At 43.6% G+C, this 243,793-nt stretch overlaps 4 protein-coding genes across 9 annotated transcripts; 2 read left to right on the forward strand and 2 right to left on the reverse strand.

The window, feature by feature from the left end:
• The first annotated feature begins 35,088 nt into the window (after positions 1-35,088).
• On the forward strand, positions 35,089-36,681 carry RAG2 (recombination activating 2). The gene has a single exon (XM_084851064.1). The coding sequence runs from the start codon at positions 35,089-35,091 to the stop codon at positions 36,679-36,681; it is 1,593 nt and encodes a 530-aa protein (XP_084707190.1).
• A 17,180-nt stretch (positions 36,682-53,861) lies between these two features.
• Positions 53,862-57,038, reverse strand: RAG1 (recombination activating 1). Its single transcript, XM_084851078.1, has one exon. It carries the CDS (start codon positions 57,015-57,017, stop codon positions 53,862-53,864), a length of 3,156 nt encoding a protein of 1,051 aa, XP_084707204.1. The 5' UTR covers positions 57,018-57,038.
• A 32,418-nt stretch (positions 57,039-89,456) lies between these two features.
• TRAF6 (TNF receptor associated factor 6) lies at positions 89,457-128,701 on the forward strand. Its single transcript, XM_084851091.1, has 8 exons — positions 89,457-89,538; positions 108,569-108,901; positions 112,919-113,069; positions 114,505-114,663; positions 117,198-117,269; positions 118,939-119,016; positions 123,077-127,423; positions 127,541-128,701. Exons 2-7 carry the CDS (start codon positions 108,597-108,599, stop codon positions 123,956-123,958), a joined length of 1,647 nt encoding a protein of 548 aa, XP_084707217.1. The 5' UTR covers positions 89,457-89,538; positions 108,569-108,596; the 3' UTR covers positions 123,959-127,423; positions 127,541-128,701.
• A 14,631-nt stretch (positions 128,702-143,332) lies between these two features.
• Positions 143,333-228,677, reverse strand: PRR5L (proline rich 5 like). Of its 6 annotated transcripts, none has more exons than XM_084851128.1 (10): positions 228,428-228,609; positions 223,395-223,529; positions 199,085-199,345; positions 196,331-196,411; positions 189,609-189,657; positions 181,276-181,333; positions 176,565-176,656; positions 166,101-166,241; positions 161,913-162,039; positions 143,333-146,680 (listed from the first exon to the last, which is right to left on the reverse strand). In XM_084851128.1, the coding sequence occupies exons 3-10, from the start codon at positions 199,288-199,290 to the stop codon at positions 146,298-146,300; spliced, it is 1,137 nt and encodes a 378-aa protein (XP_084707254.1). In that variant the 5' UTR covers positions 199,291-199,345; positions 223,395-223,529; positions 228,428-228,609; the 3' UTR covers positions 143,333-146,297. The 6 variants fall into 6 exon arrangements, with proteins under 6 accessions (XP_084707254.1, XP_084707272.1, XP_084707232.1 ...); XM_084851146.1 differs by having other exon boundaries at positions 228,470-228,586; XM_084851106.1 differs by lacking the exon at positions 228,428-228,609 and adding an exon at positions 228,206-228,355.
• Positions 228,678-243,793: the final 15,116 nt, after the last annotated feature.

Below are 243,793 nucleotides of genomic sequence, written 5' to 3' on the forward strand. Positions count from 1 at the left end.
CTTTACCTTTATATCTATATCTATCTATATAAAGAGAGGTTGGTGTGAAGTGGCACAACAGCAAAGCAACAAGGAGGCTCTGAATCCACTGTGGATACAGTCAGTCTTAAGGTAAAATGTATAAGAAAGAAAGACTAACAACAGAATATTAAGAATATTTTAAGCTAAACGTTTTAGCTTCCATGCTCACCAGTAGCTGTGCTGTTAAAATTTTGGCGGATGATGGCAGAAGCCAAAACATTTAGCTTAAAATATATTTTTAATACTCTATTGTTAGTCTTTATATCTTTCTTATATCTTTCTTATATCTATCTATATCTATATCTATATCTATATCTATATCTATCTAATCAGTACTGCAGACAGTATGACTCTCAGTTCCCACTAACAGTTGCTGGGGAACATGATGGCAAAGGTATTATCACATTCATGTCCTGCTTGTGGGCTTCCCATGGGCATCTTGTTGGCCACTGTGTGAACAGAATTCTGGTCTAGATAGGCCCTTGGTCTGATCCAGCAGGGCTCTTCCTGTGTTCTTTTGAATCCCAAGCATACTCCCCAGCCATGGCACAGTGTTTTGTATCCAATGACAAATTTCCACAGAAATGTAAGGTGAACCTCATCTCCTAAGGGCTGGAAAGCCATGTTGGTGATTTAGGACATAGAAGTTTTAAAAGAGGGCTACCCTTCACCATATCCCCACAGAGGCCCCTCTGAGACTAATGCACATTTGCTAGGAAATGTGGCTAGCAAGTACATCAGTGAGGCTCACATCACAATCCTGTTGTCTCCCCCATGTGTTTGCTGTATGAGTGGAGGAGGTCTGAATCAGGGATAGGGAACTGAAATGGGTCGTGGGCTGCATGACCACCCACGCAATCAATCCCAATCCTCCATGGACCAGATAATCATCTGGTCCTCAGCTGGTGCTTCAGTTGGGGACCTGCCTTTGCCCGCCCCGTTAGGAGGTACAAGGCACCATGTGGACTAGCACTCCTCAACCCAGTGCTTCAGTCAGAGACCCAGCTTCACCCACCCTGCACCTTCCCACATTAGGGAGGATGTTGGGCAGGTGAAGCACTTCGCACACCACTCACCTTCCCAGTTGGGAGGGTGAGTGATGCACTAAGTAAGGGGAACCTCCACTGTTATTCCCAATCTTTGATCAGAGATAACAGCAGGGATCGAGGAACAGTGGGGGTTCCTCTGCCTACTAGCATTGAAGGCATGGGGCTTAGGGGAGGGGCCTTGTTTGAGGCCTCATGGGCTGGCCTGCTGGGCCAACTTGGCCTGCAGGCTGGATGTTCCCTGGTCTGAATGAACAGACCACTTGTCAATCACAAGTTGATTGTCTTGGCTGGCCCAATACATTTTGCTGCCTCGGGCAAAGAATAGGATGGTGCCACCACCCATTTCATGTCAGAAGCTCAATGAGTGGCCAATGAATCTGTCTTCAACACTGATAAAGACAATTGACAGAATTGATGAAGACATTGACAGCAGGCCAACGTAGGGAGTGCAGAGCAATCCCACATGGAACACAGATCTGTTTTCCAGCACCTAGCTGCCACCTCTGAGCATATGCCACCTGAGTCGACTGCTTCACTCAGCCTAATGGTAGGGCTGGCCCTGACCAGGACTGCTAAAGCCACTCCAGTTACAAAGCCTGGCTTGAAACTAGAATGATATGGATCTAGAAAAATGTTTTAGTTCAATCACATGCTTAGCCTTCTTGCCCAAAAAGGCACATCTGCCCTCTGAACCATACACCAAAATGCACACCAAGATTATGCAAAACTCTGGGCCACCCTTCCGCCCAACAGGGCATAAGGTAGGCAGAGCAAAGGCAGGAGGATGTCACCATGCCAGGAATGTTTATCATTGTTACAACACATAAAGCTGTTATGTGGGCAGGAATTAGAAAGCATGCCACTGGATATGTCTGTGAGTAGGCCTGTAGATGACTCGGCTGTGTTGTTGATCATTAGCTCAAATGCATCTGTCTAACATAGTGAAAATGATGGGCAGGACAAAGCCCAGTTGCTTTATGTTGGATGCCACAGTGATGCCATTCTGTGCACCATAGCAACAATGCATTCTGTTTCAAACTGAGGTGTTTGACCTTTACATTTGCACACACATACGAACACACACACACACTTTTTCTTTACTCTTCTGTCTCCCCACACACTGTCTAAACAATCGTCTGTTCCTTCTTCTCTGTGCATACCTACTGTGGCTTCTTGATCCTCCCTCTGTAATCTAATGTGTGTCTTGTTCCTTGTTTTGCATCCAGAGACTGTGATGGGAAACACACTGACAATTCTCTTTGTATCTCACAGGTGAAGCATTCTGTTTATTTCTGTCTGATAACTCAAGCATAGAAAATGTTGTTGTTTCCCAAAAGAATCCATTTTGGGGACTTGGCTTTTCATCACCTTGTCCACAATGAGAAAAAGGAATTCACATCATATGAGAAAAATACAATATATGCTCCAAGAAAATAGGTGTGTAGTAAAAGCACAGTGTAACTCAATGAAACACACTTATTATTAATGTAATATTTCTTTTGTCTGCTTGATGCTTTCTCAGGATGTGGGAGCATGTGTCATTTTCTTTTCAGGATTTAAGCTTGCCAGAATATGTATGCTTTTACTGTAAAATAAAAAAATATGCCTCTAAAAATATTCTACAAACTGAGTGACTTTGACTCTTTCTCTTCAATGACTCCCATTATGCTTTGAATGTACAAAAAGTGGCTCAAAGCTGATGTGGTGAAAGAGAAAAAGAAAGAGGAACCATCTAAATGAAGGGCCTCATCCATTGGCTAGAGAACCGAGGGCCACTGGGGCGCTGCACCTTCTGCCTCCCAGGATGAACATCATCGCAGGGGGAGACCAACCTGGTCCTATACATCAGTCATTGGTGTATTTGCTTTCCTTCCCCTCCTTCCTCCCAATCCATTTTCCTTTTGTGTCATGTCTTTTAGATGGTAAGCTCGAGGGCAGGGACTGTCTTAATATTCATCTTTGTAAGCCACTCTGGGAGCCTTTTCCAGCTGAAGAGTGGGGTAAAAGCACACACCCCTAAAAAAGATCTTCAGGTTTTTTTCCAAGCATCAAGCTGTCAGATACGTATTAGTCAGCATTCTTATGGTTTATAAGACTGCGCACTCACATCTATGTTGGCATCAAGCTCTGTTTCTCTGTGGCATCTGAGTCCGATGAGGCTGTGGAGGTGCTGAGCCATTCTCTAGACTTAGTCATGGGATGGAGGAGGGGCAATAAACTAAATCCCACCAAGACAGGGGCACTGTGGGTAGGTGTTTCGTGAGTCCAGAAAGTGGGTGTTCACTTAGTTCTGGATAGGGTTGCACTCTCCCAGCAGAAGCAGGTTGACAACTTGGGCGTGCTCCTTAATCCAACTTTGGCACTAGAAACTCAAGTGGTCTTGATGGCTCAGACCACCTTTTCCTGGCTTTGGCTGGTTTGCCAGCTGTGGCCTTTCCTAGCTCGATCACAGGGATCCTAACATGTAACACACTGTCATGTGTTATATGTGCAGTTGCCCTTGGAAAAGGTTCAGATGCTCCAGCTGGCATGGAATGTAGTTACTAGAATTCTGGCTGGTTTATCGAGATCAGAGGTGTTTAACCTCAGGTCCATTGGCCACATTTGGCCTGCCTGGGGTGCCAATCTGGCCCTCCAGGGTTCCCCAAATAGCCTCTCCCTTTCCCCTAACCCACCCTCTTTCCCCCAACCACCAATCGTTTGGTGGTTTCCCAGTTTCTGCATGCTTTTCTCATTCTAAAACAGGGATCTCCAGCCTTTTTGGTCCTATGGGCACATTTGGGAATTCGAGAAATACCACCACAACATACCTAATCAGTGGATCGTTGCTTTGGCATCTATCTTTTGCTCCTATGGATATTAGGCTGCGTCTTATTCAACAAGAACTTTTGCTTCATGTCTATTGGACACTGCAATGTCTCTTTTAATAAGGGATTGTCTAATTCATCTAATTGCTGGCAGTGCAATACAGCTGATGCTTCTTTTAAATGTATGTTTTGGCAATATCCAGTAGTTCCTCCTTTTTACAGGGAGGTTATTACACAGAAAAATTTTGTACTGGAACAGTCTTTCATATTCACTGATGTACACACTCTTTCAAATTATTTTCCTGCTTCATGGAAATTAAAAAATGGTCAGTGCAAATAGATTATCTGCACTCTTTTGACAACTAAAAGACTGATATTACAACATTGGAAGGATAAACACTCACCTCCTATAATGCACTGGATTGAGGACCTTACAACATTTTCAATATTTGAAAGGGTGGAATATAGACACCACCTTCAGATGGATACTTATTTGGATTTTCAGTCCACTTTTGTTGAAGCCCATGTATAATTGCTAGAAAGCTCTATGCATTTCATACAAATACATGTATGCATTTTTATTTTTATTTAAAGTTAAAAATATATTTCAAAATATATATTTTCCATTTGGAAACCCCTCGAAAAGGCTGAAATGCCTCTTCTAATGAAATGCCTCTTCCATGTATAATTGCTAGAAAACTATATGCATTTCATACAAATACATGTATGCATTTTTAAGGGGAAAATATATTTTAAAATACATTATTTTCTGGTGCCCTTGGGCACCACATTTGAGACCCCTGTTCTAAAAGGTTGATGCCTCTTCTAAGGCTTAGTTATTGGCAGGAAGAGCTTTAAGCTCAAATATTTGGGGTATTTGGGGTATTTTGGCTGGTCCAGCAGCCTCCACTGCTTCAGGCCCTTTGCTCAAATCATTTAAAGTTGACAGACATCTCTCTCTTTCTCTCTCTTTTCATTGGCGGGTACTTTGCAGAGCTATTGGGCCTTATAACCTTCAGCCTTTAATTTGATGAAAATGTAATGAAAGTTCACCATAAATAGTCAGGGGTTACATCGAACAGCACACTACTAGCTTAGTATATGATTCTTTTGGACAAGTGAGAGTCACTTTCACTGAAAAGCAGCTACTCTAGTCCACATAGTTCTACTGAACACAACTAATGACTGGTCTCATTTAAAATGGCTGCCACATTCAAGATAATAAGGACCTACTATAAATAAACAAAGTGATGGGAGTACCAGACCACCTTACCTGTCTCCTGAGAAACCTGTACGAGGGTCAAGAAGCAACAGTAAGAACCAGACATGGAACAACCGAGTGGTTCAAAATTGGGAAAGGAGTACGACAAGGCTGCATATTGTCGCCCTGCTTATTTAACTTATATGCAAAGTACATCATGAGAAATGCCGGGTAGTATGAATCAGAGGTCGGAATTAAGACTGCCAGGAGAATTATCAACAACCTCCGATATGCAGACGATACCACCCTAATGGCAGAAAGCGAAGAGAATCTAAAGAACCTCTTGTTGAGGGTGAAAGAGGAGAGTGCAAAAGCTGTTTTGAAACTCAACATTAAAAAAACGAAGATCATGGCATCTGGCCCCATCACTTCCTGGCATATAGAAGGGGAAGAAATGGAAGCAGTGACAGATTTTACTTTCTTGGGCTCCAAGATCACCGCAGACGGTGACTGTAGCCATGAAATTAAAAGATGCTTGCTCCTTGGGAGGAAAGCTATGGCCAACCTAGACAGCATAGTAAGAAGCAGAGACATCACCTTGCCGACAAAGGTCCGTCTAATCAAAGCTATGGTTTTCCCAGTAGTAATGTATGGCTGTGAGAGCTGGACTATAAGGAAGGCTGAGCGGCGAAGAATTGATGCTTTCGAACTGTGGTGCTGGAGAAGACTCTTACGAGTCCCCTGGACTGCAAGGAGGTCAAATCAGTCCATCCTAAAGGAAATCAACCCTGAGTGCTCATTGGAAGGACAGATACTGAAGCTGAAGCTCAGATATTTTGGCCACCTAATGCGAAGAGAAAACTCTCTGGAAAAGACCCTGATGCTGGGAAAGACTGAAGGCAAAAGGAGAAGGGGACAGCAGAGGATGAAATGGCTAGATAGCATCACCGATGCAATGAATATGAACTTGAGCACACTCCGGGAGAGAGCGCAGGACAGGAAGGCCTGGCGTGCTATGGTCCATGGGGTCATGAAGAGTCGGACACGACTGAACGACTGAACAACAAATAAATAAACAAACAAACAAATACTGCAGGTCACAATAGCAGGTCACGATGAAAGGGTTATACCTAAATAATTTACAAGCATACCATTATAAATTGAAATAAGTATTTTTTAAAATAGTTTTGGAGAACCAGATTGTTGGCTGAAGTACTCAATCAGCACTTTGAATGCTGCCAAGTTGTGTATTTTTGTCCTTACTTTAGAAGGAGATGGGAAGGTGAAAAAATCACCTTAGTGCAGCCAGCAAAGGGAATTGTTCTACCTTCCCCCTGGCTAGGTGATAATTGACTCATTATTTGGAGCTGTAACACTCAACTTGCCAAGATCCAAATGCATAATACCAGCCTTTAGAACATGGGACAAAGCAGGCCTCAAACAGAGGACACAAGATCAAGAAGGAAAAACAGAGCAGAGGAAGAAGACTCAAGTGATGTGAGGTCTTTCAACTGGAAAACATGCTCTCTCTTTTTCCTAAGCTCTGTTTTACAGCTCAGAATTTCTGCTGCCAGTATCTCCAACAGCTAACGAAGTGATAACAGCAAAGAAGGGATTCTGCAAAGTAGATTTGTGTCTCTGAGGAATGTATGTACTATGCCTCATAATCAAGTGTCACTCAGAACTGTGTTTCAGCCTGCAAAACACTTTTCTTTCAAAAACATATCCAATCTGACGGGCCCATTCTGTCCCTTTACCTGTTTGTCATATTGCTGGAACTCCTTTTTGTCCCCCATCTTCACCTGAAGGCCAATGTTCTATCACTGATTTCAAAAGCTAATAGGGGTTCACTCATCAGCAACCCAACAGAAAGCAGTGTCAGAATTGCTAGCCTTGATTTAAGCCTTAACCTTGAAATCTTTATATATATGCTGAGTAGTGTTGCAGAAAAGAATGATAAGATTGTTGTTCAGTCGTTAAGCCATTTCCAACTAATGATAAGATATCCCTATTATAAAAAGATAATCTTAAGAAATCTCCTTTGTCCAAAGCTATGATCTTTCTCTTAGGCATAAACCAATGAAATAAACCTTAAAGTACTCCAGTTCCAAAATGCTCTGTTGAAGGAAGAAATTCCAGAAGGAATTCTAGTACAATTACTTTGGGTGTACAGTTTTCAACTGTCAATAGGTGCCATCTCCTGAGTTTGTTTACAATGCATAGGCCATAGATACAGGGCCGGCCCTACCATTAGGCCAGAGGCAGGGAACCTCAAGCCCGAAGGCCAAATCAGGCCCTCTTGGGGACCCAATCCAGTTCCCCAAATGGCTATCCCCCTTCCCCTGGCCCCACCCCCTTTCCCTCAACTACCAATTGTTTGATGATTTCCCAGCTTTTGTGAAGTTGTTGTTGTTGTTGTTGTTCAGTCGTTCAGTCGTGTCCGACTCTTCGTGACCCCATGGACCATAGCACGCCAGGCCTTCCTGTCCTGCGCTCTCTCCCGGAGCGTGCTCAAGTTCATATTCATTGCATCCGTGATGCTATCTAGCCATCTCATCCTCTGCCGTCCCTTCTCCTTTTGCCTTCAGTCTTTCCCAGCATCAGGGTCTTTTCCAGGGAGTTTTCTCTTCGCATTAGGTGGCCAAAATATTGGAGCTTCAGCTTCATTATCTGTCCTTCCAATGAGCACTCAGGGTTGATTTCCTTTAGGATGGACTGATTTGACCTCCTTGCAGTCCAGGGCACTCGTAAGAGTCTACTCCAGCACCACAGTTCGAAAGCATCCATTCTTCGGCGCTCAGCCTTCCTTATAGTCCAGCTCTCACAGCCATACATTACTACTGGGAAAACCATAGCTTTGATTAGATGGACCTTTATCGGCAAGGTGATGTCTCTGCTTCTTACTATGCTGTCTAGGTTGGCCATAGCTTTCCTCCCAAGGAGCAAGCGTCTTTTAATTTCATGGCTACAGTCACCGTCTGCGGTGATCTTGGAGCCCAAGAAAGTAAAATCTGTCACTGCTTCTTTTGTGAAGTACATTTTCCCAATGCTAAAAGGCTGAAATGCCTCTCCTAAGGCTTAGTTACTAGCAGGAAGAATATGCTGGTAGTTTTGACCCCACCCCCTTTTGCTTTCAGTCTTGCCCACCACTGGAATGCAGCCCCCGAAAGCTTCTCCAAATGTGAAATCGGCCCTCAGGCTGGAATAGGTTCCCCATCCTGGCATTAGGCAGAGTGAAGCAGCTGCCTCACTAGGTGGATCCTGGAGGGGGTTCGGAAGCAAGGTGTTGGAGAGCAGAGGTGTGTCTGTGACCCATGATCTGCCCTGTTCCCCCTAAGCTCACCTGCTGCCCTCCAGTGTGGTGGAGGTGCTGCCCCTTCACCAGTTTTGAAGCCTATTTGACTGCCAGGCCAATCAGCTTCTGTATGTGAAACAGGAGGGGGCACCATCTTGGTTTTTGCCTCAGGCAGTAAAATGTCTTGGGCCAGCCCTGGCCAGAGTATCACACTGTCACACTGGCTTATTCTCTACTGTTCTAAATACTCTTTCCTGGATACCCTTGAGCATAAGATGGCGTGTTAAATATCATAATTTGTCCCTGATGGTTATCACAGCATAAATCCAAAACATTAAAAGCCATTCCTTGCATTCGCGTTTTGTCTCTAGATAGATTTTGTCACAGTAATGTTTCCTGTTTATGCCACTCCTTGCTCATCTGACCATATGAGAGAAAAATATGATTCTTCCATGGTTCAGCAGTAGCAGTTGCTAACAACTTTCTATATTTGAATACATGCACCCACTCAGTTGAATCACAAGGCTTCTGCTCATCTGACCATTGCCATTTCCTGCAGGGGGTGGGTCAAAATCCTACATTTTCCAGCTTTAAAAAATACACATACACACAAACACACACACACACACAGGTTTGTTGTGACAAAATTGATCGAGTTCTACGTTCTGGGTTCTGCTTCACATCATCACTTATTCCTGTTCTTCCCAAAAGTTGTTCAAGAATGTAATGGAAGACGTTATTAGTTAAACTATACTATGAATTGTGAGAGCATAACGTGGAATATTTTCCTCATGCTTCGGCCCTGTTCATGTGGCAGTATCCTTCTCTCCATGGTATCTTTTCATGCAGTCAGGGATCCTGTATTTTACAGGACATCTGATCACCCATACAGAGCCTACTGTATGTGCATACCGTACTGACACAATCTCTGTTCTGGCCTTCTGATTAACATGTGGAGGTCAGGGTGGGACTTGTGGGCACAGTCCCACCGACCTCCTCTAATCATTCATATCCAATCATTCATAAGATGAAGTTGGACAGCCACCTGTCAGGGATGCTCTGACTTGGATTCCTGCATTGAGCAGGGGGTTGGACTTGATGGCCTTGTAGGTATCAGGGTAGAAACTGAGCCAATAGAACCCCAGAGCAGTTCTGATTCTGAGGAGGATCAGCAATCCATGGGAGAGGAGCAAGCTCATCCCTCACAGGCACAGCAGCTGGCAGAGATTCCTCCTGCTGGCATTCCTGAGATAGATAGTGATCCTAGCAGTGAGAAAGTGCGGGAACGGGGCTTGCTAGATGCTCGACACAGACGCAGGGAGCGACGAGCGATGGAGGGCGTGGAAAGGAGGCGTAGTGCCCATTTGGCGCACAAGCAACGGCCGCCTCCCGTAGACCCAAGGGAAAGAGGGAGGATCTCTCCCTAGCCCATAAGTTCAGGGTCTTCAAGTGACTCTCCTTCAAACGGGGATCAACTGCCTACTCGGAGCATAGGCTACTCTGCTGTTCCTTGCTTAGTCACTGGTGATTAGCATCTGAAAGAGTCATTAAGTTGTAAAAGGATTAAAGCCTTGAAAAGAATCCTTTTGTCTGTATCTTGAGTTGGCTATTGGAGTCTACTGAAAGAGGCCGCTAGGGCGCTCCTGACAGTAGGCCCCTTCCAACCCTTCTATTCTATGATTCTATGATTCTATCCATAGGTATGGTGACATGAATAGGATTCTTCCATCTGCTTTGTGGCACACTATAAGTTGCACAATATGGGTCAATGAAGTGGAAGCCTTCGTATGTATTATGGCTTTTAGATGTTATACAAGGGCCCTGCCTTGGTGTAAGCAGGGAAAGTAGGTTAATATCAGTTCTCTTTACTAAGGCTGCAGTCTTATATGCACTTGCTTGGGAACAAAACGAATTCAACTCAGTGGGACTTACTTCCACATAAATGTATGTACTGGCTGGATCCAAATTTGGGTTGGATCCAAATTTGGTCATACTTAGAGGAGACCCATTGAAATCAATGTAACTTAAGTAAATCAGGGCCAACTCATGTACCATTGGTTTCAGTGGGTCTGGTATGGGTCTTCTATGACTAAATCTGAAGCCAACCCAAGTTCTGGTTGAACATTTCCAAAGAAATTATGTGTGTATACAAATTATATTGGAGTCACAGTCACATTTTTTCCTCCCATTTGATGAGCCTAATGCTTTCCTAGGTTCAACATGTAAAAGTTAGACTTGTATTCCCAGAGATTCCAACATTTAGTCATCCATCATTGTGCTTCTACCATTCCTTGGTCAGGGGCCAGCTGACGTCTGCGGAAGCTGAGCAAAACCTTCAAAAACAGGCATCATATAGTCTTTAATTTCAACTTAACTAGCACAATATTTTTCAAAACAGAATTTGGTATGTAGCTTGCCTGGCTTCCATGAGTCTTCTGGTAGGAGACTTGTTGTTACAATCTGTGGTTGCTTGCCCTTCTCCTCCCACTCCCTTGCTGACTAAGGATGCCCATTGAGGGTGCCGTGTCCATAGGCTCCTCAAACCCTGAAGTTGGTTTGGTACAGTAACAGTTTTTCACTTCACATCTCAAAGCAATCCTTGATTTTTGTATGATGTGGAAAGGTGATTATATCAAGGTGGTCACTAAATTTATGCTCAATACAAAATGCAAGCCTTCTTTTTCTCCTCTCAGATGATCTGTTCCAACAATCTGATCAAACACATCGATATTTTATTTTATTTTTCAAAAACACCTCTGAACTGAAGCTGTTTCCTTATTTCATGCCCTGCTTAAGTTCCCTGGGGATGACAGATTAATTTAATTAGTTTTATTGAACTGCCTAGTTGCTTTTATTGGCAAAGCCACTCATATGAGGCCTCCTACAAATTTCTCTGGAGGATAACGCTATCCTATTGGCCCATTTTTCAAATTAAAGTAAATTTATTGCCGTGCCTTGTGTTATTTTCAGCTGTAGTCTGTGCCATTAAACTCACATTTGTACAGTGCTTTCATGGCCACTTATACGGAGAAGTTTGAAGTTGGATTCGCCGCTCTCTGCCACCCCCAACCCACCCCCAGTTCCTAGCATGATTAACGGATAATAGGAAGCAAATAGATACTGCCAAATGGACTGTGAACTAAAAAACACTGTGCAACATTCACTGGGGAATTCAGTGACGCTGACCACAAAACAGCACAGCAGATGCCAATACAATGCCACCTGGACACAGACGACTAATCAGTCAGTTCCCAGCTTCCTGTTTTCTTTTGTTTTTCTAAGCAGCCTGTGCAAATCAACAGCATTAAAGGGTTTCTTTGGCATACAAGAACTTAGGTTTCTTAGATACAGTGATTCCAGGTGACGCTTCTAACACTTCAGATCAAAGAATACAGGCTTCCCTGCTGAAACAAAAGACAAGACAGGGACAAGTTTGTTTATGATACCATCGGTGATAGCTCTAATCTACTCCATCGACACCACACAATAGGAATATTACATATTTGGTGTCTGAGGTACATGTAATGATTGCGATGTGAGCACCTATGACATGAGTGGGCCTTTTCTGCAGTGGTCCCCACCACGGGCCTTTCGTGAGTGGGCCTTTTCTGTGGTGGCCCCCAAATTGAGGAATGCCCTCCCACCTGGCACCTACTGAGTTGACTTTTTGTACCAGGCAAAGACTTTTTTATTCTCCCAGGCCTTGTAAGAAGATTTTTAATTGTTTGTTGATTAATTTTTAATGATGTGTTTAATGCTCCATTTTAAAATCATATTTTCCTCTGTTTTAGCTGCTTGGATATTTACTAGTGCTGTGCCGGAAATTTCTCCTGCATTATTTTCAACCATTCTTATTCAATTTGATAGAAAATAAATTGATTTCAAAAAGAAATTGAAAAGGGGAGAAATTTCAGAGAAATTCTCATGGGTTGGGTTCAGGGTTCTTGTGCTTACCTTGCATATGAAATGGCCAAGGCGTGTGCATGGGTATCCTGCCTTTCACTGTACAAGCATCTCTCCACACCTTAGAGATAAGATGTATCTGGAATTCATCCTCAGAAATTTAACGTTTGGAAGATCCTGGGGAAGGCGCTGAAGCTGAACCCTAAATATAATGTCAACTAGAGCTCAGCCAAAATTAGAAGACATTTTTCTCATAAAAGTCCTGAGATTTTTCTTTTCTCACCCCCCTAGAAATAAAATGCCACTTCGCAAAATTTCCCCAAATTTCTTCCCCTACGCTCAGTATGGGATATTGTACACAATGCAAAATAGGGGTCAGGCTGTCAATACAGTTGCTGCTGTTGCCACTTGCTTTGGCAGCGCAAAAAAAAAAATCCTTAGGGGGAAAAAAGAAGAAGAAGCTGTGCTACAACCCCTGCCAATGGTGAGGCCTACCTCTGAAAAATTGTCAAAGAATTTCTCCTCCCACTGGAGAAATTCGATGAAATTGTTCCCCCAATTTCTCTGCCCACAAATAGGGTGGAGAATTTGAAGAGGTCATTTCTGCACAGCTCTAATATTTACCTCTTAATTTAAAATTGTTTAAAATTATTGTTGCTGCTTTTAAAACTTTTTTAAAATGTTAATTTAATGTGTTTTGTCTTTGGTTTGAGTCTATGTGTTTTTCTTATGTATGTCACCCTGCAAGCTTTGGCTATAGGGTGACACATGAATGAATGAATGAATAAAATGTGAAATTGTTGCATGTAAGTGGCTGCTATTGCATCCTAAGGCAATGATCATGTGGCATGATTTTCGCTGGTGAGGTCATAAGAAGTGAAGCTGTAGTGCAGCCTTGCCCAACCTAGTGCCCTCCAGATAACTTGGACTACAACTCCCAGCATCCCCAGATGCTGGGAGTTGTAGTCCAACACATCTGGAAGGCACAAAGTTGGGCAAGGCTGCCATTGTTTAACAGTTGACAGCATATGTTCAGGGATGGGGAGCCTCTGATTCAGTGTTTAGCTCAGCCATGAATATCCTAGCTGGCTTTAAGAATGCAACATTTCGCTTTGTGTGCATGGAAACTAGAAAGGGAATTTTAGCTGCCAGACCCCGAGCTTTTTTACATGAGACTGTTAATCAGCTATTAATCCACTGTATCTACTTCCAGTTTCATCACAGAACTGAGATCCGAGCAGTAGGCAAAGAGCATTTCTTTTCCTGCTTTTCTACTACATAACCTCTAGGTGGCACTATGTTATAGTGGAATAGCGCAAATATTGAAAACAGAGCTTTCTTTCACTTTCTCAATTAAATGCTACATTTTCCCTGCTCTAAAAAAACTCACCGAAAATGCTCATTAGACACAGAAGCAAAACTGGAGGGTCACAACTTTGTCTAACAAACATGTAAACAACTGTGAATAGGGAATGACGAGTGCACGATAAATGCCTCATGTAGAAAAGACCCTACTTCATAAAAGAAGGGAGCAGTGACTCATGATGCATTCAGGGTATATTACTGGGGCTGCATGCCTTGAACGGCCTCTTAGTAGGGTGACCACTTACACATTGAGGAGAATGCATCACCCCAAAAAGAGGGGAATGCATCAGCACAAATGAGGACAAAAAGAGGGCACAGATTTGTAGTAGATGTGCATATGCTAATGTATGCGTATAGCTGCACATTTAGAAATAATTACTATAATTTAAATAGAAATTCGGTACATTTCACCATAGCGGGGAAGCTTGACCGGGTGACCTGTCTGCTGTCTGGGTGTTAACTGTTGATGGGCAACTTCAAGGTCCCTGCTGCTCTCCCTCCTTAGGATTCTTTATCTTTAAACCAGATTTGAGCTGGACAAATAGACTCTTCAAACAGAGGATGCCTTCAAGTCGAGGACTGTCTTCTGTTAACTAGGGCATATGGCCACCCTGCTTGGGGAGGATCAATAAGAATGGCTCACAGGAAGAAGAAAATAGCAGGGGCAGGGTGTCAGCTAATGAGAAATGATCCACATACACCGGGGGTTCAGAGCTTCAGTGCCTGGAGGAGGAAGGGGCCTTGAGTTATCTTTGAGCTCTGGGAGGCAGGTGAGAGGTAACACATACATTTACCTTCACGCTGCCTCTTTGGTGTATGCCAATGCAGATTTAGAGATATCTAATAATAACCGTGGACACATTGTTACTCAAATGAGCACTCGCATTCCAGCACAGAATACGTGATGCAGTTGTGCAAAAAAATAAAAAAGAACATCCAAACTTCCTTGTTTTAACTTTGCCCCACATGTGGAAATGAAAAGCTTTTTTCCTATTTACCAATAAACCCACAGCTAGTGCCGTTCCTCTTTTTCTCTCCCTCTCTCCCTCTCTCTCAACTTGATTTCATTAAATCCAAATGGCTAGTTTGTGGCAGCAAAATGAAGAAAATGGAAATGCGGTACAATTGAAAGCCAGCTTTTGCTGTGTTGTCGCTCTGAAAATCTTTGCACTTTAAGTGGAGTTTTTGCAGGCCATTAGCTCATAATGTGAACTGAAGCCTTTGGGTGTTTTAAAAGCAGAAACCACACAAATGCAAAAATGAGTGATTTGTTTAGAAGCACAGTTTCTCCCAGAAGCACAGGAGGCTCTTACACTGAGTCAGCCCCTTGGTCCATCTAGCTCAGTACTGTCAATACCGACTGGCAGCAGTTTTGCAGGGTTTCAGGCAGAGGCCTTTCTAAGCCCTACCTGGACATGTCAGGAATTCAAGCTATGACCTTCTGCCTATAAAGCCTGTGTTCTGCCATGAGCTATGGCCCTTCCCAGGTTCTTGCAGCCATTTATTTTTGGTGGATATCAAATATATGTATATGTGAGTGCACACACACACTGTACACACCTGGATATACATATTTCCATACACACACACTGTGGTAAAAGCAAAGATGCGCCACCGTGTTGTGCTCCTGCAACCCCGCCCACCCCTTCCCCCATCCCTCATCCTGCTTACCTTTAGCTTTGCCACCACTGCTGCCACGTCATCTCTATGGAGAGCTGCATGGCTGGAAGAAGCAGCCATGAGCCTCCCATGAGACTTCATGGGGCTCCCACAGGAATTTGTGGAGCTCTCACTGGAGTTCACATGGTTGTCTCAAGAGCTGCACACCCACTTTCTTTCGACCACCCGTGACAAGGGCAGAAGAGGGTAGGTGGGTGGGTGGTCTTATGCCATGGTGGAAGAGCAGCTGGCAGGGCTCTCCAGAGCACCCACTGGAGGCTGTGGTGGCAGGCACTCCTGGCAGGGGTGGGGGAGAGCAGAGTAGTGCATTTTGCCACTCCTCCTGCTCCTCCACCTGATGTAGGTGCCTCACCCTTCCTGATGGTTGGGCCAGCCCTGTCTCTAGAGTTTGACATCACCAGCATCTGGAGATGGATATCAGTGGAGACAGTGCTGGCTTCAGGTCTGCACTTTGCAGGGAGGGCCTTGGGCAAGATACTCTTAGTAAGCCCCCTCCCTGAGTGTGTTCACCTCATCAGTCCTGTCCCTATTGTTCTTGCCCTCTCCTGCTGGACCCCATTTGCAACCCCACCCAGAGGGAGAGCGCAAAGCAAGTAAAGGAAGCTACTCTATCTCAGCCTTCCTCAGCTTGGCGCCCTCCAGTTGTTTTGGACTACAGCTCTCAGAATTCCTGGCCATTTGCCATGCTGGCTGGGGCTGATGGGAGCTGAAGTCCAAGCCATCCAAAGGGCACCAGGTTGGGGAAGGCTGCTCTATCTCCTCATTCTCATCACTGCTTGCATGGTCCGAGAGGGGAGGGGAGACAGCAGTGACAGCTAGGAGGGCCAGCAGCAGGGTCAGGAGGACCTTGGCATTGGCAGTGGGCCCCCTGCGGGAGCGTGGGCCACAGCAGGTGCCCAATGATGCTGACTCCTGAGTGTAGAAAAGCAGAGTAGCTGGGCTACATGCTGTGATTTTTAAAATCATCTTATATACTCTTGAAGAGTGAACTGGTCAGTGGCAGGCTGTTAGACAGCTTCCATTCATTTCCTCTTCATTCCTCTAAGCTGTTACCTTGGCCAGCTTCTGGGAGTAGCTGGGGAAGCAAAGCGGGGAGTGCTTGTTCTCCCTTCACCCACTCCCTTCCCACCGGCTTTCTCTGCTTCAGCCCCTGTGACTGACTGATGCTCAGTTCTGCCTGAAGGACAAAGGCAAGTGAGGTGCTGAGTGCCAATCAGGGGAGCATGCCACATCATGTCACTGGGAAACACATTGCTTCCGGAATAAGACGAGGACATTACACTTAATGGAATGCAGTTGGGCAATGCGAACTTGACATCGTCATTTTCAAAGGCTGATTTAAAGAGCCCATCTGTTTAGCGATTATCAATGAGATAAGTCTGAGCTACCGAGCTTCATCCAGAGCAGAACTTTTCTAAGACAAAGGGGGTATTCAGATTTATGATGCTGTTTTAGACCAAAGACCCATTTGGCGGCCTGTTTGGCACTACGAGCCTCTTTCACACATTCACACAACCTAACACAGAGTTAACAGCATCCTTAAGAACAGGGGTTGGCAAGTTGTGACCCTCCAGATGTTTTGGCCTACAACTCCCATCAGCCCCAGCCAGTATAGCCAATGGTGAGGGAGGATTGGAGTTGTAAGCCACCAGTGGAGGGCCACCCATGCCCACCATTGCTTAAGAAATAGGCCTGTTTAAAGATTATACCTAAATATGTAATGCTTTTATGTGACATCCCAATGTTAGAAAAAATGTGTGTCCCATAGGCAGACTTATCAGAGAGACAATATTGCTGCAGTTCCCTGAGCAGCAAAACCCTTCTGTTTCTGCACTGTTTGTATCTTGTCTCTTCCTTTATCATCCCAACTGCTTCTGTTGAAATTTAGATTGTAAGCGTTTGGGAGCAGCAGAGACATCTCTTTTTGTGTATGTTAAGCACCACATATCAACTGGACATCATCATCAATAGGCTCAGTGCTAGAAGAATTAAAGTTGTAATGAAAATGGAGTGCTTTTCAACATGTGTCTTTTCTTCACTCTTGATATTTGGGTGACCCATCTATACGTCTACACCTTGTGTCATATCATTACGATCCCATTATGGTGATGCTATATCCCTCTTGAACATTTATACCTCATAGGGCACACAGTGACATTTGTTCAGTATATTGGATAAAGTGGAACAAGAAGCAGGAAATAACCCTACAAAAGCGGTATATCGAATGTGCAACACGCCCCAGCAGTTATCAGTGCACTTCAATACCGTTATAAAGCAGTACGGTAGATCCAGCCTTAGAAAAACTACACATCTACATACATATATATGTATTCAGTAAAGGCCAGGATTTATACTTCTGGGATAAAGAAGTAGTGCACTAGGCCAAAAATGTTGGCTTACAGGCAAGCTGGAGCCCCATACCATTCTTTTTATACTGGTGATAAATATACAAAGACATGTCAAATGTGCCTTTATATTTTGGATGCTCCTTAGTACCATGAAGACACACAGAAATAAATGTGTAAAGTTTCAGGGCAGTCCTCAAAACCATTCAGAGTAGCCTTAAAACGCATCCTTCTTTGCAATTCCACACAATTCCATGAGTGACTACTCCAGTGCAGGCACTCTGATTATTTTGCCTTAATTAACTTGGTAATTACAGCCCTGCTGTGATATTTCTGTATAGCTTACATTCACTGTAGCCACATGATGGCTAATATCGCCCATTAAGTGCAAGGAAGTCCAGCATTCTTCTTGCCTTCTCAACAGGCCACCATTAACTGTATGATGGGAATTCATGCTGGTGAAATGTTGATCTGTGACCCTACTGTGCGCTATAAGACACTGTCTATCCCTCCACACTGAGCTGCATCATATGCAATCCTATTCCTGTAAATTGATCATGGTTTGTTACATGATAGGAGGCATCTTTAACTAGATGGCTAAGAGCTAGATGGCCTTGTAGGCCCCTTCCAACCCTACTATTCTATGATTCTATGAGCCAAACTACACATTGCACTAATCACATAGCATGTAGCTGATGCTTGTCTTTTTTCTTTTTTCTTTTTTTAATCCAGTGCAAGAGAGTGTGGCCCTAATTTGGATTGGGACCACTGCACACTGGGCAGGGAGGATTAAGCCTTTCCCCTCACACACCATTTTCCCCCTGGAAATCCCACACACACACCCAATGTAGGGCTGAGGGTTAAAAAAAGAAAAAGGAAAACATCTCCATTGGTGTCAATAGAGGGGTTTTCACTTTTTTTTTAAAACCATTGCCCCACAGAAGGAGGGGAAGAATTTCAGGAAAAGATGGTGAGGAGATTTAATCCTCCCATCCCAGTGCATGGTGGTTCTGATCCAAATTGGAGCCACATGTCTAACACTAGAGTAAACAAAATTCTAACCTTCAGCTACATGCTACACGATTTGCGTAACATGTCGTTTTGCTGTAAGATACAGAACCAAATTTGACCCACTCGTTCAGGAGTCTCACAGCACATGGGAGCACATCATGAATATTATTGTCATATGAGGGATATCGCCATGGCCGTTAAAAACATAGCCTGTCATAATGATTAAGAACAGTGATCCATCCAGCCAGAAAGTTGAAATTCTTATCAATTTCCATTCTATTCATTCCTGACCTTTAGCAGTCCAGATGGGCAGGGGAACCAGGGTTAGGAATCCTGTGGCCCTGCGGATGTTGTTAGACTCCAGCTTCCATCCCTGAAAATTGGCCATGATATCTGGGATTGATGGAAGTTGGAGTCCAACAAGATGCAGGAAGCTACCCTTGCCCAAACTTGTCAAACTAATGAAGTATCAGTACATTAAGCACTCTGAAAACAATCAAGCTGTTGAAAGATTCAGTCATATTGATCGGATTTATATCCTACCCTTTTTCCAAGGCTTATTGAATTTTATTCTCACAACAGCCTTGTAAAGTAGGTCAGGCTGAGAGACTGGCCATGCAGCAAGCCTCATAGCTGAGTGGGAAGTTGAAGCCGGGCTCCCCTAATATAAAATCAGTTGTCTATCTGCTACACCACAGTAGTTCAATATGCTTTTAAAATAGACTGAAGCAGAAGAGCTTCACTTGCAGCCCCAAAATAAAACATGATATTTAATGCCACCTTAACTCTGTGGTGATGTTGATAGGAAAAGAAAAGCATTATTTTGAATGTGTGGTTTTTAAAATCCCAAAATACGTTAAAAAAAACTTTAAACAAAAAACAAAGCTAATATTAATCTCTCTAGGGACTGACTGTGCAGATAATCATTTACCAGACCATCGGAGTGGTTTATGCAAATTCTAGTGGTTTTACAAGAGGAAGAAATGTTGTTTTATTTTTCATTACTGTTCCGTTATTACAGTCATTACTCTAAGCACCATTCATTGTGTAGCAGGCCGGTTTACCCTATAAGACCTTTATGAAAGAGTCTAATTTAAAAAAAAAAAATGAGTACCCAGGCAATAATAAATAATCAAAGTAATCATTGTTAATGTCTTGCCCTTCTACATCACCTCCCATTAAAGAAAGTGAAAGAACACCATGGTCCTGAAAAATGGTATTTTGCACTGCTTCTTAGGGGCCAGCCTTCACAATCCACACTAGCGAAACACCCATTGTGATGACGGATTGCTTGTGTTCAGAGGCAGGGCCTGAGGGATTTAGACACTGCAGGTTCCTTGTCAATGGCCACTTTCTCTTTCAGGTGGAAGGTAGGTTTGATCTTACCCAATAGAAGCCGGTGGCTCCGATGTCAGTGGGGCAGTGAATCCAATCTGGGTTTCAGTCAGAACTCTAAAGCACCTTTAGAGTTCTGACTGGTTCTGACTGAAACCCAGAGCAGAGTCACCGCCCCACTGACATCGGAGCCACCAGCCTCCACTGATCTTACCCCAACATAGTCCCCAAATAAAATAATTTACTTTTCTCTAGAAGTGTGAATGGCAACCATTCAGTCATATGAGAGGAAACAAAGGTATATGATTGGGTTAAGTCTGTCCCTGGCAACCCTCTACTGCCCCAGCCATCGAGAACCAAGCCTGCTCGTATCTATATACTCCATCCTCATTTCTTCTTCTTGGTCACTCTAGAGCAGGGGTGGAAAGAAGGTAGATCTGAATCTATTAGATCTCTGGGTAGTTTGCATTAGATCAGCAAGAATTTCTGACTGCAAGTTATTTAACACTAGCTTTAAAATGCTTCTCCTTACTGCCCTAAATTATAGTGCTGAAATGTAGAACTTTGGGGTTACCAGGAGTAGATTTTTGTGTGGAAAGATTATGAGCTTAGTTCAATTGTATTCCTCAAATTCCTGAGCTCAGGGCCCAGAACAGATATTACTTTAAATCCCTGTCTAGCAGCTATGCTGTTTTCTTTTTTACTCTAGAGTGGGCACAGGGGGTGCTGATGTGGATTGGGACTCCAGCATAGGGGAGGGGAGCTTTTAAGAGCCAGATGTTTAATTCAAGCAGCTCAGGCTGGTGGACCTCAGGGCCCTAGTAAAAAAAAAAACAAGTCCGATGTGTGCCCACCTGTGGTTGAGAGGGAGGTTGGGAACTTTGGGGGCAGGGCCAGCAAGTGCAAGCAAGTTGTGTGGGGGCTACCACATGCCTCCCTGTCTCTCTTACCCATGTTCATGTATCCTTTTCAAGCATAACACCTGAATAGGGATAGATAGCACATGTGTGTCGGGGGGATCTATCACGGGTGAGTCTCCCAAGCCAGCATGTTACATTTCAGAGGAACAACCTCGTCCCAAAAATATTTGCTCCAACTCACCCAGTGTATCCATCTGCCTTAAATAAATGTGACATCAGTGTAGTCATTTGGATCCACAGACAACTACAGAGGACACTCCCAGACGTTTGCCAATTCTTTATAAAAGAAAAGGAAATCCAGAACCAGAATGCTCAGACAGTCATGAACAAATATGTGGTGTTATATTCTGTGTTGACTGGCAGGGGCTACAGAATGATGGATATGGGAGCTGCTTTCTCCAAGGATAGTATGGATTTATTCTTTAAACTCTAGCCTTTATTTTTTTTCTCTCTCTCCTGAAATGAAAGATAAATCATTCAGTATGAGTGTGTGTGTGTGTGTGTGAGAGAGAGAGAGAGAGAGAGAGAAAGGGGGAAGGACATTATGGCATACTTAGACTATGTTCCTAAGCATCCTTCCTGTTGAAATCAGTGGAACATGCTTTTAATTTAATGCTTTTAAGATAAGAGTATTTACTAATAACTGAAGTCAACATTTCTGGCTACATGCCTGCTATGGTCTGAACTATCATGAGATCAATATTAGGCAGTGCAGTGAGTAATTAAAAATCACACCACAAGCCAGTTGAGCCAAAGTAATTGAGATCAAACTCCAGGAGATGTGTAATGCAAATCTATATATGTTCACTCAAATGTAGGTCCCTCTGTGTTCGAAGGAACTTACTCCCAGGTAAATGTGTATAGGACTGCAGCCGTTAGCATAAATACCACAAAACCTAACTATGTTATACATTGCATTTTTATTTTTATACATCTGTTTTCATACATCAGCCACCTCATCTTTTTAAAAAGGGATTTCAGTGGGTTGTATCCATCCCTGACCATCCACTAGCAGAATGGAAACTGCTGGCAGAAGTGTTTTTCACTTCCCCCTGCAGCCACCCCCATTCCCATGCAGCCCTCAAATCTTCTCTGGAGGGTGGGGGGATCCTTGGCAGCAGATATGGGATGTGTGCAGGGGAGTGCAGGGGAGAAGAGAGCAAGGGGAAGTCCCATCATGCAACACACATCCACTCACGGTGTTGGATTTAAGCCTATGCCTCCTTTTGGCCCTAAACACATCCCCCAAAGTAGTTCACAACGACAGAATCTCCAGACAGTTAAAAGGAAACTATTCAAAGCCGAAGCAAATTAAACAGGCTTACGAATCAGATGGAACACCAATGCGTTTTCCTTTCTGGAAAATCTAGTTCAAATCCATCCAAAGACCATGGTAATAATTAGCGATGCCACCAAATTTCATAATTAGTCTGTTTGCTGGTCAAACCATTTGTAATGCTCACCTTTTTAATGAGAGTGGACTGATGGTTTATGAATTCACTATTAATTAAAGATCAGAATTAATTGCAAGTTTCTGCACGTGCACAGCCTGTATTGAAATAATGTCATTTCTGTCCATGTCCTGTGCTGTTTGGATTAAGCCTTTCCTTGCCTAATCCAGTGCAGCTTCCCTCCTCACCATCACTGCCACTTTGGCTCTGTGATGAGGAGGAGGGCTCAGCAGCACCCCACCGCCACTACCACGTTAGCCATCCTACCATCTCCCTAGCAGCTTCCCTTGTTATCACCGCTGTCAATGCAGCTCTGGCTCCAAGGAGGCATGACGTGATTTCAAACTATAGGTTCTAAGATGCACTTTGAAATTGCACATATGCAAAAGCTTGTTTACATGGAAGGAGAGTTTGCTTTGAGGGAGAACTCTTATCTGAGCCTACGTGAGTGTGTGAGTGAGTGAGTGAGTGAGTGAGCGAGTTATTTTCCAAGTAAATAACAAAGTCACTCAAGGTAAGTTTGCTCATCGCTAGTAATAATGTCCTACAACAGTGACAAGCATTTGGGGGTCTGCATAAAAATGATGGGTTGGTTTTGCTCAGCAGTTCAATAGGATTCCTCAGTGTACAGAATACATTGTAATTATGAGCTCATTTGTCCTCCTAACAGGCCTGTGAGGTAAGCTAGACTGCGCAACAGTGATCAGACCATTGGGTTTCACAGAAGAACCAGGTTTTGAACCTGAGCTGTATAGCCACATGGCAGCTGTGTTGCACAAACAGGAGTGTGACATGTGTCCCTAGCATCTTTTCTGCTGAGATGACAACAAGAAGCCATCTTTGCAGGCTCTGCAGAAACACAGGAAACTGCCTTATTATACTACTGAGACTGTCCTTTTATCCCAATATGTCTACACTGACTGATGGTGGTGGCTCTCCAACATCTCAGGCATCTTTGCTATCACCTGCTATCTGATCTTTTGAACTGGACTCAGAGGTGCCAGAAACTGGACCTGGCAGTGGCCTTCTGAATGAACTAAGCGCCATTCAGTGAAGATGTACAGCTTTAAAAGAAATAGCTGTGGAGAGAACAGCCTTGTGTCTTGCACTTCTAGCAACTGGGCACAAAGTAAAACCAAGACAGACTGCCTTTTTTCTGGGTAGTTGGCAACTCTTGTGAGTAGCTCCAAGTAGTTGGCAACAGCAGGGATAAGGTGCACTACAGGAATGAATCACTGGTGGTTTTTATGTCTACTAGGTGCAGTGGCTCTTGCCCTAAACACACTGCCTACACTGCCACTGGAAGTGGGGGAATATGTCAGTGGGGTGTGTTATAGTGCATGCCTATGCACGTTTACTTGGAAGTCAACCCCACCTCACTGTGTTCAATTAGACTTACTCCCTGTTAAGTGTGTAGGACTGCAGCTTTAGAGATCAAACTTATATCAAGCCCTATATTCTTGTGTGCAATCCTATGTACTCAGAAGTGTGTCCCATTGAGTGCAATGGAGCTTTCGCCCAGGTAAGTGGATACAGCAGAGGTGTTAAATAGTGCTGTGCTGGAAATGTCTCCCACATTTTTTTGACCATTCTCATTCAATTTGACAGAATAGAAATTGCTTTCGAAAAGAAATTCAAAGGAGGAGACATTTTGGAGAAATTCTCATGGGTTGGGCTTAGGGTTCTTGTGCTTACCTTACTTAGGGGGTGGCCATGGAGTGTGTGTGATTGTCCTGCCTGTCATTGTGCAGTAATCTCTGTGTCAGCCTGTAGCCTCCTCGGCTTCCCGCACTTCAGTTAAAGCCACCATGATGAAGACGTCACGAGACAATTCCTCCCATGGGGCTTTTTCAGTTCAGACAGCATAGGTGGCCTCAGAGGCTGCAGAGCAACAGAAAGGTGTGCGATAGAGAGAGAAAACACACACAGCACCCTCGGCCACCTTACGGTGATTAGGTAAGCTCAAAAGGACCACCAAAAGAAATTCAAAATTCTGCCTCAGAAGAGTGGAAGCCTCAACACAGCTGATGCCGTTGCCACCTACAGTAGCAGTGCAATAAGCCAAAAACCCTGAGGGGAAAAGGAAGAAGCTGTGCTACAACCCCTGCCAATAGTGAGCCCCATCTGTGAGAAACTGCTGGAGGATTTCTCCTCCCCTAGGAGAAATTCAGTGAGATTGTCCCCAAAATTTCTCTGCCCACAAATAGGCTGGAGAATTTTGAGAGGCCTTTGTGCACAGCTCTAGTTTAAAGCTCTTAATATAGGCATGTCAATCTTTTAGAATGAGGGAAAAACTGCACAAAAGTTCAGAAACCACCAAATGATTGGTGGTCAGGGAAAAGAGACATGGCCAGGAGAAGGGATGTGCCAGCTAGGAACCCTGGAGGAGCAGATTGGGACCCCAGACCTGAGGTTCTCTACCCTGGTATATAGGGTTCCTACCACTGGAGACTGGTGGCTCTGATTTCGGTGGGGCTGTGCATCCACTCTGGGTTTCAGTCAGAACCAGCCAGAACTCTAAAGGAGCTATCCAAAGTGCTAAACCCTATCCCCCAAATGGTTTGACACCTTGGAATGCTCCCTTAGAGTTCTGGCTGGTTCTGACTAAAACCCAGAAAGGATTCAGAGCCCCACTGACATTGGAGCCACCAGCCGCCACTGATTCCAACCTAAATGTAATTTATCTCAATAGGACATAGACTTTTTCTGGTTTGCACCACTGGTTTCCTCAGCATGGGGTCACATTTACCAAATTAAAATATGTCTTCCAACTAACATTAATAATAACAGCAATGCTTATTCAGAAGGTTCTCTTAGGCAGGGAGAATGACAAGAGTCTGATGTTCTTTTTCCATATTGGAAGATCTGAAGAGAGCTGCTGAAAATGATCCATTGAAGCAGAAACTACTTTCTTTTTCTTTGAAAAATATGCATTTTTTCCTCCTGCTCATCCATCCAAGTTCCTTGTAATGAGGTTACTTGAGGCTATCATTCATTAAGCTTTGCTGATCATCAGCAGATTGTGCAGAATCAATTTATGCTTCCCCAAATGGGAGTCTTCCTCCCCACTGTTTAAGCCAAATGAGGAATGCCACCACTGAATCATGGAGGCAGGTCAGTTGAGGATTAGCATGCTTTCAATTACACAGTTATTAATTCCATTAAACAATGAAAAATGTAGCATGGCCCTGGCAACAGGCTTCCCATTATGAGTGATGTACTTGAACATTACGCTGCGATCCTTACAGCCCACTGCATTTTTAGCAACTTGCAGAAAACAAAACAAGAGGAATACTTGAATCGCCAAGGTAAAAGCAGCACCACACAGTTATGCAGAGAAAACACACACACACAATTGGGTCTACAAGGGGCCAATTCACACACTCCCATGACAGAATCATTGTTCTGTTCATACATGCCTCCCTACTGCATGTATAAGACCCAAAGCACATGTTACTTTAAAGATGTAGCAGGTTTTTCTTTGTTTGTTTTTAACTGTACAGTAAGTGCAGGGGTCTCAATCTGGATTTAGAGCCAGCACGGGGCCTAGGGGTGCCTAACCCTTTCCTGCCTGCTGTGGTCCTGATCTCATTCAGGTCCCTCGATCCTGCAATGTATATCACAAAACAGGAACATAGGAATCTGCCTTATACCAGGTCAGACCCTTGGTCCATCTGCCCAGTATTGCCAACGCTGACTGGCAGCAGCTCTCTGAGGTTTCGGGCAGGATTCTTTCCTAGCCACCCCCCCCCCAAAAAAAAAAACCCAGGAAATTTATCCCAACCCTGAACTAAATAATGATAAAACAATTGGGACAGGAAAACTGGTGAAGATAAAAAATATACAGAAATATCTGATATTGTTTTATCTGTGTAGGCTAAAAAGCATCCATTTAAAAGACAACAGAGGAAAATACAACACTGTTGTGCTGTAATATCCAATGATACCAAAAATTATTTATTTGTTTATTAAAAACTACTTCCTAAATATACTAAAACATACAAATATATTATGTGTTAAAAATCTAAAAAATTAAGAAATAAAATTGTTTTTATATTCACAGGTGGAGGCACTGCAGTGTCCTATATTGTTTATAGTTGTGAGGAACTTGTATTGTAACTTGTGTGTGTGTTCAAGCCTTTTTATTTTCTAATATTCCTTTTTACATACTACTAGACCATTTTTATGTACTAGACCACTGACAAAGGCTTTAGGTTGAAATGCATCTGATTTGACTTGGTGCCGGTTACTCCTGGTATTGTGGGATATTCCAGCACAATGGTGTTGTATTTTTCTCTATTGTCGTTTAGTGTATGTTATTAGCCTACATAGATAAAATAATATTATCAGATATTTTGGTACATTTTTTACCTTCACTAGTTTGCTTATCCGAATTGTTTTATCAGGATTCTTTCCTAGCTGCACTGGAGAAGCAAGGGATTGAACATGGGACCTTCTTCATGCGACGCAGATGCTCTCCCACTGAGCTACAGCCCATCCCCTAGTGATCCCTTAAAGCAAATGAATCCCTATTTGGCAATAGATATTGCAGACATGGGAGTGGGGTGTGATCCAGATCAGGACCACAGTGGGGGGAAAGAATTTTTTTTTTTTTTTAAACCCTTAAGTTCCACTCCTGTAGTTACTCTAGAGCAAAAAGGGGGAAAGGCATACCTGCTACCTGTGTCTTTAAGTAATATGTGCTTTGGTCCCTAAGTGCTGAAGTCATTGTATGTGCAACGTACTTCTGCATAGGCCTATATGCATGGCAGCCCAAGTAAATGCCTGCCTGTGTCTACTATGCTTTATATAGGAGGGCAGGATAAATAATAATGGGCTATACCTTGAGTAGACCAATTGAAATCAGTGGGACTTAAGTCTTCTCTGAGAAAGAAGCCCACTCTTAGTGAAGTTCTGTTATCACCACAGCCAATCCAAACCAAATATTTGCCTCCCTTCTTGTTTCAGAATAGCCAACGTGTCAATTTATATTTCTCGAAATATCTTTATGGTGCAACTTTAACAAATACCAACAAACCTCCATTTCACCACAGGCCTCTGTTGGAGTCCACAATCCAGTAAGGAGAGAAAGAGTGAGAGGACACCCCGCCCCCTGAAGGGGAAGACTCTCAGTGCAATTGTCAGAAGCAAAAACAGTCCCATTGGTTTCACTGGGTCTGCTCTAAGTATAACTAAGTCTGGCTTGTAACATCATCCTATAGTAACAATAATAATACAGTACAAACATGCCTGTTCCTCCACTATCAAAGAACGATTCTCAGTCGGGTGATCATTCACAGACTTAACATTACTTAAGATTCCCTAACATTTCTCAAAAACAAACCTGCTCAGTATCAAATTGCTACTTCGTAATGAGGTACAGTAGGCTAGGATTGATTTCAAACACACTCTGCTCATTGTGTAACATTTTACCAGGTGTTGATTTTCTGTTAAATTAATACATATTTCACCTGTGATATGATCACAAAGCACGGCCTGGGAATACAATGACCAGATGCATCGAAGGATGGGGTTCCTGTATCTTTAATAACTGGGTAGATTAAACATTTCCCAAAGGTGCAGCTTGCCATTCAGCAGTGAGAAAAGTTGCATGTGCTGAATCACCCTCTTCTTCATCACTATTGGGAGCCCTGTCCTCCTTTGCATCTGGTCATCCTAGTCTGGCAACTTGTGAAATCCATGACTTCAGAAATTCAGTCAAATGCATGGCAAAAAAGTTCTGATAAATCCCCAAAACTCAGATATCAGATGCTGTACATGGGAAGAGTCAAGACACTGTGGCAATCACCAGAAAAGGGAACATAAACTAACCTGCCCATGATGGCTCAAGAATCTTTGTATTCCCAAAAGTGCAACAATAAGTCCCAAATCTGCAAATATGTGGTACATGAAATTTGGGGAAACACCTTTATGTTCAGACTTAATTAGCAAGTGCAACAAGCAAGGAATCTCAATTTTAAAAGAAGTTATGGCACAATGCTTTCCATATATCTCCTATGTGGAAGCACTTCAAGCTTCTGATCACATTCCAATAAAAAACAGATGCATATTTTTTCTGTCTGTGATTCAGCTACATTATTTACACATCCAAACTCTCTCAATAGTTAGTGAATTTCTCCTTAGGCTGTTCTACTCTAATGGTCCCACTAGTTTCCCCTATAGTATAATGCTATACTAAGGACTTCAATCCATGTGTTTCATTTTTCCCTTGATTAATGATCTTGTTGTATTGTTCTTCTTTTTTTGTTGCCTGTATCTTTAGCTTTATTTCAAAATAAAATGCCATGTTTTTTTTAAAAAAAAATGTGTGCATGTGGTCAGGTGCAGCAGCATGTACGTTTCTGTGGGTATTGTGCCAATGCACGTTTGTGGTGCTACAATCTGACTTGCGATCAGCCGCATGGATCACTCTTGATTACAGCTACAGTGCTCGGTTTCACTCAGCTGTTCTGAAGTCCAAGTGCCTTCTTAAGTTGCTTATCAACTTCATGAATGACTGAGAGAAAAGGGATAATTGGAACTAGACCTTGGAGAACGTCCCCTGGTGCCAAGGTGGCATCTTTGAAAACAACAAAAAGAAGGATGTTACACTGCAGTCTTCTTATTTCTGATAGCAGAAACGTGTGTTGCATCTCTCCTGATTTGAAGAATTCTGATTTGCTTCAAATTGCCCTGCTTTCTGTGTGTAGGCAGTTCCCCTTGGATATTGGTAACGGACAGCCGACACAGGACCTATTCACTCATATTTTTAGCTGCAAAAGCTAAGGTGTTTTACATGTACACTTACGGTGGAAAAGTACAAATTCCCCTGACACGTGTTTATACATGGTTAATCTTACAGGTACACATATCAGTGCTGTGATTGGCTGCAGATCACTATTGAAGCAATTAGATTTGCCTGTGTCTAAATAGCCCTCAGGTAAGATGATCAACAGCACCGTGCTGCTGTCTAACATATACAGAAGTAAGTCTCAGCCCATTTTTTTACTTGTTGGTTTGTTTATTTATTTAATCTATCTAGCTATTTGATTTATACCCCACCTTTCTACTAAAAATGGCACTCAAGGCAGCACTCAGCCAATGGACTGTAGTCAAATGGAATACAAGCATACTTTGGATAGTTGCACCCAGTTCTACTCTGAACACTATCATGTAGCTAGTCCCTTATGCCCTTTCTGGATGCTAGACAAAATATGTAAACTTTTCTACTACATTCTGCTCCAAGATCTGGGTGGATTTTGGTAGCTGGTCAAAACTTAGAAAAGAATTAATGAAGCAGAGAGAATTTCTATCCCTACTTTTTACTTTCTTGAGACAGAGGCAAGACAATGTTATAGTACCTTGTTTTTTAAAAAATATATATATTGTATTATTAGATGGTGCAAAACAGACATTATATCTTTTCATTGGAATGATTCTCTAAAAGCCCTACAATATTTCAAATAATTTGACCTGCCACATAAACATCAAATAAAGGAAAGCAAAATTTCTACACACACACACACAAATATGGCCTAAAATTAGTCCAGTTCCTGTTATTATTCAGGGCTGGTAAAGCCTGAAAGGGTTAATCCTACAAACCAATGGTGGGTTTCTTTCTGCACCATCTGAAGTGGGGAACGTAGTCACAGTCAGTTAGTCACATCAATGAGTACATCTGTGGGCTAAACAAACAGCTTCCCCGCCTGCCTCCTTTCTGTGACACAAAGCAGTCAAAGAAACATCCACCACTGTTGATACTTGAATCTCTATTTTCGTGCAAATATATCAGTAGGAAGCAAAACCCTCCATCACCCAGGTAGGTCCCAATGCTATCGAATATATCCAAATGCAAGTTCTGGTTGTTTTTAATTTTCCCTTTTTGAGAAATAATATGTGCATGCTTCAGTAGCAGGATAGGTATGGCAGACTAGCCTATGGAGTTTAATGGGACTTACTCCCAGGTAAGTGTGTATAGGATTGTAGCCTTAATACATTCTTAATGTATTTGTCCCCCCCCCTTTTCATTCCTTTTTATATTATATTCTTTTCTCTTTTTTTGCCCTATCAGTACCACTGTTATTCAAAAACTCTTTTAAGAAAAATTAGAGTTGAAAAATAAAATCAGAATCTTTGATACAGGTTTCAAATTAAGTATTTTTAAAGGTCATTGTCTGCCGAACAGTGAAAGGGGTACTCGCTGTAAATCACTTATCTCTCCTCTTTCCCCTCATGTTCTGTCTGTTCTTGATAGCAGATTTCTAGGCAAGGAGCATATCAGTTCTATACTATAACAGTATCATATTTTTCATTACTCATACCTTTCTTTCACATGCACATTGCAAGGTCTCACAGTTTATTAGACAATAAGTAGCCAGTCCTCATTGGCAGAAAACAACTGCGCAGCAGAGGTTTGCACCAAAGAACTCTGAGTGTCAAATGAAGTCACTATCAGACCAATGGGGACTCAAAACAGAATTGGGTCTGCTTTTCATGGGATTTCCGTGTCATCTCCTCACCCCGCCCCCAAAGCCCCCCATGTACCCTACAAATCTGGGGTAACCCTCCTGAATAGATGTGGAGGGTGCACGGGGGGGGGGGTAGAGGAGAAGACAGGAGAGGAGAGGAGGCAGAAGCCCTGTTGCACAAACTGTCTCCTTCCACTGGTGGAATGAAGCAGCTGGATCCAACTGCATATATTTAACTTATCAAACACCCTATATATGTGTATATGGAACACACATACACATACATGCACACACACACACATTTGTGGATAAGGCTTGTAAGATCATGAAAACTAAAACTTGGAACTGATGCTGACAAATGACCAATTGGCTACATGCTGAAGACAGAGAAACTGACAAATGACCAATTGGCTACATGCTGAAGACAGAGAAACTGACAAATGACCAATTGGCTACATGCTGAAGACAGAGAAACTGACAAATGACCAATTGGCTACATGCTGAAGACAGAGAAACTGACAAATGACCAATTGGCTACATGCTGAAGACAGAGAAACTGCCACGCGTATGTGAAAAAGCAATGCCATCACTGCAGAACTTCTGGCCCACGGCCTTAATCCAGCCTTAATCCAGTGAAGCACCCCAGTCTAGCCCATGGGTTCTTGGGGTTCCTCCAGGAGGTGAGGCTTAGGCTCCAAGCCCCACCCCCTGGAAGAAACCCATCAGAACCACTGAAGACAATGCAGCATCCCTGCTCTTGTCTTGGATCTGTTTGGACACAGCAGCAGGGGTCTGGGGCAGCTGGGCAGGTGACCTGTGCTTCCTTCCAGCACAAAAAAGAGGGAAAAAAGAGAAGAGAAGAGAAGAGAAGAGAAGAGAAGAGAAGAGAAGAGAAAGGGGTTGACATCAGAGCGCAGGGCCACACTCCCTGACATCATCTGGCATGTGGGGTGGGGGGCAATTTGGCCCCCACCACAAAACAGTTCTGCACCCCTGCAGTAGAATTATGGTGTGCTTCTGGAGATTTAATCTCTTGTCCTTTCCGTGGCTTATTTTTACCCTTTTTTCAGGCATTAAATGTCCTGTGTGTTTTTCTCCACTGTCTTGCTCCTGGCAATACGTCAGGTGTACACTCACACATGCATATAGATGCAGACAAATACGGAGCTCTCCCTGGAGGGATAGTGCTGAACACGTGGCAGCTGCAATGCAATAAAATGACATTGCAGCGCCTTGCCACCACAAATACTTGTTTCTGCTTGTTTGTGGTCAGCTGCTACACAGAACTTGCTGACCACTCGATAAGTGCTGCCATGTAGTGCTGTTTAAAGTGACCTCCCTGGAGCACATGGAGTATGTGAACTGGTTCTTAATACCTGATGAATAACCATAACTAAAGTGTGGGGATGGGTAACCAGAAGGAGAAATCCAAACTGCATTTCTAGCACACTGCACTAATGAAGATGTAATCATATTCAAGGCTTTAAAGCATAAGTGATGCCAGACAATAAATAAATCACAATGCCATTTTAAAAATAAAATAAAAATAACGTTAAAAGCAAATGCAGACAAAGGGTTGGATCCAGGATCTGCCTTCTATTGATAGAAGGGTTCTGCTCACAGAAGGTGCCTCTGCCTGATTTTCAGGAATCCCCCCTTTCCCTGCACTTAATTCAGCAGGATCCTCTGTCCCTCTTTGTAGCATTTTCAGTGGGCTGGAGAGACTGCCATGGGGAGGAGTGGGTATGGAAGTCTGCTTCTGCCCGCTGAGTAGCATGTGCCTAAATCAGGACCCAACCCTATGTGAATAAATGAATGTTCAGAGAGGGTTAAGACTGTAATGTTTTGTAAAAGGCCTGTAAATTAACAGTGCAGCCAGTCAAGAGCAGACCTTTCCATAGGAGTAGCAATTAACAGTAAATGAGTGTAAAAGCACAGGGATAAGTGGTTCAGACCTGCCCATCTGAAAGGAGACCAGGGACAGTGGGAAGGAGCTTTACATAAGCCCCCCTCCCACTGCTTACTCAAAGTCTCATGATGGCTGGGAAGAACCAGCCATCATCAAAACTTACCTTCAAGTCTCACTGTGACTGGAAATGGCCCCAGCCATTCTGACACCTGCCGGGATCATGCCAAGCTATTCCAGCCTCCAAAGGAAGTGGTTTTCCAGGCCCACCTTATAACTTGCAGTAAAGCCTTCACAGATATGGCATAAACATATCCTGGGGAAGCAGGGGTTTTGAATTCAAAACTCAAAGATAGATATAACCGATTTTGATTAAAATTTGGCAGGGCCCCTGGGGATCAGATAAAATTGCTTTGTAGCCTAAATCAGGCCCACCAGTCACTAGCTGCCCATTTCTCCTCTGCTTTAAAAGGGAGGGTTGTACTTCTTCTGTAAAGACATGCCACATACATATTAGGTTCCATATTACATCCCCAACTTTTCCTATTTAAGGGATCTTGAGAAGGGAGACTATGAAGGACTTCTGGCTGAGTTCCTACAATGCTGATATTGACATTTCTGGCACAGGTGCACTGTTGGTATTGCTCAGCCAGTGAACTTTACAGTGTCATGCTATTTTAAACTGAAAAGCCAATAAAGTCCAAGTCATCGGTATAGAGTCTACAGGGGTGGGCAACTTGTGGCCCTCCAGATGTTTTGGCCTACAGCTCCTATCAGCCTTAGCCCGTGTGGCCAATGGTGAAGTATCATGGGAGTAGTAGGCCAAAATGTCTGGAGGGCCACACATTTCCCATTAACTTCTGATCCTGAATCACTACATGGAAGTAAGGCTCATTGAAAACAGGAGGACTCATGCCCTGGTAATATGTTTGAATTACGGTATTAAGCAGTCTTGTTTACTTTATTAGGCCTGCTCTAGAGGAAAGGTCCAGTGGATGGGAAAGGCAAACAACACACAATCAATATGTGGCCACAAGTTAACAGCATGAATATGAAGCAGAGTGGTTATATACATCTCATTTTCAGAGGGCCCATGAGCTAAGGGGGAAATGGACCCACTCTATACACATTCTTCCAGCATATTTTGTAACTGTTCATGTACATGTCAAGTCCGATTTTATAAACTACAAAGCAAATGCAAACGCAAAATATCTTTCAAAGACATGGAAGGAAAATGTCCAAGGCCCTTGTTTTAGAAACAAGGATGAAGTATTAAGCCAATGTGAACTCGAAATGGGGTGCTGCAGACAAACAGTAAAAAGACTGAAAAGAGTCTGGATACAAAGTCATTATCAACTATCACAGTTTCTGTTCATCTTGGCTACCTAAGAAACAAATGATAGTACTGTATCAAGGAACACAATACCACTTATAGTAAACTAAGCTATAGCATATTTATTTTGGTCACACAACTCTCGTGTCAAAATCACCCTTCACTGAAAATGCTATTGAAAAATGCTATCATAATAGCAATATGTTGTCACTCACTGTTGTATGGAACTGACCCAAATATTCAGCCCATTAAACATATTCTGACATCAAAGTGTCATTTCCTCACATAGCTCCAGTTAGAAAATCACACTGATTGGCTGCTGAGGGAAGAGGGGAGGCCTAGATTTTCTGACCAGGCCTATGCATGCAGCTAGATTGGATCCAATGTTCTCTTGGGCTCAGAACACTGGCATTCCATACGTAGTTCTCTTGCACATATCCCATTCATTTCAACAGAGGTTGTGCAAGAAAACATCCCAATGCAAAGTGCTCTAACTAAGCCAAAACCATTAACCTAAGTGTGTGTACCCTAAGTCCCTCATTTCTCAAGAGCCCCACCCTAAAGGACTGACCCAACTTGATCAGTCAATCCTAATATTTGTCCCTGTTCTCAAACTCTTTCTCCTTGTTGCTCTGCTGTTAACATTGATCAAGAATGTGATGACATACTTACAGGTTTATATTGCTCTGCTTCTCTCAGAAGCTCACTTAAACCCATATCACTGAAAGTGTACACCTCGGCCTGAATACTGAGCCATATAGCCTATCCAGCAATAGATTTGTAATTTAGCCCTTTGATTGCCTTTTCTATCATTCTTTTTTACATTCTGGTTCTCACAGCATTTTTGTCAAGGAATTACTTCCATTGTCAGGCAGTGACCCTGGGGGGGAAGAGGTGTGACCTGATATGCTCAAGCAAGGTCACAGAGCCAAGCAGGAACTGATTTGATCACCCCATAGTTCATCTTCTCATTCTCTTTTTCAGATATTGACAATATCATGGCTTGTTTGCCCGAGAAGATGTCTCTACAGATGATATCAACCATTAACAATTCTTCCCTGATACAGCCAGGATTTTCTTTGCTGAACTTTGATGGCCAAGTTTTCTTATTTGGACAGAAAGGCTGGCCAAAGAGATCCTGTCCTACTGGGGTTTTCCTCCTTGCTTTCAAAAAGGAAGAACTCAAACTGAAGCCAGCATTCTTCTCCCAGGATTCCTGCTACCTTCCTCCTCTACGGTACCCTGCGATCTGTATTCTCAAAGGTGGTACAGTGCAGTCTGAGAAATGCCAGTACATGATCCATGGAGGGAAAACACCAAACAATGAACTTTCTGATAAGCTATACATCATGAGCATGATCAACAAGAATAACAAGAAAGCCACGTTTAATTGTATTGAGAAAGAATTAGTTGGAGAGGTCCCTGAAGCCAGATATGGCCATACCATTAATGTGGTTCACAGTCAAGATAAAAATATGATAGTTATAATTGGAGGAAGATCATACATGGCTATCGGACAGAGGACAACTGAAAACTGGAACAGTGTGGTCGACTGTATGCCATACATATTTCTGGTTGACCCTGAGTTTGGATGTTCCACTTCCTATGCCCTTCCAGAACTTCAGGGTGGATTCTCTTTTCATCTCTCGCTTGCCAGAAATGACACCATCTATATCATAGGAGGTCATTCCATTGAAAATAACACCAGACCCCCAAATCTCTATAAGATAAAAATTGACCTTCCCTTAGGCAGCCCAGCTGTGAACTGCTGTGTCTTGCCTGGGGGGATTTCTGTGTCCAGTGCCATCATGACCCAGACCAAAGACCAGGAATTTGTCATTGTGGGAGGCTACCATTCTGACAACCAGAAGAGGATGGTTTGTAATACGATCAATCTAGAAGATAACAAGATCAAGATAGTAGAAAGGGAGGCACCAGAATGGACTCCAGAAATCAAACACTGCAAGATCTGGTTTGGGAGTGATATGGGAAATGGAAATATACTATTCGGTATCCCCGGAGACAACCGGCAGCTAATTTCAGATGCAAACTACTTTTACATGTTGAGATGTCAAGGAGAAAGTGATCAGGACTCAGAACAGCTGACACAAGTGTGCAGTCAGAGTTCTACAGAAGATGCAGGAGAGTCTACTCCTTTTGAAGATTCAGAGGAGTTCACTTTCAGCTTTGACATGAATGATATTGACACCTATAATGAAGATGATGAGGAAGATGAGTCAGAAGCAGGCTACTGGATCACTTGCTGTGCAGGCTGCGATATTGATATCAACACCTGGGTGCCCTTGTACTCAACAGAACTCAACAAGCCAGCTATGATCTACTGCTCCAATGGAGATGGCCACTGGGTCCACGCTCAATGTATGGACCTATCTGAGAACATGCTTATCCACCTTTCACAGGTAAATATCAAGTACTTCTGCACCGAACATGTCAGTTTGGCCAGGGGGCTGCAAACTCCCAAGGAGACTCCATCTCTGGAAAAGAAACCCATGAAAGCATTGCGCCGGAAAAAAACAATGAAAATAATCACTCCTGCAAAGAAGTCCTTTATTCGGAAGCTGTTTGAATAAGTTCACAAAACTGAATCATATTTTGGTATGCAAAGCTGAGATCCCAAATCACAGAGCAGTTACACCTCAAATAGTTTTTAGACTTGTTAGTAGTGTTTTGGTTCCATTTCTTGTTTTTAATAATTTCATTGTTCAAAATAATTTGGTTTAGTCTTTATATTAGAAATGCATGTATTGTTCCCAGGCAAGATGGCACCATTTTGGACCAACTGTGGCACCATTTTGGACATTATTAGAAATGCTTACTACTGAATTGGTATGGCTTTGCTTAAACGCAGCAATGGGCTCAATGTTTGTTGTTATGCTCAATAATGCTACCACTTCTGGGACCCTGATGGAAGTCAAAACCCTGTAAAGCAGAGGTGAGGTACCTCAAGCCCACAAAGCAAATCCAGCCCTCCTGGGATTCCAGTCTGGCCATGCCCCATTTTCCTGGCCATGCCCCTTTCCCCTGATCACCAATCATGTGGAGGTTTTCCAACTTTTACACATTTTCCCCTCATTCTAAAAGGTGGGAATAGCACACAGGAAGCTGCCTTATAATGAGTGAGACCATTGGCCTATCTAGCCCAGTACTGTCAACACTGGCTGGCAGCAGCAACTCTTGAGGGTTTCAGGCATGGGTTTTTCCAGCCTTACCTGGAGATGCCAGGGATTGAACCTGGGACCTTCTTCATGCAAAGCAGGTGCTCAACCACTGAGCTTTAAGCAAAACTATGCTGGTATTTTTTATATTTTGGCCCCCAAGAACTTCTTTGTTGTTCAGTCATTAAGTCGTGTCCAACTCTTCGTGCTAGGGATGTACGAAAGTCACTTACCTGGTCCCGCAGCTTGCTTCGCAGTGGGGGGGAGGCGCTTCGGTTCTCCTCCCGAATTTCAGGCTGGGTGGGGAGGCGCCCACCTCACCCGGCCGAAATTCAGGCGGGGGGGGAGGCGCCCCGCCTCGCCTGGCCGAAATTCAGGCCGGGGAGAAGCGCCCCGTCTCCCCGGCTGCGAAATAAAAAAGAAAATGTAAAAAAAAACCACACACACCCGTGATAGGCTACGTAACGATTTACGTAGCCTGTCACGGCTAGATTTCCAAAGTCAGCCATGATAGGCTATGTAAATCGTTACGTAGCCTATCACGGGTGAAATTGGGAAAAAAAAAAGCGCGTACGCAAATGGGGGCGCCCATGGGTGCCGCCATTTGCGTACGCGCTTTTTTTTTTTTCCAATTTCACCCATGATAGGCTACGTAACAATTTACGTAGCCTATCACGGCTGACTTTGGAAATCTAGCCATAATAGGCTACGTAAATCGTTACATAGCCTATCACGTGTTTTGTTTTGTTTTTTACTTTATTTTGTAATGCGGCGGCGGCAGCCGGTCGCAAGACCGGCCGCCCCCCCCGCCCCCGCCGAAACGCCGCCGAAACGCCACCGGGACCCACCGCCAAGACGGACATTCAAGCGAGGTAAGTCCCATCCCAGGGGGGGTCGGGGGGCGGAGAATTTCACCGCCAATTTCGGGGGGCCGAATGCGTTGGCATTCGGCCTCCCCAAGATTCGTGGAGAAATTCTCCGCCATCCCTATTTGTGACCCCATGGACCATAGCACGCCAGGCCTTCCTGTCCTCCGCTCTCTCCTGGAGTGTGCTCAAGTTCATATTCATTGCATCGGTGATGCTATCTAGCCATCTCGTCCTCTGCCGTCCCCTTCTCCTTTGCCTTCAATCCTTCCCAGCACCAGGGTCTTTTCCAGTGACTTTTCTCTTCGCATTTGGTGGCCAAAATATTGGAGCTTCAGCTTCATTATCTGTCCTTCCAATGAGCACTCAGGGTTGATTTCCTTTAGGATTGACTGATGACCTCCTTGCAGTCCAGGGGACTCATAAGAGTCTTCTCCAGCACCACAGTTCGAAAGCATCCATTCTTTGGTGCTCAGCCTTCCTTCTAGTCCAGCTCTCACAGCCATACATTACTACTGGGAAAACCATAGCTTTGATTATGTGGACCTTTGTTGGCAAGGTGATGTCTCTGCTTCTTACTATGCTGTCTAGGTTTGCCATAGCTTTCCTCCCAAGGAGCAAGCGTCTTTTAATTTCATGGCTACAGTCACCGTCTGCGGTGATCTCGGAGCCCAAGAAAATAAAATCTGTCAATGCTTTCATTTCTTCCCCTTCTATATGCCAGGAAGTGATGGGGCCAGATGCCATGATCTTAGTTTTTTTAATGTTGAGTTTCAAACCAGCTTTTGCACTCTCCACTTTCACCCTCAACAAGAGGCTCTTGAGATCCTCTTCGCTTCCTGCCATTAGGGTGGTATCGCCTGCGTATCGGAGGTTGTTGATAATTCTCCCAGCAATCTTAATTCCGACCTCTGATTCATCCAACCCGGCATTTCTCATGATGTACTCTGCATATAAGTTAAATAAGCAGGGCGACAAATGCAGCCTTGTCGTACTCCTTTCCCAATTTTGAAGCAATCGGTTGTTCCATGTCAGTTCACTGCCTGCAAATAGGCAGTGTAGAATGCCTCAATTCACTGCCTCAATACACTGCCTGCAAATAGGGTGTAGAATGTCAGGAGCCCGTTTTTGCTGAGCTCTACTTCACATAGTGTGTGTGAACATTTACCAACTCACTCACACATAGATACATGCACAACTTGGGGTTGAATAACCTTCTACAATTGTGGGAGGGGGCTTTCTCTGCTATCAATCCCAGGTTATGGAACTCCCTGCATAGGGAGGTTTGCTTGGCTCCCTCTCTGTTGAGAACATAGGAAGCTGCCTTATACCACCTCAGACCATTTAGTTCAGAATTGTCTCTCCAGCTCTCCAGACAGGGCTCTCCCTCAGCCTTACGTGGAGATGCCTGGTATTAAAACCTGTGACTTCTTGGTGCAAAGCATGTACTCTACTACTGGGCTTCAGCAGTTGAACTTCCTGCTGGCATTCTATTACCTGACTAGGATAGCATTTGGCTTGCCAGGTAGAGGAGTTGCCCTGCACTGACCCTTTGTTTTAAAGTTGCTTTTCCTGCTGTGACCATCTCTGACTCACTTTCGATGTAACTTTTGGATTGCTTTAATATAATGTGAGCCCTCCCTCAGCATTGTTTGACAGTGGAAGGGTGGAATGTAAATATTTTAAATAAATAAATAAATGCCTATGTGATGTCCAGTGGAAAGAAGCCAACTTGTCCCTACATCATGCAATAGTGGAAGAGGTGATAAGGACAACATGTTAATTGCAATGAAATACTCTGACGGTGGTGCAGCCCTCACCTTAGCTTACAAACCTATAAAACTGATGTTTGTTTTATTTTTCCAAGTGAAGAGGGGCTTAAGATGAGGAGAACAAAGCTTGTCCAGATAACTGAGGCTTTGGGCATGAGGGTAGTTTGTACTGGTGCCCCTATGCACAACAGATGCATAAATATCATTGCATGCTTCCTTTCTTCAAAGACAGACAGAATTGCATAAGGCTCTCATTCTGAGGGACTAAGGCTGTTTCCAGATGAGGCTTTATCATCTTGCCTCATTCATCCATTGGGGGGTGGGGTTTTCCAGATAATGGCATCTTCCGTTGTAGTCCTCCTGCATTTCTCCCATTATGTAAATGCCAAATATAAAATGGATCATTTTTCATTTGTCTGCGATTCCATCTGAAAATTGCTACAGGCTGTGTATGTCTATAACATGAAGACTGGGTGCAGTACCGCAGTTTGGTTACATTTCCAAAGTACCAGTCCAGAATGGTTAGTATTTATTTGGGTGTCCTCCTAGATATGTAGATATTTATCTTATCCTGAGCAGATTGAGCCTAAGGAAGATACTATAGCTGTGTGGAGAACTGCCAAGACAATGGCTGCAGAATACATTCCTGGATGGCTCGTCAGTCCAGCTGGCTGGGCAGAAATGCACTAGCCTCAAGTTATCAGCCAGGATGGGGCTGTGACAGAGAAGTTTTCTACATGAGGCATTTATTGTGCACTTGCGATTCCCTACTCATGGCTGTTTACAGGTTCTTTAGACAACAGCATGACCCTCCAGGTCCTCTTCTGTTTTCAAAGCGCACTTTCGCAGAGTTTTTTTTAGAAGTGGGACAATGCGGTATTGTTTGTGAAACAAAAGAAAATGTATTTTCCTACTCATGTAATCATGTTATTCCACTATAGCACACTGCCTAGAGGTTACGTAGCAGAAAAGCAGGAAAGGAAACGCTCTTGGTGTAGAGCTCGGATCTCAATTCTGCAATGAAACCAAAAGTAGATACATGAGATTAACAGCCTCATGTAGAAAAGCTCAGAGTTGAAAAGGCAGAGCAGAGGCTTGGGGGGGGGGCAGAAGGAGGAACAAAAGGCCAAGCCAGGAATGATTGAGTTGTCCAGGGCAGGGGGAGGAGGAGGAGGAGGCTGGACAGACAAGCACATGATAAGATGTCTGCATAGTAGAGAAAAAGAAGAACAGAGAGGCAAGTGGGAAGAAGGAAGTGGGGAAAGGACCTCTGAGGGAAGAGAAGCCTCAGCTATGAGGTGGGAGCAGCTAGCAGGGACAGGCAACTCTGGCCAGCCACAAAAGAAATGGAGGAACAGGACCTTGCTCTGACCACCTCTGACTCCCTCAGCCCCAGAGATCCTATGCTGAATTGCAGAATTGAGATCACCTACCTACACCTGCAGTTCTGGGGTGGAGAGTGGGCAGTGATATGCATTGGGCTTTAGAGTGACTGTGAGAGAAACTCGAGGTGGAGAAGCCATAAACAGGGAGGCTCCCAACCCCATATTCCCCAGATGAAGGCCATAACAGATATGTATCTGATGCCTCAGCAAGGAGTAAGATTTGTAACTCCTTGTCCTGAAAGGGAAATACTTTGGGCTGGGTGTAGGGTTGACTGTCCAGTGATGCGAATAGCAGTACTCAATAAACAACACTTACTGCATCCAACATGTACCTGAGTATAGTCCCTTAATGGAGACAACAGAAGATGGGTGCTTCGACAGGCCCTGTAGGGTGGCCAGGTGTCCTCTTTTAAAGGGGTGGCTTAGTGGTTAAGACGCTGAACTGCAGACTGGAAGGTCGGCAGGTCAGCAGTTCGAGACCCAAGTGCTGCGTGACGGAGTGAGCTCCCGTCTTCAGTCCCAGCTTCTGCCAACCTAGCAGTTCGGAAGCAAGAAATTGCAAGTAGATAAACAGGTACCGCCTTGGCGGGACAGGTAACAGCGTTCCGTGCACCTTGGTGTTCAGTCATGCCGGCCACATGACCACAGAAGCATCTTCGGACAGCGCTGGCTCTTCGGCTTAGAAACGGGGATGAGCACCACACCCTAGAGTCGGACACGACTGGTTGGGGACACCTTTACCTTTTACCTGTCCAATTCTAATTTAAAAATAAAGAATCATAGGAGTTCTTGCCCATCAACAGTTAGTACCTGGGTAGCAGACTGAACAGACAGGCACACAAGTCACCTGGTCACAGTAATCTGCAGTATGGTGATCTGGACTGTATTTCTATTTAAATTATAATAATTAGATTAAGAACATAAGAAGAGCCATGCTGGATCAGACCAAGGGTCCATCTAGTCCAGCATTCTGTTCTCACAGTGGCCAACCAGCTGTCGACCAGGAACCCACAAGCAGGACATGAGCGCAATAGCACCCTCCCGCCCATGTTCCCCAGCAACTGGTGTACATAGGCTTACTGCTTCTGGTACTGGAGGTAATACATAGCCATCAAGACTAGTAAAGCCTTTTCCTCCAGGAATTTGTCTAACCCCCTTTTAAAGCCATCCAAATTGGTGGCCATCATTACATCCTGTGGTAGCGAATTCCAAAGTTTAATGATGCGTTGTGTGAAGAAGTCCTTCCTTTTATCTGTCCTGAATCTCCCACCAATCAGCTTCAGGGGATGACCCCAGGATCTAGTATTTTGAGAGAGGGAGAAAAATGTCTCCCTATCCACATTCTCCACATCATGCATAATTTTGTACACCTCTATCATGTCTCCCCTTACCCTCCTTTTTTCCAAGCTAAATAATCCCAGCTGTTGTAACCTTCTCTCATAGGGGAGATGCTCCCCCTTGATCATTTTAATTGCCCTTTTCTGCACTTTTTCCAGCTCTACAATATCTTTTTTCAGGTTTGGTGACCAGAACTGTCTCCCAGCATCCTCCAGCCACCTATGCTTACCCCAGCCAGCTTCACAGAGATTTGTTTGTTTGCTTGTTTTTGCTGGAGATATTCGTTTCAGAATCCCCAGAAATTCAAAGTTGTGTCATACATTACACCCTTAACAATCCCTCACTTGCAAGCAAGTTCTCCTCTGCCTATTTGGCGTCTTAAAGGTGGGAGCAATTTCCCTTGAACAGGTTGCAAAGGATGGAAAATGCCGATGCTGATTTTAAAAGCCCCCCCCCTTCTATTTCCCACACTAGGGTCTTGATCCAGATCTGCCCCTTGCACCTAGTCTAGAGTAAAAATCAAAGAAAGAAATAGCTGCTAGACACGGATTTAAAGTTATGTCTGTTTTGAGGCTTCTTGCTGGAGGAAAGATGGATTTACTAGCCTGCCGCTTTCCTGATGGCATGGAAAGACCTGCCAGTGTGTGGCTTACTAAGAACATCAGCCCAAGTGTCTCTGATTCCATTTTTAATCGGGGTCCATCTTGTGTGCATAGGCAGATGGCTTCCAAAGGGCCATAATAAAAATCATGGAAGATGCCACCGCCGTCTTTTGTTTTTCCTTCTCAGCTGGCTTATTCAGAAGCACTCTCTGAAAGCGTGACTCCTCCACGAAGGAAGCAATTAAAGACCTGAAGTTAACCAGGCAGGCATCTCCCTATATATAACTCTCAGATTCAAGCCACTCTGTAATGCCGACACTTACCTGATTCAGTCAGCACACAGTGATCATAATCAGATTGAGATGTAATTGTAATCAAGGCTGTGTTATGAAATTAGAAGTGACCCATATCCAAGTTCAGTGGAGGCTGGTGCCTCCGATGTCAGTGGGGCAGTGAATCTGCTCCGGGTTTCAGTCAGAACTCTAAAGGTGCGAAACACCTAATGCCATTAGAATTCTGACTGGTTCTGACTGGAACCTGGAGCGGATTCAACACCCCACTGACACCACCAGCCTCCACTGTCCAATGCGCATAGTACAAAACTGTATCCACTTGGTGCCTGAGCTCCTGAAAAATGAGAGCTCCTACCCTCAGCCTCCCCCAATCTGGCGCCCTTCAAATGTATTGGACTACAGACCCCATGCTGGCTGGGGATGGTGGGAGTTGTGGTCCAACCCATCTGGAGGGTACCAAGTTGGGGGAGCCTGGTGAACCTCAAAGGCTGCTTCCCCCTTAGGAGAATCAGCCTTGAAGTCACTGATGGCTCCTTGTTTGATCTACCAGGAAACCTGATGTGCAGCAGCCCCTTCCCTGTTCTTCCAGGTCATGCTCTGTCCTCAAGTGTGTTGTGGCTGGTTCACAAGGAGTACATTCCCTTCCCATTTCTCTAAAGACATAATACCCAGCACAACAATAGAAACAACAGTACATGAAAGAGGCTATGAATCGGGCTTCTGCACAGGGACATAACTGTAATTTGAGGATCAGCAGAACTGTTGTGAACTCTCCAGCCACCCAGGACCTGGAACCAAATCTAAGCTTCAGTTGTTGTGCCTCACACAGCAGCAAAAGATTCAGTCTTTCTTTCCAGCTCACACACCGAGCCAATCCACATTACAACTTTAAACTGGTTTCAAACTGGTTTATCTAAAAGGATCCTGCAGTTTCATGAGGGTCCTGAGAATTCTTTGCTAGAGACCCCTGTCCCCTGCCCAAGCGGCCCCTCTTCCTAGAGCTACTATTCCCAGAATTCATGTATTTGGTAGCTGTAATCGCTAAAAACAGGTTTGAAACCAGTTGTAATGTAGATTGCCCCACCATGTAGGAAAAGCAGGGGGGAGACACTACCCCCTCAGTCTCCCTCTTCAAGTGTTCACTAGTTTTCAGGTATGAAGAGGCAGGAGCTGCGGCTCAGTGGCAAAGCGTGTGTGTAGCAGGCATAACAACACAAGTTCAATAACGCCAAAGCTACCACCAGTGTCTTAAAGAGTTCTAGATATTGTATGGATGGATCTTTTGGTCTAGGGCAGGCGTGGGCAACTTCTGGCCCTCTGGATGTTTTGGCCCAAAACTCCCATGATCCCTCATCATTCCCTATGCTGGCTTGGACAGATGAGAGTTGTAGGCCAAAATGTCTGGAGAGCCAAAGTTTGCCCACCCCTGGTCTAAGGTTTCTTGTGGCAGAGTGGATAGACACATGTTGCTTCCCTTCCCTCTGTAAAAGGCTACCAGAAAAAAGGGGCATTCAAGTCCTGTGCAGACAGTAATCTAGCATACAACTGAATGTGCAGAGAGTGACTTGGGATGGTGCCTGCTAGCCCTTCAACGTCCCCTTTCTACAAGCACCTATATATGTGGACCAGAGGTAGAAAACCTGGTGCCCTCCAGATGTTTTGGACTACAGCCAGTGGAGACTGGTGCCTCTGATTTCGGTGGGGCTGTGAATCCACTCTGGGTTTCAGTCAGAACCAGCCATAACTCTAAAGGAGCTGTCCAAGGTGCCTATCCCCAAAATAGATTCAGAACCTTGGATAGCTTCTTTAGAGTTCTGGCTGGTTCTGATTGAAACACAGAATGGGTGCACAGACCCACCAGAATTGGAGCCACCAGCCTCCACTGACTACAACACCCATAATCCCTACTCACTGACCATGCTGGCTGGGGTTATGGGAGTTGTAGTCCAAAACATCTGGGGGGCACCAGATTGCCTACCCCTGATGTAGACTTTCTTCTTGATCCATAACCTTCATTTGTGCATGTACTAAAATGATGCTGAGAAAGAATTCTTGGAAACCCCAGTTCCCCCCTCCCCACCCCAATAATGCTCATAAATAATTAAAGAAGTCCATTCCGGATGACGGCAAGGTGAGTTCACTGATCATTGCTGAGAATTACATTTTGTAGCTAGCTACCTTTGTGTAGTTTGAAATATTGCCCTGAAAATAAACATACACATTTTAATGACCTAGGGTAAAATCCAACATAAGTCCTACTTAGAATAGAACCATTGAATGAATGGAATGAATGGAACTTCAGTTAGTCACAACTAATTTAAATCCCATTCATTTCAATGGGTCTACTCTGAGTAGGACTTATGTTGGATTTTACCCCTAGTGTAGTGGTAGCCAACACAGTGCCCTCCAGATATTTTGGACTACAACTCCCGCAATCCTGGATGCTGGCTGTAGTTGTGGTCCAAACTTTCTGAAGGTCACCAGGTTACCTATCCCTGACCTAGAGTGAGCTCTGGAAAAATTGGCCCTGCATGTTGGAGGATAGCCAGCTGTGGTGGGCTCCAACATCACCGAGCGATTCTTCAACTGGGCCCTCACCCCCACCCCACCCCAAGAAGTTTTGAAATGTCTGCGACTCTCTTAATTGCAAAGTGAACTGTGAATATATATGCACACAAATGCATATCTTCTCGTGTGTTTTTAAACATTAACACCCATAAGGGAGGGGTCAAGACCAAGAACTGACCCACCATTTCACTTGCAGATATGTAGAGCAATTTGTGAAGCTGGGCTCACATCACAGACGCAGAACTCCCTGTGACTGCTGTTAAGAACATTATTTGCAACCGTCTTCGGCATAGGTTTGTACTGCAGGGGCACATCTACCCTGCTGGAGACGTTATGTGGGGCAGCTCCTCTTTGCTTGTAGCTCACTGTGGCCTGAATTGTGTGGGTTAATGTGGGAGCAGGACCCATGTTTTTGCTTTAAGGTGGGCACTTGTGACTGTCGGTTCTTTTTCTTTCTGTGAAGGCCATCCTGGAATCCAGCCATGCCTTTGGTCACGTGCATTCTTGACCTTCAGCATCATTGAGCAAGGAGAGAGCTGAGCTGCTTGACTCCATCTCTGGATTGGCTTCTCCTCGTGGAGTCAGGCTCTGCCAAAGGGAAGACTCTACAGAGGATGCAGTGTGCTTTACACTTTCTGAGGCACTCTGAACTGGCAAGGGCCTCTCCCCCTGGTTTATTGGATGAGTTGAGGAGGAGGGAGGAATGTCCCAGCCAATGGAGGAAGCAAGAGCCAGTGAGGTAAGGAGACATGGACCTTGAAGAGGACTCTGGGACATGCTCTCTGTTTCCATAAGGAAGGCACCGGCTAGGATGGAAGTCACATGTTCATTTATCCTGTGCTGTTTTGACTTAGCTGACCTCATTGTAGGTGTTCTGCTAAGCTGACAGATCCCTGTGCAGAGTGGGTGGCACAGATGTCTCTCCGGCTGCAGCACCTCCCATCCCTTATCTCTGATCTCTCATCAGAGATCGGAGATAAGCAAGGGATTCTCTTGCTAGCACTAGCAAGGGAATCCCTTCCCCTGTCTCCTGTCTCTGATGAGAGATTGGAGATAAGCAGCAGCTGAGTCAGGGGCACTGGAGTGGAAAGGAGGCTGCAGCCTTCTCCCTTCCCCAGCAACCCCAAAGCAGGGGTTTGTCTCCCCCACTCTGCCAGTGTGTGTGTGTTCCCACCCCAACTGGTGTGTGTGTGTGTGTGTGTGTGTCTGTGTGTGTTGCCCACACCCCCGCAGGCCCTGGATCCCTCTGCAAAACTAGATTTGGTTGTCAGGGCCAAAAAGGTTGTGCACTGCTGCACTAAGAAAATCACCTAGCAAGTCTTCAAAGATGTGTTAATGTGAAATTAATATGTCCTGTCTTTCATTCCCCACTGAAACTAGCAAAATGAATAGGGGTGGAATGTAGGTGTTCTGAAATTAGGGGGCTGTGGAATAAGAAGATTGCCAAGGACTGGAAGAATGGGAGGAGAGTGTTGATGCTCTCCCCCACCACCACCAACAACAATAATCTTTGCACTCCACCCATACAATTCTATGGCCTTAATCTATGGGATTTGTCCAAAGGAAAGGCAAAATATGTGTTCTTCAAAGAGTTTATTAACAATAAAATGAAATGAACAGAACAGAACAAAAATAAAATTCCTGGACAGTTGTTCAACATTTGAAAACATCATATTCATGTTAGGAAATACATTAATCATTTGCTAGGTTGTATCCTCCGCTTTCTGGTTCCATTACTATCTACAAAGCTGGTAACTCTCACAATGTTATCATTGCAAGACGTTTCTTAATTCTTATAAGTTTAAGATACAAGCGATTGATTAAATCCTACAAATGAAGGGCTGAAACAATGGGAATCATGGGATAAAGTAATAAGAACCACTGTTATTGTTGTTTTAAATAAAAGGAGCGGCCTAATAAAGCAATCTTTTGCACGTGCAGGGCACCTGATGAATACAAGGACCCTGGTCCATCCACGGTATGGGTTGTTGCCATTCAGTGAAATGCAAGAGTTTCTAGAATGTTTCTAGAATTTCAGGTTTTATAGCCAATGTTTGAATATAGAATTGCAATATGCACTTCAGCCTTGGAAACTGGTGGCCAAATTAATTGGAATCCCATATTTGTTTTAGTTTTGGAATGAGAATTATTCTCATAATTTGGAGGAGAGGGGCTGACTCGGGAGTGTAGAACATTTATGACCAGCAACCTTGAAATCAAGCCCAGTTCCCTTAACTACAACACAAGAGAGTTAACAAAGAATATGGTGAAAGAACAGAAAGCCATGTCCCTTGGTAAGATGTCCATCAAGTCACCTCACTACTACCTTCCTCCTGCTCCACAGCCCCGATAAATCAAAGTGACATTGGTAGGATTTCAATCAGCTAAATTAATGCACTGAATTAATTAAATTAGCTTAAATCCAGGTTTCTTGGCTGTGGATCAGGCTGCCTGTTAAAACACCTTACATAAATCTTTAGACAATAAAACTCCAGAAAATGATTGCCAGAGCCGGGTTTCCATACAATTTAACGGCAACAAACTTCTCCACCAACAAGGTGAGCATCTGCGGTATTTATACCAATTTAGAGTAGAAAGGAAATGTCATCTTGAAGAGGAGAAAGAATGCTAAGTGCTTTCACTTATTCAAAGCTGTTTCAAAGCCCCCTCCCTCCAATTCATAATCATAATAAGCCATTTGCCTAGCCATGAGTCAATACCCAGTGCATCTCTTGGCAATCAAAAAAGATATCACTCTCATTCAGATGCACGCCTGTGTGCTTCTCCCATTGTTTTTCTTGCTACTCTTCACAAAAAAGAATCACTTACAAGAGTATTCTTTTTGTCTAAATGAGTTCAAAACCTCTCAACTAAACAGGCACTTTTATTTAAATAATGCGACAGAGAGGAAGAGAACGCAGAAGTAAATTCAAGTTTAGACAAAGACAAACAAAAAAAACAACCTCCTCTACTTTCCTTGATAGCTTGTGGGTGCCAAGGAAACCTGATGTCATCTCTGCCAAGTGTCTTGGGGGGTTTAATAGTGTAATTTTCAAACTAATATCTCAAATGAGAATATCTGACACCACTTGCACTCCTAAGGCGCGCATGTTACAAAGAAGCCATGTGGGTCAGATTGCTTGAATTTCTCTAAGGCATACATAGACTGAGTCATGTACAGCTTTATTCAGAAAACGGAAAATCCCTACTCAGCCTTAATATTTGTTCTGCTGGCTCTAATAAGTTTCTGGCTCCATAGGTATTGGAGGTGGGGGATACTTAAATGCAGTATGCCCTGGAGAGCCGTTTACATCTTCCTAGCCATGAAAAGAAATCTTGTCTCCATGTTCCAGGCTTTGCCAATGCATGGAAAGAGAGGAAAGAAAAGTATTTGGAACCAAATCTGGCATATGATGCCAAATTGCTAACCATCCAACTGTAGGTCCCAGATAAGGGGACAAAAAAGATGAAGCATGGATAATTGAGAACGTCAGAGTTGTTAAACAGCTCTCTTGTACAAAAGGAGGAGTACTCAGTTGATTGTGCCTTCTTGATTTGCCTAAAATAAAATATGGCCTTGCACAGTGGGCCCTAATATCCCTTTAAGCATCAAACAATTTGATTTATATTAAAATATATAGTCTATGTTTCCAACTAAACAGGACCCTAAAGGCGCAATCCTGTGGCCACTAGGCAGCAGCTACATGGCCATAGGATTGATCGGTTCCTGGAGAACTGCCTCCCCACCGCCTCATAGGCAGTGCAGATTGTCGCTGGGCTCCACACTTGGGAGAGCAGTGTGGAGCGGGGCAAAAGGGAGCATTCCCAGGAGTGGGGAAGGGTGGGGAGTGCATAAGTGCTGGTACAACATTTCCTATGTATCATCTGGCCCCCCACCCTGCACTCTGATGTCCCACAGCTAGACAAAATTGGCTGTCTAGTCATGAATGCAGGGCAGCTGGGAGCGTGGAGGAGAGGATCCCCTCCACTTTCCTTCCACCTTGCATTCGATAGGCGGTCGCCTCCGAGTTCGGAGGCAGCTGCCTCTCCACATAGGATTGCTCTCTTAAATTGGAACCGTGATCCATCGCAAGAGTCTCAAGATGTAAGTGATGCATAGCCACATGGACACAGATTGGCAAAGGATGGAATTCTGAAGTGATCCGTGAATGATTATGGGAAACCAATGCCTTCAAAACAATCCCAGTCTCAGCAGAATAGCTTTTGTTGCCTAGTAAAAAGTTGGTCTTGTGGTTAAGATCAATAAGAGGGCAAACCCATGCACCCTATTCATCATCTGGGGGGACATAAGATTGTTCGGATTCTGGAATCAGAGGTCGAAAACAGGGCTCCAGCCTCAGAGCCCAGAAACTGCGCTCCCCACCCCCTCATAGTTGGTTTGGTTCTCTTGATGCTGGCTATGTCTCCACACTCAGAAATGAAGTGCTGAGATGGGGGAAAGGGGGCGGTCCTGGGGGCAGAGCGGGAGTAGATGCAGTTTCCTATCCAGGCTCCAGGCTCCAGGCTCCATTCCTCCCCTTCCTCGAACCCACAGCTGGACAGACAAAATCGCCCATCTAGCCAAAATGCAGGGCAGCTGGAGCATGGAGGAGAGGCTCCCCTCCATGCTCCACCCACCCTGCATAGCATAGCCAGCAGCCTCCGATTTCAAAGGCTGGCGACTATCCAAATAGGATGGCACATAAGTTTATTTTCTCTCACGAAACTTGCCCCAGTAAACCCCACTCAAACCTGATCCCAAAATCTTGACCAAACACTACTAGAAACATGCTCAAGTGTCCACCACTCAGATCAAATCAGTAAGTCGAAAGACTTGGAAGTCTTTGTTCCCTTCCTCTAACTCAATCCTGCATCAGTCAAACAAACTCAAATAATAAACATCCAAAATTTTGTGATCATGTACAATGTTGTAGACATAATACATAAAAGGGGAAAGAAAGGCCATGTAATATATTTCTACAAATGTGGTGGTATTTTCTAATGTGCTTCATACCAAAAATATAATACCTTTCTAATCCCACTGTGAATATCCTATTTAATATAACAAATTCATTACTTAAAACAATAATATGATCAAATAAAATGTATTCACACTTTCAAGCAGTCCAGCTTGAACACATTATATGGAAGTAAGTTCCTTTATTTCAATGTGCCCTGATCCAGGAATGTGATAAATGTGCCAACACAAACTATCCACATTGACTCAGTTCAGACAACACAATTACCCACACTCAGGGGTTGAGTATGGATTGAGTGTGGGTTGTCATTGAAATGTGGGTTGTTGCTGAAACATGGGTTATCATGTTGTCTGAACCCACTCATGCTAACCAACCATAGTTTGTTAACCACAAACAACCCACAAAGAGAATCCATGGTTTGTTGCTGGGTTGTGAACTGTGGGTCGTTTGTGGTTAATAAACCATGGTTTGTTATCACAGCTGGGTTCAGACAACACAATTACCCATGATTCAACGACAACCCACATTCAACCCTTGAGTGTGGGTTATCATGTTGTCTGAAGCCAGTCACTGTGATAGTCACCCAAGGCCCTTTGAGCTAGCTAGATGCAGCTTTTAAAGTTGATGGGAACAATCACTCCCATAGCACATGAATAGTTGCATGCAGTTAGGAAGCTAGTTAAGGGCATGGTATTAAATTCTTCGGAATGTACTAATAACCAGATGAAAATTACTAATGCAAGAAACCATCTCTTAAAAAGTAAAGAATAACATTTTATTATCACCCAAAGCATTTATACATACCAAAAAAAAACCCACACCCCATATAATCAGTTGCAAACTCTGCCACAACACTAAAACACATTATGTAAAAAAAATGAGAAACATTCTTTTACAAAAATTAGAAAGTTTAAGCAAACACTTTTTAGAACAACAAAAATTGGCTTAAAAAAACCCATTAAAATATAAGATTATTGCTATTGCATCAGTAGAATTATTTGTTTAGAACTTGCCGACAAAATATAAAAGAGATTGTAATAAAAAGCATATGCCTTAGTTGTCTGAACAGTGTAGATAGGCATCATCCTAGTGTATGAACAATTTTATATATACTGTAATGAGGGCTAATAGATAAGCAGCATTACAGATGTGTAAATCAAATTAATCACAATCCAGCAAGGCAGTTAAAATAAAAGCTCGCATTGAAACAAGCTTAAATCGTTACAATGAATCCACTGGGACTTCTTGTTGTTGGTAATGGTGGTGCTGGTAAGAATGGAGTTAGGCATTACAAGTCTGCCTTCAAAACCAGCAAGCCCACATCTCTCTCTCTCTCTCTCTCTCTCTCTCTCTCTCTCCCCCACTGTGATATCTGGTAAATATAAACATATGCTGTGACATCACCATGCTTCAAGTAGTCTTAAAACAGTCCTTTGAAGTATGTGAATAAGCTATCCATTTCCTAGATATGGAAAGCGAGGCAAAAAAAAAAATTATTTATTTATTCATTTCATTTCTATACCGCCCAATAGCCAAAGCCGAAAAAGTGAAATCAAGATTAGATTAAGTTAGATTAAGATTAGAGAATAGTAAAAAAAAAAAAAAAAAAAAAGTCCTGCTAGTTTATTAACTCTGATAGGGCAGAAATAGCTACTGTATGGTAGAAATAGTGGATTTTACTATAAAATATATTTCATGGCACAAGGATTATGGGCCAGATGTTCAGCTATACATCTCATATCTCCAATCCAGAATAATTTAACTGCATTTAAGTCCTAGTCAAACCAATGGGCAGTTAGTCACAACTAGCTTGTCTCGTTAATTTTAATTGAACTTAAGCATGAGGGACTTTCTCTGGATTGACTCCAGATTTAGTCATATTTAGAATAGACCCATTGAAATCAATGAGACTTAAGGTGGTAATGACTTTCTTAAGTGCCACTGATTTCAGCCTGTCTACTCTAAATATGACTAAGTCTGGATTCAACCCTATATGTTCTAAATATATCCAACAATTCACAGCTTCACTGAAGTTAAGAAACCAATACTGTCATTCTGTTACACTCTTATTCCCTACCCTTACCAGCTATCATCAAAATTTAAAAACACCTTAAACAGAGATAAAAGAGGTACTTCTAAATATCTGATTTAACAGCACATCATTTAAAATATGTTACACAGATTATTATTTCAGATCTACTTTTATGTTTGTTCAATATTTGAAACTTTTTGAGCTGTTTGAGGCCTAAAGAGGCTTCCCAGTTATAATTGTTAAAAATATTTAATCAATATTTGGAGTTTATACTACTAGGCCTGTATTTAAATGCCTCCATACTGTGGAAATCTTGAACTTGTAAATAAAATATTTATTTATTGCATACATTCAAATAGATCATCAGGGCAGCTAAAATATAGTTATAAAAGTAAAGTTTCCATTTTCGCAGTGTATTATAATCCATATTTGATTGTCAAACATTTCTAAACCTCCTCAACTTTGGCAAAAAAAAACACCACCCCACCCACTCCCAAACCCTATACAATATAATGAAATAAGAGTAAAATTGCTACCTTCCTTTCCATTTCCCTCTTACAAACTGGCTTCTAAACCACACCACTCTACTAGTTCGCATTACCATGTTCTGGAATCTGTTGCCCAGAACAGCCCACCATCCAACGCCTTTCACCAAGGGCAGAACTCTTTACCACTCAGTGTAAAAAAATGGTATTTTCAAATCTGCCTGCACCCCATTAAAGGCAATTCAGCTTCAAGACCAATGCAATTTTTCCTTCATTTAGAATTCCATGGAATCAGTAATTTCCAAAGTGTCTTCCAGAGTCAAAAAATCTCCCTCATTCTGCTCTGGACTGATTGTGAACCCCTGGCTTTTCAATGTATTATGAGCATTCATGAATTTCTGCAAATACTTTGAAGTATACAGCCAATGGTGCTTTAAGACATCTTCCATTTCATAGCATTTTGATTGCCTGGCATTCATTTTTCGAAAGCGTCTAAACAGTTTGTTCCCAGACTCATTTCCCTCACTTGCCCAAGCACCAATGGAGCCATCTCTTTCTATAATTTCCGGAACATGAGCAAGAGTTTTGTGAAAGTAATTGGTAATCTTGCCATCATATCGGTACCTGAACTTTGTGGACAGCAACTCTGCAAAACGTTGAGAGTTGAAACTGTACTGGCATACCAGTTCTGGGCATTCCTTGGTGGGACATGAAGACCGCCATACTGGTTTCATCTTAAGATAAAGGTCCATGAGTTCTCTGAGGGATTCATGCCTCTCCTCACACTTGATTAGTTCACAAACTGCTTCCACAGTCTCCTTGGTCATGAGCTTTCTAGCAAAATTTCCATTCATCCTTGTTACAGGCTTCAGGTTCATCTTCTTTCTGAGGTGTTTGTCAAGAGCTGACTGCCACCTCTTTCTCTCTTCTTTTGGCGCATCAGGGTTTTTGTACACTTCACCAATCTCAAATTGGAATATCTTGTAAAACTCAGCTGCATTGCCAATGTCACAGTGCAATGCATCTATTGATGGAACAGTCTCGATAAAAGGCTTGGCGGAAACACCCTTCACTCTGTCACGTAGTTCATCAACAGTCTCGTGGTAGGGGTTGGACCGCCACACCTCATACCGTTCCAGGTTTTCAGCATGACTTCTCGTTATGGAGTGAAGGATCAAGTTCTGAGAGGCTTCCAGGCGCGTCGCATCACAAAGTGTACAAATGTAAGTAGAGCCAGAGGCTTCCAGGCCCTCTACTTCACGGACAAGCTTTTCATCATACCCAGTGCCCCTAAAAATGAATTTGAACATTCTGGGGATTCCAGCCATATCCAATATCAATATACTGCTCTTCATGGCCTCTCTTTCTGCTACAAGGGGACTCAGGATGGCCGTGAGTGTCTCATGATCTGATTCATCAGCCAGCATAAGGCACAAAGGTTTGCAACAAAGCTCCGAATTAGGCTTGGTTTCTTCAAAAATCTTTGCACTCCCATTGTCATGTGTGACAGTGATGCTCATGAGGGTGAAAGAGAATCGAACTGCTTTCTCGGGGACAGCCGGGCCACAGCCATGCTTTTCGCTAACATCCCCCATTCCATCGCAGGACTCTTTAATCACCACAGTGAAGGGGCCTTTCAAATAGTCATCTAAGTCCTGAGTTTTCAGCCCTTCTAGGATGTCTTCTTCCATATCCTTTAGGGCAGAAACCAAAGCTGCATCATATCGAAATCTCTTCGCAATCGTGTCTACTGGGTAGTCATCAGCCAGATGTTGTATCCCTGACAGCCCGTCGATAATGCCCACCCCTGTGTTACTGGACACATTTTTCAAGGGTGGCTTCCACTCAAATGGATGGTAACCTGGTAGGAGGGACTTTTCAGATGTTCGGAGAGCATGCAGTGGCTGGAAAATCTGTCTTCCTGTTATTGCTTTTACAGTCCTGTACATTTTATGGTATTGGCTACAGCTGAGAAAGGTGTTGACTCGAATTGCCAAACAAACAGCTGGGTGAAGGCCTGATCCTTTCCCTTGCATTATAGCTTCCAACTCATCAGCTTGCCTGTGTTCATTTCTAGCTCTCAGAGCCAGTAGGAACAAAGTCAGACACACAGACTTGACATCTCCCCCTTCTTCTTTCTCAGCAAATGCTTTTACTTGATGCTTGAGTTCTCTTAGGCGGTGCTTCTGAGCTCTCCGGGTAAGCGAAAGTAAGTGTTGTCTTGGTCGTCCACCTTTGTTGACGTACACATAGCCCTCTTTGTCTTCGACCACTTTGTGGCTGGAAAGATGGCGGCAGTATTTTCCCAAAGAGACCTCCTGATGACAGTCTTGTGCAGGACATCGCACAGCCAAATTGTTGAAGATGCTCAGGAAGGATTTCACAGGGCTCTCCAGATCAGTAGGAAAGCAAGGATAACGACAGGATGGGCAATAGCTCCCCATGACCTTGAGGCATTTAAGGATGCAGACTCTGCAGAACAAGTGCTTGCATGTCGTTTCGACGGGGTCAGACAGGATGTGCTCACAGACCTGGCAAGAGATGGACTTTACAAAGTCTGCAGGATAGTCTACTGCAAGCATCTTGGTACTGAGATGGATCTTCTTGCAGTTGGCAATCTTTTTCATTAAACTCTTGTGGTTCACTTGTCTCATATTTCTCACATGCCTTATTTTTCTGGCACGCCCCGCAATGACTCGGAGCTTTTTGCTCAGCTGTGGATCCAGGGATTGCTTCTTCCTCTTGACCCCACGGAAGGAACTGCCGCAGATGTCACAGCTTGACGAATGGGGACGCCACTCCATCGTGCTGTTCCTTGGGAAAGACACTCCATATGGGGAACTGCTGAATTTCCTTTGAACCACATTCCAACAATTGTGGCAAAAATGAGTAGGATGGATTGTGTCCATGTCTCCTCTCACATCAATCTTAAACACTTTGGCAAGAAGATCTGGCCAGGACGTGGCCCTCCTCTCTTTCTTTCTCAGAAGAGCCTGTGTCTCATCATCCACAGGCCCATGAACAGGGTGGCTTCTCTTGTAAGGGTCAGTTTTAAATGAGCCACCGCAGATGCGGCAAAGATGCTGTAAGTTTGCTTGATGAGCTTCAGTCTCTCTATAGTTCATATGAAAGACACCCTTATTTATTGCCTGTGTATTTGTGTTCAATTCGGTGTCTGTTTCAAAGGGTGCCTGAGGTGACATTAAAGCCGCCACATCAGCCTGTTGCTCGTTGACTTTGTCCAGAGAGGCTGCCCCTTTTCCTTTATTGTTGCTAGCCAGATGGCTGTCTTCAGGAAGTGGCTTTTCAAGCGATCTCACTTTGAACAGCTTGAATTTCCATTCAGAAAATTTCATATATGGTGGTTGGATTTGTTCTGACACAAAGCACAAGTTCATGCTTGCTGGTGGTGGCGGCGGCAGCATCTCCATACGGGCAGATGTTTAATTGCCTGTGAGGGGAGAAAAGAGAGAACAGAAGTTGGTAGGGAGGTCAAGCAAAATGATGGAAAATGAATAAAAACAAATGCTGATGTTAAGCATTGATAAATACACCAGCATGCCTTATTGGATAGCTAGCAAAATGCCCATCAAACACTGATGGTGGATGTAAATGTATTGTCTAGGGTAGGGATGCGCAATGCATTGCATAATGACCAGTTTCTTGGGGGAAAGGTGAATAAACATATTGGCAATGTTTTACCATGGAAATACATTGTTGTATGGATGGATAAACATCTCCCTGAACACAGGACTAGCTAAGAGAGGGCCTTTTAGTGGTGGCTCTCTGTCTATGAAATGCCCTTCCCAAACAGGCTCACCTAGCACCTATGCTATGGTTTTTCCAGTGCCAGATGAAGGGATTATTCCCCCAGGCATTTTAAGAACTGTTTTATTTTGCTGATGGTTTGACATGCTTAATTGTTTTTGGCCTTTGTTACTGGCTTTATTGTGGTTTTATTATGCACTGCTTTTATCATTGTTCATTGTTTGCATTTAATGTTTTTAATTTACCTGTACACCAGCCACAGAACTCCAATTATTGGGCAGTCTAAAAGTGCAAATCAATCAATCAGTAACATTGAACATAACAAAGCTGAATAAACTGTACTCAGGTGGATACAAACATACATAAAAAGGGGCATCACTAATCACATACATCCACTCCTTTGCAGAGCCGAGTTTGGGAAATCCAGTTCTGCTGGTTTGGAGCAGTAGCCAGCTGTGCACAGTGTTGATTGGCTGGCACCTGTGCATCACAAAGCCACCCCCCTCCAGAACAATTTCACCATGTTTTTAAAAATCATGGCCTTTAAAATAAATGAAGGTAACCATTGAACTTTGGTTTCTTTAAACGTAGGATGGGTATTTGAAGGTAGATAGCCTTTGCAAAGAATGGGAAGGGACAAGGAACACAAGAAAATCAGCAATGAATCCCTCTCTGAACAAAACAAAAATATGAATTTGGTTTGGAAGTACATCTCTGTGAATCCCTTAGAACAGATTCAGTGTGGCCAGATGACATTCAATTGTCAGATGAAAAAGATGAGATTTTGTTTTAAAGCTATATAAAAACTGGTTATATTTGCTAGTGCTGTGATCAAACCAACTTGCAACTGTTTTAAAGCAATAGTTTACACCCCATTTTTGCAAATGTTGGAATCAATGGGTTTTAAGCGGTCTAGTTCTGCACAGAATTTTGCAGCCTGGTTGCCAGATGCTGAATATATTTATTCAGAGGTATGTCCCAGTATGATAAATAGTACTTACTCTTAGGAACAGGTGCATAGGATTGAAACCATGCAGCACACTCCTATGAACGTATGAATAAGTCCTGCCATGTTCTATGTCCCTACTTTCATGCAAGTGTGTGTTGGGTTGCCACCTGAACGTTTTGGAATTCGGTCCTAATGCAAAGATCCTCATGTGCCACAATAGGCTACACACACACTGATGTACATCTGCCCTATGCATCTACTGAACAGATAACCAATGTTGTAAGCCTGACAGCTCCAACCATTGTTTGCAAAGGAATCAAGAAATGGCAGCACACCCCTGGATTCACTGTACTACATATACGTTCAACCTATGTGCCATTACAGAAGATAAAATGCACTACGTATTAACCATCAGGGTGACCATGGCATCCACTGAGCCTTTCCAACAGAAAATGTTCTATGTGTAAAGTATTTTGTGGGTCACAGTAGCCCTATTCAGTCATTCTGAATGGGGACTGAAATCAACATGTGATGGGGGGAGCCTCCAGCCCTGCCCCTCTCCCTCATCATGTTTATCACCCTCTGCTCATGGAAGGCAACTGTCTGAAGAGGACAGCCTCCTCTATCCATGAGGGCTCTCCGCACGACTGAGAACCCTGCATTCTCAATCATGAGGAGAGCTCCCACAGATAGAGGATAGTTGCCCTCCACCAGTAGAGGGCAGCAAACATGATGAGGTAGAGGGACGGCGCTGGATCACTCCCTCCCTTTGTATGTTGCTTTTAACCCTTTTTTAACCCCTTTGTAACATTCTCTGAATAATATAATTGACATTAATGCTAATGCAAATCCCATGCAAACTTACTAAAAAACAAGTTCCCCTAGATAAGTGTGCATAGGGGGTTCAGCTTTAGACTTCAAACTGGCATACTCCAGAGTAAGCCTATATGCTGAATGCCCTGTGAGAGTCATCATCTACACACCCCTTAAGACAGTCTTCCTCAACCTGGTGCCCTTCAAGATGTTTTGGACTTCAGCTCCCATCAGCCCCAGCTAGCATGGCCAACGGTCATGAATTCTGGAAGTTGTAGTCCAAAACATCTCAAAAACACCAGGTTGGGTAAGGCTGAAATACAACGCTAGCTACATTCCAGAAATTGCTCAAACTAGCTTCTTTTGCATTTAGAACTCCTAAGACCCATTGTTTTCAATAGGGCTAATGTTGTTTAAGTGAAAGTATGCCAACTAAAAACATTTGTTGGTTTCATTGTGAGATCCATGTTTTAAATCCCGCTTCTAAGCCTATTGCTTGAAAGCAACAAGACACAGCATCTATATCCTCTGTGATTTAAATCAATGGCTTTATGACAAATATAACTCCTATTCTGCAAAATAAATTGTCTCATAGCTATCACATTATACCATGAAAAGTCTGTCATCTGACCAAATTTTCACCAGTCCTTTTCCAATACTGAAGCATCCCTAGGATTTAGTTCTCATAAATAACAGATAAGGCAGCAAACCTGTGTCAGGAATGTGCCACTTCAGATTGCAGGGGTGGGCTCAGATGACTGACAGCACAATCCTAAACATACTTACAGTGGAGGCTGGTGGCTCCGATTTTGGTGGGGCTGTGCATCACTCTGGGTTTCAGTCAGAACCACCCAGGACTCTAAATGAGCTATCCAAGGTATTGGACCTTATCCGCAAAATAGGGGGCAGGGGAAGAACAGATTTTTTAAAAAAAATTTCCCCCAAGGACAAAAAAGTCCCTGGGGAAAAATATGGGGAGGGAGAGGTTCTGAATTTTTTTTGAGCCTTTATACCTTTACCTCCATACTAAGATGGAAACACACAGAAAACTGGCATATTAGGAAGACAGACTCATTCTAGCTCATTGTAGTGAACCAGACTGTAGTGGATGTCATTAAATCAAAGTGGTTCATAACGTCATCTCACCTTGTCTCAGCCTTCCACAATGAGTCATCCAATATCACACACCTAGACCTAATGAAGGCTGTGGTTATGCAGCTCGGGAGTTACACAAGATTCATGTCATCTCCTGACTAAGAAAAGTTCAAAGCTAAAATGCCAGGAGAAGATTTCCTAATCCCTACGGCCTCTTTATCAAATTCTTTATCTAGTCTCAAGTAATGTAACTCCCATCTACTTTCTCTGGAGATTATTCAAAAGGTCTCACCATTAGGATTTTTCCTAATATATTAGATCTGCATCTGTCTGTGCTCCATTGGCTCTAATTAGGCTATATGAGAAAATCCCAGCCAAGGGCACACGCCTCTGAGAAGATCTCCTATGCAAACACCATGGGAACAAATAGGAACTGCCCAGGAGAACTTCCCAATGAAATATGGCCTGGGGTTGACCTCAACGGGGCAGTCACATATTGCTACAATTACCTCCACTTGACTAGGTTTGACTGTGGTTTGACAAGGACAAAAATAATTCTAAGGCTATTTCATGCTTAATACTTTCCAGGCAAAGTTTCTAGGAAGGTTTTCTTTTCGTTCAATGAAATTTAGATTGAGATACACAATCAGATTTGCATTTTTTACAGGAAGTTGGTTTCATTACAAAATATCAGATTGGCTATAGAAAACTGCTATTTTAACTGCCACTTCTGCTTTGTAGTTGCACTCTCACAGGCAAGCTGCATGAACCCTTTGGGGGTCAGTTTTCTCCATGAAATAGACTCAGTCCTGTAGGAAAGTCTCCATTCTGTGTGGATTGGACGACGTCTTGGACTTTAAGAATGGTGTGAAGGCACACTTCTTCAATGTAGCCTTTAAAAATATGTAGTTTTAATGTTTTTACTGTTTATAATGTTCTTGCTTTTATTGCTTCAAGGTTTTATGGCTTTAAGTGGTTGTACTCTGCTTTGATGACTGTTAAGCAGACAAGGCAGTATATAAATATTAATCATAAATAATAAGAGAAAACAAAAGCAACAAAAGCTTTGGAAGAGGACACTCATTTATTCCAGTCTAGAGAGCTCCCATAAGGAATTGAACATTGTAGTAAATTCTGTCCGCCTACCTTGTTCCCACTCCCAGTTTGCGCAGTCGTTTGTATGTCTGCTCAGCTGGTTGGCACCAAGGTCGTTCTCACACAAACACACACATATGCACACGCTTCCCCTTTCCCCTGTGTGCCTATAAAGCTCCTTGTGGTGGTGTTTATCTTATGCTAGCCCTGTCCTCACCATCAGTTTGGTTACTAACCACAAGTTGCTTACAATCATCCACAGTTGAGAAGTCCCAGCTCCAGCTGACACCTGTGTGTGTGTGTGTGTGTGTGTGTGTGTTTACATGTCAGAGTTATACAGTTTGTCAAAACAATGCCTTCCTGTTAGAGAACAGTAGGTCATGGACATATTCAAATGTTGCTATATGTTTGCCAATGTTTTTCTATCTACAGGTATTGGGGCTTTTGCATGACATAGAAAATCGGACTCCCAAAGTAGAGTAATTGATTAGACGAGAGCAGCCTTCCCCAACCTGGTGGCCTCCAGATGTTTTGCACAACATCTCCCAGCATTTCTGATCATTGCCTATGCTGGCCAGGGCTGATGAGAATTATCTGGAGAGCCCAAGGTTGGGGAAGGGTGGACTAGATTATAAACTGGGTGTTCTTACTTCAAAATATGCTCAGCAATGAACTCAGTGGCTGACCTTTGAAGAAGTAGCATTTTTCAGAATCTATCCCTCCTGTTATGAAGATAATAATATAGGCCTTCCTCACAGGGTTTCTAAGTAATGTTGTGTGAAGAACTTTGAAAAAGCATTTTATAAATACTGTCATTTGTTGTATCATTAAAGGCAACATTTCCATACATGTTGATTTTAAAAAATATGCTTCAAGGACATGTCGGAAGGCATGAATCAATGCCATTGCACCGTAGTAATGCAGATGGGAATCATTTCAGAGTTGAGGAAAATCAGAATACAAACTCCTCCAATGTGAAAAGCTGCATTCTATTCTGAGCCAGATCTAGATACTTCCCAATTCATGTCCAGCTGGAATGGGCTTCATTCCTGCCCATCATAGTCAACCCTCACTGCCAAAATTTACCTTTGACAAAGGAGCAGGAAGAACCAGAGGTAAGAAGGGCTCACTAGAGTCAGAAGAGGCCTCACAGGCCTGTCTGAAACAGGAATAACACTAGCACCATTTCTTGCCAGGGGATACGGGATTATAGTTTCCTTTGCCTCCCTATTGGAATGCAGAGGCAGAGGATACCAAGGGATAGGCTGGTGGGGCCCTGGTAGTAGAGTCCAGGGGGATCAAAGGGGCAGAGCCAGACAGTAAGGGGGTGGAGCGTATGCATTTGATGTGAAGCCCACAGTAAAGGGGTGAGATCACAGAAAACACTCTGCCCACTGGAAACATGAATCCATTCCATGTATTTACAAAACCTACCACCAAGCAATACATGACATCAGGTTACTTTACACAGTCTAGTTTCCAAACTATGTCACAAACACAAAGCAAAAAAACAAACCTTAAAATACATAAATCACGCAGGTGCCCCAACTGCAGACTATGGGCAAGTTTGCACATCATGATAAGCCACCCTGAAAAGAAGCCACGCAAGTCATTAGTTCGCTCGCTAGCCCACGTTCCGCCTGACAATTGGGTGCTCTGCCGCTTGCCGTGGCTTGTTTCCCCCTTAGTCCTCCAGCTTGCTTCCTGCATGTATCCCAGAGTCCTTTGAGGCACAACCCCTCTCGCATCCTCGTCCCTATGAGGGGGAACCTTTTGTGGCTTCTGACCTTGCTCCAATCATTACCTCTTTTCTGCACAATTTTTCAGTTCGCAACCGTTGGGGGGGGGTCTTTTGGTGGTTCGGAAGTAGACAAATGGGCACCCACCCACCCCCGTTGTTCGCAAGTGTGCTCAGTTGCCTGTCCGCAGTTTACTTTCTTTTGTCTTATCCGCAGCACAGATCAACACCCCCCCTGCATGTGTTGAAATCCCACTTGTCAGTTTCCTCCCCCACTTTTGGTGTTCCCTTGACCCCGAACACCAAAAGCAGTGGCTGAAGGAGACAGAGCTGTTGGGGTGGGTGGGTATAATTTCTGCTGGAGTATGGATGTACTTACTGTGGGAGAATGGGTGTACTTACTGAGCAAATGGTTTCGGGGGGGGTCTTTTTTTCCTAAGTGCACACATACAAATGACAGAATAAATAAATAAACAAACAAACAAACAAACAAACCCCAAACCCATTTACACATTAAGAACATCCATACCCCTGCAGTAACTACACCGGGGGGGTGGGGGGAAGTTGTGAATGGAAAAATTGCTCAGAAAAAAGGTTTGAATTGGAGCAAGGCAGGAAGCCGGAAAAGTTTCTCTCCGTAGGGATGAGGATATGAGAGGGGTTGTGCCGCAAAGGACACTGAGATATAAGCAGGGACCAAGCGGGTGGACTAAGGGGGAAACAAGGCACACCAAGCCAGAAAGCGCCTGATTGTCTGTCAGGAGTAATGTGGGTTAGCGAGCGAACAAACAACCCACCATGGCTTATTTTCAGGGTGGCTTATCGTGACGTGCAAAATCATCCTCTGTGTTACACATGATACATAGAGATGTGGAGCATATTACTAAAGAATTAATGAAATAAGGACTTTCTGGAAAGCATTTACCTTTTTTACAGAGGGAAAACTCTGAGGCTGAACTCAAGTTTGAATGACAATCAGTGAATGCACAGCAGAGTATTGAAAAACCACAATAACAGATAACTCAAGGAAGTGAGCCAATCCATAAGCTTCAAATCAAAGGAATCCATTGAGACAATGAAAACAAAACCCATGCAAAGCAGATAAGAAAGCAGGCCAACTTGACCATATACTACAGATTAAGTCACAATATGAACATGCTTAAGGTATTAAGAATCTGGAAAACATTTACCCACCCCCTCTTTCATTCATCCATCCATAAATCAGCCTTTCATGTTCACATTCATGCATATATATACATCAACCCTTCTCTCATATGTACACATGCCCCACTCCATAAATGACATGCACTGATGAAGTATGCCTCCTCCTCCTCCTCCAGTAGACTCCACAGCATTTGTCAGTGGGCTTGAGGCAGGTGGGCTGGGGGATGCCCTTTCACTGGACATGTTTCATTACACACACACACACACACACACACACACGAGCCTAAACACACATAAGCACAAACTAAACCCCAGACAGCTACTTTTTAAAGAAACAAGTATCAACAGGGCCGGCCCTGCCATTAGGTATAATGAAACAGTCACTTCATGTGACAGATGCTGGGAGGTGGCAGCAAGGTGGAGGAGGAGAGAGCTGTGAGCTACGCAGCCTGCCCTGCACCCCCTAAGCTAGCCTACTACCTTCAAATATGGTGAACAACACTACTCCATCGTCAGCCTTGAAGGAATACTCAACTGTCAGCCCATTCAGCTTTTGTACATGGAGTGGGAGGAGGCACCATCTTGTTCTTCACCTCAGGCACCAAAATATCTTGGGCCATCCCTGAATATCAGCCAAAGATTATTTGGATTGGAGACATGGTGGCAGGGCTAACTCTCACCCTGTTCCTGTCCATAGTTTCTCTGCTCCTCATCATCCCCAGCCGTTTTTTGCCTTGCAGGATTGCCCTTCTCCCTTTCTCTTGCTTTTGAAACTCTCCAAGGGAAAAACTACTGTGGTGGGCAATTTGAACTGGAGAAGTGGGATCTGTTTTTGCTTAGAAAAGAAGTGGGTGATGGGAGCTGGGGCTGGGGGGGGGCGAGGCGCGGTCTTATATTTATCTGAGTACAGTGTGCCATTAGGCCTATATGACTCTTGTGTAACTGTGGTAATAGAAAAGGAAAGCTAAGCTGGATCTTAGAAGGGCATTCCAGTGGTAGAGAACTGTAACAGAAGACACAGGCAAGGAATAGAGTTGTAATCTTAGGGTTAAGCAGGAGATTGGAACCAGCAGAGTGAAGAGTCCAGAGTGGAGTATATGCAGAAAGATATGGGGGAGCAAGACTGAAAGCTAATATGCGAAGCATAAAGTGAAAAGGAGAAGAAAGAAGAAACCAGCAAAGAGAATGGTACAAAGGAGTAATATAATCGGGATGACAAACAGAAAATAGCCAACAGGTAGCAGCCGTTATAAACAGAACGTAAGCTTAAGAGTAGAAGCAACAACAACAACAAAATACAGTAGTCAGTACAGAAAATAATAAGTGAAATAATCCTTAATTCCAGGTGCTTGAGCTCTGGCTGTAGCTACTTCAAGGGTGAGGGGAAAGGACTCTGCACATAGTCAGATACATCATTTGCTTTATCACACCACATTTTCCAAGACTCCTCAGCCCTGGTATTGAGAACTAGGGGACCGGGACTGAGTCCTAGCTTCAATTTATCTCCAGTTATAGTTCAGAATTTTGACAATACTTTGGCAAAATATCTAAAATCAGGCTCCAGATACAATAGAAGACAGGGTCTCCTATCGCTTAAAGAAAAAGAAAGAAAAAGGAGAGGGACTTTTACTATGTGCTGCTTCCTTGTGTTGCACTACTGCAGAAGTGAGGGGAAAAAATTGTACCTGTGAAGTATTTCCTACAGGTATCAGAGTTCTGTCCTTATAGTGCGTGTGATCACCCTGCACAGATGGGATTGTTTTGTAATTAATGCCAGTTTATGCATTTCTTTACATCATTCAGTATGTTAGGAGTTAATTTGGGTTAAACCACAAAAACCATGAATGCTGTAACGGTTACCACAGGGTTGATGCAATCATACAAAATATTCGTTTGCTATCACTGTTCTGTTAGCACCATCATGTGGTGGACAGGATCTCTGCATTGTGAAATGTCGCAATATAGGTTTGGATGTTTAGGGGAAATTAAGAAGTTCAACTCCTGGTTTCAGGTTACATTGCAATTGGGTGGATATGGTGATTTCAACTAGATTTTCTAGTTTAGGGTGCAATCCTATGGCCACTAGTCAGCAGCTAGATGGCCATAGAATTGGCAGTTTCCCAAGAACCAACCTCCACCCCCTCCCACTGTGCCTCGTAGGCAGTGTAGATTGGCCCTACGCTCCACGCTTGGAAGAGCGCTCCTGTGCGGAGTGGGGAAAACGGGGCGTTCCTGGGGGCGGGGCAGGGAGGTCGGAAGTGCCAGTACAACACTTCCTATGTGTCGTCCAGCCACCCGACCCCATGCTCCAAGGTCCCACAGCTAGACAGCCGAAATCGGCTATCTAGCCATGAAAGCAGAGTGGTGGGAGCACGGAGGACATCTGCTCCTCACCACTCCTCCGCCTTCCACTGGATAGGTGGTTGCCCCAGATAGGATTGCTCCCTCCATTATTTGCTGGTGACATTTATTTAATAAACCGATTTTGTTATCACAGCACACGAAGAACTTGACATTTCATGGGTATATATAGTTCCAATATATATTAAATAGGCTTTTTATGGTTGTTCTTTCATTCAGTCTTGCATATTTGAATGTATCCCTTGCTATTTTTACTCTGGTTTTCACTTTGGTTTTATTCTGTTTTAAACGTTTAAAGCCCCCAGACAACATGCTAAGCAACCTATGACTTTGGGGAAATGAGAAACACACAACAGTGCACGCTTACATGTCAAGTTAGGGAGGCTAAGAGTCTGATATAATGTTCCTCCCCTTCTCCCCCTGCCCCCCCCCCATGAAGTTTCCTAAAGAAAATTAAAACACACCAAGGAAATAAATTCACATGTGTTTGTGTAATTTGGCTCATGAGGTGAAGAGGCTGGGGTATAGTGTGTGCTGAAATAATGATTTATTGACCTTTTACACATTGTACCTTGCTGAGTGGAGACATTTCTCCAACACTTAACTCTTTCTTGCAGCCAGTGGAGGCTGGTGGCTCTGATTTCAATGGGGTTGTGTATCTGCTCTGGGTTTCAGTCAGAACCAGTCAGAACTCTAAAGGAGCTATCTAAGGTTCTGAACCCATTTTGTTCAGCACTTTGTTTTGTTGGTCTGTTGTTTTTTCCTCATGTTAAGTGTTATTTCTTGGCATCTGTCATTAATAAAAAATAAATGAAATGTGTGTGTGTTAAATAACAGCCCATGCAGACTGGTTCTTCAGAATTAAGGCCATGGCAAACCTTCTTCAACTATTCCACCATGGCCTTAGACTTGTTAAGCTCCAATGGAAGATGATGTTCCTTACTCGCTCATCCATCTGCTACAACTGCACCAGCCACCCCACCCAAACTGATCTCCCCCCACCCCACCACACCCACCACTTATTCTTCCACATATCTCAGTCAGTTCTGGCCTCCAGACCTTGAACACGCTTTCTAGTCATCACTTGCCAAGATCTCTCCTCTGTTCCTAGATCAATGTGTTCCTCAGGTTGTTGTTTTGAGGATAAAATGGAGAGGTGAGGATAAAATGGAGGAGGAAGAGGACTATGTACGCCACCCTAGGTTCTTTAAGGAGGAAAAAAAGTGAGATAGAAATGTAATAAATAAATAAATAAAATTAACCACATCAATATTGGGAAGGAACAGCTCCATCCATCTGCAGAAGAATTTCCACCTTGGAAACCACCTCACATGGTAGCCCTATTCAGGCATTCTTCTCCCCATTGCATGGAGACACAGCAGGGCCCCACCCAGATCTCACATCCCATCCGTCCATCCTTATGCTGTCCACCTGCTCAGGGGTGGGTCCAATAGCAGGGCCAGGGGTGTGCTGCACCACTCCTGTGACCCTGACCCCACGCCTGCCTCTATTGGTTTCATTTTCAAAAAATGCTGCACAACCACGGGCTTCCCATTGTGGTGGTCAGCTGCTGCTGCGCTGCCATGCTGGGACCAGGAGCTCCGCAGAGGAAAAGCTTTCCAAGGCTGCCCAGTGGCAGGGTGTGGTCACCTGGCTCAGGGCATTTTTTTTTTATTTTTTTTAAAGGTAGATAATTGGCTCAGCTCAGGCTTTCAGTTTATGTGTGAGTCTGGAGAAAGCACAAACTGGAGTATAGTTAATGCATGAGTCTGAAGAAATCATGGGATGGTTTATCATACTTTTGTCAGATTGAAGAAATCATGGGATGGTTTATCATACTTTTGTCAGATTGAAGAAATCATGGGCTGCCTTATAATTCATTTGAGATTCTGGAAAAATCATAAACTGGTTTATGATGCATTTACACAGTGTTATGTCTTAAAAAAAAAAAAAAAAAACTGTGCCAGATGGATGGATGGCCAGCTTTTATATCTTTAAAAGCTCCTCTGCATAACGTTGGCCCAGCCTCCAGTGAGCCCTTGGCTCCGCTTCTGCTGACCTCCTTTCTGCCCCACCAGTCAGATTGTCCCCGAGTCACCACTGATCTGCTGAGCCATGTCTGTAGAGAGAAGCTTTCCAAATTAATACAGGCTATCCCTGTGAGATGGAACTGTGCAATGGGACCTCTGCAGACATTTTCCCAACTCATGGACAGCATGGGGGACGGGGTGGCAGAGAGGACTCAATAGTGGGGGAGGGTCCTGCAGGAACAACCCCACTCTGTCTCCACGTCACATTAATTGCCTGGAGAGAACACCTGAGCAGGGCTAATAAAAGTTCTGAATCTGAAAAGAGGTTCATACAAGTCGTATCCAATGGTGCCATTCCAGTGATGGAAGTAGGTCCACCAGCAGAACTGGGAGGGAGTGATTCTCCCTCCCCCACAGCCTCCTGAATGCCCTCAAAATCTTCTCCAGAGGGCTGTGAAATCCTCTGGAGCAGATCTTTGGCTGGCACAGAGGGCTGCAAGGTGAAGGAGAAGGAGAAAGTTCCACCACACTAGTGGACTTCTACGAGCAAGACGTCGGATTTAACCCTAGATTGTTATGTCCTCTGTGATGTATCTGTGGAATATACTGGATTAAATGTGAAATAAACCTCACCGGGCACAGCTATACTGCTACCAAGTGCATTCACAGGTGCTGTATGACAGAACAGCCCGTAGTGGAGGCTGCATACCAAGCAGAGAGAATCAGTGCACAAGCAGACATGTGCAGACAAGAGAGATGTGCTGGATTTAGGAGGCCAACCAATAGGAGCAGCCAAAGAGTTGTCTCTGAGTGATGCTTGTTGGTTTTCTTCTTTATATCATCAGTCACATTGTCTCTCCAGAATGGGCATTTATCTCTGAGACCAGACGAAGCGAGGCATGTTTTCCAGCCAAGCTGCCTCATCTACGTACTTCACACCAACGGTTAAAAGATCATCCCTTGGAACCTTTGAATTGAGTCCACAAGATTCAGAATATGCCTCTGTTTTTGCTGTAAATAAAAGGCTATTTGCAACTCTGTGATACAAAGCCATTGAATGAAACTGACAATTCCATTCATAAAACACCCTTGAACGGCTCGCAGGTCACAGCAAGGCTGCTGACAAACTTGGCGGACTTCAAACAAATATACACAGCTTGAAGGCCCAGCTGATCCACTGGCCATATCTCATAACTGGCTGTATCTTTGTAGAAAGACTGCAGGCATATGGTTCTCTTGGAGACAGCATGACTACCGGAAAGGCAGATGTCATCCCTGTATCTTTAATAGTTGAGGTTATCTGACCCTTTCCAAGCTGGCTTGTAGCCATGACGCAGAACTGAAGCTGCATTATTGATCATGACTTTGAACATTGTTGTTCATGACTTTCACTGGACAGAGAGGGCGTGTGACCCTGCTGATTATCCTGGCCCTTTGGGTGGCTTTCAGTACTACCAGCCATGACATTACTCTGGACCGTTTGGCTGGGTTAGGGGTGGATGGCATTATTTTGTGGTGAGTCATGTCTATCTCGCAGACAATTTCCAGAAGGTAGAGGTGGGAGATCACCGCTCTGAATGAGGGCAAAGAAGCTAAAATCCAACATGGATAACACAGAGGTGTTGATGGCAAGGCAAGTCGACCTCGGAAGAGGTGATCCTTTTGTGTGGAGTCACACTCTCCTTAGAGACCAGGTGTTCAGCAGTGGCAGCTGGTGCTCTTTGGGCCTGTTTCAGCAGGGGAAAGGCAGCTAATTTCAGGCAGAGCCATTTGTAAGACAAGGGAGAATTCACAATAGGTGGAATCAATGGTAGGTAGAGCTAGGGATGGGCGAACCTACTAACATCCAGTTGGGGGGGGGGGTTGCCATGGGGAAATCCAGCCCGCTTGCGACCCCGAAGATTTCCCCAGAGCCCCAGCATGTCCACCGGATTTTGCAGGATGGCTTTCCAGCATTATAAAAGGCGTGAAAGGCTAATGGTGGCTGCCATTAGCCTATCATGGGAAAATTACAGCCATAATTGGCGTATTTTACGCCATTTGCGGCCGTAAATGTAAAATACGCCTATTACGACCATAATTATCCCACGACAGGCTAATGGCAGCCTCCTTTAGCCAATCATACCTTTTATAATGCTGGAGAGCCACCCCACAGGAAATCTGAAGGACTCGGAAGTGAATGGGCTGGTCCGCTGAAGACTCACAGGTCAGATTCTTGGGAATCTGGCCTCACTGGAGACTGCAGTGGATTTCTCCAGCATCCCTAGGTACAGCCAGGGCTCACAATAGCTAGATCCAGTGGTAGGCAGTGCTAGGAGTCACAATAGGCAGAGTGACTTCAAGAGGCAAGCAATGTTAAGATCATGAGTGCAAAGCGGAGGGTTGATCCATGTAACACCACATTAAAATCTCTCCTTTGAATCCATATTTTTCAGCTCCAGTAGAAGCCCATGCCACAGAAAAGCCAAACTGAGGCTAGGTTTAACAAGAAAAGGAATCCAAAAATTAATTCGTTTATTACCAACTAAAAATTGTTTTTAGATATATGTTATCTCTGTGCATGCTGTCTGTGTGTGTTTTATGTTTTTAAATTTTGCATATTGTATTTTTAATGTTTTTAACCTTTGTAAACTACTCAGACAGCTTCAGCTATGGGACAGTATAGAAATGTAATAATAATAATTATTAATAATAATAAATTAATAATTCATTTTTTTAAAAAAATTAAAACTAAGTTAACTAGAGGTAGGGAGCTCCCACAATCACTCCCATGCCACAAGCACACCAAGTAAAAAAGATTTTCAAATAGAACACATCAGATAGAACAGGAAAAAATGGGGGAATTAAAAATAGGGGGGAATGAGCAAGGGGTAGGAGGCGCCCTAGACAGCCCACACACACATACATACGCACACACACACACGCACACACACACACCAATTGCTCCAGCACCCCTAGTCCACCAGTCTGAAAAAATAAAAAAGTTTGCTTCTGGTTATGAACCTTGCCTGTGTCCAATGCCTCATGACCCTGAGCTCTGTTCCAAACTGGGCGTGCTCTTTCCCAGCAGTTTTTTGTTTTTTAAAAAAATCACTTTCCAGTCACTATGGATTAGGAATGCTGTGCAGGGAAAGAATTCCCACACTAGGGAACGTTGCTGAACTGGGCTGTGTTTGCATTGTCAGTTCTGGCAACACCAGTCACGTCTTGCAGGAATGATCACAGGCAACCCTATGCCCTCTTCACACTAATGTTGTCAAAAGGTGGTAGCGCCACCCATCTGTTTGCTGTGGAGTTCCAGTGTGCAGTAGCATCCTTGTAAACTGTGACCCAATGTGAAAATCACTGAATTGGAGATGGGAGGGTGGGGTATGTCTAGACTGCTGCATGTATATTTGCAAGTCAAAACAAAATCTGAGAACAAAATCTGCCTGCACAAATGATGGCAGTGGCCAGGACTGCCTTTTGCCATCTTCAGTAGGTCTGCCTGTTGCAACCTTTCCTAGAGAAGATGGGCCTGGCATCAATCATTCATACCCTAGCTACTTCTAGGGTAACCATTTTTAAAGGCAGTCCCACATATTCCTATGCCTTTAAAAATAGTTCAGAAACCACAATTGGTCCAAAATGCCACAGCTAAACGATAACTGGAACTAAATGATATCATATTACAATGATCTTATATCGGGGTGGAAAACTTTTCACCCGCCAGATATTCTGGTGTACAACTGTCATCCCTCACCCTTGGCTATGCTGGCTAGAGCTGATGGGAGTTGTAGACCAAAATATCTGGAGGGTAACAAGTTGCCCATCCTTGTCTTATATCATCTAGGCAAGATTTTTTTTCAGGCTCTATTGAAAGTTTTAATGTTGCAGCCATAAACTGCCTAGAAACATGTTACCTTCTCCCATATGAACCTACCTAACCCTTGAGAGCATGGTCAGAGGGCCTGTTCTCTGTCCCTTATGAGATCAGACAGATAGTTACAAGAGGCAGGGCCTTCTTACTGGTGGTGCCAAAACTGTAGAATGCTTTCCCAAAGGAGATCACCGGGTCCTTCTCTTTCTGTTTGAAGACATCTACTGTAGACATTTCTGTTTCAACCAGCTCTTAGGGCACAATCTTACATGTGTTTAGACAGAAAAAAGTCCTACAGCTTAAAAAAAAAAAAAAGTCTAAACATCCATAGGATTGTGGCCTTACGGCTCAAGCCAATGCATTTTATAAAGAAAAAAAAGTCCCACAGATTAAAAAAAAAGTCTAAACATCTGTAGGATTGTGACCTTAATAAGGTTTTTAAGGAATGTCTCTGACTGCTACATTTAAGTTATTTTTCAGGATTGCTGCATTTATTTATTTATTTATTTCTATACCACCCAATAGCCAACGGTATCTGGGCAGTTCACAAAAATTAAAACCAAGGAGCACACAATAAAACAATATAAAATATACAGAACATTAAAACCACAGTATAACAATATAACCAGAATAAAACCTAGCAGCAGTGCAGTAATTTAAAATACAGATTTAAAACAGCAAAGCTAAAAGTCTAGAAAGCTAAAATGCTAAAATGCCTGGGAAAATAAAAAAGGTCTTCAGCTGGCACAGTAAAGAATACAATGTAGGTGCCAGGCGAACCTCAGTAGGGAGCTCATTCCACAGCCAGGGTGCCACAGCAAAAAAAGCCCTCCTCCTAGTAGCCACCTGCCTCACTTCCTTTGGCAGGGGCTCACAGACAAGGGCCGCTGAGGATGATCTTAAGGTCCAGGCAGGCACATATGGGAGGAGGCGATCCTTCAGATAACCTGGCCCCAAGCCATTAAGGGCTTTGAACGTTAATACCAGCACTTTGAATCAGGCCCGGAAATGGACTGGCAGCCAGTGCAGCTGGAAAAGTACTGGCAAAATATTATCTTGTTGGCCAGTCCCTGTTAACAATCTGGCTGCCCTGTTTTGGACCAGCTGAAGTTTCCAGACTGTTTTCAAAGGCAGCCCCACATATAATGCAATGCAGTAATCCAGATGAGAGGTTATCAGAGCATGGATAACTGTAGCTAGGCTATCTCTGTCCAGATAAGGGCGTAGTTGGTATACCAGCCTAAGCTGATAAAAAGTGCTCCGTGCCACTGAGTTCACCTGTGCCTCAAGTGACAGTTCTGAATCCAAGAGCACCCCCAAACTATGAACCTGATCCTTTAGGGGGAGTGCAACCCCCTCCAGAACAAGTTGAATATCACCTAGCCGGGCAGACAAACCACCCACTAACAGTACCTCCGTCTTGTCTGGATTGAGTTTCAGTTTACTGGCCCTCATCCAATCCATTACCGTGCCCAGGCACTGATTCAGAACAGCCACTGCCTCACCTGGTTTTGATGAGAAAGAGAGGTAGAGCTGGGTGTCATCTGCATATTGATGGCACCTCAGCCCCCACCTCCAGATAACCCCCTCCCGCAGTGGTTTCATGTAGATGTTAAACAGCATGGGGGATAAAATAGAGCCCTGTGGAACCCCATGGCATAATTGCCATGGCACAGAGCAATAATCCCCCAGCACCACCTTCTGGAATCAGCCATCCAAGTAGGAGTGGAACCACTGCAGTTCAGTGCCTCCAACTCCCAACCCAGACAATCTATCCAGAAGGATACCATGGTTGATGGTATCGAAAGCTGCTGAGAGGTCCAGGAGAATCAACAGGGTCGCACTCCCCCTGTCCCTCTCCTGGCAGAGGCCATCCCACAGGGCGACCAAGGCAGTTTCCATTCCAGGCTTGAAGCCCAGTTGAAATGGATCTAGATAATCTGTTTCATTCAAGAGTGCCTGGAGCTGTCCTACAACCACCCGCTCAAGCACCTTGCCCAAGAAGGGGATGTTGGCCACTGGCCTATAATTGTTAACATCCTCTGGGTCCAGGTTAGGCTTTTTCAGGAGTGGCCTGATTACCACCTCTTTTAAAGCAGCCAGCGCCACTCCCTCTCTCGAGGAGGAATTTACAACCTCCTGGACCCAGCTGGACATCCCCTCCTTGTTTGATTTAATAAGCCATGAAGGGCAAGGGTCAAGCACACAAGTGGTCGATCGGACTTGGCCAAGCACCTTGTCCGCATCCTCAGGCCTCAATAACTGAAACTCATCCAATAAAACTGGACCAGACGGTGCTCTGAACGCTTCTACCAATGGAACTGCATTAATCATGGTGTCCAATTCATGGCAAATCTGAGCGACTTTATCTTCAAAGTGCCGTGCAAACTCATCACAGCATGCAACTGAGGGTTCCACAGTCTCTCTCCCTGGCCCAGAATGTAACAAGCCGTGAACCACTCAGAAAAGCTCTGCTGGACAACAATGAGAAGATGCAATGCTGGTGGGAAATAACTGTCTCTTTGCCACCCTCACGGTGCTTTTCAAGTTTATTGCTACATATTTTTAGTATTTTATGTACTACTTTTCTATTGTCATATTGTTAGGGGGCCTTGGCAGAGAATGAAGTCCAAGACCAGACCTCAAAGAAAACACATCGTTAGCCAGTGCAACTCTTTAAACACTGGCAAGATATGTTTTCTATAACCTGTACCACTTACCTTGCTGCTGTATTTTGGAGCTACTTTACAGAGTTTTTGTAGATAAAAAATATATGTGAAGCTCTTCAAACACTCAAAAAGTATGGTGGTGATTATTATTGTTATTATTATTATTAATCATCATCATCCTTATTGTCACCCACATCTTATCTTTCATCAATCTCCAAATTCCAGCAGAAAGGGACCTCTATCAATTGCTGACACTTTTCAATTTGTCTACACTGTTCCCAACACATTACAGCCATTTGTTCTCATGTCAGACTCTGAGACTCTACAAGCCTGTACTTCAACAGAAGGGCCACGAGATGGCACTATCAACATATAGAATGGCTATTCCTCAACGTGTTCAGATACAACTGCCTCTTCATTAGGGCCGCATCTACATGGCACCAATTTCGCTGTTTGCTCCGTGCAGTATTAGCGCTGCGAATTAACAACTAGGGCGGTAGATGGGAGGGTCAAAGTGGGCTTCCCAAGCTGGGAAGAGCAGAGAGTGCAGAGCTGGGGAGGAGGAGAGAGCGAGTAGCACGTAGTCTCTTAACTGCCCAATCAACACCCCCGTCCCCGCACAAACACAGGCTCAAGGAAGTGCTTCTGAGTACATGTTTATGAAAATCATCCGCCCTGGCACCCGCCCTTTCTCAGCTGCGCAGTTTCGAACCCACAGGCATGCAGCGTTTCTCAGCTGTGCTCCTTTGTAGCTGCACGTCTCCAGTCTCAAGCTCGACACTTAGTGAGGGGCAGCGACACTGGAGGCAATGAGTTACTTTCCGGTAGACATGGTTGCCTTCTGCTCTCACCCCCCCACCCCAGGCTACTTTCCCTTCCACCAATCAGTGCGGCTTCCACCAGCCCGCTTCTGCATGCCTCTGTAACTGCAGAACTGCAAAGGGAGGGCCGAAAAGGCGTCACCTAGTGACCATCACTAACGACGCTGCGATTTCAATCCGAAGAAGGGACAGACAGCTCAACCCCATGCAGTGAACCCGAAGCAAGTGAAAACTGTGCAGCAAATGGACTCCGCTAAAACCCGAATTTCTCCGTGAAAACCACGATTGGGCTGCGAAGCGGTGACTGCGTCATCTGTCGCAAAGATCTTCCCTTCGAAGCGGCGCCGGGGCAAATGGCTCACGTAGATGGGGCCTAGGACTTTCAAGGCCGCTACATACACCACATTTTCCGCATGTGACTGCGCAGATGTTTTCCAGCCGTATTAAATGAAACAGCCCTTCCATTTGATTGCCGTTCGCTTGGCATGGAAACCAATAAACACATGACCGGCATTTACTTGTAGCGTTGTTAGGGGCTTCCTCGGTGCTTCTAAACTGACAGGCAGCATGTTCCAGTGAGCATCTAGCAAGCCTGTTTACTCTCATTGCTATGCGAATGCTTTTGGAGGAAAAGGGAAGCGAGGGCTGCCTTGCAAATAATTGTTTGAAAGCAGAAAGCTGACTAGCCCTGGCAATGCACAGTGTGTTGCTAAGAGCATTAAGGCACCTCCAGAGTCAAAGAAAGCAGACCACATACCTGCATACCTGTGGAGTTTACTAATTACTCCCAGACGAGCAGGACCATGCTACCCAAAACCCTGGTTAAGAGTTTATTACATCACAATGATAGCCTCAATGTCAAATGACAACTCAGCGTACAGTGGCAGCGAAAAAGACAAATTCCGCACTAGGGATTGCTAGAGACAAAAAATAAGATGATGCTGTAATGCCTTTAGATAACTCTATAATGCAGCCTCATTTAGAATATGGTGTATAGGTATTGGTTGTCCTATCTCAAAAGGAATATTGTAGCACTGGTAAATAAAACCAACGTTATCAAGACCTTGGAACACATTCCCTATGAGGAGAAGATGAAGTGTTTCGGACTTCTTTGTTTAAGTTAACTGTGTGGATGGAGAATCATAGTATTATATTAAAAAAAAAAACAAACCTATGGACAGAGTAAAAAGTGGTCAGAGTGGTTTTTTTTTCTTCCTATACTAGAAATTATGGTCACCCAATGAGATTGTCAGTAGATTCAGGACAGACAATAGAAAGTACTTTACGCAATTCACTGTCACAAGATGTGGTGATGGCCATAATTATATAGTTTTATTGCCAAAAGCAGTGGGGGGGGGAGGACTGAAGACCCCTACCTCCTGCCCCAGGATTCTAATCCAGATTGGGTCCACTGTGCTTACTTTTGAATTAAAGAAAGACATAACAAAAGACATTAGTGCTAGCTATGCCCTTAAAGAAATGTGTAGTTCGACCCTTAAAAGCAGGCTCAACTAGTTCTGCTTAGGTCTTGCCTCCTGAACACACAGGGAAAGTAGTGTTATGCCCTCAAACCCCATTCTTCTGAGTGGTGAGAACTCCAGAAGTGTAAGCATTACCCAGGGTTTTGTTTTCTTGGAATTGGGTCCCTGCAGACTTAAAGCATTTTTATGATATGTGGTTTATTCACACACATACATATATATAGGTTGAGCATAACTGGCACTGTACAGTATTAATACTCCAACCAATACTAGGAATCAGTATTAGGTTCCTAGGGAAACAAGCCAATATCCCAAAATGCTGTTAGAGAGCTCAAACCCAGCCCTCTGTCTCCGTTTTGAGTCTTTTCCCCAAACTACCAGGTTCTTGCCAAGCACACAGCTTGATGACCTCATTGGAGAAGGGAGTAGGGAGAAGGTGGAGGAAGAAAGACAGACTGCTTTTAAGTGTCTCTGGTGTTTCCTTAGCCTTTGTTAAAGCTAATCTCCTGAACAAAGAAATGGTCCTGGGCAATCTCAATAGATCCTAGGCTTCGCCCAGGCCTGCATCACGCAGTCCACACTAATAGAAAGCATTTTCACAGAAAGTAGATGGGAAAGACAAATTAAGCAGGAATTAACTGGACATGAATGCTAAAAAGCTGGACGGAGGAAGTTCAATGTCACATGGTTTTGAGCCTCGAGGATAAGCTAATGAGGAATCTGAGGCTCAGCCTTCCATGTGGAAACCCTACCAGCTGATCCCAGGTTGTGCAGTTACTTGGTATTAAGAAGATGTGGTCTGCCCATGTGCTTGGTACTCTCTCTTATTCATTATTACTTGCTCCAGGACTGAGTCCCAGCATTCAGCACAAAGGCTATAGGTCCATGGCAGGACACGGGCACAACAACAGGGATGCAGCAGCTCTGGAACCACATTCTCGAATGGAAGCTTTCTGTTAACTAAATATCTCCGACTGAAAGCATATTTTAGTTGAAAAAAAGGTCAGGTTGTCATTAAACTCCGTTTTCCTCCTATTAATTATGTCCTTCAGAGCTTGATTGATTGGCTGATATACCATCTTGCAGTCCGAAGGCTGTCATGGCATTCCAAACATATCATAGGCCACATGCTGTGTTTGTGCAAGCCCCCAGGTTCAGTCTCTGGCATTTATTCTGAAAGAACAAGAACTCCTCTTTCTGACTGGGTTCGCACGGCATGACAGCCCATGGGTTAAATAACCCATGGCTGTCAGGGACGAGTGGGAGAGAGAGGACACACCGCCTGTGACGTGCCCACCACTTCTGCTTTTCCTCAGCACCCTGTGTTCGGCTCCTTCGTAGGTTGCTTAGTGTGCTGTCTGAACCTGGACTGCTTAGTTGTTTAGGGGCTAAGCCACCGAGCAGTTAACTTATGGTTCTCCCTGTATCTGAGTCTTCCATTATCTTTCATTGATCTCACTCCTCTTCCTGCTGCTTTTCCTCAAGAACTCAAGGAAGGAACACAGTGGGATAATTTGATAGCTCAGAGCTTCTTCACACAGAGCTTTTATCCTGCTATTGGGACAGCTCTTTGGATGACGCCATTACCCTCCAGGGCATTTCTACACCAGCCTAAAATCCTGCACTTAAAACGGGGCTTTCTGCTTTCGTTTTAAATGCAGGATCACCACTGACTCCCTGTACATGCGCGTCCTCCCCCCGCCCTTCTCCCCGTATCTGAGTCTTCCATTATCTTTCACTGATCTCGCTTCTCTTCTTGCCACTTTAACTCTTTTCACGGAGGAAACTGAGGCGGGTCACGGCATCATGTAAAGAGCCCACAACGTCCGTGAAGGAGCAATCTCAATCACAGGATAAAAGCTCTGTGTGATGAAGCCCCCAGAGTATCTCCTGCCATTTCCCCCAGCCTATCCCATGTTTTCCCCAAATGCAAAAAATGTGGTATTTTTTCCAGCCCACAGAACAGGAGCATCGTGGCCTCCCAGTGAAATTCTCCAAAAGCGGAAGAAACTGGCTGTGGGCATTTGTTTTCAGTTGTTGGAGGTGCGGTCAGGATGACGAAGGCATTGAGAATGGGCTGCGGGCAGATTTGACAGGTGCGAGGGCTTGTACTCTCTCTCTTCCTTGCAGGGAGGGGAGGGCACATGGTTTGAGGGTGACTCCTGCCTCCGCTCAAGTCTTGCTGAGGAAGGGAAGATCTGCACCCATCCCTCCCATCCCCCACTGGCAATTTTCTCCTTTGCTTCAAGATGACCCCCAGGGCGTCATTAGAAAAGGCCCACCTGTGCATGGGCCCTGGATCTTTTGAGCTGTGCCCCAGATCTTTTGAGCTGTCCTAATTGCTTTTTTTTTTTTTTTACATTTTCCCATTGACATGCATTGGAAACCAAAAACAGCCATAACATTTTTAGTTTGTATCATAAATTCATGAAATTTGGAGGCTTGGTAACCCCCATGGAACAGATTAAAACTGCCAAATTTCAGACAGTTAGGTCTAGTGACTTTTGTGCTAGTCACAGGTAAAATGTGCTATTTTCAAGAAAATCTGTCAAAGCAAAGAGCTATATTTTTTTTGTGCTTCCACGTACATGCATGGAATTTGGGGACCTGCCAGCCCCCATAGAGATGACTGAGCCTGCCAAAGTTCAGACACTTAGGCCAAGTGGATTTTGTGCTAGCCACAGGTAAAATTTGCTTTTTCCAAGAAAATGTGTCAAAGCAAAGAGCTATAATTTCTTTGTTCTTCCACATAGGTCTACAGAATTTGGAAACCTGGCAACCCCCACAGAGCTTATGGAACCTGCCAAATTTCAGGCAGTTATGTCCAGGGACCTTTGTGCTAGTCACAGGTAAAGTTTGCTATTTTCAAGAAAATCTGTCAAAGCAAAGAGCTATATTTTTTTTGTGCTTCCACATACATGCATGGAATTTGGGGACCTGCCAGCCCCCATAGAGATGACTGAGCCTGCCAAAGTTCAGACACTTAGGCCAAGTGGATTTTGTGCTAGCCACAGGTAAAATTTGCTTTTTCCAAGAAAATGTGTCAAAGCAAAGAGCTATAATTTCTTTGTTCTTCCACATAGGTCTACAGAATTTGGAAACCTGGCAACCCCCACAAAGCTTATGGAACCTGCCAAATTTCAGGCAGTTATGTCCAGGGACCTTTGTGCTAGTCACAGGTAAAGTTTGCTATTTTCAAGAAAATCTGTCAAAGCAAAGAGCTATATTTTTTTTGTGCTTCCACATACATGCACGGAATTTGGGGACCTGGAAGCCCCTATAGAGATGACTGAGCCAGCCAAAGTTCAGACAATTAGGTCTAGTGGCTTTTGTGCTAGCCACAGGTAAAATTTGCTTTTTCCAAGAAAATCTGTCAAAGCAAAGAGCTATAGTTTTTTTGTGCTTCCACATAAATTCATGGAATTTGGGGACCTAGCAGGCCCTATGGAGCTGACTGAACCTGCCAAATTTCAGACAGTTAAGTCCAGTGGTTTTTGCACTAGCCATGCATAAAGTTTCCTTTTCTCAAAGTCTAAAACTAAAAGTAAAAACTGTCAAGTCACCCAGGGGATTAGAGATCCTAATCAGAAGGTATTTTAGGTGACCATTAGGAGGTCACTATCCCTAATCTCTGGTGTAGGTTTTTTTAGGTGCCAAAACCTCTCTCCCCCTACTTTTCTTTTCTGCTCTTACATGCCCACTGTTGTGAGCTTGCTGCAATGAAATTTTGAAGAGGGAGAAGGAAGGGAAGAAAGAGCTCCATGTGAAATACTGGTATTTCACACAGCACCTGATTTTACTGCCCCAAACTGGAACCTTTGGATTCTGTAGTAGTTTAGTAGCTTCAATACAGCAAAGGATCCAATCAGCCTCCACAAACTTCTTTCTCCCCCTCCACTTTAATTTCTCCTAAATAGCTGTAGGACTCAAATAATCCCAAAGGGAGGGTTAGGACTATGTGGCGTCGTGATCGAGAAACTGCTGGGGCTTTTAAATAGGTTCTACAGTTTTAAAAAAGCTAGAAAAAGCCCTCAGCCACCTCACCTCATAAAGTTCATTTAAGTACGTGCAATCCTTGCAAACCCTCCACAGCCTTCTAAATTCCTCTGAAGTACTACCTCTCTGCAAGGAGCCACTTGGCTTAGGGAATTCTCTCTGCCCCCCACCCCCGTTGCCATTATCCAGCAATAGGAAGGGCTGTAGCTCCGTGGTAGAGCACACGCTTGGCATGCAGAGGTCCCAGGTTCAATCCCCAGCATCTCCAGGGAGGGCTAGGAAAGAATCCTGCCTGAAACCCTGGAGGGCCGCTGCTGCCAGTCAGTGTCAAGAATACTGTGCTAGATGGACCCAGGGTCTGACTCAGTACAGCTTCCTATGTTCCTCTGAGCAGAAAACTTTAATAAAAATAGGTTTTTGTTTGTTTTTTAAGTGGAGGGGAGATAAATATTGCTAATTTATGGAATCCTATGTATGCCTCCTGAGAAGTCCCATTATGTTTCATGAGACTTACCCTCAAGAAAGTGTGCATAGGATTCCAGCACAAGTTACTTTTACAAGGAGGTTTGCCCCTTGATGTTCCGCATGTTTACTCAGAAATAAGTCCTGAGTTGTAAGCATGGTACTGCAGGCTTAATACAGCGTATACCCAATTCTGTCTAATGAATTGACTACCCTTTCAGCTCAGTCCTATGCATGTTTTGTCATTTGTGGGTTGGGGGGGGGGGTTGCATGAACTCTAGCTTCAGTGGTGAGGGAAAGGCACTTAGTGCCTGCTCAGAGTTTCTCCATAACTGAACCCTAGTTTTGAAAACAGACTCATTGGCTGAATCCTGGTGAAGTCTTGGCACAAATGAAGTTATGGGGAGGAAGATACAATGAGAGCTTGTGCACAGAGAGGGATTGCACAAAACAAGGCATCTGTTTTTATGAAGAGTTGCTGGAGGATGGTAGGATGAGGAGGGATGGTTGCATGAAGGGGAATAGGATTGGTAGGGGGAGAATGTAAGTGCTCAGTGATGAAAGAAAAACATTCTGCACATGCTCAGAGGCACTATTTAAGAACATAAGAAGAGCTGTGCTGCATCAGACCAAGGTTCATCTAGTCCAGCATTCTGTTCACACAGTGGCCAACCCGATGCCCAGTGGAAACCCACAAGCAGGACATGAGTGCAATAGCACCTTCCCACCCATGTTCCCCTGCTGCTAAAATTGGTGAAATGTAAATAAATTCTAGTAATTCTAAATTAGAATGCATGTATATCCTTCAGAAACTTTGCAGGTTTCTTTCCTGGGGGACACCTCTAATGACCTATGCATTTTCATACAAATTTACCCAAAAACTATTGGGGAAGGGGTGAATGGAAGGGAAAGCAAATCACTCCTTCCCCCAAACTGGAGAACTCCCCTTCCACATGAACTGCTGCACCAATCCTTCTGAAACTTTGCTGGTTTCTTACTTAAGATAACTGTAGGCTGTCTGTAACTTTCAGAACAATGGTCCACAAGGAACATAGGGAGATAAGTATGTCCTCTTTTGGCGACCTCAAAATGTCAAGGCAACCCTTGCACAAAAACCCTTGTGGCTATCATTCTGAAATTTGGCAGACGTGATCTCCTCTGATGGGGCAATGAATTCTGAAATTTTTATCCAATTCGTCCAAGGAATTAAAACGTTATTGGCAGTTCCTTTTAAAAGAAAATCAAAATATGTACCCTGCACCTATTTTTCTGACATTGGGCAGGTGTAATCCCCTTCTAGGGGGCTACTATGCCTGAAATTATCCAGTTTTGACCAAGAGAAAAAAGTTACACATTTTTTTTCTAATTTCCCATGGTAGTCAACAGGAAGCATAAAGACTCATTTTTCCAGTCTGTTTCCCGCCTCCCAGCTAAGCAGAGCAGAGCAGAGCAAGCTGTTCCAGCTGGTCCAGGGACTACAGAAGCAAGCAAGCTCCCAGAGAGCAAGCGACCAGAGCGAGCGAACATGGGAAGCAAACAGACTTGTAGTGGCAAGAGTGTTGGACTGGGAGCTGGGAGATCCGGGTTCTAGTCCCCACTCAGCCATGGAAGCTCACTGGGTGACTTTGGGCCAGTCACACACTCTCAGCCCAACCTACCCCACAGGGTTGTTGTTGTGAGGATAAAATGGAGAGGAGGAGGATAATGTAAGCCGCCTTGGGTTCCTTGCAAGAGGAAAAAAGGCGGGATATAAATGCAATAATAACTAAATAAATAAAATAAACAGGAGTTGGCCAGGGGAGTTGCAGTGGTAGAAGAGACAAAGGAGACAAAGGAGACAAAAGCTAAGATGTAAGTGGGCTGCAGGAAGCCCAGGGGGCTGCCCTTTATCCTTCTGAGTGGCTGTGAGCTCACCAGGTGCTTCTGAGAGCTCCAACTGAACTGGGGGGGGGGTGGCCTGAGTACTCCCAGCAGCTGAGTGGGCGGGAAGCTTCAGTCTGTTTCCCGCCTCCCAGCTGAGCAGAGCAGAGCAAGTTGCTCCAGCTGATCCGGGGACTACAGAAGCAAGCAAGCTCCCAGAGAGAGCACGACCAGAGCGAGCAAACAGGGGGAGCAAACAGGAGTTGGCCAGGGGAGTTCGGCAGGAGAGGTCAAGGGCGAGGCCCCTAACATTTTTTTTATTTTTTTACATTTGTGTATTTTATTTTATTTTTTAACTAACTTTTTTTCATTTATTTGTTTTCTAACACACACTTCCACACCAGTGGGACTCTGCTTTTAACCTCTACTGAGTAGAGGAGCAGGCACAGGCTAGTCTAGAACAATCACAAAGCTAGACACAAAAAGGGAAAAGAGGCTATGGAAGGACAGGACTCTCCAGTGGTGGTGACCTGCAAGGTGTGTGCAATCCTTGTTTTCTTGCCTGAGAACAACATGGCCTACACCTGCAACAAGTGCAAGTTGATCACGCTACTGGAAGAAAAAGTAAGTGGACTGGAGCGGCGACTGTCGACCCTCCGGGGAATAAGAGAACACGAAGAGTTCTTGGACAGAATGGGGGAACTACAGCAGCAAAGGGAAGACCAGAAGCTTGAAGAGCAACAGCAAGATGAGGCAGTGGGAAATGCTGAGGTGAAGAAAAATGGAGTAGAGGATACTCCTTGGAAAAGGGTGACAGTTGGGAGAAGAAGAACTAGACGCCACTCTGCACCAGTGGAAGCAGTGGAGCTGTGGAACTGATTCCAGGTACTTGCAGATGAGACTGGAGGACAGCCTGCAGAGGAAGAATCACAGGGGAACCTACATGAGAGTGAGCAAGAGGCTGAAGGTCAGTCAAACAGAGGTGATGAAACCCAGGCCTACAACAACAAGAAGAGAAGAGTGGTAGTAGTGGGAGACTCCTTGCTGCGTGGGATCGAGACCCAAGTAGGTCGCAAAGACCCGTGAACTCGCCAGGTATGTTGTCTCCCGGGAGGACGAATTAGAGACGTGACTGAAAGGTTGCCTGCACTCATAAAGCCCACTGACAGGTATCCCTTTCTTCTCATCCATGTGGGAACAAATGATACTGCCAAGCGGAGCTACAAAGAAATCACGTCAGACTTTGAAGTTCTGGGAAGGAAACTCAAGAACTTTGGGGCCCAGATAGTTTTCTCATCCATCCTTCCAGTAGTTAGAAGAGGGACAGAAAGGGAACGAAAAATACTCCGGGTGAATGGCTGGCTACGAAGGTGGAGCCGACGAGAGAGATTTGGATTCTGGGACCACGGGCTATACTTCCTGGAAGATGGGCTGTTGGCAAGGGACGAGTTGCACCTCACAAAGGATGGGAAGAATGTGTTTGGCCACAGCATGAAGAACTTCATCAGGAGGGCTTTAAACTGAATCCTACGGGGAAGGGAGATGTAATGTTGGGGGTAACAATGGATGTAGGCGCATGCACTGCAACAGAGAGAACAGCTCTGATAGCGCCCAATAATAGTCTTCAGACACATGTAGGAAGAAAGCCAGACTATGAAGCACATGGTCTTCGATGTCTATATACTAATGCCCAGAGTATGGGAAACTAACAGAACGAACTTGAACTCTTAATACAGGAGGGAAATTATGACTTGATAGGTATAACTGAGACTTGGTGGGATGACTCTCATGACTGCAATACAGCAATTGAAGGATATAACTTGTTCAAAAAGAACAGGAGGAACAGAAAGGGAGGTGAGGTTGCACTGTATGTGAAAAATACTTATCTCTGCACAGAAATACAGGAAGATGAGCTTGGTAGCCCCATCAAGAGCATCTGGATCAAAATAAATGGAGCAAAGAATAAAAGGAACCTGGTGGTCAGAGTCTACTACCAGCCACCCAAACAAGGAGAAGACAAGGATGAAACTTTTGAAAAGCAAATAGCCAATGTTTTAAGGAAGCATGATGTAGTAGTAATGGGAGACTTCAATTTCCCCGATATTTGTTGGAAGACAAATTCTGCAAAACATGGCCCCTCCAGGAAATTCCTGACTTGTGTGGCAGATAACTTCCTCCTACAGAAAGTAGAGGAAGGAACTAGAGGATCGGCTATCCTTGACTTGATCCTAACCAACAGAGATGACTTAGTGGATAAAGTAGCAGTTACAGGAACTCTGGGGGAAAGTGCCCATGTTGTACTTGAGTTCTTGGTTCTAAGGGAAGCAAAAGCCGAGTGTAGTCAAATGTGTACCCTGGATTTTAGGAAAGCTGACTTTAATAAACTCAGAGCAATGATCAGTAAGGTCCCATGGCAAGCGATGCTAACGAGAAAAGGAGTCCAAGATGGGTGGGAGCTTTTAAAAAAGGAAATTCTCAAGGCACAATTACAAACAATTCCAACAAGAAGAAAAGGTGGAAGACAACAGAAGAAGCCAATGTGGCTTCACAAAAAGCTTAGGGATGACCTGAAAACAAAAAAGGACACATATAGGAAGTGGAAAGAAGGCCAAGTAACAAAGGAAGAGTACAGGCAGGTAGCACAGAATTGCAGGGATGGCGTCAGGAAGGCTAAAGCTGAGAACGAGCTGAGGTTAGCGAGGGATGCTAAAAACAACAAAAAGGCTTTCTTCAGCTTCGTGCATAGTAAAAGGCGGAGGAAAGAAATGGTTGTTCAGCTATTAAATAAGGATGGCAAAACGATAACAGATGACAAAGAAAAGGCAGAGGTGCTCAATTCCTACCTTGGCTCAGTCTTCTCCCAAAAGAGGGTCTATGACCCCCCTGGCAAAGGCGAAGTACAGGCTGAAGGGGCAGGATTGCAGCTTGAGATCGATAGGCATATGGTCAAGGAACACCTAATTACTTGGAATGAGTTCAAATCTCCAGGGCCCGATGAACTAGAGTAATAAAGGAACTGGCAGAAGAATTCTCAGAACTGCTGTGTATTCTCTTTGAGAAATCATGGAGGACGGGGGAAGTGCCAGATGACTGGAGGAGGGCTAATGGGGTCCCTATCTTCAAAAAGGGTAAAAAGGAGGAACCTGGGAACTACAGACCAGTCAGTCTGACATCAATCCCTGGGAAAATTCTGGAGCAGGTGATAATGCAATCCAGCTGGAAACACCTTGAAAACAATGCAGTGATTCCTCAAAGCCAACATGGATTTGTCAAAAACAAGTCCTGCCAGACGAATCTGATCTCATTTTTAGATCAAGTCACCTCCCTTGTAGACCGTGGGAATGCTGTAGATATCATATACCTCGACTTCAGCAAAGCTTTTGACAAAGTGCCCCATGATATCCTGATGAGCAAACTAGCTCGAAGTGGGCTAGATGAAACAACGATCCGGTGGATCCACAGTTGACTACAGAATCGGACTCAAAGAGTGCTTATCAATGGGATCTTCTCAAACTGGGGAGAGGTAACGAGCAGGGTACCGCAGGGCTCAGTCCTGGGCCCAGTGCTCTTCAACATTTTTATGAATGACTTGGAGGAGGAGGTGCAGGGAATGCTGATCAAATTTGCAGATGACACCAAATTGGGCGGGATAGCTAATACTTTGGAAGACAGAAACAAAATTCAAAGTGATCTGGATAGACTGGAGCGATGGGCAGAAAACAACAGAATGACATTTAATAAGGACAAATGCCAAGTTCTGCACCTAGGAAAAAGAAACCAAATGCACAGTTACAAGATGGGGAATACGTGGCTCAACAACACTACAAGTGAGAAGCATCTTGGAATTGTTGTCCATCACAAGCTGAATATGAGCCAACAATGTGAGGTGGCTGCAAAAAAGGCAAATGCTCTTTTGGGCTGCATTCATAGAAGCATAGCTTCCAAATCCAGGGAAGTACTAGTTCCTCTCTACTCAGCACTGGTTAGGCCTTATCTGGAGTACTGTGTCCAGTTCTGGGCACCACACTTTAAGAAGGATGCAGACAAACTGGAGAGGGTTCAGAGGAGGGCAACAAAGATGATCAGGGGACTGGAAACAAAGCCCTATGAAGAGAGTCAGAAAGAACTGGGCATGTTTAGCCTTGAGAAGCGAAGACTGAGGGGAGATATGATAGCGCTCTTCAAGTACTTGAAAGGTTGTCACAGAGAAGAAGGCCAGGATCTCTTCTTGATCATCCCAGAGTGCAGGACACGGAATAATGGGCTCAAGTTACAGGAAGCCAGATTCCGGCTGAACATCAGGAAAAAGTTCCTGACTGTTAGAGCAATATGACAGTGGAACGAATTTCCTAGGGATGTGGTGGGCTCTCCCACACTGGAGGCATTCAAGACGAGGCTGGACAGCCATCTGTCAGGGATGCTCTGACTTGGATTCCTGCATTGAGCAGGGGGGTGGACTCGATGGCCTTGTAGGCCCCTTCCAACCCTACTATTCTATGATTCTATGATTCTATGATCCAAACCTTGACTCAGGTTTGGTGCTGAGCTGAAGTGGCCAGACTACAAATTGGCCAGAGCAGAAGTGGGATGTTTTCCAATATGCTGAATCGGGATATGAGTTGAAGTGGGGTGGGGGGGTCAGTGCACACTTCTTATGTATGTATGTACATATGTATGTAATCTATGCACACACGCAAGCATACTGCATGCACACACCACGCACGCACACACATATATTAGATGTGCGCTTAGACTCGTGTGTGTGTGCGCGCGCGCAAATTTGTGTAATGGGCCTGCGCCCCGGATCTTTTAAGACCCTAGCAATGCTCCTGGCAACCCCCCTTCCAAATCCTGGCCACAGTGCAGTACATCACCCACTCGGCAACAGCAGCACCAGATGGTGCCAAAGAAGTGCACTGCTCTCAAACCACGTGTCTGCCATGTAAATGCTTGCACACATTTCTTGACTGGAGTGAGAAGAGGGTGAACTGCCTCCCTGCAACAAAGGGAGACACATCTGAACCCCCACCCCATCCAGCTCAGAATCAACGGCCTCTGCTGATTCAGAGCACCCCATTAAGTTCAATGGGGCTTACTCCCAAGTAAGTGTGCTGAGGTTTGCAGCCTTACAGCGTGTCAGTCCCCATCCACCAGTAATGTGCAAGGGGAGGGAAAGGGGCAGGAACCAGGTAGGGATTATAGCTACACCCGGAGCAGCATCACCACCCCACCACCACCCCTGTGAGAAAGAAAGAAACGAAAAATAACATGAGGGCGGATAAATGGAAGGACCCAGTCCTGCAACGATACCGGATGGGGAAAGAACTGGCACTGATGTGGAGTTCTCCGCCCGTGCGAAGGAGCCCTCGTTATCTGCGATGTATTTAAAAACGGAGCAACGGGCATTGAGTGCATGAGACGCCTTGGAGGGTCACGGCGTCGTAGAAAGAGCCTGCAAACTTCCGTGAAGGAGCGCTCTCAATCGCCGGATAAAAGCCCCGTGTGGAAAGGATCGGAGCCTTGAGCCTACTTTAGAGTCAAAAAAAGGGAAGGCGGCGGCGAAGAAAGACGCCCGCCGGCCGCGCCGAGTTCAAGCAATGCCCGCTGTGGCCCCGCGGGGGCGCTCTGGCGCGGCCCGCCTGTCGCCGTCTCGCAGCGACGGGGGCGGAAACTCCCTTCCGTGTCGTGCTCCCTTCCGCGCCTCCCCTTCCCCTCGTCGGTCAGTCCTCCTCGGGGCATTTCCGCAGGCGGCCGGTGCGCTGCCTCGGGGAGACGCGACAGCCGGGCTGAGGTAAGCGCGTCGCTCCCGCTCCCGAGGGGATCCGGCCCGGCGCTCGGCTGGAGCCCTGCTCGCGGCAGCCCCGCGCCCGGGAGAGCGCCTCGGCCTAGCGGCCGAGGCCTGCCGGAGCTCCTCGGACACCTGCCCGCCCCTCCCGACGGTCAGGCCGGGGCCGCGCGGGCCTGTTCGAAGCGCGCCCGCGGCCCGGCGTCTGGGGAGCCGCGCCCGCGCCCGCCGCTCGTCTCGGGCGCGTTGGCCCCGCGGCCGCCTTCGGCTGCTGAATTAACTCTGCGTGAAGAGGGCGCCCTGTGGGAGGCCGCTTCGGCTCGGGGGGTGGGTGGGAAGCCCGGCTTCCCCGCTTGTGGGGGTATCCGTAGGGCGTCGTGTGCAGCGAGCCAGCCGGCGAGGGCGCTGAGATGTTCTCCCACGTTCGTCCCTGATTTTTGGAAGGAGCGGTGGAGGCTTTTCCTTCGTAGCGACCAGTGGAAACGTTTCTCACATGAAATAGTTAAGGGCGCAGCCCTATGCACGTTCAGACAGAGAAAAGGCCCGCAACTCCCTTGCCGGCTGGGGAATTCTGGGAGCTGTGGGTCTTTTCTCTGTCTAAACATGCATAGGATTGTGCCCTATATGGATGGGCTGACCTCTTTCCCGCCCCTCATCTTTCTCCTTAGGACCACATGACCAGCCTTGATATTTTTCAGATTCTCCCTTTCCCATCGTCCAGTGTTCTGTGTGCTTTGTCTCTCTCTCTCTCTCTCTCTCTCTCTCTCTCTCTCTCTCTCTCACACACACACACACACACACACACATTGATTTCTTGGGTTGGAAGCCTGCGACAGGAGAGGGTTGTTTCTTTCAACAAAGCAAAAAAGGGAAGCCCTGCGAGATGCTCTTGTGCTTCCCTTCTGTGGGATCATGGGGTCATCTTAGCTGTAGATCCCCTAACTTCCCCACTGGGGTGATTTATACTGCTTCCTTCCAAAACAGAAATAATGTCAAATGGATTAAAATGAAAGAAGCCAAGGTGGACAGGAACATCTTCCACCGACTCTGGAAGGCCATACCCTTAAATCCTAGATGATATGAGGCAGGAGCTCATTGTGGTTACTAAGGGCACAGTCCTGTGCATGTTTAGACACAGAAAAGGCCAGCAACTCCCAGCATTCCCCAGCCAGAATGGTTGGCTGGGGAATGATGGGGGTTGTCAGTCTTTTCTTTGTCTAAACATGCATAGGATTGCACCCTTAATAATTCAAGGAAGTATTAGGACTAGGATTTTGTGTGTTCCAGGCTTTAGCTCTGGCACTTTAAACAGAGTATGGTCTGTTTCCCAGGTTCCTCTGCTAAGTTTGGGTATTTCTGTTCCTTCCCAAATGTCGTATCCTTCCTCTGCTTTTTTAAAAGCTCTTTTTTAAATTCCCAAGTAGCAGATTTAATTTTCTCACTGCTCCAGGAAACTTTTCAGATTTGCTTTCTCTCTAGTCTGATGCATTTAGTGGGATGGATCTTATATATAACCCAGGGGATGGTGTCACCAGCTGAGGAATTGTTGTAGATATATTGCTGACAGAAACTCTACTGATTCTGTTTCTAGTTACCAAGGCTATTTAACTTATTTCTCTTTCTGTCTTGTTCCATCTTTAAGGCTTGGTAAGAAAGCTAGGAAAAACACATTGGTGAAATGGAATAAGATTTTAAGATAATGTTAGCTGCAGCCAGTACATGCAAACTCCCACCCAGGGAGTCATCTTGTGCTGAGGAGAGAGACTAGGCCTAGCAGGTAGCCCCGTCTCCATATAAAAATGATTAAAATCTCACTATCCCTGCTTAACCCAGCCTGTTAAAAGTGACTAGTGGCTTGTGTGGTAGTTTTCTGGCAGACCACCCATTTTGACACTAATGCCCTTATTAGAGGGTGTCACAAGGGGCGGTGGAGTGGCCACCCTAAAACAGTGACTCACAAGAATAAATACTTCAAAATTCAGTAAAAATAACATTATATAAAACAGCATAAAAACACAGTTGCAGAGAATAAAAACAGATTAAATCCAAAACAGTATTTATTTCAGCAATGCATAGGGGTTGACATTGGTGGAAGCTAGTAGACCACCAGGAAATTGCCTTATGGGCTACTTAGGATGCAATCCTATGCATGTTTAGACAGAAAAAAAACATGCATAGGATTGTGCCCTTAAGGATGTTTAGGTAAAAAAAATCCAGCATCTTAAAGTTTGTTTCTAGATAACAGTTGAAAGGCAGTGTGCGCACTAAAGCCCTTCAGTAATGTCCTTTTGAAACTGACCCACATGGAGGCGGGGGGTGTCCCAGCATTAGCAGGAGCTGGTGTTTCTGTACTTTAAGGGTAGCATTGTGTAGTGTTCATTACAGTAGTCTAACTCTGGGATTATAAATGATGGTTGGTGGGGTTTGCCCAGGTTCAGGAGGTTACAAAGTTGGCTAAAATAATTTACACGGATCCCTGAAGATCTGTAGATTACAAATGGCACACCATTCTCCTATTTTAAGATTGCTTTGTTCCCTTGTCAGCTGTGCTCTAGCCATGTACATATGATTCCAAATCATGGAGTTGGAAGGAATGGGGCGATCTTCTATTCCAGGGGTGGACAGTCTGTGGGCAGCATGCAGCCTGGGGGGGGGGCTCCCTTGTGGCCCACAGATACCCTATCTACCCCCACCCCAAATTCCCCTTCCTGCATCTCTCCCACTCTACGATTTTTGCTTTCAGGCCTAAAATGGACTTTTTCCATTCTAGCCTGATGCACTCTATGGTTTCTCAAGAATAACATTCTTGAGAGAGAAACCATAGAATCCAGCTGTCTAAAGTGACAAAATAATGCCTAGCTCTGCATACTCTGTGGTTTTCCTCTCAATGCTATTCTTGAGAAAGAAGCACTGAGTTTGGTGGGCCAGAGCAGCTGCTTCTCCTTTCCTAGCAAGGAGAGGAGGTTTATGATCCTGATGAAGGGTGGGGAGGTAAAGGAGGGAAATCTCTGCAGGGTGAAGTTTGTTTGTTTGTAAGAGAGGGGTAGTGTGTGTCTGTGTGGGAGAGAGACAGTGAATGGGAGAGAAGGCTATGTGTGTGTTTGTCTATATTTGGGAGGGAGGAGCTGGCATGTGTCCCTAAACCTGCAGCCCAACACCACATGTAGTCCTTGAGGGCAAAAAGGTTGCCCACCTCTGTTCTAGTCCAATCCCCTGCTCAGGATGCAGCTACAGTATCCCTGGCAGGTGGTTGTCCAGCCTCTGCTTAAATGCCTCCAGTGAAAGAGAACCCACCACCTCCCAGGCAGTTTGCTCCAGCCCTCGCTGTTAGGAAGCTTATCCTGATGTTCAGCCAAAATCTGCTTCCCTGCAACTTCCAACCATTGGTTCTAGTCCTGCCCTCAAGGAAAAAAGAACTACTCTGCTCCAACTTCAGATATTTGAAGACTGCTATCATGTCTCCCCTTAATCTTTTCTCCAGGTTAAACATACCCAGCTCTTTCAACTGTTCCTCATTCTGATCCCTTTAATCAAAGCCCTGCTTTTCTAGATAAGGAGCTACAAGCTTCTCCTCTCCTCTCCTTTTATACATAGGCAGATGGAATGGGGGACACAAGGACTGAGCATACATGGGAGTAAAGGCCTGGGCAGCTCACTGCTCTGCTCGCTGATGCATGATTGCCATTGTTTTAGTTTCTGAGATAAAATGGCAAGCAGTTAACCGTTTAACTTTAAGAGGGTGGGCATTTTGAAAATAAGAGCTGAGAGGACTGGCTCTTGTATCATTTAAGTGGGAATCCAAGTGTCCTTTGTGCATGGAGTGGCTTGAAGAATCCATGTGCTGACAGACTTGTGCAGTATCATATGAGAAAAAAATCTATTGCTTGTATGCATACCCAGTGTAAAAGCCAATTCTAGAAGCTAGATGGAATAGTTTGGCTATGTTAAACAATGCAAGTTAATTAGCATTTCAGACCATTCACAGTAGCTGGGTAGTCCCCAGTTCAAATCTCACTTCAACCATGAATACACTAAGGGCACAATCCTATCGGGATAGGCAGCCGCCTCCGAACTTCGAGGTGACCACCTATCCAATGCAGGGCAGGAGAAGTGCGGAGGGGATCATCCCCTCTGCACTTCAGCCACCCTGCATTTGCAGCTAGACAGCAGGAAGGCGGAGCGGGGGAAGTGGCGGACAACACATAGGATGTGTCATGCCGGCATTTCCACCTTCGCTGCCCCGGAACACCCCATTTTCACCGCTCCACATTCCTCTTCCGAGTGCAAAGTACGGGGCCATTATGAGCTGCCTGCGAGGCAGCACAGGAGTGGGGGGAGGTCTTTTCTCAGGGAATCGACCTCAGAGCGTGGGCTCCGAAGTCGGTTCCCAGAAACAAACATATCCTGTGGCCGTCTAGCTGCTGACTAGCAGCCATAGGATTGCTCCTTAGGTGGCCTTAGACAAGTTGCTGCTTTTTAGCCACATCTGTAATTTGTGGATAACACTGGCATACCATACACAGTGATTGTGAATATTATACAGCAAATGAAAGTGAAGCATGGTGCAGTGTAATCCTATGCCTGTTTACTCAGAAGTAAGCTTACTCAAAAGTAAGTTTTAGGTCACAATCCTGTACTCACTCACTTAGGAGTAAGTCCCATTGAATTCAATGGGTCTTACCTCTGAGTAGACATGTGCAAGATTGAAATATAAAGCTATCAATAAATGCTAAACTTACTGTGCCATTGTACAGACAAGCCATCACTCATGAATTACTTTAAACCAATACATAGTTTTATCTAAAGGTTATTCATGAAACTTGTATAAACCTATTCCTCTTTGTTCCACATGCTGAGTGTGTCACTCTGATGTGCTGCGTAATCTACAACAGGTTCCTGTTGAACAGGCTACACTTGAATCATGTAAATTTAAGTTCCTTTGTGGAAAATGCTTCGTTAGTTCATGTATAATTAGAAAAAACCAAAACACCCAAGTCATGTGATGGTTTAGATGTATATTTAATAACATATAACTATTAGATACATGTCGTGGTTGTTGTTGAGTCGTTAAGTCGTGTCCGACTCTTCTTTCGTGACCCCATGGACCATAGCACGCCAGGCCTTCCTGTCCTCCACTCTCTCCCGGAGTGTGCTCAGGTTCTTATTCATTGCATCGGTGATGCTATTAGCCATCTCATCCTCTGCCGTCCCCTTCTCCTTTTGCCTTCAGTCTTTCCTAGCATCAGGGTCTTTTCCAGGGAGTTTTCTCTTTGCATTAGGTAGCCAAAATATTTGAGCTTCAGTTTCAGTATCTGTCCTTCCAATGAGCAGTCAGGGTTGATTTCCTTTAGGATGGACTGATTTGACCTCCTTGCAGTCCAGGGGACTCGTAAGAGTCTTCTCCAGCACCACAGTTCAAAAACATCAATTCTTCGGCACTCAGCCTTCCTTATAGTCCATATTAGATACATAGAGTATCCATAAAACGATTCATCTGAAGGGGCACGAAATCATTCTATAGAGGAAAATGAAAAAATAAATTGAGTACAAAGATGCTGATAGTTTCTCATGCATCTCTTTATTTAGTGCTACAATCTATGTTTCTGAGACTTCGTTAGACTTTGTAGAGATAAATGTGTTATGAGCTGGGCAGTTGCAGGTCTCCTGAATTGGGAACATCTTTATCTATAATCTTAAGACTTGCAAAATATATTTTGTGAGGTTATGTGATATCTTCCATAACCTTCACCTGGCCACAGTTCACAAAACACGTTTGTACTGTATGGTGAAGTATTTTATTAACTTGTACTATATCTTAGGGGTCATAGGTAAAAGAAATGTTGATGGCAAATGGGTTTTAAATCCTAAAGAGTCAGCAATGACTTTTGAAATTGTTACTGAAATGTATTTTAGATATATATTTGTTTTATTTTATATGATTTATTATAAACTACTTGAGAACTTGGGATGAGCCTAAGACATAATAATTTTATGTTTAATTATATGCATGGATTTCCTGGGCTATAGGAGATTCTAATAATGGAGAGAACATTCTGACTGGGTTTGTGCATCATGATAAGCTATGGTGGTATATGAGCCATGTTAGTGTCAGCGTGGCTTACCGTGACGTCCAAGCACAGATTGTTTTTTGCCAACAAACCACCCTGGGAACCCATGGCTTGTAGTAGGGTTGCTGAGGATAGCTTGTTCTCAGGATAATTTGTCGTGATGTCCAAACCCAGCACTGTAGCTTGTACCAAGCGGCTACTTGGCAACTGCGACAAAAAAGCCCCATGCCACTTATCTCAATCTCGCCAGTGCCAGCCTCCCTACCCCGTGACTGCCCCTCCACTGGTGCCCAAACAGCACTTTGGAAGGACTGTCACTTGTTTGCCACCTTTATTTTTAGTGCCTCAGAATTGTGCAAATGCGGTTGTACTTTTTAGTTATTGTTGGTCTTTCACAAGAGCGCAGATTTGGCAGTCTTCTGTGTAGTCTTGCCTGGTCATTTCCTTGTACATTTTAGCTGTCAAAAGGAGCTCCAAAGTGGAGTATATAACATACAAGGAAATTAACAAGGCAAATGAAGTGCTCCAAAAAGCAGAGCTGGGGGGGGGGGGGGGGAATGAGGAGATGAGACAGGTTTTGCCACAAAAGACACTGGGATACATGTGGGGAGTGGGTTGGAAGACTAAGAGGGAACCTCTTTTATGCACACCTGATTGTCTATCTGGAGTAATGTGGGTTGGCAAGCGAACAGGCTTGCCAGGGTGGCGTAGTGTTATGTGCGAACCAGGCCTCTGTGTAATAGAAGAGGTGTGTTATATAAAGCAGTACTTTAATTAGTTGTCGCCTAAAATAGTTATAAGACGGCTTTGAAGCTGACATTTGTTGGCTTCATTCAAACCATCATATGCACAAGATTCATTTATCTTCACATAGCCAGCCCCATTACTTCTGCTTCACTCCCCCTTTGTGAGAGCAAGGAAACAAGCCAGGAAGCTTCCTGTTACATGAAAAATGGGAAACTATGGTTAATGGCTTCCAAGCAGGCCAGAATATGAACCTATGCTTGAAAGCTAGCTTCCAATTCTTGGCTTGTTTGGGAGCATTTTAACCATAGTTCTCAGTTTTCATGGAATGGGAAGCTATGGTTATGTAGCTTCCTGGCTTTGCTCACTTGCTCACACAAAGGGAGGAGTGAAGTGGCAGCAAAGGGGCTGTGTGCAGGAGCATGACATGCATATGCTGGATTATTAAGGCAGGATTTGATCATCCAAATGCAAATTTATCGAATAGTTTGTGAACATTATACAATCTCTAATTTTTACAGAAAGGGTTGGATATGTTTGGTATAATTGGTGGACTCCTAATGTTCTGTAAAAGAGGTTTCATTCATGGTCTTTCTAGGAACAGACCTATAATGTTGCTTTAAAGTGATTATTTAAGCAGTTAGAACTAGTTGGAGGAGCACCTTTTTGGGACTCAAGATATCCAGTATCTGTGACAGATATGAGGTGTTCCACCCATTCTTCACTTTTAAGTTAGTATAACGTTAGCGACACTGAGAATAGCTGGGAAATAATTTCATGTTCTTGGTTCCTTTTTCCTTCCATACAAACTCCCTGCCTTGCTGTTGCCTTAATCTCCAGGTTATACGTGCAATTTTATTGAAGCAATTCGATAACAGAAGTTGTTTGTTTAATTCTGGTTTAGATTACTATTTTGAGTGTTGAAATGAAAATGAAAATTTAAACAGATCACAATCACAGAAACCTCTTAAAGACAATCACAGAAAACTCTTAAAGACAATACATAAAAGGCCTGCATGCCTAAAACAGCATTCTGCTCCTTTGTTTATTTGAAACAGAAATTGAAACTTATCCAACCCTTTCTGGTGTTTCTTAAACAAATGGGGATTTCCCTAATTGGTAATGACCTCAAACAGAAATTGAAGTGTGTCAAAGTGACTTTCCAGTATTGTGTACATAAAGCATGCTCTGGTTTAGTCCCATACACTGAGGGCTGCTTCATATGTTACATCAAAAGATGAATTCTCAATACCTTCCAACATTTCACAGTTGAAAACAGGGACATTCCCATGCTTGAGTTTGTGTAGTTTGGTGAGCAGTTTGGCAGTCCAGTAGCATGACCTACCGAACAAAGGTGTGGCCAACATAATCTAGATTCAAATGTGCCACAAGTATTAAGTGGGAACTAAACGTATATGCAAGCAGATGTCTCCAGATGACCCCAGTTGTGAAGTATAATGAGGGGGAGACACACACACACACAAACACAATATATATGCATATACACTACATTGCATAATATAATTCGGAGAACATTGGTCCCATTTTACAGCTGAGGAGCACTGAGGCTCAACAATAAGTGACTAGCCAAAGGTCAGTCAGCAAATTCATGGCTAAAATTCTTGAGGAGAAATAAGTTAAAATAGAGTACCTCTGAGCATAATATGTTGAACAATGGCAGCATCTCTCAACACAAACTTAGAATTAAAAAAAAGGAGGTTGCAGAGTGAAGGCACATGTTCCATACAGATCAAAGCCCCAGCACTCTTCCTTTAATAGAGAAGTACTAATTCCACCACCATTGCCAGGAAACCACAACTAAAGAACATATAATCCTATTCCTTTCCACCCAACAATCCACTTCTCATTTTCCTTTCCTTATCTAGTAATAACAAGTTCTTTCCCCCAACAACTCATCTCCCTGCCCCTCACTGTCTTGCTTGTCTAGTCTTCCCCCTCCTGTCCCATTCCCTGACTTAATTTCTGCTAGGGCAGCCCAGAAGTCTTATTTTCAGTACAGGGCTGGAAAGTACTTCTGAGCCTTCAGGAGGAAATTTCCTCTGAGCACATGCTTAGTCAGGATTTTAAGTACAAGGGCTGGGCCCACAACCATTTACTGTTACACATATCCCCCTCCCCGCAAACTGCAAAATACCATTCTAGTTTTCTCTTTTCATTTAAAGAAGGCATGTCTCATTTTCCTAGTTTTCTTGAAGTGTTGTCAATGCATTACAGGAGCTGCTGTAAGCCAGAAAGCATCTCCCCTGTCAAAACGCCTGCCCTTTCTGTTCACCTCTCCTTCCAGCTCTGGAAATGTAGAGAGAGCTCCGTGAGCCAATAGGGGAAGAATCAAATTTTCATTAACCTTGAAGGCTTTCAGGGATGAACCAGTAAATGTATTTAAACACACTTTGCATATCTAATGGGTGTCTCCTGCCAACAGAACAGCATCCTCCAATGCATCCGATTCACCTTTACCTGTGCTTCCCCCCAATCTGCTCTGGATGTTAAGGGGACCCTCTGGAGCAGATTTGTGGGGCAGGGGAGTGCGGGGGAGAAAGCAAGGGAAGTCCCATTGCATGAGCAGACGTCCGCTCGTGTAACGTTGGGTTTAAGCCACCGTGTTTGTTTCTTTGCTTGGTTCGGACAACGTAACTTAAAGTGATCGACAAAATGTGATCAACAATTGTAATTTTGTTATCACCGTAATCTGTAGGGTATCAAAGATAGACAGGGCTATATGTACTGTAATTTGCTAGGCAGTTCATATAATGCCTGTCTGAGGTTTCAGCTGCCATCAGAATGCATAGTGCAAAACAAAACTTTTTTAAAAAAAGAGGAAAGGGGTGTATGATGTATCTAGGGGTCCCCTATAAGGCCTTGGCCCCTAGAGGTCACTGGGTCTAGACTTTTTCAAGGACTCCCCAAAACACCATCTACTGGTAAATCCCCTACTGATTTATGGATAGGATTCTCCTCTTTCTATCCTTAGCATTTGGGGCGAGATATGCCAACTTTCAAATCCACCCAGACCACAACATAGATATTTAAAAGAATAAGTATTTATTTATTTATTTATTTGTTTGTTTAACAAGCTGCCTTGAGTGCCATTTTCTTGGTACAAAGGTGGAGTGCAAATCAAATAAATAAATATCCAGGACAAACAATAACTGATAAGTAGTAATAATAATGGTTCTAAAAAACTAACGTCATATCTCTGCTTTCGGTAACTTCTCTCCCTCCCTTCACATTCACGCACTGTCTCTGATTCTGCTCAATAACTAAATTACGTTAGTAGCTCTGACCCCTAATTACTCTCACTGTCTTGCCCCATCCCAATTCAGTTCACTCTTTCCTTGATCTCTGCCTAGCTCTTCCTGTTCTAGTCAATGTTTTCCAGCTGAAACTAACTCCACCCACCACTGCATTCTGGCTGTGGCTGTCAATCATTCCTCCACTCACTCTTCTGTTACAGGGGAAAAGACAGAGAAACTTTAGGAAAAGAGCGGGCAGGGGGGTTGAACTGGCCGTACATTTTTGTTCTCAGGGGTTACAGGGTGCAGCAGTATTTACCTCTAGCAAGTACCTCCTTTTGCTTGACAGTCAGGGCCTTGGACAAGAATGACACCAAGGAGAGGGTCTTCTACTCTGCTTCCAGACTAAGTGTAGAAGAAAGCCTCTTAGCCCTAACGAGTGAACACTATAATATAAAAAACATATAAAAGTGCATTCAACAGTCAAGTAAGTGTGACTAGAATTGCAGGTCTAGTGACATTTTAATTGCTGACTTTATCATTTAGTGTTTAATAGCAGAGACTAGCCCACTTATATAATATTTTCTGAAGGAAGTATTTTCCTAACATTGTACCTTGGAGTCTAAATATGTTTATCATGCTTTTTCTGAAAACAGTACTCTAAAGGCAGTAGAAGGTGCTTGTAGTCTTTGGGATAGATTGAGCACACAACATTTAATGTATCTAATAAAGTGATAGATGCTGTTATGAGTTAATGAGGGCATTCCTAAAGGGAAAGTAATGTGTGCATAGCAATGGGAGTCTAATTTCTTAGAAATACTGAATAGAATTAATCATGAAGACAAAATCCCCTCCATTTAAAGTAAAACTAGAGCTCCCTGTTCAGGAAACTCCCACAAAGAAAAGTAGTTATGTGCAGCACTGGTAACTGAAGCTACAAGGACATTTTAACAAATTGATTATTACTGTTTGATTTTTCTCTTTGAATACGAACATTTTCTTTCCCCTTCAGAATCTCAAGCTAGGACATAATTGCTGTTGTTGAGTGAGGATGCTTGGGTTAAGAACTGGCAATACTTTGCGTCAAGGAGGTTATTGGAAAGAATATTTATTAACAAGAAAACAGTTCTGGGGTTTTGTTGTTTGTTTTTTATTTGTTTGTAGCTTATATTCTCTAGTTGTCTCCTAATGTTTTACTGTTGATATATTGCCTTCTGTCAAGAACTTTAAGATATCTCACAAGTATTTTTGCAAACAATCTGTGTTACTATGGTGGGGGGAAGAGAGTTAGTGGAAGTGTGGTAGGCAAGAGGTAAAAACAGGATGATTCAGTAATCAGTACAACATGTATGCATAGTAATTTTAGTAGTTTCCAAGGCTGGTTTACAGAAATATACATTAATCTTTTTGAAATCAGATTTTGTTTTTAAAGCATTTTTTATAAATTGTGAGATATGCTGTTCTTCTGGTCTGGTTACTTTTCCAGAAAAGCCTCACTGCCTTATAGCTGAATAGGGCAAATCATATCACAGCATCCCAGATAGTTGCATTGCTGGCTTCTAAAGAGAGACTTGTACTAATATAAGAATTGACTTAATCTGGAAAAAGTAGTTCAGGAGAACTAAATGTGGTCCAGGCTTTGATGGGCAAGGTATTTGGTGTAGAAAACCTTTCAATTCATGTACAAATCTTTATTTCCATCAAGCAGCCAATTCACGCTCTTGTAGCAAGTCATATATGTGTTTGATTTTTAAAAAAATCAAGGAACACATGTGTGACCAGTAAAGACTCCTAAAAAAACCCAGTAACCACCAAACCAAATTAACATGCAGGACCATAGATTTCTTGTTGTTTTCTCTTAACACTGCTAGAAGAGACACTGTTGTCCAGTTGGTTTACAGGGAAGGCAGGACTGTACTCTGCCTTCTAGTCTTTTCAGTGCGCGCTCACACGCACATCCACGCACACACCATGGCAGAAGAGGGTAGATGTCCTAGAGAAACTTGCTGTTCACCTTTCTGCACTTGCATACAACGATCTACTTTATACTCTGAGATATACCTAGATGTTGGAGATTTCTGAGATGGAAGTAGAATGTTGACCCTTGTTGAAGAATCTGGCTTTTCTTCATAAACCAAATATATTATTATTAATTTATATCCTGCTTCTAAAGAAAACCTAAAGTAGTTCACAACAAAGGATAAAATCAATAAAATGATGAACAATAAATACCGAATACACATTTTCGAATATCAAAACAGCAAGGTTAACATCATAACAGTTGTTGTTCAGTCGTTAAGTCGTGTCCGACTCTTCGTGACCCCGTGGACCATAGCACACCAGGTCTTCCTGTCCTCCGCTCTCTCCCGGAGTGTGCTCAAGTTCATATTCATTGCATCGGTGATGCTATCTAGCCATCTCATCCTCTGCCATCCCCTTCTCCTTTTGCCGTGCAGGGCCACCCAAGACGGACAGGTCATGGCGGAGAGTTCTGACAAAATGTGGTCCACTGGAGAAGGAAGTGGCAACCCACTCCAGTATTCTTGCCAAGAAAACCCCATGGAATGTATCATAACAGTACAATTACCATAATTTCAAAATCCCTCTGCAAGTGATCAGCTCAGACCTCCAGCAAGAGTGATCTGTCTCCTCCCCAGCAGCATGCTCAGTGGGGAGGAAGGGAGAGAAGGAGAGTGGCCCCACCCACCTTTGGCTCTGGCCCTGCTCACTGCTGGCTTCAGCCCTGCTCATTGCCACCATGAGGCTCCCTAGAGACCTGCACATCTAGTTCTACTAGATTCCTCCATGGCATACTTGAGAAAAAGCACACAAGTCAGCTTCAGTATAGTTGAAGATAAAATGGCAATCTTGATTTATTCAGTGTTGTAAAAGGAGGGATTTAAACATAGGTTATTGTATATAATGCTCAGACTTAAATATTCCTTTATCTATTTCTCTTTTACATTTTTAGTGTAGTCAGGGGAGCCCTCTGAAACCAGTTAAATTCAGTATATTTGACAGCTACCTTTTTAAAATGGACTGTACTAGTAGTAGTATTTCAGCCAGAAAGAAATGGGCTAAGCCCTTTCCTTTTGCTGATAATAATTTTTCTAGCTTGTCTGTAGCAAAGAAGGGACCAGGAAAAAAAAATCTACCTTATCTGTCCTGTCTTGTACTTTTTCGGCTAGTTTTATACATTGACATCCCTGTTGCTAATAACTGTTAACCATATTGCGGTATCTGATAACAGTTGCAACTCAGCATCAAAATATTATAAGATGGTTTTACTTATTCACTGGTAGGCAGCCAAAGTTCTTATCAAATAATTAGAAGTCTATGCTAGGGAGGAATTCTGTCACAGTAAATATCTTTTTTTTTAATCTATATTTATTTTATTTTTATAAGTGAAATAAACAATACCAACAGCACAGTCAAAATCTTCAGTTTTGAACATTACAGTATTTGGGAAGAAAAAAGGGAGGGGGAAGGAGGAAAGCAAAAGAAGGAGACAAAGAGAGAGAGGGAAAAAAAGATTATGTCTACGCTTCAATGAAAGCAAACCAAATATCCAAATATAAGTCCAATTGCAATTATACCTATACAGCACTCTTCCAGACATTGCAGGTATTATTAAAACTTCGCTGCTCTATAAACGGTGAGCCTTGTCTTTCAATGGTATAACCTCAGCCTTATAGCAAATAAACGGAAGCACACAATCCATTTCCATTAACCATATATTACCATTCCATTGACACATATTAGTAAACATTAAACTTTTAACCAACAAAAAATAATCATAATCATAATCCCATAATAATGATAGTAATACTAATATTAATGATAATTAGAAAAGAAGAAGAAAAAGAAATTTTAAGAGAAGGGTAAAAAGTAAAAACAAACCATTTATTTTAAGTAATATCATATTTTATTTATTTATTATTAAATTTATTAATCGCCCATCTGGCTGGTCACCCAGCCACTCTGGGCGATGTACAACATACAATAAAACAGTTTAAAACAATAAAATTCTACGATAAAAACATTTCCTAAAATACCCTAACCCACCCCAAATGCCTGCCTGAACAACCACATTTTTAATGCACGACGGAAGCTCATTAAAGAGGGGGCATGACGGAGTTCCCTAGGGAGGGAGTTCCACAGAGTGGGGGCCACCACAGAAAAGGCCCTCTCCCTCGTCCCCACCCGTCTAGCTGTCCTGACTGATGGGACAGACAGAAGGCCATCCTAGGCTGATCTTGTTAAGCGGCCTGTCTGGTGCTGCTGGAGGCGCTCCTTAAGATAGGCTGGGCCAGAACCATATAGGGTTTTAAAGGTCAAAACCAACACCTTGAATTTGGCCCGGAAAACAACTGGTAACCAGTGCAACTCCTTCAGCACTGGAGTGATGTGATCTCGCCGGCGGCTGCCTTTAATCAGGCGAGATTAAAAAAAATCTAAAAATATATTTCCAACAGGTATTTATATAGTATCACACACAAATGAAAAAGAGAACAGAAATATACAAACATTTAATCTGGCAAACTTCCCAGACATCCTATCAGCTAAACCCCAAACAAGACTTCAGAGGAGCAGTAGAAATGGCTAAATTCCAACTCTGGAGGCTGAGAAAGTTGGCTACCTTGTTTTAATGTTAACATCAGTGAGAAATGATTCGGCCGCGTCAGTATTTAAAAACTTTTTCATATGGCCTTCAAAAAGAATGCAAAATGTAACAGAATATTTAATGTAATATTGCACGTTATTTTCCTTGGCCAAACTTCTCGCTTTGGTGAATTGCCTTCTGTGGTCCACTGGAGAAGGAAATGGCAACCCACTCCAGTATTCTTGCCAAGAAAACCCCATGGAACGTATCACAAGGCTAAAAGAGATGACGCCGGAAGATGAGCCCCTCAGGTTGGAAGGTGTCCAATATACTACTGGGGAAGAGCAGAGGGTATTTCCAAGTAGCGCCAGAAAGAGTGAAGCGGCTGGGCCAAAGCCGAAAGGACACTCAGCTGTGGATGTGTCTGGTGGTGAAAAGAAAATCCGATGCTGTAAAGAACAATATTGTTTAGGAACCTGGAATGTCAGATCAATGAATCAAGGTAAGCTGGAGGTGGTCAAACATGAGATGGCAAGACTGAACATCGACATCTTGGGAATCAGCAAACTAAAATAGACAAGCATGGGCAAATTTAATTCAGGTGACCATCATATCTACTACTGTGGGCAAGAATCCCTTAGAAGAAATGGAGTAGCACTCATCGTCAATAAAAGGGTGGGAAAAGCAGTACTGGGGTACAATCTCAAAAACGATAGAATGATCTCAGTACGAATCCAAAGCAAACCATTCAACATCACAGTAATTCAAGTCTATGCCCCAACTACTGAGGCCAAAGAAGCTGAGGTTGATCGGTTCAGTGAAGACCTACAACACCTTCTAGAACTAACACCAAAAAAAGATGTCCTCTTCATCATAGGGGATTGGAATGCCAAAGTAGGAAGTCAAGTAATAACTGGGATAACAGGCAAGCATGGCCTTGGTGTACAAAATGAAGCAGGACAAAGGCTAATAGAGTTTTGCCAAGAGAACACGCTGATCATAGCAAACACTCTTTTCCAACAGCACAAGAGGCGACTCTACACATGGACATCACCAGATGGTCAATATCGAAATCAGATTGATTATGTCCTTTGCAGCCAAAGATGGAGAAGCTCCATACAGTCAGTCAAAACAAGACCTGGAGCTGACTGTGGCTCAGATCATGAGCTGCTTCTTGCAAAATTTTGGCTTAAATTGAAGAACGTAGGGAAAACCACTAAACCATTCCGTTATGACCTAAATCATATCCCTCATGAATACACAGTGGAGGTGACGAATAGATTTAAGGGATTAGACCTGATAGACAGAGTGCCTGAGGAACTATGGATGGAGATTTATAACATTGTTCAGGAGGCAGCAACTCAATCCATCCCAAAGAAAACGAAATGCAAGGAAGCCAAGTGGCTGTCTGAGGAGGCTTTACAAGTAGCTGAGGAAAGAAGGGAAGTGAAAAGCAAGGGAGAAGGGGGAAGATATATCCAACTGAATGCAGAGTTCCAGAGAATAGCAAGGTGAGACAAGAAGGCCTTCTTAAATGAACAATGCAAAGAAATCGAGGAAAACAACAGAATGGGAAAGACTAGAGATCTCTTCAAGAAAATTGGAGATCTCAAGGGAACATTTTGTGCAAAGACGGGCATGATAAAGGACAAAGAAGGCAGGGACCTAACAGAAGCAGATGAGATTAAGAAGAGGTGGCAAGAATACACAGAAGAACTATACAGGAAAGATTTAATGTCCCTGATAACCATGATAGTGCGGTCACTGAACTTGAGCTGGACATCCTAGAGAGCGAAGTCAAGTGGGCCTTAGGAAGCATTAGTAACAACAAAGCTAGCGGTGATGACAGTATTCCAGCTGAGCTATTTAAGATCCTAAAAGATGATGCTGTTAAAGTGCTGCATTCAATATGCCAACAAATTTGGAACACTCAATAGTGGCCACAAGACTGGAAAAGCTCAGTTTACATTCCAATCCCAAAGAAGGGCAATGCCAAAGAGTGTTCAAACTACCGTACAATTGCACTAATTTCACATGCCAACAAGGTTATGCTCAAAATCCTACAAGCTAGCCTTCAGCAATATATGAACCGAGAACTACCGGAAGTACAAGCTGCGTTCCAAAGAGGCAGAGGAACTAGAGATCAAATCGCCAACATTCACTGGATCATGGAGAAAGCAAGAGAATTCCAGAAAAACGTCTATTTCTGCTTCATTGACTATGCTAAAGCCTTTGATTGTGTGGATCACAACAAACTGTGGTAAATTCTTAAAGAGGTGGGAGTACCAGACCACCTTACCTTTCTCCTGAGAAACCTGTACGAGGGTCAAGAAGCAACAGTAAGAACCAGACATGGAACAACCGAGTGGTTCAAAATTGGGAAAGCAGTACGACAAGGCTGCATATTGTCGCCCTGCTTATGCAGGGGGATTTTAAAAGGTTTCTCAACCTATTCATAGCTGTTTGAGATAAGCAACCTGCGGAGCTCCGCACTGCCAGAACAACATGGCTCCTACCAGAAGTCCTATCACAGTAAATATCAACTGTGAGGCTGGCAAAAGTAAAGCAGTGAAACTGAGGGACTTCTAGTGAATAATAAGAACCTAAGAAGAGCCATGCTGGATCAGACCAAGGGTCCATCTGGTCCAGCATTCTGTTCACACAGTGGCCAATCAGCCACTGGCCAACCACTGGTTGGCCACTGCCTTACAAGCAAAATGTATTCAAAGTGCTGTTCACTTAAACTTTATCAAGCAACTTTTTACATTTGTGGGCTGTATCTGTCCAAATACACCTCAAAAGCAAACCTTACTGCTTACTTTCCTAACATCATGCCTCCTTTGTATCCCTGTGCAGTATGATTTGTGAACGTTTATGTTTATTTATTTATTAAATTTCTAAATCGCCCATCTGGCCGGTCACCCGGCCACTCTGGGCGATGTACATCAATACAAACAGTTTTAAAACAATAAAATTTTACATTAAAACATATTTCTAAAATTACCCTTCTTGTTGTTCAGTCGTTCAGTCGTGTCCGACTCTTTGTGACCCCATGGACCACAGCACGCCAGGCCTTCCTGTCCTGCGCTCTCTCCCAGAGTGTACTCCAGTCCATATTCATTGCATCGGTGATGCTATCTAGCCATCTCATCCTCTGCCGTCCCCATCTCCTTTTGCCTTCAACCTTTCCCAGCATCAGGGTCTTTTCCAGGGAGTTTTCTCTTCGCATTAGGTGGCCAAAATATTTCAGCTTCAGCATCTGTCCTTCCAATGAGCACTCAGGGCTGATTTCCTTTAGGATTGACTGATTTGACCTCCTTGCAGTCCAGGGGACTCGTAAGAGTCTTCTCCAGCACCACAGTTCGAAAGCATCGATTCTTCGGCGCTCAGCCTTCCTTATAGTCCAGATATCACAGCCACACGTTACTACTGGGAAAACCATAGCTTTGATTAGACGGACCTTTGTCGGCAAGGTGATGTCTCTGCTTCTTACTGTGCTGTCTAGGTTTGCCATAGCTTTCCTCCCAAGGAGCAAGCGTCTTTTAATTTCATGGCTACAGTCACTGTCTGCAGTGATCTTGGAGCCCAAGAAAATAAAATCTGTCACTACTTCCATTTCTTCCCCTTCTATATGCCAGGAAGGGATGGGGCCAGATGCCATGATCTTCGTTTTGTTAATGTTGAGTTTCAAACCAGCTTTTGCACTCTCTACTTTCACCCTCAACAAGAGGCTCTTTAGATCCTCTTTGCTTTCCGCCATTAGGGTGGTATCGTCTGCGTTTTTAAATGTATGGTGGAAGCTCATTAAGGTGGGGGCATGTTCTAACCTGTGCACAGTACCTTTGTGCAGAATTCCTCTGGCAATTACTGACAACTATATATTTGGGTTGGATTTTGTTTGGATTCTTCAAAAAACTAATATTTTATTTTCAAAAAAAAGAATAGAAAGGTGAAACAGGCTTTTTTGCGCAGCAAGCGCTCCCTTGTGTGCAAAGTTTCCCCGTCTGGAGCAATAAGTGTGCGTGACATGAGTCCACAGAGAGAGCCCCATGTCACATGCACCATCTGAGTTTAGTCTCCTTCTGTGGAGCTTATATACTAGGACTGATGTACTGTGTTGCATCACAGCATATCCTGTGCTCTGTTGTGGCAACATGCGGGAGATGGTTGTCAATGTGGGGGTGATTACTTTTTAAAACAAATTCTACACTGTTGAAATCAGTGGGAAGTAAATACTTCCCACCAGGTCTTGGACTGGTGTAAAGTAGTGCCCTCAACGTAGGCATAGCAGTGTCACAACATAGTGATGAAGTATGATGCTGGAAATGTAGTCCTTGGAGTTAATTCTTTCTCTTTCTTTCCCTCAGGTTACCCTCTGGCACCCTACAAATTACTATGAGTCTACTACATAGTAACAGCAGCTTTGAAACCAGCACCCAAGATAGCGGCTGCTGTGCAGCCATGGCCAGTGCTTGCAGCGCTGGAGCCAAAGAGGAGAGCATCAACGCCAGTGTCAGCAATGGCACTGGTGGAACACTTTCAAACTCTTTCATGGAGGAAATCCAGGGCTATGATGTGGAGTTTGACCCACCATTGGAAAGTAAATATGAATGCCCTATCTGTTTAATGGCTCTACGGGAAGCAGTGCAGACCACATGTGGACACCGTTTCTGCAGAGCTTGTATTGTCAAATCCATAAGGTAAAGGATGGTTTGTCAGAAAATTGATCAAGGGTGGCACAGTTCCGATAGTGGCAAATGTCATTAACTGCAACTAAGAGCAAATTATAATGCTCAGTCTTGCACTAATGGGAAGGTTTCCGAGATGCTGGGTTGATGATCATGTGTACTTGCTAGCACTGCTCAAAGTAACTGAGTTCGTAACCTATCTCCAAGCTATAAGTTGATCTGTTGGTTCTATGCATACTACAAATACCACTTTGGGCACAGCAAATGGACTGCAGTTGTAAGGAGGAGGAAACTTCCCATAAGCATAGGATTTCAGGCAGAACTTCCCATGTAGTGTAAGGTCTGTGGATTAATCAGGTTGTTCAGGTGGCAGTAACATAACTTGGTTTGTAGAGCACAGCTCATCATGAGTTATTTAACACACAATGAGCCATGGCACCCATGGTCACCACTTTGCATATCCAGCCCTCGCTCGGGGGTTGTCGTGTCATGTGAATCCAGCAAGCGTGGGCTATGTGAGGGTTAAACAACCCTTGTGTAACCCTAAACCAGACCATGGGTTATGCAAAGGTTGTTTAATCCTCACGTAACCCATGCTAGCCAGGTTTGCATGACACAACAACCCCCAAGCGGGGCTTGGATATGCAAGATGGCAGCCGCACACACCACACCCTCACACTTGGTTAAATAACCAACATTGGCTGTCATGCAAACAGGCCCAGCATGTCTTTCACTGATGGCTCTGCCAAAGATTTCATTTGTGCACTTCTAAAAGTTAAAACTAAACTGTCTTCCTGTGAACAAAGACAAAGGTATCAACTGTGAATCTTGCACTAGAACTCCAAGCAGTCTGCTTTGAAAGCCTTGTTACCTTAGCCACCACAATCAATTTTTATAATCAATAAGAGAAGTCAAAAATTGGCTTCTTCCAATTAATTTCCTTGGCTGTCTAATATAACACAGTTCTTTGTTGTGTTTGTGTATCTCTATGTGTGTGTGTTTGTGTGTGAATGGGGGTTGGTTGGGTTCTCTCTTTTAAATTATGTGCTGGCAAATAATAAATAAACTAAATTCCTAGTTGATCACTAGAAGCTACACTACCCATCCAAAAGATTAATTTATCAATTTTTAATTAAAGAACTAGATTTTTTCTCTGGAATTCTGAAGTGCCTTCAGCTAACATAACAGCATATTGGCTATAGCTACTACTTTTCCTAAGGTGATGCCAGTGTTGTTTTTAACATCAATCAGACTGTGACAAAAGGACAATATCAAATAGACAGGGCTATAGCAGCAGACTAGAGCAGTGGGATTATTTGGGCCCAGTATACACATTTTTGAAAAGTTTTATTTAATAGATTTATAGCCCACCCCTCAGGTTAAAAATTCTCACACAGCAGTTTGTGCTCACAGCACTGGCACAATATCCAAAGTCGTTTTTGATGGCAGTAAGCCAATACATCCATCAGAGATGCCCAAACACCACAGTGCTGAAAAGACCTAAAGTTGTATTTGCAAGGAGTTGGAATAATCAACGAAAATACTATTTCTGATTGTTGCAAATATTATTCCTTTGACTTAAACAGGTTCTTCATATTTTAATGAGTTATAGAAAGATCCTCTGACACATATTTTGTGAATTTTTAAACACATTAAATATCAGTAGTTAATAGGTAGGAGTGCAAAGACACCAATTCTGTATCCTTTCTCTCCTTCATTGTCACATGTATACGAAACAGGCACAGGAGTCTGTCACACTCCAGCTTCAGCTGATCTACACAGATGCGGGTAGCTTCCGTTTTTAACGGTTCCCATTGAAGTCCATGAGCATTCCTTCCATTCAGCTGGTTGCAATCTGTAACATTTATGAGAGGAGGTAAAATCTGCCCCTGAGCAAATTTACCCCAACCAAATGATATATCTTTTCACTTCCTTGCATATAACAGAAATGGCTGCCACTCAGTCCTGTAGGTAAAAACAATGCACAACACTTGGGAGTGACTTTGCAATAAATTATACTGCATGTGCATATACCCTGTTCATCATAATGACAAGGCATGTTACTTAGTGTAAAAACAAATGCACGCTTTCCATGGATCTGATTTTTTTTAAAAAATAATAAAGCTGGAATATTTCATGTTTCAGTTTAATAAGCAGTACCAATCTCTTTATTAAAGCGGAAACTTGAATATTTTCATGTAGACTACAAATGCAATTTAAGTTAAAGTGTGCATTTTGGAACTGGAAGTTTGGTTGCTATTGTGGAATTGTGGTCCAACAGCTACTTCAGCTTTATTACAAGCCGGATATTTGTAACAGATTTTGTTGTGAACTGAGATTGTTCTCAACTATTTTATTTTTCCACTTAAGTAGTAGGCTCCTGAGTCATAGTCTCTATTCCATTAAAAAAAACTAAAGCTATTTTAACAAGTTCCTCTTGAGGTTCAAAACTGGTAAAGCTGTAAACAGGTGCTGACTGATTGAATTTTGAATGTAAGCTTCCTTTTTCCCCTTCGGCTGAAAAACAGACCATTATTTCATCCTGTCCAAATGTATCTGTAAATTTTGTAGACTAAAACCTAAATGCAGTGGCAGCTAGTGGCCAATCCGACTGGTAGGGCAGAAAGGAGGTCAGTAGAGGCGGAGCCAAGGAATCACAGAGGCAGGGCCAATGAAGGAGAGAGATTTGCTTTTAAAGATATAAAAATTGGCCAGCCGGCCAGTACAAGGATTTTTAAAGACGTAACATGGTGCAAATGCATTATAAACCCGTTTATGATTTCTTCAGACTAACAACTGCATTATAAACCAGTTCATGATTCCTCCAGACTAACAACTGCATCATAAGCCCGTTTATGATTTCTCCAGACTAGCACTTGCATTACATAGCCCATTAAAACAATTTTACATACATTGGACTGGGCTGGCTCCTCAAAATAGTAAAATAGCAAGCAACTCACTCACTCCCCTTCCTTCCTTCTCGTTTTTTTGCAAGTGTTTCATTGACTGGCTTGGCTCAGCCAATGAGCCAGCCAACAATGCACTCTAGGAGACCATACCATCGCCCAGTAGATCCCCTCCCTTGTGCAAGGAAGGGGTTTACTCTGATTGGCCAGCTCAGCCTGAGCTGAGCCATTTCTAATTATTTTTAAAAAAGAAATTACCCCTGATTCAGGAGTTTGTACATTTAGACTGGGGATCTGCCCCAGCCTAAATGTAAAGACCTTTAAAAGTAATTTTGTCTTCATAATTGATTAGCATCCTAATATATCAATATTTATTTCACATATATTGTCTGTAATGCTATAGGTAACATTGAGTATAGACCAGTATCTGAAGTGTTATCCAAGCCATTCAACTTCATCCAACTGTACTAGAAACTTGTATGTGTAGAAAATTCTGATCTGAATAGCTCAAATTTGTGGATGTGCAGTACCCAGCCCCAAGTTCTTCTTTGTCCATCAGCTCTGTCCTTATCACTGTGTCCATTTCAGTTGAGGAAGTGATGAAAGATAATTATTATTGGAGATGGGAGGGGCACCTTGTCCATGAGAGAGTTTTTCCCCTGACTGATATTCCAGATGCAGTTGACCACACTATACAATGTCCCAACGCTCCAATATTCCAACACCCATTCACAAGTTGTACCATGTTTAGCATACGTGGTCCAACTTGTGAATGGGGTGTTGGGATATGCTGTCTTGACCATAGATGCACTCAAGTGGGCCGCATCCAGAGAAATATGAGCAGGACTTCACTCATGCAAGGGCCCCCACCCCCAAAAGCCACTCCCTGTACTCTCTGGAATGATGTGGGATGGACATGGGGAGCTGCAGCAGGACAGAGGGCATTGGCAGAATTTGGGAGCTGCCCTGCACGAGCAGAAATGCCTTCCTGATCATACAAGACATCTTTTACATCAAAGCCAGGTGTCTTCTTATGCATAAAGCATCTTACTACAGTCCAAGAATATGATAACTGCAAGTAGAATTGATGTTAAAAGATACACACATTTCTTTTTTTCGACAGAGATGCTGGGCAGAAATGTCCAGTAGACAATGAAATTTTACTAGAAAATCAACTCTTTCCTGACAACTTTGCAAAACGGGAAATCCTCTCACTGATGGTGAAATGTCCGAACAAGGGCTGTAATCAGAAGATGGAACTAAGGCATTTAGAGGTGGGCACTTTAAGGATTTTTTTTTTTCAGAATTGCAGTCCAATTCTATGCTCTTCTGAGCAGTGTCAGCAAAGCATAGGACCCTGTGCAAGCTTTTTTAGAAATGGCAACACCACATACCCACTCCCTACTTTGGCATTGTAGTCATTTGTATTGGGCCCCAAGTGCCATTGGATCAAATCTATAGTAACATCAGAATAAAGCAGCAAAGAGGGTTTGAGAGATTATGAAGGCTCTGCTCCTTTTTGTATTGCATAGGATGTGCTAAGCTTGTTTGCTGCATTTTAAGTTTATTGTTTTGGTAAAGTCTGTTTCTCTTAATATGAAATAAGCAGATCTATGGGCCACTCCAAATGTGACAGTGTTCCTAAAACACTTTCACTGAGGAAACAGTGTGAAAACTGCATGTAATCATCGTCTGTATGAATGCTAAGAATCTCCTGTTGTCTGTGTTTCCAACATAGAAGTATTTTCCATGTAAGGCATCTGTGACTTTTGAGGCAGCCCTTGGCATATAGGACTAGAGGCAGTGATGGACAAATCCTAGACATCCAGAATTTTAAAAAAAAAAATTCTCCCTTTCCCACAACAGCATAAACAGTAAAATGTTTGATGTTCAGTGCCGATAGAGTAATTTTTGGCAATTTTGCCACTTAGGAATTTTGAACTGCCTTAACCAAGTAAGGAGTGCCATCTGCAGTGGCAACCTAAAATACTTTGCTGCCCAAGGCACAGCAGCAAATGGCACACAAACTTCAAGTCAAAGTGCATAGTACCAGAGCTGGTCAAATTATTTTTGGACCTAGGGCAGAAAATCCCACAAGTGCCTCTCCCCCTCCCTGGCAGTAAGAATACATTAGTAATAAATAATTGACAGCTAGATACCTTTTCATGACATCTAAGAAAGCTTCGGCTATTGGGCAGTATAGAAATGATATAAATAAATAAATCCAAGATCAGCTGCCTGCAGCAGCCACCTCACACTGCAAAATGCCACTGAATTAGATTCTTCAGAGCCTAATGCAGCTTTGCAAATAAGTATAGAAATGCTGCGAGTCTGCTTGCCCGCTTAATCCTGTTAACCTTGTTTGTGGCCTAGTGGCCTGAAAGGGGATGCTTCCAAGTTTGGTCACTCGCAAGAGATTGTTCTCATCACAGGCAACTGGCCAAGTGGCTGTTTATGAGCCTGTCTTGAGAAAATTACTCACTTAAGCCATCGTTTTGCACTTCTTCTGTTTTTGCGCCTCCAAGCTGCAGGAAAAATTGACAAGTACCAAAGCAATAACGACGCTTATCTCAAATGGGCTACCGTTGACTTCAGTGTATATTTCAATCTGCATAGAAGTCTGTTTGTTTAACTTATTTATAGGGGAAATCATTACTAGAACTCATTGTTTGGTTTCTGATGCCTCTTTCTGTTGCTGCTCCTCTACAGGACCATCAGCTACATTGTGGCTTTGCTTCAGAGAAATGTCCCCAGTGCCAAGGAATTTTCCAGAAGAATCAGCTACAAGAGCACATACAGCGACAATGCCCTCGGCGACAGATATCCTGTCCAGACTGTGCTTTGTGTATGCCTTACGAAGAAAAAGAGGTATTTTTAAAAATATAAATGTTTTTATTTTATTTTTGTTCTAAGGTACATAAAAAATTTAACATATAACCAAAACATCGGTATTACACAACACTTGCAGTTTGCCTTACATTGTTCACCAGATATGCTATTAGATACAGGAGATTTTGAGATGAGATATGACTGTAAAATACACATCATTTTTTTATTGTTACCAGTAATGTTTCTGTTCCAATTTTCAGTCTTCCTAGATATTATATGACTATCTAGTGGTTGCTGGTCAGTGGAGCCTTTATTAACAAACATTATGAAGGGAAGCCACATTTCCATGAACCGGTTCTTTTTAATTGTTGCTCTGATTAATCTATTTATGCTGTGTTAATTTTTCAGCCAGAGCTTCTGTCCAGATTTTGGAAAATATTCCACCACTGTATATCCTCAACTTGTTTTGCAAGACTGAGCTATTTCCATCCGTGCTGCCGCTAATAACAACAAAATTAGGGCCTTATACAATAACTGTTTGTGTCAAAAATAGATTAAAGGGCCAACAGCAGTATGCTGTGTATTGTTCATATATCCACCACATATGGAATAAGTTGCCTCTAACTTGACATCTCCTCCAACAGTGTAGTGAAAGATCTTTGTGGATGTGATTTAATTTTATCAGTGTTATATGCCACCTGTGTATGAGTTATAAGTGGAGTTCTCTAATTGTAGCAGAAACGATTTCTGGGATCTGAGCCCTACTATCCCCGTCCTATAGCATTTTAAATCCTTCTGTTGTTCCACTTCGATGCACCATAAGCCAGCTATGTATGCAAGGCACTATGCCATTAAGTTTGCTTGTGAGTCAAGACCTTTGTTTTCAAAGATCATTAGTGACCTGATTGCCTCATTCCTGTGTGTTAATTGTTTTGTACTTTAAGTGTAAGAAGCCAATTTGCTCTTGTAATTTCTCTTTTGTTTTTTCAGTTTTTAATTCATATAGCTTTTCTTCATAAACTCGTCAAGATTGTGGAGCTTGTCTTTTTAATGATACATTGATAATGTTTTGCTCAATTTAAGAGAAGATGCTTTCTTCTATGATAAGAGATGGTGTCACTATTTACAGTTGTCAGAACAATATCCTATAGCAGCAGTCCCCAACCTTTTTGGGACCAGGGACCGGTTTCGTGGAAAACAATTTTTCCATGGACCGGGGGGGGGGAGACCGGGCCGCAGCAGGGGTGTGGGAACCCCCCTTACCTTGGGTCCACGGGGGGTCGATCTGCCCCCCCCCCCGGCTGGCTCCACTCCGAGTCCACGGAGCTGCCGGCCGCTGGCGGACTTCCGGCCACTGGGACGGAAATGGCATTCTCCATTTCCGTCCCAGTGGCCGGATGTCCGCCAGCTCCGCGGACGCAGAGCTGGCCAGGGCAGGCAAGGATTCGGGGGGGGGGATCGCCTCCCCCCCCCCGCAGACCCAAGGTGAAGGGGGTTTCCACACCCCTGCTGCGGCCCGGTCCCTAACAGGCCACGGACCGGTACCGGTTTGCAGCCCGGGGGTTGGGGACCCCTGTCCTATAGGAAGATATTCACAAGGGTTTGACCAAGAGATTTGGATTTTCACATCCCCCTGAACAGCTGGATTTTTGCATACATATAGACATGTATCTCTTAAATTTTTATTTTGCCTTTTTTAAATAAAGAAGTATAGAATAGGATATGCCTCCCAAATCCTTCTTGCGAATATTTCTTTTTCCCCTTAGCTTAAATTGTGGCTCACTTCTGAACTTCAGGCATTTAATTAAAATTTTGAACTTCCACTTTTGTCATGCATTTTGTCTCAAGATTCCAACTGGTGATCTACTGGTCAAGTTTAAACATTTAAATTAAAAATTTGAATTTAAAAGTAATAAAAGTTTCCACTCAGTTCCATTTGTAAGAAAAATATTTTGAAGTGCTTTTAAAGAGTGGTGGGTTGTTCTTACAAAGTTATCTTTCCTCTGGCTTTATAATAAAACCACCACCACCCTGGCTTAACCTGAGGACACATGGTCCATAACTATGATGTCCTTACTATTCGATAGCACCACTTTTATTATAGATTTGAGCAATCATGAGGACAAAGCTTAAATGATGAGACATTTGTGGACCACTGTTTAGTGGCCAAGAATGTATGTTAGCCATCTCTGATTTAATATATTTTGGAACTATGTTGTGCTGTTATGGTTGACAAGTGGTTTGGATGTCTCAGAAAATGTAGCTTGATGTAATATTGCTTAACACCAACCAAGGATTAAATCCATTAAGCCAAATTTAACAAAGGTATGGTGTTCTGAACAAAATGTGCACTCCTTGAAATAGTATTTCAGTGCACTTTTATGAAATGGGTTCAGAATTGTTGTTTGATACCTACTGCTGATTGGTTAGTGTTATTTTTTTTTAATGCAAAAAAATGGACTTGAGAGGGAGGAACTGCATTCTAGATGGCAGTACATCTAATAATACTTATGGTCTATCCATACTCTCATTTTAATTAATTCTCATTTACTTTTTCTCCCACTAAAATGAAGGTTCATGAGGAGGTGTGTCCTTTGGGGAATGTCTCCTGTGAATACTGTAATACAGTGCTAATCAGAGAACAGGTAAGAGATTCTTTCTTGTTTCTCCTCTCCCCACACATACCCCAGTCTGATAGCACTGTAGTTCTGCTAGTTCATACATACATCATTTTCACTGTATGTATAGGAATGTGGATGGAATATTAGGTGGACATAAGCGGCAATGAGGAGTCTGTTCACACAACGTGCTAACCCACACTCAGTGGTTGAGTGTGGGTTGTTGCTGAACTGTGGGGTTGTTTGTTGAACTGTGCGTTAGCATGTTTTTGTCATACAAGCCACCTTGAGAACGCAAGGTTTGTTGTTGGGTTGTTCAGGATGGTTAATGAGCCACACTGCATGGTTAGCAAGCCACCCTGCGGAAATGTCTTAGGTTCAGACAACACGCTAACCCCGTGGTTCAACAACCAACCACGGTTCAACAGCAATCCACACTACTGCGTGTGGGTTAGCGTGTCATGTAAACCCAGTCTGTATGTCTTATGGCTCTTACATAGGAACTTGGTTGGCCCTGATCGTAGATCAAGATTCTTACTGGACCCAAATAGGTTTTAGTATGCAGCTTGGGACTAAGTACCCACATGAACCTGTCAGCATATTGACTACTCCAGTGGCCCCACCTTCTGAGATTAGACAGGTAGTAACTAGAGAAAAGAGCATATTTGATTGTCACTGACTGCCCTGGAATGCTCACCCCAAGTTCACCTGGTGCCAGCTCTTGTATCTTTATAGCATCTGGCTAACAATTCCAGCCCAGGATATTTTGCCGCCTGAAGCTGAGCCAAATAATGCCTGTCTGCTCCTCCCGTTGGGCCAGCACTTTAAAAAACCTTGCTGAACCTTTCAGACAGCAAATCCTGCCTTCATCTATGCCCATCACAAGGTGCTTTCTAAAGCAGGTTGCTTCACCCTGCTGCATGGCAGAGCCAGCCCTGCTGACAAAGACTATGATCTAGATATGGCCAAACCTAGTAGTCAGCTGCTGTGGTGCTTTCTATTATTTCTGCACTCTTAATGTTTCTAAATTACATTGATATGTTGGTTTTATTGTTTTAATTGTTTGTTGTCATTTGTGAGCCCCTCTAGGAGGAGAAATACTGAATAGCAGGGTATAATTTAGGAACTGCCAGTAACTTTACAAAACAAATTGTCTAATGCTGTACTGAGACTTCTCTGCTCAGAATATTGCTATTTTAAAAAATTTATTTTTAGATGTTAATTGTAGGATGTTTACTGCACAATCCTACCTATATCTACTCAGAAATAAATCCCCATTGATTTCAGCGAGGCTTGCTCTACCATAAGTGGGTATAGGGCTGCCACCTTTAAAGACCTTTTCTATGGTATTGTATTGTTGCCTGCCTGAAAGGTGTCATAAAAATCTTAAATAAAGTAACGTATAGTACTTGCTGTAAATTAGCAAATGGCTTTCTCAACATAAAGTGTTGTATTCCAAAATAACTTTGTTAATTTATAATTAGATAATTTCTGTTGTAATATGAGTGATACAAACCTAAGAATTAGTAATTGGTGGCCTGTGCTTAAGAATACCCCTTCATGGATCACTGCCTTGTTGTGGCGAAGGGGCTTGCGTAACTCGGCCATCGATTACTAATTCTTAGGTTTGTTACTGTTTGCTCCCTCAACTGCAAACTACAGTGTTTAAAAAATCTCCTATTTTTTCTTCCTTTAGCTGCCTAATCACTATGATAATGATTGCCCTACTGCACCAGTACCATGTACTTATGTTGACTTTGGATGTCCAGAAAAAGTAAGTTACAGCACAGTCCTACACATGTCTACTCAGTTGTAAGACCCATTGACTTCAGTGGGGTATACTGTCAGGTAAGTTGGTATAGGATTGCAGCCATAGAGCTTTTACTTGCCACAACTCTTTATTTGGTTAAAATCGGTAAGAACTTAAGAAGAGCCACGCTGGAACAGACCAAAGGCCTATCCAGTCCAGCATTCTGTTCCCACATTGGCCAATCCGATGCCTGTGGGAAGCCCATAATCAGGACATCAGTGCAACTGTACCCTCCCACTTGTGTTCCCCAGCAACTGGCATTGAGAGGCATATTGCCTCTGACACGGAAGGTAATATATGGCCATCATGACTAGTATCAGTTGATAGTTTTCTGCTCCATTAAATCTTCTATTAACTATAGTGCCCTGCTTTGTTTGAACCAGGAAACTATGTTTAACAGTTTCGGAACAAGCCAGTATACAAAACAGCTTGAAACTGTGTGTTAATATTCTGGCTTGCTCTAAAGCTGTTAACCACAGCATTATATCCAGTGTTGGTTTTGCGCTAATGGAAAGCACTTTTGCTTGCCCAAGACGGGGCACCCAGTCTTCTCCAACTCCCCTACCTATTGCAGCCCTCTACACCATATCCCATACTGTTCGTTGAATGTCCTCCAGTGCAGCTTTTTGGGTGACTGCAGTAGGTGAGGGGGATCAGTGAAAATCAGGTGCCCCGCCTTTCCACTAGCAAAGGGGTAGGCAACTTAGGGCCCTTCAGTGGTTTTTGCCTACAATTCCCTTTATGCCTCCCATCATCCCATTGGCTATGCTGGCTCAGGGTGATGGGAACTGAAGGCCAAAACATCTGGAGGGCCACAGGTTGCCCACCCCTTTGCTAGTGGAAAGGCCGACATACCTGACAGTGTGCCATATACCGACTTACCTGACAGTGTACCATTGGATACAGCCTATTGTGTCTTAGTTTGAATGAAATGGGAAACGATAGTTAATGAAATATTTCTTGGTTAGTTTGCCAGCTCATGTGAAGGGAGGAACTAAGAGACTGCACATGTGGGTAAAAAGCATGCTCTTATCTTGGCTTGTTAAGCTGAGATATAATCATATGAAAGTGTTCCAAGCTGTTATGGGTTCTGGAAAATGTAAAATTTCAGTTTAACTCCAAGAGAAGACCCAGTTCTGGAATTCATTTTGTTTCCTCCTTAGTCATGGAATGACTTAATTCTGCAAATTGCAACTATATACCCTTGTTGCATGTTCATTGGCTTTCATTTTACTGGGGTTTGTCTTTGCTAACAGAGCTAGGTTTTTACTTGGCGCTTACATAAACCAATATGATTCTTTTCTGCATTGCGTTCACCTTCCTTTGTTGTAATAACAGATTACAAGTAACATTAAGTTTTGCAATCCTGTGGGTCTTCTAGTTTGTACGCAACAGTCATGCTGTGAAGTGTGTGACTTAAGCTCCTGAACTTGGAATCAAGTAGCGCATGTAGAATTCTGATCTCACCTTTCATTCTGTGGATTTGTGGAACATTTAAAAGGTACTGTTGATGTGCACTGAGAGAAGGGTGGCCATGTATCCTACATTGCAGAAGGCAGTCCTCTGCTTGAAGGTATCCTCTATTTCAGAGGTGGGCAACTTCGGGATTGCGGGCCATTCCTCCCCCCCCCCCCCCCAAGTGGGTCACACACACCCCGGGTGCCAAAACGTTTTAAAAATGATTAAAACACGGCATCTTTAGTGGCTACAAAGTGCCGAAAGAGTGCAAATTAGCTTGTTTGCAAGCTAATTTTGACCTTGTGGTGCTCCCTAGCCAGTATGGATGCCGATTTGTTTTCCAAAAAACATTTTTAATGGATTTGGGGGTGGCAGGGGTCACAAGCAGGCTATTTGTTGCCCACCCCTGCTCTTTTTGAAGGGCTGTCCAGTCCATGTACTTTTCAAAGATAAGGGCAAGTAGGGGCCTTGAAGTTGTCCATCCACAGTTAGCCAGCCCGACTGATAGCTGCAGGAGCTGTCTCTGCCCAGCACTACATAAAAAATGGAAAGTTGTGGCAGTGAGATCACTCCACCGGGAGCTGCTCTCTGCTAGGCCAACTCGGGGAATTGGCCTCTGTCTCTCGTCACATTTGCCACCCTGGGAAGGCTCGAATGGTGCACTGCTGCTAGTGCTGTTGGCACTGCACTAGTGGAAATCAGCAGTTGTCCAATATCGATGGCACTTCCTAGTGCAACGGGTTTCCCCCACCTTTCACTCAGGCCAGAAAAATACTGTAATTGGTCTTAGAAATCTATATTCCATATTCCAAATATATTTTGTAGATCCCTAATCAGTCCTGTTTTGAGATAATTTGAAAACTAGCAGTCTAGAATTATTAAGATGGTTAAGCATGTATTTACCTGTATTATAACAGGTATCATATAAAAATAGTTTATGTTCTGTCTTGATGTACTCCAGTAGGCAAAGTAGTTCTGGAAATAAAATTGATCAATTAAGAGTTTTTTATAGTAAGGCAAATTATTTTTCAAACAGTTTTTTCTGCTTCCTTTGTTGAGAGGTTTTCTCCTGAGGATTTTTTGCAGGGAGCAGGGTGGATATAGGTAGATATAGGCTACATTCGGTTGTAACATATTTTTAAATAAACCACGATGCCCCACCACACAAGTGGGCTAATAAGCTACTGTGTGTAGCTTATTAAGCTACTGTGCATAATCGGAGTCATCCCCCCTCCCCCTCCCCCGCTGCAGTCCTCCACCCAAGCAGTGGCGCTGTTTCACCCATTGACAAAGGAGCAAAAATCGCAGATGACTTACAAAGGAGCGAAAATCCTGGTTGCACCAAGACAGCCTCCCCGAGTCAGGAAGCACCCAATGCACAATCAAAACCCTGCGTGATTACTCACAAGGGAGCAAAAATCCCATATGCACCAAAAAGGGAGTGGTAGCTATAAAACCTTGGAGTTTGCAGGATTGGGACCAATCCTCATGCAGAGCTGCAACACTCTTTTGCTCATTCGCTAAAGCACAAGAGCGCTTTCTCACTAAAGTGGAATTGGGCATTTCTCCACATAGACATTACTGGCATAGAGGCTTTAACATCTTCCCAATACCACAATTGCGAAAATGCGCACAAGTGCAAAGAAAAAAAAAAGAGAAACAGAGATAATTGCGGAATGGGGGGAAATGGGGGAATAGGAGAAAAACATGCTCACTTTTCGCCCCATCCCAGCAAACTGTCAGGGAGTTTCCATTTCACAGAGAACTCCCTTGTGAAACAGAGCGACGGCAGTGATCTGAACCACTCTTGCCACACACATCTGTAGGCGAGCAAGATAACTCACGGTGCCCAACAGATGACACTTTAACCCACAGCGGGTTAAATAATCCCCACTGCAGACCGTGGGTTATGAGAGTGGGTTACTTCGGCGAAATAAGCCATATGGATTTAAAAATTCCCAACAGATGACATGATATCCCATGATGGGTTAAATAAGCCACTGTGGCTTATTTAACCCATCATGGTTTATCGTGTCATCCAAACCCAGTTATATATATATGAGAAAGAACATGACTAGAGGCTGGAAAGAGGGCCAGTCCTTCCTTCATTCAGATCAGAGAAAGTTTCCTTCCACTTTGCATGTTTTCAAATGTGTTTCCACAACCATGTGTGCTAGAAAGCTATTTTTAGTGAGTGAAAATTCTGGTGAACTCCAGATTTTTCCAAAGAAAGTTCTATACAAAAAATTTACTGTGTGAAATGACACAGGTCAAAGAATACAGTGGTGGTTTGTGTCAGTGTGATACTGATATTGTACTTTCTGAATATCTGTAAATAATTTATTTATATCTAGGGGGTTTTCTTAGACCTTAAACTGCTTCCCAGGAAAGGCATTTGAACTGCTGCCTCATCTGTGCAATATTAACACTTCACTGTTCAGTTTTTGTAAGTCATGGCGAGTTCTCCTTTTCAGTACAGCCTGTTCCCTTCTCCATTAAGATTCAGCACTTGGTTTTAGTCAAAGGAAATGCTTATGAAGCTGTGCATGTTTGTATTTAATTGCAGATGCAGAGAAATGAGTTGGCACGTCATATGCAAGAGTTCACTCAGGTTCATATGAGAATGATGGGTCAGGCTCTCCGGAGTATCAGTGTTACTGCCCCAAGTTCCATAAATTTCCATGGAGGTTTACCCTTTGACCCATCACTCTTCTCTCAAGCCTTGGCACCCTCATGTGACTGTAGCCCTGAAGTCCAAAACTTCAAGGAGACCATTCAGCAATTGGAAGGTCGCTTGGTAAGACAAGATCACCAAATCCGAGAACTCATTGCAAAGATGGAGACACAAAACTCCCAAATGGGAGATCTCAAACGCACCATCCGAAACCTAGAGGAAAAAGTTGCTGACATACAAGGACAGCAGTGTAATGGTATTTTCATATGGAAGATTGAGAAGTTCAGTATTTATCTGAAAGCCCAAGAAGAAGAAAGGCCTGTTGTGATCCATAGCCCAGGTTTCTATACAGGAAAACCTGGCTACAAACTTTGTATGCGTCTACACATCCAGTTGCCTAGTGCTCAGCGCTGTGCAAACTATATTTCCCTTTTTGTTCACACTATGCAAGGGGAATATGACAGCCATCTGCCTTGGCCATTCCAAGGCACCATACGACTTTCTATTCTGGATCAGACAGATGGACCTTCAAGGCAAAACCATGAAGAAGTAATGGATACCAAGCCTGAGCTACGGGCCTTCCACCGTCCAAAAGCCTATCGCAACCCAAAAGGTTTTGGATATGTGACTTTTATGCAGTTACAGACACTAAAACAAAGAACGTATATAAAAGAGGATACTCTCCTGGTACGCTGTGAGGCTTTAACACGATTGGACTTAACCAGTCTCCGAAGAGAAGGTTTTCAGCCTCGTAGCACAGATGGGACAGCGTAGTCCACTAATCTTGAGGTTTTTATGTTCCATTGTGAGAACTTCAGAAAATGAATAAAGGGAATCTTGAGCATTGCAACTCCTACAAGTGAATAAAGGGATTCATGACAATTGCAGATCTCTGAAACAGAAATAAAACTGCCATTCTGAGAAGATGGCATGTTTTTCAGGGAATGGGAAGTGTTTCTTCTTTACCATTTAGAATATAAAGGAAGGAGAATGTGCACCCTGTTGTTCTTAATAAGTAAGCTAAATAACTGACTGCTATGATATCAGACAGTGATATTTATTTGTTTTTTAAAGCATGCATTAGAGCAGTACCATTTCTAGTATGGTGGAGTATGGTCAAGTTCTACTTTTATTTGCTGGTAGCAAAGACTACCATATTTAAATCTATTATCTTGATATCTGCATTTCAGAGGAGCGAAATTATTTAAACACCTAACCTAGTAGGTTAGTGGGGACTTTCAGATGAGATTAAATGTTGAGCCAGGACAGTATACTAAATCAGCCTTGAGAGTGTCATAGCAGAAAGAAAGGACATGTATAACTATTTAATGTTGTTTATAATTCTGGGCAGGAAGGTCAGTACTCAGTTTGCCATGCGCCTTTTGGGAAATCTGAAACAAGCTTCAGCTTTACATTGGTTGGCTTCAATTTACCACTCCCTTCCCAGGGAATTTAGTATTGTCGGTCACATTTTATTATTTGTACCCAGTAGCCATTACAAATTTAGTATTGAGAATCTATTCTCAACTGCTGCTAGTATGGTGGTATGTATAGAAGTTTTTGATATATCTAAAAGCTCATTACAGTACTGTTCTAGAGAAGCTTAATGACTTACTGGTCTTGTTAACTCACCCCTTCATTGCAATAGCTGAAGAGGTCTCCAGGTGTCCTTGTCTTCACCCATTTGCCTTTCTACGTGGTTATTTTGTTTGCACTGTTAATCTTATCTCTGGTCCAATTGCATTTTTGCACGTAAAATTTTGCACTGCTTTTAGCAGTGACATAGAATTCCACAAATGTTCTATCTCATTTTGTTTCAAAAAGTATAGATGCTAGAGGCAAATGGAAATCTCCCTTTCCTCGATACTTAGCTGAGTCTTGCGGACACGTGCAAAATATGTGTTTAGTTCTTATAGTTCTCGGAGGATGACTCTCCACAGCCGTAAGTTGGCTGATCTGTTTAGGATCAAGCATGTTGCATCTGAGCCATACCTGTCCTAAAGATGAATAGTATAATGTAAGGAAGCTCTTTTTCTGTCCATAACTCTGAACTGTGCACAGTGAGCAATATAGAAAGGTGCTAGACTGGTGCACAACCTCCTTGCCAGGGCTAATTGGCCTGCCTATCTTATGGAAGTTGTAATTTTTGTGAAGAAACCTCTGATCCAAATTCAGTGGTGCTGGCATGCCAGTTTGTAGATAACTATAGTGCCTCCAACAATAGCAGCGTGACATTAACACGAAGGGCAGTATGACCACTAGCGCAACAGGAAGCTAGTGCTTCCTAGAGCAGCTGGAACCTAGCCAAAAATGGCATTTATGCAGTAGAGCTTGTAGAAGGGAGCTCCATTGACCTGTCTGATGCCGGAAATGCTTGTTTTGCCTAGTTTCTGGGGTTGCTCTGGAAAGTGCTAGCCTCCTGTTGTGCTAGAGGTCATTCCTACTAGCGCAACCTAATGAGCACTGGTGGACTGCCAGCTTTGGATACTGCCCAATTAAAAATAACATCATGGTCCTAGATAGCTGAGTGACAAGTTGGGCTCTTGTGTAGGAAAACGTAAAGGCATCCTCAATATTGCTATGAAGAGGAAGCCCAACAAAGTCAGCGGTATTTGAGATCCCATTCAGCAGCCCAAAGTCCTCACTAGTGCTGTAAAGGAATATATGGCAGTACGATGTTTTGACAACTGGATCTTCTTTCATCCTTATAAGGCCATTCAGTGCAGTGTACTTACAATGAGTTAAATTTTAGCAGTCCTTAAAATATGCATCAGCGTCAGAATTCCAGACTAGAGACAAAGCTTATTCTATGGCAAGATGTCCCAAGCATTTGGCAGGTAAATGAAGCATTCTTAAGCACAATAACAGCAGAATATTCACTGCTAAATTGTGCATGTAAAATGAGTGGAACAATTAAGATTGGATTATTGACTGGTAGATTTTATAATATCAAATACTCTAGTATTTTTCATCTGCCACCTTCTGCTTTAATTTTTTTTTTCACAGCTGTGTAGGAACAAGGACTTACGAGGCCTTTTCCAAACAATCATTTTGCCTGTACCAAAAGCCTGCATTATTTTAAAGAGCCAGCTGACTATTCAGTGTACAGACCTTTGTAAGTGCCACTTTATGCACTAGAAATTTCTGTGTTCCACTTTTTCTTATGAAAAGGAACAATGTAGATTATTCCCCTTCTACAGCAGAGCAAATCTTGGTAGTGACATTTTTTGTAAGAAGACCAACCCTAAGGCTGCAGTCACTCACTCACTTGGGAGCTCAGTGCGGCTTACTTCTAAGTAGTCTTGTATAGGATTGCACAGTACAAGCTAAGAAGGAAATGCTCATATCTTTAAGACATTTCATTTATAAATATTTCCTTTAAGGATATTGCTGATATTGTAGTCCACTGCTAAGTCAGTTCACTGCATTTTCATAACAGGTTGTCCTAAAAGATTCCAAACTTCCTGACAGAAAAGGCAGCCAAGTTCCTTCTTCCTGAACTGTCCATTAGTCAGAGCCCTTGGTTTTGGATAATTTCTAACTACAGAACTAAACTTTAATGAATAATAATTTATCATCTAGCTAATGACTTTGTAGCAAGAACACAGATGAGTCCTCTTCTAGATTCAGACTTTTTCCGTTGCAGTTTTCAGTTGCCATTTCAGATTATTGGATTTATCAGTCTCTCTAATGAAAAAAAGTTATTTTGGAACTAGTTACTGTTTGCAGATTAAATCAAGCTTTAGGGTAATATACAATGTGACACCACTGCTAACATAAATGACATTGCACTAGCGTAAACTATATCTAGCGCAATGCCAGTAATGATTGCTGATGCGACAGATTTTCTGGGGAAATCTATCGCACCAGCAAGCACTATTGGTGCTCTGATTGAGGCACTTTGCACGAGTGCAGCATCATTTACGTTATTGGTAGTGTTGCATTGGATCTTAGTGTTTCATAGCATAACCCTATGCATGTCTAGTCAAAAACAAGTTTCATTGATTTCCCAGGTAAATGTGTATAGGATTGCAGCCTCAGCTTAACTTTTAAAAAATGCAATACGCTCTACTTATTAAATTAATGCTATTTCTTTCCACTGGCTTCCCTTCCAGTATACTTACCTTAAAATCTTACTACTTACTTTAAATGTTTGCACGCTTTTGTTACCGCTTATCTATTTTCTTTAACCTACCTTCATACTTCTACCTTCATGCACTCCTTAGTACCAATGTTTTAGTCCAGGAGTGGACAACTTGTGGCCCTCCAGATGTTTTGGCTTACAACTCCCAAGATCCCCCACCATTGGCTATGCTGGACAGGGCTAATGGGAGTTGTAGGCCAAAACATCTGGAGGGCCACAAGTTACTCACCCTTGTTTAGTCCAACCTAGGTTCGCATCTGTGTTCTCCTACCTCCCAACTGTCTTCTTGGATGAAACCTCCCTTGGAACTCATTGCCACGAGACACTCAAATAGTATATCTCACTTTTAAAAAACGCCTCATTACATGTCTTCATCTGTTTATTCAATTTAACAGAGGTAGTTTAGTGTTTTCCTTTCCTCATCCCTTCTATTTTCCGTGTATGTGTTGTGTTGATTTTGATTGTAAGGCAGTGAGCAGGGCTGTCTTGTCTCTGATTCAGTATTTTATGTTGCACAAGACCTTCAGATTTCTTTAGGAATTTAAGAAATAGTAAATGATTATCATATCAGTTGATGCCCACCAATGAAAATGTAGTAGTGTGAGAACTGTTCTACAGTGGCAGTTGTCTACAGTGAAATATATACAAAGCTATACTTTTATAAGAGGTGGCACCTTACAAGAGGTGACATGCAGAGTGAACAGAAATAACGAGTGCACCTGACCGTAACCCAGAACCCTGCATATGCAAACGTGATTTCCACTGCTTGCTATGACAGATAAAGTTTTTTGCGAGAGCATGAGATGCTTCCTCTTAACCTTGTATGCCAAGAGAGAACACTGTTTGCGAGTACAGGACTGGGTAACAGTTTTAGTGCTGATGCAGTATTGTAAGTGCTTCCCAGTTGTTTCTGAAAGATACTTGCAGCACATCATAATATCGGGAGATATATTGGAAGAATAAAAATATGCTTTCTTCGTGAACTGAAGCACATCTAAAGATTGCTACCTCCTGAATTTGGGGGATATAGAATTGGAAACAAGACTTTTTATTTGTCTGAAGTTTTAAACTTATTTTCATTGCATTATAAGACGTTGAAGCAGCCTTCCAAGTACAAGTGTAAATTTCATGTTGCTGTGCAGGCAGAGTGCCTCCCCAAAAGTGCCTTTTTAGTTAAGATAGGGTCTCTTTGTCTTACATACTAATGCTATATGACATAACCCAGCAGATTAGCATCACTGGTGACAAGGTCACACTAAAATACTATTACACAGTGTCAATTCTGCTAGTCCTTCAGAATAACAGTCAACTGAATATATTTTATAACTAATGCACAAGCCTGTATATAATAATAATAAACTAATTAAGCCATTATACTGTTAACTTCTTTTTTGGACAGTTGTTTGCGAAAACCCTATGCCAAAGACTTGTGGTTACAGGCCTGAATCGAGATAACAGCATGAGAGGGCTTTAGATTTTTGTTCTTTAACGGACACATACAGTGCACAGTGAACCAGTTACAAAACTCTTGGTGCATTTGCAGGAATAAGCTCGAAAGTACCAGAGCTTTGGGGTTCCTTGCTACAGCCCAAGGAACGCTCTGGATTGTGTCCTAATTTATTGTAGCAGATGATAGGCAGCAAAGTGTGTGTGTGTGTGTGTGTTTAAAAGGGCAATGGGAGGCTACTGGCATCATTCTAACACAGCCTCCCCCAACTCAGTGCCCTCCAGATGTGCTGGACTAAAATTCACATCTGTGGCTGTTATTGAAAACATCTGGAGGGCACCAGTTTGGAGAAGGCTATTCTAGTATTTATGAACTTGAGCACACTCCAGGAGAGAGCAGAGGACAGGAAGGCCTGGCGTGCTATGTTCCATGGGGTCACGAAGAGTCGGACACGACTTAACGACTGAACAATTCTAGTATTTCTCTTTTAGTATAGCCTTTTATCATTTTTGAGTGTTTAATCATTCTAAGTGAGCTAAAAATACAATTATTTTCATTGTATTTGTTAAAGGAAATAGTGTATTTGTTCCTTTCAGCAGAAGGAATGAAACAGTTCCTTAATTAGATGTTTGTCATAATGGTTAAATGACATTAGCACTGCCATATCAGCTTCTCCTCTGGATAGCTGTGCTGTAACTTCTATTTAAAAAAAAAATACCTTCATCGCTTCCTCTTCTGACCACAAAAGGAAACCTTGGAGAACTTGGGGCATTTCCTGCTTGCCGGTAGTAAGGTACACCCTGGGTGCAAACTAATACTACAGTCTCTTAGCCATTAAAAACAAAATACTATAGAACCATTTTGAGTTGTAAGGATTAATGAGATATGATGTGAAGTCTTTTGAAGACTCTAGTGTAGGGGTAAGGAACCTGTGGCCTTCCAGATTGCAGTTCCCATCACCCCTGACCCATGTTGGCTGGGGTTGATGGGAGTTGGAGTTTTTTTTAAAAAAAAAAACCAATCTGGATAGTTACAGGTTCTAGCTCTAGTGCTACATAAATGCTACTAACAACATTTAGGCTTAGAGAGTTTCTCCCAGACAACATAGCCACTGACAATTTGTACTGTGCATCTGAAGTGTCTCAGTTTGAGGAAAATGAGAATCTAGAGTTTGTTTTGCAATCATAATGAAATGACCAAGAGCCTGGCAGTAGGCAAGCCCCTCAGAATACATCCAGCAATTGTCTTGAGTATTGAAAAGTTGGAAAAATAGGCATAGACCAGCCTTGCAAGCAAGTCCACAAATGTACTCACTTGCATGCCTGTGTTAGTTGTATGTGGGACATCAACGCCATACTGCTTTCTTGGTCAGAAGAGAACTGATTGGGAAGGTTCTCCCCTCTCCTATAAATCCCAGGGGGAGGAAGATAACTTGACTTTTGGCTGGAGCTCTAGAATATTCCAGAATGTGTGCAGAGGCAGCAGCACACATTTACTAGCCTCACGCTCCCATATGCCTAGCCATACATGGTACATCAATGGACTATGGCTGGGTGGAATGGGGAATTAACCAACCTAGTTCCTTAGAGAAGATTCTTATTTGCCATGGGAGGCCAGAGCACTGGCTGTTTACAACTCTGATATACAGGAATGTTTATTTCTTACACCATTGGGTTTCTGGGTTGTTGGCTATTGCTGGTGATACCAACTGGCAGCAGCTGTCCAGGGGTTCCAGCCCTAACTGGTGGTGAGACTAACCATAGCTCAGTGGTACAGCACCTGCTTTGCATGCAGAAAGTCCTAGGATCAAATCCCTGGTATCTGCAGGTAAAGCTGGAGTACCTGGTATCTCCAGGGAGAGCTCTGCAGGGCTTCAGGCAAACCCTGGAGAGCCGCTACCAGTCAGTGTCAACAATATTGAGTGTGACAGAGCAATGGCCTGGCGCAGCATAAGGCAGCTTCCCGTGTACTAAGGCAAAAGGCTTGTATATTCATCAGTAGTGTAGAGATGAATACGTGGAGGAGGGAGACCAGGGCTGCATCCGCTGCCCCCCATACACAACCCTCATGTGTTGACTCTATGTGGATACTGCATACTGTGTGGATACTGCATTTGTTCACAGGTTCAGATGAACGTGTGTGAGAGGTTGGGATTCCACCCTTGGCTTCCATGTGTTCTACTGGGTGAACAAGTAAATGGAACTAGGGTTAAAACTTTGAGGAAAGAATGGGCAAGGGGCATCGGACCGGTTGCAGAGTAAACAACTTAAAGAACACATCTTATCACGTGCTGTTGTGAAACTGAAACAAGTATTTGTCTGTGAGTGAAGAACTTCTCGTATTCAATCATTGATAAAGTATGACTTCAGGTTTAAAATGTTCATAGAGATGGACTAATTTTTTAAAAAAACTCTCAATATGCCTGCCTATTTTTAAGATAAGGCATTTAATATGGGCTTATTACTGGACACTCATTTTAAATTGAGCTCCTGAATAGGAAGTTGGACTTTTAGCACAGAATCCCAAGAAGCATTTATTGTGGTCTGTATATACCTACTGAAAATAAAGCTAACGCCAGAGGGCAGTATTGCTCTACTAAACTGTCTGAAAACTAGTGGGTGTTGCGGAGCTGTGCTTGATGGTAATTTAGCAACGCAAGAGAAAGGGGTTTTAAAATTCTGTTTGGTAACTTAACTGCAATCCTTTTTAACTAAAGACGTGCTTGCTATAAGCTATGAAATTCCCCCTTGCAGCACTTGGCAAAGAGATGGTAAGTAGTTAGATTTTAATGTTTTCCTTTCACGTTGAGATTGCACATTGATAGATGGTAACTGGAAATCCAACTATTGGGGTTATATGTGAGCATTACAGTGACAAGGAAGAAGCCTTTAAATGCACTCTATGAACACTGCAGGGAACCATCCCATAACCCCAACTCTTCACCTTGTTAATAGGCACTTAAAACTAGAGCAGATGGTGTTTGGGGGTTTTTTATATAAAAAGAAGTGGTTAAAACCCAGCACCAGGAGAGAAACACTGCAGAAGTTGTAAGTCAAGCAGCTGCCTGATGCAACCTGGATTCTGTTCCAGACACATTTGAGTCAGGCACTGGCATCAACTCTGCTCAGCTGTTTGTGCTACAAGCCTGAGCAAGTCCTGCGATGCTTCAGACGTACATTCTACCAATTAGAAATTGAAAAACAATGTAAAGAGGCCCAACAGTCCTCAGTTTGTTGAGCACTTGGCTAGGGGAGGAAACAGTGCTATGAACCAGCTCACCCCCAAGCTGCCTTTAAAGAACGCAATCAAGCCAAAGACCTCCCAAAATGGTTGGCATTCCCGCACCCAAATGACAAACTGGAAAACATTTTGCCACACGGTAGATCAGAAGTTCAAGCTATGCATTTTGGTGAAGGCAATGTCTTTATTGAAAGAGCTTCCTTACCCCACCTCCCGCCTACCTGGAAAAGTGTTCAGGAAGTATAGTTAACAAAAGCATGATTGGAAGATGTGTTTCCCCCTGTCTTTTCACATGTTTTCTCCCATTTATCCCCATATTGGAGAGAAGGCAAAAATTATCTTTGATACATAGTAAACAAGTTTAGACTGAACGGTTTTATTTCAGCAGGAATTTGGCTAGAAGTAAGCCAGTGTTTTAGAATGATAATTACTAATATATGGCAGTTCTATCACATAAGGAACTTTTGGTTCCTCCTAATATATCCAACATGCAATGGGCTGCTGGCCTTCTTACTATCCCTTCTGAGCGTTAAGCTACGCAGTAGTCTACTACAAAACTTGGACTGGTCCATAGTTTAGAGCTGTCTTGGAACAGAGATAGCATTGTATTGGCCTAGCACACACAGACATGCCCCATTGGTGGCGACTCCAGTGCTGTAAGTAAGGCAATTCCATGAGTGGCTTGCTAGGCTGGAAATTTGAACCGTGCAATACCAGTGCAAAACAAGGAGGGGATGGTTGCTATGGGCAGGTATAAGAACTTTTAATGCTCCATTGAAGTGGACATAATAATGGGACCGTCTATAATAATGTTCCAGGTGTCTGTGTGTTCATGAATGGGAGTATTCAGGCATTTTTTCTCCTTAAACAATTAGCCATGTCCTCCCCTTACACGATTCTATCTGCCCCTCTGTTACATCCCTGCTGCCATCCATGCTGCCCTTCACATGCCTAAAGTCTGCAGTATGGAGACTACTTGCATAGTCTCCTCACACGACTTAGAGCTATGTGCAATGTTTGCCCTCCAGTGCATGGGAAGACCAGTAATGAGAATGTGATGGAGGGTGTGGAACTAGTTAACGCATCCCCACTTCCCCCCTCACATGGGAAAAATGCCTGGGTAGGACTAGTATCTCATATATATTTAGAACTAGGATGCAAGAAATTAGTATAAGCAATATTAGGTGTGATTCTGTTCCGCACCCTCCAGAAGAACCACACAGAATTATTCATATGTCCTCAGTCTAGAAGATCAAGGTGACTCATTTATTAGGGCAGCCAAGATCTGATTTTGTCTATTATTTTTTTGGCCCAAGCTGAGAAGAAAAACCAAGAGGAGGAGAAAGATGGCAACTGATGCCCAAAAGTGCTTCAAATGCAGCCCCTGCTGTGAGGCACCTTGCTGCTAGTGATGACAGAACATTATTAGTCTGGGATTTATGAGCTGTGCCTAGATTAAAAATTAAAAGAGAAACCAGCTTCTTTCAACATTTGTAGGAGACTGCATTTGTTTTCAGTAAAACTATGGCATTCGTACTGCTTAGGAAGTAGAGAGGGAAATGTTTCACTTAAAAAGAATAACTTATGGTCAAGGCCCCTATTATATTCTCTAATATAGAGAAATCTACATTACATACCATGCTTTGAAAGTTTCTGAAAAATACTTAAAGTAGCATCCATTCAGTGCCCAGACTGGCCTTACCATTAGGTAGAGGCAGCTACCTGAAGCAGCTGGTTTTAGGTGTTTTGAAAGGGCAGCAAATGGTATTATTATTACTATTATTATTGCCAGGGATGGGGGAGGTAGTTGTGGGATTTTTGGCTTCTGGTGCTAGAATAACTTGGCTGGCCTTTGGTGCCTTGCACCTTGACTTGTGAGTCAGGGGGCACCATTTTCTTTTTCATCTCAAAAGCAAAATCTCTTGGGCTGGCCCTGAAGTGCTAACTGAGCTAGGCCATGGCCTAAGCTGCAGCAAGGGTGTCAAAAGGACAAAGGTTGTGGGTGTTTAGAGCATGCCTGGACAGGAGTACGTAGGTGGGTCTGCAGGCGCTACATGCCCACATACAGCTGTTGAAGGCCAAGTCCAATAGAAGCTGAGAAATCCATGCATCTGCCTTCCTAAACTCAATGGCCCATTTCAGATATAATGCTAAATCATGGTTTAGCATTATGTGAATAAGCAGGTGAGAGCCTTGGGTTCATGTTCTCCCCCTCACCTCTTCTGGAGGCACAGTGATAACCAGATTGAACATATCTGCAAGGACAAACTGATTAAACAATGGGGTATCAGTGAGCCAAGATCCTAAACCACAATTTAATCCTGGCTCGTTTCACCACAGTTTAGCACTGGGGAATCTGTTCTGGTCAAGCCTTGGGCTTACACACTCTCCCTCGCAATGGGCTGTAAAGAGGAGATAGGAAGCATTGGCTTCCTGTTCTAAACTAACCATGGTTTATCATATCTAAACTGAGATGAACTGTGGTTAGTTGTAACTACAGTTTGTCCAAACAAGACAACTTCAAACTATGGTTGATGATGCTGGCTTGTTGATACCATACTTAAAACTAAGTGCAGTTTCTCATTCAGACATGATGACAAATGGTGGTTAGCTCAAAACAGAAACCAGATGCTTTGGATCTCTCTTGCAACTGCTCCAGTGATGGAAGGAGGAGGACTATATACCCCTGGGCTCATTCATGTAGCACTAAGCTATGGTTTAGCATTGCATCTGAAATGGGCCACTGTGGGGGTATCTCAAAGAAAAGTGTTTTAACTTTCCTCCTGGTGGATTTTCCACATCTTTAGTTGTGCATGCTAGTGTTGCCCTCACTCCATTCTAAATATAACAAAGAAAAGCACATTACTGAAAGCGACTGCTGCAGCCAATAGCTTGGAGAGCTTTTAAAAAATGGATACATTTATGGGGGTAGAAGGCTAGACCAGACGGGACACTCACAAGCCTTATATTGTTACACCTTGCAAAGCAAAGGGGCCAAGCTGCAAATTTGGGCTTAATTTCAAAAGTCCTCCAGTAAGTGATACTTCAGACACTTGGAGTAACCCACTGGGCAAAATTTTTGGCTGTGCCAAAATTTGTCCCACATATTTTTCTACCATTCTTATGCAATTTGATAGAAAAGAAATTTCTTTCGAAAAGAAATTTGAAGGAGAAGAAAATTGCAGAGAAATTTTCATGGGTTCAGTTTGGGTTTCTTATGCTTAGCTTACTTATGAGGTGCCCAAGGAGCGTGTGCCGGTGTCGTGTCTTTCATTGTACAATCATCTGTCTGGCAGCTTGTAGCCTCCTTGGCTTCCCACAATTCAGTTAAAGCCCAGAGGAAGACATCATGAGGTAATTCCTCCCATAGGGCTTTTTCAGCTTGGGAAGTGCAGGTGCCCCGGAAGGCTGTGGAGCAATGGAGAGAGGTGCAAGAAAAAACACACGCAGCACCTTCAGTGACCTCACAGTCATTAGGTGAGGTCAAAAACACCACCAAAAGAAATTCCAAATACATTATAAAATGCCCTGAGAATGATGTAGGAAAATGGAGGCCTCTTTCATGGAGGAAGAAAACTTTCAGTAACTTGGAGGTCTGATTCTGGCACAGCACTAACGCACCTCTTCCCTGGAGCTGTATGCAACACTTTTCCCCTCACACTCTATACAAGGCTTGCAGGGGAGGAATGGGATTATCTGTACTGTATTAGAGACAAGATGTATTCATGGTCACCCCTCAGAAATTTAACATTTGGAAGACCCCGGGGAAGGTGCTGAACCCTGAAGAATGACAGCTCAAGCTGAGCCAAACATTCTCAGAAGACATTTTCCTCAAAAAAAGTCCTGAGATTTTTCTTTACTTACTCCAACTAATAGGCCACTTTGAGAATTTGCTCCAAATGTTCTTCTCCGTTATTTTTTGGGGTGGCTGCATTTCCTCACCCTGACCCACAAATGCCCTGGAAAGATGGTAGGTATGGGGTATTGTGGCAGATGCAAAATGGGGGCCAGGTTACCAGTACAGTTGCTGCTGTTGCCACTTCCAGCAGCGGTACAAAAAAAAACAAAGTCGGGGGCGGGGGGGAGAGAAAAGTTGTGCTACAACCCTTGCCAATGGTGAGCCTTACCTGTGAGAAATTGTTGGAGAATTTCTCCTCACCCTGGAGAAATTCAGTGAAATTGCCCCCTCCCCATTTCTCTCCCCACAAATAGGGCGGAGAATTCTGAGAGGCCACTTTGCACACAGCTGTAGTATTTAAGCAGAGGCTGGCCAGTCATCTCTGAGAGGGAGACATTTTTCTCCCTATCATATTAGAACCCAGTAGAGTCATCCCATGAAGCTGATCAGTGGGAGATTCAGGACAGATCAGAGGAAGGGCTTCTTCACACAGCACACAGTTAAACTACAGCATTCACATCCACAAGATGTAGTTATGTCCACCAAGTTGGATGGCTTTAAAACAGAGTTAAATACCTGGAGGAAGAGGCTGTCAATGGCTACTCGTCTTGATGGCTATGTGCTACCTCCAGTACCAGAGGCAGTGAGCCTACATACACCAGTTGCTGGGGAACATGAGTGGGAGGGTGCTGTTTGCTCATGTCCTGCTTGTGGGTTCCTGGTCAACAGCTCGTTGACCACTGTGTGATCAGAATGCTAGACCAAATGGACCCTTGGTCTGATCCAGCATGGCCCTTCTTATGTTCTTGAGGAAAATGGGTAGCCCTGCCTACTGCTAGCTTGCAGTCCCTGACATATTACTCCCAAAGGAATGTGATGACAGAAAAATGATGGAGGGATGAGAGCCCGTGACAGATATTTATTATTGCATTTCTATCCTGCCCTTTTTCCTCTTGCAAAGAACTCAAGGTGGTATACATAGTCCTCCTCCTCCATTTTTATCCTCACAACAACCCTGTGAGGTAGGTTAGGCTGAGTCAGTGACTGGCTCAAGTTCACCCAGTGAGCATTGTGGCTGAGTGGGGACTAGAACCCAGATCTCCTGAGTCCCAGGCTAACATGCTAACCATTACACCGCACTGGCTCTATCCAATAACCAACCTCTGAACCAAGTCTCTGGTTGGATCAACGCAGGGAATCACAAGGTGTGCCAGCTAGGGGAAAAATCTCCATGCTGCTTTGGGACTGCTCTGTTACCGTGTGTTTGGCGGCAGGAGTCAGAACCAGCACAGGAAACTCCTGTACTACTACAAAATTGGGCTCGGCCACATGCATTTCATATGAAGGACAGCTGCTAGGTTTGAAGCAGCATGACGCTCCCTTGTACACGGCTTTTGGACTCGGCTGGGCCAATTCCTCAAAAGGGCTTATTCTGGGGATGGAACTGCCCAGGCCAAAGCAATCATATGCAGGCGAGATCGCTCTCTAGTGTCAACCTTGCTGGCTTCCTTCCATTTCTCAATGCAGCTGGGAAGTAGTTAGAGGGGGCTGGAAAGTCACTGGCCTAGTTTGCACGATCACAGCAGCTGAAACAAGCCACAGGCTTGTTGCAGCCGTCACACATCCTGGCCGGGATTCCTCAATCACCCACACTGGTGTGACTTCCCATATCATCCGAACCCAGGCAACATGGCTTGTTTGGGGTGGGCAGCAACCCTGAAAAAACCCATGGGCTGTTATTTGTTGCTGCCCACACTAAATAAGTTATGCTGCCTGGGTTCAGATGACCGCAAGCTGCAATAACGGTGTGGGTAAATAAAACCAGCTGGCATGCACAGCAGCTGCAACAAACAACTGTGGCTTGTGGCAGCCACTGTGACCATGTAAACCGAGCCATTCTGTTAAGGCAGATGCTGCCTCTAGGAACATTAGAAGCTGCCTTATATGAGCTTAGACTAGCCCAGTATTGTCTATTCTGACAGGCAGCATATCACTAGGGCAGCCTTCCCCAACCTGGTGCCCTTCAGATGTGTTGGAGCACAAACTCTTGTCATCCCCCCCAGCTGGCTAGGGATGATGGGAGTTGTAGTCCAACAAATCTGGAGGGCACCAGGTTGGGGAAGGATACTCTAGGGTCTGCAGCAGGGGTCTTTTCCACCACCTGCTACCGAGTCCTTTTAACTGGAGATGCCAGGGCTTGCACCTAGGAAATGTCTGCAAGCAACGCATGTGTTCTAGTATGGAGTTATGGTTCTTCCTCCTCTACTTCACCATTGTTGATCTATACCACTATACCACTATGCCCCAACCACTGAGGCCGAAGAAGCTGAGGTTGATCGGTTCTATGAAGACCTACAACACCTTCTAGAACTAACACCAAAAAAATATGTCCTCTTCATCATAGGGGATTGGAATGCTAAAGTAGGAAGTCAAGTAATAACTGGGATAACAGGCAAGCATGGCCTTGGTGTACAAAATGAAGCAGGACAAAGGCTAAGAGAGTTTTGCCAAGAGAACACGCTGATCATAGCAAACACTCTTTTCCAACAGCACAAGAGGTGACTCTACACATGGACATCACCAGATGGTCAATATCGAAATCAGATTGATTATGTCCTTTGCAGCCAAAGATGGAGAAGCTCTATACAGTCAGGAAAAACAAGACCTGGAGATGACTGTGGCTCAGATCACGAGCTTCTTGTTGCAAAATTTCGGCTTAAATTGAAGAACGTAGGGAAAACCACTAAACCATTCAGGTATGACCTAAAACATATCCTTTATGAATATACAGTGGAGGTGAGGAATAGATTTAAGGGATTAGACGTGATTGACAAGAGTGCCTGAGGAACTATGGATGGAGATCCATAACATTGTTCAGGAGGCAGCAACTCAATCCATCCCAAAGAAAATGAAATGCAAGGAAGCAAAGTGGCTGTCTGATGAGGCTTTACAAGTAGCTGAGGAAAGAAGGGAAGTGAAAAGCAAGGGAGAAAGGGGAAGATATATCCAACTGAATGCAGAGTTCCAGAGAATAGCAAGGAGAGACAAGAAGGCCTTCTTAAATGAACAATGCAAAGAAATCGAGGAAAACAACAGAATGGGAAAGACTAGAGATCTTTTCAAGAAAATCGGAGATATCAAGGGAGCGTTTTGTGCAAAGACGGGCATGATAAAGGACAAAGAAGGCAGGGACCTAACAGAAGCAGATGAGATTAAGAAGAGGTGGAAAGAATACACAGAAGAACTATACAGGAAAGATTTAATGTCCCCAATAGCCGTGATAGTGCGGTCACTGAACTTGAGCCCAACATCCTAGAGAGTGAAATCAAGTGGGCCTTAGGAAGCATTACTAACAACAAAGCTAGTGGAGATGACAGTATGCCAGCTGAGCTATTTAAAATCCTAAAAGATGATGCTGTTAAAGTGCTGCACTCAATATGCCAACAAATTTGGAACACTCAACAGTGGCCACAAGACTGGAAAAGCTCAGTTTACATTCCAATCCCAAAGAAGGGCAATGCCAAACAGTGTTCAAACTAATGTACAATTGCGCTCATTTCACATGCCAGCAAGGTTATGCTCAAAATCCTACAAGCTAGGCTTCAGCAGCATGTGAACCAAGAACTACCGGAAGTACAAGCTGAGTTCCAAAGAGGCAGAGGAACTAGAGATCAAATCGCCAACATTCGCTGGATCATGGAGAAAGCAAGAAAATTCCAGAAAAACGTCTATTTCTGCTTCATTGACTACGCTAAAGCCTTTGATTGTGTGGATCACAACAAACTGTGACAAATTCTTAAAGAGATGGGAGTACCAGACCACCTTACCTGTCTCCTGAGAAACCTGTACAAGGGTCAAGAAGCATCATTAAGAACCAGACATGGAACAACCGAGTGGTTCAAAATTGGGAAAGGAGTATGACAAGGCCACATATTGTCGCCCTGCTTATTTAACTTATATGCAGAGTACATCATGAGAAACGCCAGGTTGGATGAATCACAGGTCGGAATTAAGATTGCCGTGAGAATTATAAACAACCTCAGATACGCAGACGATACCACCCTAATGGCAGAAAGCGAAGAGGATCTCAAGAGCCTCTTGTTGAGGGTGAAAGTGGAGAGTGCAAAAGCTGTTTTGAAACTCAACATTAAAAAAACGAAGATCATGGCATCTGGCCCCATCACTTCCTGGCATATAGAAGGGGGAGAAATGGAAGCAGTCCAAGATCACCGCAGACGGTGACTGTAGCCATGAAATTAAAAGGCTCTTGCTCCTTTGGAGGAAAGCTATGGCAAACCTAGGCAGCATAGTAAGAAGCAGAGACATCACCTTGCCGACAAAGGTCCACATAATCAAAGCTATGGTTTTCCCAGTAGTAATGTATGGCTGTGAGAGCTGGACTATAAGGAAGGCTGAGCGCCGAAGAATTGATGCTTTCGAACTGTGGTGCTGGAGAAGACTCTTACAAGTCCCCTGGACTGCAAGGAGGTCAAATCAGTCCATCCTAAAGGAAATCAACCCTGACTGCTCATTGGAAGGACAGATACTGAAGCTGAAGCTCAAATATTTTGGCCACCTAAGGCGAAGAGAAAACTCTCTGGAAAAGACCCTGATGCTGGGAAAGACTGAAGGCAAAAGGAGAAGGGGACGACAGAGGATGAGATGGCTAGATAGCATCACCGATGCAATGAATATGAACTTGAGCATGCTCCGGGAGAGAACAAAGGACAGGAAAGCCTGGCGTGCTATGGTCCAGGAGTTCACGAAGAGTCAGACACGACTTAACGACTGAACAACAACCACCACTATTTCCTGGAAGGTAGCCAAGACCCTGGTTTTGGAGAAGGGGCATGTAAGGTTTTAGGAGAGGGGAAACTGCAGCTATGTGATCTTACTACACATCCATGATTATGGTTTCAAATGTTGATAAGGACAGGTCCTGATGGTGCAGCACATGCTGCAAATACAGCACATGATGCTCAGCTCTACCAGACTGGTCAGGTTTAAACTGAAATGATGTGTCCTGTGATTGACAAGTGTACTTAACCCGAGTCTCCTTCAGTCTGGTGAGCCTCCTTGACTGTGAAAAGTGGTTGCATAGAAAAGGGAGAGTCATAAGCCTATGGGGTAACAATTAGGGGGTACCTTCAGAGATGGCTGAATCCCACATGGAATTGGACTGGTTTGGACAAATTTAGGAGATATCCAAATCAAAGCGGGGCTCATCTAAAGTGAACCGAGTCTGAATCTGAAGATTCGGAGTAACAGTGATGGAGACAGGGTATCTCCAAAAATTGATAAATTTCTCTCCAATCTCTCAAGCTATGAAATCACCAGGGGTGGGGGAGAGGAGAGGGTGTACTTTTGTGACTCACAGCTCTAGCTTCTAATCACAGCAAACATTTTTACTAGGGCTTGCCCATCCCGCTTCTTGGGGGAAGGAATGTTAAAGTAATACATTGCATAACTGATCCATGCCCTTTGCTGGTTCTTTCCCAGGACCAGGGATATTAAATGAGCTCTGTGGGACTTAGGATGGTGTATCTTTGGATGCTTGCTTGAAAAATGCTGGATGTTCAAGTCCTTCTGTCTCTGCCACTATATCCTCTAAATCCATCATCCTCCCATCCTATTGCACTTTGTGCAACTTTGGTGGCAACTGGGGGGAACAAGCCTTGAACTTCGTTTCATTCATCGTAAGTCCTTAATCCCGCCACCTATCCTGAAATGCTGCAGGTTCCTTGCACCTCTATGACATGTGCCATTTTCACAGAAATTACCAAAAAACCCAACAACCCCAAAACCATAGAGGTGGGTAAGAGGAAGTGAACCCGCTCCCCCTACCCAAATTTGAATACTGCCCTTGCACAAAAAATTTTTGAACCTCTGCTTCTGAAATTTTTGCAGGTCTCTTACCTAGGAGCACCTCTATGCTCTAAATCTGTTTTCATAATTTCCCACAAAGAATATTGGGAAATTGGGGGTTTCCCAAAAAGGATGCGCTAAACTGTAAAGGCTGCTCTTGCTCAAAGGTCCCTGCACCTTTCATCTGAAATTTGGCAGGCTTGATCCCATCAGAAGGAGCAACTATCCCTGCAATTTCATCCAATTCTGATGAGAAATAAAAATTATCAGCAGCTTTTTTAAAAAATCCGAATTTAAAGGCTCATAACACAAAAACCCTCGTAAGGGACTACTGCGCCTTCAAATGTCAATGAATTCTAAAGAACAGGAAACAGGGGTTTAGCCATTTGTTAATTTCCAGTGAGAGGCATAACGATTTGGGTTTTCAAATCAAGGTTTGGATCCAAGTTGAAGTGGGCAGTCTCTGAATCAGTCTGAGCTGAATTGGGCTGTTTGCTGAATCACCGATTCACTGGGGTCCGAACTGACTCTCATGGTCAGTACACAGCCCTAGGAACTACACCTACGAGAAACAGTGGAAGACAGATGTATTTGTGTGTATAGCTGAGGTTGAGGAGGCTGAGGGCTCAACGACGTTGCCTTTAATATATAGCATGCATCAGTACCTTTTGCTTACTCAAAAGTAAGCATAGGGGCCCCAACTGGGTCCCTAATGTGGCAGGTGGGTGGTGAGGTGGCTTTGACCCTTTGCTGTTACCCTACCCCCACTGCTGTGAACCAGATCCAGAGTGGACCCCCTGCACCTACAATCTGCATAGGAAAAAAGCCCCTATTCACTTACCTTTGCATGAGAAAAAGCCCTGCCCTAGCTGCATGCTACGTATCGTTTGGGTTTGAGTGTGTAGTGCAGAGAGGTCATGAAATTTCAGAGGATTAAGGCAACTGAAAGCAAAGGAAGGTGAGAACCTGCAGGTATTTGTCAAACTGAGATGCCAATGGATAGATTTCCATCCTTGTGGTGTGTGAGAAAGCAGAAGTCTCTGAAGTGGGCCTCAGAACTATTTCACACAAATATGCAAAACGAAAGCAGGCAACAAAGGTTCCATTATGATTTTTGAGAAGCTGATAAAAGGGTTTCTATTTGTTACTGGTTACTGTTCCTCTGCCTTCTCTCTTTACGAGTACTGCCACCATCTTTAAAAGTAAAACTCTCTTATCAAGCTAATCTTTGCCATCAACTAGAATGATAACCACAGGGGCAACATACTTGGAAAACTCTATCTGCATACATTAAACATATGAATTCAAGCCAAAACCAGGAATGGCCTTGTAGCGGAAAGCAAGAGAGATTTTTTATTTTTTTTTAAAAAATCCTACTTAGTTACTTGACTTTTTGTAGCGTGAAGAATGCAATCCCAGATGGACTTGAGCTTTTCTACATGAGGCATTTGTTGTGCACTCATCATACCCTACTCATGGTTGTTTATGGCTTCTTTACAACATTGTGACCCTCTAGTTTTGCTTCTGTTTGTAAGCCATTTTTTTCAGAGCAAGAAAAATGGGGTATTATTTCTGATGGTGAAGGAAAGTGTGATTTCCTCGTGTGAATTTGTGCTATTCTGCTCTACCAGTGCTATTCTGCTCTACCAGTGCCACCTAGAAGTTATGTAGTGGAAAAGCAGGAAAGGAGATGCTCCTTGAGTAGTGCTCGGGTCTCAATTCTGCAGCATAACTGAAAGGAGATCTCAGTAGAACTTGCATCTGAGATTCAGGCTGTAAAAATAGGACTTGCCTAGTACTTATTTATCCCTTATCTGGAGCCTAACTAGAGCCAATGCACACGCAAAAATCTCTACCGATTTTATTCAGCAGGTCTTTTAATATAATAAAAGTCATTTTCAGGTTTCAATTCCTAGTTGGGAACAAAGAAGCTAATTATTTAAGAACTATATATGTTTGTAAGCTTTGGTTACATTTACATTGACCCATATGAATAATTTCCCATGTTAGGGAGGATAATTCAACAATGGTTTTTCATTGCAAACTTGCTGTCGTCGTGGTTCAGGGAATTTAGAGACTAGTGCATGATTTATTATATTGTAATTTCTATTGGGATATTAAGAGATAAAGGATTACACCTCTATGATGTAAATCAGAGGCAATTTGTTTTATGTATTTTATTGTTTAGCTAACATCAGCCTTGTAGTTATTGAAAAAGTTGCTTTTTTTCCCGTTGCAGTTGAGAGCTCAGTTAACATGTTCTTGATTTGTCTCAACATTGATGGTATACTGCTGTGTGTTTCTGCGTATATATATATATTATGTATCTTATATTTTCAATCTGGTCATGGACTGTAATAAACCAATTTGCTTTGAATAAAAGTCCTTCCCCAGTTTAAAAACTAAATTCATCATGGTAGAATTGTGCTAATATACCAACAGCAAACCTTTCTGTCTTCATCTGTAAGTCAAACCTTAGGCTCCTTCTCCTTAATTTCATTACAGCTGAAATGAATGCCTTGAGTATTTTCTGCTATTAAAAGCTAATTGTTGCAGAACAAATATTACATACAAGAAAATATGGTACAACACTGGATTTTTTTAAAATAAAACACCTGTCTATTCCACTTACCAATGGGCTCTTGGCCTCATTCATTTCATGGGGGAGCAGGGGGAAGAGACCAGCCCCACAAAGGAACATTCCCCCCTGCCCCCACAATAATCCCATGGTGACTTGGATACCCAAAGGTACTCGGAAACAGCTCTGACGTGATGGAAGAATCACATTTCTTGCAATAGGAACCCTGAAGTCCAAGGCAGCAGCACCAAACAACTTCCAGAAAGCGTTTCCCTCTGTCTTGGTGCAGAAGTTTGTGGGAGAGGCAAGAACAAAAACATGAATGGTACTACCCACTCCTTGCATCAGCCACCAACTGTCCCAGCTGTGCATGGAAGTTTTGTAGAGTAGGAGAGTGGCCCCAAAGACTAGTTCTTCATCAGCTGAAGGACATCTATATACAACACAACCTCATTGTGTAGTAAGAAAACCAGGTTTCCTTCGTGCCTGATGCTCATGGAAACCATTTCCAGAGTGGTCACTTTCTACTTTAGCTACTCCAGGCTTCCCCAGCCTGGTGCCCTCCTGATGTTTTGGACATCCAATCCCATCAGCCCCAGCCAGCCTGGCCAATGGTCAAGAATGCTGGGAGTTGTCATCCAAAACATCTGGAGGGCACCAGGTTGGGGACGGTTGAGCTACAGAGTTCTAGAGGTTAATGTCTTCAGTAAAAAGGTAAAAAAAAGGTAAAGGTGTCCCCAACCAGTCGTGTCCGACTCTAGGGTGTGGTGCTCATCTCCATTTCTAAGCCGAAGAGCCAGCGCTGTCCGAAGACGCGTCCGTGTTCATGTGGCCGGCATGACTGAACACCGAGGTGCACGGAACGCTGTTAGCTGTCCCGCCGAGGCAGTACCTATTTATCTACTTGCAATTTCTTGCTTTTGAACTGCTAGGTTGGCAGGAGCTGGGACTGAAGACGGGAGCTCACTCCGTCACGCAGCACTCGGGTCTTGAACTGCTGTCCTGCCGACCTTCCAGTCTGCAGTTCAGAGTCTTAACCACTAAGCCACGGTGGCCCCAATGTCTTCAGTAGCACCCCACAATTGTAAGATCCCTAACAGCTCACCACTGTTCTTTAGTGACCACAGGCAGGTAGCTCATAGATGTACTCCCTACCATGGGAGCCTGAAGAAGAGCCCTTTCTCTAACTGGATCTCCTGAATTCTAAATGCTTAGATAATTCTTTGGAATATACATAAGTGATCCCTGAGGAGATCAGGGCTGAAAAGAAAACCTCAAATCAACCCACAATTTAGCTCCAGAGCTTTGTCTGTTTATTAGCAGCATTGTGTATTGCCACTGAAGCGTCTTCAGTCACATATTGAGCCACTCTGCACAGCTCTAATGCTGGAGACTGGGCACACCGTTTCTCCGCTCCCACCCCTGCAGTTCAGACTTGCATGGTGCTTCAATACAAACCGATTGTCGCTGCCCTACCAAGTAATGGACCACTGAAAAACCTTTGCAGGCTGGTTTCCTGCATTTACCACAGGGTGTGGTGGGGGAAAGTGCATTGCTTGTGCTCATCCACCCTGATCTGCACGGCAGAACAAAATGAGGCTTATAGGACACCCGTCTCTGGATGAGCCTGAACAGGGATGAGACAAAAAGGGAAAAGCGCAACTCAGGGTTGAAAAACAGCTCTAAGAAATCCAGAGGGAACAGGGACAAGAGAAGATACTGGAATTCTTGAACTGAGAAGACTTGTACCTGGAAAACAACAAAAGATATGCCCCATAAAATTAGAACCTGAAAAATAATATTTCCCAAAACTTGTCAACCTCGGGACATAGCATGTAGATCCCATGCCAGAAGTTTGAATTATCGACTGTTAGCAAGCAGCTCATAACAAAACAATGGTTCACTCAGTGCACTTGATCTTCTCTCCCTTGGTATGGCATTTCAGCAGACAGACGTGCAGTTCAGTTCTGTTGGTTCCTGCATGGTTGGTGTCCCCAGCCCTTCTGGTCCATCTGCTATACTAGGCTCACTGGAGCACTGCCTATGGTTTAAGCTGGGCTGCAAGAGGAGACATTTGTCACCATTGTCAGGCTCTTCCACCACTATCCCTGAGTGCATAATGGAAGCCATGGCCAACAGCTGGATATCAGAGTGAGCGTTGGCGACAGTGTGGCGACGGATGCTCCCGCATTTCTCAAGGTATGCCTCGCCTTCCTGCTCTGTCAGGGGTGTCAAGGCAGTCTCACTGACTTGTCGGGTTGCCACAGGGTGAGAAGCGAAGCTCAGCCCATTGAGTCTGGAACGAGGTCTAGGATACCTTCTCTCTGGAAAATAAGAAAGGCATGTGGATTAATCGTGGACTGCGTACAAATCCAAGAGCAGGTGGCAGTGCAGTCTTTCAGGGCGTTTGCCCAGTGCCACCTCTATCCAGCAATTTTGTTCCACATACAGGCAATGACACATCTCTGGATGAAGGTACACAAGTAAAAGTATATCAACCTTCCGCAGAAGAGATAAACTTTTTTTTAAACCTACACAATCCTCCTACTCAAATTCTATGTTGAGAATAAAAAGCTATGTAACCTTTCTTCAACAGAAAAAATGGGAAGGTCATAATTACTTTTTTATGTCTGTATATACATTAATTCTCCGGCATCTGTAGTTTGTATTTTAAAAAATGCACCAATAGATTCTGGAGGTTGTACCTATTTGCATAACATTACATTAGCTGTAATATTTTTTTATCAAAGGAATGAAATGGAATGATGCAAGGGCAGGGGAGAGTTTGAGCTTCCTGCACTTTCTAGAAGTTCAACCCTGTCTTTGCATAACTCTGGCTAAATGAGGAGAGAACTCCCAAGTTACAGCAGAGATGTGAAGTTATGGCAGTGTGCAGAATAGCTTACATTATTGTAGCATAAACCCTCTTCGCAGGTTGCCCTCGTCACGTAGGGCTAAACATGTATTCAGAATGGGAGTCTGCCAAAGGAGAGCCTAGGCTGTAGTGTGGTTGGTGCATGGTGTTGCCAACAGTCTACAGTTGTACTAGCCTAACCCCTCTTTTTCAGACATCTGCCCTGAACACACAGATGTCAAGGGTGGAGCCAGCATGTGCAGTTCCGCTCCCACTCCATGCACTTAGCCTTACAGATGGAGAGTAGCTGGGGAAGTAGTTGCAAATCACCTAGAGATCTACCAGTAGATCCAGATCTATCATATGCCCTGCTACGCAGCTCTTGAGGGAATGCATCACATCCTTTCCCTTCCATCTCTTCAGCAAGGAGGGTCAAGGGGCCTCTCTACACCAGCCTAAAATCCTGCATTTAAAACGGGGCTTTCTGCTTCCATTTTAAATGCAGAATCACAACGACTCCCTTTTTCAGACGCCTCCTTTTCCCCCACCTCCTCCCTGTATCTGAGTCTTCCATTCTCTTTCATTGATCTCGCTCCTCTTCTTGCTGCTTTTACTCTTTTCATGGAGGAAACTGAAGCGGAACACAATGGGGTATTTGACAGCTCATTATCTGCAATCTATTTAAAAGCGGAACAAAGGGCATTTAGTGCAGGAGACGCCTTGAATGATCACAGCGTCATGTAAAGAGCCTGCAAACTTCTGTGAAGAAGCAATCTCAATCACAGGCTAAAAGCTCAGTGTGAAGGAGCCCAAGGTGTGTGCTGCATCAGGAATGACCAGCAGCCAGTCGGCTGCACAGCTGAGTACCAGCAGCATCACACTGCTGAAGAGGCTCTTAACAGTCCTGGCTAGCAGGAGAAAGGCAGAAAGAGCTAGGAAAGGGGGTGGGGCACACATCTGTTAGAGCAGAAAGTAAAGAAAAAATATGCCACCCACTCTTGGGAAGGAGGAAGATCTGTAATTGAGGCTTTGCTTGCATAGCTCTCAAAAAACTACAACAATCCTTGTGTCTATTAGCAGATTTATATACTGCACAGTTTTCTAACCACCGTATCAGCTACCTTGGCTTTGAATGTCACAACAAGCAAATAAGCTCCAAGCTTAGAACTGTCTACATATGTGGTCCCAGGGATTCATCTAAGTGTAAGTTTACTCAATTCAGGCATCTTCTTTGCTTTAACTTTTAGGCATGCTTTCTAAGAAACCCTCAAGAGGACAAGCCTCTCCCCACATTTAACGTTTTGGGAAGTAAAGATACCAAATTCTACAGCTAGCTAAGATTGAAAATGCAATGCAGTGCTGTGGTTTATTGCCAGTTTTGTTCAGGATGGAATCTGCACTGCTTCTGAAAAGCAGCTTTTAAAAGCAAAACTATACTGGGTTGGATGATGGATCCAGAGTTGCCCCTCTGCAAAGAGAAGGGCTCCTTCTGTGAACCCAAGCGATTGCTATCCTGCAGAGACTCTTGCTGAAGGAAGTACAGGGGAGGGAAGCGATTTTCACTGATTTTGCACTAAACTGGATTCCTAAGCACAGTTCCTTCCTGCAAAATCCACATCGATCCTTTTTGTCGTAACACAATAGTTTCATATATACTGTTCCATGGAGTAAAAAGCTAAACCGAGATCACAAACAGACTGCATAACAGCATGGTGTCGAATAGTAATGTGCAAGTAGCAGTGGGCTGCATAGTTGTAAGTATTAGGGCTGTGCAGGGACACCCCGATCTGACTCAGCCAGATTTGGGGGGCCTGACCTGCCTTGGCCCCGAACCGGAAGTGGGGTTCAGATGGCAAACCCTGCTTCAGGCCCCCCCGATACCCCCACAGAACCCCCCAGTTCCTTACCTGGGCCACCTCCTCTTCTGCTGCCACAGCTGTCACCTCCTCCTTGCCGCCCGCTGCTGCTGTCTTCGCCGCCGCCGCTATATCCTGAGGCCTGGACACACGGCAACTCGTCTTCTTCCAGGGAGTCAACATTTTTAAAATGGCAACCTCCTGGAACTTCTAGGAGGTTGCCATTTTTAAAAATAGCAACTCCCTGGAAGGAGTCACCTCAGGCATCAGGAAATGGCGGCGGTGGCAGCAGGCGGCAGCGAAGACAGCAGTGGCAGAGGCAGAGACAGCAGTGGCAGAGGCAGTGAAGACAGCGGCGGCGGTGGCGCAGCAGAGAAGGTGGCAGCGGCAAGGCAGCAGCAAGGCAGCTCAGATAAGGACCTGGAGGCGCTTGGGGGGGGCTGGGCCGGGGGCTGAAGCTCCAAAGCGACTGAGTGCTTTGGTGAGCCCCCAACCCGCTCCAGGCTGCGTCGTGCCCCCTCCGCTCCACCTCAGAAGGGGCACAAAATGACCCGAAGCAGCCTGCTTCGACTCAGGGTTCGGGCCTCGGGCCAAAGTGGTGCACAGCCCTAGTAAGTATTACTACTCACCACTTTAGTCTGTGATTTGGGGGAAAGATAATGAACAAGTTCTGAACAATGTTTCTTCAAGTAAAGTAGTTTCTCTTCAGCCCTTACTTACAAAGAGAAGGGAAAGAGTGCACCACTGAAAAGATTTTGCCTAGGGATTAGAGACCACTTAATTTTGTAGTTCCTCATCTCAGACTATGAGTCTCAGCAACTTGTAATGCTTGCCTTAAAATTATGGGGACTCTCTCTCTCTCTCTCTCTCACACACACACACACACTCACTCACTCACTCACACCTCTCCCTCTCTCTGGAGAGAGAGAGTTCTTTTAAGAACACAGAAGAACTTCTACCTGGCCAGTGCTCCAGCATTAACTTCTGTTTCTCCAGCATCAGCAGGATAGGAGGGATGCATCTCCTAAATGTAATTTTCCCAGGCCTCTGTCTTTGGTTGGTATCCCTAGGGAAACTGCAATTCCCATTGCTCCAGCACTTGGGAGGACCGGGGTGGGGTGGGGTAAAGGACCCAGGGAAACTCGAGCTTCCCTCCTTGTACCAGAGGGGGTGGAATGGGAAGAGAGGAAGAGAGAGAGATGCAGCAGCTGCCAGAGCTACAGCCAACAGATAAAGGGGGTTGGGAGTTGGTGGGCAGGGTGGGGGGAGTAGAGAGGGGGTTGACAATCAAATTTTAAACTCTTGGAAAAGAAGAACTTGTTTAAGCATTCTCCAGTGTTGCTTGTAATTGCTGACACCGATCCAAACTGAGTCTGGGTGAATGTGCCTATTTCTATTAGGGGTTATCAAGTGAAAGACTTTCCAAGCTTCAATTTCCAGCTTTAATACAGATAGTGAAATCACGAAGTCCCCCTACTGTGCCTTTGCACAAAAAAGTTACAGCAAGCAGCATTCTTCCCATACAGAGACTCTCCCTTTGGTACTTTGAAAGCTGCATACGGCCGACAGACTGCATTCCAGACCATAGGTCTTTTGCTACTGTCTTTTAAGGAGCAAAGAGAAGATACTCCTACAGTTGTCACTGTACTGTGCATGTCTTTCCCTCCCGGGCTTTCAGCTGGAAATTCATATTGCCTTCATTGTTTGTGTTAAGAACCATTGCTGCCATAGCAGCAGATTTCTGCATTCCATCACTGAGAAGGCTGCATCTTGGCAATGAATTATCACTGGCTGAAATAATGGGGTGAAGGGCAGGGGAGGAAACATTATGATGAATTGCTCTAACCGCCTAAACTGGAGGATGCCTCAGCCATGCTGAACCAGCATCCTGTACTGCTGATGCCAAATGAGGAGCATATTCCTAGCAAGTGGATTAGAACCAGAAGCACTGCCAGAACCATCCCTCTCCTTAATTTCTACAGATATGGAAGGGACACATCTATTCCAGGGCATGTCCCACTTAGGGTCCAAACTCTCCAAAGCCTGTAAGATGTTGAACAAGAAGCTCTGTCCTGCCTTTCCCAAGCCTCATCAGACCACTCTGCAGTACAGCAGTAGCACAAGTGTGTGTGTGTGTGTGTGTGTGTGTGTGTGTGGAGGGGGGAGATTAGTATAATTGTACTGGTGCCTGAACAGAGATTGAGTTTTAGGGTGAAACTACCCTTTAACATTATTCACACTTTAAAAAAGAAGTATACTTAAGCTGGCCACTCTTGTTCTGAAAAAGCAGCTGTGTAGGGCCTCAGTCCTGGTCCTGTGCTGGCTTCCTGCTGAAAACCCCACTTCAACTGAGGTAAACAGCACCTTTAGAAGCAAACTGGAGCAGGAGGGAATTTTTGGTAGAAAACAGATGCAGGCCCTCATCCAGATCAGGCCCCTGTGCAGTGGCTTTTCCTTCAAAACAAAAGTAGCCAGTATAAGGATGCTTTTAAAAAGTACAAATAGCATGTGCAGCTTGACTTAACACCAAATGTTTATTACCAATTACTTGGACCCTCAGCAAACCAGGTCATAGAATCAGCCTGGCTACTGCAGTGGAATATGGAAAGCTTATGAAAAACACAAGGTAGTAGAAACTCAATGGACACAGAGGAATAGAAGGAGAAGGGAAAGGAAACTTTCGACTTAGAAAACCAGGTTCTCCCATGCTTTGCAGGTTTACTGGGTGAAGGTTCTTCTAGCTTGTTGGCTTTATTTATTTCAAATCAGTTGAGATGAGGACAGGGCTGAATAGATATATTCTGCTAGCCAGGATATGATTCCACTTTTCATAATTAGATTTTGCAATAGCTTCTCATGTATCTCATTTGTTCAAAGGTCTCAACTCATTGCCTCCAACAGTCCCTTCCAACTTGGAGCAGCAGCAATAAAAAGCTGCTGGAAAAAATGGATCTTGAAGGTGATGTATTCCAAAATCCAGTAGTGGCTAAGTGGAAGCAGCCAAGCCAGGAGAAAGCAAAACCCCGAAGGCTTTGTTCCATTGCCCTGTACACTATGGCCGTAGTATTCTTTTGCTCATTGCCAGACATTCAGCAAATTGCTGCTCTTTGACTGAAGCACTAAGAGGAAAGAGATAAACAGGTTCAGCTGAGCAGATAGGAGAGGAGACTAAAATGAGAGCATGCTAGTACTGGGGACCAAAGTTTTGAAAAGATGGAAGAACTAGCATAGCTTATGACCTTGTCATCTCAGAGTCATGTTAGCTGATGCCGGTATGATTAAGCTTACTTTGGTGGGCTATTCAATTCTGCTATTATATTGGACTCTTGTCACCTGAGTAATGCCCAGTCCCTATGCTCTACACCAGAGACTGTTTTTCACTTGGTCATTTAGATACTAGCATATAGAAAATGTATAACCCACATGGTGAGCCATGCCGAACAGCTGAGCACATGGAGAAAGCCAGCATAGTAGGGCAATGTAAAGTCAACGTCATGACACAGAAAGAGCCATGCTGGATCAGACCAAAAGATTATCTAGGCCAGTATTCTGTTTGCACAGTGGCCAAAAAGATGCCCATGGGAAGCCCAGAAGCAGAACACGAGTGCACAGCAATGTTCCTCAGCAACCAGCATAGAGAGGCGTCCTATTCCTGATACTGGAAGCTACGTCTCCACACAGTAACTTAAGATGTGCATGAGTTTTAAGAAAATTAAGCCAAGATTGAGATTAGTAAAATGGCCTGATGGAATAGTAAGAAGAAGAGCAAAAGAACTAAGGGTAGAAGAAAGAAGAAGCAGAGGTGAAATCTGTTAAGGATTCAGAGTTTTGGTTTCCATCTCCAGGGTGCCAGCCCACTTTCACAAATCACTTCTCACAGAAGGAGTATCAGAATGTAAGAGCCATGGCCACAAACCCATGTAAGATCACAGGAAGAGTAGTGGGAGTATTAATGCTACTTTTAAATAAGAAGTGATATAAGCGCAACAAAAAAATGCTTTTAAAAAGAAGTGATCATGAATAACTCGGATTCAAAACAATTCAAAGAATACCGATAAAGGGATTGGGCCCCAGAAGAACTGTTGGGTGAATGGAAGGGAAAATTTAAAAAACAGCAGGATGTAGAAACAGGAAACCAATAAACCTGCAAGAAACGGCAGGAGAGAGGCAAAAATGAAATTTAAGGTGGAATTGAAGAACAGAGGAAGCAACTTGCAGCATTTTCGGATAGTAAGTGCCTGCTCCAAAGACACCCACCAAAGGAGGAATGGTTCGGGCCTCCGGGAGGTCAGGCATCCAGGATCGTCCCTCCCACCAAAGTGCCACAAACCACAGGCTCCCTCCGCATGGACCTTAGCAGGTGCTGGAAATAGTCTACTCAGAATAGCTTGGACCTGAGTCCCAACTTTCCCCTTTCTTCCAAGTGTTGATGCTCAAGCAAACACAATCCGTGTGATGCTTGCAGTCTGCAGCTGCTTCAGCAAGAGCAGCTTGATCATCAGGGATTGAGGTGTGGAATTATTTACGGAGCCTCTGAAGTTTCCGACACCTTCATTCAAAATGCACTGAGATATTTAATATTTACACCTACTGAAACGCACTGGATATTTGTCTTCAAACTGCCAGTAGGTGGAGATATGACTCAACTCTGCTGTCAGGGATCCTCAAGTCAAAGGAACAGCAACAGTGATGGGAGCTCTAAAAGAGCTAAAGTTGTTTCACCCTGTGAGTCCCCTCCAGTAACATCTAGGAAAAGAAGCATGTGACCAGTCGTCTCCTTTAGCATTTCCATACCCCCACTCCAGTTCATTGGCTTCTGCAGTTCATTGGGAATGCTGAACATGATGAAGTCGCATCACACATTTCTTTTGGGAAATGTTACCAGAGAAATGTGAGGCAGGAAGACAGGGATCAGCAGCCGCTACTGCCACCATGACGTATCTAATTAGGTCCTTAAAATGCCAGTGAAATGGGGGAGGGGGCTTTATCTAGCTCCATTTTCACTTTAAACTTTGTACAAAGGTCTTACGATCCTTCATTATTCTACAGCATTAGAGCAACCAGCCCTCAACGCATCATATCTTTTTTTCACCCAGCTATTTTAAATTACAAACTGGAGAACCACAAAACTCAAGCCTCTGTGGCTCATTTAGCCTTTGACCACTTTGCAGAAAATATAGGTGTAATTTTTAGCAGTCAAATAAAATTAAATATAAAAATCTGGTAGCCACTACTTGCAAGATTCCTTGTCATGTTCCTATTTAAAAAGAAAAGGGCACCAATAATCCTCCACCCTGGCTGCAGCATCACCCCAATCCCAGAAACCATCCCTTCCCCCTTGAAACTCTTTAAACCCCTTTGATCACTATTCCTGCCCTTTACTCATCCATCCTCACCACATACAAAGGCCATCTGGTAGTGACAGAGTGTCTAGAATTTCACAGAATCATAGAATAGTAGGGTTGGAAGGGGCCTATTAGACCATCGAGTCCAACCCCCTGCTCAATGCAGGAATCTAAGTCAAAGCATCCCTGACAGATGGCAGTCCAGCTTCATCTTGAATGCCTCCAGTGTGGGAGAGCCCACTACCTCCCTAGGTCATTGGTTCCATTGTCATATTGCTCTAACAGTCAGGAAGTTTGTCCTGTTGTTCAGCCGGAATCTGACTTCCTGTAATTTGAGCCCATTATTCTGTTTCCCGCACTCTGGATCCTGGCCTTCCTCTCTGTGACAACCTTTCAAATACTTGCAGAGCGCTATCATATCTCCCCTCAGTCTTCTCTTCTCAAGGCTAAACATGCCCAGTTCTTTCAGGCTCTCTTCATAGGGCTTTGTTTCCAGTCCCCTGATCATCTTCACTGCCCTCCTCTGAACCCTCTCCAGTTTGTCTGCTTCCTTCTTAAAGTGTGGCGCCCAGAAGTGGACACAGTACTCAAGATGAGGCCTAACCAGTGCTGAGTAGAATTTGAACAGGGGGGAGGAGGAAAAAGTTCCGAACCCCTCCATAGTCAAGGTCAATCCAAAAAGTGGATCTCTTCTGGGGTTGCCCATCCTCTCTCCCCGAAATACAGAGGCTACCATAAAGCCTTGGGCCTAGACAGTGTATGTATGCAGCATTGTCGAGACATGCCAAGAATCACGAGTTACGTAGTTCCTGTGCTTCCCACTATCCCTAGAACCTGCCATTATAAACTACAGCAGTGACCAGGTACAGTGCTATGCATGACTTGGGGTACGGAAGGCTGTGGTAATGACAAGGTCTTTAAGCCCCATCATGCTCCTGGTGGCACATAGGGCCTCATTCTGGAATGGGTCTAAAATTAAAACGGGTTCATTTGTAATGTCCAGCAGAAATACTTCAGATTCATCCATTTTAGCTGGCATTACTCTGAATCAGAGAGGGATGGGTCTACCCACTGTTCATCTCTGCTATTCCAAGATATTACTGTCACTCAGAATTCCCCATCCTCACCCTTCTACATCCTTCTGGCTTACAGCAGTTCACAAGCACTGTCCACGTGCCGTTTGGTCCTCTTTTCTTGGCTTGGAAGCAGGTGTATCTACTGCTATCCTAGAGAGGCATACCCTAGTAGTCAAAAGGTACTCCCACAATTGCATGTGGGCAATATTGCATAAGAAATACCTGCATTAAATGGTCAGGTTTTTCCCCACAGCCATGAAGTCTCAAAAGTAACAGATGTGTGTATGTGTGCACGCATGCGCACGCATGTGTGTGTATATATATATATATAAATATATATATATATATATATATAGAGAGAGAGAGAGAGAGAGAGAGAGAGCGCCTAAATATTGGTTATTCAATCAACCTCTGTAATAACTGGAGATATAAGGTATTTGCAAGACTGAGAATATATTTGGGGAATATATTTCTAAAGTAACTCTCTTTCACTCTTCCTCTCAAACACAAAAATGGAGAAAGTATCTACAATCTGTAAAAAAAGAAAAAAGGAAAAAAAGGACAATTATTTTTCTGTAAGATAAAATTCTTCTTTCTCTCAAGCTGCTCATTATTATTATTTTTAAAAAGTGCTCTGGAACTAATAGGCTATGTGAGAAAAGGAGACATGAAGGGTGGATTCACACCCTCGTTTGGAGCGTAATCCTACACATGTCTACTCAGAAGTGAGCCCCAATGATTTCAATGGGACTTTGTTGTTCAGTCGTTCAGTCGTGTCCGACTCTTCGTGACCCCATGGACCATAGCACGCCAGGCCTTCCTGTCCTGCGCTCTCTCCCGGAGCATGCTCAAGTTCATATTCATACAATGGGACTTACTCCCAGGTAAATGGGTAACCAATAGGTAGCCATGAATTCAATGGGTTTTACTTCTGCGTAGACATGTATAGGACTGCACTGTTAGTCTACCAAAAGTCCACCGGATTTGTGTATGTATGGTGGTCTGTCGAAAGGGGTTGTTTCAGGCCATTTCCAGGACGCTACCAGCTTCCCAAATGCAGTCCCATAGCAGCTTTTCAGTTACATGGCACCAAGAATCTCTGCATATGCACCTACATGGTGTGGAGGGAACACATGCCTTCTAAATGGAAGGCAAATGTGGTTATTTTGAATCCATAATTTGTTCAAGGCCACAGAGCACATAAAACTGCACTTTATGACACCAATCCCTTGTTTTATTGGCAGACAAGAGGACAACAGGGAGGTTTCACAAGAGTCACATGGCTACCTTTCAAACAAACGGTTTCAGCATCAGCCAAGTCCCTGTACACTTTGTCTTATTTTCCTTTTGAGGGAGAAGGGTCATGATTTTATTAGCTGTGAACAGCAAGCTTTGCAGTGATTATGTTTGTGCTGGGAGAGGTACACCGAGTTGACTAAAGAAATGCATTTACAGCTGCTCAGATTTTGCATAGCAATCAGATATGGTGTTACCACCATTTTGCTTTTTTAGCAATTAGACAGCAACCCCCAGAAAGGGGGCTTGCCTAACGGCATGGAAAATCTATAGGATCAGCCCATGTTTCCCAAGCCTGAAGCTATTAACAAAGGTTGGGTAAGGCAAAAGGTAACAGTGATAAACCAGAAGCTGACATCATAGCCATGTTTATTCAAAAATAAGTCTCTTTAAATTCAGTGGGATTTATTTTCAAGTAAACCAGTTTATGATTGGACTGTGATTGGATTTAAAAAGCAACTCTAGGGCAGCAGTCCTAAACACACTAAGGAGTGAGCATTTTTGGACACAGTGGGACTCGCTTCCAATGGGCAGGACTGAGCTTTAAGGGTGTAAAAGAAACTTAGCCTTGTGGGTTACACACAGCTGGCATTCCATTCCAACAGGATCTGCACACCAGGTAAAGCAGAAACCAATGCAATGTTGTCTATATGTAACCCTGCATGGGAAGATTCTTTTTCATAGCCAGCTTCACTTTTATATAAGACTTAAGAGACAGGAAGGAAACAAAAAATAGCCAGGGCAAAAAAATACAGTTCAGCATTGGTGGAGTTGGAAGCAAAGTCCTATCCACTGAACAACACATGTAGACCCAGTGTGGTGAGGGGGTTCGAGTGTTGGACTAGGGCTGGAAAGACCCAAGTTCTAGTCCGCACTTGGCCATGAAGCTCACCAGGTGACTTTGGGCCAGTCACTGACTCTCAGCCTAACCTACCATACAGGGTTGTTGTGAGGATAAAGTGGAGAGGAGGAAGAGGACCATATTTTCTCTTGGGTTCCTTGCAAGAGGAAAAAAGGTGAGATATAAATGTAATAATAAATAAATAAAATGTACACACATTAACCCCCTCATGGATCACTGCCTTGTTGTGGCGAAGGGGCTCGCGTAACTCAGTGAAGCCATAAGCTATGCAGTGCAGGGCCACCCAAGACGGACAGGTCATGGCAGAGAGTTCTGACAAAATGTGGTCCACTGGAGAAGGAAATGGCAACCCACTCCAGGATTCTGGCCAAGAAAACCCCATGGAACGTATCACAAGGCTAAAAGAGATGACGCCGGAAGATGAGCCCTCAGGTCGGAAGGTGTCCAATATACTACTGGGGAAGAGCAGAGGGAATTTCCAAGTAGCGCCAGAAAGAGTGAAGCGGCTGGGCCAAAGCCGAAAGGACAGTCAGCTGTGGATGCATCTGGTGGTGAAAAGAAAATCCGATGCTGTAAAGAACAATATTGTTTAGGAACCTGGAATGTCAGATCAATGAATCAAGGTAAGCTGGAGGTGGTCAAACATGAGATGGCAAGATTGAACATCGACATCTCGGGAATCAGCAAACTAAAATGGACAAGCATGGGCGAATTTAATTCAGGTGACCATTATATCTACTACTGTGGGCAAGAATCCCTTAGAAGAAATGGAGTAGCACTCATAGTCAACAAAAGGGTGGGAAAAGCAGTACTGGGGTACAATCTCAAAAACGATAGAATGATCTCAGTACGAATCCAAGGCAAACCATTCAACATCACAGTAATTCAAGTCTATGCCCCAACCACTGATGCCGAAGAAGCTGAGGTTGATCAGTTCTATGAAGACCTACAACACCTTCTAGAACTAACACCAAAAAAAGATGTCCTTTTCATCATAGGGGATTGGAATGCTAAAGTAGGAAGTCAAGAAATAACCGGGATAACAGGCAAGCATGGCCTTGGTGTACAAAATGAAGCAGGACAAAGGCTAAGAGAGTTTTGCCAAGAGAACACGCTGATCATAGCAAACACGCTTTTCCAACAGCACAAGAGGCGACTCTACACATGGACATCACCAGATGGTCAATATCGAAATCAGATTGATTATGTACTTTGCACCCAAAGATGGAGAAGCTCTATACAGTCAGGAAAAACAAGACCTGGAGCTGACTGTGGCTCAGATCATGAGCTTCTTGTTGCAAAATTTTGGCTTAAATTGAAGAACATAGGGAAAACCACTAAACCATTCAGGTATGACCTAAAACATATCCCTTATGAATATACAGTGGAGGTGAGGAATAGATTTAAGGGATTAGACGTGATTGACGGAGTGCCTGAGGAACTATGGATGGAGATCCGTAACACTGTTCAGGAGGCAGCAACTCAATCCATCCCAAAGAAAAAGAAAAGCAAGAAAGCAAAGTGGCTGTCTGATGAGGCTTTATAAGTAGCTGAGGAAAGAAGGGAAGCAAAAAGCAAAGGAGAAAGGGGAAGATATACCCAACTGAATGGGCACGATAAAGGACAAAGACGGGCACGATAAAGGACAAAGAAGGCAGGGACCTAACAGAAGCAGATGAGATTAAGAAGAGGTGGAAAGAATACACAGAAGAATTATACAGGAAAGATTTAATGTCCCTGATAGCCATAACGGTGCGGTCACTGAACTTGAGCCAGACATCGTAGAGAGTGAAGTCAAGTGGGCCTTAGGAAGCATTACTAACAACAAAGCTAGCGGAGATGACAGTATTCCAGCTGAGCTATTTAAAATCCTAAAAGATGATGCTGTTAAAGTGCTGCACCAATATGCCAACAAATTTGGAACACTCAACAGTGGCCACAAGACTGGAAAAGCTCAGTTTACATTCCAATCCCAAAGAAGGGCAATGCCAAAGAGTGTTCAAACTAATGTACAATTGCGCTCATTTCACATGCCAGCAAGGTTATGCTCAAAATCCTACAAGCTAGGCCTCAGCAGTATGCGAACCGAGAACTACCGGAAGTACAAGCGGGGTTCCGAAGAGGCAGAGGAACTAGAGATCAAATCGCCAACATTCGCTGGATCATGGAGAAAGCAAGAGAATTCCAGAAGAATGTCTATTTCTGCTTCATTGACTATGCTAAAGCCTTTGATTGTGTGGATCACAACAAACTTTGGCAAATTCTTAAAGAGATGGGAGTACCAGACCACCTTACCTGTCTCCTGAGAAACCTGTACAAGGGTCAAAAAGCAACAGTAAGAACCAGACATGGAACAACCAAGTGGTTCAAAATTGGGAAAGGAGTACGACACGGCTGTATATTGTCGTCCTGCTTATTTAACTTATATGCAGAGTACATCATGAGAAACGCCGGGTTGGATGAATCACAGGTCGGAATTAAGATTGCTGGGAGAATTATCAACAACCTCCGATATGCAGACGATACCACCCTAATGGCAGAAAGCGAAGAGGATCTCAAGAACCTCTTGTGGAGGGTGAAAGTGGAGAGTGCAAAAGCTGGTTTGAAACTCAACATTAAAAAAACGAAGATCATGGCATCTGGCCCCATCACTTCCTGGCATATAGAAGGGGAAGAAATGGAAGCAGTGACAGATTTTATTTTCTTGGGCGCCTAGATCACCGCAGACGGTGACTGTAGCCATGAAATTAAAAGACGCTTGCTCCTTGGGAGGAAAGCTATGGCAAACCTAGACAGCATAGTAAGAAACAGAGAATCACCTTGCCGACAAAGGTCCATATAATCAAAGCTATGGTTTTCCCAGTAGCAACGTATGGCTGTGAGAGCTGGACTATAAGGAAGGCTGAGCGCCGAAGAATTGATGCTTTCGAACTGTGGTGCTGGAGAAGACTCTTACGAGTCCCCTGGACTGCAAGGAGGTCAAATCAGTCAATCCTAAAGGAAATCAACCCTGACTGCTCATTGGAAGGACAGATACTGAAGCTGAAGCTCAACCATTTTGGCCGCCTAATGCAAAGAGAAAACTCCCTGGAAAAGACCCTGATGCTGGGAAAGATTGAAGGCAAAAGCAGAAGGGGATGGCAGAGGATGAGATGGCTAGATAGCATCACCGATGCAATGAATATGAACTTGAGCACACTCCGGGAGAGAGCGGAGGACAGGAAGGCCTGGCGTGCTATGGTCCATGGGGTCACGAAGAGTCGGGCATGACTTAACGACTGAACAACAACACATATTAGATTAGATCTGAAGGCAGACCTATGGCCCCACAACTGTGGGAATCGTGATGAGATTATGAGATCTGGAGTCGAAAAACATCTGGAAGGCCACAGGTTCCCCACTTCTGGGCTAAATACAGCACTAATCTAATTCTGCTGACATTACTGTCATTTCCTTGCCCGCAACATAGCACTAAACACTGGGACAGGAGTCCACAGAGATCATGACTTAACACAGAGGCGACAGAGTCCATGTTTTCAACCTAACAACCATATCAGCTCCCCCAGTGACCTGGCAGGTCATCTGGAAATAGATATCTGATAATGCTGTGTAAAACAGAAGTGTGCACATCCAGAAATAGGCAAGACAATGGACATCAGGTAAGTTCTCTTAAAGGCCAAAGGAAGGTAGAACAGCTAAACAGTTTAGATTCTAGGAATGACTAGTACTTAGAGGTTTTTGGTTAGGTGTGTTTTTAAAAAAAAAAAAAAATCAGATGTTAACCACCTAAAGAAGCAGCTTGCAAAGAGTGAAAGTCTCATTATTACTCAATAAGACTTCAGAAAAAGAAACGAGGTTTATACACAAATCGTGTTTCGAGTTGTATTGTTTAGTATTGGCTCCAGGATGATGTAAGCTTTTGATCTCTTTCTTGCACAAAGATGCATACTTGATTAGATCTTCTTGAGTGCACAAACAGACAGTAGTTTTTAAGAGAGTTACAAGGGGTATGACAGAGGCATCGCTGTTTGTGTACTTTTGTCCTCCTGTTCAAACTTGTTTTTGTTTTTAACCATACAAAGACATAATTGGGAGGAGAACACACACCTAGGTACTAATTGCCTTTTCAATACAGCATTCAACACGCTGAAACAAAGCATTGTCTGCCTTTGTCTTCCATTTATATTATCTGTCTAGCAGTTTCCCAAGTTACACCGATCAGAAAAAGGGTCTGTCTCTCAACACATTTCAGCATGACGCATCTTACCCAAGGCACAGGTACTGCCAGGAAAGCAGTGTTCTTCAGACAAACCGAGGTATGGGGAGACCACCAGTTTGAGCAGCTCCTCCAGTTGCATGAAGGCCTTAGTGGGACCTGTAGGTTCATGGACTCCCTGTAACAAACAAACAAAATCAAGCACACATTTCAACAGATACTTCAGGTACGCGTACGAACATAAACATTTCCTTTACAATAGCTTCAGAAGAATACATAACTGGGGGGGGGGGTGTTACATAATGGGAATAAAGAAGAAAAAAAAGGAAGTCTAGTGTGTAAGCCATGTTCAGGGTTCCAGCCTGCCAACTATGACTCTCAGGATGGCCTCAGACGGGCCATTCTAATCTCTCCGGACGGTTTTCCTTTGTGTTCATCATTTTGCAATGGAAATTCAGTATTCTGTGGCTCCTGAGCATGGTCAGTCCTAACGGGACTATTGGGGTGAGGAGGAGTGCCCCTTTACATTAGGGGGGGTTGTATTGCTGCAAACCTCATTTTTGTCTTTCTCTCGTAATACTAGAACCCAGGGTCATCCCATGAAGCTGATCGGTGGAAGATTCAGGACAGATAAAATCACACAGCACATAGTTAAACTATGGAATTCACTTCCACAAGATGTAGTGATGGCCACCAGTTTGGATGGCTTTAAAAGGGGAATGGACAAATTCATGGAGGTGAAGGCTATCAATGGCTACTAGTCCTGATGGCTAAGTGCTACCTCCAGTATCAGAAGCAGTATACCTATGTACACCAAATGCTGGGGAACATGGGCGGGAAGATGCTGTGGCACTCATGTCCTGCTTGTGGGTTTCCCATGGGCAGCTGGTTGGCCATTGTGTGAACAGAATGCTGGACTAAATGGACCCTTGGTCTGATCCCGCATGGCTCTTCTTATGTTCTCAGAGTTTTCCCAAGGATGCCACTACCTCCACCTTGTTTCTGAGTGCCCCATTTTTGGCTCAAATCCTGTCAGCACACCATACCCAAGTTCACTGTTAAAGAGAGTTATGTCTGACTGACAAGTTGGAATGTGCAGAATGCTGTACTATTGGGACTTAAGGGGTTGAAAAAGCCCCTTGCTAGAAGCCCTTTACGTTATCAGTACTCTCCATGAGTAAAGCTGATCCAACTCAACTCCTGTCCTAGAACTGAACAATTTCTCCACTGTTTATTCTATTTAATTAAATTAATTTTCATTATTGACATATGCAGACTTTGGGCAGCTTAGAAGTAAAATAAAAATATTACAAATATTAAAAACACACAATATAAATAATCAACTCTATCAGTCACTAAAACCTCCATGACGGTATCTCAGTGTCAGAGAAGAGCAAAGTAGAACCTGAATCAGCCACTCTAACTCCTAAAATACTGAAGGCCTTACAGATGTACGTCTGTTTTCAGTGACCCTACAGGTTCAGACTAAGGTAGACCTTTCTAGCCCAAGAGTCCCATAAAAGGACCCACTACTGAGAATGCCCCACTGTGTTAGCCAACTGAATCAGGTGTGCAGAAATAACCTAATAGAGCATCCCTGGAAGACTGACAGGAACTCATGGACTGATGCTTTAGTAACTGCTTCCAGAGCAGTTCAGTTTAAAAAAATGAAACTCAAAAGCCAAGAGAAGTAGAATGGGGCAAGTTTTTTTTCCCCAGCAGCTTGTACCAGATGGGATAAAGCAATGACTCCGCGCTTATCCAGGAGCCCCATTTTGTGGGGGTGAGCAGGAAAGAGGTGATGCAGGTGCAGCACTGTGGAGTCTCTGGGATCCTGGCTCAAACCTGCACATTAGGGAGCCAATCACGACCCAGGGCAACTTCACAGGCAGACCAGAGAGAGAATATGAATTCAGGCCCAAGCTGTAGACCCAGCATCACTACTGCTGGCTTCTCCACCCACCAACCCACCCACCCCCCAACCACAGAAAGGGGATTGTCCTCTTGTAATGGACAGGAGTTAGCTGCTGGTTGATGAGGCTGGGAAGGAATTTCACCTGTATGTGCAAACTGGCATGGTGGTGCAGGGGTTTTGCCATCGTCATAGGGACACTATTGCTATTTCATCCTAGTGTAATACTATGTTGCTATTATGACAAGGGAAGGCTGTTTTTTTTTCCAGTTTTTGTGGGGTATGTTAGGCATTGGGCTGGATCCATTTTACAGGGAAGCAGGATTGGGCTGTCCACTCTGTGTGTGGGGGATCCCCATCAGAGATCTTTGGGGTGTGGCCTCAAGACCCACCTAGCTCAAGACAGCTGCACACCCAGGGTACAGGAGGAGCTCATATCAGTGGTCTGCACTATGGTGACCCCAAGATTCCTGCTGCACTCATCTATGCACCCGGCACATGGGCCAGGCTAGAGGTATCATCAGCTGATGATTGGATCCATCCCCCTTGCCCCCACCAAATCTGCTCAGGCTGCAACCAATAGCACGTTGTAACCCGTTTCGTTAACCCATCCAGGTCTGTGTTCATTTCTTGCCAGCCCCTCCCTGTGATCCATGCTGCTGTGGCAGCTATGGGCCTAAGGCACTGGAAGAGCTACTGTAAACCTTAGGAATAAGTACTTGAAGAGATTATGGACTAAGTAGGACTTATCTAACTATCCACAGACATAAAGATGGGAAACAAAGAAAATGTAAAAACCAAGAAAGAACACCTTGGTACCTTAAATACTAACAAATGTATTGTAGTATAAGTGTTCATGAGTCAGAACCATGAAAAAATATCAGCAATGACATTCATCCAACAAAATGGGGAAACCTTGTGTAGTTTATAATAGGGATAGTTCATCATTCAGAGGATACAATCTTTGTGGGCAAAACTTGGGCCATGTTTCCACAACAACGGAAGGAGAAGCTAATGGAGGGGTACTGGATTTTTTAAAAAGGAATCAGCTTTGCTGTGAGCAGGGTTCCACCAGCAGATTCTCCGCAGCAGTAAAAATCGCTTCACAGAACATACTTGTTCTCCTGGTGGGGATCGGAGTGAACGTCATCTGACTGGCAGGGGCTACTCAACCAATAAGTGAGGCTTCCCCCCATTTCTGCTTTCCCCTGAAAGCCCAGATGCACCTTCATTTCAGGAGCAAGCCTCATTGAGCACAATGGGAGTTACTTCCAAGGAGACACACATATGCTTGTGCTGGGAAAGGGGGGAGAGAACACAAGACGGAAATCAGCCCCCATTTTAACCCACAGGACCTCATTGACCACAATAGGAGTTACTTCTGAGGTGACAGTAATGGGTTTGTTGTGGGAAAGAGACCAGTAAACACAAACACAGAAACCAGCCCCCATTGTAACCCACAGGATATCTATAATAAAGCTGTGAAGTAGTTCTTAGGCAATAGATCGGAGCCTCAAGATCATGCTTGATCGCTTAATCGCACTTAAGGAATTGGGCTTTAAAGTGTGCCATTACAATTGAGGGGGAATCTCTGTAAGTTCTGATGTAGGCATTCAAAGGCAGGCCTCATTGACTGCAATGGGAGTTACTTCTGAGGAGACACTGATGGTTTTTTTTGTGGGAAAGAGACCAAAACCAGCCCCCATTTTAACGCACAGGATCTCTATAAGGAAGCTGTGAAGGAGTTACATCCTGAGGCAATGGATCAGAGCCTTGAGATTGAGCTTAATCACATTTAAGGAATTGGGCTTTGATATGTGCCGTGTCAACTGAGGGGCTGCTCTGTTATTTCTGTGGTCATTTAGAGGGCAAACATCATTCAGCACAATGGGAGGAAACACCCCTTGAGCTTCATGGTGAAAGGCACACCCCTAGCATACCCGAGCTAAATGTGGGGGTTGGGGCATACAACAACTATACAGGGGGGGAACCCGACTTCAGGAAAAGAATCAGACTTTAAGCAGTCTCAAGAAATCCGGACTGCTGGATGGCCACAATGGCAAGTATCCCTAACAACCACAACACGCAGCCGGCTCGGAATAAATCACTGGTGGAAACACCCCCTTGGTTTCTCTTTAGTAAACTGTTTGGAAGCCAGACTTTAGTCAATATACCATCCATAAGAATTCCTCAGTTGCATGCATCTTTCTGGTATGTGCAGGTCATCCTGTTTCCGCAAGTGTACACTCTCCAGGCTCCCCCACCCCCTCGTTCATTAGTCCTCTAATCAAGGCACATATGAGAGGCAGAAACTGATCACTCCCCACCTGTAAAATCAGTAGCATCTGGACAATGGAAGGTGGGAGGTTGCTTTGGAGCCGAGGAAGAATTTCATCCAATTTGACTCTTAGCAAGACCAAGTCTCGGAAGCCGATCAAGGCAATCTGGCGGATAGTCAATTCTTGGCCCTATACACACACACACACACACACACACACAGAGAGAGAGAGAGAGAAAGAGAGAAAACACAATAGGAAAAACAGCATCCATTGGCACAGGGACACATTTAACTGTATTTGTAAACTGCCACAAACGGCTTAATTCATGTTATCACAGAAGAACAGGGGAACAAGGGAGTACCAGGAACGTCAAGTAGAATACAACTGGTTACAGATTAAAAGAAATATGCCTGGCCCGCTTGAGAAACTGTACACCTGGTCACAAGAATGCAGGTGGAGAGATATTTATAGCAAACAACTGGTGTTAAGAATGTGAGAGAAAGAATACTTCCTAAAGAGGCAGGCAAAGCATTCTATAGGCGGTATCCTTCCCAAAATTTCAACAACAACAAAGAAACTCACAAAGGAGTCCTTAGCTTTATCAAAATCCATAGCTTCATTTGTTATCGCACCCTTTCTGTTCCATTTTCATATTTTTAAAGCTACTGTAAGAGACCAGATTTTGCAATATATTAGCAAAATTGAACCACTCTTAAAACAGATCTAGTATTTCATTACCCATTCTTATAGGTAAAAAGGCAGAGTTATCTGCTATTGCATAAACCAAGTTGATGCCAAGATTAAGCAGTTCAAACTTCCCTCCCACTCACTTCCAATACTTTTCTTCAGGGGCAGTTTGATTCCTTTTTTCACAACCAAACTAAACTGTGCCCTATACTCTCCATGGGAGTTGTGGTATAGCTAACCAATCCACAACTAATGAAGCAAATCTCTACCTGGAGGGAATCAATGTTTGTTAATCATCAATTCATAATGGAGTTAATGATACAACTGACAAGTTCATCAAAATGCAAAGTAAGAACAAAAGCCAATTACTTGGATGCTAGTCTTATTGTTACAAAAATGCTTTGCCCTCTTTAAAACATCAGAGGGTGTTTTTATGGGCACATAAAGAAGCCAGCACAGAACTGCACAAAGTTGGGATGGAATTTCTGGAGAGTTGTGACGTTAACTCTATGAACTTATGTGCTTGATTTAGCTCAGTTACTTTATCTTAAAGAATTACAGGAGTGTTCAAAAACTGAAGCTAGTGCAAAATGCAGCAACCAGTTTGCTTTCTGATGTGTGCTTTGTTGATCAAATTACACTGCTCTTGAATCAACTGCATTAGCTGCCTGTTGAATTCTGACACAATTCAAGGTGCTGGTCCTTACCTATAAAGCCCTAAATGACTTGGGGTCAGGATATCTGAAAGACTGCTTCCTCCGTATGAACTTGCCTGTAGTTTAAGATCTTTTTTGAATACCCTTCTGTGTGTCCCACCACCAAGAGAGGTTAAGTTGGTGAGAATGTGGGATAGAGCCTTCTCCATGGCGACAGCACATCTCTCCTAAAGGAAGTTGGCCCCTTCTCTGTTGAGTTTTAGGTGGGCTGTTAACACGTTTTTGTTCTGTATAGCTTTTTAATATTTCTCTCTTAGCTCCGCACATAGGAGAAAATGCAACATAAGTCCTACTTAGAGTAGACTTATAGAAATAAATGGAACTTATTCCATTTATAATAACTGAGGTCCAATTCATTTCCATGGGTTTACTCTAAGTAGGACTTATGTTGGATTTTGCCCTCTGTTTAAGATTCTCTCCTGCTCTCAATTTCTGCTGTTTAAAAGTTTTTTGTTTTTAAAAAATTGAATTGTTTGAAATTTTTAAAATTGTTGCAAGTTTTAACTGTAAGTCACCTTGGGGGCCCTATTTGGGCCAAAAGGAAACTCATAAATTCACAAATAAATACAGTTAATACCTTACATAGCTGGAAAAATCAATGATAGTAGGCTTTACTCAGGAAGAAACTAGATGTTCTCTCAGGATGGAGGGTGCACATTTGAGAAGGAGAGCAGGACCATTCCACCAGCCCTGCTGAAGATCTCCCTCACGAAGGCTCTCCTCCCTCAACTGTCACCACCACCAGCCATTCCAGCAGGCTGAGCTGAGGGAGATGAGAGGGAGATAAGAGCCATTCCACCAGACCTGCTGAAAGAATTTTCCCCTTTCCCCATTCCTTTTTTCCTTGTGTCTTTTTAGATTGTTTAATTGATTATATATACACAAGCCACTCCAGGAACTTTTTTGGTTGAGGAGAAGCATAAAAATACTTCAAATAAGTAAGTAAATAAATACATTTGCTGAAAGATTTCTGAGAAAACAGGAATATGTGGGCACTTTGGCAGGTGAGAATCAGAAAGGGGAATGAGTTGTTAACCCCTCCTCTACTCATCTCACCTACAAACACACAAAGCAATGTTTGTCCAAGTTGTGCTCATTTCTGTTTTGGAATCTGGCTGGAGGGAAAACAAAATCTTTGAGCAGAAGGAAACTTGCAAGGGAGAATTGTTAGGTTAAGCACACTCCTGCTGACCACAGATCCCCCAGCTCCTCATGGTAGTGTTATGAAGGAAACCACAGGGTTGGGAATCGATTTCCTTCATAATCTCTACTTCTAGTTCCTCACATCATCCAGTGTTACAAACACCCATTATTTTCCCTAACAGTGTTCAGGAAGTGACTTAGCCAAACAAACAATCCTTTCAAAATAAAGATTGTATGACTGGGCTTCCTAAGAGCTTTCTAGGCTTGAACGGTTGTGCCACCAGCTTTGTATTTCCCGTCCACACATACATCCCTCCCAGAACAGATTTCAAAGAAGGAAAACTATACAGTAAGCTTAACTATGTTTGACACATTTTTAAAAAACTTAGTTCCCCAAGTTTTAAGTTATAATCAAATTCTATTCTACAAATTACAGCCCAGTAGACACGCAGTGACAGCCAAGGTCTTTTTTTTAATCCCTGGGATGTCATGGACGCTGCAGCTTGAGTACTCCCGCTTGGCTTCACCTGCCAGCGGAAGCATCTAAATAACCCAGCATGCTTCATCCCTGGGTTATCATGATGGCCACATCTGGAACTTTGGCTTGCCTCTTCCCCAACAAGTTACAGCTGAAACCTGGGGTTGTCAGACCCACTGGCAGGAGGAACAAAGAGGGAGCACTTGAGCCAGAGTGACTAAGACATTGACTTGTTCATGACAACCCAGGGTTTTTTTAGAAAAACCCTGGGTTTTTGTTGTGTGCGAACCAGGCCATATCTCATGCCAAATTTAATGCTCAACTAGCAATGCGGTTTTAAGGAAATTAAAATTTTATCCTAAATAATATGTGAAGAAGCATGCCCTGTTAAAATTAATGGGACATCCACAGACATTTATTTAGGACTGGAGACATTCATACAGAATTGTCCATTTATCTATAGTACACAAGAGAATACAGATGCGGGCCAACTGTTACAGTTTACATTTAATCCCATCATTAGCCTCCAGTTGTGTGGTCCAATGCAGACAGATAGGAATCCAGTACTGAAACTAAAATAATACAACAAGGTTTTTCTTCCTACCTCCCACTTTCAGCTATCCAAATTTCTGTTTACCAAGGTCTCTTTTCCCTCTTTGGACCTCAGATAACCATTTGGGAATCATTAGAGTACAATGCACATGCGTTATTGATAAACATTCCATTTTATATCTTTACAACTTTTGTTACAGAGTCACTTCTTTAAGCCCCCAAGTTGGGACAAAATTTAAAACAGCAGTTAACTTCACTGAAAGAAAATCCTGCAAAATGTCTGCTCTATCATTCCTTTATTTAGGAAGCGGGGACACAAAACTAGTGAGGCATAAGACTGCATTGACAAAAATCACTTGTCAATTAGGTTTTGACAACCTTCATGTTATTACGAAGTTTCCATAGATTTCTCAATTTTAGCAAAGCATCTGATAGTTCACATATTTTGGTTAGCAAACTGGTTAAATGAGGGCTAGAATATAATATTATCAGATAGATTCACAACTACACTCAAAAAGTGCTAAAAATAAATTAATGGTTCCTCTTCAAACTAGAGGGCGGTTTCAAAAAGGATGCCCCAGGGCTCTGTTCTGGGCCCAGTACTCTTCAACGTTTGAATTAATGACTTTGGGCTCAGTCCTATGCATGTTTAGACAAAAAAAAGTCCTAAAACTCCCAGCATTCCTCAGCCAGCATGCTGGCTGGGGAATGCTGGGAGATGTAAGACATTTTTCCTGTCTAAACATGCATAGGACTGTGTCCTTAGAGTGCTTCCAAACAATTGTGTAATTGCCCTGCCTCATTCACAGATTTTATGGGAAAGGGGGTCCAGATGCTATTGTATTCCATTTGTAACCTTCCCATATTTTCCCACCACTTCCTCTGTCTTTTTTCTTACAACAGAAAATCTAATAGGGAGCAAAAGACTGAATAGCTGCACAATGACCTTTGACTGGTAGCAGTAGGAGCCATCCATCTGGAAGTACGCTTTGATGATGGGAAGGAGACTTACCAAAGTTCTGAAGATGACATAAAGCTGGGCGGGATAGCTAACCCCTCAGTGTACTGGAATAACATTCGAAAATGATCTTGATGGAATGGCAACTGGACCAAAATGAACAATATGAAATTCAACAGAGGCTATACAAAGGGCTGTATCCAATACTGCCCATCCACCGGCAAAGTCCATGGCCGCTTCTGTTCCATGAGCGACCAACCCAGTCGATTCCCTTCCACCAGCAGTGCCCACCATTTGCAGAACGGAGATTTAGCACTTGTGGGGGCAAGCCCTGAGACAAGCAGAAATGCTCGTTTCTGGAACAGGATAGTTCGGTGGGACCTCCATTATATACTGCCCAAAGTTCTGCAGTTGGGGGAGGGGGGAAGAGCACAGAGACAGGATACCTGTCTTGGCTGTAGTACAGTTAGGGCCAGAAATATTGGAACAAGGATAACTGTTTTGGCAGTTGGCCTCTGTACACCACCACACTGAAGTTGAAAGGAAACACACCCAGATGGGAGTGAAGTCAGGACTTCCAGCTGTAATTCAAGGGGTTTGACAAAAGTGGGGCACTAACCATTCAGGAAGTGGCATACACACACACCCATCGTTGGTGGCTCATAAGTAATGGAACAAACCAACATCATTTCAAACTTAAGGGTCACCTTTAATACCTGGATGAAAATCCTTTGCAGTCAATGACTGCCTGAAGTCTGGAACCCATGGACATGACCAAATGCGGAGTTTCCTCCCTCGAGATGCTTTGCCAGGCCTTTATTGCAACTGCCTTCAGCTGCTGCTTGTTTGTGGGTTTTTCTGCCTTCAGTCTTGTTTTCAGTAAGTGAAAAGCATGCTCTGTTGGGTGGAGATCAGGTGACTGACTTGGCCATTGAGGAACATCCCACTTCTTTGCCTTGACTCTTGGGTAGCTTTTGCTGTATGTTTTGGGTCATTATCCATCTGCAATATGAAGCGGCGTCCTATCAGTTTGGCAGCATTCGGCTGAATCTGAGCAGAAAGTGTAGCCCTATACACTTCAGAATTCATCCTGCTGCTTTTATCAGCAGTCAGGTCATCAATAAACACCGGTGACCCAGTTCCATTGGCAGCCATATATGCCCATGCCATAACACTGCCTCCACCATGTTTGACAGATGATGTGGTATGCTTTGGATCATGAGCTGTTCCTTTCCTTCTCCATACTTTTCTCTTCCCATCATTCTGGTACAAGTTAGTCTTGGTTTCATGAGTCCAAAGAATCTTATACCAGAACTGGGCAGGCTTTTTTAGGTGTTTGCCGGCAAAGGCTAATCTGGCCTTTCAGTTCTTGAGCGTTTCCAGTAGTTTGCACCTTGTTGCCTCTCTATTTACATTCATAAAGCCGTCTCTTGACTATAGATGTTGACAGTGACATGCCTACCTCCTCAAGAGCATTCTTGACCTGGCTAGATGTTGTGAAAGGGTTCCTCTTCACCATGAGCGGAATTCTGCGGTCATCCACTTTAGTTGTCTTCCGTGGTCTTCCAGGCCTTTTGCTGTTGCTGAGCTTGCCAGTTAAGTCTTTCTTTTTCAGGATGTTGTGTTGGCTACTCCCAGTGTTTTTGCTATCTCTCTGATGGGTTTATGTTGTTTCCTCAGCCTCCTTCACTCGCATGGACACCTCTTTGGACCTCATGTTGGGGGTTCCAGTGAACAGCTACCAAATGGAAATCTAACACTCAGAAGCACCTCCAGGCCTTTCATCTGCTTGATTGGTCATGGGGTACCCAGGAAACAGGCCACACCTCGCCACACAGCTGCTTGTCAGCCATTCGTTCCATTACTTATGAGCCACCGATGGGGGTGTGTATGCCACTGGCTGTCCTTTCTGAATGGTTAGTGCCCCACTTTTGTCAAACCCCTTGAATTACAGCTGAAAGTCCTGACTTCGCTCCCATCTGGGTGTGTTTCCTTTCAACTTCAATGTGGTGGTGTACAGAGGCCACCTGCCAAAACAGTTATCTTTGTTCCAATATTTCTGGCCCTGACCTTATATGTGAAAAGGAGTTTGGGGATTGTGTCCACCACAAGCTGAACCTGAGTCAGCAGTGTGATGCTGCTGCAAAAAAGGCTAATGTAATGTTAGGCTGCCTTAGTAAAACTATAGTTTTCAAGTCATGGGAAGTAATAGTTCCCCTTTATTCTGCACTACTTGGACCTCATCTGTAGTACTGTATCCAGTTTCGGGTGCCACACTTAAAGAGGAATATAGACAAATTGGAACAGGTTGAGAAGATGGCAGCAAAGGTAGTCAGCAGTATGGAAAACAGGTCCTATAAAGAAAGGTTGAAGGACCTGCGTATGTTCAGCCTAGAGAAAAGGAATAAGGAGGAACAGGATAGCACCCCTCTATAAGAACATAAGAAGAGCCATGCTGGGTCAGACCAAGGGTCCATCTAGTCCAACATTTAATTCACTCCATGGCCAACCAGGTGGCCATGGGAAACCCACAAGCAGGACATGAGTGCAACAGCATCATCCTGCCCATGTTCCCCAGCAACTGGTGGCATACTGCCTCTGATACTGGAGGTAGCATAGAGCCATCAGGACTAGTAGCCATTGATAGCCTTATCCTCCAGGAATTTGTCTAACCCCCTTTTAAAGCCATCCAAATTGGTGGCCATCACTATGTCTTGTGGTACCGAATTCCATCGTTTAAATACGCACTGTATGAAGAAGTACTTCCTTTTATCTGTCCTGAATCTCCCACCAATCAGCTTCATGGGATGACCCCATTGGATTCTAGTATTATGAGAGGCTTTCTAAGTGACAGCCCCTCAAGTATTTTAAGAGCGCAAAGACTTGCTGCAGGACGAGATTTAAAGGGCTTAAGTTATAGGAAGGTAGATTCTGGTTGAACATTAGGAGAAATGTCCTGACCATAAAGTCAGTTCAGCCAATTACCAAGGGGAGGGGGTGTATTTCCCTTGCTAAAGGTCTTCAAACAGAGGCTAGACACCCACCTGTTGGGGATGCTCTGGCTCTGGATTTCCTGCACTGAGCAGGGGGTTGGACTAGATGGCCTTCAGGATCCCTCCAACTCTATGATTAAGAGCTTGCACTGTAAGTTCTCTTTTTTATTGTGTCTTCACCCTTACACTGGTAGAACTAGTGTTTAAAGTGTGGTGATGCTGACATGTAACTACAAACCACAGATTCCAACAATACCAAATTAAGCTTATCAACAAAGAAATTAGCTACTCTTATGGAATCATTTTGCATTTTCATCAGCTGGATGGCTACAACTAGTGCAAAAGCGTACCAAAACAAGTTGCTATTATTTTTTATCACCAAGTCTGTTCTCACATCGCTCTCATGCCAATAACTCACATTTCAGTGAAAGTCTGACAAACTTTTTTTTTCTCACGGAACCTTCATATATACTCAATTCTCTTATAGCCTCATCAGTCCTGGAATGTATGTATGTATGTATGTTTGTTTATTACTTATTTTAAAATTATTCTTAGGCCGCCATTAAGGGTGGAACCCTATGCTTCCACTAAAATCCAAAACAGAACCACTTTCTGGTTCCAACCCTGACCTGACATTTAAACCTTCTCACCCTTGCTCTGGTCCCAACACCCATTTTTAGTCATCTGTGATCCCTCCCATAATCTCCACCACCATACAAGTGGATCCTAATCTATGGTTTGGGAATCTTCAATATGAACATTAATGCCCATATGGTTCAATGACATTATTACCAGATTTGCACTCCCATCCTGAACACATTATAGCAAAGATGGGCAATTTGTGGCCCTCCAGATGTATTATTGGCCTACCATTGCCATTATCCCTCACCACTGGCTAAACTGGCTAGGACTGATGGGAGTTGTAGGCGAAAACATCTGGAGGGCCCCAAGTTGCCCACCCCTGCATTATGTGGAAACACATTTCACTGAAATTAAATCAAATAAAAAACACACCTTATTTCCTTACTATTGAGGATTAGGGTGTAAATCATTTAATGACCAAGAGAGAAGCTAAAGTCTTCTGAAATGGATGCAGTTCACTTGCCTGCATTCCTACACATACCTTCTGTCATCTGCTGCAAGTATAGAAAAGAGAGGTAAGGCAAGGGGACAGAGAGCGGGGGAGGAGAGGGAGAGAGACATACATCATGGGAAGTTAGTATTTCTGTAGCAAGAAGCAAACATTTCCATTCTTCCAAGCCTTTGGGGAAACACCAGATTGAAAAATGGTTTGCAGGATACAGCCAAGTTTGGCTATTGACATTTTGGAACTGGACAGAAAAAATTAAGCAGCCAATACTAGATTGCCAAGGGCAGATACAAAGGCAAAGAGAAAGTATGAAACCTTCTTAAGAATTACATTCCACAGGAAATCAGTAACTGCCAGTAACTTCTCCTGCCCAGACAAGGTTATTTCCTTGGTTCACAAGTTAGGTTGTTTAACTCCTTGGGAAGGTTATTATCTTTTAGTTCCATATCGTGCCAAGCAGAATTAATGGGAAGAGATATTGGAAAATGTCTGCCTTCTTATTTCAAACTATCAGGAAGAATATAGTTATTTTAAAATGCTCATGTAGAAGTTACTCAATAGTTAGAATTGTTAGCTCTGGCCAGCAAAGAATACTTAAGGTTGTTGGTCCTTTACTGAAGCCAACTGAGTCAGAGACCAACACAGATTTATTTATTATTCCTCTTCTCCTGGCAGTTCTAAAATCAAAAAGGTGGAACTGTTAAGTGTTGCAAAATACACCTAGTACAATTGTCAGTACTGTCATAGAATGCTGGAAGTTGTAGGACTTTTTTCTGTCTAAACATGCGTAGGATTGCGCCCTAAAAGTAGAAAAAAACTTTTCTGTGGACTTCTGTCAAAAAGTCCACAAAACTTTGCTGATCTCCTCTGCTTATTGAAAGTTTCTACACTTTAGCGAGCAATGCCCATGTGTTTTTAAATTTGTTTTCACCAACAATGAGAAGTAAAACTTGATTAGAAGAATGCAGTACAAGATCCAGGAACTGTGCACCACCACTTTCAACAATGCAAAACCCCACAAGATTCTAGATTCCATACGCCTGCCCCCCCGCACAAACCCCGCCACTCCCATTACCTAAACATCTTATTCCTAGCCTAGAGCACCACATTGCCCATATTTGAGCATAAGGGAACTTGTAAGGGAGAATAAGCGGGATAAACACATCCCACCCACCTGAATAGTCTCAAGATGGTTGCAGCAAAAACAGAATAACAAATTATTATAATATAGAGTCACATCATCAGGTCCACAAAGTGTTGTTCTCAGTTGACAGGTATATTATACATAGATACAGATAATGATTGGGGCGGGGGGGTTATTACAAGGTGAAGCCAGAACATCCAGCAATGCAAGAGGATAGAGGTGTGTGTACCAAATACCACAAGTTCCACTCAAAACAGTAAAGTATCCCTATTCTGTCTACATCTATGTACATATGGATGCTTGTGTGTAAGTGAGTATATTTTATTTCAAATGTATACTCTCCAATTAATAATGTTCTTTGAGCTGTTAACAATAAAAATATAACTGCCAACTGGGAATAATAGATCTGACAAAGCTAACAAAGTGAACTCTGTTTCACAAAAGCTTGTGCGCATATATATATATATATATATATATATATGCGCATGTCTTTAAGGTGCCAACAAACTTTTCTGTTTAAATTCTTGTAAGCATACAAAGTTTTTATCCAATCAGAATTGACAACAGAGCCTCTCGCCTGCACTATGCATATTTGCTGGACAAAGAAGTTTAGCAGCTCATCTGGTGAAATGTGTGGTTTTAAAGTTTAAGGCTTAAGCCCAGGGTATCTCAACAGCTTTAGAGAAGCAAGTTGTGGTAAGCTTTAACTGTATTCTCCTCCCTGCTAAGCTTATATTTTAACTAAACTTACCTGAACAGGATAAAATATAGCCTGGAGTGTGGGAAGAGTTTCTGTGAAGAAGTGATCCCAGATTTCCGATAATACATGGATGCGATTCTCTCCTAAAGCAAAGATGGCGCGGGGGGAGAAGAGCGAGAGAGAGAAGAGCCATCTTTTAGGAAACAGGTCACTGTTAATGAGGTAGCCATCCTCAAGACAAAACTATTATCTATTGAAGCCACCCAAATATTGTCTAATTTTGTATAAACGCAGACAAGACTTGGCATCTATAGCTACATTTATATTTGCACTCCTTCAAAAGATAAATGCATAAAGTGCTAGCTTCTGCCCAGAAATAACCAGTGCCCCATCCTGCCTCAGGCTAAGGTCAGATGGAAACTATGAAACATGATTTAGCCTTTTGATAAGAAGCAAAGAAGGATTGTACATCTCCTCAGCAGTACACCCTACTGTCAAGAGTCATGCGGAATCTCATGAACCATTAACTAAAAATACAAGCCCGCTCTGGAAGTGAGGGAAAGAAACAATAGTATTGATTCAGAATCAGCCAGAGTTTAGAAATTTGAGAAACTAACCTTGGTCTCATTGTTGAATTCAGGGCAAGTATATCCAGGGGCTTCCCTAAGTCTTAACCCATACCAGACAAGGAGTTCAGACATTGTACTGTCTGGCTGACACAAATAAACACTCATGAGACAGGCTACGCTTGTGAAGCATATACCATCAGAGGAGGAATTCACAGAAGTTGCCGCTGGGAGTACTGAAAAGTAGAAATCCCTTTGCACAGGAGCTGCTGTGACCACCCATGAGTACCTGCTCCCATCACATTGCTTAAGTGAGTAGACTCTAGACTTAACAGTACTACTAACAGTAAAGCCCTATGCAAGCATTCAGCCTGGTCACATGAGGGCTAAAGGTAGAGCGGCAATGTGGGCACATGCACAAGTCCCCCCCCCACATCCCCACTCGCTCAGTCCCCAACCTTCCCGCATCAAGGAGGAAGGTCTGAAGGGTGATTCTACTAACTTTATCAGGGTTCCCGAGCATGAGGAAGTGTCAATGCCTGACTTTAGGCCCATGAGTAAAGATTCTGGTAAAGATTCTGAGGCCAGAGAACCCATGAGACTCTCGCACCGCAACTCTAGCATTCCTGTAGGCACTCCTTACACCCCTGAAGAGGCCACACCAGGCAACAGTGGTCCTTGAAGCATCTATTGATGGGGCTCTTGATGAATCTACCATGCTCATAGAGTCGGAGGAGGAGAAAGAGCAACCACCCAGGCCTAGAGAGCATTGGGACCAAAAGGTGCAGACAGCTGCCTGTCAGCAAAGCACACACTTGAGGGCCCAAAGAAACTTCTCAGGAGTAAGAGGGATCCTCAGAAGTAGGGCTCCTCAAGAGTAGGAAGCATGGCAGACTGGGTTAACTGTTTGCAGCTGGCTCTGGGCAACACTCTGAAGAGCAGACTACATAAGCCTTCAGTGCCAATCTTTCCTCTGTGCTTCTCATGCTTTTGACTCCCAGCTTTACATTGATCCTGAGCCCAAGCTATCTTCATCCAAGTAAGGTCACAGCTGACATATCACTGGAGCTGATAAAAGGCTCTTTGACATCCATAGGACAGGTCCATCCAGCACCCCAACCTACCTCACGGAGTTGCTGATAAAGCTAGAGTTCTACTCTAAGCTCTGTGAGGGAAGAGAAGGAAAGAATGTTCAAAACTCCAGCACTCTGATCCGGTTGATCTCTACTTCTGTTTTCCACCAACCAAAGCACCTGACTGGTTTGCCCAGGACGGAGACAAGTTTGAGTTAACAGGTGGATTTTATATTTTCAAAGATGGGGGACCTACAACTGCCTGCTACTTTCTTCTTCCCTGGTGGTCCTAGGGGGGCACTGAAACCTGACACCATCACATCATCTGGTGGAGCCCAACTGGAATGTCTGCAAACCATCCTCCTCCATATCATCTTAAGACTCTGACCATGCAGACATCCGGACTACCATATCCAGTCAGCCTTTTTCTTCTCCTATCGCACCTCCCCACCACCCAGCCAATCTGCTTTTTATAACATCTTGCCTGATGAAGAGATCTGTTGAAAGATTGCAAACTTTTTGTCAAGCTTGTGTTGGCTGAATAAAGGTATTGAACTATAAAGATCTTTTCTTATGGACAACACAGCTGCCTTTGGGGTTTTTTGTTATGTTTTTTGTACGTATATTATTTGCTAGAGCAGGAACTGTGTTAATGTGCCTTGTAAGTAGGGATGTCTGTTGCGGGGAAATCTGGCCCTTTTAGGGTCCAACAGATCCCTGCAACACCCGTGCCTCGGCTTGCATTTGTGAGCCGAGCCATGGGTTAGTTCCCCAAACCTGGGAACTTTATTGGGCTTTTTAAAAATGTGTGCAAATCATGATTTGCACAAAATTGCAGCCATAAATAGCGCAATTTGCATAAAATGCTGACCAGATATAGTCGAATTGGTACACATTTGACCATTTGCACAAACTGCGCTATTTACAGCCATGATTTTGAACACATGCTGGCCAGCAGTTGAGTGAGGCAGAGTCCAGGGGGCCAAACCTGTGAAAAATCACTGAGCTCCACCACCCAAATGGAATTCTCTGACATCCCTACTTGCAAGTCCTATCTTCAAATTGGTGTTGATGCACTATCTACGCTTCATCTTGTTTTCAGTGGAGTTTGCACTTCAATGAGCATCCCTGTCTATATTCTGGTACATCAAGTTGCACAAAGGCTATTTTTAAGCATGACTGAAGTTGGATTGGGGCTCAGAGGGATAAGTTTGGGGACTTCCCTTCCAAAAAATTATGTAACCATCAGCATGGTACATTTCCTGTAACAAATAAACAAAGGGAATCTGTGTGTCACAGGAAGATCAAACCTGATACAGTCTCATTAATCAAGTAGCTCTCATCTTATCCAGGGGTATTGTTGACTCCTTCGGTCCCCTGCTTTACAAAGAATGTCTCAGTTCACAAGCAAACCAAAAGGGCATCTTTATGGTCTTTGCTGTAACCATGGAACAGAAGAATCACTAATTTCTGTCCAAAACAAAGTTTCAGCAGCCACAAACCAGCACCATTTGAATTTCCACATAAAGCTGAATGATTCAGAAGCTCACTGCCAAGAAGCTGCCAAACTGAGTTTTTATTTCCAGTCTGGAACCACCAGTTTCCAGCTGCTAGGTGTTTTTCTTGAGGCCAGAGGGCCAGACAGACATGCTTGCCCGGGCCTAAGAGAGCTAGGACACATTTTCCAAAGGACTGTGTCTTGCATCGCAGTCCTCCAACTGGTTATTGTAGATCTGGATGCTGCAAGATTACAACCCGATCCTGTTCACTGTAGTTGGCTGGCTTCCAAATAACTATACTCAAAATTGCAGCCTTAGTAACCTACGTCCCACTGATTTTCAACACAATTTTATTGCTTTCAAAACTAAATGTAGATTGTGAAACTCTCCCATGGAGGAAGCCTGCATTTTCCAGGTCTGAACTAGCTGGGATTACATTTAGCAGGACTTTAATAATAATGACTTTGTCAAGCCCTAGAGCTATTGCATCACACCAGATCTACCTGTTAATGACTACCTAAGAGTAGATGAAGTCCACTTTTATTTTTTAAAAACTGTGCAAAAGGAACCACAGCATATAGCTACAACCTGTTGTCTGTGGAGCTCCTTTCCTCCTTGTGTTTTTGCAGGTTGGGGCACCAATTAACAGGAAACATCCATGATGACAGCATGCCAATAATTGCAACTTATCCGGTCATCTATAACAAGTCAGAATTGCTTCTGATTTTGCCAGCTAGAAGAAGATAGATCCTCTTTTCCCCATTCTGGGCCATCCATGAGTAATATAGATACATGCAGGCAGGCAGGCAACTCAAAATGTTTGTGGGCTAGTAATATTTCTTGAGCTATTTGCATGTCTGTCTGGGATAAAGCCACATCCCATGACCACTGGAAATCTGCCCAGATCTTTCTGGAGTTGACTTTCAAATGCTGCCCATATGTTTCTATTCAAGCTTTTCATTATAACCAAAAAGCTGAGAATCATAGGATACCAAGTTATGCATCCGAAGTCTTGATTTGGCCAGAAGGTTAAGTACAGACATATATGTATATTAGCTGGTCAACCTTCTCCACCACCAAGTTCTAGTTAATGGTGGATGAACAGAGATGACATTTGCTAAATGGTAAATTACCATGATGTACATAACCACCTGGTAAGCTCGTTCTCTTACATGTACTGTGAGTGGCAAGAAAAACCTTACATTTTCCCTGATTTCTATTCAGAAATCCCAGGAAACAATGGAGTCATGTACATCATCAAGTGCAGCCATCCACATAGGTTATATGCAAGTTACCACTGGATTGTTTGAATTATACTTTGCTCTAAATCACATCTACTTTGTGCTATAATCAAGAGTCAGTTCTGTTGCTTGTACATAACAGATCCTTAGGATACAATCCTATGCATGTTTAGAAAGAGAAAAGTCCTACAACTCCAAGCTCCCCAGCCAGCTGGGAGCTGCAGGACTTTTTTTCTATCTCTACATATTGGCCCTTAGCTATATGACTCAGTTATGCTGTTTTTCTCCACAATTCCATCTCAGCGACCCAAGCCTCAGAAGATGACTCTCCGGGCTTTCTGGGAGTCCATAGCCCTCCTCCAAAGCAGCGTCGCTCTACTTGCCTTCAGAAAGCTTAACCTTCTCCTCTACGAACAGCAAGCCTTTCACAAGGAGCTGGTTCTGCCAAAGAGAAAAAAAAGAGAAAAATACTGGCTTTCTCCCCAAAACTCAAAACACACACTTGATGATTTCAGTTTTTTAAGAACTCTTTGTGATGGATTTACTCAGCCAGTTAAATAAGCAATATCTCATGTTCCAGTTCATTTTTCGTCGGGCAGTATGGGATTTATATTTCACAGCGCACACACGCAATGCAAGTTTCATATAGCCAAGCTGTAAGATCTGAGCTGCTAGCTGGTCTCCTTGAGTGGTGGATTCAAAACCTTTCTTCCTTAATTGACCGACAAATGAAGTACAAATTATTTTCTGTAAGCTTAGGTTTCACACACAGTCTAGGCACATAGCTTATATAGTAGTGCACACACCCACTGCATGGAGAATGTTCAGTGTGGATCATGGGCCTAGACCCACTTTCCCCAACCTCGTGGCCTATGCCCAGGATGCTTGACCACTGGCCATGCTGGCTGGGGCTGGTGGTTGTAATCCACCCAAAAAACATCTGTTATGTTTAGAAATATAATAAATAAAAGGGAAGTTGAAGTCCAAGACATTTGGAGGGCAGCAGGGTGGGGAAGGCCATGCGGGACCTGATGGAATCCATCCATAAGAACATCAGAAGAGCCATGCTGGATCAGAATAGTCCATTCATCTAGTCCAGCATTCTGTTCACACCAACCAGCTGCCTGTGGAAAACCCACAAGTAGGACGTCAGTGCAACAGCACCCTCCCACTCACATTCCCCAGCAACGGGTATATAGAGGCATATTCTGCCTCCGATACTGAAGGTAGTACATAGCCATCTGGACTACTAGCCACTGATAGCCTTATCTTTCATGATTTTTCCAATCTCGCTTTTAAGCCATCCAGTATGAAAAGGGGCCAGCTGAATCACGTTAGTAATGTCTACTGCTTTGTATTTATGCTGAGTGTTTGCTGCTCAAACAGGGTAATGGCTTTACTCCTTTGCCCAGACTGCTCAAACATGCGTGAGTACCCGCACACACACATACACCATCAGTTCAAGACTAACCATAATTAATTGGAACAGATGGATGGGTGTTCTGTTCATAAGCAAGCTTACAGAGGGGAAGTGGACAAGTCAGATTTGCCGGATATCATTCAGCAGTGTTTCTTTTTTTATAATCAAGGAAGAACAGTCTCAACTGACTACCTAAATGACTACTTCCCTGTATATTCATATTCATAAACCAAAGGACAGGAATGAAGCCAGCAAGAAGAAGAAAAGTCACACAAATATTCTAAATGTTGAACATCGATGGGAAATAAGTTATTTCCATTTTGAGAAATGCATCAGTTTGCTTGCGGTGCCTTCTTTCTAAAGATCTCTATTTATTCTGAAGGACTAGAAAGCCAACCTAATTAAAGGAGAGGAAGAATTTGGGATTAAAGTGAGAAATTACCAGAGACAGTCTCCACTTAAAATAATTCAGGGTATGTTTTTCTTGATACATCTATGTTTGTGTCTCCTCTTAATGGCAGAGTATTTCTGAGAATTAGTTAAGAAAATTAGCAATTACTTAAGATACCAAAAATATTTGGGAAAATTTAAACAAGTTAGAACTACGGTCATCTTATTTTTTCACAATGCCATTCCCATGTGCCCACAGTTTCGTGGTTTGATACTATACTATTCTTCCCCCAAAAGGATGTAGGAACTCAGCGTAATGATACTGTTAGACTAAGAAGCTTAAATTAGGTGGGGGTAAAGCAACAATCAAAGCAAAAATGCAGTGGGAGAAGAACAAAAATGGCCTCAGCTGCCAAAGATACAATGTAAAACAGTAGATAACACCTGAAGCTAGGCTGGGATGGGAAAGGACAAAGCAGCTATGCTATCTCCAGACCATAGAAAAACAAGATTGTGAGGGAACCATGCCCACCATCCTAGTCACACCAGTCACACTAATTTACTAAAGTTTCCATCTCTGCAGGGCTTCATTTCCCCCTACCCACCCACAGCAGCCAACTACCTAGATGAAAAACGTCTGTGCCCATTTGAAAGCACACATCCCGCTCTGCACTCAGAATGGTAGAAAATGTGTTGCCACTCCTCAACCTACATCTCCAAAGAAAATCCAGAGCAGTTATGTAATTATGTTTCTCTGAAGATGGAGAAAGCTATCTTTGGGTAACGAGAGTGACTGTTTCTAGGAGCTTCTAAACCTGCATTAGTGATGTGTAAATCAGCAAAACTCGAGCTTGCTGAAGTTCTCCGAATTGCATCTTTAAGGTTGTTCCAACTTGAGTCCGTATCAGATTGAGAGCTTTGTGTTTTTTTCTTTTTGCATGAAAATCCATGCATATTTTTCCAAATGTACACATCAGTTGTGCACATTTTTGAAATGTACATTCTTTTCCCATTGATTGAAGCACAGTTGTGTGCATTTTTCAACAGCGTTTTTTCATGCACATTTTTCAAATGCATGCATGCTGTCAAATGCATTTTTGGGATCCACAACTCACACTGCAAGCTTGGAAATGTAGGCACTTCAACCACAAATTCCGTCTGAGTCTGTGTTTGACCTGGAAGGTGTGAACTGAGTAAATCCTGATCAAAAATGAACCAAGATGAATTTCTCATACATCCCTAACCTGCATGCACAGAATCAGGCCAGTAATTGTTACAGCCAATGAAGGCAAACTTCCAGAAGACAATCCTGCAAATTTCCAGTCAGCAAGAAAGCAAAGAGGTGCAGAAGTGGCACCTTCCAGTCATTTGAACTAGAAGAATGAGAGGAAAGTGATGAGCCTTCTTCAGTTTGACAAATGCCAGTAACTAATTTGCCACAATACTTGGATTAGAGGGGTGGAAACACTATGGGCTATGGGCTGATCTTGTTTCATCTCACTAACATTAGCAAATGAAGGTTGGGCAATTCCACATCTGAAACATTTTATATGTGGTCAACACATAGAACCTCTGACTCTGCCCATAATTCTGCAAGCCTCCCTTCGTTTAGGTTTGTAATGTGCAGAGAAAATTTGAGTTGTCATGTGGTGAGTGAGTGGATGCACCCAATCAAATTCCCGCAAGGAGCGGTTTTGAACATGATTCCATTTCTAGTAACCATTATGCAAGCGTCTTGAACATCTGTGTTTATAGGCTTTACTGACCAAGAGTCAGGGGCACTCTGCACATAACAGAGCACAGTGGTACAAGGAGACATTCCCATTTACTTTAATGAAGGAGGGTTTTTTTTATCATAAATGAGTTAACATTTGTTTAAAAGAGTAAGAACATTGCATTGGTTTAATGCAGTCTGAAGTTTAGTGCTACTGGCTTCCCAGAAAAAAATCAAATAACCAGAAATTGACAGGAAGCTCTAGAAACTAATAGTTGCTCTACTAATGATAGCACAAGATTATTTATGATACATATCACTAGCTGGAAAAGCCCTTTAGACTTAGATTTGTGAGTGGGTATCCTTTTCATTAACTCTTCTCACGAAATGGCATTGCAAAGATACAAGAGTATCTTTCCGGACAGGGAATATTCCTCTCTGCAGTAGTGAGTAGTTCCAAGTATTCTGGTGAGTAATATAGCAACTAATTGGATGCTCAAGGGTTACACAAATGATAATGCGGCTTCTACATTTTCCTCCCTCTTCTCCTTTTAAATGTTCCACTTTCCTCATTCCTACGAGGTAAGATCATTTCTTAAGAACACACACTTTCCATGGTGTGTTGGCTGATTGTTTTCAGTTGAGAGTTATAACCGCTACAGATCAATTGATCACATAGAGCATAGCTTAGCCTTTCTGTAAACCCAATTCCTCACAATAATCTTCATCTAGGAATAGATGAAATTTTCATTGCAGAATACAATCTATAATTAAAAAGAAAAGATTACTAGAGAAGTTCATTTTCCTGAGATGAAAAGTGGGCAAGCCCCAGCTCTCAAGTCATATTATCACCACTTAGTCAGTGGCATGTTTATTGATGAATAATTGAGATTATATATATATAGCGTGAAATGCCATTCTCAAGCACTCCCACCAACTCTAGAAGTCTAGTCTGGAAGATAGTTCAGAGATCCTTGCATGCAGCATCCTGCAGAATGCAAGGGCCTGTTGATTTGGAACATCAATCCACCACTGGTATTAAAAGAGGAATTCAGCTGGACAGCTGGAACTGCCCCCTAAAATATTGTACAAAGAGGTCCCTTTTCAGATGAACATAGAATGAAGGGGCATTGATACAATGTTCATTAATCACCTAATTCTCCATAGTTCCTCTTTCAATTGCTTTTTCCTAACCCCACACATTTTGGGCAGCATCCTATATTGCCACTGTGCCTCTGCTAGTTCTGTTGCACTAGTGCAATGGCCAACCAATGCAAAAGAACTAGAGGTTCCTAAAATGAATGCAGAAATGACCAGTAACACTCATTTCCAGAACTGGGCAGGTCAGTGGAGTTCCCTTTTGTGAACTCCACGAAGCATTCTGGAAATGAGTGTTGCTGCTTGTTTCCATTTTTTCCAGGAACTGCTAGTTCCTGTTGAGCTAGCATGGGGGGCCTTTTTGTCTGGAGGTTTGCAGGACCCAAGATCTACAACTCAAGTCAGATGCAAGGACAATCCATAGTTTGCCATTATGAACACAAACCAGGATTCTCAAACCACGGGATCCTGGTTTGCCACTGAACTAGACAGAAAGCTTCTACTCTGCCCTCCTTATGCACAGAGGATGGCAGAAGAGAATACACAATCCTCAGGCTTGTGCTGGCTCATGCTTATAACCACAAAGTATGGTATGCTATTATATCTGAGCCAAGTCATATTCCTATGACTCTACAATTCTTTCACATATTTGGTGTTCCACGCTATTTCAGTGAACTTGGATGCTTCCCAATCCCCAGGTCACCTCTTTTTCTAGGATCCATTTTGACAGCAAAATTGTTGTGCAAGTACCTTCTTCCTTTGTGGAAAAAACACACAAGGGAGCAATCCTATGGCCGCTAGTCAGCGGCTAGGCGGCCATAGGATATGTGGTTTTCTGGGAACCGACCTCAGAGCCTGTGCTCCAAGGTCGGTTCCCAGAGAACCGACCTTCCCCCACTTTCACGCTGCCTTGCAGGCAGCATGGAATGGCCTCACACTCCATATGCGGAAGAGGAGTGCACAGCGGCCAAAACGGGGTGTTCCAGGGGGCGTTCCTGGGCGGGGAAGGTGGAAATGCCAGTACGACACATCCTATGTGTCATCCAGCAGCCTCCTCCCCCGCGCCGCCTTCCCGCGGCTAGACAGCCGAAATCAGCTGTCTTGCCACCACTGCAGGGCAGGAGAAGCACAGTGGGAACAATCGGAGTTTGGGCCGCCTCCGAGTTCAGAGGCGGCCGCCTATCCCCATAGGATTGCACCCTACAGGTAGGAGGAAAAGTGATTCAGAGATGAATTTATCTGGTTTATCTGGAGAGCTAAATGGGCTTAAATGCCAACCACACAAAAGACTGTTATAGATCAACACTGGATCAATGCCCCATCTCCTACCCTGACAAGTGGGAGTTCCTAATGATCTCTCTGTGCATTATCCACATTAGCATGGAACGATAATCCAGGAATTTGCAGTATCTTGGCTTACCATGAATGAGCTGTGCACTGGTGGATACAGCCCATTCACTCCCACTTGGCTTGTCCCGCTAGCACAACTGGCTAAACAACCCTGGAATGGTTTAACATGCTGTCTGTACCAGGGGTCCTCACGTTGCTCCCTTTACAAGCTAAACCAGAGTTTGTTCTTAGTTTACAAATCTTGGCTTGTAAAGGGAGCAACAAGCCACAATCTCCAGTTTGAACATGCTAAAGCAGCCACTCCTGATTTGTTTAGTGAATAGCACAGTGAACCAAGTGGGAATGAAGAGTCTGCATGTAACAGCACAGAACTTGTTCACAGTTAGACAGCATTCTCCAGAATCCTGGCTTTATCCCTCTGTGCGAACACAACCATTCTTTTGGGTGCTTTTCAAGATATTGAGGGAAGTTTGAGGTAACTTGCGTATTTAATCAAGCTACTAGTCACTGTTCAAAGGAAATACTTTTTATTATTCTCTTTTATCTCCTCACACATAAACACATCAGAACCAAACAGCCAAAAGAAGTGTCCTTAACTCACAGTCACGTCAATTAAAATTGGCTCTCCCTAATTAATCCACTAAAGCTTTCATTGATTAATCTACCGTGGTGAAATCCGCCTGCCTTGTGGATTGCCATTTCAAATTTGTATTACAAAATGGCATGTAGTAAGATATCTACAGGAAACAATCACATCCAGTTATTTGTATAGCACTGGAACAACATACAAGCAGTTTTGGTAAGCTTAGGAATTTTTACAGCTTTTCTTTCCTCTCTTTCTGACCACGAGAGAAGATACAGTGAAATCATGTTGCTATGAGAAGCCCTGTCTGAATAGTGCCATTGTTACACCAGTGTTCTCTGCAGCAAATACATATTTTACTTCTAAGAGTGTATATGCATTTTGAGACAACTATATAGAAGTTTCTGGGAAAGCAAATTGGCCCAGGTTTCCTAGGGTGTTTAAAGATGATTTTATGCATATTTTGCCTCCACGCGTTACATTCTGCTGATGGCGACATTAGAGTAACACTGTTTCCTGCAACCATCATAACATTCACTACCCTGAATAAGTGCAAAACCAGAAACTACCAGCATCTTTTTGGATTCATGTAGATAATGAGAGCCACTTTTCCTGTGGTTAAAGACAATCTACAGGAACGGTGTGTGCATCATCAGTCAAAAGGAACGAACAATCTTTCACTTTGACTCATGTATTGTCTCCCCTCCAGTTTTTAAATTATGGTTGCTCTGCAGACTAAGCAAATTTCAAAAAGCAGTGCCAAACTCCTGGAAAGACTTATTAAATTAGATTTCCATTCACCATTTCAAAGCCACAAACGGAACATATACTAATGAATAGTACAAATATGTGGGTTAACATCGTATCTAATGTTCATCCTATATACATATAATTGCCAGAAACGTGTATTTGCATTGCAGTTCTCATCTCACTACTATATCGTTCTTTTAAAAAAAGTTGGGTAAGGGGAAGTACCGTCATCATAGCACAAGTCCCTAGCGAGCAAGCTGAGTCAAAGAACATTTTCCTCATAGGAATACCCTACTCTGGCAGACCATCATGGAAGCCAAGTGACACATGCAACCACTGTGAGAAGCAACAATAAGGTATTTTTCATTTATTTGATTTATACTCCACCTTTCCACCAGGGAAATTGTGCTCAAGGCAGTTAACGATAAAAGAACCAAATGTAAAATAAATGTTAAAATATTTAGTTCAAACAATCATAAAACAAAAAGACAATTAAAAGAACATAACAATGTAAAAAAACACAGCACCCAACCCAACAGACCAGTTTCCATGCCAAAGGCCTACTTGGAGGCCTACACCTTTGCCTGCCAGCGGAAGGACAGCAGAGAGCAAACCCAGGAGTGGCCACTGAGTTGCAAAGCCTGGGAGAAGCCACCAAGAATCCCCCCTCTTGCGTCCCCACCAAACACCCTCTGATGGTGGTGGTAGCAAGAAAAGAGCCTCCCCCAAAGGTATTACAACCCCGGCAGGCTCATATAGGAGAAGGTGGTCTTTCAGGTAGCCTGGTCCCAAGCAGTATAGGGCTTTATAGGTCATAACTTATAGAAGTGGAAGCCTCTCAAAGTGCTTCCTTTTGTGGAGAAGGTCTTTTCTTTAGAGCTAACATAGTTGCTTTGACACGAATTGCCTTGCTAGTCGAGCCCACTATGCTGATTAACAGCAACTTGGATGGGGCATCAGCCAAGGTAAACCAAGGTTTACATCTGAAACCAACTTTCAGTGCTAGGGCTTAGCCATGCACTACGTAGAGAAAAGAAGCAAAGACTTTTCATTACCGTAACCCAACCAGCTCCAAGTGAGGCACCATTATGTTACCCATCTGACAATTAAGTTAATAGTAATTGTGACTCTGCTGACTTGCATCTCCTGGCAAACTGAAATAGAGTTGTCCACTCTTATTTTAGCCTTTGGTACCACACAAACTATGCTGTTCATAAAACGAGGCAGCTCTTTGCTCAAAATCCAAGGTCTTGCATAGGAAAGACCACCGTGTCCAGAGCCACTCGTAGGTAGGAATCCATCCAATTTGCTTGCAAGGCAGCAGTAAGAGCCAAAGCTCGCTTCAAAAGAACAAGACAAAAGAGCACAAGTTTGGGATGCTTTAATTGTTCGCTTAAAGGAGAAATGTTACCTGGAAATAATCTGTGATGAAGGATCCAAGTTCACTCTTCAACAATCGCCTGAAAAGAATTGGATCACGTATAATGAAAATGTTCACAGGAAAAATCCTCAAGACAATTGTTTTTACTGACCTCCACAAAACACAGGTATACCAATAGGGTTTGCAAGTGATTTTGAATTAATTTCCTTTATTCCTTGCATGTTTCACTATGGCACATCTTGTAGTGGCCACTGAAAGAAACACCATTAGGTAGGTGGCTCACTGCCTTAACCCAGTACAGCTTTTGTTACTGGATCACAAGGGAATAATAAGTTACCCTCTTAACCAAAGCAAGTTTCCTTTCTTAACTTGCCTTGGCTACCTTCCACAGATCATGTGCAACCATTTGATCTACACCTTTCTGCAGTGCATCTCCTTATAGCACATAGTGGTCTAGATTAGAAACACAGATCTGTGCAGGCCTGGCCTTAAAGCAAGGACTTTGATTAGAAGGTCTTCTTCTCAATACTCAAGTTCCTTTCCAAGAAAGCAAGAGCAATTACCAGGGAAGGCAGGATCTCTTTTCTGACCTCGGGCAAGCCCACATTCCAAGATATTGTGCTACTATTGGCTAAAGTAGACATTACTCTAATATAAGTGCAAGGGGCCCAACCTGGACTGGGACCCTAGCATAGGGGTTAGGGGGCTTTAACCCTTTCCTCCCACTGCCAGCCCAATCCAGAAGCTGTACCCCGCACCTGCAGTGTGTGTGTGTGTGTGTGTGTGATTATTTTGCAATATGAACCTGCATTCTACCCATATTCCAATCAGTGTAGCAAAAATAGCTATCTTCCCCACTCACCCACACTTTTAAGAGTCCCAACAGTGCTTAGCATGAGGGAGCTATATCAAACTTCTTGCAGGCAACTTGAAAGACAAGGACCAATCACAGTGCTGGAAAACAAGCTTCTGGTGGTGGTCCAATATAGAAAATGATCATGTTTGGGTTTAATCCTACATGCGTCTACTCAGAAATAAGTATAAGAAATCCTAGGTAAGGATTATAGGATATAGGATTGCAGGGTACAGGACTGCAATCCTATATTCCGACTGAACATCAGGAAAAACTTCCTGACTGTAAGAGCAATACGACAATGGAACCAATTACCTGGGGAGGTGGTGGGCTCTCCCACACTGGAGGCATTCAAGATGAGGCTGGACAGCCATCTGTCAGGGATGCTCTGACTGGGATTCCTGCATTGAGCAGGGGGTTGGACTCAATGGCCTTGTAGGCCCCTTCCAACCCTACTATTCTATTATTCTATGCAGCCCAAGCCTCCGTATTTCCTAAGCAGCTTTAAGAATGCTCCAAATATAATCAGTTCTATCCCAACTCTAAGTTCTGCATACAAGAAAATAAAGTTCAGGATGGGGCAGAAGAAGAGCCATACTATTACAGGATCACAAACCACAGCAGATTAATACACCTCCTCATGTAAACTTAACATATAATTAGACATGCAACGCGCAGAGAAAGATACGCCGTGTCTATGCCTTCCCAGCTGAAGAACATGATTCTGCAGGATCCACCTCAGCTACTGTGTGGCCCCCAGCGCAGCTTGTTGCGGTGCAGAGACTCCATTTCAAAGCCACTTTTCTTGTTGCAGCACCCAGTGGGTCGGTCATCTTGCCAACATTGATCCAACATACAAAAGTGATTTGAGGGACCCGTTTTGGTGCTAAATTCCCACATTAGAGAGCTTGACAAGTTATGAGCAGCCATTCCCAAGCCATTTGTCATTGCCTTCCTCCTTGGCCACTTGGTGTTGTTGGTTTTTTTTAAAACACCCAACCTATTAACTTGGCTGACAAAGCTCCAGGACGGCCATGTGAACTAAAGAGTGGCCATCTTCGCCATAATGCTACTTGGTCAAGGCCTGCCAGCCATTTTCCTTAATATACTCACAATTCATATTCTAGTCTATACTAGAATACATATACATATACATATACTATTAGCGAATTCCAACAAATTTATCAAAATAAACTTTACTATGCCCTAAGTTTTCGTGGTCTGTGGCATATACTTCATCAGATCCATCAAGGGAGCTTCAGTCCATGAAAGCTTATGTCATAACAACATTTGTTACATGCCTCAAAACCCTTGGTTGTTTTTGCTGCAACAGACCAAAGCCACTACTCCTCCAGAAATCATTCCAAAACAATATCTTAGCCCATTGCTGGTCTCTCTTGCACCTGACCAATTGGTCAAATGACCCATCCTATTGAACTTGAAGTATGCAAAAGAAAAAGCTCCATCTTCTATTTCAGGCACGCCAATTACACACCTGGAGAAATGTATATTGCCAATACAGAAAGCAAACAAAAATGTATTTTAATCTATGGGGGAAATGGTGTCCAACTTTTCTTTCCAAGACTAAATTTGAAGCATGCATTGAGAAAACAGCTTGTGGGGTGGGGGAGAATCTAATTCTAGCGGAGGGTTATAAAGCAATTTGTCAAAGCATGCAGAAGCAGTTGTTTTATTCAGGTGATATCAAAAGCAGTGAACAGAACTTTATGAAGCCTTCATTTTTAAATCAAGATCTTGTGGGAGGAATTTCATGCTTCATAGTTCATAGGTTTGTTTTCAAGTAGGAAAAAAGGGCACAAAAAAGCTTTATGCTACCATAGAGAATGTTAGAGCTGTTCCTAACTTAGTGCACAACTTAGCATAACTCCAGCAGCAGCATGCAACACACCGATAACCTTTTGTCGAAACATCTTGGCTTCCCCTGTGTTGACAATGTTCAAGCCAAGTTCATAGAGCTGGGTGGGGAGAGGCCATCGAGGAGAGAAAGGAAAAAGAGGTCACCTTTTATGGTTATTGAGGCTGGGAGTAGTATTTTAAAAGCCATGATCAAACAAACCAAAGTTTGTTCCCATTTTCTAGAGCAAGCTCTTGCCCACTTTAGTATCTATTCTAGGACATTTTTTTTTATACAAATATGTCTGACAAAGGTTTGTTTAAATAAACTTAGTATGAGATTGTTTGAAATTTTCCACAATTGTAGACCTCATCAGATAATTAGCTCAACAAGTGTCATTTTTATAAGCATTAGAATAAGCAGCTTATAATGACAGAACCTTTTTTTGTGGCTCACCTTAACTAAAGGGGCACTCCCATGCCCCTTTCATAATGCAGAACAGCTTCTGTGACCCTATACAGAAGACAGTGCAGATTGCCACTGGTAAGCCAGCTCATTTATCCTACAATACTTATCAGCTTCCTAGTCCTGAACATATTCCAGTACAGTGTGGTAGGGGTACAATGGGCCACACCAGGTCCAAAGGAGTTTGATAAGGCTCCAGGCCATATATTTGATAGCTACATTCTAAATGTTATAGTGAGTGGGTGAAGAATTTGCCACAGGGGTGCTGCTATCAGAAGCAAAGATAGAGGCCAAATGCTGATCTCTATAATTAACATAAGAAGAGCCATGCTGGATCAGACCAAGGGTCCATCTAGTCCAGCATTCTGTTCACTCAGTGGCCAACCAGCTGCCTGTGGAAAACCCACAAGGAGGACACAAGCTCAAAAGCACCCTCCCACACATGTTCACCAGCATCTGGTGTACATAAGCATACTGCCTCTGATACTAGAGGTAGCATATAGCCATCAGGACTAGTAGCCATTGATAACCTTATCTTTCATGATTTTCTCTAATCCCCTTTTAAAGCCATCCAAATTGTTGGCCATCTTGTGGAAGTGAATTCCATACTTTAACTATGCACTGTGTGAAGAAGTACTTCCTTTTATCTGTCATTATATCCCACCAATTAGTCTCATGGGTTCTGGTATAAGACAGAAAAACATCTCCCTACCCACATTCTCCACACCATGCATAATTTTGTACACCTCTATGATGTCTCCCCTTACTCACTCTTTTTCTAAGCTAAACAGTCCCAGACATTGTAACCTTTACTCATAAAGGAGTTGCTCCAGGCCCTTGATCATTTTAGTTGCCTGTTTCTGCAGTTTTTTCAACTCTACAGTATCCTTTTCTAGTGTTGTGACCAGAACTGCACACAGTATTTCAAGAGCTGTTCTACACAAGGCTGTTAATCTGTTGTATCAAGTTTCAGTTTCACCACAGAATTAAGAATCAAGAACTACATGAGTAGGCTGACCATACGTACCGTTTTAAATGGGACAGTACCATTTTTTTCATATTTTCCTACCGTCCTGTCATTTTAATATAAATGTCAATTTTGTCCCATTTTTAATTTTTTGTAAAAAGACTGAACGTGTTTATCATAAGGCTCTATGCTAATCAATGCGTGCAGTAAAACTACTAGTGTGACAGAAGAGGAAGTTCCATTTACTTTATCCAGTCAGGGCCAGGCTTCTTGAGCTCACGATGATCAGACGACGCCCCCTTGCTTGTCTACAGTGGCGGGGAATTCAAGAGGCGTCACTAAGCCCCATTCAGTGTGTGGGAGCCAGGAAGGTGAGTCTTACTGTTATTTCTACCATCATTCCGCCCACAGAGATTCCTTCTCTAATAACACTTTTGTTATCGTCTTACTTTTTCATGAATATGGAATATTACATAACCCCGTCCTATTTCTGTCATCCCAATATCCTGTTTTTGTCTCAAGGAAATATGGTCAGCCTATACATGAGGAGTGTTTCCTTTCCTGTTTTTCCACTACATAACCTCTAGATAGCACTGTGGTATAGTGAAAGAGTGCAAATTTTGTTGTTCAGTCGTTCAGTCGTGTCCGACTCTTCGTGACCCCATGGACCATAGCACGCCAGGCCTTCCTGTCCTGCGCTCTTTCCCGGAGCGTGCTCAAGTTCATATTCATTGCATCCGTGATGCTATCTAGCCATCTCATCCTCTGCCGTCCCCTTCTCCTTTTGCCTTCAGTCTTTCCCTGCATCAGGGTCTTTTCCAGGGAGTTTTCTCTTCGCATTAGGTGGCCAAAATACACAAGAAGAAATCATGCTTTTGTTCACATTCACAATTAAATACTGAATTTCCCTGCTCTAAAAAAACTTGCTGAAAGTACTTCTACACTGAAGCAAAACTGGACAGTCATGACATCATCTAAAGAACCTGTAAACAACCATGAGTAAGGAATGATGAGTGCAGGATAAATGCCTCATGTAGAAAAGCCCCAAGTGTGGTAGAACCATAGTTTTCTATATGGGCAGTTTTATTTTCGATTCCTTTCCTAATTATACCTAACATGGAATTTGTCTTTTTCACAACAGCTGTACACTATGTCAACATTTTCATTGAGTTGTCCACCACAACCCCAAGATCTCTTTCCTGGTCGGTCACTGCTAGCTCAGATCCCATCAGGCTAAACTTGAAGTTGGGATTTTTGCCCCAACGTAGATCACTTTGCACTTGCTTACACTGAACTGCATTTGCCATTTGGATGCCCATTCTCCCAGTTTGGAGAGATCATTTGGAGCTCTTCACAATCCCTTTTTGTTTTAACCACCCTAAACAGTTTGGTGTCATCAGCAAACTTGGCCCCTTCATGGCTCACTCCTAATTCCAGATCACTTATGAACAAGTTGAAAAACATTGGTCTCAATACAGATCCCTGTGGAACCCCACTGTTTATATCCCTGCATTGAGATAATTTACCATTTATTCCTGCTCTCTGCTTTCTGTTCTTTAACCAGTTACTGATCCATAAGAGGACCTGTCCTCTTATTCCATGACTGCTAAGTTTGCTTAGGATTCTTTGGTGAGGGACTTTGACAAAAGCCTTTTGGCAGTCCAAGTAAATAACGTCTACTGGATCATCCCTGTCCACATATTTATTGACAGTCTCAAAGAACTCTAAAACATTAGTGATTCGGGACTTACCTTGGTGGAAACCATGTTGATTTTTTTTCAGCAGGGCATGTCCATCTCTACACTTACTTATTTTATATTTAATAATGCTTTCAACCAATTTCCCGGAAAAGACATTAAGTTAACCAGACAGTAATTTCCTGAATCCCTCCCTGGATCCCTTTTTAAAAATTGGCATTATGTTACCCATTCTCCAATCCTCTGGTACAGAGACTGATCTGAGGAACAAGTTACATATGTTTGTAAGAAGATCAGCAATTTCACATTTGAGTTCTTTAAGATCTCTAGGATGGATACCATCTCGCCCGGTAATTTATTAGCTTTCAATTTGCCAATAAAGTGCAGAACTTCATCTTTTGTCACACAGGTATCTGTACTAAATCTTCTACAGTGAAGACAGATGAAAAGAATTCATTGAGCTTCTCTGCAATCTCCTTGTCCTCCTTCAGTACTCCTTTAACTCCGTTGTCATCCAATGGTCCAACTGCCTCCCTAGCTGGTTTCCTCCTTCTGATAAATTTAAAGAATTCTTTATTGTTGGCCTTGCTATTGTTAGCAATATGCTCCTCAAAATGCTTTTTTGCATTACTGCTATAGCCATAAATCATCAATTGACAGCAGCTAGGATAAGGCTCTCTATTTTCCTATGTCGAATCATTTTGTGTATGACAGTTCTTACACTTTCACTGCATTTTTGTATTGATTTGTCACCACGGTGTCATGCATCAGTTGTAGCGTCAGTCACCTTGAATGTGCCAATAAAAGATAGGCAGGTTATGAAGAAACCAACTGCCATGTGCATACACCTCTCAGTTGCACCACCCGTTCTGCATCAAGCGGGCTATTCCATCCTGCAAAGTCAGAGCAACATACCTGACATTTTCATTGAGGGTGTAGAGTTCATTGTTTTGCAAGCCTCCTCCTTTGAATACATTGATCACTGCTGTTTGAACACTGCCAAAGAGAACCAAGACAGTTAGGACAGCCGTAAATAACAAACATCAGTATGATTTACACCAAGCAATAAAACTGTAGTCAAGAGCCATGTAAATATGTCAGTAAGGAGAGAAGGAGATTAATAGTCCTTAAATTGCTTCTGCTTTTTTCTTCCTCCCTGGAATCATCAGACTTGTTTGCCTATGGCTGCCAATAAGTAACAGAGCAGAAAACACTGCTTATACACACGCCAAGGTTGTACGATCCACACTAACCTACTTCCACTCTGCAGCTCTTATTCAGAGAAGTTACATGACCATTGCATCATCTTGTTCAGCAGCAAGGATCATACTGGAAATTTTTGCCATCACATATTCAAACTTATCCCTGCAAATATGAAGGCTAGAAACTTAAAATGACAGGATTCACTGCGTATCACAAGAAAGCACTAGCTAAAACAGATATTCTGTATGGCCTGCAGGCTGCAAATATCCTACTCCTGTGGTACTGCAGGTACTGCAGTCACAGTGAGGAATTGAGGCTGCCTATTCTAGTAGCGGTTTTCCCCCCAATAAAAGTTGGGAAGTTTTCACCTCCTCATTTTAGAGAACAGACTACTGAAGTCAGGAGAATACGACCGCCTTTGCAAAATTCAGAAATAGTTTTAGTGGCACCAATCCTACGTGTGCATGTATTTACACCAGGGGTGGGCAACTTGTGCCTTCCAGTTGTTTTGGCTTACCACTCCCATCAGCCCTGTCCAGCATATCCAACGGTGAGGGATCAGGGAAGTTGCAAGCCAAAGCATCTGGCAGGCCACAAGTTGCTCACCTTTGATTTATACAGACCTACCCACCTATCAAGCGTATCAGCTATGACAACACATACCACATATCTGAGAAGGAAAGGGGACTGGATTCAAGTTGTTCCTATCCTCAAACGAGGTGCTGATGTTGTTTATACAAAGAACAGCAAGCATCTCATTAGGGCTGGGCTTATGGTCCCTGATCCAGTGACTGGAGCTGCACACTTACAGCCAGTTCTCATGCACCGCTGAACCATGATTTCACATTGCATGAGTGTGTCTTGGGCTCAAGGGCTCACCCCTGGTCTCCCACACAAAACAAGGCTCCAATTCTCTTCCTGGCTTCCAGTTTAGAGAATCCCACAGCCAACCCATAGTTTGCACTTGCCCTGCAAACCAGAACTGTAAACTATGGGATTAGCATGCCATGCAAAGCAACCGACGGACACAAATAAGAGAGGATCAGTGACGTCTGTAAGGAAACCAAACACAGCTGCAGAGGTGAATATGATTCCCAGCGCATTTTGAGGAAACCATCAAGGGAAAATGTCTGTAAAAACAAGTACAAAATTATAGCCCCTAAAAATGCATATCCATATCTCCCATCCAATGCTCCCTAGCATGGATGACCCTTACCACTATCGACAGCATGTCCCAAAAATAAAGGCATCATGAAAGTTCATTTATCCAGTCTTTACACTTACTATACTGAGGAAGTTAAACTAGGTGAAAATCCAAAACCACCCGTATAGGCAGGAGCCTAGGCCAGACCTGGGCAGGGCCAGAGCTCAGAAGAGCCGAACTCAGTACAGCGAACTGTTTGCATGCATAGGATTGGATCCAGGATCTGCCTTCTGTGAGAGGAAGGGACCTTCCCTGAGAGGAAGGACTTTGCTCCAGTATGGTCCTTCTGCCCAATTTTTGGGGTTCCCCCATGCATATGGGGCAAGCTGGAACAGCTTGCCCCATTCAGCAGGGTCTCATGACTCTCAGTATAGCATTTTCAGGGGGCTGAAGGGGCTACCATGGGAAGAAGGTGGGCGGGAAGTCTGCTTCTGCCAGTGCAGTTGATCCAGCTTAAATATGGATCCAACCTATAACATCCAAAGTTCAGTCCCTGCCATCTCAGGAAAAGGAACCAGGAAAGGCTTCTTCCTGAGAACTTAGAACAGTGCTGTCAGTCAGAGTACATAATACTGGAGTAGACAGACCAATGGCACAATTCATTAACCCTTTCCACATATTCCTTTGGACACCGAGGCCAAGATTGTAGCAGCAGAGGAATGAGGAAGCCTCCAGTCCCACACCATGCACATGATTGTTGGCATATCCACAACGTGTGTTTCTACGAAAACAATTTGCAGCTACATGACGAAACTAGGAATGGGGAAAAATTTCGTTTGATCCGCATTGAAGTGAACTGACCTAATTCACACTTCGTGGATCAATACGTGGATCTGAGCACAGTTATCCTTCGGATTGTGCCCTTCTCTGAATTTTCCGATGCAGTTCTTGTCTCAAAGATTCTGTACAAGTGCATATATTAGGGAAAGTTGCATATAAAAATGTGTACATTAAAGGAAACTGCGTACAAAAATAAATGTGAATTTCCATGTAAGTTTTTTTTTAAAAATTCAGACTGATGAAGACTGATGAAGACAAGACTGATGAAGAAATCAGGCAGAAGGAACTTATGACTTAATTAATGCAAAACTGACAACGACCAGAAATAGACTGATTCATCCATCACTAGATGAAACATAAGTGTGGCGAGTGAAAGGAGCCTCTGCCATGCTGCATGTGCGTTCGGACAGCTGGAAGAGCCCAACAACATGTGAAGAGGGCTAATATAAGGCAGCTTTGTGGATTCACATGGTCCCTCTCACCTGTTCCATGCAGAGTTAGAGCTGAGCTGCACAGACTGCCGAGCTGCCAGGAACCGTGGCAAGTCACTCAGCACCGGAGAGCTCATGAAACGTGGCCGGGGCCTCCGGAACGAGCCCATCTTCTGAAAGGGGAAAAGAGGAGCTGGAGCTACGGTGGAATCCTTGGTCATCAGTTCAGATGGAAAGGGCCCAGGAAATGGTTTCATTTAAAAAAAAGGACAACAGAAGATGCCTTTGTGCCCTTCAGAATCAGAGTTCAGCCTGTAGCAAGAGAAAAAGGAATAGGTTAAAAATGAAGGTATTGAACAAAAGCATACTGTGTATAAAACATATGATGCAGTTATACAGATTGACACTAGCTCCCGGAGCATCTGGATTTTGTTGCAAGTCATCTACTGGTAGTGCAACAGACTGACCACCTCAGTCAGTGCTGTTGTGGTCACTTCAGCCCATAAGGTTCAGCGTGTCATGCTTAAAAGCCCTTTGTATTAAAACACAACTTCAGTCTTACTGAAAGCTTATTTTAAACAATAATACATGAGGATGCGGACTGCTTAAAAAAAACAGAAGTATCAACTCCTCACCCTCCTTAGGAGGTATAATATGTCACCAAGGAAAGTGCATATAAAGAAAGTAGAAAAAGGATGAAGAGAAATTCCACACACAACTGGAAATTATAATCTATTTGCTCAAAGGGATTTTATCCAGACTGAACTTACCTTCTCCCTGAGTTATTTTTTTAAAAATGGATTCCTGACAGTGCAAGGAGTCTCCATTGACTAGGGGTGTTTCAACCCCACAACACAGCCCAAGTCATTCAGCCAGGGGGGAGGGGGACGTTGTCCCCCAAAGCTTCTAGGAGGAAGGGAAACTCAGGAGGCAGCATGCGATGGGAAAGATCTGTTGCGTGAACAGCCTTTCCACTCGCACAACCTTTGGATCCAACCCAGAATTGCCCACATCTCATCAGCTGCTCCATTTCAGCATTTCACCTTTAAGTTTTTTTACAGCCTGTACCTTTGCAAAAGCCAAAATCCCTTGACATCAATGAGATAGACTTTGGCTTGCAATGCAAAGGTCCTGGCCATTGTTGCTAGTGGAAATTTCCTCTGCCGTCAAGACAGATGCCTCTCCCACTAGTAGTTAGCATTGTCACTAAGCCAAAGGGGATTTATTGTGTCACCCCGTCTGGTTTTGTTTTGACTTTTAAATTTAGCTCTGGGTCAGAGCTAGACAACTGGCATTTTAGATTTCTACATGTTTGTTTTAAAAGCAACGGCGGAAGGAAACACCTAAAAGTCAGGCAGAGAGCTCGCCAGCATTGCCCTCGGGGGGCGGGGGGGGGGGTAGTGCCATGAGTCTGATCATGAGCTGAAGTCCCTGGTTTGCATCTTAGCCCAGGAGGAACCGAAACTGACCTTGGGAAGCCACTCACTTTCAGCCTCAGTCTTCTTTCCACCCCATCTACAACATGGGGATAATGCTGACCTATCTTGCTTGTCATAGGCATCACTGAGCTAAATAAACACAAAGCAGTTGGCTACTTTGTATTGATAGAGCACTTTTATTCTGTGAAAACCCAGGCCATATTACAGCCAAACCTATGCATGTGTTTGATACTTCGACGCCAATGGAGACATTTTACTTTAAAACCCGCCCCTCCCCGCCTGTGCGTGGGGGAAATTCTTGAGGGAAAAAAACAGGGTGGAAAAAGTGGCTTAACCCTCCCCTCCCAGAGTGTGGTGGTCCTGATCCGCTTGCGCTTACACTACAGTAAAAGACAAGCCTCATCTACACACTACGCAATCAGCGTAATGTATCATTTGGCTCTAAGGGGCCAGTCTAGTGCAGCAGACTGGAGTGCTGGGTTCAGATCTATTTGCAAAGCCATGCTCAGGTACAAGAGTGGTCACAGACTCTTAGCAAACCCACTTCCACTGTCCCCATGGTAGTGAGAAACCCAGAATTGTACAGCACTCTTAATGATGAGATACGCTACAGAAAATGCCACTTTGACTTTCCCAGAGAAGTCCAGGTTAGTGAGATTTTCTCTGTAACTGCAGTTGACTTCAGTCAGCTCTAGAACACCCAAAGAGAGATGTAAGCAATTCCCAAGGCTCGCTGTGTTACAGTTGTTTTCGCAACAAGGCACATAAATCATTTGTACAGTTTCGAAATCTGTAATTTAAAGGACCTAACTACACGTGATATTAACAGTATGATTAGCAATCACATCGTGTGTGATTTTTAACTAAATACCATATATGGGGGCGGGGAGCGATAGTTATTTGCATCACAGGGAGCAGAGGGTTAAATCTTCCCTCTGCAACCATGATCACAGTAAAAATCCCCCCTCCCTGAACAGCAATTCGCATTAGGAAAAAAACATCCAGTGATGCCAATGGACATTTTTTTTCCATTAATGCTAACTGCTGTACAGGGGGGTGCACAATTTTTACTGAGGTCAGTAAAACCTCAGTAAACCTCCCCCATCCTAACATGTGCTGCAGTGTTTATACTAGGGCTGTGCAGGGACTCACAGAATCATAGAATAGTAGGGTTGGAAGGGGCCTACAAGGCCATCGAGTCCAACCCCCTGCTCAATGCAGGAATCCAAGTCAGAGCATCCCTGACAGATGGCTGTCCAGCCTCGTCTTGAACGCCTCCAGTGTGAGAGAGCCCACCACCTCCCTAGGAAATTCGTTCCACTGTCATATTGCTCTAACAGTCAGGAACTTTTTCCTGATGTTCAGCCGGAATCTGGCTTCCTGTAACTGGAGCCCATTATTCCGTGTCCTGCACTCTGGGATGATCGAGAAGAGATCCTGGCCTTCCTCTCTGTGACAACCTTTCAAGTACTTGAAGAGCGCTATCATATCTCCCCTCAGTCTTCTCTTCTCAAGGCTAAACATGCCCAGTTCTTTCCGTCTCTCTTCAGAGGGCTTTGTTTCCAGTCCCCTGATCATCTTTGTTGCCCTCCTCTGAACCCTCTCCAGTTTATCAGCATCCTTCTTCAAGTGTGGTGCCCAGAACTGGACACAGCACTCCAGATGAGGCCTAACCAGTGCTGAGTAGAGGGGAACTAGTACTTCCCGGGATTTGGAAGCTATGCTTCTATGAATACAGCCCAAAATAGCATTTGCCTTTTTTGCAGCCACATCACATTGTTGGCTCATACTCAGCTTGTGATCGACAACAATTCCAAGATCCTTCTCGCTTGTAGTGTTGTTGAGCCATGTATCCCCCATGGGATTGGACTCCCCAATCCAGCTCGGAAGCCGCTTCGTGGCTTCGGCGGCAGGCCTGATTCAGCTCGGGCAGATTCAGGGGGCGCCCAACCCAACCTGACCCCGAAGCCAAAGCGGGATTCGAATGAAGAACCCCGCTTCGGAGGGCCCCCAACACCCCCACACAAACCCCCTTACCTTGCCACCACTGCCACCCTCACCACCGTCCTCACCACCACCACCTCTGCAACTGCCAACTCCTGCCAACTCCGTTTTAAAAATGGCCACTCCCTGCATAAGAGTCAGCGCACGCATCCAGGCCTCAGGAGTTGGCGGCAGTGGAGAAGGCAGCGAGGATGGTAGCAGCTGTGGAGGTGGCGAGGACTGCAGCGGCAGAGACCACAAGAACTGCGGTGGTGGAGGCAGCAAGGATAGCGGCAGCGGCAGCAACGGAGTTGGCGGCGGAGGTGGCTCAGGTAAAGACCTGGCGTGGCTGGGCCAGGGGTGCTGAAGCTCTGAATCACCCCCAAGTGCTTCCGGGTCGCTTCATGACCCTTCCTCTTTGCCTCGGAAGGGGCTCAAAGTGACCTGAAGCAGCCCGCTGCAGCTCAGGGTTCAGGCCTCAGGCCAAAGCGGTGCACAGCCCTAGTTTATATCTATCCTGCCCCTGCCTCCAATATGCCTGGTATTTAATTTTTACAAAAATCAACAATGTGATTTTTAATTCTGTCCTCAGGATCACATACAATTAAGCCCTAAATTTTAATTATTATAATTATTACGTTTATATCCTACTTTTCTTCCATCATGGATCTCAAAGCAAAAGATATCAAGCGTTTAGAGGCAAATAATGTTTACAGGACCAAAACAAACATTATTTTAGTCTGTGTCTAGCAGCTATTTCCTTTTTCATTTTTACTCTAGAGTAGATGCAGGCGGCCCAATCCATATCTTTAAAAAACCCTACCCCCTGCACTAGGGTCCTGATCCAGATTTGGCCCCATATACCTACCCTAGGGTAAAAATGAAGTGGGGGGGAGATATAGCTGCTAGATACAGATTTAAAGTAATGCTGCTTCTGGCCCACAGGCAAACTTCTATTTAGCCACTGGACAGACTCAGACACACTTAGCTTCAACATGGTTCCTATATCTTTCACCTTCAGAACATACCCTAGAATTACTTCCATTGACCAACAGGAGATGCCAAAGATATTACTTACAAATACACTACTTACATTTGCTATAACATGTATTCTTTTTTATAAAAAAAAAAATCTATTTTAGAAAACTTTAATTTTTAACTAACATGCACAACTGTGGGACACAATTTAGAGAAACAGAGTATTAACAATTAAACATCAAAGCAAGAAATAAGAACCATCTGGAATATTAAAAGGCGTAACATAAATTCTATTTCAATCAATCAATACTTTATTGTTACGGTCAATGACGAGCATAGCAATTCTGTTTTAAAATGGCTGCCCTCTTCATGCTAACCTTCATTAATAAAGATCCATGTGTGCACACAAATACTACAGGAGTGTATCACGTGTAAAAATGCCACTGGATTGAAGCCTGCATTAGGGAGCTCTGGCTGCAAGATCCGTGCTTAAGGTTATGCATGTAGGCTAAGCATAATAAAAAGTTACCCCCCTTTTGTAGACCACAGTTAAGCACAGAATTGGTCGACCAACCACCAGAGTCTTATACAGAGCTGTTATAGGGCAAGTCTAACTTATGCTTAAGTCTAGTGTCATTTAAATATTTGCAGAATACTTCAGAGCTACTCTGAATTACCTAGTTCCACAAAGCTTTTGTTTCCCACATGTGCAATGACTACTGTATTTCCCTTCACAGCATTGAGTTCATCTCACTCCAGGTTCCCAGGCTCCCTTCTGAATGCTGCTCTATCTACAAAGGCTTCACTTAGTCATTTGCTGGCCATGCCCATTCCATATATGCTCTCATGTGTTATTTAGAAAGAGATATTATACTTGTGGTTAAGAGTCATTATTATAGTAATAGGGTTTTCTGGAACCTTCTTGGCATCCTGGAACTTTTGGCTAGCAGGAATTTACAGCATGTAACAGAACATGGGACAATTCCATTTAACTGTTCGCTGCAAAAGCGTAAGGACTCAACGCCTTAAAGACACACACTTTTGTCAAAGGCAATTTCCATCACTGATTTTCAAATGTTCCCTCAGTCAGCTGAATTTCTTCCTGCAACCACAATAGCACTAATGAAAACAGCTGAGCAGTGGAGCCTGAAGTCTATTAGTCACAGGATGACACATTTCTCCAATTGGCACATTCTCCAGTTGGCCACATCTAAACTTCTTTTGCCCTTAAGAGATTGATTACATTTTAATTGACAAACTTACTAAACATGTTACATCAACTCATTCAGTCTGGGAGAGGTTATTATTTAAAAAAAAAAAAATTAAAAGAGATTTCTTTATACCAGTAGTTGAGTGCATTCAGTTCATTCAAGCCACACAGCAGCCTCTTGCGTACCCATTCTGTCCTTGTGGGCAGTTGCAGGAGTCCATACATAGAGCTTTTCTAGACGAGGCTACTAATCCACTGTATCTACTTTCAGTTTTGTCACAGAACTGAAATCAGAGCACTACACGAAGAGTGTTTCCTTTCCTGCTTTTTTGCTACATAACCTCTAGGTGGCACTGTGGTATAGCAGAATAGCACAAATACATAAGTGCAAAAAAGTGGTTTCTTTTGCTTTCACAATTAAATGTCGCATTTTCCCTGCTCTAAAAAAACTCACTGAAAGTGCTGGTTAGACACAGAAGTGAAAATAAGGGTCAAAACATTGTCTAAGGCACTGGTAAACAACTGTGAGCAGATCATAAATGTAGAAAAGCCCATACACAGCAAGCATGTGAAACCCATGCAAACGCATTTATACAACAACATGGTAGTGAGAAGGGGAGAGGGGAAGACGTTTTCCACAGTTCTGATTTTGAACTTTAAAAAGTACCAACATGGATTTGAAAGAAGATCCATCGAAGATATTCCCTAGCTTTCTTTGGTTGAATTCACTCCTTTTACTAGCATCTGGTTATCCCTCCTTCCTTTCTGCTGATTCAAGTTTGTTAATAGGGCCAATTTGTTAGGAAACATGGGCACAAAGAATCATACAACAGTACAGAAGACTAAAATAAAGAGCCTCCGAACTCCTATGCAGCCTTCCCCAACCTGGTGCCCTCCAGATGTTTTGGATCAACTCAGTCAGCACAGTCAATGGTCAGGGGTGCTTGGGAGTTGTAGTCCAAAACATCTGGAAGGCACTAGGTTGGAGAAGACTACGTGTAATGCAGTAGCTCCCTTTGTACTTAGGATAATCATTGCAAGAGGAGGAACTAGGAGGAACAGTGAAAGTTCTTCCTTCTCACACACACAAAACACCAGAATTATAAATAGTGTGGCTTCCTAGGTTCGAAGGGTTTAGTTTGAGTGTTTTCTTTTTTATATACTAAAAAAAAACTTTCAGGTCCTGTTATTGGTGTGTCTACCTTTTTGCACTGTTATGCATATAGCACTAGCATACATGACATATTAGAGTTTCAGAGGCAGAACATAGATAAGTCTCTGTCCCTGAGGAGCTTATAATGTACAATACCTGATCGTGAGCAAGTTACTGACAAGATTCCACACATATAAGCTTCTTATAGCTATTTTTCAGGTAGTTAACTGTTCACCTCTGCACATGTCTCCAAAAGTTCTCTTACGCTTGGGGAGCCAACAAAATGAAATAGAAAAATTTACCTAGACCGAAAGACTCTGACAAAGCAGGTTTTAGCACACCTCTCCCCACCACCAAACAAACAACTTACAGATCACTTTTTTTTAGTTTTTAGTTACACCTCTTATTCTCTTTGCAATAGTCAGGGCAAGAAGCATTTGTTCCTTCAAAAAGCACCACCATAATTGATGTTTACCATAAAGTAAAAGACGTCTTGTAGTGTTTACCACAACCTGAATAAATGCACCCCAAGGCGTCACATATTGCCCATTCTTATGAATGTTCACTTGGTAGAAAGCGCTATCAAGTTCAGTGCAACTAACTTCAAGGTGATGATTCGTAGGAGTGCAACCATTAGTTAAAAACCAAGTTTAAGTTCAGGTGCAGCACGCAAATCAGATTTCATACAACCAGACTAATTTTGCCACAGGAATTCTCCAAGGTTACACTAAGTAGGTGAATAACAGAAGCTACACTTGTTTTCTGTATCACATCACATCTAATCTTGATGTGAAATTCTTCTTCCACTTCTTGTTAATAATTTACAAAGCCTTTATTTCAACTTTAGCATTATTTATTTTATGTCAGCCAGCAGTCCTTGCTAGCCAATATCATCTGTACTAAATCTCCATACAAAGACACTGTCCTTGTTATTATATCTTGCAATTATTTGGGAACTCAGCTCTGACAGTCAGGCAGTTGTGACAACATATATATGGACAGAGATGTGTAACCACAAACAGAGTTCTAAAATGCCATCCAAAGAATCACTACCTTTACCCAAACGAGAAGATGTATTGTTCTTTTTTAAAATAGTGCTATATGCCAAGCCACTTTTCAAAACTGGACAAGTTTCAAAAACAGTTTGCAATTTAGCAACGGCACAGATGCTATTAAAAAGCAGGGGGGGGGTCAAATATCCCATTTAGCAGGTAGAGGCCTTTGGGCATTCTCATAGGTGCTTTCTGCATTGTGCTCCTAACAGCTGCCCAAAGATGCAAACACCTGAACTTTTTAAAGGCCCCAAATAACCCACAGGCGTAATTAAAGAAGTTTCCTGAAGTCCTTGATGCCGAAGCAGATAAACAATTCTAAAACACTGCTCACTAAAAATGCTATAGGACAGACAAATCTACAGTAGCGTTGCAAACAATGGTTCCACATGTTACTGGCCCACAAACAGTTCTAGAAGAAGCCTGCTTGCCCACACATATTTTAATAGTGTGTCTGGAACATCTCAGCTTAGACTTGTATCAAGACTTCACTGATGTAGGCTGGAGTCCTACACACACTCACCCTAGGAGTAAGTCACACTGGAATCAGTTGCACTCCTACTTTTTAGCAAAGACTTTTAGAAGACTTCACAGCCTGGTTGCCTGCAGGCAAAACTTACCCCAGGCAATGGTTGTTTACAATCTTGGTATAAACTAAGGTGTTTTGCTTTTCTTTCTTTCTTTGGATTGTCATTTACACCCCCACACCCGACACCCCACCCCACCCAAGCTTTTGCCTGGAAGATTTCAGTATCTAGGAACAGGTTTTCAAAAAGAGGAATTTGTTCAAGAGAAATCAATCAACTCCCTGGGTTTTTAAAGTATGATAGTTCCTTTCCATCCATCAGGTGATAGAGAAAGGATCAGCCTATAACTGTCCTTCCCTTTCAAATCAAGTAAAATTTTAACTAGGTATATGACTAATGAAATCCTTGGTTTGGCTGATAAGATCCAGTCTCCAAACACATACTTATTTCCTAAACACATATTTTTAAAAATTGCTATTTTCCCACATGGTTTTACCAGCACATGTAAGCAACTTCAAAAATTTCTCTATTAGCCACTTCTATACATGCATTTGTGTGCAGTCAGTTGCGATTATGTGCACTCCTGTATGAACGCGCCCCGAGCCTACATTCAACATCTGAAGTCCTGTCACATGCCCCAGCTCCTAGCTAGGTGAGGTTTGGGGAGACCAGAAGCGGGGCCTTCTGTTTAGCAGCATCCTGGTTACAGAAATCCCATCCTAGGAAAGTTAGATATGCTCCCTCATGATTGGCCTTCAGAGGGCCAGTAAAACTATAGTGTTCTGCTCAGCTTTTAGTCATTAATGCCGCTCATTCCAATAAATCAGGGAACCTTCTAAAATCTTTGTATGTACTTTATCGGTTTTGTTTTTGTTTTGCTTTGTTTTTTGGAATTGGTGTATTTTATTACTTTATTGTACATCAGCTGAAGAACTCATTGAGTGGAGTGGTGATCCAGAAACACATTAAGCAAATAAATAAAAATATACATGTTCTATATATATTATTTATATTTATATATATATATATATATATGCCAACTACTTTTCAAAGCAAGCCAAACCAGTAGTGTATTTTCAGTTTCTTTCTCCTCCCACACATGGGTATTTCTGGTGCAAGTCTCTGGTTACAAAAAGGAAAATGGGAAGACAGAAGACTAGAGAACCACATAGATCTTTATGCTCTCCCACTGAATGCACTCAGAATTGTATAAGACACTTAAATAAGATGCACTTGTAGTTTAAACATTATCCTAAGGAGAACTAGAGACGTTAATAGCGTAACGTTCTTTAAATGAACTTGATCAGGTCTTTAGAAAATTGAAAAAAAGCCCAGATCATTTTATCCCATAGGACATCATTGAGAAGAGGACTGTTCAATTTCATATCTATTCATTAACACACGTTATATGCTCAATGATTTTCAGACAGTGAAGATCTGTGGAATAAGAAATAATTAACATTATCTACTGATATTGGCAGACACTACAAGATTAATCTCAGTCTTAAAGGGCATTGACTGGATTGCTAAGCACCTTCTATTCAGGTTCAGCCACTGTGTGTATGTACAGTGGAATCTGTTCTAATTAGGGCTTCCAGCTGTTAGCCAAGACATGTTGACTGTCCCTTTAAAAAAAGGTCCAAAGCAGCACAATAGCATGCATGTACTGTGCTTTCTGAACCATTTCTTCTGCAGCCACTATGACTGAGGCAGAATAAAGCAACAAAACTTTTTTGGTATAATAAAACAGGGGCTCTACACATGGTACACCATTCGCACATAACAACTATCCAGGTTTTTTTTTAAACCCTGGGTTGTCATGAATGAGCTCACATGTTTGAGCAGCATGAACTATCACTCCCACTTCGCTCCTCCTGCAAGTGGGAGCAGCTAAACAACCCAGGGACTCTTCATCCCTGGGCTGTTTAGCATGATGTCCAAACCAGGAACTCTGACTTGTCTCTCCTCTGATAAGCCACAGTTGGAACCTAGGGTTTAAAATCATTATGTGCCACAGAGTTAAATGGATTAACAAAATATGACATATAGCCTCAATAGTTACATTAGCAGAAATTGTAGATTTCCGTCAGGGGTGGGCAGCTTGTGACCCTCCAGATGTTTTGGCCTATAACTCCCAACAGCCCTAGTGAGCACAGCTAATACAGGGATGATAGGAGATGTAGGGCAAAACATCTGGAGTGCCACAAGTTGCCCGCCACTGATACATGAAGCTGTACACACACAAAACTCGAACTACTTTGGATTCCATTTATTTATTATATGAAACAATATGGATATTAATGAGTACAGAGCATTTGCATTATGAACATATTGCATGCATACTACATTAATGAGTTGTTTTGTATATATTTATAATTATTGAAAATCAGGAAAATTGTGTATAAAATGGTTATGAAAGGTTGACTACTAATAACTGAATACATTTATTTATTTATATTGATCTGTGACTGTTTACATAATGTATTTGTGATGCATTTGCAATGTTTTGTATGTTCTCTATATTTACAATTTAAAAAAAAAAACAGAGAGAAAGATGGGAAACTATGATATCTGCTATATGGCTGAAGTCAGCAAGTAGGCTTGCTGGGAAGCTACTCTGAGTGACGGTGGGGGTGGGGGTCATGCCACACACCCTAGGGTGGCCTGTTGCCAAGTCTTAATAATACTTGGCACCCCTTCTTGCCTTCATTCGTTTCTAGAGTCTGCCCCAAAAGAGAATCGGGCGGATTTCGCCTTGAGGCCTCCAGCTGCTGACTATATGGAATATACAATATAGAATTGTAAGACAATTAAGAATTGGATCAAGCCAAAACCAGTTTATCTCACCCAGTACAACAATGGCCAGTAAGCTGCCCCAGGAAACTAACAAGCAAGGCACGGTGGCAATATCTAACAATGGAGCCTCCATGCTCAGAGGCAGAATATTTCTGAATACCAGATGCCAGTAGTTACAGCTCTTATGACTGTTAGTCATTCATAGATCAATTGAGCACACACAAATTATACCCAATCATTTCTAGAGTCAACTAAGGCATGCTTTTCAAGCCACATCAAGCTTACTAAAAACTGTCTCAGTGTTGGGGCTGCTTCATGCAGAAAACCATTTCAATATGTACCAACTTGTCAAATATATCAGCCCTCACTGCCTGGAAAGCTTGACACCACTAACTTCCAGATTTATTTTAAGTATTTATTTTAATTGTTTCTATCCTGCTTACAAAAATCACAAGAACAATGTTATAAAAATCAATCAAGCCTCAAAAACATGTAAAAATATATCAGCATAAAAATCCACAGAAACTGCATAAAAACAGTCACAAACTTTTTCTTTTTTAAAAGAAGCCATTCAGAGATGGAAAATGGGAAAAGAGTAGATTTGGTAGACTTCCCTGGGCAGAGAATTCTATACGTGTGATGCTTTACTGAAAAGGCCCCATTCCTGGTACCCACCAGTTGGATCTCTGCTGGTGGTGGGGCAGAGAGAAAGGTCTCTAAAAGTGTTCAGGAGCAGGACTCAGGCAGATTCATACAGGTACAAGCAGTCCTTCAGATAACCTGGCCCGAGGCCGTCAGCACTTTAAACTGAGCCCAGAAATGAACTGGTAAACATTGCAATTGGTGTGCAATAGGTGTAACATTCTGACTGACTTGCTCCTACCAGCATCCCAACAGCCACATTTTGAACAAGTTGCCAAACTATCTTTAAAGCAGCCCCACAGGGAGCACTTCAGTAGTCCAGTCTGGATATAACCAGTACACAAGTGACAAAAGGTGGATTTACCTTCTTCCAAGGAGGTTGCAGTTGGTGAACCAGATAAAGCTGGTAAAAAGCACTCCAAACCCACAATGTCATGTGGATAGTAGAGGATACTGTCAGGTGCAGAAGAACCCCAAAGCTGCACACTTGGTTCTTTAAGAGAAGTGCAACCAGAATAGGTTGCACATCTCCACTCATGTCAGAAGAATATCCAATCAACAGCACCTCCATCTTGTCTGGATTAAGTTTGTTTCCCCTCATCCAGATCAGAGCTGCCAAAGGGTTGTATCCAACATTGGTCTAATTTAAATCCCAGTACACTTAACACTGGATACAATCTGAACACTCCTGGCTAGAGCCTGCAGTGGCATGCAGACCAACTATACAATGCGGATCAATATGCATGTCAAAGGAATAGCTTGCCTTGAGGAGCATCCATCATATGGCAGCTATACACGTTGTGGTCCTGAATCCTGTAAAGGAATTATGAGTTACACAAAGTAATTCTTTTGTTTGCCCTAATCCTACTGCCAATCAATTTCATTGTTCTGGAGTGATGTCCATAGTCTAAACTAAGTCAACTCCCTTGAACTGTGACGTTTTGGAATTGCATACAAATAATGATCGGTAGTGACTCTAGACCAAGGGAGGGCAGAAGGAGATCTCCAGATGTTTCAGACTTCAACTCCTAGATGCCCCTGCCAGCATGTCCAATAGTCAGGAATGCTGGGAGTTGAAGTCCAAAACATCTGGAGAACTACTTTCTGCCCACCCCTGCTCTAGACTACAATCCACATACTTGGCTTGTACAAACTGCAGCTTTTGTTAGACCACGCACAGATCCTTCCAGTTCATATATGTACTCTCTATATAGTGAGGACACCAGAAACTAAGTATTATTTTGAAGCTGAGCTGGTTTGTATTTCCCTTATTTCTTTTGTTTATATTTAGGTATGCACTAGTAAGAGGGAAAGCATTTCTGATATGTTTAGAATCCAGTCACCGGAAACCCAGAAACATTAAGTGTTGCTATCCCATTTCAGAGATTGTCACTATACGTCAGTTATTTTCCAGTGTCGTACAAGGCTAACAGTGCAATCCTAAACACATTACCTCAGAAGTAACTCACTGTGTTCAACAGAGCTTACTCCCTAGACAGTGTGCTTAAAATTGCAGCCAAAGTAGTTATCAGGTTTCAAAAATAAGGGGTTTGTCCCAGGGCACCCCTTTTTTTAGGTTATCAATTAGTAAAACATTCTCACTGTCTTTTCTAAAGTTATACTTGTTTTCTTAAAATCTTTATGTCATCCCATACCACCCTCAAAAGATTAACTTACAGCATAATCCTATACATGGCAATAGATAGTCTTATTGAGTTCAAAGTGGGTATAGGATTGCAGCTTTAGTGCAAAAGGCCATACGCAAAAACTGAACTCCTTCACCATTTTCTTTAAACATAAAGCATTGACCATTGTGCAAGTACTGTTTTAAAGAATTTGTTTTGAGAAAGAGAAATAAAAGAACCATTTGGATGCAAGAAAGGCCTTGCTAAAGTGAGCATAGCTGATAATGCCTCACATTAGCTAAACAGCGGAAAGTCATTCAAAAGAGATCTGAGTTTTTGTAAAGCAACACAAAATCCCACAAACCAAAACACATTCCATTCCCAACACTAGCCCATGAAAACATGCTAATATTGTTCCCTTACCTTTCGCTCATACTGAGGAGCAGACATCTGCCTCTCAAGGAATCAGAGTGAAAACTGCAGCAGCACACAGCTGCAAGTGGGAAGAGACAGAAGTAGGATGCACCTTCCCACAGCTCCTCCCCTGAGTTGCCCACAATAGGCAGGCGGCCAGTTGGCAGCCAAGGGGAGAAGACGATTAAGATTGGCTGGACTTCAGGACAAGAGGAATGCTGGAACAGCTAGCCAAGAAACTCAGCATTATGTACTCTGTGACCGGGAGGAGACGCATGGACTATAATTAAACAGAAACAATAATAAGCAAGTGAAATAGGCTCATGTTAGAATGGACCAGAGCCAGACCAGACTGTCATTATTTGAAATCAACAGCAGGATTCCTTAACTGCTGTATGGCAGGCAAGAATTCAACAGGTGAAGGTTTTCCATCACATCATCTCCATGCTGGAAGAGACTTCACCTGCTGAATTCCTGCTTCTCAGCCATTAACAGTGCATGAGGTCCACCAAGAAAATGAGGAGGCGGCAATCCCTGGCAAAACCCATTGCTACTGACCTGAGCACTATATCACATTTGGAGGAACAGCATAAAAAACCCTTGGCCTAAGTCATAGGACTACAACTCCAACCAGCCCCAACCAGAATGGCCAATAGTCAGGAATAATGGGAAGTGTAGTTCAAAACCTCCGAGGGGCATCAAGCTGGGAAAGGCCTATGGCATGTTGGTAGTTAAAAGCCTTTGCCAGGAGCCACGCTTTGGAGTTTGCCATCCCAGGAGGCTCAGCTGGCCTCCTCCATCGGTTTCTAGGCACAGGCGAAGTTGCTGTCATTCAGACCAGCCTTCCCCAACCTGGCGTCCTCCAGACGTTTCGGATTACAACTCTCAGCATTCTTGACCACTGGCCATGCTGGTTGGGGCCAATGGTCCAACACATCTGGAGGGGACCAGGTTGGGGAAAGCTAATTCAGGCCATTACTGGGGAGCAGGGGTTCCCCGATCATTTGGCTCTAGATTTAGCTTTATCAATTATTGCTGGCGCTAATGCTGCAGTCTGTTTTGCTGCTGATGTGCTTATTGTTTTTGCTTTTATAATACTATGCTCTGGTGTGTCATTACTGTATTTTATTTCATAGGGTGACATCCAATGTCACATCTACAGATGTGTATTCATGCCAAAGTGGAGGCTGGTGGCTCTGATGTCAGTGGGTCAGTGAATCCGCTCTGAGTCTCAGTCAGAGCCAGAACTCTAAAGGAGCTATCCAAGGTGTGAAGGAGGCACCACTGGTCCGCCCCACTGACCTCCACCCACTGCCATCTGCTCCAGATCAGATAGGGGCATGTGGGAGGCTGCAGGGGGTAAGGGGGGAATTTATTCCACCAGCAGTGGTTGTTCTGGATACAACTTACTATATTTATGCTGGATACAACTTACTATATTTATGTGGCTAGTCGCCTTGGATTTCCTTTGGGTCAGAAAAGCAGCATACAAATATAAATAAATCGCCTTGTAAAAACAATATAGCCATACCTGTGTGTGATCACCAGTTATATGAACACGTAGAATTACCCATCATGGGCCAAGGTTGATTTGATACAAAAGTACTTTTCCTTCATAGAGACCCACTTGTTTTGATGCTTTTGTCCAATACCAAGCATACATAGATTAATCTGCAGCAGTGGTTTATGGTACAATACAGGCTGCTTGTCTCTTAAAGCCTTATTCATTGGGCTATACTAATTCTCACTGATCTGACTGGAATGATAAACTCAGCAAAATGGAGAGCAACCAATCGCTCCAGTGTACATATAATTAGGAGCAGGCATGCAAAACATCCATTACATTTCAGTGGTATCAACCAGGTTTTACTTTTAGTTGCTGAGACCAAGCTAAAGCAAGGCACAAAAAGGAAGTCTACACAAAATGAAACCAGTATCTGCATCTATCTCAACAGACCTGGGCTCCCAGACACGACATCAGCCTCTTTCACATCATCTGATTTCAATCCTGAACACATTTAATAGGAAGCTAAGCCCATTAAAGTCTACTTGAGTAAGCACATTTAGGACTCACATTCTTATGTATATTTTAAGCCTCCACATTGCTTAAGCCAGAGGTGGCCGACATGCAGCCTGCATGTGCCCCCCTGCTGCTGCCCCGCCCCCCAAAACAAGCTAAATTTGTCCCTTTTTAAGCCTCCGTAGCAATTTGTTGCCGAAATTTGGCAGCAAACTGCCGGGGAGGGGGGGATTGCCCTTGGTGGTGCAGTAGCATGAGTGTAGCCCAATGGGGTTCTGGAGGTGGGAAATGGCCCCTGAAGACCCCCCTCAAAGTTGCCACACCTGGCCTAAGCGAATATTTCTCAAGGTGCAAGACAGGCGTCATTAAAGAGACATGGAAAACTCCTTGGGAGCTGAGAACGCCTCCCTATTACATACCTTGAACAGACTGTGGCAACGCAGAGGAAAACTCAGCCACACTTCCAATTAGTGTCCTCTTTACAATCTCCTTTCCCTCTCTCCCTCCACATATCATCATCATCATCATCATATCTGGAACGGACTATAGACTCTTATCACAAGCCACATTTGTAATAACGCTACTTTCAATAATTCTGACATAGCCTTTTGACTATAAAATAACATTTTCTCATTTTATTTTAACCGAAAGACGTCTCAGTTAGCTCATCCCAATTAGTGAATTTAATGTAACTTCCAACTTTGGTCCAAATATATTTGCACAACACAAGGCACAGGGAGACATTAGTATCATATGCAACAAAACAGGGGTGGGTAACTTGTAGGCCAAACCATCTGGAAAGCCACAACTCCCATCATTCCTCACTACTAGCTATGCTGGCTAGGGCTGATGGGCACTGTAGGCAAACACATCTGGAGGGCCACAAGTGGACCGTCCCTGGGATAAAACCATACACGATCACAACAACAATCAGCATAGGCAAAGCACAGGAGGCACATTTCTTAAACACAGTGAAAGATGCATGTGGCATTTGGTATAAGGATCCCACTGCTACAGTTGGATGTAGATATGAATGATGAGACGCATAGTCATCCACATGCACATACATCCCTGTGGTTCTGCATCTGTTGGTTTCCTTATCAATGCATAGCAGCATGTAGTATCAACCCACACACATGGAAGGCAGATCTTCAGAAGCACTACAAGAGAACCAATGTGGGATTGATGTGTGGAAATGTTCTTTTAGGATATTCTGTGGCCATAAATCTCTTAATGCTTGGCAATGGTGAGTCTAGAATGATTCATTCTGAGGACTAAAAGGCCATCAGATTATGCTTGGGAGAGCAAGACTTTTTCTTTACTACATTCAGGCAGCTAGAGGTGGTAGATCTGCCTTGCGGGTAGAAATCTGCATGCCTGCCAACTAGCTTCATTGAGTGGAAGTTGAGGGAGACGGATTCATTTTTATTCACTTAAAACCGCATGCAAGCATTTATTCAAACCCTGAGATTAATGTGCTGCGATTCTCCAACAATTCATTTGCTATTATTCATTACTTTACTGATCAGATGGGATAGAAGAAGAAAGGATAGCAAGAAATGTTTTGGAGGGATGCCCACTATCACCTGCTACTCCCTAGAGACATCCCTGCCATACAGGTGATTGATAACTGAGTTATCAGTGTGAATTCAGGTGGATCTGCAATATCCCAAACTTTTAAAACCATTCCTTAATAGAAGATACCTTCTATTCCCGTTTCCAGCAATTAAAATCTGCAAATCTCCATTTTTTCTATATTTACTTTCCAACAATATCCTGAACATGTAACAAAGCAATCAATGTATATCTACTTGGAAGCAAATTCCACTGAGTTTAATAAGCCTTACTCTCACTTAATTGTATATGATTGCAGCCTAAATCTACTAGGTGTAGTTAGTGCACTCAGATGTATCTTTAATATTATGCCATATCAGTCTGCCTGCACTTTAAGATCAGCAGGAGAGGCCCTTCTCATCTGCCCACCTGTGAGATCAGTTAGATAGGTGATCACAGCTGAGAGGGTCTTCTCTACAGTGGCCCCACACCTTTGGAATAAGTTGCCATTGGGGATTTGCCATGTTCCATCATTACAGGCGTTTAAGAAGGTCTTGAAAACTTATTAGTTTACCTTCGCCTTCTCCTGATAGGATTGCTGTTGTTGCTGCTGTTTTTACTGCGTTTTTATCACCTTTAATATCTTAATGGTTCTGTATGTTTTATTGTTGTAAGCTCCCTTGGGAGCTGAAAGGCAGCCAAGAAATATTTTAAATAAATAAACAAACATTACATTTCCACGCAAAATGTATTTACTATCAGATAATATGGTAGGAAGTTTTAAAAAATGTTAGCCTGAAATACCAGGCAATTAAACATATATTATATGAGAGAGAGAGGGGGAGGGGGGGGGGAGGGAAATTTCAGACCAAAAAAACACAGTTACATTAATGGTCCCACAGTAAAAATGCAAAACCCTAACACAATTTCACATGACAACATTCAGACTATTATCTCTGGATCTGCATATGCAGCCCCTTCACAACAACAGCAAACACACCAGAAAGTCATCAGTTAACTATAGTCTTTCAATTCATCCAACCCAGGAAACTATGGAACAAGCCAGGATATGAAATCATGAGCGCGTTCCACAAACGGTTCTGCACAAGGCGTTGCACAACTCATTACATCTTCCTTGGACTAGGTGCTTCTTGCACTAGCTGTGCTAGTTATGATAGCGGCTGTGCAACCTCTAGCAGAACAACTCCAACACTTGTCATTTTCCCACTGGTGTAACATTCAATATAATCCAGAACCCGCCGCAACCTGGTCTAATGAAGTGTAACTGAGTTGTGCAACACCTTGTGCAACAATTTGCAAATAGCTCATGCAAAGGCCTTGTGAAACAGCTTGCACGACTGCTTATACAACATGCTGTGGAATGCCTTGTGCAACAGTTTGTATAACAGCTTGCACAACCAGACTCAAAGTATTGGATGCAACTGTTGCATAAGAATAAAAACAGGTTTCCTGCAAGCAGTAGACTATTGTGCTATCAAAATGACACCATTGGATACAGTCCCAAGGTTTGAACTTGGTTTAATATCCTGGCTTGTTCTGAAGCAATTAATCATAGTTATCCAGTTCTGACAAAACAGGAACATAATTAATAGAAGACTTCCTGATCTGATTGTTCTGACAAAGAGAGGAGTGAAGGGGCTGCATGTACGGCCAAAAGCCTTACTCGTACCTTGTCAAAACCTTTAGCGCACACTCCAGTTTCAGTACGCATGTAAAGACATCATGAAGCACATACATTTACAAGGTTAAATATGGTATTATATCTGATTGGACCCAGAGGACAGATTATGGAGGCTAAATGAATTTGTCTGGACACTTGGTGAAAATCTAGTAAAAGAAAATCTAGTAAAAAAGATACAGAGTGACTGTTCAACTCATCAACTGATTCAGTATGCCATCTATTGCAAAAAACACCGGAAGAAAGGAAATCATATCCATTTAAAATTTAATGGCTCATCTGGTTTTTCAGCTAGAAAATGGTGAACAGTAAAATGGTCCATTCTAGATAGTTTGAGAATAGTGGTGGCGAATGTGTGGCTTTCCAAATATTGGACTGCAACTCCCAGTCAACCCTAGGCAGCATAACCAATGGTGAGGGATGATGGGAATTGAACTCCAACGACATCTGGAGGCCGTCCCTGTTTTAAGGAATGGTGAAATGAAAATCATTTGAAGAAAAGAATTATGTTCCTACTAACAGAAAAATAGGAACTACAAAACAACAAGATAGGATTTATTACTCTCAACACCAAGTTAAAACACCCAGAGGTCATTCCAAACAAATAGAACCCACTCTATTCAGAGGGGCAGTGGGCCCCTGTGCTAAGCTTCATGTGTTAAGTATATTCATGGACTGGATGTAGCATAACGTTTGGTGGAAGCTGTGAATATTCAGAGCAAAGTTTGCACCTAGGGAATGGACCAAATTTAAAATGGCCAAAGCACAAATTGTGCTGATTTTCAGGCATGTTGTCAAATTTGCCAAATGACCTCGGGGGGGGGGGGGGAGTCCTGGCATGCTCTTGTGCCTTTAACAGACATTTATCTACAGAAATCACATGATGCTTTTCACTGCATGGAGATAAGCATTAACTTTTCATAAGCCACCCTGGGAATCTGCTGAAGGGTGAGGCATAAATAAATAAATATACAATAAAACATTATCACATGCTAATGTCTGTAATAATGCCTGTTAAGGGCATGGGAACAAGGGTAAATTAAAAAACAACAACTATCATGCGGTTGGAGAATACAGAAGTCTCAGCACAGCAGTTCACTAAGTTGCCAGCTTCTTCTTTTTTTACCATTCCTGTTCCTTTAATGAGGTTTAGTATGCAGACAAATTGATTTCTGAGTAATCATGTACACAGCTGTTTTCATCACCTGCACTAAGAAAAAATAGATCTTGTGTAGAGTTCAGCGCTGGCGACATCAATATTCCAATGCACAGTGCACCAATAGTTTTCCTGCTATTGCGGCTGCTGTGGTCTTTTGGGTTTGTTTTTAAACTAGCAAACCAGATTTCATTATGATCTCATTTCATTATATTGTGGAGTTCATGAAAGTAATTCAGGAAACAGATTAGAAGAAAGGTTATCTCAAAAGCCAGGGTGCTATTAAGATTAAAAAAAAAAAAAACAGCTAGAAATTCTAATTAAGCTATCAAATAAACAGATATCTCCCTCCTGACATGCAAGGGCTGCATTGCAAACACAGCATAAGCTTCCCAACCACTTGAGGGAGTCAAATCTTAAAGTAGCTGGCACCACATCTCTAGGGATGTACGAAAGTCACTTACCTTTCCACAGATTATGTTCATGGGGGGGGAGACGTTCCATCCCTCCCCATGGAATCCTCGACGGGGGGGGCGATCCGGTCCTCCCCCCAGGAATCCTCAATGGCCGGCTGTGCTTCGCGGCAGCTCCACGGAGCAGCCAGCCAGGCCCAGTCCAGGGCCGTCCGCAGCCGGATTTCCGGCCGCGGAGGGCTCTGGGTAAAAAAAAACAAAACACCGCGTACGAAATGGCAGCGGCTATGGCCGCCACCATTTGCGTACCTTATTTTTCGCCATCTTAGTCTACGTAAATATTTACGTAGACTATTACAGCGAAAATAAAGGGGAACGCAAATAGCGTAGTGGGCGCTATTTGCGTCCCTTTTTGATTCGCCGTAATAGTCTACGTAAATATTTACGTAGACTAAGACGGCGTAAAATAAGGAACGCAAATGGCGGCGGCCATAACCGCCGCCATTTGCGTACGCGGTTGTTGTTTTTAACCAGGATGTGATAGGCTACGTAAGTCTTTATGTAGCCTATCATGTCTCTGTAAAAAAAAAAACGAGGCAGACTGCAAATGGCGGCAGTGGCAGCCGGTCAGAAGACCAGCCACCGCAGCAGCCGCCCGGAACATCCGCCCCAGGTAAGTCTCGTCCCGGGGGGGATCCGCGGGGGGGTGGCAGGCCGTTCCGCCACAGATTTCGGGGGGCTGAATGCACTGGCATTCGGCCTCACTGAGATCCGTGGCGGAATTCTCTGACATCCCTACACATCTCACCTTTGCTAGTGAACTCAAGCTTTTTATCCTCCTTCCTCTCCTGCATCCTTATCAGTTCTTAATTTTGTTCAATAGGCAAATTATTGGACCATACAACAACCTACTAAAGTTTGCAGTGTTAGAATCTTTAGATTCATTTTTCCTAGAGGAAAATTACCAGATACCCTCAATGGGGGTCTTTTCTGTGTACGCCCTTACAGTGTTTTTCAGCCATCTCTCCCCTTCACTGTATAAAAAAGGAAAGCAAGGAATAAATACTAAACTTGAACCTGAAAGACCTTTGTTAACATTCTGGTTCAGATTTAAACCATCTGGGCATGTACAATTTCTCAGCCCAAGCATATCAGTTCCCACAAGCATGTTGGCCACTTCAGTCTCCTGGTACAGCAGAGGTGACAATGAGGGTCTTGTGATGCTAAAAATCTCTTTGCAACTAGAAAATAAGGGCGTGCGCTTTGCTAGAACCCTTTCTCCCTGATGTGTGTGTGTGGAGGGGGTTCACTTGCAGGAAGCATTAAAAACTCCAGCTCATTCTGATAAATGTGGAAACCATGGTTGAGGAACTGCAGCATCAACATATGAGGGCCAAAACAAACATTACCTTAAATTTGTGTCTAGCAGCTATGTCTTCTTTCATTTTCATTCAAGAGTAGGTGCAGGGGGATACGATAACAAGGGCATTCCTCTCTGTGCCTTGACCCAGTGCCCCCAGTAGCCTCCAGGACAGGGGGTGGGACTTGGGGAGGGGCCCCGTCGAGGGAGGCCAACGCTCTGCGATTCAGATGGGCAACCTCTACGGGCCAGTTTGGCCAGTGAATCAGAGGATGTCCACCCATGATGAACAATTATAATTTTAATGACATACTTAATATGGTGGTTATGAAGTCAAACATGATAAAGTATTAGAAAGTACAATGCAGAAGAACCCAGGAATTGTGTTTGTGTGCGTGCGTGGAGGGCCGCATTCCCTCAGTGGTGCTGTGGCTCTGTGGTAGAGCATCTGCTTTGCATGCAGAAGGTCCCAGCTTCAATCCCTGGCTTCTCCAGGTGGAGCTAGGAAAGAACCCTGCCTGAAGCCCTGGACAGCCACTGCCGGTCAGTGCCAACATACTGGGCTAGATGGACCAATGGTCTGACTCAGTACAAGGCAGCTTCCTACGTTCCTATGTGCACGTATGGCTGATGTACCGCACAGCCTTATCCAGTTACACCCAGAAGCATCTGAACATTCCTGGGGTATCATTCAGTTACAGGAGACATTTTCCAGAGATATTAGTCCAGATGTGTATTTTGTAACAAAACAGTCAGAAGCCAATTGGAGATAGGATATACACTGGTGTATTAGCCAACTGGCAATTTCAACGGTGCCCAGAGTTTATTACTTACTTGGGAATAATTATCCCTAGAGATATATCTCAAATGATTAGTTTAAATTTAAATAAGTTGATTAATAACATTTCATGAGATATAGATAGATGAGTATATTTAAAGTTGAGTTTATGGGGTAAGGTTCATACACTTAAGATGAATACTATACCTCGAATTATTTATGTTGTACGTGTGATCCCTATACTTATACCTAGCAAATATTTTCAAAAACTTAATGCTTTGTTTTGTAAATTCTTGTGGGGTTCTTTTCCACCAAGAATATCTTTGAAAAGGATGCAACTTCCAATTAACAAAGGCAGGTTCGGTTTTCTGGATCTAGCTACATATCATCAGGCTTAATTGCTGATATGTACTAAATTTTGGTCTTTCCCACTCAGATTTGATTTTCCACCTTGGTCAGTGTTGGAATCTTCTTGTCTGGAGCCTCTCTTTAAATGGATGGCATTAGGTTTGCAGTACATTAAGGCAAAAAGAGCTCCTCCCACAACTATGGCAGTCAGAGATGTGTGGCATATAATGTCATGCCAATTATACTTTGATCCATTTTCCCATGCCAAATTGACTTTACAGGGAAATCCAGATTTAAGGATTGGGAAGAAAACGTTTTTATGGTGGACCTGAACAGATAAAAGGATCTTTACCTTGGATCAGTTAGTGGGTGTTGATGATGAGTTTTTGCTATTTAAAACTTTGAGAGATATAGGTACAGAGAGCTTCGGCTATTGGGCGGTATAGAAATGAAATGAAATAAACAAATAAATAAATAAAAGATAAATTTGATTTGCCTGCTACAGCAGAATGGCAGTATTTGCAACTGAAACATTTGTTAGTATCTACATTTGGCCCTGCTGCTTTTACTGCTTCGGAGTCTCCTTCTTTACTGGAAATACTTACTGAAGCTGACCACATATATCGACCTAAGATTCATGTTTATAAATACTTATTATCAGTGAACAAATATGATACATGTGGTTTACAGTAGGAAGGGAACAGAGAATTGGAATGTCTTATTATGTTTAATCAGTGGACCGTCATTTTGGCGTCTGCATCGGATATCTCTATGGATCTTCAGTTACGTCTTATTCAGCAAAAACCTTTGCTGCAGGTCTATTGGATGCCACAACATCTCTTTAATAAAGGCTTGTCAAATTCGGCCAATTGTTGGAGGTGTAATGTAGTTAATGCTTCTCTTATTGTTATGTTGGAAATGCCCAATATTTGCCTCCTTTTGGGAGGAAGTTTTTATACAGATAAATTTTGTATTGGAAAGCTCTTCTATATTTACTGATGTAAACATTCTCTTAAATTACTTACCTGTTTTTTGGAATGTGACACAAGGTCAGCCTAAATGGATCTTTTGCGCCCATGTGGTTGCTAAAAGATTGATATGACGATACTGGAAAGATAAAAGCTCCCTGCCTATAATGCAGTGGTTTGAAGACTTAACAACGCTAGCAACATTTGAAAGAGTGGTATATAGGCGTAACTTGCAAATGGACTTACATTTGGATATCTGGTCTGCTTTTACTGAAGTTTACGTGTAGCCTATTTATTTCCTTGGGGGAGCTGGGGGTGGTGACGGCCGACAGGAAGCTCTGGCATGGGCTGGTCCACGAAGTCACGAAGAGTCGGAAGCGACTGAACGAATAAACAACAACATTTATTTCCTCTTTTTTTTCCTCCTTAGAATATTGTAATATTTGAAACTGAGGATTTTAGAATATGTTGTTATATTTTTAATTTGGAGGGGTTAACAGTTTTTGTGTGTTTTGTTGTTTGGTTAAAATTCACAATAAAAAATGATTAAAAAACAGAAGATTTTCTGAAAAGGGTAGCTTTAAAAAAAAACCTGAGGGAAAGCTACAACATCCTATAAAAGCACAAACATAATTATAATTTACTTCAAAATCAGCAAAATCAAGTCAACATGTAAATATGTATTAGTGAGAGTTATTAAGCAGCTTATTGGAGAATAATTCTGAGAAAACGTCAGTGAGAATACCCATAAGGCTGCAATCCTATACCCACTTACCTATAAAGAAGCTCCATTGAACTCAGGGGGGCTTACTTCTGAGTAAAAATGTACAGGATTGCACTGTTAAGTCAGTCATGCATAAAATAATTAATTTCAGTCAGTTTACGCTCACCTATCTCTGTATGAGATCAAGCTATCAATGCCAGTGAAATTCCCCCAGAGCCCTCATTTGTATTAGTCAGCTCAGGAAACCGATAAATACTTTCCCCAGCCCCATAATTCTGTAAGTAATGAGGCCACATTTCCTCTGCTTGAAATGGGAGAAGCCATGTACAAAAGACAGTACAGAGTTAATGAAGAAATTATGCACAGAGCATCTTGCACTACAGTGGTATCCTTTGCTAGGCCAGTGGGATAATTGCATCCTGCTAAACTGTTTGTTAGCCGCATTTTTAAAATAGAGCTAGATAAAATTCCATCCAGTCTTAAACTGGAATATACCCAGTCTTCATGAGCTCTTTCAGGGACTTCTTGCAAGAAGCTTGGGCTCTGGGGGAGACTTTTCTCAAAGCTTAAAAAGGCTGGGCTCATTTGGGGATTTTTTGCCAGCCTTCATAGCCACTCATCTCACTCTCCTCCTTTCTCAAATTTGCCCGCAGAGGGAAAGAGCCTAAAACTGTCAAGGCTGGGATAACTGGAACCAAGGTGAGCCAATAATAAGCTGAGTTTGGATCAGCTCATAAAGGGACCAGCTTTTCTGAACTGGAGCAAGGACTTCCACACCTCCCAGTTCCAAAATTCGGCACCATGCCTACTTTTAGATCATCACAAACACGACTAGGCCAACCAGATCTCACTCAAAGGACTATCTCTAGACCTTGCAAACATCATATCACTTCTACACATTGTTCTAAAATTGTATTAAAGATGTGGGTGAATACACTACAATTAAGATGCATACAAATGTGAAATATTAATAATACATATATCAATGAAATAGTACATTTCCAATTGCAGACACATTTTCTGGACTGTTAAGGATCTTGACTATTCATGGAAAGCAGAGAACAGTCATGTCCCTTTGCATTCCTAAGGGTTGATTTTAAGATTGCAAGTTTCAAATACTGTTATATAATATAATTTAATTTATTTTAATATTCTGCCTTTCCTCTAAAAACAGTGCTTAAATCAATTAAACTTTTTAAGCACAGGTTAATCAGGGATAGTATTCAACAACTAGCCTGGTAGAAACAGGCAACTAGGAATTCCATGCAGATGACTGAGCAGGCTGTGAGGGATGGATCAGTCAATCCCTCCTACACAACCACCCCAGAAATAGAGATATCAGGGAAATCCGCAATGGAATCAAATGAGTTTAGATTTCTATGAATCTGACCTGCGGATTCTGCAGCGGACTAGCTTTTCCCGAATTGCATGGATTCTGAGGACTTGCAAACACGTTTTTTTTTACTTTCTGGAATTTTACACAAACTTAGTCGTACAAAAATACATAAAATAAAAAATGCCAGCCAAAAATGTGCATTTCTACCATGGGTTAAAGCATGAAAATGTGCATTGGGGGGATTTGCGCATTTTCGCAAGTGCACATTTACACAAATCCTTCCCAATCACTCCCTCAGGGAGCTATAGGGGTATACCATGGAAAGGGCTATACCTAAGGGTGCCAGCAGCTGTGGCTTCACTTAGATTAATTGGTATAGTGTGTCCAACATTGACAACTGCCTAAGGTTTCTTGTAGGCTTCACTGTCTCAAACCAAGCGTTATTCCAACCCATGCAAAGTCAGCTCCATTCGCTAGTATTTGCATATATCTTGGGAACTGGGCCAAGGAAGGAATCTTTCTGTCAGTCCTATGACTACATGAGCAGTTGGCATGGTTTGGCACCTACCATCCACCTATATCAACAACCCCCTGGATCTTCTGCTGTTCCCCACATTGCCCGCTACTTGTTCACCAAGCTTTCCATTGGACCCAGAGGGGCAAACAAACAGTAGCGGTGGACCAATAGCAGCCACTGCCTGCTTGCTGACTGGCTCTTTCTCTCTGGCACAAAAACAGACAGTAGCAATTAGGAGGAGCGGCTGCAGCTGACAACAATGGGAACAAGGAGGAAGTAGCTCCATTGAAGGCATCTTGCCCAAGGGCCACCTCAAAACCTGGAGCTCGCACTGCTCTGCCACAAAGCTAACAAGGTCAAAGTTGTGCTCTCTCTGCCTAACCACCTCACAGAATTGTTGCGGGACCTCCACGTATACCAACCACCTTGTGCTTCTTGGAAAACAAGGCAGACTTGTTTCCAGATTATTTTTTGAGACAGGTGTCAGGTCACAGCAGACCTCTGACAAAAAGGATCAGATGCACTTTTCCAATGCATCTGATTCTCACAATAGACATGAACAAGCAGCTAATGGAGCACCTAACTCCTTCCACCGAATACCGCCCTGTGAGCCTCACAGGGCAGCACAACCATACGCCTATCCTGTCTGGTGCCTCCAAGAGGAAGCACCAGATGAACAAACAGGCTTGCTACCTTCAGCTGGCCAGTGCAATTGGAAATTCAGAAAGAAATTAAGTTTATCTCCATGCTGTGAAAAACTCCAAGCTGTGAAAAAGCTTCATTTGCCAATTCCTGAGCACAGAGCTACTATTAAAGATGCGAGAACAGGCCAGTCCAGTTCTTTTCTGGTCAGTTGGCAATCTCATTGCCAAATGATGTCATTTGATAACTCAGGCCACTACAAGCTTCCATGCCTGCACAAGATAGATCTCAGTGCACCTATCCTTGACTGTCATTCCGCTCCTTGTGTCAACATAAAGGGTGCTTCACCCATGTTGGTCCCACTCCCTAGCATACATGGCTATGTGTGATGACTGATAAAGAAAAGTGGTTTTGCAGGCTGCATCATGGTCTTTGCTCCAAGTACACAAAAAGTGGGTCCCAAGAAGTAGGTACCCACTCCCGTTTTCCAGGGAATCAGGCGTTTCCCATTGTTGCGCAACAACATACAGCAAGAACACACCAGTTTCAGTTTGGGCCTATGCCAAAACACTGTGGTTGAACTTTACATTGCTTTCCCCCTCACACAACCTGTGGCTATTCACACATCCACATAATGTGCACGCGGCAAGCTGTATACAGATATCGTGTATAGGACTGTGGTGCATTGCTGGCTGAACAAAATTGAAACTTTTCACACCACAAAACTGCAGAGTTGTCTATAAATATGCTCCACACTAGTTGCTAACAAACAACAATACGTAAGACAGTGACTGAAACTTCAGCACAAGTTTAGTCATTTGGAGACTTGCAGAGTTGCGGGCGGACGGATGGGGGAACGGGGACGGGAATGTCCTGTGTTTTGATGCTCATTCCCCCCCCCCGACCTTTCAGACTATGCCACCCACAGAATCTGCATAAAGAGATTTGCATTTGTGTCTGCCTCAAGCCAAGATGTAACGCTTTGCATGTTGAAAACTCCCCAACTTTGCAAAGGGAAATGAAAGAAACCAGGGAAAAGTTCTGTCACGGATTGTAGGCAAAGCAAAAATGTTGTTTTAAAGAATTAAGATTCTATTCAGGAATAAAAGCTTTTAATTATCTACGCCTCCCAAGCGGTTCATTAGCTAACAAAAAACGTTCCACTTTTGGTTCCCCGAATCAGCCAGCCAAATGAATTCACACAGTGATTGAGAAAAGAATTGTTGTTTTGTTGTTTTTAAGGGGGAAAATGGGGAAAGCCTGCCACGTTTCTTCGCTAACTGCAAGTCTCCAGTCTCAGTACAGCGGGCTACGCTCTTAATTAAAGTCATTTAGCAAACGAAAAAGATAAAATTATCTCTTCGCCGTCCCCACCCACTCTGGTTTCGGAATTTAGCGGGTCCCCCAGGAAAAGGACTCAAACCCGGAGGTGTGCAGACAGCGGCGGCTCTGTCGGAAGAACTCTTCTAGGAGACAGAAGGAAAAAAGACAGACAGATGCAGGTTCTGTCTTCCAGCGTTCAAGGCGGAAACCTTAAGCACACTTATAAGGGAGTAAACACCACCCAACACAGGGGGACCAGCTTCCCAGTAAACAAGCGAAGGCGCAGGATCGGGCTGCATGGTTCCAATCCTGTGAATTTTTATTAGGGGGGGGGGAGTCGCACTGGCCTCAGTGGGACTTACTTCCGAGTAAACGTGCATAGGATCGGGCTGCACAAAGGAACGGGGAAAACTTGCTCCTCGGGTTTTCTCTCCCTCTCTTTTGTTTGTTTTGCTCGAGAACCCAACGTGTGTCGCGAACAGCGCGATCCTGCGCACACTTACAGCGGGACTTACTTCTGAGTAAACGCGCGGAGAACTGCGCTGGAAGTCTCCCGCCACAACAAACGGAAAGGAATACGAGACGAAAGCTTTCGCCAAGAAAGGAAAGAAAGTCTCTCTCTCTCTCTCTCTCCTACCAGATCAGTCACCGCACAAATCAATCTCCTCCCCTCTCTCTCTCTCTCTCTCTCTCTCTCTCTTTCTCTTGCAAATAACTCTGTTGCTGGAGATAAACACCTTGTTAGCGCAACCAAAAGAGACCGTTTGGAAAGCGACAACCTTGCAATTAATCTCCTCCTTCAGACGAGACGAAGCGCTGACAGCCTGCTTTGGAATCAATCGGCGGCCGTTGCTCTGGAAACCGCAGCTGCTCCACGATCTCGCAACGGCGAGCGCGGCGCCCTCCCCACCTCGAGGGGAAGCTATTACCTCACCGCCCCCGCCTCCACCCCGTCTCCTTCGCGCTCCGAGATGAAATGCGAGGCGCGAGCCGACGTCCCACGCAGCCCTCTCAAGCAGAGCTAGAGCGCCGCTTTGGGGAGAGCGGGAAATCAGAGGCGGCTGCGGGACTCGCAATAGTTTGCTTGCAGAGGAAGGTCCTCCCCGGGTTTCTCTCGGCGAGGGCTCACCGGGAGTCGGCCCCGGGGCATCCCCGCCCCGCCCGGTTTGCAGATCTGGCCCAAGGGAGGCAAATTCATAGAATCATAGACTCATAGAATAGTAGGGTTGGAAGGGGCCTACAAGGCCATCGAGTCCAACCCCCTGCTCATTGCAGGAATCCAAGTCAGAGCATCCCTGACAGGGGGCTGTCCAGCCGCATCTTGAATGCCTCCAGCGTGGGAGAGCCCACCACCTCCCCAGGTAATTGGTTCCATTGTCGTATTGCTCTAACAGTCAGGAAGTTTTCCCTGATGTTCAGCCGGAATCTGGCTTCCTGTCACTTGAGCCCATTATTCCGTGTCCTGTACTCTGGGATGATGGAGAAGAGATCCTGGCCTTCCTCTCTGTGACAGCCTTTCAAGTACTTGAAGAGCACGATCATATCTCAATTCAGCAACATGGATGACATGGATACGGGCAGGGCCAGCCCGAGAGACATTGCTGCCTGAGGCAAAGGCGAGTAAGGGGAGCCATGGTAGAGGTCTACAAAATTATGCGCGGTGTGGAGAATGTGGATAGGGAGACATTTCTCTCCCAAAATACTAGAACCTGGGGTCATCCCATGAAGCTGACTGGTGCGAGATTCAGGGCAGATAAAAGGAAGGACTTCTTCGCACAGCACATAGTTACACTATGGAATTCGCTACCCCCAGATGTGATGCCCACCAATTCGGATGGCTTTAAAAGGGTTTTAGACAAATTCCTGGAGGAGAAGGCTATCAATGGCTACTAGTCCTGATGGCTATAAGCTACCGCCCATGTCAAAGTATATATACACCAGTTGCTGGGGAACATGGGCAGGAGGGTGCTGTTGCCCTCATGTCCTGCTTGTGGGTTTCCCGTGGGCAGCTGGTTGGCCGCCGTGTGAAAAGAATGCTGGACTCAATGGACCCTTGGTCTGATCCAGCATGGCTCTTCCTATGTTCTTATGGCACCACCCCACGACCCCATTCCACAAAAAGAAGCCAACCAGACAGGCAGATGAATCCTACTTCAACACTGGCAATGGGATAGGGTCCTCCACCACGCCTGAGACCAGCAGGCTAACTTATGGGGTGTGGGATAGGCTAGGTGGCACATACAGCTCTGTCCTCCAAGAGAGAAGAATGCCTGGTGGGCTCAGGAGAAACAGCTAGGGGGCTGCCACTGCTGCCCCCCAGCATTTGCCACCTGAAGCAGTTGCCATGGTAAGGCCGCCCCTATGTACAGTACTGCACTGGCATGCAGTATATGTATTAGATGTACTTGACTGAGTTGCGCCAGCAAAGATGGAAGGAAGCAAAACCTGACAAAGTTTGGTGAGACCCTTCCCCAACCTGGTGCCCTCCAAATGTGCTAGACTACAGCTCCCATTGTCCCCAGCCAGCATGACCTGGCTGGGCATGAAGGGACTTGTCCTGTAACACATCTGGAGGGCACCAGGTTGAGGAGGGCTGAACATACCACTCCCCTTGTTTTTATTTATTTTATTTACAACATTTGTATACGGCTCCTCATCTAAAGAGATTCTGGAGTGGTGAACAATAAAAGATAAAATAATAAAAGGAGTAAAACACCATATTAAACTTAGTGTTTTTAACAATAGAGTGCCAATAAAAACCATGGCTGGTCAATCAAGGAAGGCTTCCTGGAATAGAGGAGTTTTCAGGAACCACCAAAAAACAACACAGTTTGGTACATGCCTGACCTCCAGAGGCAGGGAGTTCCACAGAACGGGGGTCACCACACTGAAAGCTTTTCTCTGGGTGGACTCCGGGCCATAGGTCCACGTGGAACCACCAGGACCATGCTCTCTGATGATCTCGGTGACCGGGCAGGTTGGTAAGGGAGAAGCAACATTTATGTAGCCAAAATCTATTCACGGTTATTTAGAAGTTAGCAGTGCAATCCTATACGTGTCTGTTCAGTAGTAAGTTCCATAAACTTCAGTGAGACTCCTAGGTAAGTGTAGCTTTTAGTGATAGGTATTTCAGTGAGACCGTCAGTGCAATCCTATGCATGCATACTCAAAGGTAAGGCAACATGCATAGGATCAGGCTGTTTACTTCACCATGTTAACTGTGCATAGAAAGATTGGGGGTGGGAGTGTTGCCCTAGTAAACTGAAATTCTCTGCCTCCTGTGTATGTTATCAATGCTGGCTGGGGAATGCTGGGAGTTGTGGGATTTTTGTCCATCTAAACATGCATAGGCTTGCGCCCTAAATGCGGCGGTGTAGTAGTGGCGGGTTGCGCCAGGCCATCGCTCTGGCACTTTTCAAGCCAGCCCCCAGCCGGGTCGCAGTCTGCTACGGAAGAAGGAGAGAGCAGAGGGAGTGTGGGCAGCTGCCTCTTGGGTGCTGGCCAGACAAAGGGAGTGAGAGAGGGAGGGAGCCTGAGGGAGCTCTGCAGCCTCCTCTTGCCCTCACCCTTCTCCTCCTCAGCTCTTGGCTTTTCCGCTGTCCCTGCTCTGTGCCTGTGCTCCTGGAGCTGCCCTCATCTCCTGCAACACCAGCCACCCATTCAGGGCTGCTGCTGCTGGCCAAGGTAGCGGCAGGAGAGTGGGGGCATGTGTGTGTGCTGCCACCATTATCTACTTATGGGGCAGGGCAGGTGGCTGGTTTGTGCCAGTTTTTAGGATTATCACACAATCCTATGCATGTTTACTCAGAAGTCAGTCCCACTATCTTCAATTGCCAGTTGGGCTTTCTCCCAGGTAAGTGTGCATAGGACTGCAGCCTTAGCTGCCTTCCCAAGGTCTCTGTAAATTTAATTCGAAATAAACACCCATTGGATTGCACTGTTAATTCTTGAACATTAATTTCTACAGTAAGCAGAATTGCCAAATGCAACCTGCTCTATCAGCTACACTTTTTGGTACAAGGTTGGCATGTGCCTGGGCAAACAAACCCTGGTGGAGGGAAGGGAAACAGAAAAAAATGAGTTTGGGGGGAGAGGAGAAAGAAGATAAGCGTGTGTGTGCGTGTGTGGTTCAATCCAGCTGGGTGTGCGGACGTTTCTGTTGCGGGATGGGAGAGATATAATGAAGGAGTTTAGGAAAGGCTAATGGGTAATGTTGGGGCGCTAAGGGAGTGTGCAGGGGGCTGTTTAAATGAGAAGGGATCTGTCCATGAGGGCTGAGTTGAGAGGTTGAAGCTTCCATAGAGTATCATATTTTGAAAACCTAAAATGTTTGTGTTTGAGTGAGTGAATGAGTGAGTGGGTGGATGGGTGAAAAAGATTAACACCCCTGCATTTTTTTCTCAGACGTCCAGTTGAAATACCCCTGCCTTACTCTCAACTGCACTGTTTTGGATCCCAGTTGAAGGCTTTATATCTTACAAGGTTGTACAATCTTAGAAGGGGCGTGGCTATGAGGGGGCGTGGCTGTGACTGCACGAAGGGACCCCGAACTTCTGAATTTGCCACTACACTAGGGATGTCAGAATTCCGCCACAGATCTCGGTGAGGCCGAATACCAGTGCATTCGGTCCCCCGAAATCTGTGGCAGAACGGCCTGCCACCCCCCTGCCCCCCTGCGGATCCCCCCCGGGACAAGACTTACCTGGGGTGGATCTTCCGGGCAGCGGCGGCTTCAGCGGTAGCTGCAGTGGCGGTGGCTGGTCTTCTGACCAGCTGCCACCACCGCCATTTCCAGTCTTGTAAAAAAAAAAAAAAAAAAATGACGTGATAGGCTATGTAAAGATTTATGTAGCCTATCATGGCTGGGTTAAAAAAAAAAAAAAAAGCATACGCAAATGGCGGCGGCTATGGCCACCGCCATTTGCGTTCCTTCTTTTTGGCCCTCTTAATCTACATAAATATTTACGTAGGCTATGACGGCGAAAATAAAGGGGAACATAAATAGCGTAGTGAGTGCTATTTGCGTCCCTTTTTGATTCGCCGTTTTAGCCTACGTAAATATTTACGTAGATTAAGATTAAGTTCATTTGTGTTCGTGGGTTTTTGGGGGGGGGGGTTACCCAGAGCCCTCCGCGGCCGGAAATCCAGCTGCGGACGGCTCTGGCCTGGCTGGACCTGGCCGGCTGCTCCGCGGAGCCGCCGCGGAGCACAGCTGGCCATCGAGGATTCTGGGGGGGAGGAACGGAGCACCTCCCCCCCGTTGAGGATTCCGGGGGGAGGGACGGAACGCCTCCCCCCCCCCATAAACATAATCCACGGAAAGGTAAATACATTTCATACATCCCTACACTGCACTACTGCCTAAATGACCAAAACATAACTTTCTGTTCTTTTTATGCAGTGTCTCCTTTTTTTACAGTGGTGGCTCATCTTCCAATGTTTTGACGGTCAATTGAAGAAAAATTTGAAGACATCAGGATGAGTAATGAATCTGATGCTACAAATTAACTGAAGAGCAATCAATTTAAGTCAAGATCTGAATGTATATTTTTTTGAAGGGGAAAGTAATTGGGCCAGATACAGGTGGGTAATAAAATGGTTTGCCATCTGTGAAATGGGTATTTTGCTACAGCAAATGTGGGGAGATCAAATTGTTGGTTTGGTGTTTTGAGACACATACTCCAATTTTGCCTAAGTTTATGGACTTGGGCAAGTCTCTTGCTTCCATCTAAACTGCCCTTCTCTTTCCAGCAACAGTCAGCCAAATGTTTCCTGGAAAACAGCTGCTCTCCCCTATGATTTATCTTCAGCTTCTGGCATTTAGGGCAGGGTGGGGTGAGGGGAGAGATCTGTGTACCTTACTTGGTTGTATGAACCTGTCTCTGTACATGAGATTGAGAGAGAGAGAGAGAAAGGGAGTGAAAGGGATGGCTTGTTGGCCTAATTTGTGAGTCTAATGCAAAGGCTGGATACCATGGCACCCATCCAGATGCCCATGTGCGTCTGCCAGGACCCCCATTCCCCCTCCACAGACACACCTATCGCCGTTTCTGCTGCCACTTCTTCTTACCACCGCACTCAGCTCAGCATCAAGGAAGCTGGAAGTTGGCAGACTTCCTTGCTCCTGAAGTGAATGTGGTGGCAGAAAGAAGTGATTGTGGTGGGTAGCTTCAGTGGGGCAGGGATGGGTGGCCGGAAAGAAGTAGCTGTGGATGGCAGACAGGGAGCACAAATAGCAGGTGGGGGGAAGCAGTGGCAAAGGCAATCCCAAGCAGTGGAGGAGGAACAACCTGCTGGTAAGCAGCGGCAGAGACGGATAGAAAATCACAAGCAGGGCCAGGTTAGGGGGGGGGGGCAAGAGAATTGGGCATTGGGCATCCAGGTAAGGAGAATCAAGAAAAGAGGGAATTCCGGGGGGGGGGGGAGACAAATGTACCCGCAGGCCCACAGAGGCTGCCCGCCCCTAGTCTAACGTGTGAAATGATCTGTAATTTGTGGCTTGGCTCACTCTCTTGAGGTAGCTGCTCTCTGTGTTGGTCATTTCAGGCTGATTGTAACACAGTTGTAGTCTGAATTCTGAATACCATGGATGCAAAGTATTCATGGTGGACACCTTATATGAATGGAGGGTTGTTGTTTTTTTTATAGGTTCCACCAGGCTCCAGAAATACAGACAGGAATAAATACAAGACTATGTGACTTCAGTGTGTGTGGCCATTTAGGTAGCTTTGTGACTATGCATCTTTATGGAGTGAATATACCATGGAGTCCAAAGGAACTATTCAACTGTTGTAGCTGTGCAGTCTTTGTGTGCCTTTATGTGCCTATCCTGTCATGAATAAGAAAAGGGCATGGGAACTCCTGGTTGTATAAATACATCCTGACTTATTTATGTAAGATATTTATATACTGCTTTTTAGGCAAGTACATAAGAATATTAAAATAATAAGCATTTAAAAACTGTAGAATAAACAGTCAAGACAAACGACAGGAAAACATGTTTTGAACACCAAACCTCCCCATGCCCTCAGGGCAAGATAGCCTTCAAGCAGCCCAGTGGTGGCAGTTGCAGGTGGGAGAAGTGGCTTCAGCAGGACACCAGGAGCCAGATATTTTGCAACTCCCCAAGCTGTTCTGTCCTCTCTCTTTTCTCCCCCTCAGGGCAAGATCATCCTTGAGCAGCCCTGTCACACAAAGAACCCAACTTAGACCAGGAGGAAGCTAAGTTCCTAGGAAAAGTGCCTCTGGCGACCAACCTGAAAGAAAAAGAAAAAAGAGAACAAGGCCAGAGAGTACCAGGAAAATTATGCTATGCAAAAGCTGTGCAGGATTAAAGGTTCCATGCTCCAGTATGCAAAATTTTATATCAGGTTTGCAGTTGCAAATGTTATACTCTGTTCAGGGAATGGGAACAATCAAGCCATGTCAGGATGGATTCTCCAGAACTGCCTGCCTTTCCTAGCCCCACAGGGTGTACACAGTGGAAGCTAAAAACATCACCAAGGGAAGTAGTTTTGAAAATTAAGGCATCTTGGATTCTGGGATCAGAGACCAGGCAGAAGCACGCTTGCACGGTCTGAGGTTGCTGAACTGTGTGGTTTGCATTGATTCTGCTTTGAGGCTAGCGCTGCCTGTATGATTTAAAGCTCTTGAAAATGTGGGTTTAACAGGTTGTTACAAAAACAGTACAAAGTACAGACTTTGATACTCTGTTTTCTTTGACCCTACAAAGGCTGCCCTGAACCTTTCACTGTGGGAGGAGAAAGAGAGAGAAAATATTATTCAGAGAGAGGAGTGGATGTTTGGACAATTAACAAGAAAGGCAGTGGTTTAAAAACATCAAAGATGACTCCCCATCTGAATTCAAGGATGACTCCCCATCTGAATTCAAGCTGAAGCTCATACCAACAAGGCAGCTACAAAATCAACATCAGGAAAAATGAGCCACAGGTTTCATTGAGTGCAAGAAGGTAAAGCAAGTGGGAATAGAAGAAATCCTACAGTGGCATCCCTCTTGGAACACACTGGTTAACAAAGGCCTGAAATGCTCTGAAGGGTGCTTAGAGAGGCTTTGTGGACTTCTTCATGTCAGCATGTTCTCTTATTAATTAGAATTGCTCTGTTTCCACAGTTAAGCCACTCTCCTGTTACCCACCTAGCATGGACTTACAAGCATCCTTAGAAATCCCATCCTTGGGTAATGCCAATTTCCCCTCCAACATTTCAAGATCTTCTGACGAGATCATGCTCCAGATTCCATTTTATGATGAGGCAAGGTTTAGCCTCTATGTTTTCCCCCCAAAAGCAGGTTCAATAACTCCTTTTTCAGATCTTGATGTTTTGTGCCATATTGTATGTGGGTTCAGCTGCTTTCATTATTATTGTTTCATTAATGTTTTATGCTATTAATACTGTTACACTGCTGTACCCCAGTTTTCCAAGAGGTGGGAACTCCAGGAATGCAGACGTTATGGTTTTGTTCCCATGGTGTTGTTTCCTTGGAATGAGGTCACTAGAGGCTTATGGTGTTTTTGTGATGTATGGTTTATTTACATATATGCACACACAGACACACACACAAACATGTTTGAGCCAGCGTAGTGTAGTGGTGAGAGTGACGGACTGGGAGCCGGGAGATCCGGGTTCTAGTCCCCACTCGGCCATGGAAGCTCACTGGATGGCTTTGGGCCAGTCACAGACTCTCAGCCCAACCCACCTCACAGGCTTGTGTTGTGAGGATACAACGGAGAGGAGGAGGATAATGTGAGCCGCCTTGGGTTCCTTGCAAGAGGAAAAAAGGCGGGGTATAAATGCAATAATAATAAATAATGTTGAGTGTAAGTGGAGTCTCACAACATTAACACCCCAATAGATACTGCTCCCACATTGGGTTACTAGGGGGTCCCACCACTGCCATAGGATTATTGCAGACAGGAGCTTTTCCAGTCCCACCCACCCACCCACCCAAAAAACTTGCAGGCTTCTCCTTAGGTTTCCTGCTTATACACAGGCCTAGCTTGGTCCTAGGGATGGAGGAGAAATGTGTTCAGTTTGCATTTTTTAAATTCATTTAGGGTGCAATCCTATGGCCCCTGGACATTGTCTATGATAATCCTCCCCCCATACGACCGCCGAACCATGCCGGGCAGCATGGTTTACTTAGTCCCCAGGAGCCATGCCCCGTCTGATGTACTCGTGCTGCAGCCGCCGTGCATCCCAACAGCGGAAATGGGCTCATGCCGGTTGGGCCTCTGCTGCATGGCAGATCTTGGCCATAGAGATCTGCCAAGCGGGGCAGAGTGCCAGCAGCGTTTCTGGCTGCTCTAGGTGGCTGTCTCTCTGGACGCTCGTGTTACTCCACGGTAGCTCCCCACATGATACCATAAGCCACCATGGGACCCTTTACCCCTACTGCACACTGTGGGTTCCAAGGGTGGGTAACTAACCCCTTGTGGATGAGGAGAACATCCCCCACACAAAATGTTAATCCCTCATGGGTCGTTCCCAGAAATTACCCACCATGGCTTAGCATGTTGGCTGAAGTTAGCCATTGTCTGAGGGGCCATAGGATACTGGGGATTTCCACCTCTGAGGCCATAGACAGAGCTACAACCTACGAGGAGAAAATACCCACCTGGATCTTTACTCCTGTCCTCTTCTCAGCAGCAGCAGATCCTCCTCCAAGGTTGGTGTCCTGACCTCAGAAGAGGAGAGGAAAAAGGGGCCGTGCCAGTGGGCGGGGAGGGAGGAGGCGAGGCCAGGATATGCTGTATCCTGTGGCCTCTCCAAGCCTGCCCCTGCCAGTGCAACTGAACTAGATCGCCTCTGAGGCCTGTCTACTGGAAAAATCTTAAATGCAGGATAGAGAGGCAAAACTCACCTCTGTTGCTCCTCCTGCCCTGCTGGCAGCAGCCTGCCAGGGCACAGGTTACTCAGAAGCCTCTGAGATTGGAAGCTTCCATGTAGCAGGCAGCAACCCAGTAGGGTTGCACCCTTATTGATTTTTTAAAAAATATTTTTATACCACCTTTCTGAAACCAACCAAGGCAGTGTACAAAAAAATAAAAACAGTTTTATGGTCAGCTTTTAATGTTGCTTGTATCGCTATTTTATTGTGTTTATGTTTTTATTGCTTTTAATATTTTAACTGTTTTTATATATTTTATTGCTGTGAGCCACCTTGGGAGAGCTTCTGCCTGAAACGCAGCCAAGAATTTTTTTTACATAAAAAAATAAATAAAAATCAGATAAAACCATAGTAAAACAATAAAAGTAACAATTAAGAACCATGATAACCATTTTCAAAGCCAGCATAAATGCACAAACCAAAACTCAGTTATCTGTTGAAGTTTGTACCTCTCCAAATTTTACAGTGGAATTGTCCAATTAAAAGAATGTTAAAAAATGCACATATTAGGGGAAAGTGCACGCAAATGTATGTATATCAGTGAAAGTAACATTAAAATGCATTATGTTAATAACATTGCTTGCAAAAAATATGTATTAGGCAAAATAGCATACAAAATTAATATATTAGGAGAAATGAACACAAACATGAATGTTCTCATTTTTTAAAAAGTTCTCAAATTACAGGTCACACTGAACTTAAGTTTTGAAAAATGAGAAACAAAGAGAAACCAAAGTTGACAAATTTGTCCATCCCTACTTGTGGGTCATTACTGACCCCTAGAGGGACGCCTGCTTACGCTAGCGTTTTCATGGCAGACTATAGCGGGGTGGTTTGCCATTGCCTTCCCCAGTCATGACTACCTTTCCCCCAGCAAGCTGGGTACTCATTTTACCGACCTCGGAAGGATGGAGGGCTGAGTCGACCTCAGCCAGCTACCCGAGACCCAGCTTCTGCTGAGTTCGATCCCAGCAGAAGCTGGGTCTCGGGTAGCCAGCTGAGGTCGACTCAGCCCTCCATCCTTCCGAGGTCGGTAAAATGAATACCCAGCTTGCTGGGGGAAAGGTAGTCACGACTGGGGAAGGCAATGGCAAACCACCCCACTATAGTCTGCCATGAAAATGCCAGCGTAAGCAGGCATCCCTCTAGGGGTCAGTAATGACCCGGTGCTTGCACAGGAGGAACCTTTCCTTTCCTTTCTACTTGCTTCTCCCCTTGTCTGTTGGAGGGAATGATAATGAGTCATCTCTGCCCATCAACTATGCTTTCTTGGGCCATGAGTCATGAATATTAAAAGCTATCAACAATCATTTGTCAGGTCTTAAGGAGCGTTTCCTCAGGGTAACCCACACTGATAGTTCTGTCCATAGAAATCATAGACTTAGGGTGTAATCCTATGCATGTTTAGACAGGAAAAAAGGCCTACAATTCCCAGTATGCCCCAGCCAGCATGGCTGGCTTGGGCATGCTGGGAGTTGTAGGCCTTTTTTTCTGTCTAAACAGGCATAGGATTGTGCCTTTAAGAATTACAGAGGTAGAAGGCCTTCTGGTCCAATCCCAAAGCCTTTGTTTGCCTGCAGTATGAGTAGGGCAAAAGTAGAGAGGGGACATGGGTGCGCATGCAAGCCCTGTACCCAATGTCCTCACACTTCAGGCTGTGCTAGCAATCTTCACACATTTAGCTCAGAGATCTGAAAAGGATTTTGTAAGTGTGTTCAGCAGATCAAGTAAATGCAAGTGTACCATTTGATCAGATAAATTAGGCTTATGATTGTTGCCAGAAAAAAAAAATCTAAATATGTCATTTAACTGCTGCTCATCTTCATTTGGATTAGAATTTAATTTTCTTGTGTTATGTATATTTTTATTGTAAGCTGACTTCAGCTTGATTTTATCTTAGAAAGGTGGGATACAGATGCCCATAAAGAGAAGTAAATAATCATGTTTAAGAAGAAGAAAAAAGAGTTTTGTTTCTAATGGGCTTGTAGATGTTTCATCCCAGTATGATGATGGCTGGTGAGTGTGTGAAAGCTGTACATTCCTCTTGGTACAGAAGAGACAGGAGATATTGGAGACTTGAGGCTCATTTGTCAGGCCAAGGTGCCAGCACTGCTACATTTGCAACAAGATAGCAAATAGGAAACAAGCTTAGAATGAGGAATGAATTCCCACTCGCCATCCCTCATACTGTGTAATGCATAGATAAGCATAGGCCACTGACTCAGGCCTTGCTGAACATCAGTCTGGGCTGTATTGTTCAAACTCTTTCCAAGAGGATACACATGTTTATCTGGGCCTCAGAATACAGCTGCTCTTCCAAACTGTAGAACTACGGAGGTTGAACCTGCCTGCCATTATATTCACATCACTACTTCAGATTCCATGCACAAGAAAACCAAATGCCACAGTCTTTCATTTAGACTTTCAAAAAAGGGGGTGAGGGGAGAGATAAGAGATAAGGCAAGATAAGATAAGATAAGATAAGAAGATGCCTTCAGCAGTGAGAGAAGAATTTTGATGGAGCACTTACGCCCCCACCGATTGCCCTGTGCCCCACTAATTCCCTTCTGCAAGTGGTGCCCACTGTTTACACAAGAGGGATTTAGGGTTTGGGGGCTTCCTCTAGAAGCGCTAAATCTTCCTTATATAAGCTTCCACAATGGAATTGGCGGGACCCACTGCTTGTGGAAGGGAATCGGCAGGGCAGAAGGGAATCAGTGGGGTTATAAGTGCCCCATTGGATACTGCCCATGGTTTCCAAATAATTTTGTATCATCAACAAGAAGAGACCTTTTACACCCAAGTAGTACCACAACATCCAGTGAAGGTCGAAATATCCTGTTCAGACTGGTGGAGAGACAAGAAAAAGAAATGATTCAAGATAAAGTATAAAATGAGCAAGGGAAGCTGCATCAGTAACAAGGTTTAATAGAGGAGTTTGTGTCTCAATTCTCCTGGTTGGTATTTACGTATTAATCATGGTTGTTTCATTCCTGGTGATTCACCTGTGACACTCACCCACAAAGAAAAGTACTATTGTATCCAGCATGATCTGCTTTCTTATAAAATGAGTTGAGGCTTTGGTGCAGTTGTTAGCTAGTCAGCTGCCCACACCCAAAGCCAAGCAGTGTACCAGTGGAAAAGTGGAAAAGTAGACTGCAACCCAGTGGATTGGGTCGCAGTCTAATCCCCCAGAGTTAGACTGCGACCCAATGTATCTGTTTCCTTTGGTGATGGTGTCGCCTTGCATAGTCACAGTACTACTTCACTGAGTATGTGTGTGAAACACCACCTACAAAAAGAACTAGTTTTCAGGTGTTTTCCCTAGGAGTAAATTTTCTGTAAATTGTGAAAAGTGAGCCTTTCAATGGATTTAGGGTGCAATCCAATGGGGATAGTTGGCCGCCTCCAAACTCAGAGGCGACCAACTATCTAATTCAGGGCAGGTGGAGCACAAAGTGGATCTTGTCCGCAGTCCGGCCACCCTGCGTTTGTGGCTAGACAGCTGATTTCAGCTGTCTAGCTGGGGCAGCTCAAAGTAGGGGTGGGAGGCCAGATGGCACATAGGAAGCATCATATTGGTGCTTCCGCCCTCCCCGCCCCCTTTTCCCCCACTCTGTGCTGCTCTTACGAGCACGGAGCCAGGGATGAACCACACCAGCTTAAAAGGCGGCGAGGGAAGGGGCGGGGAGGTGGTTTTCTGGGAACCGACCTTGGACTACTGGCTCCAAAGGGACTGCCTGGAAAACAAAAGATCCTATGGCCATCTAGCCACTGCCTAGCGGCCATAGGATTGCGCCCTTAAAGGATTACAGCTGTGGCCTATTACATGCAAACTGCACCATTAGCAGCAGAGTATATACTTACTGTTGCACTTTCCTGCCTGCCACTTTACTGCTAAAGATATTATTGGAAATGCTTTGATCACATCAGAGTTCTCAGTTCGGGAAAGATCATGAGCAGGAGTTACCAAAGGAGATAGAAAAAGGGCCATTAGGAACTAAGCAGGAGATAGTAGTGCTTCTGAAGACTAAGGCTACCTTCTTATACCCACTTTACATAACAAGAGCCATGCTGGATCAGACCAAGGGTCCATCTGGTCCAGGATTCTGTTCACACAGCGGCCAACCAGCTGCCTGTGCGAAGACCACAAGGAGACAGGAGTGTAACAGTAACATCTCACTCATGTTCATCAGTGACTGGTATACAGAGGAATACTGCCAAGTGCCAGCACGAGCTCTCCTGCTGCCTGAGGAGGAAAAGCACATATGGGCCTTCGCCACCGCCATTGCCGCCACCACATGCCACATTGTTGCCATATCTGTCTCCCTTCCTTCCTGTGGGCAATTTCCAGGGACATCTCTCCCACAATACATAGCTCTGAGGAAGGACCCCTCAAAGCATGCATTTGGGCCTGGCAGGTTCTCTGAAGAACTGCACTGGCTGCTTTTCCAACTGATGTGGCTCTTCAGATATGCAGAGTATGCAGTTGTGGCAATTGGGTAGGGAGGGGATGGCAATGTCAGCAAAGGGGTGGGCTGGCTGGTGGCGCACCGCCACAGCAAGTCCTCATGGCAGGGGGAGCACGTAGTTTGCCACTCATCCTGCACTGCTGCCTGAGGCGAGGAATTCACCGCACCTCATGAGAGGGTCAGCCCTGATACTGCCTTTGATACTGGAGATTGTATAAAACCATCAGGATTGTAGCCATTGATAGACTTATCCACTGCGAATTTGTCTAATCTCTTTTTAAAGACATCCAGATTGTGGTAGTGGTGCCACGTCTTGTAGTAGTGGTAACATCTTGTGGTAGTGAATTCCATACTTGGACTGTGCCCTTACTTGTGAGTCAGACCTATTGAACTTAATGGGTTTTTCTTCTGAGTAGATTGTGCTGTAAGAAAGAAAATAAATATAGGAAGCAGGGCCTCTTATTGTCCTCTGCTATATTACCTTTGCCTCCATTATTTCCTTGTTGTTGTTCAGTCGTTCAGTCATGTCCGACTCTTCGTGACCCCATGGACCATAGCACGCCAGGCCTTCCTGTCCTCCGCTCTCTCCCAGAGCGTGCTCAAGTCCATATTCATTGCATCAGTGATGCTATCTAGCCATCTCATCCTCTGCCGTCCCCTTCTCCTTTTGCCTTCAGTCTTTCCCAGCATCAGGGTCTTTTCCAGAGAGTTTTCTCTTCGCATTAGGTGGCCAAAATATTTGAGCTTCAGCTTCAGTATCTGTCCTTCCAAGGAGCAGTCAGGGTTGATTTCCTTTAGGATGGACTGATTTGACCTCCTTGCAGTCCAGGGGACTCGTAAGAGTCTTCTCCAGCACCACAGTTCAAAAGCATCAATTCTTCGGCAGCTCCTTGGTGTACACCTGAGCTGAGGGCAATGAAGCAAGAGGGGAGACGGCTAGAACGCAGGTGGAGGAAAACTTGTGCTGAGTCTGACCGAACACAGGTAAGAGCCCACTATCGAGCCTACTCTGTGGCGGTGAGGGTGGCAAAGAGGCAGTTCTTTTCCACCAGCATTGCATCTTCTCAGTGTCGCCCGGCGGAGCTTTTCCGAGTGGTTCGCGGCCTGTTACATACTGGGCCAGGGAGAGAGACGGTGGAACCCTCGGTAGCACGCTGTGATGAGTTTGCGCGGCACTTTGAGGATAAAGTCGCTCAGATTCGTCATGAATTGGACACCACGATTAATGCAGTTCCATTGGTAGAGGCATTCAGAGCACCGTCTGGTCCAGTTTTATTGGATGAGTTTCAGTTACTGAGGCCTGAGGATGCGGACAAGGTGCTTGGCCAAGTCCGATCGACCACTTGTGTGCTTGACCCTTGCCCTTCATGGCTTATTAAATCAAACAAGGAGGGGTTGTTCGGCTGGGTCCAGGAGGTTGTAAATTCCTCCTTGAGAGAGGGAGTGGTGCCTGCCGCTTTAAAAGAGGCAGTAATTAGACCACTCCTGAAAAAGCCTAACCTGGACCCAGAGGATGTTTACAATTATAGGCCAGTGGCCAACATCCCCTTCCTGGGCAAGGTGCTTGAGCGGGTGGTTGTAGGACAGCTCCAGGCACTCTTGAATGAAACGGATTATCTAGATCCATTTCAATCGGGCTTCAGGCCTGGTTTTGGAACGGAAACTGCCTTGGTCGCCCTGTGGGATGACCTCTGCCAGGAGAGGGACAGGGGGAGTGCGACCCT

The sequence above is a fragment of the Heloderma suspectum genome, chromosome 1 (assembly GCF_057233095.1).
Source record: "Heloderma suspectum isolate Gila_16-S chromosome 1, 16-S_ref, whole genome shotgun sequence".
Taxonomy (NCBI): Eukaryota; Metazoa; Chordata; class Lepidosauria; order Squamata; family Helodermatidae; genus Heloderma; species Heloderma suspectum.

Bases quoted from the DNA above. Each gene is read 5' to 3' on its own strand.
- RAG2 (XM_084851064.1), top strand. From the start codon at position 35,089: ATGGCTTGTTTGCCCGAGAAGATGTCTCTACAGATGATATCAACCATT.
- RAG1 (XM_084851078.1), bottom strand. From the start codon at position 57,017: ATGGAGATGCTGCCGCCGCCACCACCAGCAAGCATGAACTTGTGCTTT.
- TRAF6 (XM_084851091.1), top strand. From the start codon at position 108,597: ATGAGTCTACTACATAGTAACAGCAGCTTTGAAACCAGCACCCAAGAT. The intron at 113,070-114,504 runs GTGGGCACTTTA...GCTCCTCTACAG, and splicing joins TGGAACTAAGGCATTTAGAG to GACCATCAGCTACATTGTGG. The intron at 119,017-123,076 runs GTAAGTTACAGC...ATTTAATTGCAG, and splicing joins ACTTTGGATGTCCAGAAAAA to ATGCAGAGAAATGAGTTGGC.
- PRR5L (XM_084851117.1), bottom strand. From the start codon at position 199,290: ATGAAACCATTTCCTGGGCCCTTTCCATCTGAACTGATGACCAAGGAT. The intron at 181,334-189,608 runs GTAACATTTCTC...TCTCTTTGGCAG, and splicing joins TCATCACAGATTATTTCCAG to AACCAGCTCCTTGTGAAAGG. The intron at 166,242-176,564 runs GTAAGTTTAGTT...GTGTGTGTATAG, and splicing joins CTATATTTTATCCTGTTCAG to GGCCAAGAATTGACTATCCG.